This window comes from Ranitomeya variabilis, chromosome 5, assembly GCF_051348905.1.
Source record: "Ranitomeya variabilis isolate aRanVar5 chromosome 5, aRanVar5.hap1, whole genome shotgun sequence".
NCBI classification, from domain to species: domain Eukaryota; kingdom Metazoa; phylum Chordata; class Amphibia; order Anura; family Dendrobatidae; genus Ranitomeya; species Ranitomeya variabilis.
This window is the reverse complement of record NC_135236.1, coordinates 391939943-392228300: the sequence shown is the minus strand read 5'-3', so window position 1 is coordinate 392228300 and position 288358 is coordinate 391939943. Positions and strand designations below refer to the sequence as shown.

Here is a 288358-nt window from a genome sequence, read left to right as displayed (position 1 = left end):
ACAACGCTAGTTGCTGTCCGGAAGTGCTGGCTGCACAGAGCCAAACACCTCGCCAATGTGTCAGTGGGGTCCAGCACCGCCAGCTGTTCCCCTGCTGTGTAGCCGGCAACGTGTCCTGCAAAAGCCACGCAGACACAACACACCCAAAGCTGCCGCCAGTGCAGGCTTCGGCCTACACTCCCCTCCCCCTGCTCCTCCTCCTCCTGCTCCTCCTCCTGCTGTCCCTGGGCTCTAACACACCGCCAGTTGGGGCCCAGATGTGCTAGCTGCACAGAGAAAAACACCAGCCAATGTGTCAGTGGGGTCCAGCACCGCCAGCTGTTCCCCTGCTGTGCAGCCGGCAACGTGTCCTGCAAAAGCCACGCAGACACAAGAACTGAAATTGAAGGGAACCTGTCCCCCCTCCCCCAGGCGTTTTTACGTTATCCAGCCACCTTGTACAGCGGTAATGCTGCATGTGTGCAAGGTGGCTCAGAAACGTATTCTCCTCGCACATGTGGAACTGAAAACACGTCTGCAATGTGTCCTCTGTGTGACCATTTAACCGTCCCGGTGGTGTGACTTTCCTTTGTAATGACACGCTGCAACCCCCTTGGTAGCGCTGCCCGTCTTCTGGCATCATTGTTTGGCTGCCTGCGCCTCTGCGGCCGCCCTGACCCACACAACGCCCCTCGTTGTCTTATTTATTGGGACTGCGAGGGTGTGATTGATGGGCAGGATCAGTGCATCAGTTCGCCTGTCCCTCCTCTCCTTCCGCCTTCTTCGGACTGTGCGGCTTCATGGCCGTGGCATGCGATAAGGGATCAGATGACGCCGCACAGTCTGAAGCGGGTGTAAGGACCCGAGTGTGAGAGGCGAACATATGTGCTGCGCCAGGCCCTGAATCCCAGCCCCGCAGTGTTTTAACAATGTTAAGACACTGCGGGGCTGGGATTCATGGTCATCGCGAACCGCACCGGCCGACATTACATGATGCCAGAAGATGGGCAGCGCTAACGGCGCTAGGCCAGGGGATAACACGACAGCGCAGACTCCTGTACAGCAAATAACAACGCTCGGGAGGCTGCACCCAGCACCAAGGTGGGATTCTTGACACCTGTGCTGCGTCTCATTACAAAGGGAACTCGCGCCTCCATTACACAGTTTGACTGTATAAAGGGCTAAATGTTATACGTGTTTCATTCAGCGTGTGCAAGGAGAAAAATTAAAAGAGCAACCTTTGACTTGTGCAGCACTACTGCTGCATAAGCTGTGGCTCTTCTACTTTCTAACCCCTGAGGGGGGGTTAAAGGTGACCTTTGAAATCGGTTCAAGTAGGCTTCGGCCTACACTCTGCTCCACCTGCAGAGCCCGGGCTCCAACAACGCTAGTTGCTGTCCGGAAGTGCTGGCTGCACAGAGCCAAACACCTCGCCAATGTGTCAGTGGGGTCCAGCACCGCCAGCTGTTCCCCTGCTGTGTAGCCGGCAACGTGTCCTGCAAAAGCCACGCAGACACAACACACCCAAAGCTGCCGCCAGTGCAGGCTTCGGCCTACACTCCCCTCCCCCTGCTCCTCCTCCTCCTGCTCCTCCTCCTGCTGTCCCTGGGCTCTAACACACCGCCAGTTGGGGCCCAGATGTGCTAGCTGCACAGAGAAAAACACCAGCCAATGTGTCAGTGGGGTCCAGCACCGCCAGCTGTTCCCCTGCTGTGCAGCCGGCAACGTGTCCTGCAAAAGCCACGCAGACACAAGAACTGAAATTGAAGGGAACCTGTCCCCCCTCCCCCAGGCGTTTTTACGTTATCCAGCCACCTTGTACAGCGGTAATGCTGCATGTGTGCAAGGTGGCTCAGAAACGTATTCTCCTCGCACATGTGGAACTGAAAACACGTCTGCAATGTGTCCTCTGTGTGACCATTTAACCGTCCCGGTGGTGTGACTTTCCTTTGTAATGACACGCTGCAACCCCCTTGGTAGCGCTGCCCGTCTTCTGGCATCATTGTTTGGCTGCCTGCGCCTCTGCGGCCGCCCTGACCCACACAACGCCCCTCGTTGTCTTATTTATTGGGACTGCGAGGGTGTGATTGATGGGCAGGATCAGTGCATCAGTTCGCCTGTCCCTCCTCTCCTTCCGCCTTCTTCGGACTGTGCGGCTTCATGGCCGTGGCATGCGATAAGGGATCAGATGACGCCGCACAGTCTGAAGCGGGTGTAAGGACCCGAGTGTGAGAGGCCAACATATGTGCTGCGCCAGGCCCTGAATCCCAGCCCCGCAGTGTTTTAACAATGTTAAGACACTGCGGGGCTGGGATTCATGGTCATCGCGAACCGCACCGGCCGACATTACATGATGCCAGAAGATGGGCAGCGCTAACGGCGCTAGGCCAGGGGATAACACGACAGCGCAGACTCCTGTACAGCAAATAACAACGCTCGGGAGGCTGCACCCAGCACCAAGGTGGGATTCTTGACACCTGTGCTGCGTCTCATTACAAAGGGAACTCGCGCCTCCATTACACAGTTTGACTGTATAAAGGGCTAAATGTTATACGTGTTTCATTCAGCGTGTGCAAGGAGAAAAATTAAAAGAGCAACCTTTGACTTGTGCAGCACTACTGCTGCATAAGCTGTGGCTCTTCTACTTTCTAACCCCTGAGGGGGGGTTAAAGGTGACCTTTGAAATCGGTTCAAGTAGGCTTCGGCCTACACTCTGCTCCACCTGCAGAGCCCGGGCTCCAACAACGCTAGTTGCTGTCCGGAAGTGCTGGCTGCACAGAGCCAAACACCTCGCCAATGTGTCAGTGGGGTCCAGCACCGCCAGCTGTTCCCCTGCTGTGTAGCCGGCAACGTGTCCTGCAAAAGCCACGCAGACACAACACACCCAAAGCTGCCGCCAGTGCAGGCTTCGGCCTACACTCCCCTCCCCCTGCTCCTCCTCCTCCTGCTCCTCCTCCTGCTGTCCCTGGGCTCTAACACACCGCCAGTTGGGGCCCAGATGTGCTAGCTGCACAGAGAAAAACACCAGCCAATGTGTCAGTGGGGTCCAGCACCGCCAGCTGTTCCCCTGCTGTGCAGCCGGCAACGTGTCCTGCAAAAGCCACGCAGACACAAGAACTGAAATTGAAGGGAACCTGTCCCCCCTCCCCCAGGCGTTTTTACGTTATCCAGCCACCTTGTACAGCGGTAATGCTGCATGTGTGCAAGGTGGCTCAGAAACGTATTCTCCTCGCACATGTGGAACTGAAAACACGTCTGCAATGTGTCCTCTGTGTGACCATTTAACCGTCCCGGTGGTGTGACTTTCCTTTGTAATGACACGCTGCAACCCCCTTGGTAGCGCTGCCCGTCTTCTGGCATCATTGTTTGGCTGCCTGCGCCTCTGCGGCCGCCCTGACCCACACAACGCCCCTCGTTGTCTTATTTATTGGGACTGCGAGGGTGTGATTGATGGGCAGGATCAGTGCATCAGTTCGCCTGTCCCTCCTCTCCTTCCGCCTTCTTCGGACTGTGCGGCTTCATGGCCGTGGCATGCGATAAGGGATCAGATGACGCCGCACAGTCTGAAGCGGGTGTAAGGACCCGAGTGTGAGAGGCCAACATATGTGCTGCGCCAGGCCCTGAATCCCAGCCCCGCAGTGTTTTAACAATGTTAAGACACTGCGGGGCTGGGATTCATGGTCATCGCGAACCGCACCGGCCGACATTACATGATGCCAGAAGATGGGCAGCGCTAACGGCGCTAGGCCAGGGGATAACACGACAGCGCAGACTCCTGTACAGCAAATAACAACGCTCGGGAGGCTGCACCCAGCACCAAGGTGGGATTCTTGACACCTGTGCTGCGTCTCATTACAAAGGGAACTCGCGCCTCCATTACACAGTTTGACTGTATAAAGGGCTAAATGTTATACGTGTTTCATTCAGCGTGTGCAAGGAGAAAAATTAAAAGAGCAACCTTTGACTTGTGCAGCACTACTGCTGCATAAGCTGTGGCTCTTCTACTTTCTAACCCCTGAGGGGGGGTTAAAGGTGACCTTTGAAATCGGTTCAAGTAGGCTTCGGCCTACACTCTGCTCCACCTGCAGAGCCCGGGCTCCAACAACGCTAGTTGCTGTCCGGAAGTGCTGGCTGCACAGAGCCAAACACCTCGCCAATGTGTCAGTGGGGTCCAGCACCGCCAGCTGTTCCCCTGCTGTGTAGCCGGCAACGTGTCCTGCAAAAGCCACGCAGACACAACACACCCAAAGCTGCCGCCAGTGCAGGCTTCGGCCTACACTCCCCTCCCCCTGCTCCTCCTCCTCCTGCTCCTCCTCCTGCTGTCCCTGGGCTCTAACACACCGCCAGTTGGGGCCCAGATGTGCTAGCTGCACAGAGAAAAACACCAGCCAATGTGTCAGTGGGGTCCAGCACCGCCAGCTGTTCCCCTGCTGTGCAGCCGGCATCGTGTCCTGCAAAAGCCACGCAGACACTTGCTCTTGTACCTTCTGCTCCCCATCCTGGTTCCAGTACCGTCAGCTGGTTCCGGGCAGAGCCTTTGGCTTAGGTGCCTCCCTCTGGGTATCCGAGTTCCACCAACGTCAGGTGGTCCTTGGTAGTGCTTTCAGGCACGGGTACCTCCTGCTTAGTAACCGGGTTCCAGTAACGTCAGCTGGTCCTCGGTAGTTCCATTGGCTCTTGGACCTTCGGCTACCCATCCGGGTTCCAGCACCGTCAGCTGGTTCTCGGCAGTGTCTTTTGCTCTTGTACCTTCTGCTCCCCATCCTGGTTCCAGTACCGTCAGCTGGTTCCGGGCAGAGCCTTTGGCTTAGGTGCCTCCCTCTGGGTATCCGAGTTCCACCAACGTCAGGTGGTCCTTGGTAGTGCTTTCAGGCACGGGTACCTCCTGCTTAGTAACCGGGTTCCAGTAACGTCAGCTGGTCCTCGGTAGTTCCATTGGCTCTTGGACCTTCGGGTAGCCATCCGAGTTCCAGTTCCATCAGCTGGTTCTCGGCATTTTCTCAGCCTTCTTGTACCTTCTGCTACATTTCCAAGTTCAAGAGACTAAACACGATGACCCGGAAGAACACCCCTAAGATGACGACGACACCAGAGACGACAACCACCGTGATGACGACGACCCTGGAGACGATGACCCTGAAGACCACCCCGATGACGACGACCCCGGAGACCACCCCGATGACGACGACCCCGGAGACGACGACCCTGGAGACGACGACGACCTGGAAGACCGAGAAGCAGAAGAACAAGAGGCTGCAGAACAAAGAGCAGAAGGACATTAAGCATAACACAAAATATCAGAGCAAAAAAATATTATGTAAATTATAAGCAGAAGAAGACTAAGCAGTGTATGGGGGTGAGTCCGTTCCTCCTCGTGGTGCCCCTGGATAAAGCCTGATGCTGCAGGCCAAACTGAACGCGGACAAATGTAACTGGTTTGTGACAGGCAGAACGGAAGGTGTAATCTTCAAACTTTTATAGATAACAACTACGGGAATGCCTGTCACAAATAAGAATATGATGAAGAAGTTGAATATGATGAAGATAATAGTAAAATAAAAAGAATATGAACAATGTAACCCAAAAAATAATAGGTAGAAGATGAAGAAGAAGATGAATAAGGTGAAGAAGTTGATGTCAAAGAAGCTGATGATGAGGATAATTAAGAAGAAAGCGTGGGAGAAGTAAAAAAGAAGGTGAAGGGCGTGGAAGTAGTGAAACATCAATATCTGACATAAAAAAAAAAAAAAATAACATAGTCAAATTCTTTCTAACGCCGAACTTCATAAAAAAAAATTAAAAATCCTGCTATTCTATTACATTGGGCTAAACCTCTGTCCCTTTAATATCTCCGCCACGTCCCCCAATACATCCTACATTATTCTTAGTTGTTTTCCTTCATGTAGAATGAACCTACAAGTTTATAAAGGGTTTATTTTAATTCCGATATTTTCGTCCCATTGACTTGCATTGGGATCGGGTATCGGTATCGGATTGGATCCGATATTTTGACGGTATCGGCCGATACTTTCCGATACCGATACTTTCCGATATCGGAAAGTATCGCTCAACACTAGTGACAATATTTTTTACCATGTAAAAGGTGAGTGTAACAGAACGAAGAACAAAATGTAGAATAATATTAATTTTAAAGTTGTCCCTTTTGCAGCTGTGACTCGCAAATATTACTTTGGGGATGTGGAAGCATTAATATTTCATATGTGTTGGTTTCCTGTGGCAGTTTTCAGACTTTAATAATTATTTGTTGACATTCATGATACATATGAATTTTTACTTAGTTCTATGTTATGATTAAAGGTACAGTTAATACTTCGGCTTAAAGACTATATTCGGCCATAACACAAAATCCAAAAAAACTGCAAATAAAAATGTATTTGTTAAGGGACATTGTGCACCCTGGCCCTGTTAAATATCAGCCACAAATGTATTACTTTTATCAACACTGATTGCAAATCCAGAAAATATATACAATAATGTCTACTAATTTGCTACATCAGGATTTGCGTGGTTAACATATACATTCTGTAGTGCCGACATCCCTGCAAACTTCCCTCCTCCACTGGCAGGTATGCCAACTCAGCCATTGCTGCGGTCCCCGCCCTACATTTGCTCCTCCAGCAGCTATCTGTGGTCTGCACATGGCCCACAGATTCCCGGGCACTGTGCTTAGGGCATGTGCGCTCCCTCCTTCTTAAAGGGACAGCCAATGGCTGGGAGACAATTATTATTTAAGGCTCCTCTACCTTATGGGATATGCCTGAGCAACATGTTCACTTTGTTATAGCAAAATATAGCGTCACATATGGATACAGAAGTTAAATAGAAAAAGTGAAGGACTGAAGGGATGGTTCCACGCCACATAAATATAAATCATATAGAAGTAAATGTGTGCATAACCATATATGAATACAATAAATGAATAAAAAATGATATTTTATATAATACATTAAAAATAAGTAATCATACAATTAGCCATAAGATTGTGCCACAAGGTAAATATCAAGTGAGTCAAAAATAAGTACAAGGTAAAGACATGGGGTAAATTCATAAGTAAACATGAATACTACTTTGACACTGGACACAAAGAAAAATGTGTGACCAATGGATGGTACATGGTATAAGTAACAAAATAGGTTAAGCTATACAAGTTATAAGCCATTCATTATGTTACAGACACAGGGTGGACATGAAAATAAGAGACAAGGAAATAAGAGAAAAGGAAACATAAAGTCATTTACCAAAGTGCAGTGCAGTATCCGGTATCCCAAAGGTGCCTGAGCAACGTGTTCACTTTGTTGGATGAATGCTTGCTAGTTCTCAGGAACCCTGCTCTAGTTTATATTCCAGTACCTGCCTGTGCCTGCCTGTACACCAGCCGTACTTGCCATACCTGCCTGCACTTACCATGCCCACCTGTATACCAGCTGTAGCGTTTGCACTTGCCAATGACACCTTAATATCAACCGTACTTGCCATATCTGCCTGCACCTGCCAGTGCCTGCCTGTATATCAGCTGTACCTGCCTGCACCTGCTGTGTCGACCTGTATTCTAGCCATACCTGTCTACACCTGCCAGTGCCTGCCTGTATACCAGCCATACCTGCCTGCTCCTGCCAGTGCCTGCCTCTATACCAGCTGATCCTTTCTTCATTTTCTAGAGCCTGTCTGTATTCCAGCCATTCCTGCCAGCCCCTTCTGCTCTTGTGTTTCTGCCATGCCTGCCCGTACCAGCTGAACTTTCCCTTCTAGGCCAGTTCAAGCTTCCTGCCCCTTGGGGGTCAGCTGCTGTGAGTCCGAGGTCCGTCCTGGTGTAGCATCTGGTTTCCATGTGGAGTTATGTCTAACCCCACCATCAGGGGCTTTAGCAAATAGTCAGGTGTTCACTTAGTTACACCTCTCTAGGCTCTCCTCAGACCATGGCACAGTGGTTCCACCACTGCTCCCATTACACTCACCTTTTGTATTAAATTAATGCACAAGTGCACAAATACATTATGTGGCCCATGTCCATACACTATGCATCAGTAGGATGCAATTAATTAATTAATAATATAGTTATGCAGGCCCTATTTTTTGCTCTTTGTAGTATAGATTTTGGAGGGCAGCCCCCTTTGGGGCTCAGTGCCCTCATTTACATATCCTTCCTACACAAGACTTTAATTGTGAGCTACAGTATGCCTGGTTTTCATTCACTTTTACTTTCACATTCAGATGAGGCCTGGTTTGGCACAAGGAGAGGGAGGACATAAGTGATAGTGACCATTGATCTTTAGGTACACTGTGACCTGAGGTCGGCCATACACATTAGATTACTGTAGGATGAATTATGCTTCATCTTAATGTTCTGCAGCCTTTCAGCCGTCACTCCCATACACAGGAGAGCTCAGTCAGCCGATTACAATATCTTTATCAATATGTAAGGATAAGACCCGGACAGGCCTACCTACTCCATGACGGATCCGGAACTGTCAGGGCTGTAACCCAGGTTTCACGAGGGAAAGCTTAACCCCTTCATGACCTTGGGATTTTCCATTTTTCCGTGTTCGTTTTTTGCTCCCCTCCTTCCCAGAGCCATAACTTTTTTATTTTTCCGTTAATATGTGAGGGCTTATTTTTGCGGGACGAGTTGTACTTTTGAAAGACATCATTGGTTTTACCATGTCATGTACTAGAAAACGGGAAAAAAATTCCAAGTGCGGTGAAATTGCAAAAAAAGTGCATCCCACACTGGTTTTTTGTTTGGCTGTTTTGCTAGGTTCACTAAATGCTAAAACTGACCTTCCATTATGATTCTCCAGGTCAGTACGAGTTCATAGTCACCTAACATGACTAGGTTATTTTTTAACTAAGTGGTGAAAACAAATTCCAAACTTTGCTAAAAAAAAAATTTGCGCCATTTACCAATACTCGTAGCGTCTCCATTTTTCATGATCTGGGGTCGGTTTATGGCTTATTTTTTGCATGCTGAGCTGGCATTTTTAATTATACCATTTCAGTGCAGATACATTCTTTTGGTCGCCCGTTATTCCATTTTAATGCAATGTCGCGGCAACCAAAAAAGCATAATTCTGGCGTTTCGAATTTTTTTCTCGCTACGCCATTTAGCAATCAGGCTAATGCTTTTTTTTTATTGATAGATTGGGCAATTCTGAACTCGGCGATACCAAATATGTGTAGGTTTGATTTTTTTTTTATTGATTTATTTTGATTGGGGCAAAAGGGGGGTGATTTAAACTTTCAAATTTTTTTTTCTTTTTTTCACTTTTTTTTTAACTTTTGCCATGCGATTGAGGCTAGAAGCTGGCACAACGAGATCGGCTCTGCTACATAGCAGCGATCATTAGATTGCTGCTATGCAGCAGAAATGCAGGTGTGCTATGAGCTCCGACCACAGGGTGGCGCTCATAGCTACTGGCGATCAGTATCCATAGAGGTCTCAAGGACCTCTATGGTTACTCTGCAGAAGCATCGCTGACCCCCGATCATGTGACGGGGGTCGACGATGCTCTCATTTCCGGAAGCGCCGGTTAAATGCCGCTGTCTGCGTTTGACAGCGGCATTTAACTAGTTAATAGCGGCGGGTGAATCGCGATTTCACCTGCCGCTATTGCGAGCACATGTCAGCTGTTCAAAACAGCTGACATGTCGTGGCTTTGATGCGGGCTCACCGCCGGAGCCCTGCATCAAAGCGGGGCTTCTGACCTCGGACGTACTATCCCGTCCGAGGTCAGAAAGGGGTTAAAGCCCCGAACTGACCTCTGCACCTAGGAGTAGGGGGCATGGCTAAGATAAAAGGGCCACAGCGCACGGCGAATCAGTTAGTTGCTGTGGGAACGTGTATCGCACATTAGGGTAGTGTCAGGGCTTCTGCGGGGGCCAACTGCCAGAGTGGGCAAAAATCAGCAGAGGCAAAAAGCTGTTAACAGAGACTGCTGACAACGTACCTGGTCCCCGCTGACATCGCTGACCGTGCGTGACAGGATGCCCAGTCAGGATATAAGCCTGTGCATGCACCTACAAGAGAATTGGGAGGGGTTTCCCTTTGTACCTGAATCAAGTTGCTCATTGTCCCTGTATGCTGACAGGGGGAAAGACTGTGCTCTGTCTAGCTCATCATTTCCTGACACACTGATCACCAACCGGACAACAAGGAATCACCTTCGCCGCCAGGAGTCAAGATGTCATCTTTTCCAGGACTACACTGGATCACTAGGAATCACCGTCGCCACCAGGATCCAGGATGCCATCTTTTCCAGGATCATACTGGACCCCTTATGCGCCACATCCTGAACTAACCGCATTCTGAAGTCGTCAGACTGATAAGTTTGCTATCCTTGAACTTCCTACCCTATGCTTCACACCCGCTTCCTCTGAGTTACATCCCCTCTGTTTTTTTATACTGTTTTATCTGTTTTCTCCCTGCGAGGAGTATGTCTGTTAAATTAAACCCACGTTAACACTTGCTCTGCCTCCGACCCATTACTGCATCTTCCTACCTGCTCACACTTGGCATAGTCGGCAGGATGCAGTCAACTGGCACATAGGGGCAGACCAAGCATCTGAGGAGAGCCCCAGATCCAGCATTTCCCTGGGGACAATGTTAAAAAACCTACCTAAATTTAATGGGAGTAACACCATGTTGTGGAGCTGGACTGAACGTATTAAAGGGATGATGAAAATGCATGCTATGATACCCACCCTACAGGCAGAGGTCGCCATAATGGCCCTGGAAGGGGAGGCAAGGGATTCAGTGATGCTACGCCCCCCCCAGACAGCAGGGTATGCTTGACAAGGTGTTACGTATACTGGATGAAACACATGGGGACCCCACAGATATAGAAGAGCAGCGAATGCGACTGTTTAGCCAGATTCAAAAAGAAGGGGAGACAGTGACACAGTTTATGAACTTATTGCAGGAAATACACACTGCCATATCCCAGAAAGACAGTGTGGGGGTAGGGTCGATTGACGTGGTGCTGCGTGATCAGTTAGTGACTGGTTGAGAGATGCACTGCTGAAACAGGCCCTGTGGGAGCGCTTGCATGCGAACCCACACATGACTTTTGCAGAAGTTGGAAGTGAGGCATGCGCGCGAGCAAGAGCAGGGGGTGACAGTTCCGGTGGTGAAGGTCCGGAATGGAGAGGTGGCCACGAATGCCGTGGCTGCACCTGGATGGGTGGAAGATTTGCGGAGAGAAATTCAAGAGATGAGGGAAGACTTGACAAAAACTAAAAAGAAGGTGACCTCGCTGCGCTCATCTGGGAGCAGAGATTTTCAGAACCGCGATGGGGCGGAAGAGCGTCTAGACGGGAGGAACTTCCTACCTACTTCTTCTGTGGAGAGCTGGGGCACATGGCCCGGATGTGCCCACAACATCGGCGGCCTCTCCAGTGTCGCCCGTTAAACTAGGAGTCTCCGAGGCTGGAGGATGCCACCCAGAGCCAGAACAGCCAGTAAGAAGAACCAGAAGTCCCACCAATTTAGTTTCAAGGTGTCCCTTAGTTTTGGCCGAAATAGATGAACGGGCCGTACGCTGTCTGGTAGATAGTGGCTCCCAAGTAACCACGATGCCAGAGAGGTATTTCAGAAACCATTTCCCTGAAGCGATGATGCCTGAGTGGTGACAGGTGATAAAGTTGATGGCAGCCAATCAGCTCCCCATCCTGGTCGCAGGGGTGGCATGGATGCAAATTTAAGTCTGCGGCAAAGACTTGGGCCGCCGAGGTGTGGTACTGACTTCGGGTGACACTGAGCATAGATATACTGTTACCCTGGGGATGAATGTGCTTAAGCAGTTTGGAAGTTTGCTTATCAACGAGTCCCCAGACCTGTTTCTGAGACAATGGAGCCCCCGAACACCTCAAAGGAAAGTATTTCAACAGTTGATTCAGAAGGCTCAGGCGCAAGAAATCTCCTGCGATAGCAAAGTGCTGGGCAGAGTGGTCATTCCGGCTGCAAACAGTCTTGAAATACCTCTGGGGCAGACCGTGCTCTTTGTCCCTGTCCGGGCCTGCACCCCTCTTGGAAGGAGTGGAAGTACAACTAGAACCAGCTGCTATAGAGAATCTACCACCCGGACTTCTAATTGCCCAAACATTGGCTACCGTATGAGATGGGAAAGTGACTGTGAGATGTGTAAATTTGAGAGAGGACACACTAACACTTTTCCCCAGGCGTGAAATAGCACAAATAGTCGGCATGCCGGAGGTGCTGATACCATCACAAGCCACACAGTTGACAGCAAAAAAGGGAGACCCTTGGACTGTAAGGCTGTGTGCACATGTTTGGGATCTTTCTAGTTTTTTTGTGTGCTTTTTTGCTATAAAAACGCAATAAAAATGCTTAAAAATGCATACATATGCATCCCATCATTTATAATGCATTCCACAGTTTTTTTGCATATGTTGGTGTTTTTCAGCGAAAAAAATGCATAGCGGGAGAAAGCGCAGCATGTTCATAAATTTTGCGGATTTTTTGCACATTTCCAACTATATTATTGCATTGGGAACCTCCGGGAAAAATGCAAAAAGTCCGCAAAAAAAAAAAACCCAAGAAAAATGTGAAAAAAACGCATGCGGATTTCTTCCACAAAATGTCCGGTTTTGTTCAGGAAATTTCTGCAAGTAATCCTGACATGTGCACATAGCCTAACAGTAGAAACTTATTCAATGTCGGAACCCCACAACAAAGAAAAGGGCTAAGAATCTTAGAGCAATTGCGGTCTGAACTAATAGAGCTCACACCGCAGCAGATACAGCAGATGGAAGATGTACTCGTACTGTACCACTGCAATCGTTCAAGAGATCCAAATGGGTAATTCTGCACCCATAAGAGAACGTTACCGTCAAATTCCTCCACAGCTGCACCAGGAGGTAAAAGGAATGCTCTCACAGATGTTACAGAAAGGTGTCATCCGGGAAAGTCAAAGCCCATTGGCTTCTCCTATAGTCCTAGTACGAAAAAAAGACAGCACTCTGAGATTTTGTGTAGACTATCGCAAGCTAAATGTCTGCACTGTGTGGGATTTATACCCGCTACCCCGGATTGAACCATCCTTATCCACCCTGGGACAAGCAAGATACTTCTGTACCCTAAATCTGGCCAGTGGTTATTGGCAAGTGCCGATGTCCGAACACGACCAAGCGAAGATGGCCTTCTTACTACCTACGGACCTGTTTGAGTTTAATAGAATGCTGTTTGGGCTGGCCAATGCTCCTGGAACTTTTCAGCGACTGATGGAGAGGTGCTTGGTTGACTTGAATTTCAAAGCCACTTTGATCTATCTAGATGATATAATTTTCTATGCCGCCACGTTCGAAGAACACCTGCAGCATTTGGAGCAAGTACTGAGCCGGCTCCAGAGACATGGACTGAAGATAAAACCATCCAAGTGCGTTCCGCACCCAAATCAAATACCTAGGACATGTGGTCTCTGCGGAAGGAGTACGTCCATCCCATGAAAAGGTTGCAGCAGTGCAAGATTGGCCCACCCCAAAGACTGTCAAGGATTTCTTGGCTTTTCTGGGAATATCCCGGTACTATCGACGGTTCGTGAAAGATTTCACTCGCATTGTGAATTCGTTATTGGAGCTGCTGAGAAGAGATCCGTCTGCAGCCGAGAAGAGATCCGTCTGCAACCAAAAACGGGGAAATCCAGTGGGGAGAATGGCAGGAGAAATCATTTCATGCCTTGAAAGTGGCTTTAACAGAAGCACCCGTCCTGGCCTACGCTGACTTCTCTTGGCCCTTCATTCTACATACTGATGGAAGCTTGCATGGACTAGGAGCTGTGTTGTCGCACGTTCAGGATGGGAAGGAGCGAGTGATTGCTTACGCAAGTCATTGTATTCATGATTCCAAGCGGAATCCGGGCAACTACAGTTTGTTCAAGTTGGAGCTGCTGGCTTTAGTGTGGGCTATGACAGAAAAGTTCGTGGAATACCTGTCAGGATCTGAAGTTCTAGTGCTCACCGACAACAACCCACCGGCCCTCCTGGAAAATGCCAAGTTAAGGGCCATGGAACAACAGTGGGTGGCAAGAATGGCTAAATACCGATATAAGATCGCCTACAGAAGGGGAGCTGAAAACACTCATGCGGGTGCGTTGTCCAGAGTGACATATGAGAAGCTTGGTCCTAGCCGAGACGAAGAACTTGAGGCTAAAGAGGTCCCTGGGTTCCAGAGTCCTGCCAGGATGTTGGCAGTCATGCAGGAACTGGTACAAGCGGAGCCCCAGGAAAATTTATTGGGACAGCCTCAGGATGAGTGGGTGTGGATTCAAGAGGAAGATGGAGAGCTTTCACAAATTCGACAGTGGATGATCCGCAAACATCTGCCTAGCAAGAATGGGAGGGAGGCCCTGTCTCCTGGGGCCCTACAAATTCTTCAACTACTACTGTCCCATCATTGGCTAATGTGTCAATCACTGTCAGTGTAGCAGGCATCATCCGATGGGACTTGTAGTCCCATCGGATGATGCCTGCACACACGCACAGAGCCCCAGCACGCCGCACAGAGCCCCGACCCGCCGCACAGAGACTCCTCCACACTGCACAGAGACCCCCCACGCCACACAGAGACCCTCCCATGCCGCATAGAGCCCGGGCAGCCCACATACAGCCCCGGCACTCCGCATACAGCCCCGGCAGCCCGCATAGAGCCCCGGGTAGGCACGTACAGATCCCTGGCAGGCCAGCACAGACCCTGCCCGCACACACAGACACTCACAGTGTCCGCCCATGCACCGCCCACACACCGCCCACTCTCTTCCCCCCTCCGGAATAGCATATATAAGGACAGAAAGGGCTTATTTACGTTCCGATATTTGTGTCCCATTGACTTGCATTGGTATCGGGTATCGGTATCGGCGAAATCCGATATTTTTTGGATATCGGCCGATCCAATCCGATACCGATACTTTTGAATATCGGAAGGTATCGCTCAACACTACCCACAGTACTAATTGTAGCATGGCACTGCAGAAATCAGCCAGGCATGAGGTATCGGGTGTGGGACAGCATTTACAGCTTTCTATTTACCGTCACAGTAAGATGAGTTAGGTGAGGGATCGTTGTAGGCCTCCTTTGCTGGGAGCCTTGATACCACATGCAATACCTGCTTTCATGCTGAGCCACACTCAGGTGGCACAAATATCAGTTTTGTAGACTACCATTGTCTGAAAAATTTAAGGATAGTATCATGGGTATTTGAGTCTAAGGAAATGGAGGCCTGATGGTCTTGGATGCCTACTGCTACAGGCAACATGCATGAAGGAGACCCAAACAGGAGTCTACACATTTTAAAAAAATTAGTGGCAGACACCAACAAAGTGGCATCAATTGCAATAAAGTAGAATTAGTATAGCGGGCACTGACATCTCTTCCACTACAGCAAACCCAGGAGATAGAGACCTTAATGGGCAAGGTGATGGAATCACTGTTCTGTATCCCTCTGAAAGCCTGGAAGGGTTGTAACTAAGTGGCCTAACAAATCCCTACTTGGACAAGTGGCAGCAGGCGAAAACTGTGACCCAAGGAGATACAAAGAGGTGGCACCAGGTGCAACTCCATGGCTGACCTACAGAATGTGGCAGCTAACCCCTTACAGCGGGTAAGCTGCTACGGCCTAAAGGAGGGATGAAAATTGCAGGCAGGCACTGTAGGGACTCTGGAACCATGGGTGCAGATGGGACCAGCTGAGGAACAGAGTAGCACTGGCAGGTGCGGGCTGGACCGGGTGTTAGGCAGATGGGCACTGGCAGGTGCGATCTGGAACAGCTGATGGACAGAAGAGCGCTGACAGGAACTAGCAGAAGGGCAAAGACAGGTAAGAGTAGATGGGTACAGGTTAGACAAGCAGACAGGCGGACCTGGAGAACCTGACAACTTGCAAGCATGCAAGGCAAACTAAAAACGTAGCTCAGGCAACTCCATATTGGAGTAGATGCCTTAAATAGAAGGTGTCACCCAGCTATAGGCTGAGAATAAGTTAGGTTGATGAGGGTGGTCCCTTTAAGAGGAGGGAGAACTCGCGTATGCCCTCTAAGCATAGTTCTCAGTCCTACAACTAAACCTTGGTGGACACCGACACATAGGGGGGCGAAATGAGGACGTGGTGTGTGAGTAGGAGACACTGAATGTCCTGTCTGTTAGGTACAAGGAGATCCAACAAAGGGCTAAGTCTGTAATGTCAACAGAGCAGAAAGTCTGTAGTAAGAGGGAATGGGCCACTGTGTCAAAGACAGATGCCAGGTCCAGGAGAATGAGGAAGACAAACTTGCGTTGCTTTCATTTGGTGGCTAGTAGGTCATTGGAGACTTTAGTCAGTGCAGTTTCAGTGGAATGGGGCGGTCTGAAGTCAGATTGTACATGGTCAAAGAGAGAGCAAGAGGAGAGGTGGGAGGACAGTTCAAAATGGACATGTTATTCCAGTAACATAGTAACATAGTTAGTAAGGCCGAAAAAAGACATTTGTCCATCCAGTTCAGCCTATATTCCATCATAATAAATCCCCAGATCTACGTCCTTCTACAGAACCTAATAATTGTATGATACAATACTGTTCTGCTCCAGGAAGACATCCAGGCCTCTCTTGAACCCCTCAACTGAGTTCGCCATCACCACCTCCTCAGGCAAGCAATTCCAGATTCTCACTGCCCTAACAGTAAAGAATCCTCTTCTATGTTGGTGGAAAAACCTTCTCTCCTCCAGACGCAAAGAATGCCCCCTTGTGCCCGTTACCTTCCTTGGTATAAACAGATCCTCAGCGAGATATTTGTATTGTCCCCTTATATACTTATACATGGTTATTAGATCGCCCCTCAGTCGTCTTTTTTCTAGACTAAATAATCCTAATTTCGCTAATCTATCTGGGTATTGTAGTTCTCCCATCCCCTTTATTAATTTTGTTGCCCTCCTTTGTACTCTCTCTAGTTCCATTATATCCTTCCTGAGCACCGGTGCCCAAAACTGGACACAGTACTCCATGTGCGGTCTAACTAGGGATTTGTACAGAGGCAGTATAATGCTCTCATCATGTGTATCCAGACCTCTTTTAATGCACCCCATGATCCTGTTTGCCTTGGCAGCTGCTGCCTGGCACTGGCTGCTCCAGGTAAGTTTATCATTAACTAGGATCCCCAAGTCCTTCTCCCTGTCAGATTTACCCAGTGGTTTCCCGTTCAGTGTGTAATGGTGATATTGATTCCTTCTTCCCATGTGTATAACCTTACATTTATCATTGTTAAACCTCATCTGCCACCTTTCAGCCCAAGTTTCCAACTTATCCAGATCCATCTGTAGCAGAATACTATCTTCTCTTGTATTAACTGCTTTACATAGTTTTGTATCATCTGCAAATATCAATATTTTACTGTGTAAACCTTCTACCAGATCATTAATGAATATGTTGAAGAGAACAGGTCCCAATACCGACCCCTGCGGTACCCCACTGGTCACAGCGACCCAGTTAGAGACTATACCATTTATAACCACCCTCTGCTTTCTATCACTAAGCCAGTTACTAACCCATTTACACACATTTTCCCCCACACCAAGCATTCTCATTTTGTGTACCAACCTCTTGTGCCCATGCCCATAAACCCATGCTGATATGGAGTTAAACAGTTATTCTCATTGAGATAATCCAGAACAACATCCTTCAGAAACCCTTCAAATATTTTACCAACAGTAGAGGTTAGACTTACTGGCCTATAATTTCCAGGTTCACTTTTAGAGCCTTTTTGAATATTGGCACCACATTTGCTATGCGCCAGTCCTGCGGAACAGACCCCGTCGCTATAGAGTCCCTAAAAATAAGAAATAATGGTTTATCTATTACATTACTTAGTTCTCTTAGTACTCGTGGGTGTATGCCATCCGGACCCAGAGATTTATCTATTTTAATCTTATTTAGCCAGTTTCGCACCTCTTCTTGGGTTAGATTGTTGAACCTTAATATAGGGTTTTCACTGTTTCTTGGGATTTCACCTAGCATTTCATTTTCCACCGTGAATACCGTGGAGAAGAAGGTGTTTAATATGTTAGCCTTTTCCTCGTCATCTACAACCATTCTTTCCTCACTATTTTTTAAGGGGCCTACATTTTCAGTTTTTATTCTTTTACTATTGATATAGTTGAAGAACAGTTTGGGATTAGTTTTACTCTCCTTAGCAATGTGCTTCTCTGTTTCCTTTTTGGCAGCTTTAATTAGTTTTTTAGATAAAATATTTTTCTCCCTATAGTTTTTTAGAGCTTCAATGGTGCCATCCTGCTTTAGTAGTGCAAATGCTTTCTTTTTACTGTTAATTGCCTGTCTTACTTCTTTGTTTAGCCACATTGGGTTTTTCCTATTTCTAGTCCTTTTATTCCTACAAGGTATAAACCGCTTACAGTGCCTATTTAGGATGTTCTTAAACATTTTCCATTTATTATCTGTATTCTTATTTCTGAGGATATTGTCCCAGTCTACCAGATTAAGGGCATCTCTAAGCTGGTCAAACTTTGCCTTCCTAAAGTTCAGTGTTTTTGTGACTTCCTGACAAGTCCCCCTAGTGAAAGACAGGTGAAACTGTACAATATTGTGGTCGCTATTTCCTAGATGCCCGACCACCTGCAGATTTGTTATTCTGTCAGGTCTATTAGATAGTATTACGGTAGGTCTAAAAGTGCTGCTCCTCTGGTTGGATTCTGCACCAATTGTGAAAGATAATTTTTCTTGGTTATTAGCAGAAACCTGTTGCCAGTAGTTTGGTGGCATAGAGAAGAAATGATATGGGGTGATAGATAAAAACAGAGGATGGGTCAAGGGTGGGCTTTTTGAGGATTGGTGTGATCGAGGTATGTTTCAATCAGGATGGAAGACACCAGTTGTTAGTGACAGGTTGAAGAGGTGGGTTATGCTTGTCATGAAGACTGTGGTAAAGTTTGGAATGAGGTGGGATGTTATTGTGTCAAGTTCACAGGTGGTGAGGCAAAGTATTCAGCTGAGATGAGAGGAGAGGTAGGGGGAACTGGTGGATGCAGGAAGGAATTGAAAGTACTAAATATCTGTTTAGGGTTGTAAGACAGGTATGATATGAGAGATGAGAAGTCGGTTTCTTTTGCTGCAGTTAGAATTTGCTCAGCATTTTTACAACTTCTATTACTGGACAGGCAACTCTGCTCCCTTTCTTTGGCAGCCGTACCACGGTACGCTTTGCAGATGAGGGCCAGAAAGAACATGTGCTCCAGTAGATGGCAAGCGCTGCATCAAGTGGCCTCTGCTCCTCTTCCTCAACCTTAACATCACACACGGTATAGTGCTCAGTGGTGGCACCCCAATTAACCTTTCTTCCCTCACATCAAAACTCTCCAAGTGCCCAACTGACTGTTGGAAACCACAGATGTCTGCATATCTCTTCACATATTGTATGCCATGGGCATAGGAAGTGTACTCTAAAGATTCACAGAGTCAAGAGGAGGAAATCATCTTCACCGATGGCAAAAATTTTTCTCACTTTGATACATGGCCGGACAAAGTTTTGTCCGAGCATAAACCAAATCCTCGTCTACAGACGTTAACCCCGCTGGGTGAAGGTGATCCATTCGTGACGAGACTCAGATATTTGAGGCTCCCACGAACTGTACTGTGCTGTCATGGCAGCAAGAGGTATTATGGTGGCTCTCAGGATGAAGAGTGGGAGAATAGAGAGGATGACAATGAGGTAGTAGATCACACTTGGTGTAAACCCAGAGGCATGCAGCTGAGTAGCTTAGCAGTTGAAGAGGAGGATGAGGAAGATGAGGAGGTTATGTAGACACAGAGTTATGCAACTGTAGCGCCCCCACTTCCGCAGGGCCGAGGGGTACCCGGTACCGGGCCTCTGAGTCTCTGCTCTGGGGTTGTCATGGCGGCTAGGCCCCGGTCCGTGACCCTGCCGTGGGGCGCACAGGGGATTACTAGGAGTGGATGATGTAGATGGGGGTGAGGCTGTAGTGGTGCGGTGCAGTAAATAACGAGGACACCAGGTTGCAGTCTCTTTACCTCTTTACTGAAGATCTCTGGGTCCTCAGTCCGGAATACGGTTCACCAGGCTGCGCAAGTCCGGCCGGTCCAATGTCCAATGGCACCTCCGGAGTTCTCCTCACAGGTGGAAATCGGTGCCTTCCTTCTAGCGCTATGTGTTGTGGTCCTTCCCTGCTGTGCTTACGGAAAGTCCCCACAACCGTTGTGTCTGTTTCTTAAGTTCCCTCACAACTCGATTAAATGATGTTCTTCTAATCCTCCGTCCCTCCCTGATGTTCTGGTTGGAACGGCACCTGTTTGACGGGTAGGCTCGGAGCTCTTCCGGGACCCTAGAGTCGCCCCTCTCCACAAGTTGCCCCCCAAGACTGCATAGGTGATTTGAGTTAGACAGTCCGCCTTAGACTGACTGTCCTGCCGCTGTTTAGAGTATTGCTTGAAGCTGAATGTTATGATACTCCCTCGGCGTTCCGGCCACCGGTAGTGCGCCTCAGTAGGGTGTTGCTCCGGTCTTACAGCACGACCCCTACTGGTATTTCTCCTTTCGCTTGATCTCGTTTCTCACTCAGCACAATCTATCTCGCTTCTAGTCCTTCCTTGGGTACCGCCGCTACCCAGAGCAGGCGCGGTCCCGTTACGTTCGTTCAAGTTGCCAAGCCTCTGTCAGGATCCCACCCCTGACAGAGACCCTACTGTATCTTCCCCCACAACACCCTCTGCCACAAGGTGTTGCCTGGTTCCAACCCAGTCAGCTTTCTCATCTAACTTCCTGCCTGACCCCCAGTTTACCCACTATGGTGGGGAGTGGCCTAATGAATAGAACCCTTAGCTCCCCCCGGAGGCCCAGCTGTGAAATGTATTGGTGTCTGTGATACCTGGTCAGATGAACTCCTTCAGTGCCATCAGACGCACCATAGCTCCCCATAGTGGCGGAGCCACAGTACTGCAACGACCAGGACTCTGGGGCGCTGCACTCCCCCCTGGTTAAACACAGTACTCCGGGACTGGGAAGAAAACAACAATACAAGTTAGCAAAAAGACATACAGTTTTGTTGAGTGCAATAACAATAAGTATACTTGAACAGGCTTCCCTTTATGGGAGGTAAGGACACTTGAACGTTACAAACATGGTTAACATTATAAATTACAGGCTATAAATAACTCCTGTTACCCAACCGGGTATTCTACTAAGTGCAAAATTGTTGGACAATAATTTAATATCGCCTTTAAGGACATACACTCTTTATCCACTAAAGACCTTCCTATAATCACATTATAAGGTAATTTAACTTTCTCATTCTCCTTCTTTAAATCTGCAGGACCGCCTGTCCTATCGGCACCAGACCTACTGCCTCTCCTTTCGGTTACAGGACCGCCCCGTTCAGCCAGGGCCTACTGCCTTTTCACTACTATACACAGTATAGAACATAACATTACTTTCAGTTTAAGAGCACTGAGCCATCTCTACATGACTCCTATGAGGACTCAGGGTTTACCTTCTATCCTAACTATCTATCAGCATTATTAAAACATTTTCTATTGAACATCAAGCCTTCTCATTATCTTTCTCTCTATCATACATGCTGGACACCGCATCTATCCCTACGGGCCCACTGCATCCTTCTTCTATCTTTCACCTCTTTCTTCTCAGAGAACATCATCAGTATTTCTTCACAATTAACTAATTAAATACATATAACTCTCTCATATAAACATTATCATCACGTTCTTTGGTCAAGACATTATTGCTTCCGGTCTTAAAGCAATATCACGGTTTAAGCGCAACAAATGAACATCCCCTTTAAGAGAGGACTAAGTCTCTATGAGGTAGCACGCCTTCTCAGGCTACCAGTCCGTACTCAACAAAGGTTCCAGTGTGGTATCTTCACAAAGAGTCCTTCTTGTATGTAAAACCAGTAAGAAGCCCCTTTAAGAAGGTGCAAACTATTTACAAGCAGTTTGTATCATGCACTGTTCATGATTCAGCAGTTCTTTTCAACAATCAGGAAACAGGAAACAAAAGCAAAAGCAGAGGAAGGGATCTCCGGGTAAACAAAGGGATCCCTTTAAGAGTTAACCCTAGTCGGGTTTAAAGCAGCAAAAAGCAGGGAAACAAACAGTTAACTATGTACAGTTTCAGGTTTCCGAGGTTTAGTGGGACGGCTTCCAGGGCTGCACCTGGCACTTAACCCATCTTGGCCTGGGCAAAGTGAGGTCCAGGGTTACACCCAGTGCTGGACAAACGCCGTTAATCCGTCTTTCATGTACTGTTAAATCATACGCAGCGATGGAGGTCTGCGCAGCTTGAGTAGAGGCATTTGCTGCAGCAGAGGTAGCGGCTGCTGCAAGATCAGTCACTGGAACGGAATCAGCAGCTGTGGCACTAGCAGTCACTGGAGTGGTGTCGGTCGTCAGGGCAGGGTCGTCCTTCATACCTGCCTCAGATGCGGTCCCTCCGGTGCCGATCTGCTCCGCCTCCGCTGGGGTCGGTCGCTGAGCTCGTCCACTCCGGCCTGCAGGAATTCAGCATCAGCGGTGGAGGCCTGGTTGCGGGGCCCCTCCGGGTGGCTGGGGGAGTCCTCTGCTCCGACCCCACGCTCCGGCTCCAGGCGGCTCGCCATGGCGTCCTCCATGTCGCTCACTTCTTCTTCCTGGTCCTTTTCCCGCTCTCTCCTTCGTAGGCGGTTTCGTTTTCTTTGTCTCTGCCCACCATTGAGGATCAGGAGGCGGACCTCGGCTGCTGACGGACACGTCCTCAAGGGGCAGAAATACTTAGACTGGGCGGCCATTGTCTTTCGCGCTCTTCAGCTTGTTTACGCCCACTTCCACGCCCTTCTTCTACTCCTGCGCTCTCTTTAGCGCTATAATGGCGGCGGTTTTGGCGGGAACTTCTGGCGGCAAGTGGCGACACACAGTCCTTGTAATAAAGCACAGTCCAAGCACGATAAATCACAGTTCCAAGGCACACATGACCTGATTCTTCAGGCTTAAGTAGATCCTGTTCGTGACGCCAAGTTGTAGCGCCCCCACTGCCGCAGGGCCGAGGGGTACCCGGGACCGGGCCTCTGAGTCTCTGCTCTGGGGTTGTCACGGCGGCTAGGCCCCGGTCCGTGACCCTGCCGTGGGGCGCACAGGGGATTACTAGGAGTGGATGATGTAGATGGGGGTGAGGCTGTAGTGGTGCGGTGCAGTAAATAACGAGGACACCAGGTTGCAGTCTCTTTACCTCTTTACTGAAGATCTCTGGGTCCTCAGTCCGGAATACGGTTCACCAGGCTGCGCAAGTCCGGCCGGTCCAATGGCACCTCCGGAGTTCTCCTCACAGGTGGAAATCGGTGCCTTCCTTCTAGCGCTATGTGTTGTGGTCCTTCCCTGCTGTGCTTACGGAAAGTCCCCACAACCGTTGTGTCTGTTTCTTAAGTTCCCTCACAACTCGATTAAATGATGTTCTTCTAATCCTCCGTCCCTCCCTGATGTTCTGGTTGGAACGGCACCCGTTTGACGGGTAGGCTCGGAGCTCTTCCGGGACCCTAGAGTCGCCCCTCTCCACAAGTTGCCCCCCAAGACTGCATAGGTGATTTGAGTTAGTCAGCCCGCCTTAGACTGACTGTCCTGCCGCTGTTTAGAGTATTGCTTGAAGCTGAATGTTATGATACTCCCTCGGCGTTCCGGCCACCGGTAGTGCGCCTCAGTAGGGTGTTGCTCCGGTCTTACAGCACGACCCCTACTGGTATTTCTCCTTTCGCTTGATCTCGTTTCTCACTCAGCACAATCTATCTCGCTTCTAGTCCTTCCTTGGGCACCGCCGCTACCCGGAGCAGGCGCGGTCCCGTTACGTTCGTTCAAGTTGCCAAGCCTCTGTCAGGATCCCACCCCTGACAGAGACCCTACTGTATCTTCCCCCACAACACCCTCTGCCACAAGGTGTTGCCTGGTTCCAACCCAGTCAGCTTTCTCATCTAACTTCCTGCCTGACCCCCAGTTTACCCACTATGGTGGGGAGTGGCCTAATGAATAGAACCCTTAGCTCCCCCCGGAGGCCCAGCTGTGAAATGTATTGGTGTCTGTGATACCTGGTCAGATGAACTCCTTCAGTGCCATCAGACGCACCATAGCTCCCCATAGTGGCGGAGCCACAGTACTGCAACGACCAGGACTCTGGGGCGCTGCACAACCATGACAAAAAAATGCATCCTGAGGTCTAACTCTGTCAGTGGACAGCAGCTTTCGAGGTTTTGCAGTTGGCTATCTTAGGTCTTTTTTTCAGACTGGCAAAAATCTAAAACATCATGTTAGCTGTCTAAGTTTTAAAAAAAATACCTAGTAGAGTAAAAAAAATAAAATCATTTCAGTACTACATGCATGAACTGGCACATGCGCGATCAACATGCATTAATCTGGGAATGTCATTGTGCTAAAATGCAGACGAGCGGGTCTCGCCAACCACCGTCCACCCAATCAACCACATCTTCTGATTCTTCCTCCTACTTCACCGTGGCAAGTGTTGTCACACAGGTCGAAGAACCTCCACTTGTTTACCCCCTATAGTTGGGGTGTTTGAGAGCCTGTCAGCTGATACGTAATTGGACATGCCTGCTGTTTTTGACTGATCTTACATACCAAGCACACACCATCTTTCTTAATCCACTGTAACATCCCCTGCACCTATCTCACAGTCCAGCCACTTGTCGTGTTCACCCTACTCCACCCTGTCTCGGCACAGCAGCAAACCGTCGTTTGTGTGGTTTTGCTCGCGTAAAAGATTCTCTACTCCTACACATGGCACAGTTAACAGCTGGAATGTCACCATCTTTAAAGGGAACCTGTCACCCCCCAGGCCTACTAAAGTAAAAGAGCCACCTTCAGCAGCACTCGTATTTTTATTATCCCTAGGAATGCTGAAATAATGAGTTTTATAAATTTCCCACCATACCTCTATTGAGCCAGAGAGGTATGTTTTTTCCCCCTGACTCAACCGCCTCGCAGCCGTCCATCATCCCCATCTGGCCTCCGGGAGCCACCTCCTCTCTTTCTCGTGACGTCACCAGAGCCTGCGCTCTGCAATCAGTTCTCGGGCATGCGCTGTGCATGCTGCCCGGGAACTTAGATCAGGTGATATAAGGAGATCACGCCTGTGTGTTGTGGAGTCCCCAGATCCCGTCCCGCAGTGTGTTATGATGTATTCACACTGCGGGGATGGGAATCTGGCGCCTGTGCAGTGTGGATCTCTGCACCTGTCTCCCATCTCCCAGCTCACTATGGCGCTGCTAACGTATTCCGGTGGAGGAAAAAGGCGAAGGGAGAAGGGGACAGGTGCAGAGATCCTCACTGCACAGGTGGCAGATACCCAGCCCCACAGTGCGAATACATCATAACACTGGGGGGCAGGATCTGGGGCCTCCGCTACACACAGGCACGATATCCTTACATCACCTGATGTAAGTTCCCGGCAGCACGCACAGCGCATGCCCGAGAACTGATTGCAGAGCGTAGGCGCTGGTGATGTCACGAGAAACAGAGGAGGTGGCTCCCGGAGGCCAGAGGGGGATGATGGACGGCTGCAAGTTGGTTGAGTCAGGGGGAGAAAACATACCTCCCTGACTCAATAGAGGTATGGCGGACAATTTATAAAGCTCATTATTTCAGCATTCCTAGGGATAATAATACACTCTGTGTATAATTATTAGGCAAGTTGTATTTTAGAGGATAATTTTTCTTATTGATCAACAAATATGTTCTCAATCAACCCAAAAGACTCATAAATATCAAAGCTTATTATTTTTGGAAGCTGGAGTGGTTTTTTTTTAGATTTGGCTATCTTAGGAGGATATCTGTGTGTGCAGGTAACTATTACTGAGCAGAATTATTAGGCAACAATAAAAACCAAATATATTCCCCTCTCACTTGTTTATTTTCACCAGGTAAACCAATAAACCTGCACAAAATGTAGAAATAAACATTTCTGACATGCAAAAACAAAACCCCAAAAAATTAGTGACCAATGTAGCCACCTTTCTTTATGATGACACCAGCAGCCTTCCATCCATAGATTCTGTCAGTGGCTTGATCTGTTTGCGATCAACATTGCATGCAGCAGCCACCACAGCCTCCCAGACACTGTTCCGAGAGATGTACTGTTTTCCCTCCCTGTAGATCTCACATTTTATGAGGGACCACAGGTTCTCTATGTGGTTCAGATCAGGTGAACAAGGGGGCCATGTCATTATTTTTTCTTCTTTGAGACCTATACTGGCCAGCCACGCTGTGGAGTAGTTGGAGGCATGTGATGGAGCATTGTCCTGCATGAAAATCATGTTTCTCTTGAACGATACTGAGCCTGATACTTCCTGTACCACTACTTGAAGAAGTTGTCTTCCAGAAACTGGCAGTAGGTCTGGGAGTTGAGCTTCACTCCATCCTTAACCCGAAAAGGTCCCATAAGTTCATCTTTGATGATACCAGCCCATATCAGTACCCCACCTCCACCTTGCTGGCATCTGAGTCGGAGTGGAGCTCTCTGCCCTTTACTGATCCAGCCTCTGGCCTATCCATCTGGCCCATCAAGAGTCACTCTCATTTCATCAGTCCATAAAACCTTTGAAAAGTCAGTCTTAAGATATTTCTTGGCCCTGTCTTAATGTTTTATCTTATGTTTCTTGTTCAAAGGTGGTCGTTTTTCCGCCTTCATTACCTTGGCCATGTCCCTGAGTATCGCACACTTTGTGCTTTTTGTAACTCCAGTAACGTTGCAGCTCTGAAATATGGCATAACTGGTGGCAAATGGCATCTTGGCAGCTTCACGCTTGATTTTCCTCAATTCATGGGTAGTTATTTTGCGCCTTTTTTGGCCAACACGCTTCTTGCGACCCTGTTGGCTATTTGCCATGAAACGCTTGATTGTTCGGTGATCACGCTTCACACGTTTGGCATTTTCAAGACTGCTGCATCACAATTTTGGACTTTTCAGAGCCCGTCAAATCTCTCTTCTGACCCATTTTGCCAAAGGAAAGGAAGTTGCCTAATAATTAAGCACACCTTTTATAGGGTTTTGATGTCATTAGACAACACCCCTCCTCATTACAGAGATGCACATCACCTGATTTACTTAATTGGTAGTTGGCTCTCAAGCCTGAACAGCTTGGAATAGGACAACATGTATAAAAAGTATCATGTGATCAAAATACAACTTGCCTAATAATTCTGCACACAGTGTAAACATAAGAGTCACCATCACAGAATGCAGCCTTAGTGCTGCTGAAGGTGGCTCTTTTACTTTAATAGGCCCTGGGGGGAGGGTGACAGTTTCCCTTTAATCTACTAATAATAATAACCTTTATTTATATATCACAAACACATTTCACATAGCTTTAGGAGTCAGCAGTTCATATAAAACAATCAAACGTTACCAAGTTTAAGATAATCAAACAATTAAAGCAAAAATAATGACGATCCTGCTCTTTATAGCTTACAATCTACAATGAGGTGGGGGAGACAGCAGTTACAGGTGCTTATTTACAATGATGGTACAACCATCTTGAGGAAATGGGGGGTAGATAAAGGCTGCATGTGCCTTATGGGTATGCTTGAGTTTGATGGTGAATTATGTTCAGAGAAGTAGAGAATAAGCTATATACTGTATATAAAAATGACTTTGATTAGGGAACGTGATAGGCAGATGTGTTTTTAGGAGTACCTAAAATGTCTAAGTTGTTGTTATACTCCTAATTTCATGGGGGACAAAGGGAAAGAGGTGAGTCAGCTAGGTAGGAGATTAAACTGAGCTGGACAAAGTCCGGATGTGGGGTGTTACCGTCTTTGTGTGTCTCAGAGTTTGAAAGTTGTGAGATGCCATGAGAATTGGCTAGAGATAGAAGCTGGGATGCAGTTGGTGAGGAGGAGCTGTTGAAGTCTCTCAGGATAAAGGTTGCTAATCCTAAGGACATGAAGTGTGGCTGCAACTCATAAAAGTTGTCAAGGAAGAGGGTGGGTGAGCTTGAGGGCTGGTATATGACTGCTACTCTGAGGGAGAGGGGATGGAACACCCTGATGGTGTATACCTCAAAAGAAAAATGGCATCCAATTGGCCTGCATATATTTATTGGGTTAAAAACAGGATTGTTGTTGACAGCGAGGAGTGTAGGGTTATCGTGGAGATAGCAGTGATCGTACAGCGGGATAAACGCCTATTCCATGTGTTGTAATCTGGACATGGATAAGCCATATGCTCACTATTACTTTTCTGAGAACTAATTAATGTGAACAGCCTGCAGCCTCCTCGGATGATTCATCGCCCAATCATGTCATTGTCTGAACGATAGGGGCCAGCTGAGCACTATTCGCTACTAACATCACAGCGCTTGTTTCTGTATGACTCATGACCTGTGATCTCTATGATTATTACATGGACACTCCAATTTGTTGTCCATGGAAATGCAGCCATTCTGCTTTATGCATAAAGGCGGTTTCCGAAAGCTGATGGCCATCGCAGTCCCCCCAATACCAGATGCCCAGTCACCATTATTTCTCTAAGAAAGATGTGCCTGCGCTACAGCAACAAGTCAGAAACAACATCGAGTGTTCCCTGAAAAATTCTGTCTGCCAGGGTGCATTTCAACAATGACACCAGGATGTGAAAGCATGTACAGGGGAGTTACAGCTAGATGACTGGGCACTGGGTGACTCTGATAGCTGTAGGGGCAGTCGGGGAAGGGGCTGGTCCATAAGTATTGCAATCCACAAGGCTTGCAGGGCGTATGGGGATGGAGAAATAAATCACTACACACCATAAGATGGATAACTAAACTACTAGACAACAGGAGTTGGGGAACTAAACTACTAAACAGCTAGGGATGTAGAAGTAAACCACTACACACCATACGATGGATAACTATACTAATAAACAACAGGGGTGGGAGAACTAAACTACTAAACAGCTATGATTGCAGAACTAAACAAATTAAGACCAGAACAAGGAGAACTAAACTAATAGACAGCAGAGATTGGAGAACTAAACTACTAAACAGCTTGGGTTGTAGAACTAAACTAGTACACACCAGGGGATGGAGAACTAAAGCAGTAGACACCAAGGTGTCACTAGACACCACATCTTGGAATCCAAAGGGCTTGCGGAACAAACCTCTGTATTTAACTTCCTGCAGTGCTTCTGCCTCCTCTACCTCCTCTAGGGCCTCCACCTGCACCATCAACCTCTGAGTTAACCAAACACATGTTACAACACTGCAGAGAGAATTGCCCTACTTCTGTACAGCGCAGCCAGGGCTCACCGTAATCAGGCAGTGTTTACAATAATATGCTTTGGAGATCTCAGTCATACATTTCAACAGTTGGGGACAGCTATCCATGCCGAGTTTGAGCAAAGGCTGTCTACACTCAACCTGGAGCAAGGGAAGGCCGTGTGCGATAACAGTGCAAACCTGGAGGCGGCACTATGCTGGGCCAACCATACACATGTGTCTTGCATGGTTCACATTCTCAACCAGATGGTACAGCAATTCCTCCACCCCTGTCCCAGCTTGGATGCACTGATGCAGAAACTACTGTCATGCTGACTTCCACCATTCCACTTCTGTTGGAAATTAGATCTTTTGGACTACTGGTTAACTGGTTGATATGCGATATGACCAGACCGTGGAATTAAACTATGCACATGTTGCAGCGACAGTGGAAACAGCGCTGAGACCTGCTGCAGCATTTAATTTTTCATAGCCTGGCACAACACTGTACGGATGTGGTGCAATTCACACTTGTGTACTGGATACAGATGAAGGACGTCTGTACCCTTCTGTATATTTTCTTAATGGCTACTAAGATGGTTAGCGGTGATGATGTCATCATCAGCATCCCTATTACTGTCATCTACATGCTGGAGCCCACTTTAAATAGTGTGGGTGAGCATGTGATGGTGGTGGTACTGGGGAAAGAGGAGGAAGCAGAGGATGATACCTTTAGGGTTAACAACATCTATAAGTTCAGGTCTGCCATCTCATAGACGTTTGCCATGGGAGGAACAAATGGAGAAGGACCATGAAAAGGACAAGAAGGAAGAGGTGATGGACGCGCAACAGTTAGGAGATGAAGACGATAATGATTCCCTCTATGTTGTCCGTGGTTGTCAGGAGGGGATGGAGGAAGAAAGCTTGAGTGTTATACCAACAACAACACACTGTGGAGTTGAACCTCATGAAAGAGACCGAAGCATGAGTGCCTTCTTGCAGCACTATCTGCAACATGATTGTTACCTGTATAGTAATGATTCCAAATAATTCTGACTACTGGGTTGCCTGTGTGTTCTAGCCTAGCTACAATTAGTGTTGAATTAGTGTTGAGCGATACCGTCTGATACTTGAAAGTATCGGTATCGGATAGTATCGGCCGATACCCGAAAAGTATCGGATATCGCCGATACCGATACCCGATACCAATACAAGTCAATGGGACACCAAGTATTGGAAGGTATCCTGATGGTTCCCAGGGTCTGAAGGAGAGGAGACTCCCCTTCAGGCCCTGGGATCCATATTAATGTGTAAAATAAAGAATAAAAATAAAAAATATTGATATACTCACCCTCTGACGCGCCCTGGTTGTAACCGCCAGCCTCCGTTCATAAGAATGAGCGCTTGAAAGTCCTTAGATGACGTCGCGGCCTGTGATTGGTCGCGGAGCGGTCACGTGACCGCTCCGCGACCAATCACAGGCCGCGACGTCATCTAAGGACTTTCAAGCGCTCATTCTTATGAACGGAGGCTGGCGGTTACAACCAGGGCGCGTCAGAGGGTGAGTATATCAATATTTTTTATTTTTATTCTTTATTTTACACATTAATATCGATCCTGATACCGATTCCCGATACCACAAAAGTATCGGATCTCGGTATTGGAATTCCGATACAGCAAATATCGGCCGATACCCAATACTTGCGGTATCGGAATGCTCAACACTAGCCACAATACAAAAGTAAATTTTGCCTGCTGCGTCCCCTCCTAGAAAGGGACACGCTTATGCTACATTATCAAAACATGCTGGAAGACAATCTTGACAGTGGTTTTCCTCAACACAGCAGTGAGGCACACAGTTTCAATCGCAATGATAGCCTTCCAACCACAGAAATGTTCAGTTGTCAATGCAAAAACAGTAGCAGTCTTGCAGCACTGTAGTCCTGTGTTACAACCCCACCATGGCCCCTCTCTAGGCTATGAATATCAGCCCGCATCTGTCTGCATAGATTTGCTGGCTATTAATTATAGGAGGACCCCACGTCATTATTTTGGGTCCCCCTATTTTAACAGCCAGTAAAGGCTAGATATACTGCTGCGGGCTGATATTCATAGCATGGGAAGCACCATAGGTATTAACCCCTTCACAGGCTACAAATATCGGCCCCTAGTTGCTGGCTTTCCTTCTCTGGCACAGGAAAATGCCTTTTTTTTTCAATTTTTTAAAAATTAAACAGATATTGCATTAAAGGCCGGGGTCACATTTGTGAGAAACTCGCACAAGTCTCGCACCTCAATACCCGGCACTGCCGCCGGCACTCAGGACCGGAGTGTTCAGCTGCATAGAAATACGTGCAGCGGTACACTCCAGTCCTGAGTGCTGGCGGCAGTGCTGGGTACTGATGCGAGTTTCTCGCATGTGTGATCCCGGCCTAACTCTTTGTGTACCTTTTTATTATGTTTATTACTAAACATCGGGCTTGGTATCATCTATAGGTATATCTATCTATTATCAGTTATCTATTATCTACCTTTTATCTATCTATTATCTATCTATTTATCTATCTATAGATCTATCTATCTATCTATCTATCTATTGATATATCAATCTATTATCTATTTAGCTATCTATAGATATATCTATCTATCGATAGATATATCGTTAGATACATCCAAACATAGATAATAGATAGATATATCGATAGATGCGATAGATAGATCTATCGATAGATAGATAATAGAAAATAGATAGATACGATAGATAGATATGATAGATAGATATGATCGATATATAGATAGATAATAGATACGATAGATAGATATCTATTATCTATCTATTATCTGTCATCTATTATCTATCTATTATCTCTCTATCTATTATCTATTTATTATCTATCTATCATCTATCTATCTATTATCTATTATCTATCTATCTGTGTGTGTAAACATTATTCTTCAAAAACACATAAAAAAACACAGGTGACCTGACAGTGACCTCACACTGACCTCAGATGCAGATTTTACCTGCATCAAATCGTGAGCAAATACTGAGCCATTCTTGACCGTTGAAACATACCCTTTACAGTAAAGTACCCGCATCTGTTATTATGCTTAACCCCTTTCTGCCATTGGACGTACTATTCCGTCCATGTGGGGTGGGCCCTACTTCCCAAGGACGGAATAGTACGTCCAGCATGATCGGCCGCGCTCACGGGGGGAGCGCGGCCAATCGCGGCCGGGTGTCAGCTGACTATCGCAGGTGACATCCGGCACTATGTGCCAGGAGCGGTCACGGACCGCCCCCGGCACATTAACCCCCGGCACACCACGATCAAACATGATCGCGGTGTGCCGGCGGTACAGGGAAGCATCGCGCAGGGAGGGGGCTCCCTGCGTGCTTCCCTGAGACCCCCGCAGCAACGCGATGTGATCGCGAGGGAGCTCCGAGGGTCTCCTACCTCCTTCCTCGCTGCAGGTCCCAGATCCAAGATGGCCACGGCATCCGGGTCCTGCAGGGAGGGAGGTGGCTTACTGAGTGCCTGCTCAGTGCAGGCGCTGGTAAGCCTGCTTTGCTCTAAGTCAGATAGGTGATCTGACAGAGTGCTATGCAAACTGTCAGATCACCGATCTGTGATGTCCCCCCCTGGAACAAAGTAAAAAAGTAAAAAAAAAATGTCCACAAAAAAAATTCCTAAATAAATTAAAAAAAAAAAAAAATTATTCCCATAAATACATTTCTTTATCTAAATAAAAAAAAATCAAACAATAAAAGTACACATATTTAGTATTGCCGCGTCCGTAACGACCCCACCTATAAAACTATATCACTAGTAAACCCCTTCAGTGAACACCGTAAAAAAAAAAAAAAAAACGAGGCAAAAAACAACGCTTTATTCTCATACCGCCAAACAAAAAGTGGAATAACACGCGATCAAAAAGACGGATATAAATAACCATGGTACCGCTGAAAACGTCATCTTGTCCCGCAAAAAACGAGCCGCCATACAGCGTCAAAGAAAAAATAAAAAAAAGTTATAGTCCTCAGAATAAAGCGATGCCAAAATAATAATTTATTCTATAAAATAGTTTTTATCATATAAAAGCGCCAAAACATAAAAAAATGATATAAATGAGGTATCGCTGTAATCGTACTGACCCGAAGAATAAAACTGCCTTATCAATTTTACCAAACGCGGAACGGTATAAACGCCTCCTGTTGTGAACTCTATTTTTGGGCTCCCTCTGGTGGTCACAAGCGGTACTGTGTAGTGTTGTCTTTCTGCAGGTTGGCTGCATCAGCTGGTTCGTTATCCTTGGTTGGTTTCCTATTTAACTCACCTGGATACTCAGTTCCTTGCCTGCTATCAATGTATTCAGTGCTCTTCAGATTCCTTGTGACTACCTTGCTCCCAGTCTCTCCAAGTCAAGCTAAGTTCGTGTTTGTTCATTTTTCTGTTTATCAGCGTTCATCTTGTTTTTTGCCCAACTTGCTAAAATGTGATTTCTGTGCTTGCTGGTTGCTCTAAGGGGACTGAGTTTCTCCCCCCACACCGTTAGTTGGTGCGGGGGTTCTTGAAATCTCAGTGTGGATATTTTGTAAGGGTTTTTTACTGACCGCATAGATCCCTTTACTATTTTCTGCTATCTAGTATTAGTGGGCCTCATTTGCTGAATCTGCTTTCACCCCTGTGTATGTGCCTTCTTCTTACCTAACCGTTATTATCTGTTGGGGGCTTCTATATCTTTGGGGATTATTTCTCTGGAGGCAAGAGAGGTCTTTCTTTCTCTCTAGGGGTAGTTAGTTCCTCAGGCTGGCTCGAGATCTCTAGGAATTTTAGGCACGTTCACCGGCTACCTCTAGTGTGTTTGGATAGGTTCAGATTTGTGGTCAGTCCAGTTTTCCACCTCCCTAGAGCTTGTCCTATTTTAGTTACCTTGCTGGAGTAATTTGTGATCCTCAACCACTAAGGATCATAACAGCCTCCCCCAAAAGAATTTAATGAATATCTGGTTTTTGGTCATTCTGCCTCACAAAAATCGGAATAAAAAGCGATCAAAAAATCTCCCGTGCCCGAACATGTTACCAATAAAAATGTCAACTCGTCCCGCAAAAAACAAGACCTCACATGACTCTGTGGACTCAAATATGGAAAAATTATAGCTCTCAAAATGTGGTAACGCAAAAAATATTTTTTGCAATAAAAAGCGTCTTTCAGTGTGTGACGGCCGCCAATCATAAAAAACCCACTATAAAAGTAAATCAAACCCCCCTTCATAACCCGCTTAGTTAGGGAAAAATTAAAAAAATTTAAAAAATGTATTTATTTCGATTTTCCCATTAGGGTTAGGGCTAGGGTTAGGGCTAGGGTTAGGGTTAGGGCTAGGGCTAGGGTAAGGGCTAGGGTTAGGGCTAGGGTTAGGGCTAGCGTTAGGGCTAGGGTTAGGGCTGGGGTTAGGGCTAGGGTTAGGGTTAGGGTTAGGGCTAGGGTTAGGGCTATGGTTAGGGTTAGGGCTAGGGTTAGGGTTGGGGCTAGGGTTGGGGCTAGGGTTAAGGCTACATTTAGGGTTGGGGCTAAAGTTAGGGTTAGGGTTGGGGCTAAAGTTAGGGTTAGGGTTTGGATTACATTTACGGTTGGGAATAGGGTTGGGATTAGGGTTAGGGGTGTGTCTGGGTTAGAGGTGTGGATAGGGTTACCGTTGGGATTAGGGTTAGGGGTGTGTTTGGATTAGGGTTGCAGTTATAATTGGGGGGTTTCCACTGTTTAGGCATATCAGGGGCTCTCCAAACACAACATTGCGTCCAATTTCAATTCCAGCCAATTCTGCGTTGAAAAAGTAAAACAGTGCTCCTTCCCTTCCAAGCTCTCCCTTGCGCCCAAACAGGGGTTTACCCCAACATATGGGGTATCAGCGTACTCGGAACACATTGGAGAACAACTTTTGGGGTCCAGTTTCTCCTGTTACCCTTGGGAAAATACAAAACTAGGGGCTAAAAAATAATTTTTGTGGAAAAAAAAATATTTTTTATTTGCATGGCTCTGCGTTATAAACTGTAGTGAAACACTTGGGGGTTCAAAGTTCTCACAACACAACTAGATAAGTTCCTTGGGGGGTCTAGTTTCCAATATTGGGTCACTTGTGGGGGGTTTCTACTGTTTAGGTACATTAGGAGCTCTGCAAACGCAATGTGACGCCTGCAGACCAATCCATCTAAGTCTGCATTGCAAATGATGCTCCTTCACTTCCGAGCTCTGCCATGCGCTCAAACGGTTGTTCCCCCCCAGATATCAGGTATAAGCGTACTCAGGACAAATTGGACAACAATATATAGGGTCCAATTTCTCTTGTTACCCTTGGAAAAATACAAAACTGGGGGCTAAAAAATAATTTTTGTGGAAAAAAAAAAATTTGTTTATTTGCACGGCTCTGCGTTATAAACTGTAGTGAAACACTTGGGGGTTCAAAGCTCTCACAACACATCTAGATGAGTTCCTTAGGGGGCCTACTTTCCAAAATGGTGTCAGTTATGTTTTTTTTTAATGTTTAGGTACATTAGGGGCTCTGCAAACGCAATGTGATGCCTGCAGACCATTCCATCTAAGTCTGCATTCCAAATGGCGCTCCATCCCTTCCGAGCCCTCCCATGCGCCCAAATGGTGGTTCCACCCCACATATGGGGTATCAGCGCACTCAGGACAAATTGGACAACAACTTTTGGGGTCCAATTTCTTCTCTTACCCTTGGGAAAATAAAAAAACTGGGGGCTAAAAAATAATTTTTGTGGGAAAAAATTTTTGTTTTATTTTTACGGCTCTGCATTATAAACTTCTGTGAAGCACTTGGTGGGTCAAAGTGCTCACCACACCTCTAGATAAGTTCCTTAGTGGGTCTACTTTCCAAAATGGTGTCACTTGTGGGGGGTTTCAATGTTTAGGCACATCATTGGCTCTCCAAACGCAACATGGCGTCCCATCTCAAATCCTGTCAATTTTGCAGTGAAAAGTCAAACGGCGCTCCTTCCCTTCCGAGCTCTCCCATGTGCCCAAACAGTGGTTTACCCCCACATATGGGGTATCAGCGTACTCAGGACAAATTGTACAACAACTTTTGGGGTCCAATTTCTTCTCTTACCCTTGGGAAAATAAAAAATTGGGGGTGAAAAGATCATTTTTGTGAAATAATATGATTTTTTTTTTTTACGGTTCTGCATTATAAACTTCTGTGAAGCACTTGGTGGGTCAAAGTGCTCACCACACCTCTAGATAAGTTCCTTAGGGGGTCTACTTTCCAAAATGGTGTCACTTGTGGGGGGTTTCAATGTTTAGGCACATCAGTGGCTCTCCAAACGCAACATGGCGTCCCAGCTCAATTCCAGTCAATTTTGCATTGAAAAGTCAAATGGCGCTCCTTCGCTTCCGAGCTCTGTCATGCGCCCAAACAGTGGTTTACCCCCACATATGGGGTATCGGCGTACTCAGGACAAATTGTACAACATCTTTTGGGGTCCATTTTCTCCTGTTAAAACAAATTGGAGCTGAAGTAAATTTTGTGTGAAAAAAAGTTAAATGTTCATTTTTATTTAAACATTCCAAAAATTCCTGTGAAACACCTGAATGGTTAATAAACTTTTTGAATGTGGTTTTGAGCACCTTGAGGGGTGCAGTTTTTAGAATGGTGTCACACTTGGGTATTTTCTATCATATAGACCCCTCAAAATGACTTCAAATGAGATGTGGTCCCTAAAAAAAAATGGTGTTGTAAAAATGAGAAATTGCTGGTCAACTTTTAACCCTTATAACTCCCTAACAAAAAAAAATTTTGGTTCCAAAATGGTGCTGATGTAAAGTAGACATGTGGGAAATGTTACTTATTAAGTATTTTGTGTGACATATCACTGTGATTTAATTGCATAAAAATTCAAAGTTGGAAAATGGCGAAAGTTTCAAAATTTTCACCAAATTTCCATTTTTTTTCACAAATAAACGCAGGTAATATCAAATAAATTTGACCACTATCATGAAGTACAATATGTCTCGAGAAAACAATGTCAGAATCACCAGGATCCGTTGAAGCGTTCCAGAGTTATAACCTCATAAAGGGACAGTGGTTAGAATTGTAAAAATCGGCCCGGTCATAACGTGCAAACCACCCTTCGGGGTGAAGGGGTTAAACCTTCTTTCCTCCAGATGTAGAGGATGCCCCCTTGCCTTCGTCTCAGGTCTAAGAGTAAAAATATCATTAGAAAGGTCTTTGTACTGTCCCCTCATATATTTATACATTGTAATAAGATCACCCCTTAGTCTTCGCTTTTCCAAACTAAATAGCCCCAAGTGTAATAACCTATCTTGGTATTGCAGACCCCCCAGTCCTCTAATAACCTTGGTCGCTCTTCTCTGCACCCACTCTAGTTCAGCTATGTCTTTCTTATACACCGGAGACCAGAACTGTGCACAGTATTCTAAGTGTGGTCGAACTAGTCACTTGTATAGAGGTAAAATTATGTTCTCCTCATGAGCATCTATGCCTCTTTTAATGCATCCCATTATTTTATTTGCCTTTGTAGCAGCTGCCTGACACTGGCCACTAAATGTGAGTTTGTCGTCCACCCATACACCCAAGTCCTTTTTATTGACGGTTTTGCCCAGTGTTTTACAATTAAGCACATAATTATACATTGTATTTCTTCTGCCCAAGTGCATGACCTTACATTTATCCCCATTAAAGCTAATTTGCCATTTATCAACCCAAGCTTCTAGTTTACATAAGTCTTCCTATAATATTAAATTGTCCTCTTTATTTAATTTCCCTGCAGAGTTTAGGTGATCTGTAAATATTGAAATTCTACTCTATATGCCCCCTACAAGGTCATTAATAAATATGTGAAGAAGAGGGCCCAACACTGAACCCTGCGGTACCACACTGCTAACCGCGACCAAGTCTGAGTGTGCTCCATTAACCCCTTTCTGACATCTGATGTACTCTCCCGTCCATGTGCCCTGGGCCAGTCTGACCATGGAAGGGATAGTATATCATAGCGATTGGCCACGCACACGGGTGGTGTGGGGCCGATTGCGGCCAGGTGGCAGCTGATTCTCACAGCGTGCTGCGGGTCACAAATTCTGCCATGGAGATGTTGTCATGATGACATCCAGGTCTCCAGAGCTGAGAAACTTCCTGTCATGTGCAGTGCTTGTCAGGAAGTCTCTCATGTTAGTGCACAGAAACTGCAATGCTGACAGCTTCTATAGCATGCAGACCAGCATGCTATAGAAGTGATCAGCCTGCACAAAATGATTGTCCCATAGTGGGACACAGTGTTTTCAAAAAAGAAATATTTGCATTAAAAAAATCTAAACAATAAAAGTACACATATTTGGTATTGCCGCGTCAGTAATGACCCGCCCTATAAAACTATCCCACTAGTTAACCCCTTTAGTGAACACCATAAAAAACAAAGCAAAAAAATATTCTTTATCATCATACCGCCAAACAAAAAGTGGAATAACACGTGATCAAAAAGACCGATATAAATAAACTTTGGTACCTCTGAAATCAACACTTTGTCTTCCAAAAAACATGCCCCCATTCAGCTCCATTACCAGAAAATTAAAAAAGTTATAGCTCTCAGAATAAAGTGATGCAAAAATATTTTTTTTTATATAAAATAGTTTTTATTTTTATAAAAGCGTCAAAACATAGAAAAAAATATAAATGAGGTATCACTGTCATCATACTGACCCGAAGAATAAGACTGATTTATCAATTTTACCACACGCGGAACTGCATAAACGCCCCCCAAAAGAAATTCATGAATTGCTGGTTTTTGTTCATTCTTCCTTACAAAAATATGAATAAAAAGCGATCAAAAAATTTCATATGCCTGAAAATGGTACCAATAAAAACATCAACTCGTCCTGCAAAAAATCAAGACCTCACATGACTCTATGGGCCAAAATATGGAAAAATTATAGCTCTCAAAATGTGGTGATGCAAAAAAGTATTTTTTCCAATGAAAAGCGTCTTTTAATGTGTGACAGCTGCCAAACATAAAAACCCGCTATAAAAACCCACTATAAATAGTAAATCAAACCGCCATTTATCACACACTTAGTAAGGGAAAAATAATAAAATTTAAAAAATTTCATTTTACCATTAGGGTTAGGGTTAGGGTTGGGATTGGAATTAGGGTTGGGGTTAGGGCTGGGGTTAGGGTTGAGGCTGGGGTTAGGGTTAGGGTTGGGGTTAATGTAGGGTTAGGGTTGGGGCTAAAGTTAGGATTAGGGTTGGGGTTGGGATTAGCATTAGGGGTGTGTTAGGGATAGGTTTGTGGCTAGGGTTATGGTTAGGGTTGGGATTAGGGTTAGGTGTTTGTTGGGGTTAGGGTTGGAGTTAGAATTGAGGGGTTCCCACTGTTTAGGCACATCAGCAGCTCTCCAAACATGACATGGCATCTGATCTCAATTCCAGACAATATTGCATTGAAAAGTCAAACGGTGCTTTCGCTTTCGAGCTCTGCCATGCGCACAAGTAGTGATTTATGCCCACATATGGGGTTTCAGCATACTCAGGACAATTTACACAACAACTTTTGTGGTCCAATTTCATCTGTTACCCTTAGAAAAATAAAAAATTGGGGGCAAAGGAATAATTTTTGTGAAAAAAATATGATTTTTTATTTTTATGGCTCTACATTATAAACTTCTGTGAAGTACTTGGGGGGTTCAAAGTACTCACCACACATCTAGAAAAGTTCCTTAAGGTGTCTACTTTCCAAAATGGTGTCATTTGTGGGGGTTTCTACTGCTGAGGCACATCAGGAGCTCTCCAAACGCGGCATGGCGTCCGATCTCAATTCCAGCCAATTTTGCATTGAAAAGTCAATGGTGCTCCTTCCCTTCCGAGCTCTGCCATGCGCCCAAACAGTGGTTTTCCTGCATATATGGGGTAGAAGCATACTCAGGACAAATTGTTCAATAACTTTGTTGTCCAATTTCTCCTGTTACCATTGGTAAAATAAAACAAATTGGATCTGAATTAATTTTTTTGTGAAAAAAAGTTAAATGTTCATTTATTTTAAACATTCCAAAAATTCCTGTGGAGCACCTGAAGGGTTAATAAACTACTTGATTGTGGTTTTGAGCACATTGAGAGGTGCAGATCTTAGAATGGTGTCACTTTTGGGTATTTTCTATCATATAGACCCTTCAACGTGACTTAAGAGTGATGTGGTCCCTAAAAGAAAATGGTGTTGTAAAAATGAGAAAACGCTGGTCAACTTTTAACCCTTATAACTCCCTAGCAAAAAAAAATTTTGGTTGCAAAATTGTGCTGATGTAAATTAGATATGAGGGAAATTTTACTTATTAAGTATTTTGTGTGACATACAGTACAGACCAAAAGTTTGGACACACCTTCTCTTTTAAAGATTTTTCTGTATTTTCATGACTATGAAAATTGTACATTCACACTGAAGGAATTAAAACTATGAATTAACACATGTGGAATTATTTACTTAACAAAAAAGTGTGAAACAACTGAAATTATGTCTTATATTCTAGGCTCTTCAAAGTAGCCATCTTTTGCTTTGATGACTACTTTGCACACTCTTGGCATTCTCTTGATGAGCTTCAAGAGGTAGTCACCGGGAATGGTTTTCAGTTCACAGGTGTGCCCTGTCAGGTTTAATACGTGGGATTTCTTGCCTTATAAATGGGGTTGGGACCATCAGTTGTGTTGTGCAGAAGTCTGGTGGATACACAGCTGATAGTCCTAGTGAATAGACTGTTGGAATTTGTATTATAGAAAGAAAAAAACAGCTAAGTAAAGAAAAATGAGTGGCCATCATTCCTTTAAGAAATGAAAGTCAATCCGAAAAATTGGGAAAACTTTGAAAGTGTCCCCAAGTGTAGTGGCAAAAACCATCAAGCGCTACAAAGAAACGGGCTCACATGAGGACCGCCCCAGGAAAGGAAGACCAAGAGTCACCTCTGCTTCTGAGGATAAGTTTATCCGAGTCACCAGCCTCAGAAATCGCAGTTTAACAGCAGCTCAGATTAGAGACCAGGTCAATGCCACACAGAGTTCTAGCAGCAGACACATCTCTACAACAACTGTTAAGAGGAGACTTTGTGCAGCAGGCCTTCATGGTAAAATAGCTGCTAGGAAACCACTGCTAAGGACAGGCAACAAGCAGAAGAGACTTGTTTGGGCTAAAGAACACAAGGAATGGACATTAGACCAGTGGAAATCTGTGCTTTGGTCTGATGAGTCCAAATTTGAGATCTTTGGTTCCAACCACCGTTTCTTTGTGCGACGCAGAAAACGGATGGAACATTTTCAATACTGTTGGAAAGCCATTTCAGGTGAGTGCCTAATGAATTTGCTTGAGAGAATGTCAAGGGTGTGGAAAGCTGTTATCAAAGTAAAGGGGGAGGCTTAAAGGAATCTAAAGTTTAAAATATAGTTTCGTTTGTTTCACACATGTTTCTTCACTACTTTTTTCCATATCTAATATCTAGTTATTTTGCTGCCTTCAGTCTGAATCTACAATGCACTCGTCCCAATAGGAGCCATGAAAACCACTGCATGAATGCGTGTGTACAATCTTATAACTGTTTTCATAAATGTATGTATATGTGTGTATATGTGTATATATACAGTGGGGGAAATAACTATTTGATCCCTTGCTGATTTTGTAAGTTTGCCCACTGACAAAGACATGAACAGTCTATCATTTTAAGGGTAGGTTAATTTTAAAATTGAGAGATAGAATATCAAAAATAAAATCCAGAAAATCACATTGTATAAATTATATAAATTTATTCGCATTTTGCAGTGAGAAATAAGTATTTGATCCCCTATCAACCATTTGGAGTTCTGGCTCCTACAGACCAGTTAGACGCTCCTCATCAACTCGTTACCTGCAATAAAGACAGGTGTCTTACATAGTCACATTTATAAAAGAATCCTGTCCACATACTCAACTAATCAGTCAAACTCTAACCTCTACAACATGGGCAAGACCAAAGAGCTTTATAAGGATGTCAGGATCTCAATGTTAAAATTAAGCACCTACTCTTAAAATTACAGCCTGTTTATGTCTTTGTCAGTGGGAAAACTTACAATATTAGCAAGGGATAAAAAACTTATTTCCCCCACTGTACAGTATATACTGTGTAAGTATATACAGTTAGATGAAAAAGTCTGGGCACCCCTATTAATCTTAAGCTTAATGTTTTATAAAAATTGTTTTTTTTTTGCAACAGCTATTTCAGTTTCATATATCTAATAACTGTTGGACACAGTAATGTTTCTGCCTTGAAATGAGGTTTATTGTACTAACAGAAAATGTGCAATCTGCACTCAAACAAAATTTGACAGGTGCATAAGTATGGGCACCCTTATCATTTTCTTGTTTTAAATACTCCTACCTACTTTTTACTGACTTACTAAAGCACGTTTTTTGTTTTTTTAACCTCATTGAGCTTTGAACTTCATAGCCAGGTGTATGCAATCATGAGAAAAGCTACTTAAAGTGGCCACTTGCAAGTTGTTCTCCTGTTTGAATCTCCTCTGAAGAGTGGCATCATGGGCTCCTCAAAACAACTGTCAAATGATCTGAAAACAAAGATTATTCACCAGAGTTGTTCAGGGGAAGGATACAAAAAGCTGTCTCAGAGATTTAACCTGTAAATGTCCACTGTGAGGAACATAGTAAGGAGATGGAAGAACACAGGTACAGTTCTTGTTAAGGCCAGAAGTGGCAGGCCAAGAAAAACATCAGAAAGGCAGAGAAGAAGAATGGCGAGATCAGTCAAGGTCAATCCTCAGACCACCTCCAGAGAGCTGCAGCATCAACTTGCTGCAGATGGTGTCACTGTGCATCGGTCAACTATACAATGCACTTTGCACAAGGAGAGGCTGTATGGGAGAGTGATGCGAAAGAAGCCGTTTCTGCAAGCACGCCACAAACAGAGTCGGCTGAGGTATGCAAAAGCACATTTGGAGAAGCCAATTTCTTTTTGGAAGAAGGTCCTGTGGACTGATGAAACCAAGATTGAGTTGTTTGGTCATACAAAAAGGCATTATGCATGGCGGCAAAAAAGACAGCATTCCAAGAAAAACACTTGCTACCCACAGTAAAATTTGGTGGAGGTTCCATCATGCTTTGGGGCTGTGTGGCCAATGCAGGCACCGGGAATCTTGTTAAAGTTGAGGGACGCATGGATTCCTCTCAGTATCAGCAGATTCTTGACAATAATGTTCATGAATCAGTGAAAAAGTTGAAGTTACGCAGGGTATGGATCTTTCAGCAAGACAATGATCCAAAACACCGCTCCAAATCTACTCAGGCATTCATGCAGAGGAACAATTACACTGTTCTGGAATGGCCATCCCAGTCCCCAGACCTGAATATCATTGAACATCTGTGGGATCATTTGAAGAGGGCTGTCCATGCTCGGCGACCATCAAACTTAACTGAACTGGAATTGTTTTGTAAAGAGGAATGGTCAAAAATACCTTCATCCAGCATCCAGGAACTCATTAAAAGCTACAGGAAGCGACTTGAGGCTGTTATTTTTGCAAAAGGAGGTTCTACTAAATATTAATGTCACTTTTCTGGTGAGGTGCCCATACTTATGCACCTGTCAAATTTTGTTTGAATGCAGATTGCACATTTTCTGTTAGTACAATAAACCTCATTTCAAGGCAGAAACATTACTGTGTCCAACAGTTATTAGATATATAAAACTGAAATAGCTATTGCAAAAAAAACTATTTTTATAAAACATTAAGCTTAAGATTAATAGGGGTGCCCAAACTTTTTCATATAACTGTATATATCTAGCAAAAATTAAGAGACCATCACATCAAAACCCTGTCATGGGCAGCACAATCTCCAGACCTAATCCCCATTGAAACCTCTAGAATGTAATCAAGTGGATGATGGATAGTCACAAGCCATCAAACAAAGAAGAACTGCTTAATTTTTTGTACCAGAAGCAGTGTGAAAGACTGGTGGAAAGCATGCCAAGATGCATGAAAGCTGTGATTATAAATCATGGTTGTTCCACAAAAATATTGATATCAGAACTCTTCCTGAGTTAAAACATTAGTATTGCTGTTTCTAAATGATTATGAACTTGTTTTCTTTACATTATTTGAGGTCTGAAAGCACTGTTTTTTAAAAATTTTGACCATTTTTCTTTGTCATAAAAAATACAAAAATTTTTGCTTGGAAATTCGGAGACATGATGTCAGAAGTTTATAGAATAAAAGAACAATTTACATTTTACTCAAAAAATATACCTATAAAGAGAAAAATCAGACAAACTGAACATTTTGCAGTGGTCTCTTAATTTTTTCCAGAGCTATATATATACATATACACAGCTCTGGCAAAAATTAGGAGACACTGCAAAATTTTCAGTTTCTCTGATTTTTCTCTTTATAGGTGTATTTTTGAGTAAAATATACATTGTTGTTTTATTCTATAAACTTAGTCACTTAGAAAGAACAATACTCATGTTTTAACTCAGGAAGAGTTCGGAAATCAATATTTGGTGGAGTAACCATGATTTTTAATCACAGCTTTCATGCATCTTGTCATGCTTTCCACCAGTCTTTCACACTGATTTTGAGTAATCATATACGACTCCTGGCACAAAAATTTAAGCAGTTTTCTTTGTATGATAGCTTGTGACTATCGATCTTCCTCCTAATTACATTCCAGATGTTTTCAATGGGGTTCAGGTCTGGAGATTGGGCTTGCCATGACAGGGTCTAGATGTGGTGCAACACTCTCATCACCTCACGATCTAATAATCATAAATGTCTCTTTGACACTTTTCATTCCCTACTCAACCCAAGAGTGCAGGCCCCAATTACAGATCTCCACGCCGATAATCTGGCCAATTATTTCAAATAGAAAATTGACCATATTCATCAGGAAATTTTCTCCCAATCCCCTCATACCATGCACTGTCCTCCCTCCCCCACTGGGTCTAGCTCACTCTCTGACTTTGAACCAATCACAGAAGAAGAAGTGATCAGGCTCCTTGCATTTTCTCACCCTACTACTTGCGCCAGTGACCCTATTCCATCACATCTCCTCCAGTCCCTTTCCCCTGCTGGCACCACTCACCAAACAAAAATATTCAACCTCTCTCTCTCTCTTCAGGTATCTTTCCCTCCTCATTTAAGCATGTCATCATACATCCATTACTTAAAAATATCCCTCAACCAAAACTGTGCTGCTAACTATAGAACTGTCTCTAATCTTCCTTTCATCTCTAAACTCTTGGAAAGCTTGGTTCACTTCTGTCTAATCCGCTAATCCGCTGTCTATCAGATAACTCTCTTCTTGACCCTTCAATCTGCCCTCACTAACGTCTCTAATTATCTACTAACAGCTAAATCTAATGGTAACTACTCCATGCTAATTCTCCTGGATCTCTCTGCAGCATTTGACACTGTGGATCATCAGCTCATCTCTATGCTCTGCTCCATCGGCCTCAAGGACACTGTTCTCTCCTGGTTCTCCTCCTACCTCTCTGACGCTCTTTCACTGTATCTTTTGCTGGCTCCTCCTCCTCTCATCTTCCCCTTACTGTTGGGGTTCCTCAAGGATCAGTGCTAGGCCCCCTCCTCTTCTCCTTGTATGCTGCCCCTATTGGACAAACAATCAGTAGATTTGGTTTCCAGAATCATCTCTATGCTGATGACACCCAATTATACACCTCTACTCTTGACATCACACTGGCATTATTATAAAATAGCAGTGATTGTCTTACCACTGTCTCCAACATCATGTCCTCCCTCTACCTGAAACTACCTGTCAAAAACAGAACTCCTTGTGTTTCCTCCCTTTACTAACCTACCTATGCCCAACATTGCCATTTCTGTGTGTGGCTCTACCATTTCTCCCCAATAATATGCCCTGGTGTCTTGGGGTCATACTTGATTCAGAACTTTCATTCACCCCCCACATCCGCTCCCTGGTTCACTCTTGTTATCTGCACCTCAGATTTCTAGAAATCAACCTTTTCTTACTTTTGACACTGCATAAACTTACTGTTGCTCTTATTCATTCTCGTCTGCACTATTGTAACACTCTATTAATCGCTCTCCCTCTTACCAAACTCTCCCTTCTCCAGTCTTTCTTGAATGTTGCAGTCAGGATCATATGCCTCACCAACCATTACACCATTGCCTCTACCTTGTGAAAGTCATTGCACTGGTTACCCATCCACTCCAGAACTTAATATGAACTTATCACTCTCACCCACAGAGCACTCCATGGATCAGTACCACCCTACATCTCCTCCCTCATCTTAGTCTACCACCCTACCCATGCCCTCTGCTAATGACCTGAGGTTAACATCCTCACTAATCAGAACCTCCCACTCACATCTCCAAGATTTCTCACGTGCTGCGCCAATTTTTTGGAATGCACTACCCAAGATAATTAAATTAATCCCCAATATCCACAGTTTTAATCATGCCCTAAAAACGCATTTCTTCAGACTGGCCTACTGCCTCAACACATTTATTTACCTATCCCTGTGTTGCCCATTCAAAATTTTCACCATAACCAGGTTCCTTGTATCATGTTCTCACACGCTTTATGCATTTAATAGCCCTTTGTGTCTGTACTTTTACATATTCTGGCTGATAACAAGTTCATGCAGCATTACATGAACACCCGATTTCATACATTGTGGCTGGTCTGAACAATGAAAGCAATTATATACATCCACTTTTCATGTCTCCCCTATTTCCTCATAAATTGAAAGCTTGCAATCTGGGCCCTCATTCCTTTTGGTATCTGTTGATCTGTGTGATTATTATTATTCTGTAATATCTTTTAGTGTCTGTACAAGTTCCCATCCCAGGCTGGTGCAGTGCTCTTTGATGGGGCAGGGTTGGTGGCTCTGTCCTGGGGCAAAGGCTCTGTGTTCCAGGGCATAGGCTCTGTGCTCTGGATCAGGGGCTCTGTGCTCTGGGTCAGGGGCTCTGTGCTCTGGGTCAGGGGCTCTAGCTCCGGGGCAGGGGCTCTGTGCTCCGGGGCAGGGACTGTGCTCTCGGGCAGGGGCTGTGCTCCGGGGCAGTGGCAGCGGCTCTTTGTGCTGCATGGGGGCTCCGCCGGCATTTAGTCAAAGCCCGGAGGCCCCCGCTCATCTGTTAATGCCATGTTGCGGTGGCCTTCAGGAACATGGCTGCCAGGAAGATGGCCGCCAGGCCAGGGGTGGCACATGCTCAGATTCAGATCTCAGAAATGAGATCTCGTTGCTGAGATTTGAATCTGAGCATGCGCTGGCCCAGCAGTCATCTTCCCGATAGCCATGCTCCCTGAGGCCACCGCAACATGGCATTAAAGGGACTCTGTCACCTGAATTTGGAGGGAACAATTTTCAGTCATATGGGCGGGGTTTTCGGGTTTTTTACTCACCCTTTCCTTACCCGCTGGCTGCATGCTGGCTGCAATATTGGATTGAAGTTCATTCTCTGTCCTCCGTAGTACATGCCTGCACAAGGCAATATTGCCTTACGCAGGCGTGTACTATGGAGGACAGAGAATGAACTTCAATCCAATATTGCAGCCAGAATGCAGCCAGCGAGTAAGGAAAGGGTGAATCAAACACCCAAAAACCCCGCCCATATGACTGAAAATTGTTCCCTCCAAATTCAGGTGACAGAGTCCCTTTAATGGATGAGCAGGGGCCTCCGGGCTATGATGAAATGCCGGTGGAGCCCCCCATGGATCACAGAGAGCCTCTGCCACTGCCCTGGAGCACAGCCCACCACCACCACACCATAGAGCCCCGCCGCACTGCCACAGCCGCATTAGCCTGGGAAGGGAGGCTGCATCAGGACCGCCGCCGCTGCCACCACCACAGGATTTGTAAGTATATTGCAACCATAAGACGCACTCCCATTTTCCCAAAAAATTTTGGTGGAAAAAAGTGCATCTCATAGTCCGAAAAATATAGTAACTGTTGGTTTAATTTTTATTCCATAATTCAATAGTACATATGAAAATAAGCAACTTTGTAATATATGTTATATGATAAATTATTATTATTATTTATTATTATAGCGCCATTTATTCCATGGCGCTTTACATGTGAGGAGGCGTATACATAATAAAAACAGGTACAATAATCTTGAACAATACAAGTCACAACTGGTACAGGAGGAGATAGGACTTTGCCCGCGAGGGCTCACAATCTACAAGGGATGGGTGAAGATACAGTAAGTGAGGATAGAGCTGGTCATGCAGTGGTTTGGTCGATCGGTGGTTACTGCACTTGCCAGAAGAGGTAGGTCTTCAGGCTCTTTTTGAAGGTTTAGATGGTAGGTGAGAGTCTGATATGTTGTGGTAGAGAGTTCCAGAGTAGGGGTGATGCGCGAGAGAAATCTTGTATGCGATTGTGGGAAGAGGAGATAAGAGGGGAGTAGAGAAGGAGATCTTGTGAGGATCGGAGGTTGCGTGCAGGAAAGTGCAAAAGATGGTGTTAGAGCCAGCCAGAGTTTGGGGCGTTCTAACTGAGAGCTAAGTGTTTTTGCTTTGGGGACAATATCCCCCTCACTGGCTGTCTCTAACACCATCTTTTGCCTTGGTCCGCTGTACTATGCATGAGTGCAGATAGTGAATGTTTGTCATTACTGCTCATGGGTGTCTGTTGCAATCTCATCTATTGTGCAGTGTACGGGGTTATATGTTTATAGACCCGTGCTAGTATCCAGTATAACAACTGTTCACTAATATAAAATTGTATGTTCATGCATAGCTTGCATTTGGACTGAACTGGGTCATTTTTATATATGTCTTTATCCTCCTATTTAAGTCTCAGTTTCTATGCAGACTGATATATCAGTTTATAATTGTGCATAATGCTAACCTGTGTATGAGTATTAATGTTATATGCTCTTGCTATATTGTTTTTTTGGGGACTTCATTTAGGGAGGCTGGTAGCATATTTTTTGTGCACCTTATATTCCTCTACCCTGCTTTCTTTCATATCTTTGATTTGCTCATTGTTTTCCCGCCTTTAGCTGGTCAGTTACATATTAGGGCCAGCAGGCATTAGTCGTCGCGGAGTGGGGGCGCCAAATATCTATCAGGGTGCCAACCTCCACTGTTAGGTAGGGACAGCAGGTCAGTGCAGGGTCAGTTTATTAGGAACAGGTGCACATATTAGATCCTTTTCATTTTTGCTTTGTTTTTTGTATTCACTGGGAAGTGGTATTTTTAATACATATTTATTAAAGTTTATATTTTTAAGGGGTTTATATGCTACACGATTTTTGATTCCCCCCCTTTGTTTCAATTTTTCGCATGTTTCTGCCAAATGCAGTTTAATATCTGATATAGGCCGAAAGCCTGAAAATTGAAGCTCAGCTTTGTTCAGTGGAGGAGAACACTAAGGAGTGGCAGACACCGTTAGTGGGGCGCAATCAAACAAGTAGTCCAAATGCAGTTTCATATTTTCTGCAGGCCGAAAGCCTGAAAATTGAAGCTCAGCTTTGTTCAGTGGAGGAGAAAAGCAAGGAGCGGCAGACACCGTTAGTAGGCCCAACCAAACAAGTAGGCCAAATGCAGTTTCATAGTTCATATAGGCTGAAAGCCTGAAAATTGAAGCTCAGCTTTGTTCAGTGGAGGAGAAAAGCAAGGAGTGGCAGACACCGTTAGTAGGCCCAACCAAACAAGTAGCCCAAATGCAGTTTCATATTGTAAATATAGGCCGAAAGCCTGAAGATTGAAGCTCAGCTTTGTTCAGTGGAGGAGAGCACCAAGGAGCGGCAGACACCATTAGTAGGGCCCAACCAAACTAGTAGGCCAAATGCAGTTAAAAATTTCCTATAAGCCGAAAGCCTGAAAACTGAAGCTCAGCTTTGTTCAGTGGAGGAGAAAAGCAAGGAGCGGCAGACACCGTTAGTAGGCCGAACCAGACAAGTAGGCCAAATGCAGTTTACTATCTGATATAGCCTGAAAATTGAAGCTCAGCTTTATTCAGTGGAGAACAACAAGCAGTGGCAGACACCGTTAGTAGGCCAAACCAAACAAGTAGGCCAAATGCAGTTTAATATCTGATATAGCCTGAAAATTGAAGCTCAGCTTTGTTCAGTGGAGGAGAACAACAAGCAGCGGCAGACACCGTTAGTAGGCCCAACCAAACTAGTAGGCCAAATGCAGTTTCATATTCAAAATATAGGCCGAAAGCCTGAAGATTGAAGCTCAGCTTTGTTCAGTGGAGGACAGCTGTATTGAGTGGCGCAGACAGACACAGGTAGTAGGCCTAAAATAAAAAAGTAGGCTCAATGCAGTTTAAAATAGGTTACAGGGGTACACAGGCAGCATTGGTTTGGTCAGCGGAGGACAATTGCAAGGAGTGGCACAGACAGACTTAGTAGGCCTAAAATAGAAAAGTAGGCTCAATGCAGTTTAAAATAGGTTACAGGGGTACACAGGCAGCATTGGTTTTGTCAGCAGAGGACGATTGCAAGGAGTGGCGCAGACTTACTAGGCCTAAAATAGAAAAGTAGGCTCAATGCAGTTTAAAATAGTTTACAGGGGTACACAGGCAGCATTGGTTTGGTCAGCGGAGGACGATTGCAAGGAGTGGCGCAGACTTACTAGGCCTAAAATAGAAAAGTAGGCTCAATGCAGTATAAAATAGGTTACAGGGGTACACAGGCAGCATTGGTTTGGTCAGCAGAGGACGATTGCAAGGAGTGGCGCAGACTTACTAGGCCTAAAATAAAAAAGTAGGCTCAATGCAGTTTAAAATGGGTTACAGGGGTACACAGGCAGCATTGGTTTGGTCAGCGGAGGACGATTGCAAGGAGTGGCGCAGACTTACTAGGCCTAAAATACAAAATTAGGCTCAATGAAGTTTAAAATAGGTTACAGGGGTACACAGGCAGCATTGGTTTGGTCAGCGGAGGACAATTTCAAGGAGTGGCGCAGACTTACTAGGCCTAAAATAGAAAAGTAGGCACAATGCAGTTTAAAATAGGTTACAGGGGTACACAGGCAGCATTGGTTTGGTCAGCGGAGGACGATTGCAAGGAGTGGCGCAGACTTACTAGGCCTAAAATAGAAAAGTAGTCTCAATGCAGTTTATAATGGGTTACAGGGGTACACAGGCAGTATTGGTTTGGTCAGCGGAGGACGATTGCAAGGAGAGGCGCAGACTTACTAGGCCTAAAATAAAAAAGTAGGCTCTAAACTGGTAACAGGAGTAAACTGGCGGCACTGCTTTGTTCGTTGAAGGACAACTGGAAGAAGTGGCTGACACAGTAAGTTAGCCAAAATAGTAAAGTGGGCTAAATGTCTGCAAAAAAAATGTTCCTAAATAGACAGGTGGCAAGGCTAGGTACAGGGGTGGGTTCCTCTGCTGAGTAGCAGACAGTGGTAGTTCGCGCACAGTATTCACAGGTCTAAATGGAGGGCAGGGCCCCATGTATATTTTTACTATTATCTATCATTTCAACATATTTGTATTGGCAGTGCCATTGAAGGATTTGACAGCACAGACTAAACAGTGGTGGAGCAGTGAGAGGTAAGTTTTGCAAGTGGTAGAGCACTGTTTGAGCTGGGGGGAACACTCTCTCGTGGGCGGCGGTACTGGCCCAGGGCCCCTCATATTACGATGGTGTGTCTGACGTTGGGTGTGCACCACCACTGCCAGAGACACCTCATTGTACTATGAGGGACCCTGTGCCAGTACCGTCGGCCAAAAGTGGGCACACCCACCTGGCCAGGCAAACGGCACTCGCACTGGTGCTTGCGCCAAGTGGTGACCACGGCCCCGTGGGGGGAGTCAGCCCATTTAGGGAGGTGTAAAAATGGCCTATGGTGGAAATTCAGCAGCTGCAAATGGAGGAATTGGAGCAGTCAGTAAGAGGAGTCCAAAAGCAAGACCTTTTTACAGGAAAGCTATGTGTCAGCAGGGGAAGGTGGGGCAAAATAATTAGAAATCCATGATTGGTTCATTTTAATGAAGGTTAGATCATCAACAGTCCTTTTTTCGGTCAGTATTGAACCAGCAGCACTGAAGACTCTTTCTGATAGCACACTAGCAGCTGGGCAAGCAAGCTCCTGTAATGCATATTCTGCCAATTCAGGCCAGGTCTATTTTAGATGCCCAGTAATCAAAGGGGAATGACGTGTGAGGGAGAACATCGATAAGGGAGGAAAAATAGTTCGTAACCATACTGGACAAATGTTGTCTCCTGTCACTTTGAATTGATGCAGCAGTACCTGTCGTGTCTGCGGTCATTGCTAAATCACTCCACAACCTGGTCATAAAACCCCTCTGTCCAATGCCACTTCTGATTTGTGCACCTCTAACACCTCTGCCATGTTGCCCCCTGCAGCTCGTGTGAGAACCATCACCGCCGCTGTGTGCTGGGAATGCCTGAACCAAATGGTCTACAAGAGTTGCTTGTTTGGTAGCCAATATTTGTTCAAGGTTCTCATGTGGCATGATATTTTGCAATTTCCCTTTATAGCGTGGATCCAGGAGGCAGGCCAACCAGTAATCGTCATCGGTCATCATTTTGATAATGCGGGGGTCCCTTTTTTGGATACGCAAGGCATAATCAGCCATGTGGGCCAATGTTCCAGGTGTCAAATCACTGCTTGTGCTGGGTTGAGGAGCACTTTCTGGCAAATTAACATCACTTTTCTCCCGCAAAAACCCTGTACCTGACCTTGCAACGCCACCAGTTTCTATTGCCCCCTGAGAAGCTTCCTCCTCCCATAAATATTCATCCCCATCATCCTGCTCCTCCTCCTCTTCATCCGCCACCTCGTCCAGGAGAGTTCCCTTAGCAGACAATGGCTGACTGTCATCAAGGCTTCCCTCCTCCTTGGCTGCAGACGCCTGCTCCTTAATGTGCGTCAAACTTTGCATCAACAGACGCATTAGTGGGATGCTCATGCTTATCATTGCGTCGTCTGCACTTACCAGCCGTGTGCATTCCTCAAAACACTGAAGGACTTGACAGAGGTCTTGTAGCTTCGACCACTGCACACCTGACAACTCCATGTCTGCCATCCAACTGCCTGCCCGTGTATGTGTATCCTCCCACAAATACATTACAGCATGCCTCTGTTTGCACAGCCTCTGAAGCATGTGCAGTGGGAGTTCCACCTTGTAGCAACGTCGATTATTAGTCGGTGCTGGGGAAGCTTCAGCGATCGCTGATGGTTCTGCATACGGCTGGAGTGTACGGGCGACCGGCGGATGTGAGAGCAAAGTCTTCGCACCTTCAGGAGCAGGGCTGGTAACCCCGGATAACTTTTCAGGAAGCACTGCACCACCAGGTTCAAGGTGTGAGCCAGGCAAGGTATGTGTTTCAGTTCTGAAAGGGCTATGGCAGCCATAAAATTCCTTCCGTTATCACTGACTACCTTACCTGCCTCAAGATGTACACTGCCCAGCCAGGACTGAGTTTCTTGCTGCAAGAACTCGGCCAGAACTGTGCAACACTGGCAGCTGCGGATGGAGTGGTCGTGCGACTGCGCTCTGTGGATGAGCTTTTGCTTCTGCTGGAGGAGGAGGAGGAGGAGGAGGGGTGGCGAGCGCCTACAGCCAACTGTTTCCTAGACCGTGGGCTAGGCAGAACTGTTCCACTATGGCTGTCCCCTGTGGACCCTGCATCCACCACATTAACCCAGTGTGCCGTGATGGACACGTAACATCCCTGGCCATGCCTAATGGTCAATGCATGTGTTGTGAGGTGCACCTTTCTACTTACTGATTGCCTGAGTGCATGGACAATGCGGTCTTTGACATGCTGGTGAAGGGCTAGGATGGCTTTTCTCGCAAAGAAGTGTCGACTGGGTAGGTCATAGCGTGGTACTGCATAGGCCATCAGGGCTTTGAAAGCTTCGCTTTCAACCAACCGGTAGGGCATCATCTCTAATGATATAAGTCTAGCAATGTGGGCGTTCAAACCCTGTGTACGCGGATGAGAGGGTGAGTACTTCCTTTTCCTAACGAGAGTTTCTTTTAGGGTGAGCTGGACTGGAGAGCTGCATATGGTGGAACTAGTGGGGGTGGTGGTGGACATGGCAGATTGAGAGAGGGTTGGTGAGGGTATTCTTGCTGTTGGCCTACATACAGTGTTTCCTACCAACAACCTGGTGATTCCCTGACTGCTTTGGCCTTGCGACGATACCTCCACATTTGCTGCAGGTGGTGTCCTAAATGGTGGGCTTACAGTGAGGGAAGCAATGTAGCATTGCTGACTACCTTCATTCTGAGCGGGTGCACCTATGTTACGGGACGTTTGGTAGTTAGTCCAGGCTTGCAAGTACATGCTGGTTAAGTGTCTACGCATGCACATCATATTTAAATTTTTGACATTCTGCCCTCTGCTAAAGGTCCTTGAGCATTTCTTACAGATACCTTTGCACTGATCATTCGGATCTTGGTTAAAAAATTGCCAGACTGCACTCTTCCTACTATCGAATACCTTTTCAGGCATTGCATGCTGTGCTACTTTCACCGGATGGCCACGCTGTCCTAAAACTGTTTTGGGTTTTGACACATGGTTTTGGCCAGATATGGGCCTGCCAGATGAAAGCTGTTGCGATGTTGATGCCTGCTGTGGCTCATACTCCTCCTCTTCAGAGCTACTGCCAGCGGCACCCTGTTCCCCCAATGGCTGCCAATCGGGGTCAACAACTGGGTCATCTATCACCTCCTCTTCAATGTCCTGTGCACCTTCCTCTGTGTCACCGTGTAAGGTGCTATAGCGTTCGGGACGGGGCACCATAGTCTCATCAGGGTCAGATTCTGGCTCAGTACACTGCGAGGGCATTGTTGTGATCTGAGTCAATGGAACAGCATAATAATCTAGCTGTGGTTGTGCATCTGTGCACTCCATGTCCGATTCATCTTGTAATGGCCTGTTAACAATTTCCCTTTCTAACCCAGGCACGGTATGTGTAAAGAGCTCCATGGAGTAACCTGTTGTGTCACCTGACGCATCCTTCACTGTTGTTCTGGGTGAAGGACACAAGGAAGTGACTTGTTCCTGACCGGGAGCATGCACTGCCGACTCACTTTTTTTAAAATTTTGAACTTTCCGAAGAGGAGGCGAAAGAGCTAGAGGCTGAGTCAGCAAGGAAAGCCAAAACTTTTTCCTGCTGCTCCTGCTTTAAAAGCGGTTTTCCTACTCCCAGAAAAGGGAGCGTTCGAGGCCTTGTGTAGCCAGACGATGATGCTGGCTCAACAACTTGAGCCTTAGGTGCTATTTTGCTTTTCCCACTACCACCAGATGCTCCACCACCATCATTACCAGCTGGCAATGACCACCCATGGCCACGAACTCTTCCACCAGACTTCCTCATTCTTGGGAAAATGTAACCAAACTAACAACCATTATATGGTACTGTAAAACAAGGTAGAAGGTGTATGTAAACTTGTTGTGAATTTAAATCTCCCTTTCTATATGTGTGGGAGACTGCTGCAAAAAATCAGGCCCACTGTATTACACTACACAGTGTACGTGGCAGAAAGTGGCTGGCAGATATACGCCAAACAGAACTGACGCAGATGAACTTAGTGGCAATATAAATCTCCCTTTTTATGTGTGGGACACTGTTGCAAAATTCAGGCCCACTGTATTACACTACACGGTATAAGTGGCAGAAAGTGGCTGGCAGATATACGCCAAACAGAATGGACACAGATGCACTTAGTGGCAATATAAATCTCCCTTTTTATGTGTGGGACACTGCTGCAAAATTCAGGCCCACTGTAATACACTTCACGGTATAAGTGACAGAAAGTGGCTGGCAGATATACGCCAAACAGAACTGACGCAGATGCACTTAGTGGCAATATTAATCTCCCTTTTTATGTGTGGGACACTGCAGCAAAAAACAAAACAGGCCCACTGTATTACACTACATGGTATAAGTGGCAGAAAGTGGCTGGCAGATATACGCCAAACAGAACTGACGCAGATGCACTTAGTGGCAATATTAATCTCCCTTTTTATGTGTGGGACACTGTTGCAAAATTCAGGCCCACTGTATTACACTGCACGGTATAAGTGGCAGAAAGTGGCTGGCAGATATACGCCAAACATAACTGATGCAGATGCACTTAGTGGCAATATTAATCTCCCTTTTTATGTGTGGGACACTGCAGCAAAATTCAGGCCCACTGTATTACACTACACGGTATAAGTGGCAGAAAGTGGCTGGCAGATATACGCCAAACAGAACTGACGCAGATGCACTTAGTGCCAATATTAATCTCCCTTTTTATGTGAGGGACACTGCAGCAAAAAACAAAACAGGCCCACTGTATTACACTACACGGTATAAGTGGCAGAAAGTGGCTGGCAGATATACGCCAAACAGAACTGACGCAGATGCACTTAGTGGCAATATTAATCTCCCTTTTTATGTGTGGGAGACAGCAGAAAAATCAGGCCCACTGTATTACACTACACAGCTTCAGTGGCAGAAAGTGGCTGGAAATATATACCATATTTTCCGCTTTGTAAGACGCACTTTATTTCCCCCAAATTTGGGGGGGAAATGGGGGTGCGTCTTACAAAGCAGATATACCGCTTACCGTTACAGGCTGGGATGAGGGGGTGTCCGCTGCCGCCCGCTGCTGCTGCCGCCCACCACCGCTGCTGCTGCCGCCCACCACCGCTGCTGCTGCCGGCCGCCACCGCTGCTGCTGCCGCCCGCCACCGCTGTCGCCCGCCACCGCGGTTGTCCGCTGCTACTCCGGTGCTGCGGGGGCTCTGGCGACATTTTGTGAAAGACCAGAGCCCCCCGGCAGTTCGTCCATGCGTTCCTTCCTGTATGACTGACTCCGGGAAAATGGCCGCCGAAATCTCGGGAGATGAGATTTCAGCGCTGAGATCTCATCTCTCGAGATTCCGGCGGCCATTTTCCCGGAGTCAGTCATACAGGAATACATGGACGAACTGCCAGGGGGCTCTGGCCTTTCACAATATGTCGGCAGAGCCCCCGCAGCACCGGAAACAGCCCTGCAGCCCGAAGGCCCCCTGCAGCACAGGAGCCCCCCTGCAGACCGCCTCATCCCAGCCTGATTAAAGATAATGAATCAACTATTTGTGACTTGGATAAAGAATTAGAGAACATTCAGGAGGAGATCAATAAGATTCTTACACCAGAGAATAATGTCGCCTTTAAAAATGAACTTGATGTCGATATCCAGAAATGGGAGAAAGAAATTGTATCCCGTAAAACTAAAAAATACCAACGTGATGTCTCAGACGCTAAAAACAACAGAGTCTATAGATGGAGGAATAACGGACCTAACAGGAGATCAGTCTCAAGAACTCGGTCCGTCTCATTATCTTCAGTATCGTCAAGTGAAGAGAAAAGGGAGGAGAGGGGAAACATAGGAGCAGAGAGGAGTGATACATATAAGGATCGTTGGCAGAAAGTAACTAGATATGGCAATAAAAGGAAAACACCAATATCCCCTCAAAAAGACAAGAGACCTAAGAACGCCACACTTGAGGTAATTAACCTGTCGCAACATACTCTCACAGAGACTCAATGTGAAGTTCTTGGTCTCGGTCTTTCCTTTTCCCCGTGCAATAATTATGATTATTTCACAGCACTTAAAGACCTGAATTTATTTTCACGAAAACTTATCCTGAAAAAACTGCACTCTCGTTCCTCACCTGAGGGGAATATGGTGTCTGAACAAGAGACTCTCGCCATTTTGGAAGAACTGGAAAACGAATCTGCTAACCCCCCTTCAGGTAAGCCTCCCCCATCGATTTATGCCAAATCGACCACATTCCCTCCCCTATCACTTTGCCCGCAGGTAGAAATTTTTACCAACCTTGTGGCTGCTGAGTTAAAAACTATCAGCAATAGAAACAAGAAAGATAACCTTACACGTAGTCAGAGAAGAGCTCTGCAAGAGATACGTGATATGCGGGATGTGGTGATAAAACCTTCAGATAAGGGGGGGGAATGTGGTTGTTTGGCCTACTGATAAAAGAGGCATTTAAACAGCTGCGGAATAAGGAGACATATACTTTGCTTCCACATAATCCCTTACCTACATTCATGAGGGAACTCACGGATATGTTGGAGGAGGCTTTATATCAGGGAACCATCAGCAAAAAAACATTTGATGGCTTAGTAGTAGAATGCCCTATTATGCCCACGTTTTACCTCCTCCCCAAGGTCCACAAAGACTCAGTCAATCCCCCAGGACGTCCGATTGTCTCTGGCATAGGGGGGCTTTGTGACCCAGTATGTAAATACATTGATTATTATCTTAGGTCGCAAGTAGAAACTTTACCCTCCTATGTCAGAGATACTACGGACGTCCTGAGGAGAATGGATGGCCTCTTTTTAGAGCCAGACATGCTGTTGGTGACGGCAGATATTGAAACACTCTACACCTCCATACACCATGATGATGGGATGGAGGCAGCAACCTTTTTTCTGGAGTCAAGTGGTATCGACTCAGATGTGGTGAGCCTGGTGCTGAGGCTCTTGCAGTTCATCCTGACACATAATTGTTTTACTTTCAAGGACCGATACTACCTCCAGAGTCGCGGGACCGCGATGGGGGCGGCGTGTGCGCCCTCTTATGCTAATTTGTTTCTAGGATATTGGGAGAGAGCTATATTTGGGGGCGCACGCCCCGCCCCCCAAGTACTGCGGTGGTATCGGTACATTGATGATATTTTGTTTATTTGGCAAGGATCCGTGGAACACCTTCATTTATTTATGCAGGATCTGAACTGTAACAGCCTCAACATCAGGCTTACGTATAATTTTAGTAGAGTGAGTATTCCCTTCCTTGACATCATGTTGTATGTACAGACTGATGGCTCCATTGGTACGGACGTGTTTAGGAAGGCCACCTCAGTGAATGCACTTCTTCATGCCTCATCATCACATACTGGCTCCACTGTTAGGGCCATTCCCATTGGGCAATTTTTAAGGATGAGGAGGATATGCTCTACTGAGGAGGCCTTTTCGAAACAGTCTGTGGACCTTGGGGAGAGATTTAGGTCACGTGGATACAGTAATAGGAGTATAAAAAGAGGGTATCTCCTAGCTAAAAATCAAAAAAGATGTGATCTTCTATCCCATGTACCCAAAACTAAAGAGAAAGATGAAAAAATTAGGTACATATCCACATTCAACCACCAGTGGGGAAGAATGAGGAATATCTTGAGGAGACACTGGCCTATACTAAGGACAGAGCCGGTTTTGGCTGAATGTCTCTCGGAAGAACCCCTCATGACAGCCAGGAGGGCAAAAAATCTAAGAGATATTCTGGTCAAAAGCCATTATGTAACTAAGATTCCTCCTATTTTTGGCGCTGGTAAAACAAAATGGGGCTTTTTCCCATGTGGGGACTGCCTGGCGTGTCGCAATCATGTAAGGACATCATCATTTGCTTCTGTGGACGGGAGACAGTTTAAAATCACAGATTACATTTCATGTAGTACCACGTATGTGATCTACATGGCAAAGTGTACATGTAATCTTTCCTATGTCGGCCTGACCTCACGTGAACTGAGGGTCAGAACACGGGAGCATGTCAGAGACATAATGGCTGCCAAGGAGGCAAATGATGATGTAGCTCTCAAGTCAATACCGAGACACTTCAGACAATATCATAGATGCAATCCGAAGGAACTGAGTGTCTTTGGAATTGATCATGTTAGGGGGGGAATAAGAGGCGGGGATTTAAAGAAAAAACTCGCACAATTGGAATGCCGATGGATCAACATTTTGGGCACTATGTCCCCACATGGTCTAAATGAACAGATTAGCTTTGCATCCTTCTTATAATATCTTTAGCTTTGGGTCCGTTTTTGATTCCCTAGTTCTGGATTTTAATTTTGTGTGTCTTTGTCATTTTTAGTACCTCTGCACGTATTCTTTTCCATCGTTGGTGTTTGTCTGGGCGTGTTCGTGACATCTGGATGTCTTGTTGGCCATATCCTCGGACATTTGAAGAATCTGGAAGAATTTTGAAATCAGCCACAGAATATGTTATATACTAATTATTTATTGACTAGATACTGTATGATAGTAATAAGAGGGTGATGTTACATATTAGAGGAAGTGCCTCCTGTCTTATGTTATAATATTTCATGCTGTATTATTATATATATATTACATATATGTTTTTGTTATTTATTTGTGTATTTTATGTAGTATTTATTATTCTCTGATTATCTTTCTGGAGGATCTTTTTGTATAAGGGGCACAGGCTTTGAGAGGGAGCAGGATTGTGTCAGGGTGAATATAATGGGGCTATGGACATATCTTCTATTCTATAATGGGGGTGGAATGAGTGCCTGAGCCTAGTACTGGGTACCTTGCTATTTAGTTGATCATTTGGTGATCATTTTCTGATCTGTTATAGTATTTGTTTACAGTTGCACTTTTTGCACTTTATCTTATTCATTCTATACACTGGGATGTGTTTTTTCCCATTTTCTGTTTTATGCATGAGGTGGGTTTGGACATGACTGCCACTTGTTGTGACAGTTGTACCACCTCTTTTCTATTTATAGTATCAATGGTAGGATGTCCATTAGGTAACACTATACACAAGCGTCATTGCACTAGTTGCACTTTTTCACGCATATGGGGTATAATGTATTTTGTTGCACATTTTACTGAGTGTTATGCAGGGGTTTATATATAATCTCATGGGCATAAGAGTGGTGGCCCCATTGTTTTCATACCTTATACAGCATAAACGCTGCTGCCCATAGTTGCTCCCTTGAGGAAAATGGCCGTAAACGTACGCGCGCATGCGCGCCACAGCGGTGCTCGCACATCGCCCTCTTCGGCATTCAGTAGCGGAGCAGGAAGTGACGTCTTGAGGGTTTTCCCCTCTGCCTGCTCGCAGCGCCGCAGATGCCAGTGATGTGATGTGTGACGCTCCGTAGACGGCGGTGCGCATGCGCCAATTAAGTGCGCGATGGCCTTTTCAGCTGACAATACGCCCATAAAAACAGCCCAGCGTGACACACAAACAGGTCCCCCCGAGGAAGCTCACGCGAAACGCGCGTCGGGGCCACCGGGCACACACTGGCACCATAGGATATTTGGGTAAGAATGACAGAATGAGTGGGATATTTTCATGATGTTGTTTGACTTATGACTCAAGATGCAATACACTCTGGGGCATATCTGCCACTCATATAGAGCACTATGCACTTTATAGTTACCATTGCTAGTTACTGAGTGAGCAATCTGTTCCTATGTGATTTCTGCATATGTCATTTCTAAGCCCTAGGTGCTACTTTTTCAGTGTGGTTGTTCCGCCATACATGTGCTTAAACGTGTACCTTGTCCTTTTATATTGTTGGTCATTTTTTGTCTATATGGTTTTTCAATAAAATTGTTACTGTTTTTACAAATTGATGGGTGTCCATACTCCGTAGCTCTTTGTAGGATATATACGCCTCATCCCAGCCTGCAGCACAGGAGCCCCCCTGCAGACCCCCTCATCCCAGCCTGCTGCATAGGAGCCCCCCTGCAGACCTCCTCATCCCAGCCTGCAGCAATGATCCACTTCTGCCTCCAGCAACGACCCTGGGACCCTGATCCACCGCAGCCACAACCCCTGGTAAGTAATAAGACGCATGGATTATAAGACGCCCCACCAATTTATTAAAAAAAGTTTTTTCCTATTTTTCTCCTCAAAATTTGGGGTGCGTCTTATAATCCGGAGCGTCTTACAAAGCGAAAAATACGGTATATAAAAAAAAGGGACTGTACTACAATAACAATCTCCCTACAATGATCTCAGAACAAGTATGGCAGGCAGCAATAAAAATGACTGCTGTACACAAAAGTGGAGACAAACAATAGAACTGTGCAGAAAGGGGCAACAGGACTTTTGCTTTTAAAAAAGCAGTTGGTTTGCACAGCGGCATACAAACAGCAATGCAGCTATCAGGGAGCCTTATAAGCTACAGAGCTGATGCACAGAAATCTAGCCTCCACTGTCCCTGCAAAGAAAAGGTGGTGTTGGACAGTGGAAATCGCTACAGCACAAGCGGTTTGGGGGTTAATATTTCCTCCCTAACAATATCCCTGCTTCTGATGAAGCTGCAGCAACCTCTCCCTATGCTCAGTACGGCAGAAGTAAGATGGCGGTCGGCGTGCACGCCCCTTTATAGCCCCAGTGACGCCGCAGAAAGCAAGCCAATCACTGTCATACCCTTCTCTAAGATGGTGGGGACCGAGACCTATGTCATCACGCTGCCCACACTCTGCGTCCACCTTCATTGGCTGAGAAATGGCGCTGAAAGCGTCTTACGAACCGCGACTTTGGCGCGAAGATCGCCGACCGCATGGCCGATCCCACGCTGGCGATTTTGAAAATGTCCGATCCGTTTCGCTCAACCCTAGTGGTCACACTTACATATGAACATTTCATGAAAAGCATTTGACTAGCAGACCATCCCTGATACTTATCATCTTAACTCCTATAGAAGCAGTATAGAAAGGTATACTTAGCTTTTTCAGACACTGGTTCTACATTTTGATATAGGTTTTATGATTTGGTGTAATTAGGCAGGTGTTTTTTTTTTTTTATCTGAGATTGCATTTATGTCATTTTAAGACCTTCCAAGGAACAAATTTTTATTTATTATGTCAATATCTAAAAACTTAGGATTCAATGAGGGTGTACATAGTTTTTCTCATTACTGTATGTAAAGTATGTATTAGTGTCTTGCTCTCCCCTGGAATAATCATTTTTCATGTGATAAAATGGTGATCCATTTTTTGGAATGAGAAGGTTTTTTCTAATATCTAGCTTTGGCCCTTAGTGTCAAATGCACACCCTGATCTTTTCTAGGCACTTGGTGAAAGATGATTCAGCAGTAGCTCTGTTGATAATCAGGGGCTACGTGCATTTTTATAAATAGCTTGCCTCTTGTGTAGTGCAGAAGGCCAAACTTTGATGGGCAGCACCAGTTGTTTGGCCGTCTGCATCATCCAATTGGAAAGGTCATGGCAACAGTTGCTAGTATCAAATTCCTGGCACTCTCTGCCATACAATGTCTGATATTGTTGAGAAGCTACATGCTGCTGATCTCATCCTTACAGATAGCAAAACTGACAAGACAAATAATAGATGCTAGTAACTATTATGATATGCGTTTTATGCTGTTGTTTGCTCTTTCTATTTTATTTTTTCCGGTTTTATACTTATTGTGCAATTCTGTCTTTTTTTTATTGTATGACGCAATCTATGTATCTAAAAAAAAAACTGTGCAGCACTTTGGGAAGGCTGTGTTCAGGCATTTTGGTCCTGATTCAGATTCCTCCAATAATATAGTAAAATAAAATGTGCAGTACATCAATATGACAAAATGATTGTTGCTTTACTAAGTCACATCTAGGTAAATAAACCCTCACTTATTTCATATTGGAGTGCTGCACATTTTTTTACACTTTGTGCAATTGCTTAATGTCTGCACGTATCCTAGCAATACAGAAAAAAAACCTCTTAATGTCAGTGTGATCCTATCTTTATCCAATGGTGAAACAATTGTGGGCACATAGAGTGCGACCATGACTGGGCCCATAGAGGAGGTGCCTACTTCAGCTGAATGTGTGTACTCGGATGCTCAGTTGAAGTGTACTGATACACATTGCATCACTAACAACACACTGGGGGGCAATTTAGTTTCTAAAAATGACATGACAGGTTGCCTTTAAACGAAATCTGTCACCCCCCAGGACAGACCTATATGACCTATTAATATGGGCATACAGGTAATATGGGCATACAGGTAATAACGGTCTTATTGTTGAGAAATGTTATATTCTGTCTTTATGCTAGTGATTTCTTCCAGGCTCTGGGGCATGCGGTGCATGGAAGAAATTGCTGCCTCCTGTCATCATTGTTATACTACCCTCCTCCCATGAACGTCAGTTATAGTGCTGGAATCCTGCACCTGTGCCCTGCACTCCCTCCACAATACGTACCACTTCCTTTATTCTGTGGACACTGCATTCAGGAATCTTCTGCACAGGCGCTGGCTACATCCGCTCCAGTGACCTCAGGCATGCGCGCCTTTAAGATGATCTCTTCCCTTCCTTTCTGCACAGTCATTACTGTGTACACATGGTTCCTAGTGATGACTATGCAGGCAGAGGTGTATCTAGGGTTTCTGGCACCCGGGGCAAGAATTCATTTTGATGCCCCCCCCCCCCCCCCCGGACATATGTGATTTGCACACTTAGTCATGTACAGACGAGCTTCTCTCCCTAATGCTCTCAATATTCTGTGAAAAACTGAGAGAAGCAGAAGAGAAGCTCGATGTCACAGGACCATAGGTATGAAAGTCGCATGTGAGTGAAGTGTCCAATGATGAGTACTGGAACCTGCAGAGCTGAATCCTGACATCGCAGCTTCTGAATTCTCACAACTGTACACTTTTAGGATTCTCCCTTGCCAGTGGACAGTCATGTCAGCACAAGCATGTGATTTGTATACTTCTGACCACATTCCGACTAGACGTGCTCGGCCTCACTCAGTTCATTTTCATTGAGTGAGGCCACACATGTCTAGTCAGCACGTGACCGCATGTATGTAAATCGCCAGCACGAGAGAATCCTGACAGCGTGCAGGGCGCACTGTGAGAACTCAGAAGTCTGCAGTCACAAAGAATGACTGCAGACTCATTACAAACCTGGACATCCCCTTTAATGCTCCTAACATAAATAAATCATGAAAGTTAGTCAGTATCACAAATAACATTTACATCCAGGTACCTTATAGATGACGTCACCTCTGGAGTCATTCTCCTTTTCTTCTTCTTGTCCAGACCCCATGATGAGTTTTCTTATCCAAAGCTGTCTTTGCAGACTTCCATCTTCTCCGCTCTTTTGCAGAAAATCTCCACATCATGCCCTTAAAGATACAAGTGTCGTTATAATGCTCCTGAATAAAAAATTGCCCCTCACTATATTGTCTGCAAAAATATAACTCCCACACTGTCCCTCTTATGTAACATGCTCTTCACACTGACCTCTCCTTTCCATACCAACCCCCCTCTTCACACTGTCCTCTCACACTGTGTCCCCCCTATAGGGCCCAGTATTTATACTGTACTCTCATCAGACCCCCCCTCCTTGGTATACTGCCTGCTCCTGGCTGTGCCCTTACACTGTCCCTCCATGCTACGAACCCCCTACACAGTTTCTATTCTGTGCCCACTCACTTTTCTCCCACATACTGTCTCCTCACACTATTCCCCTCCCTCCTCATACTGTCTCCTCTCACATCCCTCCTGTTCACCAAACTGTCTCCTCATATATTTACCCCTCACTTTCTATACTGCCTGCTCACCTGACTCCCTATACTGTGTCTGCACACATCCCATCACCCTCACTCCCCGTACTCTGTCCACATACATTTTTCACATCGCTACTCATACTGTGTCTGCATACATTCCCCCGTTCGCTCCCCAAACTGTCTGCACCCATCCCCCATACTGTTTCCTCAGATATGCCCCCCATTCTCCTGTACTGTTTCCTCATACATGCCCCCAATTCCCCAGTACTGTTTCCTCACACATGCCCCCATTCTCCTGTACTGTTTCGTCATATATGCCCATTATTTTCCTCTACCCCACCCCATCATTGCTCTCTTTACCACCTCCATCTTTGCCTTCTCTGCCACCACTATCATTGCTTTCTCCCCCACCACCCCATAATTTCCTATTCCACCACCTCCATCATTTCATCGTTTGCCTTTTCCACCATATCCATCATTTTCTCTTCCCCCACCATCCCCATCTTTGCCCTTTCCACCACCATCATCATTGTCCTTTCTGCCGCCATCACCATACTTGCCCATTCCACCACCTACATCATTTTCTCCCCCTCCAATATCATCAGTGTGCTTTCCACAACCACCATTCTTGTCCATTCTACCACCTTCATCATTTCTTCCCCCCCTTATTATTGCCCTTTCCACCACCTCCATGATTTCCTCCTCCCCACCATCATTGCATTCTCCCCCCACCACCATCATTGCCCATTCCAATTTCCACCTCCAACATTGCCCATTCCACCTCATCCATCATTTCCTCCTCCCCTTCCATCCCAATTATTGCCCTCTCCCTGTCAGCCCCATCATTGCCCTTGCCTCTCCTCCCCATACACACAAAACCATCTCTGCACATTCACCCGCAGCGCTACGCATGCACGCACAAACACACACACACATTGCGTACAGTATAATGGCCACACCTAGTTACTCATACACACGCGGCTGAGCTCTGTACACCTCGTACATACGTGGCTCCACTCCATACACCTTGTACACATGCGGCTCCACTCCGTACAGCTTGTACACACGCAGCTCGGCTCTGTACACCTCGTACACACGCGGATCTGCTCCGTACACCTTGCACACATGCGGCTCTGCTCCGTACACCTCGTACACATGCGGCTCCGCTTCATACACCTCATAGACACACACCACACACAACTCCGCTCCATACACCTTGCACACATGGCTCTGCTCCGTACACCTTGTACGCACACAGCTCTGCTCCGTACACCTCGTACGCACGGCTCCACTCCGCACCCCTCGTACGCACAAGGCTCTGCTCCGTACACCTCGTACGCACACGGCTCCGCTCCATACACCTCGTACACACACGGCTCCGCTCTGTACACCTCGTACGCATATGGCTCCGCTCCGTACACCTCGTACGCACATGGCTCTGCTCCGTACACCTTGTACACACACGGCTCAGCTCCATACACCTTGCACACACTCAGTTCTGCTCCGTACACCTCATACACACATGGCTATCCTCTGTACACCTCGTACACACACGGCTCTGCTCCATGCACCTTGCACACACCCAGTTCCGCTCCGTACACCTTGTACACACACGGCTCCGCTCTGTACACCTCGTGCACACATGGCTCCGCTCCATACACCTTGCACACACCCAGTTCCACTCCGTACACATCATACACACACGGCTCCACTCCGTACGCCTCGTACACACTCGGCTCAGCTCCATACACCTTGCACACACCCAGTTCCGCTCTGTACACCTCGTACACACACGCCTCCGCTCCGTACATACCCAGCTCTGCTCCATACACCTTGCACACACGGCTTCTGCTCTGTACACCTCGTACACACACGGCTCTGCTCCATACACCTTGCACACACCCAGTTCCGCTCCGTACACCTCGTACACACACGGCTCCGCTCCATACACCTTGCACACACCCAGTTCCATTATGTAAACCTCATACACACACGGCTCCGCTCCGTACATACCCAGCTCCGCTCCATACACCTTGCACACACAGCTTCCGCTCTGTACACCTTGTACACACACGGCTCTGCTACATCCACACAAACCACTCCTGACCCCACACAAAAGCTTACCCTCGTCAGCACCATGACAACCAGCAGAGTCCTGCACTACACGGAGGCCCTTGATCATGTGACTCCTGACTCCTCCCCTCCTTTGACCTTATCACAGGTCCTGTGCGCACAGAGCTGCGGCAGCAATAGCTGTGGTGTGCGGCTCTCTTCGGTGGAGGGGCTCTGCTGCGTGACAAGTGCAGTCCCACCCGAGCCTCCTTGGACCGCCGCATCATCAGGCGGCCTGCTGGTGCCCCCCTGTTGGCTGCATCCGGGGCACATACCCTGGCTGCCCCCCATGGATACGCCACTATATGCAGGGAGGTACAACGAAGAACACTTTAATGGAGTGCACGACAGAGGTCACAGTGATTCGCCAGTGCCTGCACAGAAGATCCCTGAATACAGTGCCCATAGTCATCGCTAGGAACCATATGTACATAGCAATGACTATGCAGAGAGGAAGTGGAGAGAGAACCTTATCGGCGCGTATGCCTGAGGTCACTGGAACAGAAGCGGAAGGGGGGTAGTATTGCCACGCTCCCCAGAGTCTGGAAGAAATCAGTAACATAAAGACAGAATATAACATTTCTCAGACCGTTAGTATGAGGTATACAGATAAGATTAGCTTAACATTTCTGTTACCTATATGCCCATTTTAATAGGTCAATATTAAAGGGGTTGACAAATTCCCTTTAATATTGATTGACTGGGCAATTGCTCATCTATTCTATCTATCTCTCATATCTATCTGTCTCTCAAAGCTATCTATCTATCTATCTATCTATCTATCTATCTATCTATCTATCTATCTATCTATCTATCCATCCATCTATCATCATGTATCTATCTTGCAACTTGACCTGAATGCATCATGCAGTGTGTTTTTTTTGTGTAATAGCTTAATAGAAAGTGGAATGTATCGAAGCTAATCCATAAAAATGGTTTTTTTTTTAAGAGTAGATTATTAAAATGGAAATAAAAAGGAGGATTGTTGACTAAAACACTTCTAATAACTAACTTTATAATAAAGGATGATGTTCGCTCTGGTAATTTCTCATGTTCAACATCTGAAAGTCACTGCTGTGTTCAGCTCTGAATGCACAACCCTCTGTATTCAGTGCATATTTAGGGTTGGCCACCAGAATTGTGGCTCACCAGAGGCCAATTGTTTTAGAGCATGCTTCATTTGAAGTATTTATTTTTCAGCCTTTTTGTGAATGGGGCTTAGTAATAAGTACAAAGCCCATTATCTGGGCAGGGCTTAGATATGCCATTGGAGGCCCTACACATCAAACACATTTAATATATAGTAATTTTAACAGAAATTAAGCTAAATTATAGCACTTTGAGTGTTTTGCACCCAGATGACCAGAGATGCACCTTCAAATTAACAGGTGTATACCAGACAAAAGACAATAGCAACATATTATATTGAAAATAAGTTTCTATACTTACTCTAAGATGTCTTAAAAATGAATCCACACTTTGAAAATGTATCACATTTATTTATCTGTACATTAACCTGCTTAAGTTTGACATTTCCCTGGTTCTACTTTGCAGTTAGTTTAGTAGTAAGTATAAAACTCACACTGCAGAATTCTAGCTTAATTTTTTTATTGAAATGTGTTGTAGACAGAGATATATTTCCAAACAGCTTTTGCTCAAATTAAACTAATCATTGAAATACTATGAACAAGATATGTGGTACATGGGGCTGTTACAGTGACAAATAGCATCTAAATAATCAACTAAACATTAAAGTCAGTAAAATTGTATTGCTTATTTCCCTTTTGGCTTGTCATTTGTTTTTTTAAGAATATGGAAAAGATAGTTATCTTTGTTTTTCCCTTGCTCTAAACTTTCTAAGAACTTTCTAAATTATTACATTTTTGTTTTATGCACATTTCTCCCAGGGAAAAATATGAGTTTTATTTTATGTAGAGCTCAGTTAAGGTGTCAAACATCTTACTGCATGTGTTCAATGGGAAAAAAGGTATAGGTCACTGTCAGATTACTCAGACAGTGGATTATCTCCAGCAGGAACAAAGGATTGCACATGTCCAAATCCAATTTGATCATTCTCGTCCCTCATGTGCCATCTAGACAGAGCTTAGATTTTCCCATACACAATAGATAAATAGCCAATTGTGCAAAACTGATCGAGTTCAGATGATTTACATCTAATGTGTATAGACAATTTTACAGAGAAGAATATATACCAACGTATCTCACATCATAGACTAAAGGAGTTCTATAGTTTGATGGACAACTTGAGCTGATGTGTAGACAAAGAGTAAAATAAAATTCACCAAACTACAGTGTTTATTAGAATTTTGCAACTTAGGGTAGGAAGGAGTACACTACCGTTTTCTCTCTTTCAAGAAAAACAGTCTCATTATTCTGATCAGACTCTAATCTGAGATTTATCAGACTTTGTTCAGAGTTTTCTCGGAGATGGAGAGAAAAAATAAAGTTTCTTCACCTTCTCCATTCTGTAAGTCCATGAAAATCAGGATCAAAATTGTAAATTCAAGTCTATAGGTCCGTGAAAAACATTACACCGCAATAAGATGCCATCCAAATGCAATCTGATATTTTTCACGGACCTATAGACTTGCATAGACAATATTGATCCTACACATGGATCAAAGTCAGACATATCTTCTACATGTTTCCTTCAGGCTCCTTGGTCCAGGGACAAATTGGACATATGTAAAGGCCCATAGAATATCATAGGTACAAGTGTTATCTATAAAAATCATGGATTGCACTTGTCCAATATAATCGGTCATGTGCCCAAGCCGTTATTGTTTCCTTCCAAAATGCATAATAAATGTTTATTGTCCAATGTAATGTCCATTGTCAGCCTTGTTTATGAATCAACAGACAGGCAGACAAACATAGTAGGATAAATATCTAGCTGTGCTCATAATAGTAAGGTAACAATATGTGAGCATGGGAGAGGTAGTTTGGTAAATGGATAAGTTTTTACCGTTACTTCCTTGTAAGGATTCTTTATGTAAACATCATGGCCTCAAGATCGAATAGTTAAATTTTTAGGCAACATGTGATAGGAAAAATTGAACTGAGACAAATACTTTGTACGCACATACTGTACATCTTTTAGGACTCCTAAATGTTGCTCCCTTACTGATGGCAGCTTTATTTAGTATTGTGCATTAGTAGTGTCAGAAAGGGCATAATATTATCAGAATTTAATGTTAGTGTTAAAGGTAAAAAGCATATCACTCAGTGATATAAATTACAATTTTTTCCCTTCGATACTCAGGGTGACTAAACACAATCTATTGTATTTGAAAGTGACTTATGACCTATAGAAGATTGGAAACTATTGCCTTATAGTAACTGACCATTTTTGTGATTTTAGATGTTCAGACAGCCCATTTATCTACATACAAAACATTTATCCCACATGGTGTATATTAAAAGTAGAAACAGCAAGCATGACATAAATCATTCTCTCACAGAAGAAAATATACTGGTAATATCAATTACATAGCTAAGGCACTCAGTACAAAAGTTAATCTTATCTTCAGTAAAAGTGTTTTCTCAACCATGTTCTCCATGTACTCAACTTGTTTCTATGTAAAAGATGATATTTAACATTGATATTTTAGAGTGGATCTCACTAGCTCAAAAGAAATGCTATGCTGTGACTCACAGCACAATTCCATTTTTAATTTTAGATTTAAGTAAATTAACAATGTAGTCACCAGGTCAAGACCATTGAGATGATGTTGATCTACTTTAAGTTTTGCAGAGAACTTAGTCATAATGCCTGCTATTATAATAAGACAAAAACTGTTGAAAGTAATCTGACTGGTCTCTATGACCAACAGCTCTCCTCTTCTATGAACTATATTTTGAAACTCAATAAAACTTGTTAGTGTCTCTTGCAGGCCTAAAGTTAAAGATCACACATCTTTTTTGTATTTATTCATCATTACATTTTAAAAAATTACAAAAAGGAAAATTGGCCAATTCAAAAGTTTGGCCACCCTGAATGGTGCACTCCCTTTTCAGAGTATCACAGTTTGTAAATGCTTTTTGTAGCCAGAAAACTGTCTTTCAATTATTGTTGAAATTTCATTGAATCCATTATTTTATCTACTTGTGAAATGTCTCCCTCTTGCCGTTGGCTGCAACCCAAACCCAAAGCATGATTGAGCCACCCCCATGCTTAATGGTTAGCCAGACATTCTTTACCTGAAATTCTGTGCCCCTTTTTCTCCACACATACCTTCAATCATTGTGGCCAAAAAGATCTATTTTCATCTAATTGGTACACAGGACCTGTTTCCAAAATGCATCAGACTTGTCTACATGTTCTTTTGCATACTTCTTATGCTGATTTTTTTTTGGTGAGAATGCAGGAGAGGTTTTCTTCTGATGATTCTTCCATGAGGGCCATATTTGTTTAGGTGTCTCTGAACAGTAAAACAATGTACCACAACTACAGAGTCTGTCAAATCTTCCTGAATCTCTTTTGCAGTCAAGCTGGGGTTCTGATATGCCTCTATAGCAATTCTACAAGAAGCTCTCACTGAAATTTTGCTTGGTCTTCCAGACCTTATCCTGACCTCCGCTGTTCCTATTAACTACCATTTCTTAATTACATTTCAAACAGAAGAAAGGGCAACTTGAAAATGCTTTGCTATCTTAGATATAGTCATCTCCTACTTTGAGAGTCTCCACCATTTTCATTTTGCTAGCGCTAGTCAGCATCTTTGAAGATTGAAAAAACTCAAATGAAAATTTGAATACACATGCAGTTAGTATAGAATAGGATAGAATCACCTCTTGACAAAGACAGGCACCGAAATGTGTGTCGTGGTGGATGCTTCCTTGCCACACTCACCATTGACCCTTTTATACAAGTATAGTTAACATGAGATTATTGCTATTACTTCATTGGTATAGTCAAACGGCAACCCTAAATAACATTACACTCTCTACCCAACAGTCATGCTTTGTCCTGGGCATTTATACACATGCACTTCACTAAACCATATGTGCTGCTTATAGACGTATACCTATACTTTGTTTTTGACACTATCTTGGTCTATTGCAATACTCTGTGATTACACGCTTTCTGGATATTTGGACACTATCACATAAGTCTCTATATATATGCACTTGTTGCACTTTATAATAGCCTCACTATAATAATTGCGCATATTATTTTATTGTTATTTAATTCATTTGATTTATACCAGACAGTTTTTACATTAGGTACGCTACTCCCAAAGCGTTTCCTCTGATCCAGATTTTTCAAGAGAGTATGGAACCCATTGGTGGGGTTGTCTCCCTATATGGGTTCCATGCTCCCCTGAAGAATCTGGATCAGAGGAAATGCATTGGGAGTAGCGTATCTAACATGCCTATCATTGGTTGAGTGAACGGTCCCCATCCCGACTGACTTGGGGAGACTGTTCCATATTTTACATTACATGATGGCTACTTTGTTTCAATCCTCAATGGGGAATCACTTCCGTGATATATATTGAATATGCACGATGATATGGAGTCTTTAATTTTAAATCTATAGTCAATTTTGCCAGGATCTGAATGATTCCATTTGTTGGTCAGTACAGACTATTTATTACAATTGTTTTGTTTGTGAGGCACTGCACAATTTTGCACTGGAATTTTTGAGGAATTGTTTTAATACCTTTATTAAAGGTTAAGTTTTACTGCCATTTTGTTTTGATCTAGATCTTCAAGCATGTCCAAACTTTTACATCAACCAATTTTCCTTTTTGTAATTTTTAAAGTGTAAAAGATGAAAATATTTTTTTTGCTTAAAATACAAAGGAAATGTGTCATCTTTAACTTTAGACCTTTTAGAGATCATTTCATCTTCAACTTTCTTGATTGTTCACAATAACAGTAATTTTGACCACTGGTGCCCAAACCTTTACATGCCAATGAAAATGAAACATATTTATTGATAAACATCTCAGATTTTTACAGACAGATGTAAGCACTTAATCAATATATCACTAATATGTGGTCCTAACTCAAGTAACAATTAAGAAAGATGATAAGTATGTACCTCCACTAATATCCACCCAGTGTTTTTATGCGATATTCCTTTGTTTTGGAGTAACCTTGTTACTCTTTTCGAACAGCATTTTTATTTCTGCCTCTCTCCCAGTATAGCCAGTATAATGAGAAAAGGTAAAGGGCAAAACAAACTAGAAAATCAAAATGGTACATAAGACCAGCAAACACGACAAACATTATAAAGCAGAAGACTTTAGAGCTTACGTGACCCATGTTTATTGGCTCTGCGGCTATTGCGTCAGACAGAATCTGCTGGTCAGGACATGTGTGATCATGCTCAAAGTACTCTATATCCTGTAGCTCACTCTGTTGTTTTGCGTCTAGACATTGAGTATGCTCTTCATCCTCATGTTCGCTGATAAAAATAGATGGCCCCACATATCCCTCCATCATTTTATCCCGCACATTATCTATCTTTGCTGTGTCTTCTGTAATAACCAGTTGTGCAATATTAGTGAAATCTACATTCTCCTTTTCAATTGCAACATCCTCTTCTGTAATTACATCTAGAACTTGCCTCAGTGCTGTAATAGAATTGCTCGACTTGGTAATTGGAAAATCACTCTCTATTACTAAGTCTCCAACTAAGCCATCTGACCTGATTTCATAATGTTCAAATTCATTTTTTCCTCTGGAAATATATGTAGCACCCCCATTGTATATACTTTCTGTAGGTAAATGTGAAATATTACATTTTGTTAATGTAGTCTCCTCTGTTAAACTTTCAACCCTCTGGGTATCACCAGATACAATGTAATCAAGGTTGACCTCTATGTTCTTCCCTGATACTTTTTCTTTTGATTTCTCATCAGACCCCTGTTGTACTTTTACATTCTCACCAATATCGATATAGGAGCCTTTGCTACCCTGTCTATCTTGAGCACTTGTTTGACTTTGACCTTTTTCCTCTGTTATCTTAGCAATGATGACCTTGTGTCCCTGTGTCTGCTCACTTGGAAGAGTTCCCAGTATTGCATTCCATTCATGAAATGTGCTCTGGGTCACATTTTCTGCTGCAGCACAAGCTATTGATGGTGAGCACTCAATCACTGATGACTCTTTTTCCGAATTATAATCTGCATGTACAGCTTTATCTTTGTCATGAACAACCTGTATTTTCTTATGCACTTTAACACAGTCACTTTCTTGTGCTATACTATAATACTGTTTGTCCAATGAAGCTGATTTAATATCAACATCTGAGTCATTTCCCTTTGCAGTAGTAATGTATTCTTTGTCAAGTTCAATGGTATTTTCTACACTTTTTGCTTCTTGGCAAGAGGAAAGAGTAAGATTTGTATCTTGAGTTGATTCTTCTTGTACTTTGCACCTCTCTTGGTCATCTCTAAACAGAGAAGTACCACCTGAAGATGTAAAGCCACAAAACTTTTCACTTGGTTCTGTATTTTCCTTTTCAAGGACATTGCTACCAGAAGATTTACATTTATAGAAAAGATTTTGGAATTCTTCCTGCTGTGAAAACATGGGATGTTCTCTCTCTCTATGTTCTGCAGTTGCTGGCGGGAGCGTGTCATTGTCAATTGTTTCACTTTTACTTTTCTCACTTTGCTCATCTTTTATTCCCTTTGTGTCTTGAGTTGAAAAGTATGGTAAAGTAACTATGCTGTGGCTATAATTTGGATTGGCATTATCATCCAAAACTTCTGCTATGTCTGTTAACTGTGTGGTGTCAGCTCGTATATCAAATGGAGCTTCTGATATTTTGAGACAGCTGTCACTTATGAAGTCCTCACTTTGCTCTACAGTTGATGACCACTGACATGGTTCCTGGTTTAATATCTCATCTAAAGTCACTGGTGAGATTTTTTCCTGTTCAATTAACTCTGAGCCATGTAAATATAATTCTGTTTCTTCACTTTCATCTAAATATTCCTGTGTTCTTGTGAGCTCTTTGTAATGTCCAGAATAATCATCGCTGCTTAACAAAGAGATGAAGTCTTCAGTCTCCTTAGATGCATTGACCTCAGTGGTTGGAAGATATTCTTCACTGTGATCACATTCTTTCGGCTGTTGTGAATTATAGTCTGATATGCCAGTAGAAGTATTATTCAGATATTGAATTTCTTCATCCAGTTGTTGATCAGCTGTTGAAATGGAGTTTTCCGGAAATCCAGTGTTGAATTTTTCATCAGAAGAAGTAATTCTGGCCTTCATCAGTCGCTGACTTAGCTGGGATGAAATGAAAATACAAAGCATTAAATTAAAACGATCAGTAAATATTTTTCTTTATAAAAATTCACCTATAGAAGCAAACAAAATCATGTTTAAGATATATAGGATAATCTGAATTTCTAAACAGATGGAACCATGCTCCTGTAATTTCCAAAGTGGGGTAACAATCAAGCAGTTAGACACATTTTATCTTTTAGGATGCAACGGTTATGTCAGGGTAGTACATATATCTCCTCATTCATCGTTCTTCATTGACCTATGCATAACAAGCGAGTTAATATTTATCAGTAAATCTTCATAAGGAGTAAATCACCTAGATTCATACCTGTCATTATATCCTAGACACTGTTGCCCATGGTGCGTGTAGGAGAAGTTTTGCAGCTCATGCGAGTAAGGGCTGCATTTGCCTGGGCTTGAAAGCTGAGGGAATCGAATGCACTTGGCTTAATTCAATACAGACTGTAGCAGTATTAAAGTACGGTATGTGTTAATCTAAACCTTCATGCATACATACTTATTTTACAAAATCATTAAAAAATTGTCTTTTTTAATTATTAAAGGGGTTGCCCACTACCCATTGTCCCATAGGACAACCCATTCTTCAACTAAATGTGTATCCCTGATGAAATAAAAGCTATACTCACAGTTCCCGCGGTGTTGGCACTCATGGTCCCAGGGCTCTCGTGCGGTGTTGTGACATGTGACACCAGTGCCCAATCAGCGCTGGCATCACTATCACCATCTGTGTACGGGTTGAACATGAAGAGGAAGTCAAAGAGCAGCTGCAGCCCAGACTTCCCCTTCATGTTCAGTCCATATGTAGGCAGGGACATTGATGCCTGCACTGATGAGGTGATGGGGTCACTTGTCACAACACTGCATGAGAGTCCCATGGAGAGAGACTGCCGACACCTCAGGAGATGCGTCAGCACCACAGGTGAGTATAGATTTTTTTATTTTATCTGGGTCAAATATTTAGATCAAGAAGGAGCTGTCCTAGTAGTGGACAATCCCTTTAAGTAAATGTTTTTAATAAAAAAATATTTTCAATAACTCACATATGAACTTATACTTGTATTGTTTGTATATTGAAGCAGTACACAATACAAACTCTCAAGAGCTCTCTCACTCTGTAGCAAGTTTATATATCAGAATCATACAACCTTTCTAACATGAGTTTTCAAGGTTCATCAGGTTTAAATGGAATTGGTCACAAGACATTGACACCTAATCTGAGAGCAGCAAAACGTAGCGACAGAGACCCTGATTCCAGTGATGTATCACTTACTGGGCTGCTTAATGTAGTTTTGACAAAATAACTGTTTTATTTGCAGGGGATATTCACTGCAGGACTAGTAAACCTGCTACCAGGTAGTCAGGCATATTCATGAGCTCTGTATAACCCCACCCCTACCACTGATCGGCAGCTTTCTGTGTACACTAATCACGAGCAGAGACCTGCCAATCAGTGGTGTGGGTGAGGTTATACAGAACTCAAAATGTAGACATCTGGTAGATCTGCAGCTGATACAACAGTGATATTATAAAAATGACAGCAAGCATCTCAGTAAGTGATGCATTCCTGGAATCAGCATTTCTCTACCCCTAAATGATGCTGCACTCAGAAGGAGTATCCAAAACCTTGTGACTGATTGCATTTAAAGTGAACCTGACAGTTCCTTGGGTCCTCCAAATTGCCACCACATGTGCATTGCTACCATTGTACCCCTCCTAACAACCTAATTTTATTGTTTTATTGATTTCTTCAAATTACAAAAATCTGTAGTATAAGTGCAGTAGTGATATGCTAATTAATTGTGGGGGTGTTGTTTTCCACAGAGTAATCATCCCACAAATGATTATCACATCCCTATGAGTATGGGTAATATGATTTACAAGAGTGGCTTCACTGCCACCTCTTTCCAAATCTCTACCTCCCTGTCAATGCGCAGTATTCTGAGTGTATGAACCCCGGCTTCATTGTAGCACTGCACATGCCTAGGAAGGCAGAGGGGATGAACAACATAGCCAGCCACGAGATTTGAAAAGCTGGACGTAATTGCTGGCTGAGTCTAACATCACCACTGCCTGTCTGGGCATGTGCAATGCACAAATACGGCTGCGGTGTGTACACTTGGCTTACTGCGCATTGTCAGGGAGGTGGTGATGAAGCAATTGCAAATTGTCTTACGCTCACAGGGGTATGGTAACTTGATTAGCAGGTGTTTCATCAGGGAAAACAGCACCACCAAGATTATTCACCCAATAATTATCATATTACAGTTATAAAATTGATTTTTGACATATGCAGAAATCAATACGGCCATGAAATGGTCCGGTTAGGAAGGATATAATAGTATCAATAAATATATAGTGGTGATTTGGTGGCCTTGGAAAGCTGTCCACATCTCTTTAAGAAATATACTTAACATTTTAATCAGTTTGTATTGTGCAGTATGATGATACAACTGCTTTAGCACTTCGATGTAGGGTACAGAAGATAGCGTTGAATATAATACAGGAAAATACTAATTTCTAACTTAAATTAATACACCAGTGAGTGTTCCTGAATCTTTATAAACAAACAGTTTTTCTTTCTTTTTCTGTTCTGCTCCTGATGCTGTTTGTATTTTGCCGTAGTAAGCTGATAATCCTTATCAATCATTTTAGTACCCATAGGATCAAAATCTTCCAGTCATAAAAAGTCAGTGTTTAGCTTTTATCTGTACCTCCCACTGGGTGCCTAGCACCCCATAACAATCTTCTGCTGTGCCATTCATTCTACAAACATGTGCCTGATTAAATCTGTCAAGACTAATATAAGATCTTGTAAGCCAATACAAGTATTGGTGATCCATAGGTTGCAGATCACAGTTTAAAAGGTAATGTGAGGGTATGGCCACTTACTAAAGACTATAGGGCAAATGGAGATAGAGCTGAGTCCACAGCTCTTAAGAGATAGAGACTTTTTCCAGCACAGACCACAAGTTGCATCGATATTGTGTTTTATTAGATACTGTATATACTTGCTGTGATTTATTAGATATTTTCTTGCTCATCAGTTCATCCTCCGCAATCAATGTTTACATTCAGTGAAGTAAGCAGAGGAAGAGGAGCAGGCTAGATCTTATGTAAACCAAAAGGCCAGACAGTAGATTGCTAAAGGTACAGTGGGTACGGAAAGCATTCATACCCCTTTAAATTTTTCAGTCTTTGTTTCATTGCAGCCATTTGGTAAATTCAAAAAAGTTCATTTTTTTCTCATTAATGTACACTCTGCACCCCATCTTGACTGAAAAAAACAGAAATGTAGATATTTTTGCAAATTTATTAAAAAGTAAAAACTGAAATATCACATGGTCATAAGTAGTGATGAGCGAGTGTACTCGTTACTCGAGATTTCCTGAGCATGCTCGGGTATCCCAGTATTTTTAAGTGCTCAGAGATTTAGTTTTCTTCGTCGCAGCTGAATGATTTACAGCTACTAGCCAGCATAAGTACATGTGGGGGTTGCCTGGTTGCTAGGGAATCCCCACATGTAATCAACTGGCTAACAGATGTAAATCATACAACTGATTCAAGGAAAACTAAATCTCCAAGCACTTAAAAATACTTCGAGGACACCCGAGCATGCTCAGGAAATCTCGAGTAACGAGTATATTCGCTCATCACTAGTCATAAGTATTCAGACCCTTTGCTCAGATACTCATATTTAAGCCACATGCTGTCCATTTCCTTGTGATCTCCTTGAGATGGTTCTACTCCTTCATTGGAGTCCAGCTGTGTTTAATTAAACTGATAGGACTTGATTTGGAAAGGCACACCCCTGTCTATATAAGACCTCACAGCTCACAGTGCATGTCAGACCAAATGAGAATCATGAGGTCAAAGGAACTGGCCAAGGAGCTCAGAGAAAGAATTGTGGCAAGGCACAGATCTGGCCAAGGTTACAACAGAATTTCTGCAGTACTTAAGGTTCCTAATAGCACAGTGGCCTCCATAATCCTTAAATGGAAGAAGTTTGGGACCACTAGACGGCTTCCTAAACCTGGCCATCCAGCCAAGCGATATCCAGATGTTTACAGAGAGCTCACCAGAATCTGGAAGTGAACTTTGAACCTCGATCGGACACTATGTGACTAGGAAATATGTGCAGGCAAAAAATATGTTTAATGAAGCTGTCAGCCAGTTCAGGAGCAGACGGAAGAGCAGACAACGGGGTAAAATGCACTATTTTGGAGAAGTGATCCACGACTGCCCAGATGACGGTGCAACCCTCAGATATTAGCAAATCTGTAATGAAGTCCATTGCTATGTGCTGCCATGGACCAGACGGCATGGGTAACAACAGGAGAGAACCAGTAGGAAGTTGTCTGGGATCCTTTTTGCGGGCACAAATCGGACAGGCAGCTACATAAGCATAAATCTCCCTCCTCATGGATGGCGAGATATCAATTGTAGTGTCTTCTATTGTCCCACGTGACCAGTCACCTTGGACGAGTTGCCCCATGACAAAACTCGCTCCTTCTTGGATTCAGCCACAAGAGTTTTATCCTGGGGGAATTCGCGACAGGCTGACTGGAGCAACAGTAACCATCTTGGATGGTTCAATGATAAATTGAGGATCCTTCTCTTGGTCCCCAGACATAAATGAGCGAGAGAGGGCATCGGCTCTGACATTCTTGCCACCGGACCTGAAATGTAATAAAAAGTTAAAGTGGACAAAAAACAAAGACCACCTGGCTTGGCGTGGGATTAAGTCTCTAGGTGAACTGAAGGTACACCAGGTTCTTATGGCCTGTGTAGATAATCTCAAGGTAGCCTGCACCCTCCAGCAGGTATTGCCACTCCTCCAAAGCCATCTTGATGGCGAGTAACTCCCGGTTACCAATGGAGTAGTTGTGCCCTGGAGCAGAGAAGGCCTTAGAGAAGAAACCGCAGGACATGAAGTTACCCTAGGAAGATTTCTGAGTGAGCACAGCTCCAGCCCCTAAAGAGGATACCTCCACCTCTTGGAAGAGCTGTTTGTTCAAATCCAGATGATGCAGAACGGGAGGGGTGTAGAAGAACAATTTAAGAGAGTGGAAGGCCTTGTCAGACTTGGAGGACCAGTTCTTTGGATCAGCTCCTTTTTGGGTCATGGCAGAGATTGGAGCTGTCAAAGTGGAGAAGTGAGGAATGAATTGTCGATAATAGTTAGCAAAGTGAAAGAATATCTGCATTGCTTTGACTCCAACAGGCAGCGGCCATTTAAGGATGGAACAGACTTTTTCAGGATCCACTTTGAGTCTGGTAGCAGAGATAAAGTAACACAAGAAGGGAAGGGTGAACTGTTTCTCATACTTGGCGTAGAGTCGATTCTCTCTTAGATGCTGAAGAACTTGCCAAACTGGTCGTCTGTGGGAGGCCAGATCTGGGGAAAATGCGAAATATAATCCAGGTACACAACAACGCAGGAATAAAGCATGTCCCGGAATATATCATTGATGAACTCTTGAAAAACTGCCAATGCTTTACTAAGACCGAAGGGCATCACTCGGTATTCATAATATTCGTCTATGGTGCTGAAAGCCATCTTCCATTCGTCTCAACGACGAATGTGGATTAGATTGTAGGCACCCCTTAAATCTAATTTGGTGAATATCCTGGCACCTCTTAATCGGTCAAACAACCCAGGGATCAATGGGATAGGGTATTAATTTTTCATTGTGATCTGGTTGAGTCCCCAATAATCTATACAGAGTCAGAGTGATCCGTCTTTCTTTTTAATGAAAAAAAACCTGGCCCCAGCAGGAGAGGATGACTTCTGAATGAACCCCTTGGCCAAATTTTTCAGAAAGTAATCCGACATAGCCTGAGTCTCAGCTGAGGACAGAAGATAAATTTGACCTCTAGGGGACATAGATCTGGGAATTAAGTCAATTCGGCAGTCATACAGTCTGTGGGGTGGCAAAGTCTCTGCTAAAGTTTTTGTCAAATACATCAGCTAAGAACCAAAGGACAGCAAATTGGACAGCAATGCTGGAGTAGATGGGACTTTAGCTAGATGTACTGGAGTCAGACACTTCTCATGACAGGAATGTCCTCAGAGGAGCATCTCTCCAGTTGCCCAGTCCAACACAGGTTCGTGTTGTCGTAGCCATGGTAGACCTAAGAGAAAAGAGTGAGACATGTGGGAAAGAATATAGAAGACTATCTTCTCAGTATGAAGCATCCCAATACGGAACTCAAGTGGCTCAGTGACCAGACAAAATGTCTCTCGAAGAATTCTCCGATCAACAGATGTTATAGCCAGAGGGTCTGGGAGCAGAAGAACTATAATTTTCAAGCGATCCACTACAGCCTGGAGGATAAAATTCCCTGTTACCCCGGAATCCAAGTATGCAGTCTTAATAAACTGAGATTCACCAGTTGTCATGACCACAGTAAATGTCAGGGGTAGAGAGGTGTCTTTTCCATCTAGGGTGGCCTCTCTTACTGACCCTAGATGCTGGAGTTTCCTGGCTTCACTGTACAGGTGCGAATGAAGTGTCCTACGTCTCCACAATAGAGGCACAGGCCTTTAGCATGGCGATTCCTCTGTAGCTGACGGGCAAGGGCAAAGCTGTTGACCTGCATGGGTTCTGCTGAGGCCTCGACAAGGATGAATGTTGGAATAAGCGGCTTTTGAAAGGACTGGGCCAGGCACCGCGATCATCTTTCACGTGCCACCTCATGAGCATGCTCTTGGAAATGAAGGTCTATGCGGATGGCGAGGGAGGGGGTCAAAATTAGTTAGTAGGTCTTGACCAGCTAGCTCATCCCTAATGTTTCTGGAAACCCAATCCCAGAATGTCACCACCAAAGCTTCATTATTCCATCCGAGTTCGGATGCCAGAGTATGGAAGCATAACGCACATTGTCCCACAGAAAAGTTGGACTGATGAAAACGAAGAAGAGCGGAAGCTGGAGAGGTAGTTCCTCCGGGTTCATCGAATACTTTGTTGAAAGCCTCCAAGAATACGGTCAATTTGGAGATGATTAGTGATGGGCGAGCACTAAAATGCTCGGGTGCTCGTTGCTCGGATCGAGCAAATTGGAATACTCGGGTACTCGGCCAGAACAACGAGCCCAATGTAAGTCTATGGGAGAACAGAGTATTTTTACCGTGATCCCCCTGGGGGTCCTTTTAAGGTCTAAAAACTTCTGAAAATGATGGAAATACTGCTCAAGAGACACAGGGACATCATGGGGATCGCCCCTGGAAGCATTCCTGACTCCTAGTTCACAGCCTTAATCATTTTTTTCCGAGATTTATGCCATTTTTCCCAGTGCCACAAAAAACACAAGAAAACTAAACCAAAATGGGTTTTACTTGGAAATATCTCAAGGTACATCCTTTGCAGGTTAATGACTTGCCTGTAAGGCCAAATATTTAAGCCCAGACGGAAAAGGCACGTGCCTTCCTCAGGGTCTCAGCTCCCCGGTCCTCCATTACGGACACCATATCTATATGAGACATTGCCATTCAAGAAGGACATTTAATCTCTTGAAAAAGGCGTTTTAAGCCGAAACGTTGAGAAAAGAATTGTATGTGTCCAAATCAAGTGTACTGAAGATATATGCATTTTTGAAACCCCTTTTCTTACCACAATGGAAAATAAACTGTGAAATCTTGAAATTCATTATTTAAAGTGTGCCGGAGTCATTTTTCATATATTCCTATTTTTCTCCTGAGCACCTTGACTCATTATAGTGAGCACCTTCTGCATCGTGATACAAAGAAATGTAATGACCAATTCCCCAATGTGTTGTCCTTTTTGGACTTAAAAATATAGTGCCATCACAGCCCACTTGCCCAAAATTCACCAGCCTATAACAGTACTGAGCACGTGAACCCTGGTCATGTCATCGGAGATAAGGAAGAGACATTGCAGGAGACAGAGTTAAGAATTAGGGCAAATGTAGTGGTGTGGGTCTCTGAGACTTTTAATGCAGTGCATGATCTGCCAAACAATTCCCCAATGGGGGTACCTTTTTTAAAAATACACTAGTCCATCGCATGCCCCTAGCCCAAACTTCAACGGCCTATAAGAGTACTGAGCACGTTCACCCTGGTGATCTAGTGGCAGGCACATTTAAGATTGCAGGAGACCGAGTTAAGAAGTAGGCCCAAAGTAATTCATGGCCAATTCCCCAATGTGGGGTCCATTTTAAAAAAAATAAAAGAGTGCCATCACAGGCCCCTTGGCCAACATGCACCATACAGAGTACGTTCACCCTGGTGATCTAGTGGCAGGTACATTTTAGATTGCAGGAGACCGAGTTAAGAAGTTGGCCCAATGTAATGTCATGCCCAATTCCCCAATGTAAATCCTTTTTTTTAAATAAAAGAGTGCCATCACATGCCCCTTGGTCACAATGCACCATACAGACCACGTTCACCCTGGTGATCTACTGGCAGGTACAGGTCAGATTGCAGGAGACAGAGTTAAAAAGTTGGCCCAATCTAATGTCATGCCGAATTCCCCAATCTAAAATGCTTTTTTTTTTAAATAAAAGAGTGCCATCACAGCCCCCTTGGCAAAAACGCACCGTACAGAGTACGTTCACCCTGGTGATCTAGTGGCAGGTACATTTTAGATTGCAGGAGACCGAGTTAAGAAGTTTGCCCAATGTAATGTCATGCCCAATTCCCCAATGTAAATCCTTTTTTTAAAATAAAAGAGTGCCATCACATGCCCCTTGGTCACAATGCACCATACAGACCACGTTCACCCTGGTGATCTACTGGCAGGTACAGGTCAGATTGCAGGAGACAGAGTTAAAAAGTTGGCCCAATCTAATGTCATGCCGAATTCCCCAATGTAAAATCCTTTTTTTTTTAAATAAAAGAGTGCCATCACAGCCCCCTTGGCAAAAACGCACCGTACAGAGCACGTTCACCCTGGTGATCTAGTGGCAGGTACATTTTAGATTGCAGGAGACCGAGTTAAGAAGTAGGCCCAAAGTAATTCATGGCCAATTCCCCAATGTGGGGTCCATTTTAAAAAAAATAAAAGAGTGCCATCACAGGCCCCTTGGCCAACATGCACCATACAGAGCACGTTCACCCTGGAGATCTACTGGCAGGTACAGGACAGATTGCAGGAGACCGAGTTAAGAAGTCAGCCCAATGTAATGTCATGCCCTATTCCCCAATGTAAAATCCTTATTTTAAAAATAAAAGAGTGCCATCACATGCCCCTTGAACAAAATGCACAGTACAGAGCACGTTCACCCTTGTGATCTAGTGGCAGGTACATTTTAGATTGCAGGAGACCGAGTTAAGAAGTAGGCCCAATGTTATGTCATGCCCAATTCCCCAATGTAAAATCCTTTTTTTTTTTAATAAAAGAGTGCCATTACATGCCCCTGTGCCACAATGCACCGTACAGACCACGTTCACCCTGGTGATCTACTGGCAGGTACAAGTCAGATTGCAGGAGACAGAGTTAAAAAGTCGGCCCAATCTAATGTCATGCCCAATTCCCCAATGTAAAATCCTTTTTTTTTTAAATATAAGAGTGCCATCACAGGCCCCTTTGCCAAAACGCAACGTACAGAGGACATCCACCCTGTTGATCTAGTGGCAAGTACATTTAAGATTGCAGGAGACTGAGTTAAGAAGTAGGCCCAAAGTAATGTCATGCCCAGTTCCCCAATTTGGGGTCCATTTTTTTAAAAATAAGAGTGCCATCACAGGCCCCTTGGCCAACATGCACCGTACAGTGCACGTTCACCCTGGTGATCTAGTGTAAGGTATGGCAGGTACATTTTAGATTGCAGGAGACCGTGTTAAGAAGTAGGCCCAATTTAATGTCATGCCCAATTCCCCAATGTAAAATCCTTTTTTTTTTAAATAATAGAGTTCCATCACAGGCCCCTTGGCCAACATGCACCGTACAGACCACGTTCACCCTGGTGATCTACTGGCAGTTACAGGTCAGATTGCAGGAGACAGAGTTAAGAAGTCGGCCCATTGTAATGTCATGCCCAATTCCCCAATGTGGGGTCCATTTTTAAAAAAATTAAAAGAGTGCCATCACAGCCCCCTTGGCCAAAATGCACCGAACAGAGCACGTTCACTTTGGTGATCTAGTGGCAGGTACATTTTAGATTGCAGGAGACAGAGTTAAGAAATAGGCCCAATGTAATGTCCTGCCCAATTCCCCATGTGGGGTCCATTTTTAAAAAAGTAAAAGCATGCCATCACAGCCCCCTTGGCCAAAATGCACCGTACAGAGCACGTTCACCCTAGTGATCTAGTGGCAGGTACATTTTAGATGGCAGGAGACAGAGTTAAGAAGTAGGCCCAATGTAATGTCATGCCCAATTCCCCAATGTAAAATCCTTTTTTTTTAAATAAAAGAGTGCCATCACAGCCCCTTTGGCCAAAATGCACCGAACAGAGCACGTTCACCCTAGTGATCTAGTGGCAGGTACATTTTAGATTGCAGGAGACAGAGTTAAGTAGTAGGCCCAAATAAATGTCTTGCCCAATTCCCCAATGTAAAATCCTTTTTTTTAAATAAGAGTGGCATTACAGCCCCGTTGGCCAAAATGCACCGTACAGAGCACGTTGACCCTGGTGATCTAGTGGCAGGTATAGGACAGATTGCAGGAGACCGAGTTAAGAATTAGGCCCAAAGAAATGTCATGCCCACTTCCCCAATGTGTTGCCCTTTTTGGACTTAAAAATATAGTGCCATCACAGCACACTTGCCCAAAAGTCACCAGCCCATAACAGTACTGAGCACGTGCACCCTGGTCATCTAGTGGCAGTTAAAGGACACATTGCAGGAGACAGACTTAATAAGTAGGCCCAATGAAATGCAATGCCCAATTCCCCAATGTGGGGTCCTGTTTTTACAAAATAAATGAGTGCCATCACAGCCCCCTTGGCCAAAATGCACAGTACAGAGCACATACTGTACACCCTGGTGATCTAGTGCAGGTACATTTTAGATTGCAGAAGACAGAGTTAAGAAGTAGGCCCAATGTGATGTCATGCCCAATTCCCCAATGTAAAATCCTTTTCTTTTTTTGTTATCTAGTGGCAAGTGCATTTTAGATTGCAGGAGACAGTGGTAAGAAGTAGGCCCTAAGTAATGTCATGCCCAATTACCAAATGTGGGGTCCATTTTTTAAAACATAAAAGAGTGCCATCACAGGCCCCTTGGCCAACATGCACCGTACAGAGCACGTTCACCCTGGAGATCTACTGGCAGGTACAGGACAGATTGCAGGAGACCAAGTTAAGAAGTCAGCCTAATGTAATGTCATGCCCAATTCCCCAATGTGTTGTCCTTTTTTACAAAATAAGAGTGCCATCACAGCCTCCTTGGCCAACATGCACCGTACAGAGCACGTTTACCCTGGTTACCTACTGTCAGGAACAGGACAGATTGCAGGAGACCGAGTTAAGAAGCCGGCCCAATGTAATGTCATGCCCAATTTCCCAATGTAAAATCCTTATTTTAAAAAATAAAAGAGTGCCATCACATGCCCCTTGGACAAAATGCATAGTACAGAGCACGTTCACCCTGGTGATCTAGTGGCAGGTACAGGACAGATTGCAGGAGACCGAGTTAAGAAGTAGGCCCAAAGAAATGTCACGCCCAATTCCCCAATGTGTTGTCCTTTTTGGACTTAAAAATATAGCGCCATCACAGCACACTTGGCCAAAAATCACCGGCCCATAACAGTACTGAGCACGTGCACCCTGGTCATCTAGTGGCAGTTAAAGGACACATTGCAGGAGACAGACTTAAGAAGTAGGCCCAATGAAATGTAATGCCCAATTCACCAATGTGGGGTCCTATTTTTACAAAATAAAAGAGTGCCTTCACAGCCCTCGTGCCCCAAAATCACCGGCCTATAACCGTACTGAGCATGTTCACCCTGGTCATCTAGTGGTTCTGGATGATGAGGATAAGGAGGAGGAGAACAACAAACAGGTCAGATGTGGAAGCGTATACCAATGTGTGGTTGTGAAGAGGTGCATGAGAATACACCTCCCCAAAAGAGAGAATGTATTTATGGTTATGTTTCACTGGCTTCACTTGGTGGTGTACAGAAGTCTTTCCCAATCCTGGCCTTGTTCATTTTTATAAGAGTCAGCCTGTCAGCATTTTCAGTTGACAGATGGATGAGCTTATCTGTGATTATTCCACCAGCAGCACTAAAAACCCGCTCTGACAGAACACTAGCAGCAGGGGCAGGCCAGGACCTCCAAGGCGTAGAGAGCCAGTTCATGCCACGTGTCCAGCTTGGATACCCAATAATTAAAAGGCACAGAGGAATCACGGAGGACGTTTGTACGATCTGCAAGGTACTCACTCACCATATTCCCAAACATTGCACGTCTTGTGACAGCACCCCCTACCTCTATGCCGCCACGATGGTGTGGGTCTGAGAAAACTGTCCCAGAACTTGGCCATTGTTTCCCTGCCTGAGCTGGATTGTACCTTTGTCTCTCTGGCTTGGAGTTCTTGGTTGTACAAAAAACTTTGACGTCTGCTGCCAGCGTTCTCACATGGGAATTTTCTAAGTAATTCTGCTACAAGGGCCCTGTGGTACTGCAACATTTTAGTACACCTCTCTGCCTCAGGCAGAAGAGATTGAAAGTTATCCTTGTAGCGTGGGTCTAGAAGTGTCACCAACCAGTAAGGAGTGTCACCCAAAATTTTGATAATCCGAGGGTCACGTGAAATGCAGCGCACCATAAAGTCAGCCATGCGTGCCAGACTGTTAACAGGCACGACTTCCGTGTTCTCACCAACAGGATGACTGACCATGCTGTCCTCCTCCTCCTCATCCTCATCCTCCTCCCTGTCCTCAGGCCATCCCCGCTGAACAGAAGCTAATACAGACGTGTTTGTAGTACCGTCTATAGTGCATGAAAGTAGCTCCTGTTCTTCCTCCTCCTCCTTCTCATTGCCTACCAATCCACTTTGAGAAGACATGAGACTGGGCTGAGTGTAATCCCCCTGTATGTTTCCTCGCTCCATGTTCTCATGCTCCGCCTGCAAAGCATCCTCTTTGATTGTGAGCAGAGAGTTTTTCAGAATGCTGAGAAGCGGGATGGTGATGCTAATTATGGCGTCATCGCCGCTCACCATCTTGGTGCAGTCCTCAAAGTTTTGGAGGATGTTACATATATATGACATCCATGTCCACTCCTGAGGTCTCATGTGTAGAGAAAAACCAAAAACAAATAATATAGGGGTATACTTAGTCTATAAACCAAAAAAGAAAAACAACCCTTAAAAAATATATCTTTAATTAACCATATTAAAATTCTATATATAAATAATAATAACCAACACCAAAACCTAAGATCAGAGCGGGGTATTGATACAGCAGAAAATATGCCAGGGAGTCATAATATGGAACAAACAGTCCTAATTTTATCCCTAATTGCTTCCTATTGGACTGTACCTTCCTGGCAGTGGAGGTTGGCTCCCTAAATTCGGCATGGCGCCCCCACTCCGCATCGGCTGTCCCTTCAGGCCCTATACTGACCCTCACCACTACCAAAGCCCAAATTCCAACACCATACACACAACCACAAATACTTGGTACGACTAAAAAAACTAATTAAGTATGTTTGCACAAGATACAATAATATTGCACTAAAACCTAATGCACTTGTGTCCACTTTTTATCCAGGACTGTTCCCTTAGCTCACCCTTTATTCAAATCAGGATGTATATATAGTCACCTAGGTTGTCAGGGGCATAGAGAGGGAGCAAATAGGCCTCCAAAATTCAACTTTTTGGGAAAAGAAACAAAGTGCTCTTGTGCTCATAAACTATTTGCATTCTACTGCCATAATTGGCTGCATAGTTAAGTCACCACGACCAAGTAATACATTTATAGCAAGCTAGAAGGAAACATCACATATATAGTTTCACTAGTCTCTCATGGCCACAGCACAACATATTGTCATATTAGATATATCACTTCCATAGAGAAACAAAAGCATGCTACTGGAACCATAATAAGTTACTTATCTGAATAGTATGACATGATTTGTCCAATGTCTACGTCCCTACGCATTTCACCCCCTCCTAGTATAGGGGCTCATCAGGGGACAATGTTTAGGATCAAGCCATAATGGCATCATAGTGGTCATCATCCGTGTGCATGGTGTTGGGTGTCATGGTTCCCAATGGCAGGGACATAGGCAAAAACAGGACTAGCTCTAGGAAGATGGAATCTAAGCTGACCGCGATGCTGAACCTCACGCACAACTACCAGTGGCCGGGGAACGTACCTGCGTTTTATCCCTAGACGTCTCGCACCAGCCGGAGATCTAGCTACCCCTAGTAGAGGAAACACAGACCTGGCTTGCCTCCAGAGAAAACCCCAAAGTGATAGTAGCCCCCAACATATAATGACGGTTAGTTAAGAGGAAAACACATACGCAGGATGAATACAGGTTCAGCAAAGAGAGGCCCACTAACTAGATAGCAGAAAATACAAAAGTGGGCTTCGCGGTCAACTCAAAACCCTACAAAATACCATCCTGAAATGACTTTAAACTCCGGTATCAACTCATGACACCGGAGTGGTCATTTCAGTTCACTAGAGCTTCCAGCAGCAAGATTCATATAAATGCACGCTGGACAAAAGGTACAACTGATCCAAATGAACGCTGGACAAAACTTTCACAAAAGGTACAGATGATCCAACTTATCTGAATCAGCAGACTTGGAGCAGGTAGCAAGTAACAGAGGAGCTCTGGTAACATTGATAGCCGGCAAGTAAATGACTGAGAAGCCAGACTATATAGGAAACTCCCATTTCCTGATGGGAACAGGTGCACTGGAGATAAAAGACAGAAGTCAACCAGTACCACCAGTAGCCACCAGAGGGAGCCCACAAACAGAATTCACAACAGTACCCCCCCCTTGAGGAGGGGGCACCGAACCCTCATGAGAACCACCAGGGCGATCTGGATGAGCCCTATGAAAGGCGCGAACCAAATCAGAGGCATGAACATCAGAGGCAGTCACCCAAGAATTATCTTCCTGACCGTATCCCTTCCATTTAACCAAATATTGAAGTCTCCGTCTGGAAATGCGAGAGTCCAAAATCTTCTCCACAACATACTCCAATTCACCCTGCACCAGCACAGGGGCAGGAGGCTCAACAGAAGGAACCACCGGTACCTCGTACCTCCGCAACAAAGACCGATGGAAGACATTATGAATAGTGAAAGATGCTGGTAGGTCCAAACGAAACGATACAAGATTAAGAATCTCCAAAATCTTATAAGGACCTATGAACCGAGGTTTAAACTTAGGAGAAGAGACCTTCATAGGGACAAAACAAGAAGATAACCACACCAAGTCCCCAACGTGAAGACGATTACCAGCACGACGACGACGATTAGCAAACTGCTGAGTCTTCTCCTGGGACAACTTCAAGTTGTCCACCACATGACTCCAAATCCGGTGCAGTCTATCCACCATCGTGTCCACTCCAGGGCAATCCGAAGATTCCACCTGGCCAGATGAAAAACGAGGGTGAAACCCCGAATTGCAAAAGAAAGGGGAAACCAGAGTGGCAGAACTAGCCCGATTATTGAGGGCAAACTCTGCCAACGGCAAAAAGGCGACCCAGTCATCCTGATCAGCAGACACAAAACACCTCAAATAAGTCTCCAAGGTCTGATTAGTTCGCTCCGTCTGGCCATTCGTCTGAGGGTGGAATGCAGACGAAAAAGACAAATCAATGCCCATCCTGGCACAGAACGCCCGCCAAAATCTAGACACAAATTGGGATCCCCTGTAAGAAACGATGTTTTCCGGGATACCATGTAAACGAACCACATTCTGAAAAAATAGAGGAACCAACTCAGATGCAGAAGGCAACTTGGGCAAGGGTACCAAATGAACCATTTTAGAAAAACGGTCACACACCACCCAGATGACGGTCATTTTCTGAGAAACCGGAAGATCCGAAATAAAGTCCATAGAGATGTGCGTCCAAGGCCTCTTCGGAATAGGCAAGGGCAACAACAATCCACTAGCCCGAGAACAGCAAGGCTTGGCCCGAGCACAAACATCACAAGACTGCACAAAAGTACGCACATCCCGAGACAGGGAAGGCCACCAGAAGGACCTGGCCACCAAATCTCTGGTACCAAAGATTCCAGGGTGGCCTGCCAACACAGAAGAATGAACTTCCAAGATGACTCTACTGGTCCACTCATCTGGAACAAACAGTCTCCCAGGCGGACAACGATCAGGCCTATCCGCCTGAAACTCCTGCAAAGCACGTCGCAAGTCTGGAGAGACAGCCGACAATATCACCCCCTCCTTAAGGATACCCGTAGGCTCAGAATCACCAGGGGAGTCAGGCTCAAAACTCCTAGAAAGGGCATCTGCCTTCACATTTTTTGAACCTGGTAAATATGAGACCACGAAATTAAACCGGGAGAAAAACAACGACCAGCGCGCCTGTCTAGGATTCAGACGCCTGGCAGACTCAAGGTAAATCAGATTCTTGTGATCAGTCAAGACCACCACCTGATGCCTAGCACCCTCAAGCCAATGACGCCACTCCTCAAAGGCCCACTTCATAGCCAAAAGCTCCCGATTACCAACATCATAATTTCGCTCGGCGGGCGAAAATTTTCGAGAAAAGAACGCACATGGTCTCATCACCGAGCAATCGGAACTTCTCTGCGACAAAACCGCCCCCGCTCCGATCTCGGAAGCATCAACTTCGACCTGAAAAGGAAGTGAAACATCAGGCTGGCGCAACACAGGAGCAGAAGAAAAGCGGCGCTTAAGCTCCCGAAAGGCCTCCACAGCCGCCGAGGACCAATTGGCAACATCAGCACCCTTCTTAGTCAAATCCGTTAGAGGCTTAACAACACTTGAAAAACTGAAAAACCAGTTATAAATCGACGATAGAAATTAGCAAAGCCCAAGAATTTCTGAAGACCCTTAAGGTACGTAGGTTGCGTCCAATCACAAATAGCCCGAACCTTGACAGGATCCATCTCAATAGAAGAAGGGGAAAAAATGTACCCCAAAAAAGAGATCTTCTGAACCCCAAAAGTACACTTTGAACCCTTTACAAACAAAGAATTGGCCCGCAAAACCTGAAAAACCTTCCTGACCTGTTGAACATGCGACTCCCAGTCATCAGAAAAAACCAAAATATCATCCAAATACACAATCATAAATTTATCCAGATATTCACGGAAAATATTGTGCATAAAGGACTGAAAGACTGAAGGGGCATTAGAAAGACCAAAAGGCATCACCAGATACTCAAAATGGCCCTCGGGCGTATTAAATGCAGTTTTCCACTCATCTCCCTGCTTAATCCGCACCAAATTATACGCACCCCGAAGGTCAATCTTAGAGAACCACCTTGCCCCCTTAATACGAGCAAACAAATCAGTCAACAGTGGCAAAGGATACTGATATTTGACCGTAATCTTATTCAACAGCCGATAATCAATACAAGGCCTCAGGGAACCATCCTTTTTACCCACGAAAAAAAACCCCTGCTCCTAAAGGGGATGAGGATGGACGGATATGTCCCTTTTCCAAGGACTCCTTAATATACTCTCGCATAGCAGCATGCTCTGGCACAGACAGATTGAACAAACGACCTTTAGGAAACTTGCTGCCAGGAATCAACTCTATAGCACAATCGCAATCCCTGTGAGGAGGGAGCGAACTAAGTTTAGGCTCCTCAAAAACATCACAGTAATCAGACAAAAATGCCGGAACCTCAGAGGGAGTAGATGAAGCAATGGAAACCAAAGGTACTTCCCCATGAGCCCCCTGACATCCCCAGCTTAATACGGACATTGTTTTCCAGTCAAGAACTGGGTTATGAGATTGTAACCATGGCAATCCAAGCACTAAAACATCATGCAAATTATGTAACACAAGGAATCGAATCACCTCCTGATGGTCTGGAGTCATACACATAGTCACTTGTGTCCAGTATTGAGGTTTATTCCTAGCCAATGGTGTGGAGTCAATACCCTTCAAAGGGATAGGGACTTCCAGAGACTCTAGACTAAACCCACAGCGCCTGGCAAAGGACCAATCCATAAGACTCAGGGCGGCGCCAGAATCCACATAGGCATTCGCGGTAATAGATGATAACGAACAAATCAAAGTCACAGACAAAATAAACTTAGACTGCAAAGTGCTAACTGCAAAAGACTTATCAACCCTTTTTGTGCGTTTAGAGCATGCTGATATAACATGAGCAGAATCGCCACAATAGAAGCACAACCCATTTTTACGCCTATAATTCTGCCGTTCACTTCTGGACAGAATTCTATCACATTGCATATTCTCCGGTGCCTGCTCAGAAGACACCGCCAAATGGTGCACAGATTTGCGCTCCCGTAAACGCCGGTCAATCTGAATAGCCATTGTCATGGACTCATTCAGACCTGTGGGCGTAGGAAACCCCACCATGACATCTTTAACGGCGTCAGAGAGACCCTCTCTGAAATTCGCCGCCAGGGCGCACTCATTCCACTGAGTAAGCACAGACCATTTTTGAAATTTTTGACAATATATCTCAGCTTCATCATGCCCTTGAGAGAGGGCTATCAAGGCTTTTTCAGCCTGAATCTCCAAATTAGGTTCCTCATAGAGCAACCCCAACGCCAGAAAAAACGCATCCACATTGAGCAGCGCAGGGTCCCCTGGCGCCAAAGCAAATGCCCAATTCTGGGGGTCACCCCGCAGCAAGGAAATAACAATCTTAACCTGCTGAGCGGGGTCTCCAGCGGAGTAAGATCTCAGAGAAAGATACAATTTACAATTGTACTTAAAATTCAAAAAACGAGATCTATCTCCAGAAAAAAACTCTGGTATAGGAATTTTAGGTTCAGACATAGGAGCATGTATGACAAAGTCTTGTAAACTTTGAACCCTAGAAGCGAGATTATTCAGATTTGAAGCTAAACTCTGGATATCCATTTCTCAGCAGCTGAGATCTGAGCCATTCAGGGATTAAGAGGAGGGAAAAGCAGCAGACTGCAATTATGGCTAGACAGACTTCAGAGGAGGGGAAAAAAAAAAAAAAAAAGTGTCAGAGACTTCTTTTCTCTCCTTCTTCAGCCAATACTTAACACTGCGGGCCGGCTATACTGTCATGGTTCCCAATGGCAGGGACATAGGCAAAAACAGGACTAGCTCTAGGAAGATGGAATCTAAGCTGACCGCGATGCTGAACCTCACGCACAACTACCAGTGGCCGGGGAACGTACCTGCGTTTTATCCCTAGACGTCTCGCACCAGCCGGAGATCTAGCTACCCCTAGTACAGGAAACACAGACCTGGCTTGCCTCCAGAGAAAACCCCAAAGTGATAGTAGCCCCCAACATATAATGACGGTTAGTTAAGAGGAAAACACATACGCAGGATGAATACAGGTTCAGCAAAGAGAGGCCCACTAACTAGATAGCAGAAAATACAAAAGTGGGCTTCGCGGTCAACTCAAAACCCTACAAAATACCATCCTGAAATGACTTTAAACTCCGGTATCAACTCATGACACCGGAGTGGTCATTTCAGTTCACTAGAGCTTCCAGCAGCAAGATTCATATAAATGCACGCTGGACAAAAGGTACAACTGATCCAAATGAACGCTGGACAAAACTTTCACAAAAGGTACAGATGATCCAACTTATCTGAATCAGCAGACTTGGAGCAGGTAGCAAGTAACAGAGGAGCTCTGGTAACATTGATAGCCGGCAAGTAAATGACTGAGAAGCCAGACTATATAGGAAACTCCCATTTCCTGATGGGAACAGGTGCACTGGAGATAAAAGACAGAAGTCAACCAGTACCACCAGTAGCCACCAGAGGGAGCCCACAAACAGAATTCACAACAGTTGGGATTTGGGCGTGGGTAGTGGTGAGGGTCCATATAGGGCCAGAAGGGACAGCCGACGCAGAGTGGTGGTGCAATGCCAAATTTAGGGTGCCAACCTCCACTGCCAGGAAGGTACAGTCCAATAGGAAGGGATAAAGTTAGGACTGTATGTTCCATATTAGGACTCCCTGGCGTATTTACTGCTTTATCAATTGCCCGCTCAGATCTTAGGTTTTGGTGTTGGTTATTACTATTTATATATAGAATTTTAATATGGTTAATTAAAGATATATTTTTTAAGGGTTGTTTTTCTTGTGGGGACATCACACAAAAGTCGGTGAGCTGGAAGCTGAAACCACTGCTGAAGCATGGCAAGGGCAGCTGAAGCTGTAGCTGAATTTCTGAAGTGGGCAGACGGACGGCGTACTTTTACAAGCAGATCCGGCAGCTCTGGGTAGCTTTTCAGAAAACATTGAACCACGAGGTTAAGCACATGGGCCAAGCAAGGTACGTGTGTGAGCTCACCTTGCCTCAGAGCCGCCACCAGATTACGGCCATTGTCACACACGACCATGCCTGGCTGTAGGTTCAGCGGTGTCATCAAAACATCTGACTGCTCTTTCAGCGCTGTCCACAACTCTTCTGCATTGTGCAGTTTGTCACCTATGCAGATTAGCTTCAGAACAGCCTGTTGCCACTTGGCTGAGGCAGTGCTGCAGTGCTTCCAGCTTCTGACTGATGTGTTGATTTCAGACATGGAGGATGAAGAGGAGGAGGTGCAGGAGCTGTAAACTGTGGGGGCAACTATGATTGACGTAGGGCCAGCAATCTTCGAAGTGGGTAGGATGTGTTCCCTCCCAAGGTCCGACTGGGTCACGGCTTCCACTATGTTAACTGTTATGAACCTGGTGGTTAGGAGCAACCGAAATGACCTGATGGTTAAAACAGAAAACCTGGGACAAGCTCTGAGGAGGTGGTAACTCTACTGACCGCAATCCCTAATCCTATCACACACACTAGAAATAGCCGTGGAGCGTACCTAACTCTCCCTAGACGCCTTTTCACAGCCTAAGAGCTAACTACCCCTAAAGATAGAAATAGCAGCCTACCTTGCCTCAGAGAAACTCTCCAAAGTAAAGGTAGCCCCCCACAAATATTAACTGTGAGTTAAGAGGGAAGTGACAAACACAGGAATGAAACCGATTTTAGCAAAGGAGGCCGAATCTTCTCTAGATAGACAGAGGATAGGAAAGGGAACTATGCGGTCAGTATTAAAAACTACAAAAACCAAGCAGAGTGTGCAAAAAGACCTCCACACCGACTCACGGTGTGGAGGTGCAGCTCTGCACCCCCAGAGCTTCCAGCTAGCAAGGAAATATCATAATAGCAAGCTGGACTAGAAACATAGCATGTACTGAAAAATATATTCAAAAACCGATGAACAGCAAATGACTAGCAAGGACTTAGCTTCTGCTGGAGTAGACAGGTAATCTGAGAAATCCAAGAGAGATCTGAACCAGTACTGAGAAATTGACAGCTGGCATGGACTAACGACCTGGGCAGAGTTAAATAGGGAAGCCAGCAGAAGCAATAAACGAGGGCAGCTGAGAAAGCCAACCTCAAAGATCAGCAGTTCCACTCAAAGCCACCAGAGGGTGTCCAAGGACAGAACTCACCAAAGTACCATTCACGACCACAGGAGGGAGCCCGAGAACGGAATTCACAACAGTACCCCCCCTTGAGGAGGGGTCACCGAACCCTCACCAGAGCCCCCAGGCCGATCAGGACGAGCCAAATGAAAGGCACGAACCAAATCGGCAGCATGGACATCGGAGGCAACAACCCAGGAATTATCCTCCTGACCATAGCCCTTCCATTTAACCAGGTACTGAAGCTTCCGTCTCGAAATACGAGAATCCAAAATCTTCTCCACCACATACTCCAACTCCCCCTCAACCAACACCGGAGCAGGAGGATCAACGGAAGGAACCATAGGCGCCACATATCTCCGCAACAACGACCTATGGAACACATTATGGATGGCAAAAGAAGTAGGAAGGGCCAAACGAAACGACACAGGATTGATAATTTCAGAAATCTTATAAGGACCAATGAAATGAGGCTTGAACTTAGGAGAAGAAACCTTCATAGGAACATAACGAGAAGACAACCAAACCAAATCCCCAACACGAAGTCGGGGACCAACACAGCGACGGCGGTTAGCAAAACGTTGCGCCTTCTCCTGAGACAACGTCAAATTGTCCACCACGTGAGTCCAAATTTGTTGCAACCTGTCCACCACAGAATCCACACCAGGACAGTCAGAAGGCTCAACCTGCCCTGAAGAAAAACGGGGATGAAAACCAGAATTACAAAAAAAAGGCGAAACCAAAGTAGCAGAACTAGCCCGATTATTAAGGGCGAACTCGGCCAATGGCAAGAAGGTCACCCAATCATCCTGATCAGCAGAAACAAAGCATCTCAGATAGGTTTCCAAGGTCTGATTGGTTCGTTCGGTTTGGCCATTTGTCTGAGGATGGAACGCTGAAGAAAAAGACAAATCAATGCCCATCTTAGCACAAAAGGACAGCCAAAACCTAGAAACAAATTGGGAACCTCTGTCTGACACAATGTTCTCCGGAATGCCATGCAAACGAACCACATGCTGAAAAAATAATGGAACCAAATCAGAGGAGGAAGGCAATTTAGGCAAGGGTACCAAATGGACCATCTTAGAAAACCGATCACAAACCACCCAGATGACAGACATCCTTTGAGAGACAGGAAGATCAGAAATAAAATCCATGGAAATATGTGTCCAGGGCCTCTTTGGGACAGGCAAAGGCAAAAGCAACCCACTGGCACGAGAACAGCAAGGTTTGGCCCGAGCACAAGTCCCACAGGACTGCACGAAGGAACGCACATCCCGTGACAAGGAAGGCCACCAAAAGGACCTGGCAACCAAATCTCTGGTACCAAAAATTCCAGGATGACCAGCCAACACTGAACAATGAACCTCAGAAATAACCCTACTAGTCCATCTATCAGGGACAAACAGTTTCTCCACTGGACAGCGGTCAGGTCTATCAGCCTGAAACTCCTGCAGCACCCGCCGCAAATCAGGGGAGATGGCAGACAGAATCACCCCCTCTTTAAGAATACCAGCCGGCTCAGGGACTCCCGGAGAATCAGGCAAAAAACTCCTAGAAAGGGCATCAGCCTTCACATTCTTAGATCCCGGAAGGTATGAGACCACAAAATCGAAACGGGAGAAAAACAGTGACCATCGAGCCTGTCTAGGGTTCAATCGCTTGGCGGACTCGAGGTAAGTCAGATTCTTGTGATCAGTCAGGACCACCATGCGATGTTTGGCTCCCTCAAGCCAATGTCGCCACTCCTCGAATGCCCACTTCATAGCCAACAACTCCCGATTGCCGACATCATAATTACGCTCGGCAGGCGAAAACTTTCTAGAAAAGAAAGCACACGGCTTCATCAAGGAGCCATCAGAACTTCTCTGAGACAAAACAGCCCCTGCCCCAATCTCAGAAGCATCAACCTCGACCTGAAAAGGGAGCAAAACATCCGGCTGACGCAACACAGGGGCAGAAGTAAAACGACGTTTAAGCTCCTGAAAAGCCTCAACGGCCGCAGTGGACCAATTCACCACATCAGCGCCTTTCTTCGTCAAATCAGTCAAAGGCTTAACCACACTAGAAAAATTAGCGATGAAGCGATGGTAAAAATTAGCAAAGCCCAGGAACTTCTGAAGACTCTTCACAGATGTAGGTTGAGTCCAATCATAAATGGCCTGAACTTTAACAGGATCCATCTCGATAGTAGAAGGGAAAAAAATGAAGCCCAAAAAGGAAACCTTCTGAACTCCAAAGAGGCATTTAGAGCCCTTCACAAACAACGCATTAGCACGAAGGACCTGGAACACCATCCTGACCTGCCTTACATGAGACTCCCAATCATCCGAAAAGACCAAAATATCATCCAAATATATGATCATGAACCTATCCAGATACTTCCGGAAGATGTCATGCATAAAGGACTGAAACACAGATGGAGCATTAGAAAGCCCGAATGGCATCACCAGGTACTCAAAATGGCCCTCGGGCGTATTAAATGCTGTTTTCCATTCATCGCCCTGTTTAATACGCACAAGATTATACGCCCCTCGAAGGTCAATCTTGGTAAACCAACTAGCCCCCTTAATCCGAGCAAACAATTCAGACAACAGAGGCAAAGGGTACTGAAATTTGACCGTGATTTTATTGAGAAAGCGATAATCTATACAGGGTCTCAGAGAGCCATCCTTCTTGGCCACAAAAAAGAACCCTGCTCCCAACGGCAACAAAGACGGGCGAATATGCCCTTTCTCCAAGGACTCCTTTACATAACTCCGCATAGCGGCATGTTCTGGCACAGATAAATTGAACAGTCGGCCCTTAGGGAACTTACTACCAGGAATCAAATTAATAGTGCAATCACAGTCCCTATGAGGAGGTAGGGCACTGGACTTGGGCTCATCAAATACATCCTGGTAATCTGACAAAAACTCAAGGACTTCAGAAGGAGTGGAAGAATAAATTGACATCAAAGGAACATCACCATGTATCCCTTGACAACCCCAACTAGACACAGACATTGATTTCCAATCCAGTACTGGATTATGAACCTGTAACCATGGCAAACCCAACACGACAACATCATGCAAATTATGCAACACCAAAAAGCGAATATTTTCCTGATGTGCGGGAAGCCATGTACATGGTCAGCTGAGTCCAGTACTGAGGTTTATTCTTGGCCAATGGCGTAGCATCAATCCCCCTTAAGGGAATAGGACTCTGCAACGTCTCCAAGGAAAAACCACAGCGCCTGGCAAACTCCAAGTCCATCAAGTTCAGGGCAGCACCCGAATCCACAAATGCCATAAATGTTATGGTTCCCAATGGCAGGGGAACATCAGAAACATAGAAAAACGGACAAGCTCTCGGGTGATGGAAACTAGAGCTGACCGCGATGCTAAACCTATACACACAACTAATAGTAGCCAGGGAACGTGCCTACGTTTTCGCTAGATGTCTCGCACCAGCCGGAGGACTAACTACCCCTAATAGTTGAAACACAGTCCTGGCTTGCCTCCAGAGGAAAATTCCCCACAGGAGATAGTAGCCCCCCACATATAATAACGGTGAGTTAAGGTGAAAAGACAAACGTAGTATGAAAACAGATTTAGCACAGCGAGGCCCACTAACTAGATAGCACAAGGATACAATAGTGGACTTCGCAGTCAGCTACAAAACCCTATCAAAAACCATCCTGAAATTACCTTAAACTCATGTGCCAACTCATGGCACCGGAGTGGCAATTTCAGCCCACAAGAGCTTCCAGCTGCAGAGAATCACATAACTGCAAACTGGACAAAACATACAAAAATAGACTAAGGACAGAAATGTCCAACTTAGCTGGTCAGCAGACTGGGAGCAGGTACATGCAACAGAAAGACTCTGGTTACATTGATGGCCGGCATTGGAATGACTGAGGAACAAGGCTAAATAGGAAACTCCCACATCCTGATAGAAACAGGTGAAAAGCTCACAAGACACCAGTACCACAAGCGACCACTGGGGGAGCCAAATAACCGAATCACAACAGTACCCCCCCCTTAAGGAGGGGGCACCGAACCCTCACAAGAACCACCAGGGCGATCTGGATGAGCCCTATGAAAGGCACGGACCAAATCAGAGGCATGAACATCTGAAGCTGAAACCCAAGAATTATCCTCCTGACCGTAGCCCTTCCACTTAACCAGATATTGAAGTCTCCGTCTGGAAACACGGGAGTCCAAGATTTTCTCCACCACGTACTCCAATTCACCCTCAACCAACACAGGAGCAGGAGGCTCAACAGAAGGCACAACTGGCACCTCATACCTCCACAATAACGACCGATGGAAAACATTATGGATAGCAAAGGATGCTGGGAGGTCCAAACGAAAAGACACAGGGTTAAGAATTTCCAAAATCCTATAAGGACCGATGAACCGAGGCTTAAACTTAGGAGAAGAGACCCTCATAGGGACAAAACGGGAAGACAACCACACCAAGTCCCCAACACGAAGACGAGGACCAACACGACGATGGCGATTAGCAAAATGCTGAGTCCTCTCCTGGGACAACTTTAAATTGTCCACCACCTGACCCCAAATACGATGAAACCTGTCCACCATAGTATCCACTCCAGGACAATCCGAAGATTCCACCTGACCAGATGAAAAACGAGGATGGAACCCCGAATTGCAAAAGAAAGGGGAAACCAAAGTGGCAGAACTGGCCCGATTATTAAGGGCAAACTCTGCCAACGGCAAAAAGGTGACCCAGTCATCCTGATCAGCAGACACAAAACACCTCAAATAAGTCTCCAAGGTCTGATTAGTACGCTCCGTCTGGCCATTCGTCTGAGGATGAAATGCAGACGAAAAAGACAAATCAATGCCCATCCTGGCACAAAACGCCCGCCAAAATCTGGACACAAACTGAGATCCCCTGTCAGAAACTATATTCTCCGGGATACCATGCAACCGAACCACATTCTGAAAAAACAGAGGCACCAACTCAGATGAGGAAGGCAACTTGGGCAAAGGTACCAAATGAACCATCTTAGAAAAACGGTCACACACCACCCAGATGACAGACATTTTCTGAGAAACAGGGAGATCAGAAATAAAATCCATAGAGATGTGTGTCCAAGGCCTCTTAGGAATAGGCAAGGACAACAACAATCCACTAGCCCGAGAACAACAAGGCTTGGCCCGAGCACAAACATCACAAGACTGCACAAAAGTACGCACGTCCCGAGACAGGGAAGGCCACCAGAAGGACCTAGCCACCAAATCCCTGGTACCAAAAATTCCCGGATGACCTGCCAACGCAGAAGAATGAACCTCCGAGATGACTCTACTGGTCCACTCATCCGGCACAAACAATCTACCAGGCGGACAACGATCAGGCCGATCCGCCTGAAACTCTTGTAAAGCACGTCGCAGGTCAGGGGAGACAGCAGACAATATCACCCCATCCTTAAGGATACCCGTAGGTTTGGAATCACCAGGGAAATCAGGTTCAAAACTCCTAGAAAGGGCATCAGCCTTCACATTTTTAGAACCTGGCAGATACGAGACCACAAAATTAAACCGAGAGAAAAACAACGACCAGCGCGCCTGTCTAGGATTCAGACGTCTGGCCGACTCAAGAAAAATCAAATTCTTGTGATCAGTCAAGACCACCACCCGATGTCTAGCACCCTCAAGCCAATGACGCCACTCCTCGAATGCCCATTTAATCGCCAAAAGCTCCCGATTACCATCATCATAGTTTCGCTCGGCGGGCGAAAATTTTCGAGAAAAGAACGCACAAGGTCTCATCACTGAACCATCTGAACTTTTCTGTGACAAAACCGCCCCCGCTCCAATCTCGGAAGCATCAACTTCCACCTGAAAAGGAAGTGAAACATCAGGCTGGCGCAACACAGGGGCAGAAGAAAAGTGGCGCTTAAGCTCTCGAAAGGCCTCCAGAGCAGCAGGAGACCAATCGGCAACATCAGCACCTTTTTTAGTCAAATCAGTCAAAGGCTTGACCACGCTAGAAAAACCAGTTATGAATCGACGATAAAAATTAGCAAAGCCCAAAAATTTCTGAAGGCTCTTAAGAGAAGTCGGCTGCGTCCAGTCACAAATTGCCCGAACCTTAACAGGATCCATCTCAATAGAAGAAGGGGAAAAAATGTACCCCAGAAAAGAAATCTTCTGAACCCCAAAAACACACTTTGCACACTTTACAAACAGAGAATTGGTCCGCAAAACCTGAAAAACCTTCCTAACCTGTTGAACATGAGACTCCCAGTCATCCGAAAAAATCAAAACATCATCCAGATACACAACCATGAATTTATCCAGATATTCACGGAAAATATTGTGCATAAAAGACTGAAAGACCGAAGGGGCATTTGACAAACCAAAAGGCATTACCAAATACTCAAAATGGCCCTCGGGCGTATTAAATGCGGTTTTCCACTCATCCCCCTGCTTAATTCGCACCAAATTATACGCACCGCGAAGATCAATCTTAGAGAACCACTTAGCTCCCTTAATGCGAGCAAATAAATCTGTCAGCAATGGCAAAGGATACTGATATTTGACTGTGATCTTATTTAAGAGTCTATAATCAATACAAGGTCTCAAAGAACCATCTCTTTTGGCTACAAAAAAGAACCCTGCTCCTAAAGGAGACGAAGAAGGACGAATATGTCCTTTTTCCAAGGACTCCCTAATATACTCTCGCATAGCAGCATGTTCAGGTACAGACAGATTGAATAAACGACCCTTAGGAAATTTACTGCCAGGAATCAAATCTATGGCGCAATCACAATCTCTGTGAGGGGGAAGAGAATTAAGAGTAGACTCCTCAAAAACATCACAATAATCAGACAAAAAAGCCGGGATCTCAGAGGGAATAGATGAAGCAATGGAAACCAAAGGTGCGCCCCCATGATTTCCCTGACATCTCCAGCTTAGTACAGACATTGTTTTCCAGTCAAGGACTGGGTTATGGGTTTGCAACCATGGCAATCCCAGCACTAATACATCATGTAGATTAAACAACACAAGGAAGCGAATCACCTCCTGATGGTCTGGAGTCATACGCATACTTGTGTACTCACTTGTGTCCAGTATTGTGGTTTATTACTAGCCAATGGTGTAGAATCAATACCCTTTAAAGGTATAGGGACTTCCAGAGGCTCTAGATCAAACCCACAGCGCCTGGCAAAGGACCAATCCATAAGACTCAAAGCGGCACCAGAATCCACATAAGCATCCGCGACAATAGAAGATAACGAACAAATTAAAGTCACAGACAAAATAAACTTGGACTGCAAAGTGCCAATAGCAGAGGATTTAGCAACTTTGTTTGTTCGTTTTGAGCATGCTGATATAACATGAGTTGAATTCCCACAATAGAAGCACAACTTATTTTTGCGCCTATAATTCTGTCGTTCGCTTCTGGACAGAAAACTATCACATTGCATACTCTCTGGTACCCTCTCAGAAGACACCGCCAAATGGTGCACAGGTTTGCGTTCCCGTAAACGCCGATCAATCTGAATAGCCATTGTCATGGACTCATTCAGACCCGTAGGCGTAGGAAACCCCACCATGACGTCTTTTACGGCATCAGAGAGACCTTCTCTGAAATTTGCCGCCAGAGCGCACTCATTCCACTGAGTAAGCACAGACCATTTTCGAAATTTTTGGCAATATATTTCGGCTTCATCTTGCCCCTGAGAGAGGGCTATCAAGGCCTTTTCAGCCTGTATCTCTAAATTAGGTTCCTCATAAAGCAAGAGATCTCAGAGAAAGAAACAATTTACAATTGTATTTAAAATTCAGAAAACAAGATCGATCTCCGGAGAAAAACTCTGGTAAAGGAATTTTAGGTTCAGACCGAGGAGCATGTATAACAAAATCTTGTATATTCTGAACTTTAGCAGCAAGATTATTCAAATTTGTAGCCAGACTCTGGAGATCCATATTTCAATAGATAAAATCTGAGCCATTCAGGGGTTAAGAGGAGAGGAAAGCAGGAGACTGCAATTAGAGCTGGAGTGCAACTTCAGAGAGAAAAAAAAAAAAAAAAATTCCACACAGTTCCTTTTTCTCTCCTGCTTCAGCCCATAGATTAAACATGTGGGCCGGCCATACAGTTATGGTTCCCAATGGCAGGGGAACATCAGAAACATGGAAAAACGGACAAGCTCTCGGGTGATGGAAACTAGAGCTGACCGCGATGCTAAACATATACACACAACTAATAGTAGCCAGGGAACGTGCCTACGTTTTCGCTAGACGTCTCGCACCAGCCGGAGGACTAACTACCCCTAATAGATGAAACACAGTCCTGGCTTGCCTCCAGAGGAAAATTCCCCACAGGAGATAGTAGCCCCCCACATATAATAACGGTGAGTTAAGGTGAAAAGACAAACGTAGTATGAAAACAGATTTAGCACAGCGAGGCCCACTAACTAGATAGCACAAGGATACAATAGTGGACTTCGCAGTCAGCTACAAAACCCTATCAAAAACCATCCTGAAATTACCTTAAACTCATGTGCCAACTCATGGCACCGGAGTGGCAATTTCAGCCCACAAGAGCTTCCAGCTGCAGAGAATCACATAACTGCAAACTGGACAAAACATACAAAAATAGACTAAGGACAGAAATGTCCAACTTAGCTGGTCAGCAGACTGGGAGCAGGTACATGCAACAGAAAGACTCTGGTTACATTGATGGCCGGCATTGGAATGACTGAGGAACAAGGCTAAATAGGAAACTCCCACATCCTGATAGAAACAGGTGAAAAGCTCACAAGACACCAGTACCACAAGCGACCACTGGGGGAGCCAAATAACCGAATCACAACACATAACAGAGTAGGACGATAATGAGCAAAGCAGAGTAACAGATAAGAGAAATTTAGGCTGCAAAGTACTGATGGTGACAGACCTAGCGAACCTCTTAGTGCGCTTAGGACAATCAGAGATAGCATGAGAGGAGTCACCACAGTTAAAACACAGCCCATTCTGACGTCTGTGTTCTTGCCGTTCAGCTCTGGTCAAAGTCCTATCACATTGCATAGGCTCAGGCCTCCGCTCAGAGGACACCGCCAAATGGTGCACAACTTTGTGCTCGCGCAAACGCTGATCAATCTGAATGGCCAAAGACATTGACTCATTCAGACCAGCAGGCGTGGGGAACCCCACCATAACATCCTTCAGGGCTTCAGAAAGACCCTTTCTGAAAATTGCTGCCAGGGCACACTCATTCCATTGAGTAAGCACAGACCACTTTCTAAACTTCTGGCAATATACTTCTGCCTCCTCCTGACCCTGACATAGAGTCAGCAAGATCTTTTCTGCCTGATCCACAGAATTAGGTTCGTCATAAAGCAATCCAAGTGCTAGAAAAAATGCATCCACATTAGGCAATGCAGGATTTCCTGGCTAAAGGGAGAATGCCCAGTCTTGCGGGTCACCACGCAACAAAGAAATAATAATCTTTACTTGCTGAATGGGATCACCAGAGGAGCGGGGTTTCAGAGCAAGAAACAGTCTACAATTATTTTTGAAATTCAAAAATTTAGATCTATCCCCAGAAAACAAATCAGGAATTGGAATTCTAGGCTCTAACATCGGATTCTGAACTACATAATCTTGAATACTCTGTACCCTTGCAGTGAGTTGAACCACACAAGAGGACAAACCTTGAATATCCATATCTACACCTGAGTCCTGAACCACCCAGAGGTTAAGGGGAAAAGAAAAACAAAACAAGCTGCAAAGAAAAAAAAATTGACTCAGAACTTCTCTTATCCCTCTTTTGAGATGCATTAACATTTTGTAGGCCAGCTGTACTGTTATGAACCTGGTGGTTAGGAGCACCCGAAATGACCTGATGGTTAAACCAGAAAACCTGGGACAAGCTCTGAGGAGGTGGTAACTCTACTGACCGCAATCCCTAATCCTATCACACACACTAGAAATAGCCGTGGAGCGTACCTAATTCTCCCTAGACACCTCTTCACAGCCTAAGAGCTAACTACTAGGGTTGAGCAACCTTTACTTTTATAGGATCGGGTCGGGTTTCACGAAACCCGACTTTTTCAAAAGTCGGGTCGAGTGAAATCGGCCGATCCTATAAAAAAGTCGGGGTCGGGGTCGGCCGAAACTCGAAACCCAATGCAGTGCATTGGGTTTCCAATGGTTCCCAGGGTCTGAAGGAGCGGAAACTCTCCTTCAGGCCCTGGGATCCATATTTAAGTGTAAAATAAAGAATTAAAACAAAAAATATCGCTATACTTACCATCTGACGGGCCCTGGTACTAACCGGGAACCTTCCTTCCTTAGAATCAGCCTTCCAGGACCTCGCCGTGACGTCGCGGTGACGTCGCGGTGACGTCGCGGCTTGTGATTGGTGCGCGGTCGCCCATGTGACCGTGACGTCACCGGAGGTCCTGGAAGGGCTGATTCTTAGGAAGGAAGGCTGCCGGAATGAAGCCGAGGGTGAGTATATTCCTATTAGGTATATACTCACTCTCGGACACGCCCTGCGTCAATCCGGCAGCTTTCCTTCCTAAGAATCAGCCCTTCCAGGACTTCCGGTGACGTCACGGTCACATGGGCGGCCGCGCACCAATCACAAGCCGCGACGTCACCGCGAGGTCCTGGAAGGCTGATTCTAAGGAAGGAAGGTTCCCGGTTAGTACCAGGGCCCGTCAGATGGTAAGTATAGCGATATTTTTTATTTTTATTCTTTATTTTACACTTAAATCTGAATTCCGATACCAATTCCCGATATCTTAAACATATCGGGAATCGGTATCGGAATTCCGATTCCAGATTCAGAAGATCGCCGACTTCATGGCCGACCCCACACAGGGGTCGGGTCGGGTTTCATGAAACCCGACTTTGCCAAAAGTCGGCGACTTCTGAAAATTGCCGACCCGTTTCGCTCAACCCTACTAACTACCCCTAAAGATAGAAATAGCAGCCTACCTTGCCTCAGAGAAATTCCACAAAGTAAAGGTAGCCCCCCAACAAATATTAACTGTGAGTTAAGAGGGAAGTGACAAACACAGGAATGAAACCGATTTTAGCTTCTGCTGGAGTAGACAGGTAATCTGAGAAATCCAAGAGAGATCTGAACCAGTACTGAGACATTGACAGCTGGCATGGACTAACGACCTGGGCAGAGTTAAATAGGGAAGCCAGCAGAAGCAATAAACGAGGGAAGCTGAGAAAGCCAACCTCAAAGATCAGCAGTTCCACTCAAAGCCACCAGAGGGTGTCCAAGGACAGAACTCACCAAAGTACCATTCACGACCACAGGAGGGAGCCCGAGAACGGAATTCACAACAGTTAACCCAGCGTGCCATCAGCGAGATGTACCGTCCCTGCCCACAAGCACTTGTCCACGTGTCCATGGTTAGGTGGACTTGTAACAGCATTGTTGAGGGCACGGGTAATGTGACTTGTAACAGCATTGTTGAGGGCACGGGTAATGTTGTGGCACACAAGCTGGTGTAATGCCGGTACAGCACATCGGGAGAAATAGTGGCGACTGGGGACCGAGTACCTTGGAACGGCCGCCGCCATCAGGTTGCCGAAAGCTTCCATCTCAACAAGCCTAAAAGGCAGCATTTCTAGTGCAAGCAGAAGAGAAATATTAGAATTAAGGACTGTGACTTGTGGGGCTTTGGCTGTCTATTTCCGCTTGTGTTCCAAACACTGGGTTATAGACTACTGAATGCTGTGCTGGGACAAGGACATGGATGGGCTTGCTGATGGTGCTGCTTGACTGTGGGCCACAACAGGTGCAGGACGAGAGGCATCTTCACATGCACGGTGTACTGGGGATTGGCTTCTACGCAAAACAGTGGAAGCAGTGGTGTGACCAGCAGGCAGTGTTCCTGGAGCCTGGGGTTTGGCCCACAAAGTCGGGTGCTTTGCTTGCATGTGCCTGATCATGCTGGTGGTGGTCAGGCTGGTTGTTTTGCTACCCCTGCTGATGCGGGCATTGCAGGTGCTGCAAAATGGTCTGTTTGGGGTTATCGGCAGAGTCTTTAAAAAATAGCCAGACTCGGGAAGATCTCACAGGTGGAATGGCAACTTCACTCATGTTGGTGTTACGGGGAACGGATGCACGCCTTCTGTCTGTGGCCACCACACTGCTTTGTCCTGCCTGTTGGGGGGATATGCCTCTTTCCCCATTTGTGCTGCTGTCCTCGTTATGCATGTCCTCCTGCCAGGTTGGGTCAGTCTCTATGTCATCCACCACCACGTCTTCCACATCTGCACCCTGCTACTCCTCCTGACTTTCTGGCAATTGTGTCTCATCATCGTCCACCTCTTGTGACACTTTCCCACCATCGCCTTTGTGTGATCGGGGCTGGTCAAAGCTTTGGGCAGCTCTACATCTCTCATCTTTCCCCACTTCAAGTTGACTGGCAGAGATTTCTGAATCTTGAAATGGAAAACTGAACAGCTGTTCAGAGTGTCCAAGTGTGGGATCAGTTGTCTCAGGGCACTCGGCATGGTGGGAGGAAGGAGGATCAGGGTGAGGAATATCCTGGCCACACTCATGGCTACTCAGACTTGACTGTGTGGAAGACAAGGTGGTGGTTTTGGCTAAGTGACTGGAAGCATTATCCGCTATCCAACCAACAACCGTTTCACACTGCTCTGGCTTCAATAGTGGTGTGCTGCGGTCCCCCAGAAACTGGGACAGGAAGGTCAAGCGAGAAGATGTGGGTCTTTGTTGTTGCCCACTTTCACCTTGCCCACAGCCTCGTCCTCTGGATGCACCATCAGCATCACGTCCACTTCCCCGTACCTTGCCCCTTGCCTTAACCATTTTAAATGGACTACTGCACTATTTCAAATGCTCAACACAAATTTCTTTATTACTAGCAAAATAATATGTGATCAGTAAGCCTGCAAATCTACGATTTTTCAAACCCAAACACGAGGCAGGCCTCAGCCAGACTTAACAGACTGTATTCATTTTTTTTTTTTAAAGTTAATTTATGATAAATAGCGCTGTATAGAATTTGAGTATCACACAGCCACAAAATAAGTACACCGGCCTCCAATGCCCAAACTTAGAGCACAGAGATATATGACGGCTGTAACAAAAATACCACACTGTCAAATCTGTGGCCTTTCAATTTTTTTGGAGGCTAAATAGTGCTGTATAGAATTTGAGTATCACACAGCCACAAAATAAGTACACCGGCCTCCAATGACCTAACTTGGAGCACAGAGATATATGACAGTTGACGGCTGTAACAGAAATACCACACTGGCAAATCTGTGGCCTTTAAAATTGTTTTTAGGCTGAATAGCGCTGCATAGAATTTGAGTATCACACAGCCAAAAAATAAGTACACCGGCCTCCAATGCAAAACTTGGAACAGAGATATATGACGGCTGTAACAGAAATGCCACACTGGCAAATCTGTGGCCTTTAAAAAAATGTTTAGGCTGAATAGCGCTGTTGAGAATTTGAGTATCACACAGCCACAAAATAAGTACACCGGCCTCCAAAGCCAAAACTTGGAGCAGAGATATATGACGGCTGTAGCAGAAATACCACACTGGAAAATCTGTGGCTTTTCAAATTTTTTTTAGGCTGAATAGAGCTGTATAGAATTTGAGTATCACACAGCCACAAAATAAGTACACCGGCCTCCAAAGCCAAAACTTGGAGCAGAGATATATGACGGATGTAACAGAAATACAACACTGGCAAATCTGTGGCTTTTAAAAAAAATTTTAGGCTGAATAGCGCTGTATAGAATTTGAGTATCACATAGCCAAAAAATAAGTACACCGGCCTCCAATGTCAAAACTTGGAGCATGGATATATGACGGCTGTAACAGAAATACCACACTGGCAAATCTGTGGCCTTTGAAAAAGATTTTAGGCTGAATAGCGCTGTATAGAATTTGAGTATCACACAGCCCAAAAATAAGTACACCGGCCTCCAGCTCCAAAACTTGGAGCAGAGATATATGACGGCTGTAACAGAAATACCACACTGGCAAATCTGTGGCCTTTTAAAAAATTTTTAGGCTGAATAGCACTGTATAGAATTTGAGTATCACATAGCCAAAAAATAAGTACACCGGCCTCCAATGTCAAAACTTGGAGCAGAGATATATGACGGCTGTAACAGAAATACCACACTGGCAAATCTGTGGCCTTTGAAAAAATTTTAGGCTGACTAGCGCTATATAGAATTTGAGTATCACACAGCCAAAAAATAAGTACACTGTCCTCCAATGCCAAAACTTGGAGCAGAGATATATGACGGCTGTAACAGAAATACCACACTGGCAAACAGGGCCGGCGTCAGCACCCAGCGTACCCGGGCAACTGCCGGGGCCCTGAACAAATGGGGGGCCCACTGGTGGCCGGGACACCAGGGAGCCCTGGCTGCTCCCCCAGCATCTTCGGCACTACTTGAGCTCAGCTGTCACTTAAACAAACATGGTCGCGCACAGTGCACTCTGTAGCTGTAGTAATGATGCGGCCGGGCAGACACAGAAGCAAAGTTAAAGGCACAGTGCCGGCCCGACCGCATTATTTAGTAGCAGACACAGCTGCAGAGTGCACTGTGTGTGGCCATGTCTGACTGCCATCAAACAACGTGCCCTCCATAGCCACATTCCAGAGCAGCCTGATGAGCGACAAGCCAGGGGGAGGTGAGTGAGGCTTGTGTCTGTCTGTGTATGCATGTATGATGTGCATATCTGTGTGTATATCAGTGTGTATGACTGTATATATTTATGTATTTTTGTGAATTTGTCTTCAAATATAGGTATGTACATATCTGCATATTGTGTGTGTGCAGCGCCCCAGAGTCCTGGTCGTTGCAGTACTGTCGCTCCGCCACTAAGGGGAGTGATGGTATGTCTGATGGCACTAAAGGAGTTCACCTGACCAGGTATCACAGTCACACATTACACTTCACACTCCGGCCACCAGGGGGAGCAAAGGGTTCTATGTATTAGGCCACTCCTCACAATCTGGTAAAACTGGGGGTTGGATAGGAAGTTAGAGAGAAGCTGACTGGGTTTTGCCCAGGTAACACCTTGTGAGAGAAGAGCGTTGCTTGGGAGGATCCAGGGGGGTCCCTGTCAGGGGTGGGATCCTGGCAGAGGCCTAGCGAAAAGGACAGATCGTTACGGAGCTGCACCTGCACTTCATTGCGGCGGCATCTTAAGAAAGGACACGAAGCGAAGTATATTGTGGAGAAGTGAGAAACGAGATCACAGCACAAAGGCGATAGAACCAGTAGGAGTCGTGCCCCGAGATTGGCAACATCCTACTGAGGCGCGTAGCCGGTGGCCAGAACGCCGAGGAAGTATTGGGCTCTACGCATTACTTCAAACGAACGGCAGGGCAGTTAATTATAGGTTGGCTGCCTCACCTAAATCACCTAATGAAGACAACGGAGGCAATTGTGGGAGAGGGGCGTCTCTAGGGTCCCTATAAAATAACTCCAGGCCTACCCCGTCATACGGGTGCGTCCTATCCATATCATCTGGGGGACGGAGAGAAAGAACAGAAACATACACGACAGTTGTGAGGACTATCCCGTGGTGCTCAGCAGGGAGGTACTACAACACACAGGCACTAGAAGGTAGGCACTGATTTCCACCTGCAAAGGGAACTCTGGATGTGCCTTCGGACTGGCTGGTCTCAGCCAGCCCAGTTAACAGTGCTCTGGATTGTGGATGCCGAAGCCTTCAGTAAAGAGGTAAAGAGACTACAACCCTGTGTCCTCGTTATTTACTGTGACCTGCACCACCACCTACACCTTTTATTGGGCGCCCCTTAGCAGGACCACAGACCGGGTCAGGCCACCGTGACATCCTCAGAACCGATAGACCCGGTACCGAGTACAACGCCGTCCTGTGTCTGGGGACCGCTCCATGTGTGTGTGCATGTCTGCGTATTGTATGTGTATATCTGTGTATTTTACTGTATGTGTGTGCTGTGCATGTCTCCGTATTGTGTGTGTGCATGTCTGCGTACTGTGTGTATGCATGTCTGCGTACTGTATGTGTGCATGTCTGCGTACTATATGTGTGTGCTGTGCATGTCTGCGTACTGTATGTGTGTACATGTCTGCGTATTGTTTGTGTGCACATGTCTGCTTATTGTATGTTTGTGCATGTCTGCGTACTGTATGTGTGTGCTGTGCATGTCTGCGTACTGTATGTGTGTGCATGTCTGCGTACTGTATGTGTGTGTATGTCTGAGTACTGTATGTGTGTGCATGTCTGCGTACTGTGTGTGTGCGCATGTCTGCGTACTGTGTGTGTGCATGTCTGCGTACTGTATGTGTGTGCATGTCTGCGTACTGTATGTGTGTGCATGTCTGCGTACTGTATGTGTGTGCATGTCTGCGTACTGTGTGTGTGCATGTCTGAGTACTGTATGTGTGTGCATGTCTGCTTATTGTATGTTTGTGCATGTCTGCGTACTGTATGTATGTGTATGTTTACGTATTGTATATGTACATGTCTGCGTATTGTGTGTGTGCATGTCTGCGTATTTTGTGTGTGCAAATCTGCCTATGTGAAGGATGAGGGGGAAGGCTAGGCCCTGTGTAGTATATCTATATTTCTCCTCCGTATCTGTGCATCATGAATCATGGTATGTGGGCCCACTGAGACTCTTTTGCCCGGGGCCCACAAAAACCTGGAGCCGGCCCTACTGGCAAATCTGTGGCCTTTCAAATTTTTTTTATGCTGAATAGCACTGTATAGAATTTGAGTTTCACGCAGCCAAAAAATAAGTACACCGGCCTCCTACGACCTAACTTGGAGCAGAGATATATGATGGTTGTAACAGAAATACCACACTGGCAAATCTGTGGCCTTTCAATTTTTTTTAGGCAAAATAGTGCTGTATAGAATTTGACTATCAGACAGCCACAAAAAAAAATACACCGGCCTCCATTGACCAAACTTGGAGCACGCATATATATGACGTCTTTTTCGGTGAATTCAAAACATAAAAAAAAGGGGGCACAAGGGTAGCACACACAACTACGTATGCCTGACAAACTATAATTTTTCAACAGGTCTCAGTCTGACAGAACAGACTGTATATTTTTTTTTGGGGGGTGGAATCTTTGGGAGAAAAAAAAGGTATATTGACAGTAAATAATTTGCAGCAAACAGTTATGGAGCTTTGGGAAGGATTCAGTGGGACCAAAGGACGCACATACAGTGCCTGCAGGCCTAGCACTGATGTGGATATGCTGTGCCCTGCCTACCTAGCACTGCAATATTGGGACCCATGAAGTAGCCTTAAAAAGGACTGTTGGTTTCTGAGGAGTTGTGGATGTAAGAGTTGCAGCCCTACACTAACTCTAAAACCACGATTCTGACCCTATCTCGGCAGCAGCTCTCCCTACTTTCCCTGAAACAGGAACAGAATGCAGAGAGCAGGGCGGCGCCTGGTCTCTTATACTCGGGATGATGCTGTACGGCCCAGCCAATCACTGCACAACCACAACAAAGCTGCGTTTCATGGCCTGGCAGACAATCCCTGCACCGTGATTAGGTCTCTAAAGTCCGCCAAAACTGCTGGGTGGAGACTGCAGTTACTGCCGTATAATCCCGGAAATGCTCGCCGAGTACGCCGAGCATAGCAATACTCGGGTGAGTAACGAGTAGTGGCGAGCACGTTCGCTCATCACTACTATTAACCCTTCATTTATGATGTTTCATAAAATTATACAGATGTAAAGCAGACAAGTGGTAAATGTTATTTATTAACTATTTAGTATGACATAACTTTCTGGTTTAAGGGCATACAAATTAATGGTTTGAAAACTGCTAAATTTTTAACATTTTAATCAAGTTTCTGATATTTTCTCAAATAAGTGCAAGTCCTATGAAATTAATTTTACCACTATCATGAACTACAATTTGTCATTAAAAACAATCACTGGGATCCATTGAATCTATCGAGAGTTATTACTTATAACTAGTGTTGAGCGATACCGTCCGATACTTGAAAGTATCGGTATCGGAAAGTATCGGCCGATACCGGCAAAGTATCGGATCCAATCCGATACCGATACCCGATACCAATACAAGTCAATGGGACTCAAGTATCGGTATTCCTGATGGTTCCCAGGGTCTGAAGGAGAGGAAACTCTCCTTCAGACCCTGGGATCCATATAAATGTGTAAAATAAAGAATTAAAATAAAAAATATTGCTATACTCACCTGTCCGACGCAGCCTGGACCTCAGCGAGGGAACCGGCAGCGTTGTTTGTTTAAAATTCGCGCTTTTACTTGGTTACGTGAAGTCCCGGCTTGTGATTGGTCAGGGCGGCCATGTTGCCGGGACGCGGACCAATCACAGCAAGCCGTGACGAAATTACGTCACGGCTTGCTGTGATTGGTCCGCGTCCCGGCAACATGGCCGCCATTAACCAATCACAAGCCGTGACGTCACTGGAGGCTGGACACACGCGCTTTTTAAAATACGCGCATGTCCAGCCTCCCGTGACGTCACGGCTTGTGATTGGTTAATGGCGGCCATGTTGCCGGGACGCGGACCAATCACAGCAAGCCGTGACGTAATTTCGTCACGGCTTGCTGTGATTGGTCCGCGTCCCGGCAACATGGCCGCCCTGACCAATCACAAGCCGGGACTTCACGTAACCAAGTAAAAGCGCGAAATTTAAACAAACAACGCTGCCGGTTCCCTCGCTGAGGTCCAGGCTGCGTCGGAGAGGTGAGTATAGCAATATTTTTTATTTTAATTCTCTCTTTTACACATTATTACATTAATGTTGTTGCGATACCCGATACCCGATACCACAAAAGTATCGGATCTCGGTATCGGAAATTCCGATACAGCAAATATCGGCCGATACCCGATACTTGCAGTATCGGAATGCTCAACACTACTTATAACGCTAACTCGTTATAACTCTCTTGCACCACTCCAGTCTGTCCTCAACTCTGCTGCCCGGCTAATCCACCTCTCTCCTCGCTACTCCCCTGCTTCTCCCCTTTGCAAATCCCTCCACTGGCTCCCAATTCCCCAACGAATCCAGTTCAAACTACTAACACTGATCTACAAAGCCATCCACAACCTGTCCCCTCCCTATATCTCTGAACTAATCTCCCAATACCTTCCCTCACGTAACCTCCGATCCTCCCAAGACCTCCTACTCTCCACCACACTTATTCGGTCCTCACACAACCGCCTCCAAGATTTCTCCCGAATATCCCCCATCCTCTGGAATTCCATGCCTCAACACGTCCGACTATCCACCACCCTCGGATCCTTCAGACGGAACCTGAAAACCCATCTCTTAAAGAAAGCCTACAGCCTGCAATAACCTTTCTGCCGCCTCGCCATCGCCAGAGCAGCCCCCTCACCACCGCCAGAGCTGCTGCACCTCCGACCTTCTGTCTCTTCCCCACTATCCCATAGAATGTAAGTCCGCAAGGACAGGGTCTTCTCCCCTCTGTACCAGTCTGTCACTGTAAACGTGATTACTGTAAATGATATTTATAACCCTGTATGTAACCCCTTTCTCATGTACAGCACCATGGAATTAATGGTGCTATATAAATAAATAATAATAAATAAATAATTATAAAATTACACTGGTCAGAATTGAAAAAAAATGGCCTTGTTAGGAAGGTGAAAACAGGCTTTGGGGTGAAGGGGTAAAAAAATGGAAAATCCAAGTAATTAAAAAACATAATTTTTCATTGAGGTTAAAGTAAAGGATATTCATGGAAAACACCAATTACGAACAAATTTAAAAACAATTAAAAATTGCACAATCCATGTCCACAATAACAAAACAGACTCAGGCCGGCGTCACACTCAGCGTATGAAAATACGGTCCGTTTATTACGGCCGTAATACGCAGAAATGTTCCAAAAATAGTGATCCGCATGTCATCCGTAGGCAGAGTGTGGCAGCGTATTTTGGGCATGTCATCCTCCGTATGTAATCCGTATGGCATCGGTACTGTGAGATTTTCTCGCAGGCTTGCAAAAACAACATCTAATGGATTTATGGGCTCAAATGTTTGTTAAAATATATATCCAGTATATATACATATATATATATATATATATATCATTGAGACACACATATATATATATATATATATATATATATATATATATATATATATATATATATATATATATACTGTACTTATATTTAATTCAGCGCGAGATTGCAGAAAAGCCGGTAATTCAATTGCCGGCTTTTCATTTCTCCTTCACAAACCCGACATGAAATGAGACATGGTTTACATACAGTAAACCATCTCATATCCCCTTTTTTTTGCATATTCCACACTACTAATGTTAGTAGTGTGTATATGCAAAATTTGTGCGCTGTAGCTATTAAATTAAAGGGTTAAATGGAGGAAAAAATTGGCGTGGGCTCCCGCGCAATTTTCTCCGCCAGAATGGTAAAGCCAGATACTGAGGGCAGATATTAATAACCTAGAGAGGGTCCATGGTTATTGGTGGGAGCCCACGCCAATTTTTTCCGCCATTTAACCCTTTAATTTAATAGCTAGAGCGCAAAAATTTTGCACATACACACTACTAACATTAGTAGTGTGGAATATGCAAAAAAAAGGAGATATGAGATGGTTTACTGTATGTAAACCATGTCTCATATCCTGTCGGGTTTGGGAAGGAGATAGCAAAAGCCGGCAATTGAATTACCGGCTTTTATGCTATCTAGCGCTGAAGTTAATATAAATATATATATATATATATATATGTGTCTCACTGACACATATATATATATATATATATATATATATATATATATATATATATACTTATTCTATGTGTACACATTTATTCTACCTATTCTATTCTGTCAGTGTGATTTTACTGTACACCGGCTTTTCTAGAGAACACCGCTGCGTATTTCTCGCAAGTCACACGCATGGTCCGTGTGTAATCCATATTTTTCTCGCCCCCATAGACTTTCATTGGCGATTTTTTTGCGCAATACGGTGACAAACGCAGCATGCTGCGATTTTCTACGGCCGTACAAGACCGTATAATACGGATCAGTAAAATACGGCAGATAGGAGCTGGGCCATAGAGAATCATTGTACCGTATGCAATCCGTATTTTCTGCACCTCTCATACGTCCGTAAAACTCGCTAGTGTGACGCCAGCCTCAGCCCAAAACAGGTGAATGCTTTTACAAGGAAGCAGGATTTTGATTATATGCATTGGGATTTTCTGTTTCTCGCAAGAATCTATTTATTTCGTACCCTGGATTTGGTATTTATTTGACTTATATTTTTTGTTCTCAGTGCCTCTTCCTTTATTGACATTTTCTTGCGTGAAATTTGATGTGGTGTTATTTATTTTTTCCATTGCTCACCCTAATTTTATTGTATAGCTGTAGCTATTGTATTATCAGATCAGTATGTTCATTTATCACTGATCACACTTTTGACATTTATTAACCAGCATTTCATATAGATTTAAGAACTTATTCTTATTGAGGATTGCTGGAATTTTTTATATATTGATATCTATAAATATTCATTTGCTTTATATTGGTCTGTTAACATCTCCCTTTAGGACACAGGCGTTTTGTAACACAGTCCATTATATGCCATGTGAAGGCATTTACCACCTACTTGTGCAATTTTTAATTGTTTTAAAACTTGTTTGAAAATAGTTTATTTTTGCATAGTTTGTTTTTCTGTCTACTAGCCACAAAAAGTATCATTTAAGCCTATGTCCATCAGGTACAATGAAAGTTACAGCATCTGGTAAAGGTAAATAAAATTCCATCTTTATTTAACCCCTTACCCTCTTTACTCCGCAGCCCATTTTCATTTTTGCATATCTGTGTTTTGCTCCCCTGCATCCCGGAGCCCTCACTTTTTTACTTTTCTTGTCAATATGGCCATGTGAGGGCTTGTGTTTTGCGGGACGAGTTGTACTTTTGAACGACACCATTGGTTTTACCATATCATGTACTGGAAAACAGAAAAAAAATTCCAAGTGCGGTAAAATTGCAAAAAAAGTGAAATTCCACAATTGTTTTTAGTTTGTTTGTTTTTTACCAAGTTCACCAAGTGCTAAAACTGACCTGCCATTATGATTCTACAAGTCATTACAAGTTTGTTGATACAAAACATGTCTTGGTTCTTTTTATTTACCATAGATTTTCAACCCATTTTTTTAGGCTGAAAGTGCCCCTCTTGGCTTATAATCAAGTCATTGTCCCAGGGGGTCGGTGGGGGAGGGGGAGTGGCGGCTGTCACATCATACTCACCCCCACCAGATGCGTCTCTGCAGTCCCTGCTTCTCAGATGGTCTATGGTTCCAGCAGCTCTTCCTGTGTTCAGCGGTCATGTGGTACCGCTCATTAAAGTAATGAATATGCACGCGACTCCACTCCCATAGATGTGGAGCGCATATTCATTACTCTAACCCCTTCATGACCCAGCCTATTTTGACCTTAATGATCTGGCCGTTTTTTTTGCAATTCTGACCAGTGTCCCTTTATGAGGTAATAACTCAGGAACGCTTCAACAGATCCTAGCGGTTCTGAGACTGTTTTTTGTGACATATTGGGCTTCATGTTAGTGGTATATTTAGGGCGTTTATTTGTGAAAAAAATGGAAATTTGGCTAAAATTTTAAAAATTTCGCAATTTAAAATTTTGAATTTTTATTCTGTTAAACCAGAGAGTTATGTGACACAAAATAGTTAATAAATAACATTACCCACATGTCTACTTTACATCAGCACAATTTTGGAAACAAAATTTTTTTTTTGCTAGGAAGTTATAAGGGTTAAAATTTGACCAGTGATTTCTCATTTTTACAATGAAATTTACAAAACCATTTTTTTAGGGACCACCTCACATTTCAAGTCAGTTTGAAGGGTCTATATGGCTGAAAATACCCAAAAGTTACACCATTCTAAAAACTGCACCCCTCAAGGTACTCAAAACCACATTCAAGAAGTTTATTAACCCTTCAGGTGCTTCACAGCAGCAGAAGCAACATGGAAGGAAAAAATGAACATTTAACTTTTTAGTCACAAAAATTATCTTTTAGCAACAATTTTTTTATTTTCCCAAGGGTAAAAAGAGAAACTGGACCCCAAAAGTTATTGTACAATTTGTCTTGAGTATGCCGACACCCCATATGTGGGGGGAACCACTGTTTGGGCGCACGACAGGGCTTGGAAGGGAAGGAGCGCCATTTGACTTTTGAATGAAAAATTAGCTCCAATCGTTAGCGGACACCATGTCGCGTTTGGAGAGCCCCTGTTTGCCTAAACATTGGAGCTCCCCCACATGTGACCCCATTTTGGAAACTAGACCCCCCAAGGAACTTATCTAGATGCATAGTGAGCACTTTGAACCCCCAGGTGCTTCACAATTTGATCCGTAAAAATGAAAAAGTACTTTTTTTTCACAAAAATTTTTTTGAGCCTCAATTTGTTAATTTTCACATGGGCAACAGGATAAAATCGATCCTAAAATTTATTGGGCAATTTCTCGTGAGTACACTGATACTTCACATGTGGTGGTAAACCACTGTTTGGGCACACGGCAGGGCTTGGAAGGGAAGGAGCGCCATTTGACTTTTTGAGTGAAAAATTAGCTCCAATAGTTAGCGGACACCATGTCGCGTTTGGAGAGCCCCTGTGTGCCTAAACATTAGAGCTCCCCCACATGTGACCCCATTTTGGAAACTAGACCTCCCAAGGAACTAATCGAGATGTGCGGTGATCACTTTAAAACCCCAAGTGCTTCACATTTATAACGCAGATCTGTGAAAATAAAAAATCATTTTTCTTTCCTCAAAGATGTTTTAGCAAGCAATTTTTTATTTTCACAAGGGTAACAGGAGAAATTGGACCCAAATAGTTGTTGCCCAGTTTGTACTGAGTACACTGATACCCCATATGTGGGGGGTAAACCACTGTTTGGGCACACGTCAGGGCTCGGAAGGGAAGTAGTGACTTTCAAAATGCAGACTTTGATGGAATGGTCTGCGGGCGTCACGTTGCATTTGCAGAGCCCCTGATGTGCCTAAACAGTAGAAACCCCCCACAAGTGACCCCATTTTGGAAGCTAGACCCTCCAAGGAACTTATCTAGATGTGTGGTGAGCACTTTGAACCCCCAAGTGCTTCACAAAAGTTTATAACGCAGAGCTGTGAAAATAAAAAAAAATTTTTCATTCATCAAAAATTATGTTTTAGCAAGCAATTTTTTATTTTCGCAAGGGTAACAGGAGAAATTGGACCCCAATAATTGTTGCCCAGTTTGTCCTGAGTATGCTGGTACCCCATATGTGGGGTAAACCACTGTTTGGGTGCACGTTGGGGCTCGGAAGGGAGGGAGCACCATTTGACTTTTTGAACGCAAGATTGGCTGGAATCAATGGTGCCGCCATGTTGCGTTTGGAGACCCCTGATGTGCCTAAAAAGTGGAAACCCCTCAATTCTAATGCCAACACTAACCCCAACTTACCCCTAACTCTAATCCCAACTCTAGCCATAACCCTAATCACAACCCTAACCCCAACACACCCCTAACCACAACCCTAACCCCAACACACCCCTAACCCTAATCCCAACCCTAACCACAACCGTAACCCCAACCATAACCCTAACCACAAGCCTAATCTTAACCCTATTTCCAACTCTAGCCCTAATTCCAACCCTAACTCTAATTCCAACCCTAACCCTAAGGCTATGTGCCCACATTGCAGATTCGTGTGAGATTTTTCCGCACCATTTTTGAAAAATCCACAGGTAAAAGGCACTGCGTTTTACCTGCGGATTTACCACAGATTTCCAGTGTTTTTTGTGCAGATTTCACCTGCGGATTCCTATTGAGGAACAGGTGTAAAACACAGCGGAATCCGCACAAAGAATTGACATGCTGCGGAAAATACAACACAGCGTTTCCATGCGGTATTTTCCGCACCATGGGCACAGCGGATTTGGTTTCCATAGGTTTACCTGGTGCTGTAAACCTGATGGAAAACTGCTACAAATCCGCAGCGGCCTATCCGCTGCAGATCCGCAGCCAAATCCACACCGTGTGCAAATAGCCTAATTCTAACCCTAACCCTAGTTCTATCCCTAATTCTAACCCTAGCCCTAACCCTAAGCCTAGCCCTAACCCTAACCCTAACCTTAGCCCTAACCCTAACCCTAGCCCTAACCCTAACCCTAACCCTAGTGGGAAAAACATTTTTTTTCTTTATTTTATTATTGTCCCTACCTATGGGGGTGATAAAGGGGGGGGGGTCATTTATTTTTTTTATTTTGATCACTGTGATGACGGTTTTATCACAGTTATCAAAATGTAGCTGGAACGAATCTGCCGGCCGGCAGATTCAGCGGGCGCACTGCGCATGTGCCCTCCATTTTGGAAGATGGTGGAACCCATGGAGAAGACGGACGGACACCAGGAGGCTTGGTAAGTATGAGGGGGTGGGACTGGAGCATGGGGGGGTGGATCGGAGCACGGGGAGTGGATCGGAACACTGGGGGAGCAGACAGGAGGACGGGGGAGCGGACAGGAGGACGGAAGGGAGTGGACCACAGAACAGAGGACTGGGGAGGAGATCAGTGGCGGTGGCTGGGGGCAGATCAGGGTTTCCAGTCATGGCCGATGATATTGCAGCATCGGCCATGGCTGGATTGTAATATTTCACCACTTTTCATAGGTGAAATATTACAAATTGCTGCTCTGATTGGCTGTTTCACTTTCACCAGCCAATCAGAGCGATCGTAGCCATGGGGGGTGAAGCCACCCTCCTGGGCTGAAGTACCACTCCCTCTGTCCCTGTAGGTCGGGTGAAATTGGAGTTAACCCTTTCACCCAACCTGCAGGGACGCAATCATTCTGTGACACAGCATATGCGTCACAGGTCGGATTGGTACAGACTTTGATGACGCATACGCTATGTGACAGGTCGGGAAGGGGTTAATGAGTGGCACCATGTGACCAATGAACACAGGAACAAGCTGTCAGTGTGCGCCAGAGACCATTGGAGAAGCAGGGACTTGCAGACCATTCCAGGAAGGGTGAGTATGACTGGGAGGGTGAGCCATGCGACATTCACCTGTCCCCGTTCCACTGCCGGGCTCTGTCTTCCATATCCTCTGGCTGTGACATTCAGGTCAGAGGGCACAATGACTTGTTTAGTGCGTGCCCTCTGCCTGAACAGTCACTGCTGAGAGCCGGAAGACACAGCGGAGTGGCAGTGGAATGGGGACAGGTGAATATCACTAGTGCCAGGGGCCTGAGCAAGCACAGACACTGGCACCTGGCCCCCATAGAGAGCCAGTGTCCCCACCTGCTCAGGACCACAGCACTCATTGCCCAGTGATGAGAGGTGAGTATGTAATTTTTTTTTTAAATCGCAGCAGCATATGGGGCATATTATGCTATGGAACATCTTATGGGGCCATCAACCTTTATGGAGCATCTTAAGGGGCATAATATGCTATGGAACATCTTATGGGGCCATCAACCTTTATGGAGCATCTTAAGGGGCATAATATTCTATGGATCATCTTATAGGGCCATTATTAACCTTTGTGCAGCATTATATGGGGACTATTTTTGTATGGAGCATCTCATGGGGCCATCATGAAGTTTATGGAGCATTATATGGAACTTATTTTGTATGGAGCATCTTATGGGGCCCATCATGAACTGTATGGAGCATTATATGGGGCTCTAGATTCAATATGGATATTCAAAAACATCTAACCTACTGATGTCTCAAACAATTTTACTTTTATTGGTATCTATTTTTATTTTTGAAATTTACCAGTAGCTGCTGCATTTCCTACCCTAGGCTTATACTCGAGTCAATAAGTTTCCCTGTTTATTGTGGCAAAATTAGGGGGGTCGGCTTATACTCGAGTATATATGGTAAGTGTTGAAAAAAAATCTAAAGTTTGTTAAAAAAAACAATTGCGTCATTTTACGAGATACATAGCGTCTTAATTTTTTTGTGATCTGCGGCTGAGAGTGGGATTTTTTTTGCGTGCCTAGCTGACGTTTTTAATAATACCATTTTGGTGTAGCTGTAATCTTTTCATCACCCGTTATTGAATTTTAATGCAATGTTGCGACGATCAAATAAACATAATTTTGGCCTTTTGAATTTTTTTTGGGCTACGCCGTTTACCAATTGGATTAATTCTTTTATATCTTGATAGATTGGGCGATTCTGAATGTGGCGATACCAAATGTGTGTATTTTTTATTTTTTTTAATTGTTTTGTTCTGAATGGGGCGAAAGCTGGGTGATTTGAACTTTTATATATATATATGTTTTTTAAAACATTTTGTTTTTACTTTTCACTTGCTTCAATAGTTTCCGGCAATCCGGCAAAGACAACTTCAGGGATCTTCTGTAGACCTTGGGTTGTCATTTTATTCCGTCGCTGACCCATGGGCGGGATTAGTGACGCTCTCCCGGCATGATCACATTAAATGCCACCATCAGAGATTGACAGCGGCATTTAACAAGGTAACAGCCGGGGGTGGATCACGATTCCACCTACAGATGTTTGGGGCATATGTCAGTTGTTCAAAACAGCTGACATGTGTCGGGAAACATGTGGGCTCAGCGCCAGACCCCACATCAAAGGGAGAGACATGACTTGTGCAGTACATGTATGGCACATGTGGTGAAGTGGTTAATTACTGGGTCAATTTTAATCCCTTCATAACCTTGGGATTTTCCATTTTTCCATGTTCGTTTTTTGCTCCCCTCCTTCCCAGAGCCATATCTTTTTTATTTTCCATCAATATGGCCATGTGAGGGCATATTTTTTGTGAAACAAGTTGTACTTTTGAACGACATCATTGGTTTTAGCATGTTGTGTACTAGAAAACGGGAAAAAAATTCCAAGTGCGGCGAAATTGCAAAAAAAGTGCAGTCCCACACTTGTTTTTTGTTTGGCTTTTTTACAAGGTTCACTAAATGCTAAAAGTGACCTGCCATTATGATTCTCCAGGTCATTACGAGTTCATAGACACCTAGGTTATTTTTTATCTAAGTGGTGAAAAAAAATTCCAAACTTTGCTAAAAAAAGAAAAAAATTGCGCCATTTTCCGATACCCGCAGTGTCTCCATTATTTATGATCTGGGGTCGGGTGAGGGCTTATCTTTTGCGAGCCAAGCTGGCATTTTTAATGATGCCATTTTGGTGCAGATATGTTCTTTTGATCGCCCGTTATTGCATTTTAATGCAATGTCGCGGCGACCAAAAGAACGTAATTCTGGCGTTTCGAATTTTTTTCTCGCTACGCTGTTTAGCGATCAGCTTAATGCTTTTGTTTTATTGATAGATCGGGCGATTCTGAACACGGCGATACCAAATATGTGTAGGTTCGATTTTTTTATTGATTTATTTTGAATGGGGCGAAAGGGGGGTGATTTAAACTTTTATATTATTTTTATTTTTTCACATTTTTTTTTACTTTTTCTTTTTACTTTTGCCATGCTTCAATAGCCTCCATAGGAGGCTATAAGCTGGCACAATGCAATCGGCTCTGCTACATAGCAGCGATCATCAGATTGCTGCTATGCAGCAGAAATGCAGGTGTGCTATGAGCGCCGACCACAGGGTGGCGCTCACAGCTACCAGGGATCAGTAACCATAGAGGTCTCAAGGACCTCTATGGTTACAATACAGAAGCATCGCTGACCCCCGATCATGTGACGGGGTCAGCGATGCGCTCATTTCCTGCCACCAGGCCGGAAGCGCCGGTTAAATGCCGCTGTCTGTGTTTGACAGTGGCATTTAACTAGTTAATAGCGGCGGGTGAATCGCGATTTCACCCGCCGCTATTGCGGGCACATGTCAGCTGTTCAAAACAGCTGACATGTTGCGGCTTTGATGCAGGCTCAACGCCGGAGCCCGCATCAAAGCGGGGGTTCTGATCTCGGATGTACTATCCTGTCCAAGGTCAGAAAGGAGTTAATCTTATTTATCAGGTCAAATTTTTTAGGTCTGACCAATGTCATTTTATGACGTATTAAGTCTGGAACGCTTCAACAGATCTCGGTGATTCTGAGGTTGTTTTTCATGACATATTACACTACATGATAGTGATAACATTTGTTCAATATGATTTGCATTTATTTGTGAAAATATTGTAAATTTGGCCAAAATTTTAAAAATTACCACAATTTTCAATTTTTTAATTCTTATGCCCTCAAACTAGGGTTGAGCGACTTTCATTTTTTTAAGATCGAGTCGGGTTTCGTGAAACCCGACTTTGTCCAGAGTCGAGTTGAGTGCAGTCGGCCGATTATCGCTAAAAGTCGGGGATCGACCGAAACACGAAACCCAATGCAAGTCAATGGGGAAGCATAGTCGGCAGTGAGTGGAGGCCAGGAAAACACCTACAGTGCCCATTTTAATGCCAAAAACATCCATTCTTGTTTCTGAAGCTTGTCAATCTTAATTAACTTTATAATAATAGTTGGGCATAGGAAATTGGGGGTCATTTGGCAAAAGTTGTGGGGGGTAGGGCTGGTTCAAGCCTTTAGTGGGCTCAGGAAACGTGGACTACGTCACGGCGGTGGAGCAGGGAGAGGTAAGTATTTCAACGTTGCAAGTGCTGTGATCCTGAGCAAGCAGGGGGGGCCCACTCGTTCGCATTGGCACTGGCACAGGGCCCCTCAAAGTACGGCGGTGTGTTTGCATGGCGGGGGCGCCTCCCACCAGCAGCGACACTTTTGCGTACTCTGAGGGGCCCTGTGCCAGTGACGTCGCCAACGAGTATCCCCCCCCCCACCTGATGAAGGAACCTGCACTTTCATCTGCACCTTCCTCTTTGTCCCTGTGTAAGGTGGTATAACATGCGGGAAGGGGAACCTTACTTTCAGCAGGGTCAGATTCTGGCTGTGTAGAGTGCAAGGGGAATGTAGTGGTCTAGGTCAATGTACCAGCAGACTCATCTAGCAGTGGCTGGGCAATGGGCAGGATGAGGAGAAAACAGATATAGGGCCAAAAAATAAAGTAGGCTAAATGCAGTTCAAAATTGGTAACAGGACTAAACAGGCAGCATTGCTTTGTTCAGTGGAGTAGCAAACCCAAGAGCAGCAGACAGTGTTTCAAGGGCCCAACCACACTAGTAGGCCAAATGCAGTTTAATATCTGATACTATAGGCCGAAAGCCAGAAGGTAGAAGCTCAGCTGTATTCAGTTGAGGGCAACACCAGGGAGGGGCAGACACCGTTAGTAGGCCGTAACCAAAGTTGAAGGCCAAATGCAGTTTAATATCTGATACTATAGGCCGAAAGCCAGAAGGTAGAAGCTCAGCTGTATTCAGTTGAGGGCAACACCAGGGAGGGGCAGACACCGTTAGTAGGCCCTAACCACCAATTTTTAAAAACACAGCACTTAATGAGAGCCAGAAGGTTGAAGCTCAGCTGTATTCAGTTGAGGACAAACACCAGGCATGGGCAGACACCGTTAGTAGGCCCTAAACACCATTTTTTTATTAAAACACAGCACTTAATGAGAGCCAGAAGGTTGAAGCTCAGCTTTATGCAGTTGAGGACAACACCAGGGAAAGGCAGACACCGTTAGTAGGCCGTAACCAAATTTGAAGGCCAAATGCAGTTTAATATCTGATACTATAGGCCGAAAGCCAGAAGGTGGAAGCTCCGATTTAGACAGTGGAGGACAATTTGAATTAGGGACTGCAGTCAGACTTAGTAGGCTGTCCCCTGTGGACCATGCATCCACCACATTAACCCATTGCGCCTTAATGGACACGTAATCTTCCGTGGCCATGCCTACAGGTCCATGCGTCTGTTGTCAGGTGCACCTTTGTACTCACCGATTGCCAGAGTGCATGGACAATGCGGTCTTTTACATGCTGGTGGAGGGTTTGGATGGCTTTTCTCGCAAAAGAAGTGTCGACTGGTTAGCTAGTAGCGTGGTACGGCGTAGTCCATCATGGCCTTATTAATAGTAAATAAAATATATAACTAGGCTCTATGAACTTTTAAATAGGTTCCAGGGGTACACGGGCAGCATTGGTGTGGTCAGTGGAGGAGTATTGCAAGTAGGGGCCGCAGACAGGCTATCAAAGGCCTAAAATAACTAACAATAGGCAGGCATGGCAGTTTAAAATCGGTTACATGGATACACAGGCAGGCAGTATTGTGGTCAGTGGAGGAGTATTGCAAGTAGGGGCCGCAGACAGGCTATCAAAGGCCTAAAATAACTAACAATAGGCAGGCATGGCAGTTTAAAATCGGTTACATGGATACACAGGCAGGCAGTATTGTGGTCAGTGGAGGAGTATTGCAAGTAGGGGCCGCAGACAGGCTATCAAAGGCCTAAAATAACTAACAATAGGCAGGCATGGCAGTTTAAAATCGGTTACATGGATACACAGGCAGGCACTCCAGGCAGTATTGTGGTCAGTGGAGGAGGATTGCAAGTAGGGGCCGCAGACAGGCTATCAAAGGCCTAAAATAACTAACAATAGGCAGGCATGGCAGTTTAAAATCGGTTACATGGATACACAGGCAGGCAGAATTGTGGTCAGTGGAGGAGGACTGCAAGTAGGGGCCGCAGACAGGCTATCAAAGGCCTAAAATAACTAACAATAGGCAGGCATGGCAGTTTAAAATCGGTTACATGGATACACAGGCAGGCACTCCAGGCAGTATTGTGGTCAGTGGAGGAGGATTGCAAGTAGGGGCCACAGACAGGCTATCAAAGGCCTAAAATAACTAACAATAGGCAGGCATGGCAGTTTAAAATCGGTTACATGGATACACAGGCAGGCAGTATTGTGTTCAGTGGAGGAGGATTGCAAGTAGGGGCCGCAGACAGGCTATCAAAGGCCTAAAATAACTAACAATAGGCAGGCATGGCAGTTTAAAATCGGTTACATGGATACACAGGCAGGCAGTATTGTGGTCAGTGGAGGAGGATTGCAAGGAGTGTCTGACACAGTTAGTACTCCAAAAAAAAAAAAAAATTTAATGTCTCGCAAAACAACTATAAGTAAAAAAAAGGGTGGCATGTGTAGGTACTGGGGTGGGCTCATCTGCAGAGTTTATGACAAAGTAATTTGGCGGTAAATTAGTATTTACTGGTGTCAATCTAGGACACTGCCCCAGACTACTTTAACTAGCATCATAGATGCAAACAAATTGGTATTGTTTGTCAGTACCAGGCATTGAATGATGTCAGTGCATAGACTAAACATTGGTGGAGCTGTGCGAGATAATTTTGCACGTGGTAGAGCACAGTTTGAGCTGGGGGGGGACTCTCTTGTGGCCGGCGGTACCGCCCCAGGGCCCCACATGTTACAACGGTGTGTTTGACGTTGGGTGCGCACCACCACCGCCAGAGACACTACATTGTACTATGAGGGACCCAGTGGCAGTGCCGTCGACCAAAAGCGGCCACACCCACCTATTCAGACAAACAGCACTGTAACGGGTGCTTGCGCCAAGTGGCGAGACAACGGCCCCGTGGGTGGATTTTTCCCATTGGGGGAGGTGTAAACATGTCGTATGCTGGACAAACAGCTGCTGCAAATTAAGAGATAGGAAGACTCAGTAAGACCAGTCCAGAAGCAAGACCTTTTTATAGGAAAGCTAGGTGTCAGCTGGGAAAGGTGGGGCAAAATAATTTGAAATCCAGGAGTGGTTCATTTTAATGAAGGTGAGATCATCCACATTTTGGGTAGCCAGATGAGTCCTTTTTTCGGTTAATATTGAACCAGCAGCACTGAATACTCTTTCTGAGAGCACACTAGCTGCTGGGCAAGCAAGCTCCTGCAACGCATATTCTGCCAATTCAGGCCAGGTGTCTAATTTGGATGCCCAGTAATCAAATGGGAATGACGGTTGAGGGAGAACATCGATAAGGGTTGAAAAATAGTTAGTAACCATACTGGACAAATGTTGTCTCCTGTCACTTTGAATAGATGCTGCAGTACCTGTCCTGTCTGCGGTCATTGCGAAATCACTTCACAACCTGGTCAGAAAACCCCTCTGTCCAACGCCACTTCTGATCTGTGCACCTCTAACACCTCTGCCCTGTAGCCCCCTGCAGCTTGTGTGAGAACCATCACCGGCGCTGTGTGCTGGGAATGCCTGAATCAAACGGTCTACAAGAGTAGTTTGTTTGGTTGCTAATATTTGTTCGAGGTTCTCATGTGGCATAATATTTTGCAATTTGCCTTTATAGCGAGGGTCAAGGATGCAGGCCAACCAGTAATCGTCATCGCTCATCATTTTAATAATGCGTGTGTCCCTTTTCAGGGTACGTAAGGCATAATCCGCCATGTGTGCCAAAGTTCCAGTTGTCAAATCTGCGGTTGTGCTGGTTGGAGGGGCTGTTACAGGCACATCTACGTCACTTGTCTCCCTTAAAAAAACAGAACCTGGCCTTGCAACGCCACTAATTTCTGTTGGCCCAGGAGAAGCTTCCTCATTCAAAAAGTACTCATCCCCATCATCCTCCTCGTCCTCGTCCTCCTCTTCGCCCGCTACCGCGTCCTCTACACGGCCCTGACCAGACAATGGCTGACTGTCATCAAGGCTTTCCTCTTCCTCGGCTGCAGACGCCTGCTCCTTTATGTGCGTCAAACTTTGCATCAGCAGACGCATTAGGGGGATGCTCATGCTTATTATGGCGTTGTCTGCACTAACCAGCCTTGTGCATTCCTCAAAACACTGAAGGACTTGACACAGGTCTTGTAGCTTCGACCACTGCACACCTGACAACTCCATGTCTGCCATCCAACTGCCTGCTCGTGTATGTGTATCCTCCCACAAAAACATAACAGCACGCCTCTGTTCGCACAGTCTCTGAAGCATGTGCAGTGTGGAGTTCCACCTTGTTGAAATGTCGATGATTAGGCGATGCTGGGGAAGGTTCAAAGACCGCTGATAGTTCTGCATACGGCTGGAGTGTACGGGCGAACGGCGGATATGCGAGCAAAGTCTGCGCACTTTGAGGAGCAGGTCGGGTAACCCCGGGTAACTTTTCAGGAAGCACTGCACCACCAGGTTTAAGGTGTGAGCCAGGCAAGGAATGTGTTTCAGTTGGGAAAGGGCTATGGCAGCCAAGAAATTCCTTCCGTTATCACTCACAACCTTGCCTGCCTCAAGATGTACAGTGCCCAGCCATGACTGAGTTTCATTCAGCAAGAACTCGGACAGAACTTCCGCGGTGTGTCTGTTGTCACCCAAACACTTCATTGCCAATACAGCCTGCTGACAACTGCCACTAGCTGTCCCATAATGGCCCACATGGTGTGCAACAGTGGCAGCTGCTGATGGAGTGGATGTGCGACTGCGGTCTGTGGACGAGCTCTCGCTTCTGCAGGAGGAGGAGGAAGAGGAGGAGGGGGGCGAACGCCTACAGCCAACTCTTTCCTTGACCGTGGGCTAGGCAGAACTGTCCCAATATTGCTGTCCCCTGTGGACCCTGCATCCACCACATTCACCCAGTGTGCCGTGATGGACACGTAACGTCCCTGGCCATGCCTACTGGTCCATGCATCTGTTGTCAGGTGCACCTTTGTAGTCACAGACTGCCTGAGTGCATGGACGATGCGGTCTTTAACATGCTGTTGGAGGGCTGGGATGGCTTTTCTAGAAAAGAAGTGCCGACTGGGTAGCTCGTAGCATGGTACAGCGTAGTCCATCAGCGCTTTGAAAGCTTCACTTTCAACTAACAGGTAGGGCATCATCTCTAATGAGATTAGTCTAGCAATGTGGGTGTTCAAACCCTGTGTACGCGGATGCGAGGATGAGTACTTCCTTTTCCTAACAAGAGTCTCATGTAGGGTGAGCTGGACTGGAGAGCTGGAGATCGTGGAACTAGCGGTGGTGCCGGTGGACATGGCAGACTGAGAGAGGGTTGGAGATGGTATTCTTGCCGGTGCCCTACATGCAGTGTTTCCTACTGCAAACCTGGTGATTCCCTGCCTGCTTTGGCCTGGCGACGAAAGCTGCACAGATACTGCCGGTGGTGCGGGAAATGGTGGGTTTACAGTGAGGGAAGGGATGTAGCGTTGCTGACTAGCTTCATTGGTCGAGGGTGCTGCAACCTTTAGGGACATTTGTTAGTTATTCCAGGCTTGCAAATGCATGGTGGATAAATGTCTATGCATGCAACTTGTATTTAGACTTTTAAAATTCTGACCTCTGCTTAAGGTAGTTGAACATTTTTGACAGATGACTTTGCGCTGATCATTTGGATGTTGTTTAAAAAAATGCCAGACTGCACTCTTTCTACTATCGGATAACTTTTCAGGCATTGCAGACTGAGCTTCTTTAACCGGATGGCCACGCTGTCCTCCAACAGGTTTTGGTTTTGCCACGCGTTTTTGGCCAGATACGGGCCCGGTAGATGGAACCTGTTGTGATGTTGATGCCTGCTGCGGCTCCTCCTCCTCTGCTTCTGAACTACTGCCGCCTGCACCCTGTTCCCCCAATGGCTGCCAATCGGGGTCAACAACTGGGTCATCTATGACCTCCTCTTCTATGTCGTGTGCAACTTCGTCTGTGTCACCGTGTAAGCCGGTGGTATAGCGTTCGTGACGGGGCACCATAGTCTCCGCTGGGTTTGATTCTGCCTTAGTACACTGCGAGGGCAATGTTCTTGTCTGAGTCAAAGGAACAGCATAGTAATCTGGCTGTGGCTGTGCATCTGTGCACTCCATGTCCGATTCAACTTCTAATGGGCATGGCCTGTTAACTGTTTCACTGTCTAACCCAGGAACGGTATGTGTAAAGAGCTCCATGGAGTAACCTGTTGTGTCGACTGACGCATCCTTCACTGTTGTTCTGGGTGAAGGACACAAGGAAGCGACTTGTTCCTGACCGGGAGCATCCACTGATGATGCACTGCTCTGACATTTGGCACTTTCCGAGGAGGAGGCGAAAGAGCTAGAGGCAGAGTGAGCAATGAAAGCCAATACTTGTTCCTCCTGCTCCGGCTTCAAAAGTGGTTTTCCTACTCCCAGAAAAGAGAGCGTTCGAGGCCTTGTGTAGGCAGACGACGTTTTTGGCTCAACAACTCGAGACTTAGGTGCTGTACTGCTTTTACCATGACCACCTGATGCTCCACCACCACTACCATCATTACCAGCTGACAATGACCGCCCACGGCCACGACCTCTTCCACTAGACTTCCTCATTGTTTGCAAAACGTAACCAAAGTAACGCTATTTGTTACTGTAAAACAACTTATCAGGTGAACTCAAACTTCTGTAGAATTTATATATACCTTTATAGGTGCCTGACACTGAAAGGAAAATCAGGCCCAATGTTACACTCGGTTTTCTGTGCCCCAATAATTTGAGACAGATGGCACACACAGGAGCAGCACTCAAGCAGACTTGCCAATATTTATCTCCCACTAATTTTTTTTTTTTTGAAAAGGGAGAATTTACAAAAAAAAAACAAAAAGACCCAGTATTACACACACACTGCTTTTCGGTGGGACACAATGAGAAACAGAGGCCACACACAGGACTGGCACGGAGGCAGACTTGCCAAGATTTATCTCCCACTAACTATTTTTTTTTTTGAAAAGGGAGAATTTAACCAAAAAAAAAAAAAAGGACCAGTATTACACACTGCTTTTCGGTGGGACACAATGAGAGACAGATGCCACACACAGGACTGGCACGGAGGCAGACTTGCCAAGATTTATCTCCCACTAACTATTTTTTTTTTTTAAAGGGAGAATTTACAACCAAAAAAACAAAAAGGCCCAGTATTACACACACACTGCTTTTCGGTGGGACACAATGAGAGACAGATGCCACACACAGGACTGGCACGGAGGCAGACTTGCCAAGAATTATCTTCCACTAACTATTTTTTTCTTTTAAAAGGGAGAATTTACCACCAAAAAAACAAAAAGGCCCAGTATTACACACACACTGCTTTTCGGTGGGACACAATGAGAGACAGATGCCACACACAGGACTGGCACGGAGGCAGACTTGCCAAGATTTATCTCCCACTAACTATTTTTTTTTTTGAAAAGGGAGAATTTACCACCAAAAAAACAAAAATGTCCAGTATTACACACACACTGCTTTTCGGTGGGACACAATGAGAGACAGATGCCACACACAGGACTGGCACGGAGGCAGACTTGCCAAGATTTATCTCCCACTAACTATTTTTTTTTTGAAAAGGGAGAATTTAACCCCCCCCAAAAAAAGGACCAGTATTACACACTGCTTTTCGGTGGGACACAATGAGAGACAGATGCCACACACAGGACTGGCACGGAGGCAGACTTGCCAAGATTTATCTCCCACTAACTATTTTTTTTTTGAAAAGGGAGAATTTGCCACCAAAAAAACAAAAAGGCCCAGTATTACACACACACTGCTTTTCGGTGGGACACAATGAGAGACAGATGCCACACACAGGACTGGCACGGAGGCAGACTTGCCAAGATTTATCTCCCACTAACTATTTTTTTTTTTTGAAAAGGGAGAATTTAACCAAAAAAAAAAAAGGACCAGTATTATACACTGCTTTTCGGTGGGACACAATGAGAGACAGATGCCACACACAGGACTGGCACGGAGGCAGACTTGCCAAGATTTATCTCCCACTAACTATTTTTTTTTTTTAAAAGGGAGAATTTACAACCAAAAAAACAAAAAGGCCCAGTATTACACACATACTGCTTTTTGGTGGGACACAATGAGAGACAGATGCCACACACAGGACTGGCACGGAGGCAGACTTGCCAAGATTTATCTCCCACTAACTATTTTTTTTTTTTAAAAGGGAGAATTTACCACCAAAAAAACAAAAAGGCCCAGTATTACACACACACTGCTTTTCGGTGGGACACAATGAGAGACAGATGCCACACACAGGACTGGCATGGAGGCAGACTTGCCAAGATTTATCTCCCACTAACTATTTTTTTTTTTGAAAAGGGAGAATTTACAACCAAAAAAACAAAAAGGCCCAGTATTACACACACACTGCTTTTCGGTGGGACACAATGAGAGACAGATGCCACACACAGGACTGGCACGGAGGCAGACTTGCCAAGATTTATCTCCCACTAACTATTTTTTTTTTTGAAAAGGGAGAATTTAACCCCCCCCAAAAAAAGGACCAGTATTACACACTGCTTTTCGGTGGGACACAATGAGAGACAGATGCCACACACAGGACTGGCACGGAGGCAGACTTGCCAAGATTTATCTCCCACTAACTATTTTTTTTTTTGAAAAGGGAGAATTTAACCCCCCCCCCAAAAAAAAGGACCAGTATTACACACTGCTTTTCGGTGGGACACAATGAGAGACAGATGCCACACACAGGACTGGCACGGAGGCAGACTTGCCAAGATTTATCTCCCACTAACTATTTTTTTTTTTGAAAAGGGAGAATTTAACCCCCCCCCAAAAAAGGACCAGTATTACACACTGCTTTTCGGTGGGACACAATGAGAGACAGATGCCACACACAGGACTGGCACAGAGGCAGACTTGCCAAGATTTATCTCCCACTAACTATTTTTTTTTTGAAAAGGGAGAATTTAGCCCCCCCCAAAAAAATGGCCAAGTATCACAGTGGTTTTTTCGGTGCCACACAATGAGAGTGAGATGCCACCCACAGCAATGGCACGGAGGCAGAGTTGCCAAGATTTATCTCCCACTACCTTTTTTTTTGGAAAAGGGAGAATTTAGACAAAAAAAAAAAATGGCCAAGTATCACACAGTGGTTTTTTCGGTGCCACACAATGAGAGACAGATGCCACACACAGGACTGGCACGGAGGCAGACTTGCCAAGATTTATCTTACACTAACTTTTTTTTTTGGAAAAGGGAGAATTTAGACAAAAAAAAAAAAATGGCCAAGTATCACAGTGGTTTTTTCGGTGCCACACAATGAGAGTGAGATGCCACCCACAGCAATGGCACGGAGGCAGACTTGCCAATATTTATCTCCCTGCAGTTATCTCAGAAAAGTATGGCAGGCAGCTAGAAAAAGGACTGCTGCACACAAAAGTGTGGACAAACACACAAGATAGCTGTGCAGAAAGGAAGGAAATACAGGATTTGTGCTTTAAAAAAAGCAGTTGGTTTGCACAGCGTCGTACACACACAGGCACAGCAACGCAGCTATCAGGGTCAGGGAGCCTTCTAGGGCAGCCCAATGAGCGACAGCGCTGAGGAAAAAAAAATGTAGCTTCCACTGTCCCTGCAAACAAAAGGTGGTGTTGGACAGTGGAAATCGCTACAGCACAAGCGGTTTGCAGCTTTATGTACCCTGCCTATCACTATCCCTGCTTCTGAAGAAGCGGCAGCAACCTCTCCCTACACTCACATCAGCAGCAGTAAGATGGCGGTCGGCGGGAACGCCCCTTTATAGCCCCTGTGACGCCGCAGAAAGCAAGCCAATCACTGCAATGCCCTTCTCTAAGATGGTGGGGACTGAGATCTATGTCATCACGCTGCCCACACTCTGCGTCCACCTTCATTGGCTGAGAAATGGCGCTTTTAGCGTCATTGAAACGCGACTTTGGCGCGAAAGTCGCGTACCGCATGGCCGATGCAACGCTGGGATCGGCTCGGTTTCATGAGACGCCGACTTTGCCAAAAGTCGGCGACTTATGAAAATGAACGATCCGTTTCGCTCAACCCTACCTCAAACCATAAAGTTATTTCCCACAAAATAGTTAATAAATAACATTTACTACATGGCTAATTTACATCTGCATCACTTTTTAAACATTTTTTTTGTTAGGAAGTTAGAAGGTTTAAAATTTGGTTAGCAATTTCTCATTTTTCCAACAAAATTTACAAAACCATTTTGTAGGGATCACATCACATTTGAAGTAACATTTGGAGGCTTATATGACAGAAAATACCCCAAAAGAGACACCATTCCAAAACCTACACCCCTCAAAGTCTTCATAACTACATTCAAGAAGTTTATTAATCCTTCAGGTGCTTCACAGGAACTAAAGCAATGTGGAAGAAAAAAATGAACATTTTATTTTTTCCACAAAAATTTTACTTTAACCCCAAATTTTTTATTTCTCATAAGTATAACAGAAGAAAGAATTGAGAGGGGATGCCATGTCGCATTTGGAGAGCCTGTCATGTGCCTAAACAGTAGGACCACCCCAAACGACCCCATTTTGGACCCCTCAAGGAATGTATCTAGATGTGTGGTGAGCACCTTGAACTCCCAGGTACTTAACTGAAGTATATAACGTAGAGCCATGAATATAAAAAATCTAATTATTCCCAGAAAAAATTACTTTTAGCTCCATATTTTTTATTTTCACAAGAATAACAACAAAATGGGCCCAAAAATGTGTTGTGTAGTTTCTCCTGAGTATGCCGATACACTGTATGTGCGTGAAAACTATTGTTTGTGCTCATGGTAGGGCTTGTAGTGCTTGACATTTTGGAACACAGACTTTGACGGAATGGTCTGCAGCCCTGATGCTGCCTTTGGAGAGTCCTTGATGTGCCTAAACAGAAACCCCCCCACAAGTGTCCCCATTTTGGAAACTAAACCCCTCAATGATTTTTTCCAGGGGCATAGTGAGCAGTTTGAACCCACAGGTACTACATATAACATTAGGTCGTCATATTGAACATTTTCATCTTTTCTACCCCAAGTTTGGAATTTTCATAATGGATAGGTAAATATGGACCCCACAATTTGCTATGCAATTTCTTCTGAACGCGATGATACCCCATATGTGGTCAAAAAATTTTGTCACATGGCAGGGCTAGGAAAGCAAAGAGCGCTATTTGTTTGGAATAGACTATGAATGTCATAATGCATTTAAAGTGCCCTTGACTTGCTAAAACAGCAGAAACTTCCCACAAATGACCCCATTTTGGAAACTAAATCCCTCAAGGAATTCATCTAGATGTGTACTGAGCATTTTTAGCATACAGGTGATTCACATAACTTTATAACTTTTAGATGTGAGAACAAAAAAATAAATTATTTCCACTAAAATACTGTTTTAGCACCAGGGGTAGTGGGAGAAATCAAACCCCACTATGTGTTATGCAATTTCTCCCAAATGTGGCACTTCCCCATATGTGGTTGTACTTTATGGTCTGAGCACAGGGCAGGGTTTGAATTTGAAGGAGTGCTACTTGGGTTTTAGAATGCAGATTTTGTTTGAATAGACTCTTGGCTCCATTAGCAGAGCCCCCAAGGTGTCAGAACAGTGTAAACCCCCCAGCTGGCTCCATGTTAGAAACTTCACTGCCTATGGAATTCATCAAGCTGTGTAGTGAGTATTTTGAACCCATAAGTACCTCATGGAATTTTATAACACTGAGATGTGGAAATATGACATTTTAGTGGTAAGAATGCAGCTGTTGTATTTGCTGCAAATTTGTCAGGTACACAAGGTTTAATAAGTGAAACTGTATACCATAATTTATTAAACAACTTCACACAAATGTGATGATTCTGCATATGTCGTCGGAAATTACTGGTCGACCACACTTCAGATCCAAGAAGAAAGGAGCACTATTTGGCTTTTGGAGAACAGATTTTGGTGGAATACTTTATGGGCGACATTTGTGGAGCCCCAGAGGTGCCAGAACACCAGAAAAAAAGTGCAAATGACCGCATTGTAGAAATTGAACCTCTCAATTAATTAATCTATGGCTGCAGTGACTATTTTGTAACATCCACAACGGGCTTTTTTCTGGAGAATTGCAAATATATCAGTTTAATGTCCATGCATTGTGCCCCCATAAAGTGTAGAGCCCCCATATATTGTGCCCAGTTTGTGCTTCTGGTGACCATGCACCTCCTAAATTGTTAAGTCATTTGTCCCCACTGCAATATTGCCAAGCATGTGGCAGCTTACTGTGGTTTAGGCACAGTGGGGCTCAGAATTAGGGGGCATTTGGATCTGGGAGCACAGAATTCTCTGGATTTTATTTGAGGGGGCGGGAGTCAGGTCGCTTTTCCAGAATCATTATTTTACCGGTAACATGGGAACCCTCTATTGTTCCAGTGACAGATGTCGGAACTGAGTGGGGGCTGGTTTGGTGCAGGATTAACCTTGGTTTTTATAGGTATCATTTTGGGGAACAGAATATTTTTCAATCGCTTCCAGAATAAGGCTGGGATCACAATCTTGTGTTCTATGTGGAGAACTTATGTCGGGGTTTCGATGTAAATCCCACAAAAATGTGATTCAGATGAAACCCTCAACAGAGCCACCCACCATAATCAGGCAGATAGAGACACTTTTGATTCCTTTTGGTATCTGTTCTGTTGGCATCCATCTTTTAAGACATGAACAGATCTGTGGTCACTCACACTTGTGCGCTAAAAAGACACCTAAAATGATAAGACACCACTGGAACAGAGACCAGTACAAATTGATTCCATCTACCTCATAAGTGAGTGAGTCAATTGGGGGTTTTATCTGAATCGTGGTTTTGGAGGATTTACATGTAAACCCCGACATAAGCGTTCAGTGGAGAACACAGGATGTATGTGGGCTGAGCTTATTTCAATTTTTGGGATGTAGAATGAACAAACAGACAGAAGTACTAGGATAGTTATTATTTTTGCACTGTTAACCATGCAGCATAAGTGATAAGATGGATTTATACTTTGGGTCAGTGCGATTACATATTTTTCAGACACAGAATGAGCAAAAACCAACAATTCAGATATTGTTTCTATTTTTTGCGACATTAACCATGCAGTAAAAGTGATAAGGCCGATTTGTTTGTTGGATCGGTAAGATTACAGCTGCTCCAGATTTATATTTTTTATGCTTTGCTGTTTTTAACCACTGAAAGCAATATTTTACAAAAATGAAATTGTTTTTGTATCGTTATATTCTAGGAGCTGTAACTGTTTGGTTTTTTTTGCCAAATGATCCATATTAGGGCTTGTGTTTTGCAGGACAGTTTAGCGATTTCATTTATTCCATTTTTTTTACATATGACTTTTTGATCGCTTTTTATTCACCTTCTTGTGATTTAGTATTATGAAAACATGACTTTTTGGCATGTTTTTAATCATTTTTATGCCATTCATAATATGGAATAAATAATGTGCAGGTTTTATAGAGCAGGTCATTTCAGATGTGGTAATACCAATTATGTGTACTTTTTTCTTTTTGTATTTTCACAAACGTGCGTTTTGAGTAGCAAAAAAGTTTTTTGTGATTTGTGGGCTTTTTACGTGTTGTTTTTATTTTTTATATATTTTATTTCACTTGTCTCACTGTGGGACATGTATCATTTTTATTTTGATTACTGGTCTTATACTCTGCAGAACTCATGTTCTGCAGTGCATAAGACTATCAGTGCCTCACTGATGCAGCATGTCAGGTCCGGCTTATAGTTGGATCTCACAGGCCACCATACACGGAAGTCATCACCTGACCTCATGGTACAATGGTAATCACTGGTACCCATGATTTTCATAGTGGGGGTCCAATGGTTACAAAAGGGGTCACTTTCACTCTCTTGCAACCAATTAAATTCCGTTGTTGCAATTGGCAGCAGTGTTTAAGGGGTTTTTCCACCCCAATCAGTTAAAAAACTGGCCTGGGCCGATACTGCAGGGTGTCAGCTGTCATATACAGCTGACACCCACAAGAATTACAGCAGCTGGGCAGCATTGTACCCTTATTCCTGATTGTCGCTTTAAAACGGTGATGAGGGAAAAATTCTCCTTAACGATCACCATTTAAATGTGTATTGGTGGTTGTTAAGGGGTTAATCATTTAATATTCTATAATGGGGACACAGAAAACCCAAAGGCAACACATTTTTAATGCAGCTAGGTGTTCTTTCTCAAAGTCTGATGGGAAAGTCTTCCCATAAATTCTGTAGACCAATGTGAACAAATTCAGAATGAATTAAAAATCACGTGATATATTATTCAAGGACAGAAAACAGACAAACAAATTATATATGGGAAAGGATTACAAGCCAGTGTAAGCATACCAAAAACATACAAATAATAAATGAACATACATAAAATATACATTAAAAATAGTATAAAATAGCTGGAACATTAATACTGAACCATAAAAGCTCGACGCAAGTTTAACCCATCGGGAAATCTATTCCCGGTTTTAAATATCCAAAAAGCTTATCAAGTTAATAATAGCCTCTTAATATCTCCTCCCCACTTTTCCATCTGTTCCAAAATAGCGTTAATATATAAATAAATGCATATGATCTTAGATATCCACCTATTCTGCCACACATGGAATAAGAATAGCAGAAATCGTACTTTAACTCTAAAGCAGGGGAAACAGTTGTGCACAATCTGCAGCCTCAACAATGTGACCCCAAACAATCTGACACAGAAATAGTTGTGTATTGCTTCTTCTCATAGTTTTTATGTCAGGGAGAAAAAGAATTGTGCCTGGACAGGAGCAGGGACAGCCAAGTACTAATGGTAAATGGTGTAGCCATCTCTAGACCCCATGTATCAGAAGGATAAGGTGACTTAAACCCTTATTTGCCAACTAAGAAGGAAGAAACTGATCAGATATGGTCATTTATGCCTGTATAAATGTCCAATGTAGCTTCAAAGAGTTGGTAAATACAAACTGAATTCTTATACTCCTGATAAGTGGTTCTAAAGGGGTAATCTGCATCTAGCCTGTCTTTAAGATGATAATGTGGCTCACATGAAATAAATGTTTGTGTACAATGGTCCTAAAGAATCTCTACACTACTATACTGATGATGAGAATAACTGCAAGAGACTGCTGAGGACCCGGGTGGGAAGTCAGAAGAAGATGTCACCTATTTGGCCTTTATGTTCTAATGCCCACAAGACTAGACATGTAAATGATGAGATTGTATTTATTGTTTTGCTAATTTTTTTTTTACAGAAAATTAGATTTTAATTTGGGTTGCTAATATAAAGATGTGAGATCCACCTTTATTAGGTTTTATTATGGGAAACAATGTAGAAGATAATTTTCTTATGTGTATTTGATATGTTCAAAGTGTTAAATTTTGTTGTTTTTCAAGTAAACATCTACCGCATGTAAAAGAAAAAAAACAACTCCGTTAAGATGAATGGGATTAATATTTTGCTGCAGAAATTTCTACAAGAAAATCTGTCATATATAAACTCACCCCTAAACTGAATCTTTTCAATATATTAAACCATTGATATATTATGTTCTTATATTTGTTGACTGAATGAAATACTTTACAATGTTATGTTCATTCCATTAGCTCAGAAATACTGATATCAGGACAATTATGTGATATTGGCATAGGAAGACACAATTATTTGTATGGCTGTTTTAATATATTTAAGACTTTACAGATCTCCATGAATATCACTGCTGGTTCCATATTGCTGCTTTTGCCAATGTGTTGCCATAATTTTAGGAAGTTTTGCGAACTACAATTTTTTTTCTTTCTTTCTTTTTTTATTTTTTTTTTCCTTTAGCTATTGTTGGTATTCTGTATGGAGTTAGTTAATTTTGTCATTCCTATGGAAAGCCTCCAATCATTCAGGTTTTTTTTCCTTCAAATGTCAGAACCATCATTTCGGTCTCAACTTTATGCATACGTACTGTATATTGATAGCTTCTTTCAAATCAATTAAAAAAGGCTCAGTGTCCCCATACTTCTCCATGCAATTTTTATGTGGAAGCCCACTACAACTTATCGTGCTAGTATGTTTTCTGGAAACTCTCAGCCAACTATAAATAGCAAACTATCACTCAAAGAAAAGTGAGACTGTTAATGTATCTGCAAATTCTGTTTTAATGACCTTCTGCCAACTAGTACTCAAATGCATTTGAGCTTTTCAGTGATGCCAACTGTCAGGATTTAACAGTGAAATGCCTGTGTTTTTTTATATTCATAACTGACATTTGCATGATCTCGGTAATTATATGCAAATCTTACAATTTCTTCTTTTTCTAACATAAGGTTCATGCTACTTGTCAACTGCTCAGCTGTCTAGTGAGCTAATGCCTGTGGGTTTCAACCATGCTAGATGGCTGTATTTCAAGGTCTTATATTGCTTCATTGTTTAAGTCATTAAAGTGTTGGAAGTACAAATCTAAATTACAAATATCTAAGAAATATACCTCTAGAAAATCAAATGAGATGGTCAAAATTTGCTTTATTACCTTATCTGAACCATTTATGCTACAGAAAATGTACTGATAGCTTGCATTGGCAAAGTAATGTGACATGGCGTAGATGATTGTCATTTGTGTTAAATCTATTTTTTTTGATTGAGGTGAAATGGAGGTAAAAATTGATTACAACATATTTGATTTTATTAGAAATTAAAATAGGTATTACAAGTGCTAGTGATCTTTTGTACATTAAAAGCGAACATAGTAGGAATGATTATAAAATAAGTTACTTGTGAAAGTAACAAAATACTAAGGATATAAGGTGTATGCTAATAAAAATGACCACATTTCCATTGCTTGATTCATTAGGCACAAAACGTTTGGATAATATTTATTCAGACAGGTAGGAAAATTTCATAGGACATAATTATAACATTTATACAGTAGCATAGAGAAATTAATGGGGTGTAGAAAATAGCTGTCCTTCAACCTCTTTGACCTATAGAAATGGACACATAATCATAATAATTACAGAACAATAAGTTATACATTATGTAATTGAAAATTATGTCAATCATGCTTCTATTTTAATAGCTACATATGTGTCAATTATATTTTGTATTATTTACACCATTTTGTGTCATTTTTATTCCATTCTAAGAATAGACATTGCTTTGGGCTAATTTAGCTCTCAAGAATGTTTTGAAAAAAGTGACCTGTATACTGGAAAAGATAAAAAGCCTGGTAAATTAAATGAAGTTTATATTTTAGAAATAATTAACATTACCTTTAAATTCTAATAATTTTGAACTTCAATTTATTCTTAATGTTTAATTTTAAATAATTTCCAATTTCCAGTAGTCGAGCTTCTTATGTTAAGGGGAATAAAAATTACTTTTTTAATAAATTAATAGAAAAACAAAACAAGTAGACAAATGTCTTGTTACCCCTGTTGTAGTTTATCTACAGCTAAGGAGTAGTGATGACCGAGCATTAAAATGATCGGGTGCTCATTGCTCAGGTCGAGCAAATTGGAATACTCAAGCACTCGACCCGAGCAAAGAGCCCAATGTAAGTCTATGGGAAACCCAAGTATTTTTACTGCGATCCCCCTCGGGGGTGTTTTTAAGTTCTAAAAACATCAGAAAATTATCAAAACACTGCTCAAACGAAACAGGAACATCATTGGGATCGCCCCTGGAAGTGTTTCTGACTCCTAGGTCACAGCTGTAAGCAATGTTGTCAGAGTTTCATGCCATCTTTTTAGGTGCACCAAAAAACATACAAAAACATAACCAAAATGGATTTTGCTGGGAAATATGTTAAGGTACATCCTTTCCACCCTAGTGACTTGTATATGAGGCAAAATAATTTACCCCAGATCAAAATGTTCCTCCACCACTTGGTCTATGTTCACAAGCAGCATTTTTTATGCCTTTTTCAACTTTAACATTGCTTTCAACCAATACGAATTCACTCACTGGGAAATGTCATTGTAATATTTAACAACCCTAGCTGGCCATGTGGTGTGTGACACAAAAGGAGACACATCTTGTTTCATTTCTGAAGGAGGGACTCTTAAATTCCCAAAGCCTATTTTTTAGATGGGCATCAGGTGGCATTAATATTCTTAACCTCTTAATACCATATGACGTACTATCCCATCAAGGTGACCTGGGACTTAATTCCCAGTGACGGGATAGTATGTCATATGCGATCAGCCATGCTCATGGGGGGAGCGCGGCCGATTGCTGCTGGGTGTCAGCTGACTATCGCAGCTGACATCCGGCACTATGTGCCAGGAGTGGCCACGGACTGCCCCCGGCACATTAACCCCCAGCACACTGTGATCAAACATGTGTGCTTCCCTGAGACCCCCGGAGCAACGCGTTGTGATCGCGTTGCTCTGAGGGTCTCTTACCTCCTCCTCCCTGCAGAAGGCCCGGATCCAAAATGGCCGCAGCATCCGGGTCCTGCAGGGAGGTGGCTTCACAGCGCCTGCTCAGAGCAGGCGCTGGGAAGCCTGGAGCTGTGCACGTCAGATCGCCAATCTGACACAGTGCACAGCAAAGTGTCAGATCAGCAATCTTACACTATAACATGATGCCCCCCTGGGGCAATGTTATTGTTCTGTCTTCGCCATCTAATTTGTTACCCCCGATTATTTGTTTGCATAATTGCAGTTTTCTCAGTATACAGTATTGATATATTCATACCTTTATTTGTAGTGTTTTGGCTCCCTCTAGCGGTCAGAGTCATGTTGACAGTTCTATTTTCTGTTTTTGTATTTTCCATGTCTGATTCTCCTCCCCTTTGCACTGCATTCTGGTAGCTCAGCCTCCATTTCCCTCAATTTTCCTTTTACTTTCTTCAGTTTGCTTTCAAGGAAAGACGTTTGCACTTCATCCCCCTTGCGATTGCATTGCCGGTATGTCTTTATGCTTTCTGTAGATATTCCTGCTCTATATTAGCCTAGCCTAGCCAGTTGTACTCCTAGTTCAGTAACTAGCCTTCTAAATGTCATGAATAATGTTTATCATGTGTGGTATGTATTTGTTCTATACCATGCACTGATTCTGCATCAATATACCCCTACGTTTAATAAAGCACAGACTCAACCACAGTCTCCTTATTGGACTCCGGTATAGCGGTTTAGCTGACTGTATATCTACGTGGGCCTGTCTCATTTAGTGAGGACAGAACAGTGAAACGGCAGCCATCCAACTAGTGGGATTCAAGTCACCGGCTACTCAGAGCATAAATACAGCTACAGCAATCTCTGCACAGCCAAGCACTTTCCCAAGACACCATGTCTCACAAATCGCATAGGACAAGATCTGTTACTTCCGTCTCCTCAAAAACAACATCCATCAGCAGCACGGTCGCCATTGCCCATGCAAATGCTGAAGCCGCCAAAATACGAGCGAGCTTTGCTGACCATGCAACTTAAATTAGAAAAAACATGCCTAGATGATCAGGAGAGAAGGTTGCAATTAGAAAAAGCACGCCTAGATGATCAAGAGAGAAGGTCGCAGTTAGAGAAGGCACGCGTGGATGCCGCCTTAGAAAGTCTAGTGGCAAAAAGGGAAGCTGGAGCAGCCCTCGCCAAAGCAGAATCACTGGAAGCCGCACAAAGCCCCAAGCTGCATAGCCAAAGCAGTATGCCGAGTCTGGAGTTTCCACTACAAGACTCACCACAACGTACATCTCAGTATGTTAATGAATTTCCTGATCCAAACTATAACCCTGAACCAGTACCAAAACAAGAATACGATGTCTCCAGCGAAGTGAGCGAGAGTCATCAAGAGACTCAGCTCCAGGAAAGAAACAAACTAGAAAATGTGAGGCAAAACAACTCTGCTAATGACTACCTTGCCCCTCACCAGGTAACCAACGTGGATCACCCTGCTGACACACTGTATGTCAGACCGAAGCAATACGACACCAGCTGGTGCCACCCTGAGGACATTAACAGGTACGAACGCACCTCACATCACTATCAGGGCGACCCATCACCAGCATACTCTGCTGACAACTGGTTCACGACAGAATTTGCCAAGTTCTTCACACGACGTGAACTGGTTGCCAAGGGACTCATGAAATTCACTGACCGAGCTGAAGGTTACAGAGCTTGGAAAGCTTCCTTTCAAAATGTCACTAGAGACTTGGGGCTACAACACAGGGAAGAGATAGACCTGTTAGTCAAATACCTGGGAGAAGAGTCAGTCAAAAATGCAGTAAGGATCAGAGACATTAATATAAACCACCCTGAGACTGGCCTCAAAGAGATCTGGAAAAGGCTGGATGAGTGTTACGGCTCAGCAGAAGTAATAGAAAGAGCCTTGTTCAAAAGAATCAATGACTTTCCTAAAATATCTAACAAAGGTCTCCAGAAACTTAGAGAGCTAAGTGACCTACTAAAGGAAGTCCAAGTTGCCAAATACGAGGACGACCTACAGGGACTTGCATTCCTCAACACAGCCAGAGGTGTTAACCCTATAGTCCAAAAGTTGCCCTACAATCTACAGGAGAGGTGGCTCACATATGGTTCCACGTACAAATACAAACACAGTGTTCCATTCCCTCCCTTCTCCGTTTTTGTAGACTTTATACACCAACAAGCGAGAATTAGAAACGATCCCAGCTTTGACTTTGCAATGCCATATGCCACACCATCACCACCTGCAAATCCACGCAGAACATCTGTGGCAGTACACAAGACTTATGTTTCTTCTCCCTGTTCTAATTACAGGTCTGCTGGCTGCTCCCAATCAGAGACAAAGGTGCAGGACCCTGACAAGCAGTGCCCACTTCATCAGAAGCCTCATCCTCTCCTGAAATGCAGAGCCTTCAGAGGAAAATCTATGCCAGATCGCAGAAGCTTCCTGAAAGAAAACGGTTTCTGCTACAAGTGCTGCTTGTCCACAACTCATCTCGCCAAGGATTGCAAGGTCAGTGTAAAATGCACAGAATGTGGCACCACAGATCATAACACTGCTCTACACCCTGGCCCAGCTCCATGGAGTACACAAAACACGCCAGCTGACAGTGAGCATGGCGGGGAGGAAAGGAACACTGATACAGCTATGCCAGAGATCACTTCACAATGTACGGAAGTCTGCAAAGGGACAATATACAGTAGGTCCTGTTCAAAAATATGCCTCGTCAGAGTATACCCGAAGGGCCATAGAGACCAAGCTGTAAGACTGTATGCTATCTTGGATGATCAAAGTAATCGATCCTTGGCTAGATCAACGTTCTTTGACCTATTCAACATCAAAGGGCCAAGCACTCCCTACTCATTAAAGACGTGTGCAGGTACTGTGACAACAGCAGGCAGGAAAGCTACTGACTACCAAATCGAGTCATTAGATGGACAATTCTGCCTACCGCTACCTACGATCATCGAATGTAACCAGATCCCAGACAACAGATCTGAAATCCCTACGCCAGATGTAGCAATCCATCACGTTCACTTGAAACAAATCGCACACCTTATACCGGAACTCGACCATCAGGCCTAGATAATTCTGCTGTTGGGGAGAGATATCCTGCAGGGTCATAAAGTGAGACGTCATATCAATGGACTCCACAATGCTCCCTATGCCCAAAGGCTAGACCTAGGATGGGTCATAATTGGCAACGTATGCTTGGGACGCATGCACGCCCCATCTTCTGTGACAAGCATGCTGACGAATACATTGGAGAAAGGACGACCATCTCTGTTTCAACCTTGTAACAATGAGTTCCATGTCAGGGAACTGCTGCACAGCATCCAACTGCCCAATCATTTAATAGACTTTACTCACGACAGCAGTATAGTGTCAGGAAGCTATGAGGATCAGTTAGGGTGCACAGTCTTCCAGAGAACTAAGCATGACAACCAAGTGGCAATGTCAGTAGAGGACAAGTTGTTCTTAGAGGTAATGGACAAGGGACTCATTAAAGATGAGACCAACAGCTGGGTGGCACCTCTTCCCTTCAAAACCCACAGACCACATCTACCGAACAACAGAAATTAGGCAATACAACGTTTCTCCTCTCTCAAACGTAATCTGCAAAAGAAACCAGAGATGAAAGATCACTTTTTCTCCTTCATGTCAAAGATTTTTTAAAACTGTCACGCAGAACTGGCTCCCACTCTCAAAGACTCTGAAGAATGCTGGTTCCTACCCATGTTCGGAGTATACCACCCTAAGAAACCAGGCCAGATCAGAGTCGTGTTTGATTCCAGTGCTAAATTTAATGATGTCTCCCTGAATGACGTTCTACTGACAGGACCAGACCTCAATAACAAACTACTGGGTGTACCTATGCGCTTCCATAAGGATTCCATTGCCTTCATCGCTGACATCCAGCAAATGTTCCATTGTTTCCTTGTGAGAGAGAGAGACAGGAACTTCCTAAGATTCTTCTGGTACAGAGACAATGATCCTACTAAAAAAGTCACAGAGTATCGCATGAGAGTGCACATCTTTGGCAGCAGTCCTTCCCCTGCAGTCGCCATTTACGGGCTCAAAAGGTCAGCTCAGGAAGGGGAAGCAGAATACGGAGCAGATGTCAGAAGATTCATAGAAAAGGACTTTTATGTCGATGACTGTCTGAAAGCCATGCCTTCAAATGAGACTGCCATCAGTCTTCTCAGGAGAGCCCAGGACATGCTTGCCTGCTCAAACCTTAGGCTTCATAAAATAGCCAAGAACTCATGGAAGCGTTCCCTTCTCAGGACCTATGTAATGGTCTCAGAGACCTGGACCTGGGGTCAGACCCCGCACCAATGCAACGCAGCCTCGGGCTTCTCTGGAATCTACAGTCAGACACTTTCACCTTTCAGGTCAGCCAGGAAGAAAGGCCTTTCACATGTAGAGGCGTCCTGTCTACCATCAACAGTCTGTACGATCCCTTGGGTTTTGCAGCTCTTGTTACTATACAAGGCAAGGCCCTACTAAGAGACTTATCTAGGGAAACATCTGACTGGGATGCACCTCTGCCACCTGATAACAGGATCCAGTGGGAAGAGTGGAAGAACTCGTTAGCGGCACTCTCCAACCTGAATGTGCCAAGACCATACGCCCCTGTGCCATCTACTGAAATACAAAGCCAAAGACTGTATGTATTTGCAGATGCGTCTGTCAAAGCAATTGCCCCTGTTGCCTACCTCAAAACTGTAGACTCCAAATGTCAACCAGAGCACACTATACCCAGGTTAGAGCTTTGTGCCGCAGTCCTAGCTGTTGAGTTAGCGGAGTTCATTACATCCGAAATGGATATTGACATGACACAGGCCAAGTTCTACTCAGACAGCAAAGTAGTCCTGGGATATATCCACAACGAAACCAGGCGATTCTACGTTTATGTCAATAGCAGAGTGCTACAAATCAGGAGATCAGTTCATCCAAAGCAGTGGCATTACATACCCACAGACCAGAATCCCGCAGATCATGCTACTAGAGCAGTTGACGCAAGTCGACTAGGAGCACAACATGGCTCTCAGGACCAAAACTATTGTACATTGAGAAATGTTTTCCAGACACCTTTGAACTAGTAGGAGAGGACTTAGATGCTGAAATCCACCCTCAGGTGTCTACACTTCATACAATGACCTCTGTTATCCAGCTTGGATCTTGCAGGTTCGACAAATTCTCAAGTTGGAAGTCACTTACTTGAACCATTACCTGCCTGACTCATATAGCTCGCTCATTCAAGACCACCAGAACTTGTGGCACAGAAAAATGTAAAGGTTGGCATCTTTGTAAAAACCTATGTTACCTCCGACTTAGAGTTCTCTAGAAAGCACATCATCCTCACTGTTCAAAGAGAAACCTACTTTGCAGAAATCCAATGTCTTATTAACAAAGCTCCAATACCAGTGAGCAGCATATTGAGAAAACTCGACCCATTCATTGACAACAGCGGCCTACTGAGAGTAGGAGGCCGACTCAAAGAAGCTGAGATGGAGTTTGTGGAGAAATTCCCTCTTATACTGCCCGGAAAATGTCACGTTGCCTACTTAATCATACAACATTACCACAATCTGGTCAAGCGCCAGTGGAGACAGGTACAGTCTTGCAAATACTTTCTGGGACAGGTGGTGCAAACAATATTTCTCTACCCTGCAGCCACGGACGAAGTGGCAATCTACTAAGCCTAATCTGAGCATAGGTGACCTTGTTCTTGTGAAAGACTGTCAAATTCATCAGAACCAGTGGCCACTTGGTCTAGTTACCGCAACGTTCCCGAGCAAGGACGGCAAAGTCCGCAAAGTTGAGTTAAGGATGACCAAAGGGAATGAACTTAAGACATTTTCCACACCGGTATCTGAACTGGTCCTATTGTTGCCTTCAGAAGAAAGGAGTAGTGACATCCGTTGATGTCAGGCGGGGAGTGTTCCGTCTCCGCCATCTAATTTGTTACCCCAGATTATTTGTTTGCATAATTGCAGTTATCTCAGTATTCAGTATTGATATATTCATAACTTTATTTGTAGTGTTTTGGCTCCCTCTAGCGGTCAAAATCATGTTGACAGTTCTATTTTCTGTTTTTGTATTTTCCATGTCTGATTCTCCTCCCCCTTTGTAATGCATTCTGGTAGCTCAGCCTCCATTTCCCTCCATTTTCCTTTCACTTTCTTCAGTTTGCTTTCAAGGAAAGAAACTTGCACTTCATCCCCCTTGCGATTGCATTGCCGGTATGTCTTTATGCTTTCTGTAGATATTCCTGCTCTATATTAGCCTAGCCTAACCAGTTGTACTCCTAGTTCAGTAACTAGCCTTCTAAATGTCATGCTTAACGTTTATCATGTGTGGTATGTATTTGTTCTATACCATGCACTGATTCTATGTATATCATTGTTCACAGTTTCTCCGCATCAATATACCACTACGTTTAATAAAGCACAGACTCAACCACAGTCTCCTTATTGGACTCCGGCATAGCGGTTTAGCTCACTGTATATCTATGTGGGCCTGTCTCATTTAGTGAGGACAGAACAGTTATAGTGTAAAAAAAAATATTTACATGTGTAAAAAAAATAAAAAAAAAGAATTCCAAAAAAAATTCCCCCCCCCCAAAAAAAATATTGTTCCTATAAATACATTTCTTTATTTCAATAAAAGTACACATATTTAGTATCGCTGCGTCCGTAACGACCCGACCTATAAAACTGTCCCACTAGTTAACCCATTCAGTGAACACCGTAAAAAAAAAAGAGGCAAAAAACAACGCTTTATTATCATACCGCCAAGCAAAAAGTGGAATAACACGCGATCAAAAAGACGGATCTACCATGGTACCACTGAAAACGTCATCTTGTCCCGCAAAAAATAAGCTGCCATACAGCGTCATCAAAGAAAAAATGAAAAAGTTATAGTCCTCAGAATAAAGCGATGCAAAAATAATTATTTTTTCTATAAAATAGTTTTTATCGTATAAAAGCGCCAAAACATAAAAAAATGATATAAATGAGGTATCACTGTAATCGTACTGACCCGAAGAATAAAACTGCTTTATCCATTTTACCAAACGCGGAATGGTATAAACGCCTCCCCCAAAAGAAATTCATGAATAGCTGCTTTTTGGTCATTCTGCCTCACAAAAATCGGAATAAAAAGTGATCAAAAAATGTCACATGCCTGAAAATGATACCAATAAAAACGTCAACTCGGCCCGCAAAAAACAAGACCTCACATGACTCTGTGGACCAAAATATGGAAAAATTATATCTCTCAAAATGTGGTAACGCAAAAAATATTTTTTGCAATTTAAAAGCGTCTTTCATTGTGTGACGGCTGCCAATCATAAAAATCCACTAAAAAACACTATAAAAGTAAATCAAACCCCTCTTCATCACCCCCTTATTTAGCGAAAAATTAAAAAATTTAAAAAAATGTATTTATTTCCATTTTCCCATTAGGGTTAGGGTTAGGGCTAGGGTTAGGGTTAGGGCAAGGGTTAGGGTTATGGCTAGGGCTAGAGTTAGGGTTAGGGCTAGGGTTAGGGCTAGGGTTAGGGCAAGGGTTAGGGCTAGGGTTAGTGCTAGGGTTAGGGCTAGGGTTAAGGCTACAGTTAGGGTTGGGGCTAAAGTTAGGGTTAGGGTTGGGGCTAAAGTTAGGGTTTGGATTACATTTACTGCTGGGAATAAGGTTGGGATTAGGGTTAGGTGTTGTGAACTCTGTTTCCGGGCTCCCTCCTGTGGTCATGAGTGGTACTGTGTGAGTTCTCTCTTTGGGCTCCACCTGGTGGCTCTTTTTGTTATTTTGCAGGTTTCTGGCAGGATCAGCTGTCTCGTCATCTGCTAGTTAGGTTTCCTATTTAATCCACCTGGTCCTTCATTCCTTGCCTGTTGCCGTTGTATTCAGTGCTATTCTGATTGCGCCTGTCTACATCCGTTATCAGTCTCTCCAAGAGAAGCTAAGTTCTGTTTGCTTATTTTTGCTCATCTGTGTTCAAGATGTTTCCTAGTATATGATGAGTTTTTGTCCAGCTTGCTAATATGTGATTTCCCTGCTTGCTGGTGCTCTGGGGTGCTGAGTTGCTCCCCCCACATCGTTAGTTGGTGTGGGGGTTCTCGCATTCTCTGCGTGGATATTTTTGCATAGGGTTTTTTACTGACCGCACAGATCCCTTGCTATTTTCTGCTATCTAGCGTTAGCGGGCCTCATTTGCTTAACCTGTTTCATCTCTACGTTTGTCTTTTCCTCTTAACTCACCGTTATTATTTGTGGGGGGCTTCTATATCTCTGGGGGATTTCTCTGAGGCAAGTGAGGTCTTTACTTTCTCTTTAGGGGTAGTCAGTTTCTCAGGCCGTGAAGAGACATCTAGGATTTCAGGAAACGTTCCACGGCTGCCTATAGTGTGTGCGGTTAGAATCAGGTTTGCGGTTAGTCCAGTTACCACATCCCCAGAGCTCATCCTATTATTTTCTACTTAGCTGGTTAGATTTGTGATCCTAAGCCACTAGGATCATAACAGTTAGGGGTGTGTCAGGGTTAGGGGTGTAGTTAGGGTTACCGTTGGGATTAAGGTAAGGGATGTCTTTGGATTAGGGTTTCAGTTATAATTGGGGGGTTTCCACAGTTTAGGCACATCAGGGGCTCTCCAAACGCAACATGGCATCCGATCTCAATTCCAGCCAATTCTGCGTTGAAAAAGTAAAACAGTGCTCCTTCCCTTCTGAGCTCTCATGTGCGCCCAAACAGGGGTTTACCCCAACATATGGGGTATCAGCGTACTCAGGACACATTGTACAACAACTTTTGGGGTCCAATTTCTCCTGTTACCCTTGGGAAAATACAAAACTGAGCTTAAAAATAAAACTGGGGCTAAAAAATAATTTTTGTGGAAAAAAAGATTTTTTATTTTCACGGCTCTGCGTTATAAACTGTAGTGAAACACTTGGGGGTTCAAAGTTCTCACAACACATCTAGATAAGTTCCTTTGGGGTCTAGTTTCAAATATGGGGTCACTTGTGGGGGGTTTCTACTGTTTAGGTACATTAGGGGCTCTGCAAACGCAATGTGACGCCGGCAGACCAATCCATCTAAGTCTGCATTCCAAATTACACTCCTTCCCTTCCGAGCTCTGCCATGCGCTCAAACGGTGGTTCCCCCCCACATATGTGGTATCAGCGTACTCAGAACAAATTGGACAACAACTTTTGGGGTCCAATTTCAACTGTTACCCTTGGAAAAATACAAAACTGGGGGCTTAAAAATAATTTTTGCGGAAAAAAAATAATTTTTATTTTCACTGCTCTGCGTTATAAACTGTAGTGAAACACTTGGGAGTTCAAAGCTCTCACAACACATCTAGATGAGTTCCTTAGGGGGTCTACTTTCCAAAATGGTGTCACTTGTGGCGGGTTTCAATGTTTAGGCACATCAGTGGCTCTCCAAACGCAACATGGCGTCCCATCTCAATTCCTGTCAATTTTGCATTGAAACGTCAGAAGATCAGTGTAATAGATGCATGTGTGAGACTCGGCCTAAAAAATGCCCGTCAAAAATATGGTGCCAAAGACGCATGTGTCTGTCTAAAAGGCAAAGTGCAACATGTTCGTGACATGTTGTTTTAGAGAAAGCAGAGCAGTGTTGGAGTAAAACCAAACAAACTGATGGATGTTTGTGAAATACTACGTTTAAAGAGGAGTTCACCGTCTGTAACTATAAACACAACCATGGCCCAAGCTTCTTCATATTCACCCATACATATTACAAATAATATACAATGTCACAGTCAAAAATTATTTGTTCTAGTGTAACGAACACTGTTAAAGGATTGCTACTAAATGTAGATAACCACGACCCTGGAAAACACCAGATTTCCTCTTTTCAAGTATTGGTATTGATGACTCCTTTGAAATTTAACACATCCACACCAAGTAGATGAAGATTACAACTGCAAAAAAATTTGCCTAAAAGGCCTTGAATGTCTGGAAAATCATTTTCTTTTGGGCAAACTTTCCCTCTTACTAAAGTGGTACCGAATGATGCATCTACAGCTCTCACGTCTATTTAGTGTGAGATGGTTGAAAGATGATGTATTTCGTTTTGTCCATGTCCACTTTTTGAAAGCAAGCAGACAAGAAGGATGAAATAGCAGGAAGACGTGTGATTTTGGTCAGTAAGGAGGTGATGTCAGGTACAGATAGGTAGATCTTTGTGCCATCAGCGTACTGATGATATTGTAACCCGTGCCATTACATGAGCTGTCCCAGGCCAAAGGTGTAGCTGGGGAAGAGTAGGGGTCCTAGAACTGAGCCTTGGGGAACACCAAAAGACAGGGTTCGAGGTGAGGAGGTGGTGTGTGAGATGAAGACACTGAATGTCACCTTAACAGTCTGGTTGTTTTTTAAAGACTCTTCCAATAACTACAAAAAGGCCATTTGCACCACCAGCTATGCCCGCATCAGTAGGGGTAGCAAAACTATCAGCCTAAGCACCACCAGCAAACATGGCCGCAAAGTACCTGACTTTGTTGGCTGAACACCAGACTACATGAACAGTGTCTGCTGATGACACCACTGCTTCTCCTGCTGTTGTGCGTGCAAGCCAATCAAAATTTTGGTGGTAAGTAAATAATTTCTCCTCAGATAGGTTGTGTATGTTCTAACTTCTATTTGCTTCACAATATATTCATCTCCTTCTTCAAGGCTTCTGAATATAATGATTTAAAAGTTAAAGCAAGTTGGTGAAGTGTGTGTTAAATGGAATGTGAAAGTAATTGTCATCTTGAGTATTTCTCCATTGCGTGTGCGGCTAACCATGTCATTGAACTTATTTTTTTTCTTTGTCAAGAAAACAACCGCTCTATCAATGCCATGTGCTTTTCCTATTAATTCATCATGCTGGTAAAGTAGAGGTGAGATTAGAGATCTACATAACATCTGTGGACTGTAGTCAACATGACACTGTGGTCTAGCTACCAATTTGACATAGTTTGTGCACAGCTGAATAGAGTAGTGAGAAAAACAACATTTTATTCAATATCATGTTGGATGGATTGTCTAGTGGAAACACTCATATAGTTGAAGTTACATCTATGACCACCATGCTCTCCAATTGACACCTCTTGAAATACAGCAGAAATGTCAAAATATCTAGCTTCTGTTCCAGAAACTACAGGGTCTCCTTTTTGATGTCCTCGTCCAACAAGTTCAGTATTAGGTACATTAGGGGCTCTGCAAACGCAATGTGACGCCGGCAGACCAATCCATCTAAGTCTGCATTCCAAATTACACTCCTTCCCTTCCGAGCTCTGCCATGCGCTCAAACGGTGGTTCCCCCCCACATATGTGGTATCAGCGTACTCAGAACAAATTGGACAACAACTTTTGGGGTCCAATTTCAACTGTTACCCTTGGAAAAATACAAAACTGGGGGCTTAAAAATAATTTTTGCGGAAAAAAAATAATTTTTATTTTCACTGCTCTGCGTTATAAACTGTAGTGAAACACTTGGGAGTTCAAAGCTCTCACAACACATCTAGATGAGTTCCTTAGGGGGTCTACTTTCCAAAATGGTGTCACTTGTGGGGGGTTTCAATGTTTAGGCACATCAGTGGCTCTCCAAACACAACATGGCGTCCCATCTCAATTCCTGTCAATTTTGCATTGAAACATCAAATGGCGCTCCTTCCCTTCCGAGCTCTCCCATGCGCCCAAACAGTGGTTTACCCCCACATATCGGGTATCAGCTTACTCAGGACAAATTGTAAAACAACTTTTGGGGTCCATTTTCTTCTCTTACCCTTGGGAAATTAAAAAAATTGGGGGCGAAAAGATCATTTTTGTGAAAAAATATGATTTTTTATTTTTACGGCTCTGCATTATAAACTTCTGTGAATCACTTAATGGGTCAAAGTGCTCACCACACATCTAGATAAGTTCCTTAGGGGGTCTACTTTGCAAAATGGTGTCACCTGTGGGGGGTTTCAATGTTTAGGCACATCAGGGGCTCTCCAAACGCAACATGGCGTCCCATCTCAATTCCAGTCAATTTTGCATTGAAAAGTCAAACGGCGCTCCTTCCCTTCCGAGCTCTACCATGCGCCCAAACAGTGGTTTACCCCCACATATGGGGTATCGACGTACTTAGGACAAATTGTACAACAACTTTTGTGGTCCATTTTCTCCTGTTACCCTTCGTAAAAAAACAAACAAATTGGAGCTGAAGTAAATTTTTTGTGAAAAAAAGTTAAATGTTCATTTTTATTTAAACATTCCAAAAATTCCTGTGAAACACCTGAAGGGTTAATAAACTTCTTGAATGTGGTTTTGAGCACCTTGAGGGGTGCAGTTTTTTTAATGGTGTCACACTTGGTTATTTTCTATCATATAGACCCCTCAAAATGACTTCAAATGAGATGTGGTCCCTAAAAAAAAATGGTGTTGTAAAAATGAGAAATTGCTGGTCAACTTTTAACCCTTATAACTCCCTAAAAAAAAAATTTTGGTTCCAAAATTGTGCTGATGTAAAGTAGACATGTGGGAATTGTTACTTATTAAGTATTTTGTGTGACATATATCTGTGATTTAATTGCATAAAAATTCAAAGTTGGAAAATTGCAAAATTTTCAAAATTTTTGCCAAATTTCCGTTTTTTTCACAAATAAACGCAGGTAATATCAAAGAAATTTTATGACTATCATGAAGTACAATATGTCTCGAGAAAACATTGTCAGAATCGCCAAGATCCGTTGAAGCGTTTCAGAGTTATAACCTCATAAAGGGACAGTGGTCAGAATTGTAAAAATTGGCCCGGTCATTAACGTGCAAACCACCCTCGGGGCTTAAGGGGTTAAAGGGCCATTATTAAACAGTGGGTATCCTATGCTGTTATTGCCTATGCAGTGAGTTGCTGGGCTGCCAAGAATTACAATGCACCCCAATACCCATTTCACGAGAGGTACAGGAGGGCTTCCTGAAAAAAATGTTGCATTGACTGCAAGACCTAACCTGCTATCAAGTCATAAGCACCCAAATACGCCTTTGAACCCAGATACTGGATGGCCACAGGAAAACTCACTTCACAGTGTTCAGTTGGTCCTGCCATACTGTTTTCTTATGTATTAACTGCAAGGACTGGCCTGCTACCCAGTCATATGCACCCCAATAAGCCTTTTAACCCAGGTACTGGATGGCCACAGGAAAACCCACTTCACAGTCTTCAGTTGGATCTGCCATGCAGTTTCCTTATGCATTGAATGCAAGGACTGCCTGGTCCCAAATTTGCACTCACCCCAATCCCGCCTTGGAAGAAATATGGAGGAGGGCCTCATAAAAAATATTCCACTACAAAGGAGCAGGTCTCCTAGACTTGTAATGCCCATACTTTATGAGCTGACAAACATTTCCCCATGGGGTGTAAATTTTGTAAACAATTTTTATGGGGATCATAGACACCCTTGCCAAAAAATTGACTGGCTGTAGCAGCATAGAACACGTTCATCCTGGTGTTGTAGTGGTGGTGGATGATGAGATGTGGAGGAAGGTCTCATTAAAAAAAAGTCACAATTTAAAGGAGCGGGTCTCCTAGACTTGTAATGCCCATACACTAAGTGCATGGGCTGACAAACATTTCCCCATGGGGGGTACATTTTTTTTTTAAATACTTTTTACGGGCATCATAAACACCTTGCAAAACTGTAAAGTGGTTTCCTACACAGTTGCTGCTGGGAAGGTGTAGGTCTTTAGTAAAAATTTTGCGGATGAATCATTGGATGAAGTGATCAGGAAAAGGGGCATGGTGCTGACAGGAATGGGAACAGACATGACTAATAACAGCAGGGGATATGGGAGGTATGAGATCCAGGATACAGCCTACAATGATTAGTCATTTAGCCACCCCACCACCAATTACCAGAATGTGTTTTCTGCTCATCAGAAGATCAGTGTAATAGATGCATGTGTGAGACTCGGCCTAAAAAATGCCCGTCAAAAATATGGTGCCAAAGACGCATGTGTCTGTCTAAAAGGCAAAGTGCAACATGTTCGTGACATGTTGTTTTAGAGAAAGCAGAGCAGTGTTGGAGTAAAACCAAACAAACTGATGGATGTTTGTGAAATACTACGTTTAAAGAGGAGTTCACCGTCTGTAACTATAAACACAACCATGGCCCAAGCTTCTTCATATTCACCCATACATATTACAAATAATATACAATGTCACAGTCAAAAATTATTTGTTCTAGTGTAACGAACACTGTTAAAGGATTGCTACTAAATGTAGATAACCACGACCCTGGAAAACACCAGATTTCCTCTTTTCAAGTATTGGTATTGATGACTCCTTTGAAATTTAACATATCCACACCAAGTAGATGAAGATTACAACTGCAAAAAAAATTGCCTAAAAGGCCTTGAATGTCTGGAAAATCATTTTCTTTTGGGCAAACTTTCCCTCTTACTAAAGTGGTACCGAATGATGCATCTACAGCTCTCACGTCTATTTAGTGTGAGATGGTTGAAAGATGATGTATTTCGTTTTGTCCATGTCCACTTTTTGAAAGCAAGCAGACAAGAAGGATGAAATAGCAGGAAGACGTGTGATTTTGGTCAGTAAGGAGGTGATGTCAGGTACAGATAGGTAGATCTTTGTGCCATCAGCGTACTGATGATATTGTAACCCGTGCCATTACATGAGCTGTCCCAGGCCAAAGGTGTAGCTGGGGAAGAGTAGGGGTCCTAGAACTGAGCCTTGGGGAACACCAAAAGACAGGGTTCGAGGTGAGGAGGTGGTGTGTGAGATGAAGACACTGAATGTCACCTTAACAGTCTGGTTGTTTTTTAAAGACTCTTCCAATAACTACAAAAAGGCCATTTGCACCACCAGCTATGCCCGCATCAGTAGGGGTAGCAAAACTATTAGCCTAAGCACCACCAGCAAACATGGCCGCAAAGTACCTGACTTTGTTGGCTGAACACCAGACTACATGAACAGTGTCTGCTGATGACACCACTGCTTCTCCTGCTGTTGTGCGTGCAAGCCAATCAAAATTTTGGTGGTAAGTAAATAATTTCTCCTCAGATAGGTTGTGTATGTTCTAACTTCTATTTGCTTCACAATATATTCATCTCCTTCTTCAAGGCTTCTGAATATAATGATTTAAAAGTTAAAGCAAGTTGGTGAAGTGTGTGTTAAATGGAATGTGAAAGTAATTGTCATCTTGAGTATTTCTCCATTGCGTGTGCGGCTAACCATGTCATTGAACTTATTTTTTTTCTTTGTCAAGAAAACAACCGCTCTATCAATGCCATGTGCTTTTCCTATTAATTCATCATGCTGGTAAAGTAGAGGTGAGATTAGAGATCTACATAACATCTGTGGACTGTAGTCAACATGACACTGTGGTCTAGCTACCAATTTGACATAGTTTGTGCACAGCTGAATAGAGTAGTGAGAAAAACAACATTTTATTCAATATCATGTTGGATGGATTGTCTAGTGGAAACACTCATATAGTTGAAGTTACATCTATGACCACCATGCTCTCCAATTGACACCTCTTGAAATACAGCAGAAATGTCAAAATATCTAGCTTCTGTTCCAGAAACTACAGGGTCTCCTTTTTGATGTCCTCGTCCAACAAGTTCAGTATTAGTAGGTGATGGATTGTCAGAATCCGACAAAGGAACACAAGGCTTCAGTAGTTGCGAGTACAGGCCCTGTGCTCTTCCTCTGGCTTTTCCAGTCATGATTTAATCTAGAAGATTTCACCTTCGTAATCCAGACACAGAGTCCAACACCAACCAAGCATTCACCCTCTGCTCCTCAGACTTTCTATCTGCGCAGTGACTGCCTCTAGGCAGAATATGATGATGGTGGTAGTAGTTGGTGCATTTAAGACACAGTTATGAAGCAGCCATAACAACTTGAAACATAACGATTTTTACTGAGATTCAAAACTCTTAAATATGTGACCTGTATATTTATTTTTTACTGATAAATAGTGTTTAGAGCTAGGGTAACACACATCCAAAAAAGGTGAATGGAAGCCTGAAAAGACAGTTGTTTTGAACAGCTGACATGAGCCCGCAATAGTGGCGGGTGGAAACACGATCCACCCGCCGCTATTAACTAGTTAAATGGCGCTGTCAAATGCTGACAGGGCAATTTAACTACCGCTTCCGGTCATCGGGCTGGAAATGAGCGCATCGCTGACCCCGTCACGTGATCGGGGGTCAGCGATGCGTCAGCAAAACAACCAGAAGTCTCCTTGAGACCTCTATTGTTGTTGATGCTGGATTGCTATGAGCGCCACCCTGTGGTCGGTGCTCATAGCAATGCAGGAATTCAGCTACATAGGAGCGATCTGAGCTTCGCTCCTATGTAGCTGAGCCAATCGAGTTGTGCAAGCTTCTAGCCTCCCATGGAGGCTATTGAAGCATGGCAAAAGTAAGATATTTAAAAAAAAAAAAAAAATGAAAAAAATAAAAAAAACATAAAGGTTTAGTTCACCCACCTTTCTTCCCATTCAAAATAAAACAATAAAAATCAAATATAAACATATTTGGTATCGTCGCTTTTAGAATCGCTCAACCTATCAATAAAAAAAAGGATTAACCTGATTGCTATATGGTGTAGCGAGAAAAAAAATCTCGAAACACCTGAATTACTTTTTTTGGTCGCCACGACATTGCATTAAAATGCAATAACGGGCGATAAAAAGAATGTATCTGCACCAAACTGATATGATTGAAAACGTCAGCCCGGCGCACAAAAAATAAGCCCTCACCCGACCCCAGATCACGTAAAATGGAGACGATACAGGTATTCTTTTAGCAAAGTTTGAATTTGTTTTCACCACTTAGATAAAAAAGAACCTAGACAAGTTTGGTGTCTATGAACTCGAAATGACCTGGAGAATCATAATGGCAGGTCCGTTTTAGCATTTAGTGAACCTAGCAAAAAAGTCAAACACAAAACAAGTGTGGGATTGCACTTTTTTGCACTTTCACCGCACTTGGAATTTTTTTCCTATTTTCTAGTACATGACATGCTAAAACCAATGATGTCTTTCAAAAGCACAGCTTGTCCTGCAAAAAATAAGCCCTCACATGGCCATATTGACAGAAAAATAAAAAAGTTATGGCTCTGGGAAGGAGGGGAGTGAAAAACGATAACAAAAAAACAAAAATACCCCGAGTCATGAAGGGGTTAAAAGTGTTAGTTTTGAAAAGCTTAAACTTAATTATTAGGAATTAGGTTTTGTTCTAGATTTATTCGATAAAAAAGTATTAAAATTGTATCTTTACAAAATCTATTCTGCCAACCATGGCTTAGTGAAGATATTCATTCTATGCAATCAGCTTGATAAGTAAAGGAAGTACATCTTTAAAACTTTCTCCTGTCAGCATTCTGGCAAATATTTTTTTTTCCTGGAAATAAAACAATGGCAGACAAGATCTGGCTCTACATATATATCAGAATTTTTATTATGTGTACATAGCAGATATGGCTCCAAAATATGAAATCCATCTAAAGGCAAAATACTGATGAGGCAAAATTTAACTGATTTGCCCATACCTACCTAAAAAAAATAATTATTATTTTGTAACATTATTTTGTCCCAAACATGTCAAGTCTGCACACTAATATGTTGCCTCACTATGACTATATCGCACACAATGTGAAGAAATAAAAGTATCTGAAAATGAAACATTGCTTCTTCTCTTACAAAATTAAGGTTGGTCAGTTTAGCACATGTTAGGCAGGTGCAAATTTGGAACATACAGTTTTGCATGGAACAACATATTTTGGAAAATTATCAAATGCTGTTTTAACTATCTCTCCTCAATAGATTGGCAGTAGTGGAAAAAACAGCAACATTTTATTTTTTCCGTTTTTATAGAGAAGATTTTACTATAACTGAACCATACTCCCCTTCAATTCAGGCTGAAAAATGGATATATGTTACAGTTATTCATACGTCACTGTCTTATATACAAGTAATACTGCTATGTAATAATGAAAATGTGCATATCTCGGTAACGTTATGGAAAACAATTTAAATGTTTTTCCCAATATTTATGGATAGATTCTAGTGAACAATTTAACATATAATTTTCATGATATGTATTTTCATATTTAACCCTTTTACAAGTGTGTGACTGGTTTATGACTGGTGTTTTATACAGGTGGCACTGGCCACACCTCTTCAAATGTTCCTCCAAATTTAGCCTATGGTGGGAATGTGTTTTTAACTAGGATAAGAATATAATCTGCTGCCAGTTATAAGGAGGATTGACTTCATGTTAAATTTCCTGAATTTCAAAGGTCCCTTTAAATTATAACACTTTGCAATTCAATTTGCAAGGTTCACTCCAACCTTCATAACCCAAAAAAGCCCTGCTCCATTTCACACACTGCTAAAGACTTGCAGGATGGGTGGACTATTGTTGTGAATTTGGTTTTTTGGCTCCCCCGGTGGTCACTGGTGGTACTGGACTTGTGTGCTTCACTTTCTCTGTTCACCTGTTTCCATCAGGATATGGGAGTATCCTATTTAGCCTTGCTGCTCAGTTATTCTAGTGCCGGCCATCAATGTAACCAGAGCCTTTCTGTTGCATGTTCCTGCTTCTAGACTACTATCAGCTAAGTTGGACTCTTAGTCCTAAGTTTGTTTGCATTTTTGTTCCAGTTCACAGTTATGTTATGTTTCTGTAGCTGGAAGCTCTTGTGGGCCGAAATTACCACTCCGGTGTCATGAGTTGACACATGAGTCTTAAAGTAATTTCTGGATGGTATTTTAATAGGGTTTTCAGCTGACCGTGAAGTTCCCTATTGTATCTTCTTACTATCTAGTAAGCGGACCTCGCTTTGCTGAACCTACCTTCATACTGCGTATGTCTTTTCCTCTGAACTCACCGTCAATATATGTGGGGGGCTTCTGTCTCCTTTTTGGGGGAATTTCCCTAGAGGTAAGCCAGGTCTGTTTTTTCCTCTATTAGGGTTAGTTAGTTCTCCGGCTGGCGCTGGGCGTCTAGGGATAAAACGTAGGTACGTCACCCGGCCACTGTTAGTTGTGTGGTAGGTTTAGCTCATGGTCAGCTCGAGATTCCATCACCCAAAAGCTAGTCTGTTATTTAAGTTCTCTGACGTTCCCTTGCCATTGGGAATCATGACAGTATGGCCGGCCAAGGGTTGGCAGAAGAAAGGAGAGAAAAAGAAGTCTGCAGATTTTTTTTTTTTTTTTTTTTCTTCTGAGCTTGCTCTATAGTTGACTCTGTTGCATTTCTGCTCTAATTGCAGCCTTTGCCTCTCTCTCTCCTTCTAATACTTGAATGGCTCTGATCTCACCTGATTAAAATGGATCCTCAGAGTTTGGCTACAGGTTTGAATAATCTTGCTACGAAGGTTCAAAATTTACAGGATTTTGTTATTCATGCTCCTATATCTGAACCTAGAATTCCTATACCAGAATTTTTCTCCGGGGATAGATCTCGTTTCCTGAATTTCAAATATAATTGTAAATTATTTCTTTCCCTGAGATCTCGCTCCGCTGGAGATCCCGCACAGCAGGTTAGGATAGTAATTTCCTTGCTGCGGGGTGACCCTCAGGATTGGGCATTTGTGTTGGTACCCGGGGATCCTGCGTTGCTCAATGTGGATGCGTTTTTTCTGGCTTTGGGGTTGCTTTATGAGGAACCTAATTTAGAGATTCAGGCTGAAAAAACCTTGATGGCCCTATCTCAAGGGCAAGATGAAGCTGAAATATACTGCCAAAAATTTCGTAAATGGTCTGTGCTTACTCAGTGGAATGAGTGCGCCCTGGCGGCGAATTTCAGAGACGGTCTCTCTGATGCCATTAAAGATGTTATGGTGGGGTTCCCTGCACCTACAGGTCTGAATGAGTCCATGACAATGGCTATTCAGATTGATCGGCGTTTGCGGGAGCGCAAACCTGTGCACCATTTGGCGGTGTCTTCTGAGAAGGCTCCAGAAAATATGCAATGTGATAGAATTCTGTCCAGAAGCGAACGGCAGAATTTTAGGCGAAAAAATGGGTTGTGCTTCTATTGTGGTGATTCAACTCATGTTATATCAGCATGCTCTAAACGTACAAAAAAGGTTGATAAGTCTATTTCAATTGGCACTTTACAGTCTAAGTTTATTTTGTCTGTGACCTTGATTTGTTCATTATCGTCAATTACCGCGGATGCCTATGTCGACTCTGGCGCCGCTTTGAGTCTTATGGATTGGTCCTTTGCCAGGCGCTGTGGGTTTGATCTAGAGCCTCTGGAAGTTCCTATACCTCTGAAGGGTATTGACTCTACACCATTGGCTAGTAATAAACCACAATACTGGACACAAGTGACTATGCGTATGAATCCAGACCATCAGGAGACGATTCGCTTCCTTGTGTTGTACAATCTACATGATGTTTTGGTGCTCGGATTGCCATGGTTACAATCTCATAACCCAGTTCTTGACTGGAAAGCAATGTCTGTGTTAAGCTGGGGATGTCAGGGGGCTCATGGGGACGTACCTTTGGTTTCCATTTCGTCATCTATTCCCTCTGAGATTCCGGAATTTTTATCTGATGTTTTTGAGGAGCCTAAGCTTGGTTCACTACCTCCTCACAGAGATTGCGATTGTACCATAGATCTGATTCCGGGCAGTAAATTTCCAAAGGGTCGTTTATTTAATCTATCTGTACCTGAACATGCTGCTATGCGAGAATATATTAAGGAGTCCCTGGAAAAGGGACATATTCGTCCTTCTTCATCTCCCTTAGGAGCCGGATTTTTCTTTGTATCTAAAAAAGATGGCTCTTTGAGGCCGTGTATTGATTATCGACTCTTGAATAAAATTACAGTCAGATATCAGTATCCTCTGCCACTGCTGACTGATTTGTTTGCTCGAATAAAAGGGGCTAAGTGGTTCTCTAAGATTGATCTCCGTGGGGCGTATAATTTGGTGCGAATTAAGCAGGGGGATGAGTGGAAAACCGCATTTAATACGCCCGAGGGCCATTTTGAGTATTTAGTAATGCCTTTTGGTCTTTCAAATGCCCCTTCAGTCTTTCAGTCCTTTATGCATGACATTTTCCGGGAATATTTGGATAAATTCATGATCGTGTATCTGGATGATATTTTGATTTTTTCGGATGACTGGGATTCTCATGTCCAACAGGTCAGGAGGGTTTTTCAGGTTTTGCGGGCTAATTCCTTGTGTGTGAAGGGTTCTAAGTGTATTTTTGGGGTTCAAAAGATTTCTTTTTTGGGGTACATTTTTTCCCCCTCTTCCATTGAGATGGATCCTGTCAAGATTCGGGCTATTTGTGATTGGACGCAACCTTCTTCGCTTAAGAGCCTTCAGAAATTTTTGGGCTTTGCTAATTTTTATCGTCGATTTATAACTGGTTTTTCTGATGTTGCTAAACCTTTGACTGATTTGACCAAAAAGGGTGCTGATGTTGCTGATTGGTCCCCTGCTGCTGTGGAGGCCTTTCGGGAGCTTAAGCGCCGCTTTTCTTCCGCCCCTGTGTTGCGTCAGCCTGATGTTACTCTTCCTTTTCAGGTTGAGGTCGATGCTTCCGAGATCGGAGCTGGGGCGGTCTTGTCGCAGAAAAGTTCCGATTGCTCCGTGATGAGACCTTGTGCGTTCTTTTCTCGAAAATTTTCGCCCGCCGAGCGAAATTATGATATTGGTAATCGGGAGCTTTTGGCTATGAAGTGGGCTTTTGAGGAGTGGCGTCATTGGCTTGAGGGGGCTAGACATCAGGTGGTGGTATTGACCGATCACAAGAATTTGATTTATCTTGAGTCTGCCAGGCGCCTGAATCCTAGACAGGCGCGCTGGTCGTTGTTTTTCTCTCGGTTTAATTTTGTGGTCTCATACTTACCAGGTTCTAAAAATGTGAAGGCGGATGCCCTTTCTAGGAGTTTTGAGCCTGATTTCCCTGGTGATTCTGAACCTACAGGTATCCTTAAGGATGGGGTGATATTATCTGCTGTTTCCCCAGACCTGCGACGGGCTTTGCAGGAGTTTCAGGCGGATAGACCTGATCGTTGCCCGCCTGGTAGACTGTTTGTTCCTGATGATTGGACCAGTAGAGTCATCTCGGAGGTTCATTCTTCTGCGTTGGCAGGTCATCCCGGGATCTTTGGTACCAGGGATTTGGTGGCTAGGTCCTTCTGGTGGCCTTCTCTGTCTCGAGATGTACGAGTTTTTGTGCAGTCTTGTGATGTTTGTGATCGGGCCAAACCTTGTTGTTCTCGGGCTAGCGGATTGTTGTTATCTTTGCCTATTCCAAAGAGGCCTTGGACTCACATCTCTATGGATTTTATTTCTGATCTCCCTGTTTCTCAGAAAATGTCTGTCATCTGGGTGGTGTGTGACCGTTTTTCAAAGATGGTTCATTTGGTGCCCTTGCCTAAGTTGCCGTCCTCTTCCGAGTTGGTTCCTCTGTTTTTTCAAAATGTGGTTCGCTTGCATGGTATTCCGGAGAATATCGTTTCTGACAGGGGGACCCAGTTCGTGTCTAGATTTTGGCGGGCGTTCTGTGCTAGGATGGGCATTGATTTGTCTTTTTCGTCTGCGTTCCATCCTCAGACTAATGGCCAGACTGAGCGAACTAATCAGACCTTGGAGACTTATTTGAGGTGTTTTGTGTCTGCGGATCAGGATGACTGGGTTGCCTTTTTGCCGTTGGCGGAGTTTGCCCTCAATAATCGGGCTAGTTCTGCCACTTTGGTTTCTCCTTTCTTTTGCAATTCGGGGTTTCATCCTCGCTTTTCTTCTGGTCAGGTGGAGTCTTCGGATTGTCCTGGAGTGGATACTGTGGTGGATAGGTTGCATCGGATTTGGGGACAGGTGGTGGACAATTTGGAGTTGTCCCAGGAGAAGACTCGGCATTTTGCTAACCGCCGTCGTCGTGTTGGTCCTCGTCTTCGTGTTGGGGACTTGGTGTGGTTGTCTTCTCGTTTTGTCCCTATGAGGGTTTCTTCTCCTAAGTTTAAGCCTCGGTTCATCGGCCCGTATAAGATTTTGGAGATTCTTAACCCTGTGTCCTTTCGATTGGACCTCCCGGCATCTTTTTCTATCCATAATGTCTTCCATCGGTCATTATTGCGCAGGTATGAGGTACCGGTTGTGCCTTCCGTTGAGCCTCCCGCTCCGGTGTTGGTTGAGGGTGAATTGGAGTACGTTGTGGAGAAGATCTTGGACTCCCGTGTTTCCAGACGGAAACTTCAGTATCTGGTCAAGTGGAAGGGCTACGGTCAGGAGGATAATTCTTGGGTGACAGCCTCTGATGTTCATGCCTCTGATTTGGTCCGTGCCTTTCATAGGGCTCATCCTGATCGCCCTGGTGGTTCTTGTGAGGGTTCGGTGCCCCCTCCTTGAGGGGGGGGTACTGTTGTGAATTTGGTTTTTGGGCTCCCCCGGTGGTCACTGGTGGTACTGGACTTGTGTGCTTCACTTTCTCTGTTCACCTGTTTCCATCAGGATATGGGAGTATCCTATTTAGCCTTGCTGCTCAGTTATTCTAGTGCCGGCCATCAATGTAACCAGAGCCTTTCTGTTGCATGTTCCTGCTTCTAGACTACTATCAGCTAAGTTGGACTCTTAGTCCTAAGTTTGTTTGCATTTTTGTTCCAGTTCACAGTTATGTTATGTTTCTGTAGCTGGAAGCTCTTGTGGGCCGAAATTACCACTCCGGTGTCATGAGTTGACACATGAGTCTTAAAGTAATTTCTGGATGGTATTTTAATAGGGTTTTCAGCTGACCGTGAAGTTCCCTATTGTATCTTCTTACTATCTAGTAAGCGGACCTCGCTTTGCTGAACCTACCTTCATACTGCGTATGTCTTTTCCTCTGAACTCACCGTCAATATATGTGGGGGGCTTCTGTCTCCTTTTTGGGGGAATTTCCCTAGAGGTAAGCCAGGTCTGTTTTTTCCTCTATTAGGGTTAGTTAGTTCTCCGGCTGGCGCTGGGCGTCTAGGGATAAAACGTAGGTACGTCACCCGGCCACTGTTAGTTGTGTGGTAGGTTTAGCTCATGGTCAGCTCGAGATTCCATCACCCAAGAGCTAGTCTGTTATTTAAGTTCTCTGACGTTCCCTTGCCATTGGGAATCATGACAGACTATAACAGCTAGTATAAAACATAAGGGCTTGCCAAGCATTTTAAGCTTTTTCAATAAAGGGATAGCACAACTCACTCCCCATAGGGATTGTGGAGTACTATTTTAGTGCTGAATCACATTGAGAATGGGAGTGGCAATCAAAAGATTCAAGTTGTACAGGGAAATTCTGTACCTGAATAGTGACTCAGGGTGACAGTCAATCAATTGATCTGACATAAACTACAGTAACAGCACTTTAACATCAGGCTTTCTTTATTCTTCACACTGCAAACAAGGAAGGCAACAATAAACCACATCAGTGCTAACTTTGCTAACTAAAAACAAAATCCTGAAACCAAGACTTGTGTGTTACAGTAAGTGTGCTTCCTGCATAGTTAGAAAGGAAAGACATAATTTTTTTTCATTTTTAAAGCCAAAAGAAAAATGTCCATAATCCACAAATTTAAACAAAACGGCCTACCTCACAAAGCATGTGAGATGTAAAAATGCATACTTCCTTGCAAGTCCAATATTAGACCCGTACATGCCACCCAAATATCGCTGTTGGTTACCACTGGTTACCATCTGCTTTCCCTAGCTAGATATGTTGAGGTCACATGGATGTTAATTAGGCTGTGTTTGCATTTAAGAGCTTAAAACGGATCAATTACAGTCCATTAGAACTCCGAGTGCAATATGTGTATTTTCTGGTCAATTAGAGAATTTTCAGCATTGCAATGAAAATTTTGTGGGAAATTCAGTAGAGCTGGTGAATTAAATTGTCAAAAGAACCCCCAAACTCTAGTTATATTCGATCCTTTTTTCCCAACATCTGAAAATGAGCATTAGCGAGCAAATGGTACATATTAGATGGTTGGCCATTCTCACCCGATTGGCAGATTCAGCCAATATTAATCTAATGTTTATGGTCACTAAATTAAGGATTTAGGTGAAGACATGTGCTTGTTTTTTCTACACCTCTCTTTATTTTGGGTTGGGAACAGCGTGAGGATGGAGGGGGTATGAGGGAGAGGGCACACTTGAGTCACTCTTTTTTGGAGGTGTGGGCCTTTTGCGTGTTACATTTTCTATTTTTCTTTCATTTGTTTTGCTGTATTTATCAATTAACAAAATTAGTGGATTTGATGACTTGATTACTGTTATCTGTATATACAGACAGGCAAAGACTGCACAAGTCATGTCTTCTCTGAATGATCCAAGCCCTATCTGAACGGGCAATTCCTTTTCTCATCATTACTGATGTCACAGGGTTCCCTAACAAATGTGTGAATGTAGACACAGTGCTTTTGCAGTTGGGAACACTGCTCTCAACATGTGCACTTTTTAGAAACAGGGAGTGAATGTTTTACTTTCCTGCTACAGTACAGAATCTGACTGTCAGTGTGACCCTCTATTTGCTGATAGCGCTGCCATGCATGCATTACCAGCTTTGTGGAGTAGGGCTCATGTCATTATTCCTTTCATTTCAGGTTGTGGGTGTAAAGTGGTTAATATTGGGGTAATGTATGTAGCAACATCGCTTCATTGTGTTGTACACAAAGTAGTCTATTGCAGTATATTTTTGCTAATTTTGCTGGCTTAAATGTGTACTTTTTGTACAGTTCTCAAGACAATTGTTTTTGTCATTGTAGACTGGATAATTATATACTGTCTATATGGTTGTTTTTATTTATTTATTTATTTATTAATTATGCATTGCTTATTTAGCACTAACATATTCTGCAGCATTTTACATGCATTATCATCTATCTATCTATCTATCTATCTATCTACCTATTATATATCTCATCTATTTATCTAACTATCTATTATCTTTCTGTCTATCTATCTATCCCATATCTATCTATTCATAGGTATCTAATATACAATTGCCTAGAATACTACTTCCTGCAATTTGTGCCAACTTCCGTGGCTTTGTCCGGAGCTAATGTCCGGAGCTAATGTCCGTAGCTAATGTCCGTAGCTAATGTCTGTAGCTAATGTCCGGAGCTAATGTCCGGAGATAAGTGACGTCACCAGTGTCCTACACCCAGGCAGAGCACAGTGGCCCCAGGCAGAGCACAGTGGCCCCAGGCAGAGCACAGGGGCCCCAGGCAGAACATGGGGCCCCAGGCAGAACACAGGGGCCCCAGGCAGAGCACAGGGGCCCCAGGCAGCATATGGGGCCCCAGGCAGAGCACAGGGGCCCCAGGCAGCATATGGGGCCCCAGGCAGAGCACAGTGGCCCCAGGCAGAGCACACACCAAATCGGAGGCCGAGGGGCCCCGCCAACCAAATCGGAGGCCGAGGAGCCCTGCCCACCAAATCGAAGGCCGAGCGGCCCTGCCCACCAAAGCGGAGGCCGAGGGGCCCGGCCCCGCCCACCAAAGCGGAGGCCGAGGGGCCCCGCCCTCCAAATCGGAGGCCGAGGGGCCCCGCCCACCAAATCGGAGGCCGAGGGTCCATACCATCCAAATCGGAGGCCGAGGGGCCCCGCCCACCAAATCGGAGGCCGAGGGGCCCCGTCCACCAAATCGGAGGCCGAGGGTCCCCGCCCACCAAATCGGAGGCCGAGGGGCCCCGCCCACCAAATCGGAGGCCGAGGGTCCCCGCCCACCAAATCGGAGGCCGAGGGGCCCCACCAACCAAATCGGAGGCCGAGGAGCCCCGCCCACCAAATCGAAGGTCGAGGGGCCCCGCCCACGAAAGCGGAGGCCGAGGGTCCCCGCACACCAAATCGGAGGCAGAGGGACCCCGCCCACCAAATCGGAGGCCGAGGGGCCCCGCCCACCAAAGCGGAGGCCGAGGGTCCCCGACCACCAAATCGGAGGCCGAGGGTCCCTGCCCACCAAATCGGAGGCCGAGGGTCCCCGCCCACCAAATCGGAGGACGAGGGTCCCCGCCCACCAAATCGGAGGCCGAGAGTCCCCACCCACCAAATTGAAGGCCCAGGGGCCCCGCCAACCAAATCGGAGGCCGAGGGGCTTCGCTAACCAAATCGGAGGCCGAGGAGCCCCGCCCACCAAATCGAAGGCCGAGGGGCCTGGCCCCGCCCACCAAAGCGGAGGCCGAGGGGCCTGGCCCCGCCCACCAAAGCGGAGGCCGAGGGGACCCGCCCACCACATTGGAGGCCGAGGGGCCCCGCCCACCAAATCGGAGGCCGAGGGGCCCCGCCCACCAAATCGGAGGCCGAGGGTCCCCGCCCACCAAATCGGAGGCCGAGGGTCCCCGCTCACCAAATCGGAGGCCGAGGGTCCCCGCCCACCAAATCGGAGGCCGAGGGTCCCCGCCCACCAAATCGGAGGCCGAGGGTCCCCGCCCACCAAATCGGAGGCCGAGGGGCCCCGCCAACCAAATCGGAGGCCGAGGGGCCCTGCCCACCAAATCGGAGGCCGAGGGTCCCCGCCCACCAAATCGGAGGCCGAGAGTCCCCGCCCACCAAATCGGAGGATAAGGGGCCCCGCCAACCAAATCGGAGGCCGAGGGGCCCCGCCAACCAAATCGGAGGCCGAGGAGCCCCGCCCAACAAATCGAAGGCTGAGCGGCCCCGCCCACCAAAGCGGAGGCCGAGGGGCCTGGCCCCGCCCACCAAAGCGGAGGCCGAGGGGCACCGACCACCACATCGGAGGCCGAGGGGCCCCGCCCACCAAATCGGAGGCCGAGGGGCCCCGCCCACCAAATCGGAGGCCGAGGGTCCCCACACACCAAATCGGAGGCCGAGGGTCCCCGCACACCAAATTGGAGGCCGAGGGTCCCCGCCCACCAAATCGGAGGCCGAGGGGCCCCGCCTACCAAATCGGAGGCCGAGGGTCCCCGCCACCAAATTGGAGGCCGAGGGTCCCCGCCCACCAAATCGGAGGCCGAGGGGCCCCGCCCACCACATTGGAGGCCGATGGGCCCCGCCCACCAAATCGGAGGCCGGGGGTCCCCACCCACCAAATCGGAGGCCGAGGGGCCCCGCCCACCACATCAGAGGCCGATGGGCCCCGCCCACCAAATCGGAGGCCGAGGGTCCCCACCCACCAAATCGGAGGCCGAGGGTCCCCGCCCACCAAATCAGAGGCTGAGGGTCCCCGCCCACCAAATCGGAGGCCGAGGGTCCACACCAACCAAATCGGAGGCCGAGGGGCCCCGCCCACCAAATCGAAGTCCGAGGGGCCCCGCCCACCAAAGCAGAGGCCGAGGGTCCCCGCACACCAAATCGGAGGCAGAGGGACCCCGCCCACCAAATCGGAGGCCGAGGGGCCCCGCCCACCAAAGCGGAGGCCGAGGGTCCCCGACCACCAATCGGAAGCCGAGGGTCCCTGCCCACCAAATCGGAGGCCGAGGGTCCCCGCCCACCAAATCGGAGGCCGAGGGTCCCCACCCACCAAATCGGAGGCCGAGAGTCCCCGCCCACCAAATCGGAGGCCAAGGGGCCCCGCCAACCAAATCGGAGGCTGAGGGGCCCCGCCAAGCAAATCGAGGCCGAGGAGCCCCGCCCACCAAATCGAAGGCCGAGCGGCCCCGCCCACCAAAGCGGAGGCCGAGGGGCCCGGCCACGCCCACCAAAGCGGAGGCCGAGGGGCCCCGCCCACCACATCGGAGGCCGAGTGGCCCCGCCCACCAAATCGGAGGCCGAGGGTCCCCACCCACCAAATCGGAGGCCGAGGGTCCCCGCCCACCAAATCGGAGGCCGAGGGTCCCCGCCCACCAAATTGGAGGCCGAGGGTCCCCGCCCACCAAATTGGAGGCCGAGGGTCCCCGCCCACCAAATCGGAGGCCGAGGGGCCCCACCAACCAAATTGGAGGCCGAGGGGCCCCGCCCACCAAATATGAGGCTGAGGGGCCCCGCCCACCAAATCGGAGGCCGAGGGGCCCCGCCCACCAAATCGGAGGCCGAGGGGCCCCGCCCACCAAATCGGAGGCCGAGGGGCCCCGCCCACCAAATCGGAGGCCGAGGGTCCCCGCCCACCAAATCGGAGGCCGAGGGGCCCCGCCAACCAAATCGGAGGCTGAGGGGCCCCGCCCACCAAATCGGAGGCCGAGGGTCCCCGCCCACCAAATCGGAGGCCGAGAGTCCCCGCCCACCAAATCGGAGGCCGAGGGTCCCCACCCACCAAATCGGAGGCCGAGGGGCCCCGCCAACCAAATCTGAGGCCGAGGGGCCCCGCCAACCAAATCGAAGGCCGAGGAGCCCCGCCCAACAAATCGAAGGCCGAGGGGCCCCGCCCACCAAATCGGAGGCTGAGGGGCCCCGCCCACCACATTAGAGGCCGAGGGGCCCCACCCACCAAATCGGAGGCCGAGGGGCCCCGCCCACCACATCAGAGGCCAATGGGCCCCGCCCACCAAATCAGAGGCCGAGGGTCCCCGCCCACCAAATCGGAGGCCGAGGGTCCCCACCCACCAAATCGGAGGCCGAGGGTCCCCGCCCACCAAATCGGAGGCCGAGGGTCCCCGCCCACCAAATCGGAGGCCGAGGGTCCACACCAACCAAATCGGAGGCCGAGGGGCCCCGCCCACCAAATCGAAGGCCGAGGGGCCCCGCCCACCAAAGCAGAGGCCGAGGGTCCCCGCACACACCAAATCGGAGGCAGAGGGACCCCGCCCACCAAATCGGAGGCCGAGGGGCCCCGCCCACCAAAGCGGAGGCCGAGGGTCCCCGACCACCAAATCGGAAGCCGAGGGTCCCGGCCCACCAAATCGGAGGCCGAGGGTCCCCGCCCACCAAATCGGAGGCCGAGGGTCCCCACCCACCAAATCGGAGGCCGAGAGTCCCCGCCCACCAAATCGGAGGCCAAGGGGCCCCGCCAACCAAATCGGAGGCCGAGGGGCCCCGCCAAGCAAATCGGAGGCCGAGGAGCCCCGCCCACCAAATCGAAGGCTGAGCGGCCCCGCCCACCAAAGCGGAGGCCGAGGGGCCCGGCCCCGCCCACCAAAGCGGAGGCCGAGGGGCCCCGCCCACCACATCAGAGGCCGAGGGGCCCCGCCCACCAAATCGGAGGCCGAGAGTCCCCACCCACCAAATCGGAGGCCGAGGGTCCCCGCCCACCAAATCGGAGGCCGAGGGTCCCCGCCCACCAAATTGGAGGCCGAGGGTCCCCGCCCACCAAATTTGACGGGAGGGGCCCCGCCCACCAAATCGGAGGCCGAGGGGCCCCGCCAACCAAATCGGAGGCCGAGGGGCCCCACCCACCAAATCGGAGGCTGAGGGGCCCCGCCCACCAAATCGGAGGCCGAGGGTCCCCGCCCATCAAATCGGAGGCCGAGGTGCCCCGCCAACCAAATCGGAGGCTGAGGGGCCCCGCCCACCAAATCGGAGGCTGAGGGTCCCCGCCCACCAAATCGGAGGCCGAGAGTCCCCGCCCACCAAATCGGAGGATAAGGGGCCCCGCCAACCAAATCGGAGGCCGAGGGGCCCCGCCCACCAAATCAAAGGCCGAGGAGCCCCGCCCAACAAATCGAAGGCCGAGGGGCCCCGCCCACCAAATCGGAGGCCGGGGGTCCCCGCCCACCAAATCAGAGGCCGAGGGGCCCCGCCCACCACATCGGAGGCCGATGGGCCCCGCCCACCAAATCAGAGGCCGAGGGTCCCCGCCCACCAAATCGGAGGCCGAGGGGCCCCCCCATGAAATCGGAGACCGAGGGTCCCCGCCCATCAAATCGGAGGCCGAGGGTCCACACCAACCAAATCGGAGGCCGAGGGGCCCCGCCCACCAAATTGAAGGCCGAGGGGCCCCGCCCACCAAAGCGGAGGCCGAGGGTCCCCGCACACCAAATCGGAGGCAGAGGGACCCCGCCCACCAAATCGGAGGCCGAGGGGCTCCGCCCACCAAAGCGGAGGCCGAGGGTCCCCGACCACCAAATCGGAGGCCGAGGGTCCCTGCCCACCAAATCGGAGGCCGAGGGTCCCCGCCCACCAAATCGGAGGCCGAGAGTCCCTGCCCACCAAATCGGAGGCCGAGGGTCCCCGCCAACCAAATCGGAGGCCGAGGGGCCCCGCCAACCAAATCGGAGGCCGAGGAGCCCCGCCCACCAAATCGAAGGCCGAGCGGCCCCGCCCACCAAAGCGGAGGCCGAGGGGCCCGGCCCCGCCCACCAAAGCGGAAGCCGAGGGGCCCCGCCCACCACATCGGAGGCCGAGGGGCCCCGCCCACCAAAGCGGAGGCCGAGGGGCCTCGCCCACCAAATCGGAGGCCGAGGGTCCCCACCCACCAAATCGGAGGCCGAGGGTCCCCGCCCACCAAATCGGAGGCCGAGGGTCCCCGCCCACCACATCGGACGCCGATGGTCCCCGCCCACCAAATCGGAGGCCGAGGGTCCCCGCCCACCAAATCGGAGGCCGAGAGTCCCCGCCCACCAAATCGGAGGCCGAGGGGCCCCACCAACCAAATCGGAGGCCGAGGGGCCCCGCCCACCAAATCGGAGGCCGAGGGTCCCTGCCCACCAAATCGGAGGCCGAGGGGCCCCGCCAACCAAATCGGAGGCCGAGGGGCCCCGCCCACCAAATCGGAGGCCGAGAGGCCCCGCCCACCAAATCGGAGGACGAGGGGCCCCACCAACCAAATCGGAGGCCGAGGAGCCCTGCCCACCAAAAGTAAGTACGGCCCCAAAAGTAAGTGCGCCCCCGGGTGCAAAAGTAAGTGCGCCCCCGGGTGCAAAAGTAAGTGCGCCCCCGGGTGCAAAAGTAAGTGCGCCCCCGGGTGCAAAAGTAAGTGCGCCCCCGGGTGCAAAAGTAAGTGCGCCCCCGGGTGCAAAAGTAAGTGCGCCCCCGGGTGCAAAAGTAAGCGCGCCCCCGGCCCCGGGTGCAAAAGTAAGCGCACCCCCCAGTCCCGTGTGTGAAAAGTGCTGCTGTAAAGCTGGTAGCGCTGTTCAAGCACCATGTATTTCCTTCAGGAAATGCCCATCTAATATATAATTGCCTAGAATACTACTTCCTGCAATTTGTGCCAACTTCCGTGGCTTTGTCCGGAGCTAATGTCCGGAGATAATGTCCGGAGCTAATGTCCGGAGATAATGTCCGGAGCTAATGTCCGGAGCTAATGTCCGGAGATAAGTGACGTCACCAGTGTCCTACACCCAGGCAGAGCACAGGGGCCCCAGGCAGCATATGGGGCCCCAGGCAGAGCACAGGGGCCCCAGGCAGCATATGGGGCCCCAGGCAGAGCACAGTGGTCCCAGGCGAGCACAGGGGCCCCAGGCAGCCTATGGGGCCCAAGGCAGAGCACAGTGGCCCCAGGCAGAGCACAGGGGCCCCAGGCAGCATATGGGGCCCCAGGCAGAGCACAGTGGCCCCAGGCAGAGCACAGGGGCCCCAGGCAGAACATGGGGCCCCAGGCAGAGCACAGGGGCCCCAGGCAGAGCACAGGGGCCCCAGGCAGCATATGGGGCCCCAGGCAGAGCACAGGGGCCCCAGGCAGAGCACAGGGTCCCCAGGCAGCATATGGGGCCCCAGGCAGAGCACAGGGGCCCCAGGCAGCATATGGGGCCCCAGGCAGAGCACAGTGGCCCCAGGCAGAGCACAGGGGCCCCAGGCAGAACATGGGGCCCCAGGCAGAGCACAGGGGCCCCAGGCAGAGCACAGGGGCCCCAGGCAGCATATGGGGCCCCAGGGAGAGCACAGGGGCCCCAGGCAGCATATGGGGCCCCAGGCAGAGCACAGTGGCCCCAGGCAGCATATGGGGCCCCAGGCAGAGCACAGTGGCCCCAGGCAGAGCACAGGGGCCCCATGCAGCATATGGGGCCCCAGGCAGAGCACAGTGGTCCCAGGCAGAGCACAGGGGCCCCAGGCAGCTTATGGGGCCCCAGGCAGAACATGGGGCCCCAGGCAGAGCACAGTGGCCCCAGGCAGAGCACAGGGGCCCCAGGCAGAACATGGGGCCCCAGGCAGAGCACAGGGGCCCCAGGCAGAGCACAGGGGCCCCAGGCAGCATATGGGGCCCCAGGCAGAGCACAGTGGTCCCAGGCAGAGCACAGGGGCCCCAGGCAGCCTATGGGGCCCAAGGCAGAGCACAGTGGCCCCAGGCAGAGCACAGGGGCCCCAGGCAGCATATGGGGCCCCAGGCAGAGCACAGTGGCCCCAGGCAGAGCACAGGGGCCCCAGGCAGAACATGGGGCCCCAGGCAGAGCACAGGGGCCCCAGGCAGCATATGGGGCCCCAGGCAGAGCACAGGGGCCCCAGGCAGAGCACAGGGTCCCCAGGCAGCATATGGGGCCCCAGGCAGAGCACAGGGGCCCCAGGCAGCATATGGGGCCCCAGGCAGAGCACAGTGGCCCCAGGCAGAGCACAGGGGCCCCAGGCAGCCTATGGGGCCCCAGGCAGAGCACAGTGGCCCCAGGCAGAACATGGGGCCCCAGGCAGAGCACAGGGGCCCCAGGCAGAGCACAGGGGCCCCAGGCAGCATATGGGGCCCCAGGCAGAGCACAGTGGTCCCAGGTAGAGCACAGGGGCCCCAGGCAGCCTATGGGGCCCCAGGCAGAGCACAGGGGCCCCACGCAGCATATGGGGCCCCAGGCAGAGCACAGGGGCCCCAGGCAGCATATGGGGCCCCAGGCAGAGCACAGTGGCCCCAGGCAGAGCACAGGGGCCCCAGGCAGAACATGGGGCCCCAGGCAGAGCACAGGGGCCCCAGGCAGAGCACAGGGGCCCCAGGCAGCATATGGGGCCCCAGGCAGAGCACAGGGGCCCCAGGCAGCATATGGGGCCCCAGGCAGAGCACAGCGATATTTTGGACCACTGTGCGGTGTTTCAGACCCCCTGTGTGATGTCTGGGGCCCTGTTCTTAAGTATATTAAAGATTAAAGTAACGTATATTAAAGTATATTATAGATCAAATTTGACACGTTTATGAGCACCATTGAGTGATATACTCAAGAATGACATCATTTTTCAACATTTTATGGTTTCAAACTGTAAACACTCAGAGTTTTTTTTACTTCAACCAGAAAACCTTAACGGTTCATAAAAAACTTGACTGTTCAGGATATGATAAAAGTCATAGTATTCTGAATCTTTAACTTATAAAGATACCTTTACATGGGGTGATTATTGGTTCCAGAGAGGCTTTCGGCCGATAATCGTACACATGGCTGGTGACAGGACAATACAATATAAACGTTCAAAGGTAAACACTGATAACATTAAAATCTAATATATAATTGCCTAGAATACTACTTCCGGCAATTTGTGCCAACTTCCGTGGCTTTGTCCGGAGATAATGTCCGGAGATAAGTGACGTCACCAGCGTCCTACACCCGCTCAGGGTGGACAAAGATATATGCCTTCGTGGTGCGCGGCACTTTTCTGATTGGTTGCCGCCTGCCGTGAGCGACCAATCAGAAATGTGCCGTACTGTCAAGAATTGTCAAGAGCTGGTGAGTGCAGCCATTTTTTGTTCTTTCTTACTATTATTTATTAATTGTATTATTCTTACATTTGAATAAATAAAGTATATATGGATTCTAGACTCCCGATTCTTTAGAATCGGGCTGCCATCTAGTAAATAATAAAAAAAGAAAAAAGGAGGCAGCACTCTAATAAATGTTGAAAAAGTGGACTTTATTAGCCCATATGGTTTATTAGCCCATATATCTTTCTCAAGCAGGCTTGAGAAAGGCTAGTCACAGCTGAAACATTGCACGCCATATGGGTTAACAAAGTCCACTTTTTTCTTCATTTATTGGAGTGCTGCCTCCTTTTTTCTTTTTTATTATTTATACAAATTAATATTTGTTTGGAGGGCCCTGCTCCCTGAATTCTTCTATACGGTGCTGTTCCATTTTTTCTTCTATCTATCTATCTATCTATCTATCTATCTATCTATCTATCTATCTATCTATCTATCGTGAATAACTTTGAATCATTTAATGCCATTTTCTCATTTCATCATTTGAGTGGTATTTCTTAAGCAGCATTTTACCTTTCTGAAAATACAATACAATGCAAATGCAGACCTGAGTAACCATTCATGCCCAGAGCACAGGCTGCTATGGATTCTCTGCTGGATGAAGAGGAGAGTAGGAGGACATGAGTTCCTACTATAATCAACCTTTGCAAGCACTCTTTTTGAAACCCATAATAAAGGTCTTTTGTAGCATACACTATACAATAAAAGGAAATAAGCTAATTTTACGTTAGTTTCCCTTTAACATTTCAGTCACTAGTACTGAAAACAGCAAAATAGAATAAAAATAAACGGTAATTAACAAGGAATTGAACAAAAATATGAACTGAAGCTAAAAACACAATTATCCCCGGTGTGAATAAAAATGTAAAGTGAACAATAGATCCATTTCCTATTAAACATGATAAATAGGAAGAATATATTTAAACGTGCATATTCTAGCCCACACAATAAAGCCAATGCTTTGTAAAGATGTAAAAAGAATCCAAGTGTACAAAATGAAATGACAATGAAATACCTTTCCAACAAAGAATGGAATGCGGTAAAAAGCATACTATCTTTATCTTTTCAAAACTACATGTATATGAAAGAAAAGTAAATTACCCCAATTTGTTAGAATTAAAACAAGAACATTGACAGATTCAATATCTCCCAAAAAAAGACTTACAAACAATTGCACATCACTTTCGTCCTCATTGTTCTTTTCTTTACTTTTATCTTCTCTTACTTCATGATTGTTGTCTTCAGAAAAATCATCATGTGGACAAATTATTCTGGGAATATATTTCTCTGGAACAGAAATATATTTAAAAAAAATGGTTTCAGTTAAAAAGACAAAGAACATATTATAGCTAGGTATGTGATTAGTATTGGTGAAATATTTCATTCAAATATCACCTGTTGTTTCAGGATTTTCTCCCTCAAATTCATCCAAATCTTCATTTTCTTTGCTGTGCAAAAAAAGATGAACAGCCAATTAATGAAAATCCATAAACCTGATCCATGTGTATGCAGATAAATAAATATTTATTGATATTAATATGCTTGTTAATTGCTGCTAGTGTATATGTAATTATGAAAATGTGATTCATGTAATCATCAATGACATCCAATCATATGTAAAACTTTCAAGAGATTGTAGAGAGTGAGAAAATGCTAAATCTTCTGATAGCTAAAATCTAGCTAATTGTCTGCAGGCATTTTTCTCATTTGTCTTATTAATGATTGCCAACCAATGCATGTCATATGCAGCATTCCTCAAAAGTAGGGGTAGAAATTGATTTGCAGCTAATAAATTCAGGAGGATCTCAATACTGGGAAACTTGTATGATCATAAGAGCTTACCCTTTAGCGGAGAAAGATAGAGCGAGTGTGAAAACCTCACTGACCTTAAGAGCTTACACTTTACAAGCGAAAGAGAAAAAGGACCTCATTGACCATAAGAACTTCACCTTTAAAGGAAAGAGAGCACCCCACTGACCATAGGAGCTTACACTCTACAGAAGAGAGAGATAACTTCACTGATCAGAAGAACATACACTAAACAGGTGAGTTAGAGGACCCCACTGACCATAAGAGCTTACAAACTACAAATGAGAGAGACAATTCAGTTGACCATAAGGGCTTACAATCTACAGAAGAGAAAGAGTTAGCTTCTGACTCTAGAGATGGAAAACGTTTGCTGTACAAACTCTGACCCACCTGGAACCGCTGATCTATGATGGCCCAGGTACTGACCACCACTACACTATGTATGATAATATCACTGGCCAACAGTGAAAATGTTTCTGAAATGAAAATAGCTGGTTTGTAATAATTTTAGCATCCTAAAAACGAATATGTTACTTAAAAATCATTATTAGCTCTTGTTGCTGAGATACAGGTCATTTAAGATTATTATGCAGGAAAATAGGGAAATTTTGAATTTTCAACAAATGTGTATTGGTAAACCTGATTACAGACCTGTTGAACCAATGTCAGCCATTTTATAAATTGTGTCTGCATAGTTTGTACTAATTGAAGTCTCTTTCTCTTGTTGCAGTAATTTTGTGGAGAGAATTTACACTTTGAAAATGCCTCGTAAATGTGCAAATATTGTTAACAATTTTTGTTACGTGTGTGGTTATGTGACATTTGCCAACCAAAGAAGACCAATTACTCCACTTGTGAAGACTGCTTACCATCATTACTTTGCTTATACGTGGCACTTAAATACGTGGCACTTATACGTGGCACTTAAATACGTGGCACTTATATACGTGGCATTTTGAGACCTATAATTTTTCCACATTTTGGTCCACAGAGTCATGTGAGGTCTTGTTTTTTGCGGGACGAGTTGACGTTTTTATTGGTAACATTTTCGGACACGTGACCATTTTTTATCACTTTTTATTCCGTTTTTTGTGAGGCAGAATAACCAAAAACCAGCTATTCATGAATTTCTTTATACCGTTCTGCGTTTGGTAAAATTGATAAAGCAGTTTTATTCGTCGGGTCAGTACGATTACAGCGATACCTCATTTATATCTTTTTTTTATGTTTTGGCGCTTTTATACGATAAAAACTATTTTATAGAAAAAATAATTATTTTGGCATCGCTTTATTCTGAGGACTATAACTTTTTTATTTTTTTGTTGATGATGCTGTATGGCGGCTTGTTTTTTGCGGGACAAGATGACGTTTTCAGCGGTACCATGGTTATTTATATCCATCTTTTTGATCGCGTGTTATTCCACTTTTTGTTCGGCGGTATGGTAATAAAGCGTTGTTTTTTGCCTCGTTTTTTTTTTTTTTTTCTTACGGTGTTTACTGAAGGGGTTAACTAGTGGGACAGTTTTATAGGTTGGGTCGTTACGGACGCGGCGATACTAAATATGTGTACTGTACTGTGCAATTTATACTCTTGTAATGAATTCTTCTCGCTACCTACAGCACATACTTCCATGGCGTGTATCTAAAAAACGAGAGCTAATTAAACAATTCTGTGGGTATATTTGAGTTTCTCGACCCAAAATTAGTAATATTTGCCTATTTTCATCAAAGAAACATAAAAAAAGTTGTTTTTTGTTGGCCTGTGAATTGGATGCTCATCTCTACTATAAACATTTAGTGTTAGTCATATTCCCATTCTTGAATTTTCCATGTGACAGAAGCAAACATTAATGCATGTTGTGTCTGATGACGTTAAGTGAGCGTCAGACTTTAATAACATCTTGGATAGCTTCAGGAGGCGATTATCAATAGAGTACTAAAGGTACCTCCACACTAAACGACTTTGCAACGATAACGATAGCGATCCGTGACGTTGCAGCATCCTGGATAGCGATATCGTTGTGTTTGACACGCAGCAGTGATCTGGATCCTGCTGTGATATCGCTGGTCGTTGCTGAAAGTCCAGAAGTTTATTTGGTCGTCAGATCGGCATGTATCATAGTGTATGACAGCAAAAGCAACAATGCCAGCAATGTTTTACAATGGTAACCAGGGTAAATATCGGGTTACTAAGCGCAGGGCCGCGCTTAGTATCCCGATATTTACCCTGGTTACCATTGTAAATGTAAAAAAAAAACACTACATACTCACCTTCTGATGTCCGTCAGGTCCCTGGCCGTCTGCTTCCCGCACTGACTGTGAGCGCTGGCCGGCCGTAAAGCACAGCACAGCGGTGACGTCACCGCTGTGCTCTGCTTTTCCTTTACGGCCGGCCGGAGCTCACAGTCAGTGCGGGAAGCTGACGGCGAGGGACCTGACGGACATCAGAAGGTGAGTATGTACTGTTTTTTTTTTACATTTACAATGGTAACCAGGGTAAACATCGGGTTACTAAGCGCGGCCCTGCGCTTAGTAACCCGATGTTTACCCTGGTTACCCGGGGACTTAGGCATCGTTGGTCGCTGGAGAGCTGTCTGTGTGACAGCTCTCCAGCGACCACACAACGACGAAACAGCGACGCTGCAGCGATCGGCATCGTTGTCGATATCGCTGCAGCGTCGCTTAATGTGACGGTACCTTTAGTCTCACATGCAAGTCAGTCTAGTTAATCTGTGTAACTCAACCCCCACCACTGATTGGCATCTTGCTGACAATACACAGTGTACACACGAAGCTACCAATCAGGGGAGTGGGCAGGGCTGTACACAGCTCAGCATTCTAAGCACTGCTTCATCAACAGCAAAGAAAACATTCTATCAATATGGCTCCAAGCAGTTCAGTAGCTGATACGTCACTGCAATCAGGGTTTTGGCACTACATCATGTACCTCTCAGACTACATGGCAAAAACTTGATGATAGAGTCCCTTTAAAGAAATTTAGATTTTTATCACTTGTGGTTAACTAGGACTTGTTTCTTTTCTTTCCTGTACCATACTTACAATCCATAATTGCATGGGCATATTAATTTTTTCAACGTTACTATGAATTATAATAAACAATTTAGTGTAGTCTTCTCCATAATGTTAATCAAACTAAAGCTTTAATCAAAAAAATTTGAAAATGTATAAATAAAAATCTTTTGACGTTATAGTAATGTTAATTGATCCCATAGTCCTCTATTTTTATAGAGGCAGGAAATATTTCAACAAATATTTTTAACATAATCCATTATGGTAGGTGCCATATACACTATGTGCAGAATTATTAGGCAAGTAGTATTTTAGAGGATTATTTTTATTATTGATCAACAACTATGTTCTCAATCAATCCAAAAGACTCATAAATATCAAAGCTTAATCTTTTTGGAAGTTGGAGTGGTTTTTTTTTTAGATTTGGCTAACTTAGGAGGATATCTGTTTGTGCAGGTAACTATTACTGTGCAGAATTATTAGGCAACTTAATAATAACCAAATATATTCCTATCTCACTTGTTTATTTTCACCAGGTAAACCAATATCACTGCACAAAATTTAGAAATAAACATTTCTGACATGCAAAAACAAAACCCCAAAAAATTAGTGACCAATATAGCCACCTTTCTTTATGGTGACACTCAACAGCCTTCCATCCATAGATTTTGTCAGTTGCTGCTTGATCTGTTTACGATCAACATTGCGTGCAGCAGCCACCACAGCCTCCCAGACACTGTTCCGAGAGGTGTACTGTTTTCCCTCCCTGTAGCTCTCACATTTTATGAGGGACCACAGGTTCTCTATGGAGTTCAGATAAGGTGAACAAGGGGGCCATGTCATTATTTTTTCTTCTTTGAGACCTTTACTGGCCAGCCACGCTGTGGAGTAGTTGGAGGCATGTGATGGAGCATAGTCCTGCATGAAAATCATGTTATTCTTGAACGATACTGACTTCTTCCTGTACCACTGCTTGAAGAAGTTGTCTTCCAGAAACTGGCAGTAGGTCTGGTAGTTGACCTTCACTCCATCCTCAACCCGAAAAGGTCCCACAGGTTCATCTTTGATGATACCAGCCCATACCAGTACCCCACCTCCACCTTGCTGGCATCTGAGTCGGAGTGGAGCTCTCTGCCCTTTACTGATCCAGCCTCTGGCCCATCAAGAGTCACTCTCATTTCATTAGTCCATTAAACCTTTGAAAAGTCAGTCTTAAGATATTTCTTGGCCCAGTTCATGGGCAGTTATTTTGCGCCTTTTTTGCCCAACACGCTTCTTGCGACCCTGTTGGCTATTTGCCATGAAACGCTTGATTGTTCGGTGATCACGCTTCAAAAGTTTGGCAATTTCAAGACTGCTGCATCCCTCTGCAAGACATCTCACAATTTTGGACATTTCAGAGCCCGTCAAATCTCTCTTCTGACTAGTGTTGAGCATTCCGATACCGCAAGTATCGGGTATCGGCCGATACTTGCGGGTATCGGAATTCCGATACCGAGATCCGATACTTTTGTGGTATCGGGTATCGGTATCGAAACAACATTAATGTGTAAAAGAAAGAATTAAAATAAAAAATATTGCTATACTCACCTCTCCGACACAGCCTGGACCTCACCGAGGGAACCGGCAGCGTTGTTTGCTTAAAATGCGCGCTTTTCCTTCCTTCCGTGACGTCACGGCTTCTGATTGGTCGCTTGCCGCCCATGTGGCCGCGACGCGACCAATCACAGCAAGCCGTGATGTAATTTTCAGGTCCTTCTAGGCATTCAGTATTTTAAAATTACGTTCTGGCTTGTGATTGGTCGCGTCGCGGTCACATGGGCGACGCGACCAATCACAAGCCGTGACGTCACGGGAGGCAGGAGACGCGCGCATTTTAAAATGCGCGCGTGTCCAGCCTCCCGTGACGTCACGGCTTGTGATTGGTCGCGTCACCCATGTGACCGCGACGCGACCAATCACAAGCCAGAACGTAATTTTAAAATCCTGAAGGACCTGAAATTACGTCACGGCTTGCTGTGATTGGTTGCGTCGCGGCCACATGGGCAACGCGACCAATCACAAGCCGGGACGTCACGGGAGGCAGGAGACGCGCGCATTTTAAAATGCGCGCGTCTCCTGCCTCCCGTGACGTCACGGCTTGTGATTGGTCGCGTCGCCCATGTGACCGCGACGCGACCAATCACAAAGCCGGAACGTAATTTTAAAATACTGAATGCCAAGAAGGACCTGAAAATTACGTCACGGCTTGCTGTGATTGGTCGCGTCGCGGCCACATGGGCGGCAAGCGACCAATCAGAAGCCGTGACGTCACGGAAGGAAGGAAAAGCGCGCATTTTAAGCAAGCAACACTGCCGGTTCCCTTGGTGAGGTGAGTATAGCAATATTTTTTATTTTAATTCTTTATTTTACACATTAATATGGTTCCCAGGGCCTGAAGGAGAGTTTCCTCTCCTTCAGACCCTGGGAACCATCAGGAATACCGTCCAATACTTGAGTCCCATTGACTTGTATTGGTATCGAGTATCGGTATCGGATTGGATCCGATACTTTGCCGGTATCGGCCGATACTTTCCGATACCGATACTTTCAAGTATCGGACGGTATCGCTCAACACTACTTCTGACCCATTTTGCCAAAGGAAAGGAAGTTGCCTAAAAATTAAGCACACCTTTTATAGGGTTTTGATGTCATTAGACAACACCCCTCCTCATTACAGTGATGCACATCACCTGATTTACTTAATTGGTAGTTGGCTCTCAAGCCTGAACAGCTTGGAGTAGGACAACATGTATTAAAAGTATCATGTGATCAAAATACAACTTGCCTACTAATTCTGCACATAATGTAGACAAGAAGTGATGAGGGTCAAAAGTAGAAATAAAATAATCATCTTTATTAAGCTACAAATATAAAAACAGAATTAAAAAGACAGGACAGAAGGGCCTCCAACTGGTGGGGAAAGTGAGCAGCAGCAAAAATTGATAAACTGCACAATAAGACATAGAGCTAATCCTCAAGCATATACACTGCTAAAAAAAATAAAGGGAACACTTAAACAACAGAATATAACTCCAAGTAAATCAAACTTCTGTGAAATCAAACTGTCCACTTAGTAAGCAACACTGTTTGACAATCAATTTCACATGCTGTTGTGCAAATGGAATAGTCAACATATGGAAATTATTGCCAATTATCAAGACACACTCAATAAAGGAGTGGTTCTGCAGGTGGGGACCAGAGACCACATCTCAGTACCAATGCTTTCTGGCTGATGTTTTGGTCACTTTTGAATGTTGGTTGTGCTTTCATACTCATGATAGCATGAGATGGACTCTACAACCCACACAAGTGGCTCAGGTAGTGCAGCTCATCTATCTATCTGCTGCCTGAAACATTCAGCATGACCGGTTTGGCAGTGGGTCAGTAATGGTGTGGGGTGGTATTTCTTTGGAGGGCTGCACAGCCCTCCATGTGCTCACCAGAGGTAGCCTGACTGCCATTAGGTACCGAGATGAGATCCTCAGACCCCTTGTGAGACCATATGCTGGTTCGGTTGGCCCTGGGTTCCTGCTAATGCAGGACAAGGCCAGACCGCATGTTGCTGGAGTGTGTCAGCAGTTCCTGCAAGATGAAGGCATTGAAGCTATGGACTGGCCCGCCCATTCCCCCAACCTGAATCCGATTGAACACATCTGGGACATCATGTCTTGTACCATCCACCAATGTAACCTTGCACCACAGACTGTCCAGGAGCACCACAGACTGTCCAGGAGTTGGTGGATGCTTTAGTTCAGGCCTGGGAGGAGATCACTCAGGAGACCATCCGCCGACTCATCAGAAGCATGCCCAGTAGTGTTGAGCGATACCGTCCGATACTTGAAAGTATCGGTATCGGAAAGTATCGGCCGATACCGGCAAAGTATCGGATCCAATCCGATACCGATACCCGATACCAATACAAGTCAATGGGACTCAAGTTTCGGACGGTATTCCTGATGGTTCCCAGGGTCTGAAGGAGAGGAAACTCTCCTTCAGGCCCTGGGATCCATATAAATGTGTAAAAGAAAGAATTAAAATAAAAAATATCGCTATACTCACCTGTCCGACGCAGCCTGGACCTCAGCGAGGGAACCGGCAGCGTTGTTTGTTTAAAATTCGCGCTTTTACTTGGTTACGTGAAGTCCCGGCTTGTGATTGGTCAGGGCGGCCATGTTGCCGGGAAGCGGACCAATCACAGCAAGCCGTGACGAAATTACGTCACGGCTTGCTGTGATTGGTCCGCGTCCCGGCAACATGGCCGCCATTAACCAATCACAAGCCGTGACGTCACGGGAGGCTGGACACGCGCGCTTTTTAAAATGGGCGCGTGTCCAGCCTCCCGTGACGTCCCGGCTTGTGATTGGTTGCGCCGCGGTCAACCAATCACAAGCCGGGAGGCTGGACACGCGCGCATTTTAAAATGTTAAAATGCGCGCGTGTCCAGCCTCCCGGCTTGTGATTGGTTGATCGCGGCGCAACCAATCACAAGCCGGGACGTCACGGGAGGCTGGACACGCGCCCATTTTAAAATGCGCGCGTGTCCAGCCTCCCGTGACGTCACGGCTTGTGATTGGTTGCGTCTCCCATGTGACTGCGACGCAACCAATCACAAAGCCGGGACGTAATTTTAAAATCCTTAAGGACCTGAAATTACGTCACGGCTTGCTGTGATTGGTTGCGTCGCCCATGTGACTGCGACGCAACCAATCACAACGCCGGAACGTAATTTTAAAATCCTGAAGGACCTGAAATTACGTCACGGCTTGCTGTGATTGGTTGCGTCCCGGTCACATGGGCGGCACGCAACCAATCACAAGCCGGGACTCACGTAAAGGAAAGAAAAGCGCAAATTTTAAACAAAGAACGCTGCCGCTTCCCTCGGTAAGGTGCAGGCTGCGTCGGAGAGGTGAGTATAGCAATATTTTTTATTTTAATGCTCTCTTTTACACATTTTTACATTAATGTTGTTTCGATACCGATACCCGATATCACAAAAATATCGGATCTCGGTATCGGAATTCCGATACAGCAAGTATCGGCCGATACCCGATACTTGCAGTATCGGAATGCTCAACACTAATGCCCAGGAGTTGTAGGGAGGTCATACAGGCATGTGGAGGCCACACACAATACTGATCATCAGTTTGACTTGTTTTAAGGACATCATATTCCACTTCAATTTTGTGTGTGACTCCAAATCCAGGCCTCCATTGGTTAATAAATTTGATTTCCATTAATGATTTTTTTGTGATTTTGTTGTCAGCACATACAATTTTGTACAGAACAAAGTATTCAATGAGAATATTTCATTCATTCAGATCTAGGATGTGTTATTTGAGTGTTCCCTTTTATTTTTTTGAGCAGTGTATTATATTATATGGATGCCATTGTTAACCCTTAATCCCTACTAAAAGGGGGTGACCAGCCAGAGGATAAACTTAGTAAGTACAACACTGTTGCTTTATGTACCTAAGTTTTGTAAAAGCAATATTGAAGGCTGCCTATAAGGAGAGAGGTAAAGAAAAGGCACCAGCAAAGAAAACAATGAAAGGGTTCAGGCTTGTAAGTTATATGTCATATAACCAGCACCAGTCAGTCACCATATAGGAGAGAGGTATGTAAATATTTGGCACGTTCCAAAAAAATTATAAGTAACAACCTGCTATAGCATTGGTGCTGTAAAGATGGTGCTGTGATACTGTGCGATGGAGGGTAGCTGCTGTTGACGATCTCCTCGCCCGACAAGCACGCTTCTCAAGGTTGCTTCTTCCGGGGGCGTGACAGGTATGTAGGTTTCAGGGGAGGTATAAATAGAAAGGTGCGCAGTGCTCATTGGGTGTAAATTCAAGAGGAATTGTTCCCCGGAGATCAGTATAGTGCGCGCCGGCAGGGACCTGCCTCCTATTGCAAATGGGATATCCGGGATCGCACTCAGTGACACGCAGTGGAATGCATTGCGGCCACATGCCCAAGCATTTCCAGAGGTCAGAAGGAGAGTTCAAGTCCCAAGCATGCGCATTCAACCACTGGGGACAAGGGAAGGAAAAAAGCCAAAGTTGGGCTGGACATGAAGCAGAGGCAAGTCACATAGATGAGAGGACTAGGGCAGGTACAAGTGACGATAGCGGTGGAATTGATTAAGAAGAGGAAGTGTTAATCCTGGGTATGGAAGGAACAAAAGGGCTGGGAAAGAGAGGGGGTTAAATGAGTGATTAGGGAATGGAGGTGTAATGTGTAAACGTGGATGTTGCAAGGGATGATTAATAAACTATAGATGTGTAAATGTGAGGTTGTTATAGAGAGGAGGGAATTGCCCTACCTGTACTTTAATGTGAAAAATAACTGAAAAAGAGAATAAATCAGCATAACACATAAATACTACAGGATGGGTCATTTATATGGATACACCTGGGTGGGCCATTTATGAAGTTGCATTCAAAAATGGCTGACTTCACCACCCATGTTGAAAAGTTTTACCCCTCCCATATACTAATATACCACGAACAGGAAGTTGATATCACCAACCATTCCCATTTTATTTAGGTGTATCCATATAAATGGCCCACCCTGTACTAGAAATAAAGATTAGTGTTTGATATGAAAAAGTGAAAAATGCCACTTAGAAAATTGTAAAAATGTGAAAGGAAGTGGAATTGGATAAACCCAATGAAAAATGCCTCCAGAGGCTAATGTGTGGCAATGATAAAACTGCAAAGATTAAGGTTATAAGGAGAGACAATGGGGGGATAAAACAATTGTAAGTGAGTAGGAACTAGGGAGGTGGGAGAGGAAAGGGGAGGGCAGGGGAGGGTGAAAAACAGGGGTCTCTCTCTCCCTCCCTAGGCTAAATTCTGATTATATGCAAGACAAACAGCAAAACAAACAATTAGCCCTTGCAAGGGCTGTTAGTATGATGGCTCAGCTTCAGCATCAGTACTAAGACTACAGGCCTCTGATTTGTTATACTGTGCACACACAGGCCTAGACATGCACTCTCTCCCTCCAACATGGAGTGTTACAGAGCTGTGGCATCAGTGTGCCTAGGCGGGCAATGCCTGTCCTTTTAAAATCCCTGATGATGTCAGATGGCCAGCCAATCACAGTAATGCCACAACCAAGATGGCTATGGCATTACAGTGACTCAAAGGCAATCCCCACATACTTATTGGCTGTGTAACAGGTGCCAAAGATGCGGGGAGGGAATTTAGCACCACCCATTGCTTGCTGAGTAACGAGCACATCCAAGCACCACGATACTCAAATGATAACAGAGTATCATTGAGCAAGTTCACGCAACCCTATTTTTTATTTCTTTTCTAGTGAATAATTTTGATAAAATTAAATTGTATATTTAAAAAGGATGTGCTGCTGAGGTATTTTACATAAAGTTATTTTGCTTTGTATGAATTCAATGGAAAGCATGAGCAACAAAAGCTAAATTTTAACCATCTACTATAAACTAAAGAAAGAGTGGATCTCATTAGAGAAACTGCCCTAACGAGGGTAATTAAAACTACTAATTATTAGTGTTGAGCGATACCGTCCGATACTTGAAAGTATCGGTATCGGAAAGTATCGGCCGATACCGGCAAAGTATCGGATCTAATCCGATACCGATACCCGATACCAATACAAGTCAATGGGACACCAAGTATCGGACGGTATCCTGTATGGTTCCCAGGGTCTGAAGGAGAGGAAACTCTCCTTCAGGCCCTGGGATCCATATCAATGTGTAAAAGAAAGAATTAAAATAAAAAATAGGGATATACTCACCCTCTGACGGGCCCTGGACTTTACTGCCGTAACCGGGAGCCGTTGTACCTAAAAATGCGCGCTTGAAGGGCCTTAGATGACGTCACGGCGCTCTGATTGGTCCGTAGCGGTCGCGTGACCGCTACGCGACCAATCACAAAGCCGTGACGTCACCTAAGGTCTTTCAAGCGCTTGAAATACCTTAGAAGACGTCCGCAGCTTCTGATTGGTCGCGTAGTGGTCGCGTGACCGCTACGCGACCAATCACAAAGCCGTGACGTCACCTAAGGTCTTTCAAGCGGTCACGCAACCGCGTAGCGGTCACGCAACCGCTACGGACCAATCAGAGCGCCGTGACGTCATCTAAGGCCCTTCAAGCGCGCATTCTTAGGTACAACGGCTCCCGGTTACGGCGGTAAAGTCCAGGGGCCGCCGGAGAGGTGAGTATATCCCTATTTTTTATTTTAATTCTTTCTTTTACACATTGATATTAATCCCGATACCGATTCCCGATACCACAAAAGTATCGGATCTTGGTATCGGAATTCCGATACTGCAAGTATCGGCCGATACCCGATACTTGTGGTATCGGAATGCTCAACACTACTAATTATACTTTTACTATCCTGTACAAATATTTGCAGACATGGGTAAGCAGTATTTGTACGTAATTGATAAAGTTTCAGTGGTGTAGTGCTTGTATAATTAAAGAGAGATGACCTAACTTTTGGATAAAATATCAATATCATATACGGTACTTAAGGATCCGATTCAGTTAAAGTGAATAGGAACTAATCTTCCTTTCTCATTATAAATTGAATGTAGATTAGTGCTAGTTGTCGGACCACCACCAATCTGATATAGTTTTAATTTCCTATGGATATGTCATGTATGTAAGGTGCTTAGACAATCCCTTTGAACTCATATGTCTAACTTACACTACATCATACTTTTGCTTATTTTATTAATGTTTACTGTAAGTGTGATTGAACAGAATTGACTGTTATTTTTATACTTGTTTGTTTTTTATATCAAATACACCCCTAAATAAGCAATTGTTTTCAGGGGAAAAGAGGACAAATTGCACAAAATGCATTTAACAATTACATTTTTGTATTGAATCATTTTAAAAAAGAGTAAAAAATTCAAGCAGATAGAACAATAGTAGCTTTCTTAAAATAATATTAAAAAATTAATGAATGCATCCTGTATAAGGCCTTCATATTGGGGCAAGTTTTAAATATTACTTTTTTTTTAGGAGTCCCCCATTTTAATAGCCAGTAAAGGCTAAGTATACAGCTGTAAGTTGATTTTAATAGCCTGGGAAGCTCTATGGGTATTACCCTCTTCCCAGGCTATAAACATCTGCTCCCAGCCATCAGGTTTCCCTCTGCTGGTTAAAAAATTACTAGAGAGCCCACGTCCTTTTTTCTTCAGAAAAATAATCTTTTAATAATTAAATATATGTTCTTGTACTAATTGTATATCTATTCTATGTGTATTGTATATACTGTATGTAATCAATCTATTCTATCCTGTCAGCGCCTGCTGTGATTTTACACTATGCGGCTGATGAATTGCCGGCTTTTCTTCTATCTATCCATCTATCTATCTATCTATCTATCTATCTATCTATCTATCTATCTATCTATCTATCTATCTATCTAATATATATACATACATACAGTATAAATATTTATATTTATATATATTTATATATATAGTTGGTATGGAAAGTATTCAGATCCCTTTAAATTTTTCACTCTTTGTGTCATTGCAGCCATTTGGTAAATTCAAAAATGATCATTTTCGGCACCCCATCTTGACTGAAAAAAGACAGAAATGTAGAAACTTTTGCAAATTTATTATAAAAGAAAAACTGAAATATCACATAGTCATAAGTGTTCAGATCATTTGCTCAGACACTCATATTTAAGTCACATGCTGTCGATTTCCTTGTGATCCACCTTGAGATGGTCTACTCCTTCATTGGAGTCCAGCTGTGTTTAATTAAATTGATAGAACTTGATTTGGAAAGGCACACACCAGTCTATATAAGACCTCACAGCTCACAGTACTTGTCAGATGAAATGAGAATCATGAGGTCAAAGGAACTGGCCAAGGAGCTCAGAGACAAAATTGTGCAAGGCACAGATCTGGCCAAGTTACAAAATAATTTCTCCAGTACTCAATGTTCCTAAGGACGCAGTGGCCTCCATAATCCTTAAGTGGAAGAAGTTTGGGACCATCAGAAGTCATTCTAGACATGGCCGTTCAGCCAAACAGAGCAATGGAGGGAGAAGAGCCTTGTTGAGAGAGGTACAGAAGAACCTCAAGATTTCTGTGGCTGAGCTCCAGAAATGCAGTAGGCAGATGACAGAAAGTTCCACAAAGTCAACTATCACTGCAGCCCTCCACCAGTTAGGCCTTTATAGCAGAGTGGCCCGATGGAAGCCTCTCCTCAGTGCAAGACATATGAAAGCCCCCATAGAGTTTGCTCAAAAACACAAGAAGGTCTCCCAGATTATAAGAAATAAGATTCTCTGGTCTGATGAGACAAAGATAAACCTATTTGGTGATAATTCTAAAGGTACCGTTACACTAAACGACTTACCAACGATCACGACCAGCGATGCGATCGTTGGTAAGTCGTTGTGTGATCGCTGGCGAGCTGTCACACAGACAGCTCTCTCCAGCGACCAACGATCAGGGGAACGACTTCGGCATCGTTGAAACTGTCTTCAACGATGCCGAAGTCCTCCTGCAGCACCCGGGTAACCAGGGTAAACATCGGATTACTAAGTGCAGGACCGCGTTTAGTAACCCGATATTTACCCTGGTTACCATTGTAAAAGTAAAAAAAAAACACTACATACTCACCTTCTGATGTCTGTCACATCCCCCGGCGTCCACAGGGTTACGCGTTGCTGCTCAGAGCTTCCTGCACTGACTGAATGTGTCAGCGCCTGCAGCAGCGGTGACGTCACCGCTGTGCTCTGCTTTACGGCCGGCCGGCGCTGACACATTCAGTGCAGGGAAGCCGCCGGCGGGGGACGTGACAGACATCAGAAGGTGAGTATGTAGTGTTTTTTTTTTACTTTTACAATGGTAACCAGGGTAAATATCGGGTTACTAAGCGTGGCCCTGCGCTTAGTAACCCGATATTTACCCTGGTTACAAGTGAACACATCGCTGGATCGGTGTCACACACACCGATCCAGTGATGACAGCGGGTGATCAACGACGAAATAAAGTTCTGGACTTCTAGCTCCAACCAGCGATATCACAGCAGGATCCAGATCGCTGCTGCGTGTCAAACACAAAGAGATCGCTATCCAGGACGCTGCAATGTCACGGATCGTCGTCGTTCTCGTTGCAAAGTCGCTTAGTGTGACGGTACCTTTAGTGGTATGTGTAGAGAAAACCAGGCACTGCTCATCACCTGCCTAATACAGTCTCAGCAGTGAAACATGGTGGTGGCATCATCATGCTATTGGGGTGTTTTTCATCTGCAGGGACAGGATGACTGTTTGCCATTGAAGGAAACATGATTGTGGCCAAGTACAGAGATATCCTGGATGAAAACCTCTTCCAGAGTGCTCTGGATCTCAGACTTGGCCGAAGGCTCACCTTCCAACAAGACAATGACCCTAAGCACACAGTTAAAATAACAAAGTAGTGGCTTCAGAACAAATCTGTGACCATTCTTGACTGGCCCAGCCAGAACCCTGACCTAAACCTAACTGAGCATCTCTGGAGAGACCTGAAAATGGCTGTCCACCAACTTTCACCATCCAACCTGACGGAACTGGAGAGGATCTGCAAAGAAGAATGGCAGAGGATCCCCAAATCCAAATGTGAAAACGTGTTGCATCATTCTCAAGAATACTCATGGCTGTACTAGCTCAAAAGGTGCTTCTATTCCATACTGAGGTTTAAATACTTATGACCATGTGATATTTCAGTTTTTCTTTTTTTAATATATTTTTTAATATAGTTGCAAAAATTTCTACATTTCTGTTTTTTTCAGTCAAGATGGGGTGCAGAGTGTTAATGAGAAAAAAATGAACTTTTTTGAATTTACCAAATGGCTGCAATGAAACAAAGAGTGAAAAATTTAAAGGGGTCTGAATACTTTCCATACCCACTGTATGTGTGTGTGTCACTGACATCTATATATCTATCTATTCTAACCTGTTACTCATGTCACCTGGCTTATCCACGGTTTTTTTCCCCTCTCCCTTTTTTTTTTTCCCTATACTATGTTGTGCATAAATATGTGATTCTTCAGAATTTGTTTTAGTCTTTGCCTGATGAAGAGACGTATGTAGTCTCGAAAGCTTGCAATTTGTTACCATCTTTTCAGTTAGCCATTAAAAGGTATCAACTAGTGTTGATCATTCCGATACCGCAAGTATCGGGTATCGATACCGAGATCCGATACTTTTGTGGTATCGGGAATCGGAATCGGAAGTTCCCAGTGTATGGTTCCCAGGGTCTGAAGGAGAGGAAACTCTCCTTCAGGCCCTGGGATCCATATCCATGTAAAAAATAAAGAATTAAAATAAAAAATAGGGATATACTCACCGTCTGACGCGCCCTGGTAGTAACCGGCAGCCTGCTTTCCTTAAAATGAGCGCGTTCAGCACCTTCCATGACGTCACGGCTTCTTATTGGTCGCGTGCCGCTCATGTGACCGCCACGCGACCAATCACAAGCCATGACGTCATTCTCAGGTCCTAAATTCCTAATTCTAGGAATTTAGGACCTGAGAATGACGTCACGGCTTGTGATTGGTCGCCTGGCGGTCACATGAGCGGCACACGACCAATCAGAAGCCGTGACGTCATGGAAGGCCCTAAATGCGCTCATTTTAAGCAAAGAAGGCTGCCAGTTAACAGCGGTGAGGTGCAGGGGCCTCCGGAGAGGTGAGTATATCAATATTTTTTATTTTAATTCTTTATTGTACACATTAATATGGATCCCAGGGCCTGAAGGAGAGTTTCCTCTCCTTCAGACCCTGGGAACCATCAGGATACCTTCCAATACTTGGTGTCCCATTGACTTGTATTGGTATCGGGTATCGGTATCGGCGATATCCGATACTTTTCGGGTATCGGCCGATACTATCCGATACCGATACTTTCAAGTATCGGACGGTATCGCTCAACACTAGTATCAACCACTGAGGACTCTCAATTCTAAATATTTTTCTATCTACTGGCTAACACGGTACCAAGATATATTTCTTTCCTGTAACCTGTTACTCTGTGATTTTATTGTATGTGGCAGATAAATTGATAGCTTTTCATCTATCCATTTATTCTATATTTATATATACAGTTGTGCTCAAAAGATTACACATCCAGGAAGAATTTTTGCTTTCTTTGCTTTTTTTTTTAGAGAATTTGAATAATAATGCCAAAACTTTTTCTCCACTCATTGTTATTGGTTGGGTGATGCCATTTATTGTCAAAATACTGTGTTTTCTCTTTTTAAATCTTAATGATAACCCATAACACACATATGACCCTGATCAAAAGTTCACATACCCCTTTTCTTAATACCATGTATTTATTTGACTTTCAAATAGTTTTTAGCATAACTTTTTTGTCATACAGGCCTCATCCACACTCAAACAATTCTTTTTTCTGTGACTAACACAATACAGCATGTCATATTTCAACTTGGAATTTAAGGTCGCAGAAATTTAGCTGTTTGCAGAGGTGGTGCAGAGTTTAAAATCTAATTTTTGGTTGCTAATACTGTGTTCCTACCACACTATCTGAGCAACATGACTGGGAAAAAGTGAGGCCGTGGTGGAAAGGGAATTAGGCTTGGTGTTCAAGGTTTATGTGGGGTAGGTGAAAATGTTTGTGAAAGCACTAGTGAAGCAATGTCTCATCCTATGCAAAGACAACTGACAACTTCTGTTACTGGACAGGCTACACCACTGCCTTTTTTGGCAGATGCACAGCGGTGCGCCTTGTCGATGATGCCCAGAAAGAGCATGTAATTAAGTGGATGGCATGTGCAGCTTCAAGTGGCCTCTCCTCCTCTTCCTCCATCTCAACATCACACCAAGTACACTCCAAAGAGGTGGCACCCAAATTCCCCTTGCTTCCTCCCACATCCCACCTCTCCAACCCTACAACTGACCATACGGAACCACAGATGGGTGAGTCTGAAGAGCTGTTCACACATTCTATGCTATGGTTATCATAAGTGTATTCAAAAGCTTCGCAGAGTCAAGAGGAGGAAATCTGCACCCATGGCCAACTTTTTTTAGCTTGGATTTGGGGCAGGATGAAGTAGGGTCCGAACAGCATCCTGACCCTCATCATCAGATGTTAACCCCTGTGGGGAAGGTAATCATAATGAGACTCAGATATCTGAGGCTCATACGGACTGTACTGTGCTGTAATGGCAAGAAGAGGAGGAGGGTGACTTCAAAGGCAAAGAACATGATAGCACAGAGGATGATGATGTTCAGGTGTTAGATCTCAGTTGGCGTGAACATAGAGGCATGCAGTTGAGTAGGTCATCTGAGGAGGAAGATGAGGAGGTTACATTGCACCGTACATCACAGACACATAGTGATGCAGCCATGACGAGCAATGCATCCTTAGCCACAACTGTGCCTGTGACCAGAAGTGTCTGCAGGTCTGTAGCCGGAAGGGGTGGCAAGCGTTGCCTAGCCTGGGCCTTTTTTGACACTGCAAAGGATGAGCCAACTCAAGTAATCTGCCAACTTTGCAAAAAAAAAACCGAGTAGAGGTAAAATGTGCAAAAATTTGACTACTACATGTATGAACCTTCACATGCAATCAACATGCTTTACTGTGGGAATCCCACTGTGCACAAATGCAGACCAGCGGACCTCAACCATAAGCTGCCCCATCAATTGCATCTGCTGCTTCTTCCTTCCCTGTTACCATGCCAAATAATGAGATGCAGGTCTTCGACCACAAAACCTGGGGTTCTTTACCCGCTCCAGTCTCTCTGACTAAGCCGTAAGCTGTAATGAAAGCGGACATGCCTGCTGTTTTTGACCGATTTCAGAGAACAAGCCCACCACAAGTTTCTCAATCTACCATTACATCTAATAACAATAATAATAATAATTTATATTTATATAGCGCCAACATATTCCGCAGCACTTTACATCTCTGCCTGCACCTCTCTCATGGTCCAACAGTTTGTCCAGTTCACAGTACTCCGCCCTCTCTCAGCACTGCAGCCAGCCCACAGTTCCGCAGTTGTGGTCACGTAATAGATTGTTTCCTCCTACGCATGACAAAGCTGAGAGGTTGAACTCCACCATCTTTAATCTGTTGGCCACAGAAATGCTGCCTTTCCACCAGGTAGATACAGACGTTTTTTGGAAGCAGATGAATTCTGAAAGCTGATGGCCGTTGCACTCCCCCAGTACCAATTATCCAGTCGCAATTACTTTTCTAAGAAAGCTGTGCCTGCACTACACCAGCGTGTCGCAAACAACATCACACCATTCCTTGACTAAATCTTAGTCTGCCAGGGTGCATTTTGCCACAGACACTTGGATGTGTAAGCATGGCCAAGGGCGTTACATCTTGCTGACTGAGTAATGGGTGACTCTGGTGGCTGTGGGGACAGGCGCTGCTCCACAAGTCTTGGAATCCCCAAGGCTTGCAGGACAAACCTCTACATTTAACACTTCCTCCACTGCTTCTGCCTTCTCTAGGACTTTCACCTGTGCCCTCAAACTCTGCCTTAATGAAACACGCGCTCCAACCGTGCAGAGCGAGCCCCACCACCTCCGTACTGCGCAGCCAGGGCACACCGCAATCAGGCAGTTTTAAAATTGATATGCCTTGTTGATCACAGTCATACAGCTGAAGAGTTGTGGACAGCTCTCCAGTCTTAGTTTGATCACGGGCTGTCTCTATTGAACCTGCACCCAGGGAAGGCTGTGTCTGATAATGGTGCAAACCTGGTGGCGGCCCTACAGTGAGGCAAGGTCACACACATGCCTTGCATCATGGCTCACATTCTCAACCTGGTGGCACAACATTTTCTCACCACTGTCCTGGCCTGGGTGAGCTGTATCAGAAAGCATGTAAGCGGTGTGCTCATTTCCACCATTTGCACCCCTCTGGTCATCAACTTGCATCAATACAGAGGTCTTTGTTAATGATAATTACGAGATTCATATGCGATGTGCCGACACAGTGGAATTCCACTCTGCACATGTAGCAGCAACGAGCCCTGACGCTGTGTGTTATGTCATATAGCCTGGGTCAACGCAGTAAGGACGTGGCACATATCCCATTTACAGATTGGGCACAGATTAAGGATCTCTGCACCCTTCTGCACAGTTTCGAAATGGGTACTAAGATGGTTAGCGCTGACGACGCCATCATCAGCATTACTATGCCGGTCATCTATATGCTGGAGCAGACTTTGAATAGCCTGCGGGAGGAGATGGTGGTTCCAGAATAAGAGGAGGAAGCAGAGGTGGATGCGAAAGGGATAACATTGTCTGTAAGTAAAAGATTGTTGTCACACAGGTAGGTGCCAATGGAGGGTGGATTACTGCGATCTCGGGGGGCTGGTGACAACAGACAAACTGTTATCGAAGTTGCAAAATGTGAGGAACAAATGGAGGAGGAAGAGGTGATGGGCGAGTAACTATCAGATGAAGAGGATAATCATTCCCTCTCTGTTGTTCATGATTTGTGGGAGGGTACAGAAGAAACAAGCATCAGTGTTACCCAGCCACCAACACAGAATGGGCTTGGACCTCTTGGAAGAGCCCAACATATGAGTGCCTTCTTGTTGCAGTATCTGCAACATGATCCCCATATAGTTATGATTTGTAATAGTGCTGATTACTGGGTTGGCACTTTGTTAAATCCACATTTTAAGACCAAATTTTGCCAGATGCTTCCCGCTCTGGAAAGCAACCCAAAAATGCTGGAGTATTGAAACAGGCTTTTACACAACAGCAGTGAGGCACACAGCTCTAGACTTCCAACCTGCGGCACATGAAATCATAAATGCCAAACCATTATTAGGAGCAGCAGCAGTAAGTGCAGTAGTATACGTAAGTGTAAGAAGCAATTTTTGTAAATCCTTTGACACTTTTTTAGACGAGCTTGTGCACCATCACAACAGAGTCCAAGTCTGATACGTGGTGGACAAATGGAGATGATTGTGCAAGAGTATCTAGAACTGAATATCAATGCCATCAGGGAGGGTTTGGACCCTTTCACATTTTGGTCTTCAAAAATGGATTAGTGGCTTGAGCTCGCCTCACTTGCCTTGGAGGTTTTATCATCTCTCAGAACGTGTCTTCAGTGCTGCTGGTGGAATCCTGACAGATAAGTGCAGCCAGCTGTCCCATGAAAGTGTAGACAGCTAAATTTCCTCAAGATGAACAAGTCATAGATCTCCAAGGACTTTTGCACCCCAACCACAGACTGCACAGACTAAGCGATGTTGCATTTTTTAGTGTGCTGCATTAATCTCATGTAACACCACTTTGTGATATCTTTAGTGTGGCTTGTGCATCTGCTGTTGCTGCTGATGTTAACATAAATGTGTCGAAATGTGAACTGTCATGGTTAGTCTCCATCTGCTGGGTTGGCTGTAATGGAAGACGTGTCGGTCCCTATTATACTATTTCTACTCTCGTGAAATTAAGGCCACTTTGGTGGTGTCAGGTCCTCATTTTTTTTAAATTTAAAGACTCCTGATTGGGTGTACATCTGCTGGGTAGGCTGTAGTGGAAGATGTGTTGGTCCCTATGGTATTACGTCTACTCTTGTGGAATTGATGCCACTTCAGTGGTATCAGGCCCTAATTTTTGGAAATGTGAACACTTCTGGTTGGGTGTCCATGTGATGGGTTTGCTGTAGTGGAAGAGATGTCAATTTCTATTATACTATTCATACTCTTGTGAAATTGCTGTCACTTTCTCGTTGTCTGCCACTAATTTTTGGAATTTTGAACACTCCTGGTTGGGTGTCCAACTGTCCATCTGCTGGGTTGGGTGTAGTGGAAGAGATGATGATCGCTATTATACTATTCCTACTCTTGTGAAATTGATGCAACTTTTGTTGGTGTCTGCCAATAATTTTTGAAAAGTAGACATTCCTGGTTGGTGTGATGCTAGTAACGACCCAAGGATGGGCCGTGAGTCAGCAAATTCAGATCCGCCTCACTATGCACAAGATGCGGCACAATCATATTCCGTATACCGGATGCGACGCAAGCGGGTCAGGACAACCCGACAGCGTTCCAGTAACTGGTAGTGATGAATGCGCTCCATGACACAGTGCCTGCATTCCAACAACCCGAAATTACATTCTCGGCGTCCGGAAACACGAGGCACCGAACATGTGTAAAGGGCACCATATGTGTTATGATCTGGTGGCCTAGGAGCAACATGAGACGTACTCTGGAGAAGGTGGTACCTGTACTGACCGCAGACCCTGAACTTAACACCGCAACTAGAAGTAGCCGTGGAATGTACCTAACACTCCCTAGACATCTCGACACAGCCAGAGGACTAAATACCCCTAGAGATAGAAAAGGGAAAACTATCTTGCCTCAGAGAAAATCCCCAAAGGATAGACAGCCCCCCACAAATATTGACTGTGAGAGGAGAGGGAAATAACATACGCAGACTAAAATCAGGATTTAGCAAAGGAGGCCACTTCTAGCTAAATAGAAAGGATAGGACAGAGTACTATGCGGTCAGTATTAAAACACTAGAAAATATCCACCACAGAAAATACAAAATCTCCACATCTAACTAAAGATATGGAGGGCATATCTGCATCTCCAGAGATACCAGCTTGGCTGAACAAATCCTTATACAGACCAAGCTGGACAAGACAAAACATGAAAAAGAACTGAACAATAAGGCCCACAGCATGTGGACTGCAAAAAACAAGGCCAGAACTTATCTTTGTTGAAAAGAACAGCAAAGCAGGAGAGACCAGGCAGGGATGGGAATCCTCCAGGAACAATGGACAACTGGCACTGACTAAAGGGTCAAGCAAGACTAAATAGCCCAGTCAGAATTGCAATAAGTGGACACACCTGATGAATGCTGCGATCCAAAGACAGCAGCACTACCACTTATAACCACCGGAGTGAGCCCAAGAGCAGAATTCACAACACATATGGCAGTGATCCACGGCCACAGAGGGGTCTCTACGAACTCAGCCTGACAGAACTGGTGTATCTATATGGAGAAACAGATGAGTATAAACCGTTAAATATTAATCAAACCCATCATGACAGCAGTTAAAACGTATGTCTTTAAATAAGTCTCTTTATAAGAGTGGCATAGAAGCATTCAGGCTGTCCTGTGGGATTAATGGTATATATAGGAAGAGAAGACTGTTGCTGCTTCCTTGCATTATTTTGTGCTTGTTTCTAATTTTCTATACCGCCACTTTCGGAACATTTAGTGATGGCGTACAATGATAGCCATTAAGCATAAAGGGAATATTTTCCTGAATGTATTTTGTATGACTACCATCAAATACTATGATATATGTCGCTAGAAGAATACAGGCTTGTTATAAATGCTGCAGGAGGGTTTCAAATTAATATCCCCATAAGCACAACCTGTATCTGTCTATAGGACAGTGTATGACCCACAAGAAAGGTGGGAATTATTTGATATATGAGAAAAATATTGACATTTTTGAAGGGAGTCTAGCCACAAAAACAGCAATATAGTGTGGCTATGTTCAGACCTTTATGATATTGTGGCGGTATTTTTAAACCAATAAGTTATTTGCACTTTATCTGTTTGTTTGTACCGCACTTTATTGCACAGTTTTTTGCACCTTAGTAAACGCTTTTAAAGTGTTAATAAAGGTTACGTTTTATATCATACCCAAAAACCTGCTGATGTGTACCATCATGAAGTACAATAAATCACGAAAAAACAATATCAGAATCAGTGGGATCCGTTGAAACATTCCAGAGTTATGACTTCATAATTTGAGAGGGTTCAGAATTGAAAAAAATGGCCTGGTTAGGAAGGTGAAAACAGGCTTGAGGGTAAAGGGGTTAAAAAGATTAGCATTATTATGATTTGGCATTTTTCTGCTTCTATTGTTTTTGGACTTGTATATGACATACCATAGCAGAAAATAGACATACCTTATATAGAGTAAAACCTGTGTCGCTCTAAAGGGGGTCCAGTTGATTCAAGGGTCCACTACAATCTTAAAAGCCTATTGAATGTCATATTTTAAAATTACTGGCAAAGGGTTATGGAGACATAAGTGAAAGCTATATCTTAAGCGATTTTAGTGCAAAGAACTCATATTGTTCTTTTACAGACCTTATGCTGTCCTAATAATAATATGTATTATTATGATTGTTATGCAGTAAATAAAGGAAAACATTGCTTATATGGCAATGAGAAAACTAACTTAGCGAGAATATATCTGAGTGTTTGACACTTTAGAACTTTGTATCTCAACCATAAAAAAATCTTTTGATTTTCTAGCTAGATAAAAATGGATATATACGGCATTGAGAGTATTTGAGTCAGAAGGATTGGGGACATCAGGATTGTTTCTATGTTTCATCCAGCACCTACTATTCTTCTTTGGAATATAGCCTAACAGGTTATAGATCTTTGTTTTCTACTTTCAACAGTGAGCTGCTTTCCTGGTACCCTGAATAATTGGATACTGGCTATCACTCACAGCCACTTGTTAATTGGAACTTGGCTCTTACAGACAGCTACAGATTCAGATCCTTAGTCATTTAGCATATCTCCATTTCCACATTTTGGAAGTAGCATTGAACACCAGCAAGGCAAAAATATTATATATACATACATATATATATATATATATATATATATATATATATACGTATATGTTTATATATATATATATATATATATATATATATATATATATATATATATATATATATATACAGCAGAAATAAATAATATTAATAATTTTATTTATATAGCACCAACATATTGCAGCGCTTTACAAATTATCATACAATTATAGCTTTGTCATGCTCTCAATTAGGCTATTAATTGTTGTCTAAGAAATTTCCTACTACACTGAATGCACTTGGGCATTGAAATTATCACAGCCTGCTGCTGATAGCTCCCTTTGCAATTGTTGACCAATGATGGCCCATATGAGCTCAATGGGAGACAAGTCTGGAAACTTTGGAGAACATGGCAGCAAGTTTAGGTCACGCAGGCTACTCACTGTAGCATTAAGACAAAATCAAACACATTTGTGGTATTTAGTAAGTGCACTGTATCTTCAATGTACAGTGATATAAGAACGAATGACCCTCGCTAAATATTAACACAAATGGAAAAACTGGAAAACAATGATTGCAGTCATTGGTGTGAATAAAATGATTACTTATTGAACAGACATACAGTGGTGATGCAACACTGAATTAAACATACGGCGCATATAAACAAAATTGCATAAAATGTAATATATATATATGTGTGTGTGTGTGTGTGTGCGCGTGTGTGTGTGTTTGTGTATCTGGTGTAATTAATGTTAATATAGTGCATGTACAACAAATTATAAATAATGCTGATTAGATAGATATCCAAAAGAAAGTTTATAACTGTGATCAACTGACTTGTACTTTTATAATAAAGTGCATGTGCAAAGATAATAATAATACCTCTGTCATATATGCAATATGTTCAATGGTTTTGGCCCAAGGACCAAGCATAATTAATAGGCATATAACCATAGAATTGCAGGATTACCTTGATATATAGATAGTGCAGCTTGCAGCAATATGTGCCTACCCTTACCCATGTTTTGGCGTACCTTTGATGTATATATATATAATTTTGATACCTTTGACATGTAGATATATGCCACATTGTAAATAATAATTATGAAATTTTACAATAAGCAGTTCAATATATATTTTTTAAGATATAACTATTAGGAATAGTGATGAGCGACTACATTCGGCACTATTCGTTACTCACACGAACAGTATGGTATTCAGGCTATTCATTACTCGGCGAGTAATTAGGTATTCACCTCGGTATATTCGAGTGATCCGCTCAGCATGTTTGGTGCATTATTTGCAGCCAATGAACATGCTGGGCTGGCTTGCTAGTCACAGCAATGCCGGCGCCATCTTTGGTGTGACACTACTGTGATTGGCTGGCCTTCCAGGATTATAGGGAATATTTCAAGGCTGCCGGTGCCATCTTGCACACATTGCAGCCGGAAACAGCGTAGGAAGAGTTAATGTTTCAGTGTAGGGAGAGTGGAAGGAGCGTAGGGAGAGTGATAGGAGTTTATACTAAGCATTTATTCATTCCAAAAAGCATTTTTAAGGTGGGGATTTCAGTAGTAGTGAGAGATTTTATAGGAGGGAGGCCGGGAGGATGGGTGAAAGGCAGGCATCTGGGTGGGTGTTCTGATCATTGCAAGTACATGCTACAGATCTCTGTTATTTTCCACTGTGTTGTATAGTAGTTATTATTAGGTACAGACTGTGGGATTAGGGTGAAATAGGGAGGGTTTTATCCACTACTATAATATACAAATCAGCTATTTGTAGAGGGATATAAATATTAGGTAGTAACAGCATATACAAAACAATTTTTGGTGGCGTTACATAATATTCCTGTCTAGCAGCCTATTTTTTTAATGCAAAATAATACTCGTCAGTGCCAGCATATAGTAACATCCATTCTTTAATCTAATTGCTAATTAATGTTTCTCGTCTATTGCTTAAATACTTAATATTTGCCTAGCAGTTGTGGCGCAAAGCCTCTTGAGCTACGGAAATGTCACTCTTTCCCATTAATTTTCCTGAGTCTGCTGTTGGCGTGCCTCATAAAGGCGATTTAAAAAAATCCCCCTAAAAAAAAATTTGTTTAAAAAATAGCATTTCTTTATCTAACAGTTGTGCGACTAGCACAATCTGATTAGAGATAATCTTACATGACAATTTAGCAGGGGCAGTAATCTTCGTTACTCTGCTGTTGGAGTGTGGCAACAAGGCAATCGAGAGGGAGTACAAGTTTCACTATTGCACAATGTGCCAAGTTTTCACAAAGTACAGAATATTAGCCATGAGGGGGTTACATACATGTCCACTAAGTACTTGTTGCAGAAGCAGGAGGAGGAGGTGATTTCATGAACAAAATGGGTTTGGATGGTAAGGGATGGATGTTAAGACAACTTCCCAAAAAAAATATTTGGGCTGCTTTTGCATTACACAGTCACAGTAAATCCAGCCTTTGATCAATTTTAGAAGAGTCAGTATGTCTGCATTTTCCATTGACAGGTACGTGAGCCTATCCATGATGATTGCACCAAAAATCCACTCAGACAACACACTTTTAGCAGAGCATGGCAGCACCTCCAAGGTGTAGAAGGAAAGGTCAGGCCAAATGTGGAGCTTGGACAACCAATAGTTAAAGGGCACTGAAGAATAAGAAAAGATGCTGGTAAGGTAAATTAAGTTGTCCTTCACCATCTTGGTCAACTTCTTCCTCCTTGTCATAGTTACACCCACAGAAAGCCCTTACTGATGTGATGGCCTCATGAAAATGGCCCAGTTGGTGGACATTTCCCCCCCAAGTTGCACCTGTGTGTGTGGCCCTCCCCTGTAATTCTTGTGGGTGAAAAGAGCCGGTACCTATGCCAGCAGCATTGTCTGAGGGTAATCTTTTTAGCAACTGTTCCACAACAGCCCTCTGGCATGCATGACTGAAAATGTCCCGTCTGCCTCCAACATGAGTGAAGCAAATTTCTCCTTGTATCGTGGGTCAAGAAAGGTGCACAGCCACTATTTCATGGTGGACAAAATGTCTTTCATGCAAAAGTTTTGGGAAAGGCATCTGGACATGAACTCTGCCATGTGTGGCAGACTGCAAAGAGTCAAACGTTCTGTGTCCTCACCAGGAAGAATACAAACCATCCTCTCATCCTCACATCGCCTAGTCTCCTCCTGCTCCTCATCCTTCTCCTTTTCAGGCCATCCATGCTGGACAGGCTTGAATCTGGGATTGGGAGTCCCCTCTATAGCGCAGACCAAAAAATCCTGTTCCTGCTCATCCTCTTCCTCCTGTTCCTCGTCATCACCCAATGTGGCTTGAGAATATTGTGTGAGGCTGGGCTGTGTGGTATCAGCCACTGAAAAATATCACTCCATAGCCACCTGCTCAGCATTCAAAGTTTCCTCTTTGAGATTCTGTAGTGAATGTTTTAATAGAGCAGCAGGATGATTACGCTGATAACAGCATCATTAGCGCTCACCATCTTGGTGCAGTACACAGAGTTTTGAAGAACCTCAGAAATGTCGATTCACACCCACTCAGTAGTTGTTATGTGTGGGGGCTGAGTGTTACTCTGATGGGCATTGAGAAGCTAGAATTCAGACACTGCTCTCTGCTGCTCATTAAGCCTTGCAAATATATGAACCACCTAACATCTCAACACATTTATCTAACTATCCCTGTGTTGCCCATTCAAGGAAGTTGGGATCGCTCTTCTTGGTGTGGGTAAGATGCGTGATACCCCAGCCTCTGAATCGGGCCAAAACTCCACCAGCTTCAGCCAGTGTGCCATAAGGGAAATATAGCATCCCTGTCTACAAGAGATTGTCCACGTGTCTGTGGTAAAGTAGACCTCCCCTGTGTCTGCATTGGCCACAGCATGCCTGATACTGTGTAACACATGCTTAAGTAATGCGTTGATGGCACACGGTGAAAAATAATGTCGGATGAGAATCTAGTACCATAGTGCTGCCACCGCCAAGAGATTGCGGAAAGACTCAGTTCCCACAAGCGGACATGGCAACATTTCCAGGGCTACCAATCTGCCAATGTGGGTGTTTCTAGTTTTTGCCTGTCTTGGATATTTCTGCTTTCTGTTAACCCCTTAGTGACCACCAACACGTCTTTTTACTGACCTGCGTTATAAGGGACTAGCATCCCCCGACTGGTGAAAATCCTGTAGCTGTTAGCAGTACACTATAGCTGATAACTTGCTGCATGAGCCATGATTTGTGCTGGTACCGACTATAGTTGTTTAACCCCTTAAATGCTGCTGTGAATAATGACTACAGCATCTGGATAGTTAACAGAGTGTTCGGGCTCCCTTTTTAACCCCATCGGCACCTTGAGATCATGATTCTGTGGTCCTGATGTTTTCCATTGCAAATTATTGCCAAATAATGGCCTTAAAGTCTTCCTGCTACAGTTGCCTGTTTAGAAGTCACCAACATTTAGGTGGTAAAAGTCAATTTCTTTATCCCTGCTATGATACCTTGCATTAATTCCTGAAAAGCACTTGACGGGTTAGTAAATTACCTGAAACCAATTTTAAATATGTTGAGGGGTGCCATTTTTAAAATGGTATCACTTTTGGGGGTTTCCAATTTATAGGATCCCCAAAGTTACTTCAAAACTTAATAGGTCCCTAACAAAATAAGTTTTGTACATTTCCTAGAAAAAAATTAAAATTACAGCTACATTTTTAAACATTCTAAAATGCAAACAAAATAAAACAACATTTTATAAATGGCGCTATTGTGAAGCAGGCATGAGGGAAATGTTATTTATTAACCCCTTTACCCCCAAGGGTGGTTTGCACGTTAATGACCGGGCCAATTTTTACAATTCTGACCACTGTCCATTTATGAGGTTAGAACTCTGGAACGCTTCAATGGATCCTGGTGATTCTCACACTGTTTTCTCATGACATATTGTACTTCATGATAATGGTAAAATTTCTTTGATATTACCTGCGTTTATTTGTGAAAAAAACAGAAATTTGGTGAAAATTTCGAAAATTTCGCAATTTTTCAATTTTGAATTTTTTATGCAATTAAATCACAGGGATATGTCAAAAAATACTTAATAAGTAACATTTCCCACATGTCTATTTTACATCAGCACAAATTTGGAACCAAAATTTTTTTTTGTTAGGGAGTTCTAAGGGTTAAAAGTTGACCAGCAATTTCTCATTTTTACAACACCATTTTTTTTAGGGCCACATCTCATTTGTAGTCATTTTGAGGGGTCTATATGATAGAAAATAACCAAGTGTGACACCATTCTAAAAAATGCACCCCTCAGGGTGCTCAAAACCACATTCAAGAAGTTTATTAACCCTTCAGGTGTTTCACAGGAACTTTTGGAATGTTTAAAAAAAAATGAACATATAACTTTTTTTCACAAAAAAATTTACTTCAGCTCCAATTTGTTTTATTTTAGCAAGGGTAACAGGAGAAAATGGACCCCAAAAGTTGTTGTACAATTTGTTCTGAGTATGCTGATACCCCATATGTGGGGGTAAACCACTGTTTGGGCACATGGCTGAGCTCGGAAGTGAAGGAGAGCCATTTGACTTTTCAATGCAAAATTGACTGGAATTGAGATGGGACGCCATGTTGCGTTTGAAAAGCCACTGATGTGCCTAAACATTAAAACCCCCACAAGTGACACCATTTTGGAAAGTAGACCCCCTAAGGAACTTATCTAGATGTGTGGTGAGCACTTTGACCCACCAAGTGCTTCACAGAAGTTTTTAATGCAGAGCCGTAAAAATAAAAAAATCATATTTTTTCACAAAAAAAGATCTTTTCGTCCCCAATTTTTTATATTCCCAAGGGTAAGAGAAGAAATTGGACCCCAAAAGTTTTTGTACAATTTGTCCTGAGTACGCTGATACCCCATATGTGGGGGTAAACCACTGTTTGGGTGCACGGGAGAGATCGGAAGGGAAGGAACACTGCTTTACTTTTTCAATGCAGAATTGGCTGGAATTGAGATCGGACGCCATGTCGCGTTTGGAGAGCCCCTGATGTGCCTAAACAGTGGAAACCCCCCAATTATAACTGAAACCCTAATCCAAACACACCCTGAACCCTAATCTCAACGGTAACCCTAACCACACCCCTAACCCTGACACACCCCTAACCCTAATCCCAACCAGATTCCCAACCGTCAATGTAATCTAAACCCCAACCGTAACTTTAGCCCCAACCCTAACCCTGACTTTAGCCCCAACCCTAACCCTAACTTTGGCCCCAACCCTAACTGTAGCCCTAACCCTATCCCCAAACCTAGCCCTAGCCCTAACCCTAACCCTAGCCCTAACCCTAGCCCTAACCCTAACCTTAGCACTAACCCTAGCCCTAACCCTAGCCCTAACCCTAGCCCTAACCCTAACCCTAGCCCTAACCCTTACCCTAGCCTTAACCCTAACCCTAGCCCTAACCCTATTGGGACTAAGGCGATGATGAAGGGGGGTTTGATTTACTTTTATAGTGGGTTTTCTAGTGGATTTTTATTATTGGCAGCCGTCACACACTAAAAGACGCTTTTTGTTGCAAAAAATATTTTTTGCGTTACCACATTTTGAGAGCTATAATTTTTCCATATTTTGGTCCACAGAGTCATGTGAGGTCTTGTTTTTTGCGGGACGAGTTGTCATTTTTATTGGTAACATTTTCAGGCACATGACAGTTTTTGATCGCTTTTTATTCCAATTTTTGAGGCAGAATCACCAAAAACCAGCTATTCATGAATTTCTTTTGGGGGGGGGCGTGTATACCACTCTGCATTTGGTAAAATGGATAAAGAAGTTTTATTCGTCGAGTCAGTACGATTACAGCGATACCTCATTTATATCATTTTTTTATGTTTTGGCGCTTTTATACGATAAGAACTATTTAATAGAAAAAATAATTATTTTTGCATCGCTTTATTCTGAGGACTACACTTTTTATTTTTTCACTGATGATGCTGTATGGTGTCTTGACTTTTGTGGGACAAGATGACGTTTTCAGCGGTACCATGGTTCTTTATATATGTCTTTTTGATCGCATGTTATTCCACTTTTTGTTCAGCTGTATGATAATAAAGCATTGGTTTTTTTACGGTGTTCACTGAAGGGGCTAACTAGTGGGACAGTTTTATAGGTCGGGTTGTTTCGGACACGGCGATACTAAATATGTGGACTTTTATTGTTTTTTTATTTAAAGAAATGTATTTATTGGAACAATATATATATATATATTTTTTAAGAATTTTTTTAAACTTTTTTTTACACATCTGAATATTTTTTTTTTTACACTATAACATTGCCCCGTGGGGGCATCATGTTATAGTGTAAGATCGCTGATCGCTGATATGGGCCCACCCCACCTCGACGGGATAGTACGTCTAATGTAAGAAAGTGGTTATTGTTTTTGTGTAGCATGACTATCTGGATTAAATATATAATTGCTCAAAGTTTGAAAATTGCAAATTTTTTGAAATTTTTGTAAAATTTCTGATATTTGTATAAATAAATGCAGAAAATAATTACATCAATTTACCATTATCATAAAGTACAATATGTCATGAAAAAACAAATTTGATGATATATGTTTAAGCATTCCAGAGTTATTACAACATAAATTGACCCTGGTCAGATTTCAAAAATTTTACTTGGTCACTAAGAGGTAAAACATGTGGGGCAGGGGCAAGTGACCCCTGTGCTGGGACAATGAACAGGACGTGGTTGCTGACTGTTGTGTCTGGCAACTGCAGGTTGTGGGCAGTAGGCATCAGCGCCTGCTTCATGGACAGCAGATTTGGAAGGCAGTTGCACGGGAGAAGGAGCAGTAGTTTCACCATCAGACAAAGATTTTGTACCCAAACATTTCGCCCAACTACTGGGGTGCTTGGCTGTCACGTGCTTTTGCATGCTAGTGGTGCTCAGGTTGGCAGCTTTCTTGCCTGTTCTTAGCTGGATTTGGCAGATGATGCAAATTACAGTTGTTTTGGCTGAAGTAATTTCAGAAAAAACTGCCATACAGGGGATCAACACACCCTTGGCCTGTTATGTAGCCAAGTGTGGGGGCACTGTGGAACAGTCGACTGGTTTCTCCCTCTGATCAAAGCACTACCTCTTCTTGCCTGCTTTTGTGCTATGGATCCATCCCTGTCTGCACTGCTGTGCTCGCTAGGTGTGCCACTGTGCAAGGTTGGATCAATGGCCTCATCATTCGACCACTTCATCTTCCAATTACTCAATCTGATCCTCCTTCTGAGTTTAAATTTTAGGCTGACCTCATAGCAACCCTGCACCATGATTATCCGCCACCTCTTCAGACATGAATTGACCTTCCCCATTGTGGCCTTCTCCTGTTCATAGGTGCTCAAATGTTTGAGCATCACTTCACTCCACCTCCTCATGATCCTCTTTAATGGTGCACGTTGAGAGACCTGACAATTTACAAGGGAATGTAAACAGTTCTTCACAGTGGCCAGCATTAGGGTCCTTTGTCTCCTGGGCTCCTGATGGTGGGAGGAAGAAGGACCAAGTTGAGGATTCAGAGGCCTAGCCTCTTGGCTGCTGAGACTGGACCATGTGGAAGACTTTGTGGTGCTGCTTTTCAATACACTGGAGAGTTTGTCTGCCATCCAACCCACAACATCCTGGCAATTGTCTGGGTTTGTCAGTGGTGTACCACCCTGACCACATTTTGACAGGAAGCTAGAATGAGATCCAATCACCTTCTCATCTGTAACACGGTTTGGCGGGCACCACCAGATCCGCATCCCTTAACGTCACGCTTTTTCATATTAAATGCTTTAGAAAAAAATTCCTGGCTTTATTTTTGACAAGTACCATCACAGAGGTGTAATGTGCAAATTCAATAAATCTAGCAATGTGTGGCAATTTTTTCTTAAGATATCAGCTTTATTACACACGGAAACAGCAGATTCCTGAAAATTGGAGCTAAATAGGGGCATTGGCATATCTCTGCAGGCTTTGCGCCAGTTGCACAGCTGCTAGACAAAGATACGCTACTTATTAAACCAAGAGAAAATGCGTAGGCTTGTGCTGATTAGTCAATGGCACTCCTATCTCTCTCCCTTAGTGTTGAGCGATACCATCCGATACTTGAAAGTATCGGTATCGGATAGTATCGGCCGATACCCGAAAAGTATCGGATATCGCCGATACTGATACCCGATACCAATACAAGTCAATGGGACACCAAGTATCGGAAGGTATCCTGTATGGTTCCCAGGGTCTGAAGGAGAGGAAACTCTCCTTCAGGCCCTGGGATCCATATTAATGTGTAAAATAAAGAATAAAAATAAAAAATATTGATATACTCACCTCTCCGACGAAGCCTCGACCTTACCGATGTAACATGACCGCTCACGCGACCAATCACAAGCCGCGACGTCATCTAAGGTCTTTCAAGCGCTCATTCTTAGGAACGGAAGCTGCCGGTTACATCGGTAAGGTCCAGGCTGCGTCGGAGAGGTGAGTATATCAATATTTTTTATTTTTCTTTATTTTACACATTAATATCGATCCCGATACCGATTTCCGATATCACAAAAGTATCGGATCTCGGTATCGGAATTCTGATACCGCAAATATCGGCCAATACCCGATACTTGCGGTATCGGAATGCTCAACACTACTCTCCCTTGAAGAGGCTGATTCCAAGTAAAATGAGACTTATACATGCTTCTAACATGGTTTTCAGGCCTGATAGACTGACCACAATACAGGACCTCACTAGCATACACTGTATTGAAAATTAAATTGTAATGTTTTTGGTGTCTGGTAGAATCCAATTTACTGACATTGATCATACAGCTCCCTCAACTCCTGTATTATATTCACCTAACAGCAGCTTGGCGCGCTATAACAATTGTTCCATTGGGATCCACTGGCAAAAATGAACTGTGGAGCTTACAAAACACAGGTTTCACAGCACCTGCTGACACTCTGTAAATTGTAAGTGAGGGTCACATAATGACTTGGCAGTGGACATGGTGGTGGTGGCGGGCAAAGCCCAAAATTCAAATGGGCATGTTTGAAATGGCATTGTAAGGGGATTGGAAATATGTATTCCACTATCTTGCTAATTATTTGGCATGAGGGAGGGATCTGCCGGATGTAGGAGTGAGAGCTCTTCTGTATGATACAGGGCCGACTGAGGGCCTTTAACAAACTTAGGTTTCACGACACCTGCTGGCATGCTTCTAATTGTCAGCGAGGGCCACATAATGACTTGGCGATGGACATGGTGGTGGCGGGCAAAGCCTAAAAGTCAAATGGGCATGTTTGAAATAGCATTCTAAAGGGATGAGGAATATGTATTCCACTATATTGCTAACTATTTGCCATGAGGGAGGGTCCTCCCAAATGTAGGAGTGAAAGCCCTCAAAAATGTTAAAGTAAAAAATAAAGCAAAAACTCTCTGTGTGAACATATGCTAAAGGGGAGGTATAATTTTTTTTTATTATTTTTCTTTTGCGTTAATTGCATGTAATTATGAAGGAAATAATGTTTTTTAGCATTTTTCCCTTTAAGAAAAACTTTTGGTTTGGTTTGGTAGGTCTTTTAAAAAATTAGTAAAACCAGCACAATAGTTGGACAACATTACTGGCTGGTAAAGCTGACATTGAGATCAGCTGTGCGCGGGGGGATAAATAGATGGGCACAATGCAGCGTACACATACGCCCCTATCTGAAAAAGCCAATACGGCGAAACGGTGCTGTCGGGGTTACTGACGGGTATCCAGGACAGGACAAATACTTATGTGAGTAAGAGGATACATGGGCTATGGGGGATAATGCATATTGAATCACTTTTTCTGCACTAGACACTTTATCTAATAACTTGCTGCAAGAAATCAATATTATTTTGCTCTTAGGATAAACTATTTAGCACTATGCACTTTGATTAAAAACTATCTAATGAGCCATACTGTACATAGCAGTGTTTAAGTGGAAGTTTTGGAATTTGGTATCCCCGTAGCTCTTCCATTTTTTCCTGGTTTACCCTCATGAGTATTATGAAATTTCCTTGTCTTGTTTTATTTTATATTTATGTTAAATAAACCGATGATTTTATAATGAATTTATTTGCCTATGCCTCTTTTTCACCTGCAACGGGCATGGTGTATGTGAGAAATATTTTTTTATTTTGTTTGCCGTAGCAGTACATACCATTTTTACATGCATTTCATACAAATTATTTTGATATGCACCTTCTATTTAGTATTGTGTTGCATCACCACTGTACATCTGTTTAATAAATAATAAGTGTATGACCGCTATCTCTTTTTCTCCTCTTTTTTCGTTTGTCTTAGTAGCATTAGTAACATTCTGCCTGGCATTGTCATGTTGAAAAGCTGCTACTGAGACACTTTCACATTCCCCTGTGAAGGCTTCGTTATGGCATTGCCCATGTGGTCTCCAGAACAAAGTCTGGCTGCTCTTGCATACAAGACAAAAGCGCAACTAATCCCTCAAGAGGATAGACCTCAATTTCAACCTACATTGCCATCTTACTTGGCACCATGATAGCCTTTGAAAGCGGTGGTGTGAGGTCAATGAACATCTGTGGTTAGACATCTGACTTATAGCAAATTGTTGTCCTAACACCCTTTGATAGTTTGTGTAGACACTGTTTGACACATTAGTTTAGTATTTGAAGTCTAATTAAACTTTCAGTACAGAATGGATCACTATGTGCTGTCCTTCAAATCTGACAGCACCCCATGGTCAGCTTCATGAAGAGACTTTCATGAGAGAACGTCACACCGATCCTACTCCTGAAATTATGGTGTAGAGTGGCATAATGTTTGGTAGCTAGTTCCATCTTGTCTTCATTCCAGGTATGCTAACAGCTCACCGCTAGATTGATATAGTTGTGGAACCAGTGGTACAGTCATTTCTACAAAGTGTCTCAGGAGCCATTGTTAAACACGATAATGAGATGCTTCATTGAACCATGGCCTGCAGTGTTTCCATTCTTGTCTGCCATCGAACAAATCTGGAAAGACATTGGTCAGAAATTGCAAAGGGAACTGCTGACAGCAGATCTTGATTTACAGATTCAAGTCTATGCCATCTGGCAGAACATTCTTCAGCCAACCATTAGCAGCATAACTGATAACATATAAAGCCATGGAAGTTTTGAAAATTTTGTTTCCTTTTTTTTCATCATTTGCATGTCATTAACATGTCCATCAGTCATGTGATTTTCAGAATTTTTTTACTTTATCTTCTTGGGGGTGCAATATCAATGTTAAGGAATGTTTTTATAACTATGTATCTATCTACATATAGTTTCTGTGAAATTTTCAGTGAAAGAGAACTTAAGCAATTGAATGTTCCTTATTACCCTCTGAGGTCTCCTGCGTATCCAGAGCTGAATTTACATAGGATGTAAAAAATAAATAACATTCACCTCACTGCTCACCTACCCATTAATACCCACAGCCCATCATCTAGTTATCCACACCTCTTCTTTTCCATTCTCCATTGCACGCAACTTCGTGACTCCATTATGTGGCATCTGGCTTGACTAGGCCTTAAGATATCACTGTGTTCCATGCCATCATGTCAATGTGAGCAATGATGGCATGCCAGGCAGTGGACTGAGAAACCATGTTGAGCCATTAGCCATAACCTGGAATAAGACAACAGAGGAAGATACACACAATGAGAAAAGTGAAAAAAAAGTATTCAGGAGCAAATGGAGGACTGCCATAGCATTGGAACACGTGAATAGTAAAGTGAATATTAATATTTTTTATTTTAACCACTTGTCAGTCCTTCCACAGCTCAGCATGTAGAAGGCCTAAGTCGTACATTATTTTGCTGAATTCACATTGGGCGAATTGAAAATAAAAAAAAATCCGTATTCTGGAAAGTATAAATTGTTGTAATATTTGAGGAAAATTCAATTAGACTTCAATAAATTTGCACATTTCTTATACTTCAATATATAACTACATACTGTATATACACTACTGATCCCTTAACTCATTCAGTGAGTCTGTCCTATACCCAGCAGTAGAGTTAAGCGACTTTTACTTTTTTCGGATCGAGTCGAGTTTAGCGAAACCCGACTTTGTCAAAAGGTGGGTCGGGTGAAATTTGCCGATTATTGCGTAAAGTCGGGGGCCGACTGAAACACGAAACCCAATGCAAGTCAATGGGGAATCAAAGTCGGCAGTGAGTGGAGGACAGGAAAACACCTACAGTGCCCATTTTAATGCCATAAACATCAATTCTTGATACTGAAGCTTGTCAATCTTAATTTACTTTATAATAATAGTTAGGCATTGAAAACTGGGGGTCATTTGGCTAAAGTTGTGGGGGGGTAGGGCTGGCTCAAGATTTTCGTGGGCCCAGGAAACACGGAATAAGTCACGGCGGTGGAGTAGGGAGAGGTAAGTATTTCAACTTTGCAAGTGCTGTGACCCTGAGCAAGCAGTGGGGGCCCACTCGTTGGCATTGGCACTGGTACAGGGCCCCTCATAGTACGGCGGTGTGTTTGACTGCGGGTGGCATCTCCCACCGGCAGAGACACTTTTGAATACTATGAGGGGCCCTGTGCCAGTGATGTCGCCAATGAGTATGCCCCCTGTTATGAGCTTAACACAACACTAGAAGTAGCTGTGGGATGTTCCTGTCACTCCCTAGACACCTCGTCACAGCCGGAGGACTAACTACCCCTAAAGATAGAAACAGGAAAGCTATCTTGCCTCAGAGAAAATCCCCAAAGGATAGGACAGCCCCCCACAAATATTGACTGTGAGTGGAGAGGGAAATTACATACACAGAATGAAACCAGGATGTAGCAATGGAGGCCAGTCTAGCTAGATAGATAGAACAGGACAGAATACTGTGCGGTCAGTATTAAAAACTATAAAAATCCACCACAGAGTTTACAAAAGTCTCCACACTTGACTAAAGGTGTGGAGGGTAAATCTGCTTCCCAGAGCTTCCAGCTTAACTGAATAAATCCATACTGACAAGCTGGACTAGAAAAAACATAGAAAGTGCATAAAGATTAAGTCCACAACAAGTGGACTGCAAAAGAACAAAGCAAGGACTTATCTTTGCTGAACTGGTCAGAATATCAGGGAAATCCAAGCAGAGATGTGAATCCAACCAGGAACCATTGACAACTGGCACAGGCTGAAGGATAGAACCAGGCTAAATAGTCGAGCCAGAAAGACAATCAGTGGAAGCAGCTGCTGACTACTAAATCCAAGGAGCAGCAGTACCACTTAAAACCACCGGAGGGAGCCCAAGAGCAGAACTCGCAAAAATGCCACTTACAACCACCGGAGGGAGCCCAAGAGCGGAATTCACAACAGTACCCCCCCTTGAGGAGGGGTCACCGAACCCTCACCAGAGCCCCCAGGCTGATCAGGATGAGCCAAGTGAAAAGCACCAACCAAATCGGCGGCAAGGACATCGGAGGCAACAACCCAAGAATTATCCTCCTGGCCATAACCCTTCCACTTGACAAGATACTGAAGTCTCCACCTCGAAAAACGAGAATCCAAAATTTTCTCCTCCACATATTCCAACTCCCCATCAACCAACACCGGGGCAGGAGGATCAACAGAGGGAACAACGGGCACCACATATCTCTGCAACAAAGATCTATTGGAAAACATTATGGATGGCAAAAGAGGCTGGAAGGGCCAAACGAAAAGATACCGGATTGATAATCTCAGAAATCTTATAAGGACCAATAAACCGAGGCTTGAACTTAGGGGAAGAAACCTTCATAGGAACATGACGAGAAGATAACCAGACTAAATCTCCCACCCGAAGCCGGGGACCAACACACCGACGGCGGTTAGCAAAACGTTGAGCCTTTTCCTGAGACAACGTCAAATTGTCTACCACATGAGTCCAAATCTGCTGTAACCTGTCCATTACAGAATCCACACCAGGACAATCAGACGGCTCAACTTGCCCCGAAGAAAAACGAGGATGAAAACCAAAATTACAAAAGAAAGGCGAAACCAAAGTAGCCGAACTAGCCCGATTATTAAGGGCAAACTCGGCCAACGGCAAGAAAGCCACCCAATCATCCTGGTCAGCAGACACAAAGCATCTCAAATAGGTTTCCAAGGTCTGATTAGTTCGCTCAGTTTGGCCATTTGTCTGAGGATGAAATGCCGAAGAAAAAGACAAATCAATGCCCATCCTAGCACAAAAGGCCCACCAAAACCTAGAAACAAACTGGGAACCTCTGTCAGACACAATATTCTCTGGAATGCCATGCAAACGAACCACATGCTGAAAAAACAATGGAACCAAGTCAGAGGAGGAAGGCAATTTAGGCAAAGGTACCAAATGGACCATTTTAGAGAACCGGTCACAAACCACCCAGATAACAGACATCTTCTGGGAAACAGGAAGATCCGAAATAAAATCCATGGACATATGCGTCCAGGGCCTCTCAGGGACCGGCAAAGGCAAAAGCAACCCACTAGCGTGGGAACAGCAAGGCTTGGCCCGGGCACAAGTCCCACAGGACTGCACAAAAGAACGCACATCCCGCGACAAGGAAGGCCACCAAAAGGACCTAGCAACCAAATCTCTGGTACCAAAAATCCCAGGATGACCAGCCAACACCGAACAATGAACCTCAGAAATTACCTTACTTGTTCATCTATCAGGAACAAACAGCTTCCCCACAGGACAGCGGTCAGGTTTATCAGCCTGAAATTCCAGAAGCACCCGCCGTAAATCAGGGGAGATGGCAGAAAGAATCACCCCTTCCTTAAGAATGCCAACCGGCTCAAGGACTCCAGGAGAATCAGGCAAAAAACTCCTAGAGAGGGCATCAGCCTTAACATTCTTAGATCCCGGAAGATACGAGACCACAAAATCAAAATGGGAGAAAAACAGGGACCATCGAGCCTGTCTAGGGTTCAGCCGCTTGGCCGACTCGAGGTAAATCAGATTCTTATGATCGATCAAGACCACAACGCGGTGCTTGGCTCCCTCAAGCCAATGTCGCCACTCCTCAAATGCTCACTTCATGGCCAACAACTCCCGATTGCCGACATCATAATTGCGCTTCGCAGGTGAAAACTTTCTGGAAAAAAAAGCACACGGTTTCATCAAAGAACCATCAGAACTCCTCTGAGACAAAACGGCCCCTGCCCCAATCTCAGAAGCGTCAACCTCAACCTGAAAAGGAAGAGAAACATCCGGCTGACGCAACACAGGGGCAGAAGTAAATTGGCGTTTAAGCTCCTGAAAGGCCTCAACAGCCGCAGAGGACCAATTCGTCACATCAGCGCCTTTCTTTGTCAAATCGGTCAGGGGCATAACCACACTGGAAAAGTTGGCAATGAAACGGCGATAAAAATTAGCAAAGCCCAAAAATTTCTGAAGACTCTTCACAGATGTGGGTTGAATCCAATCATGAATGGCTTAGACCTTAACAGGATCCATTTCTATAGACGAGGGAGAAAAAATAAAACCCAAAAAAGAGACCTTCTGAACTCCAAATAGGCACTTAGACCCCTTCACAAATAAAGCATTATCACGAAGGATCTGGAATACCATCCTGACCTGCTTCACATGAGACTCCCAATCATCGGAAAAAATCAAAATATCATCCAAATACACAATCATGAATTTATCAAGATAATTGCGGAAAATATCATTCATGAAGGACTGAAATACAGAAGGAGCATTAGATAGCCCGAAAGGCATCACAAGGTATTCAAAATGGTCTTCGGGCGTATTAAATGCAGTTTTCCATTCGTCACCCTGTTTAATACGAACAAGATTATATGCCCCTCGAAGGTCAATCTTAGTAAACCAACTAGCCCCCTTGATCCAAGCAAACAAATCAGAAAGCACAGGTAAAGGGTATTGGAATTTGACCGTGATCTTATTAAGAAGGTGATAATCAATACAGGGTCTCAAGGAGCCATCCTTCTTGGCAACAAAAAAGAATCCCGCTCCCAATGGTGACGAAGACGGCCGAATATGCCCCTTCTCTAAAGACTCCTTAACATTACTCCACATAGCGGAATGCTCTGGCACAGACAGATTGAAAAGTCGGCCCTTAGGGAACTTACAGCCAGGAATCAAGTTAATAGCACAATCACAGTCCCTATGTGGAGGAAGGGAACTGGACTTGGGCTCATCAAATACATCCTGGAAATCCGACAAAAACTCAGGAACTTCAGAAGAGGGGGAAGAGGAAATTGACATCAAAGGAACGTCACTATGTAGCCCTTGACAACCCCAACTAGTCACAGACATAGATTTCCAATCCAGCACAGGATTATGTCCCTGTAACCATGGAAAACCCAGTACAACAACATCATGCAAATTATGCAACACCCGAAAACGGCAATCTTCCTGATGTGCTGGAGCCATGCACATGGTCAGCTGAGTCCAATACTGAGGTTTATCCTTGGCCAACGGCGTAGCATCAATGCCCCTCAAAGGAATAGGGCTCTGCAAAGGCTGCAAGGAAAAACCACAGCGCCTGGCGAATTCCAAGTCCATCAAGTTCATGACAGTGCCTGAATCCACAAATGCCATGACAGAAAAGGACGATAATGAGCAAATCAAGGTCACAGATAAGAGAAATTTAGGCTGTACAGTACTGATGGTAACAGACCTAGCGACCCTCTTAGTACGCTTAGGGCAATCAGAAATAACTTGAGCAGAATCACCACAGTAAAAACACAGCCTATTCTGGCGTCTGAATCCCTGCCGTTCTGCTCTAGTCAAAATCCTATCACATTGCATAGGCTCAGGACTCTGCTCAGAGGACACTGCCATATGGTGCACAACTTTGCACTCGCGCAGGCGCCGATCAATCTGAATGGCTAGAGACATAGATTCGCTCAAACCAGCAGGCGTGGGGAACCCCACCATAAAATCTTTAAGGGCTTCAGAAAGACCCTTTCTGAAAATTGCTGCCAGAGCCTCCTCATTCCATTTAGTGAGCACAGACCATTTTCTAAATTTCTGGCAGTATACTTCTGCCGCTTCCTGACCCTGACACAGGGCAAACAAGGTCTTTTCTGCATGATCCACAGAATTAGGTTTGTCATACAATAATCCGAGCGCTTGAAAAAATGCTTCTACATTAAGCAATGCCGGATCCCCTGATTCAAGGGAGAATGCCCAGTCCTGAGGGTCACCACGCAGCAGAGAGATGACAATTTTAACCTGCTGAATGGAATCACCAGAGGAACGGGGTTTCAAGGCAAAAAACAATTTGCAGTTATTTTTAAAGTTCAAAAACTTGCATCTGTCCCCAAAAAAGCAATCAGGGGTTGGAATTCTAGGCTCTAAAGCCGGAGTCTGGACAACATAATCTTGGATACTCTGTACTCTTGCAGCAAGTTGATCCACACGAGAAAACAAACCCTGAACATCCATGCCAGCGCCAAAATCCTGAACCACCCAGAGATTAAGAGGAAAAAAAAGACAAAACAGACTGCAGAAAAAAAATGGCTCAGAACTTCCTTTTCCTTCTTTTGAGATGCATTTAATTCATTTTTGGGCCAGTTGTACTGTTATGAGCTTAACACAACACTAGAAGTAGCTGTGGGATGTTCCTGTCACTCCCTAGACACCTCGTCACAGCCGGAGGACTAACTACCCCTAAAGATAGAAACAGGAAAGCTATCTTGCCTCAGAGAAAATCCCCAAAGGATAGGACAGCCCCCCACAAATATTGACTGTGAGTGGAGAGGGAAATGACATACGCAGAATGAAACCAGTATGTAGCAAAGGAGGCCAGTCTAGCTAGATAGATAGAACAGGACAGAATACTGTGCGGTCAGTATTAAAAACTATAAAAATCCACCACAGAGTTTACAAAAATCTCCACACCTGACTAAAGGTGTGGAGGGTAAATCTGCTTCCCAGAGCGTCCAGCTTAACTGAATAAATCCATACTGACAAGCTGGACTAGAAAAAACATAGAAAGTGCAGAAAGATTAAGTCCACAACAAGTGGACTGCAAAAGAACAAAGCAAGGACTTATCTTTGCTGAACTGGTCAGAATATCAGGGAAATCCAAGCAGAGATGTGAATCCAACCAGGAACCATTGACAACTGGCACAGGCTGAAGGATAGAACCAGGCTAAATAGTCGAGCCAGAAAGACAATCAGTGGAAGCAGCTGCTCACTACTAAATCCAAGGAGCAGCAGTACCACTTAAAACCACCGGAGGGAGCCCAAGAGCAGAACTCGCAAAAATGCCACTTACAACCACCGGAGGGAGCCCAGGAGCGGAATTCACAACAGCCCCCCCACCTGATGAAGGAACTTGCACTTTCATCTGCACCTTCCTCTTTGTCCCCGTGTAAGGTGGTATAGTATGCGGGAAAGGGAACCTGACTTTCAGCAGGGTCAGATTCTGGCTGTGTAGAGTGCAGGGGGAATGTAGTGGTCTGGGTCAATGTACCAGCAGACTCATCTAGCAGTGGCTGGGCAATGGGCAGGATGAGGAGAAAACACAGATATAGGTCCAAATAAGTAAGTAGGCTAAATGCAGTTCAAAATTGGTAACATGACTAAACAGGCGGCATTGCTTTGTTCAGCAGAGGACAACTGTAATGAGAGGCTGACACAGTGAGTAGGCCCAAATAAGTAAGTAGGCTAAATGCAGTTCAAAATTGGTAACAGGACTAACCAGGCGGCATTGCTTTGTTCAGCGGAGGACAACTGTAAGGAGAGGCTGACACAGTGAGTAGGCACAGATAAGTAAGTAGGCTAAATGCAGTTCCAAATTGGTAACAGGACTAAACTAATGGCATTGCTTAGTTCAGTGGAGGACAACTGTAATGAGAGGCTGACACAGTGAGTAGGCTCAAATAAGTAAGTAGGCTAAATGCAGTTCAAAATTGGTAACAGGACTAACCAGGCGGCATTGCTTTGTTCAGCGGAGGACAACTGTAAGGAGAGGCTGACACAGATAGTAGGCCCAAATAATTAAGTAGGCTAAATGTCTGCCAAAAAATTGTTCATAAATAAACAGGTGGCATAGCTAGGTACAGGGGTGGGCTCCTCTGCTGAGTAGCAGACAGTGGTAGTAGGCGCAAAGTATTAACTGGTCTAAATGGAGGCCAGGGCCCCTGTATATTTTAACTATCATCTATCATTTCAACAAATTTGTATTGGCAGTGCCATTGAAGGATTTAACAGCACAGACTACACAGTGGTAGAGCAGGGAAAGGTAAGTATTGCAAGTGGTAGAGCACTGTTCGAGCTGGGGGGGAACACTCTCTCGTGGGCGGCAGTACTGGCACAGGGCCCCTCATATTACGACGGCATGTCTGACATTGGTTGTGCACCACCACCATCAGAGACACTTCATTGTACTATGAGGGACCCTGTGCCAGTGCCGTCATCCAAGAGTGGGCACACCCACCTGTCCAGGCAAACGGCACTCGCACGGGTGCTTGCACCAGGTGGAGACCACGGCCCTGTGGAGGCAGTCAGCCCATTTAGGGAGGTATAAAAATGGCCTATGGTGGACATTCAGCAGCTGCAAATGGAGGAATTGCAGCAGTCAGTAAGAGGAGGCCAAAAGCAAGACATTTTTCAGGCAAGCTACGTGTCAGCAGGGGAAGGTGGGGCCAAATAATTTGAAATCCATGATTGGTTCATTTTAATGAAGGTTAGAACATCGACATTTCGGGTAGCCAGACGTGTCCTTTTTTCGGTCAGTATTGAACCAGCAGCACTGAAGACCCTTTCGGATAGCACACTAGCAGCAGGGCAAGTGAGCTCCTGTAATGCATATTCTGCCAATTCAGGCCAGGTGTCTATTTTAGATGCCCAGTAATGAAAGGGGAATGACCTGTGAGGAAGAACATCGATGAGGGAGGAAAAGTAGTTCGTAACCATACTGGAAAAATGCTGTCTCCTGTCACTTTGAATCGATGCAGCAGTACCTGTCGTGTCAGCGGTCATTGCAAAATCACTCCACAACCTGGTCATAAAACCCCTCTGTCCAATGCCAGTTATGATTTGTGCACCTCTAACACCTCTGCCATGTTGCCCCCTGTGGCTCGTGTGAGAACCATCACCGCCGCTGTGTGCTGGTAATGCCTGAACCAAATGGTCTACAAGAGTTGCTTGTTTGGTAGCCAATATTTGCTCAAGGTTCTCATGTGGCATGATATTTTGTAATTTTCCTTTATATCGTGGATCCAGGAGGCAGGCCAACCAGTAATCGTCATCGGTAGTGTTGAGCGACACCGTCCGATACTTGAAAGTATCGGTATCGGAAAGTATCGGCCGATACCGGCAAAATATCGGATCCAATCCGATACCGATACCCGATACCAATACAAGTCAATGGGACTCATGTATCGGACGGTATTCCTGATGGTTCCCAGGGTCTGAAGGAGAGGAAACTCTCCTTCAGGCCCTGGGAACCATATAAATGTGTAAAAGAAAGAATTAAAATAAAAAATATCGCTATACTCACCTGTCCGACGCAGCCGGGACTTCAGCGAGGGAACCGGCAGCGTTGTTTGTTTAAAATTCGCGCTATTACTTGGTTACGTGAATTCCCGGCTTGTGATTGGTCAGGTCGGCCATGTTGCCGGGACGCGGACCAATCACAGCAAGCCGTGACGAAATTACGTCACGGCTTGCTGTGATTGGTCCGCGTCCCGGCAATATGGCCGCCCTGACCAATCACAAGCCGTGACGTCACGGGAGGCTGGACGCGCTCATTTTAAAATGGGCGCGTGTCCAGCCTCCTGTGACGTCACGGCTTGTGATTGGTTGCGCCGCGGTCAACCAATCACAAGCCGGGAGGCTGGACGCGCTCATTTTAAAATGGGCGCGTGTCCAGCCTCCCGTGACGTCACGGCTTGTGATTGGTTGCGCCGCGGTCAACCAATCACAAGCCGGGAGGCTGGACGCGCTCATTTTAAAATGGGCGCGTGTCCAGCCTCCCGTGACGTCACGGCTTGTGATTGGTTGCGCCGCGGTCAACCAATCACAAGCCGGGAGGCTGGACGCGCTCATTTTAAAATGGGCGCGTGTCCAGCCTCCCGTGACGTCACGGCTTGTGATTGGTCAGGGCGGCCATATTGCCGGGACGCGGACCAATCACAGCAAGCCGTGACGTAATTTCGTCACGGCTTGCTGTGATTGGTCCGCGTCCCGGCAACGTGGCCGACCTGACCAATCACAAGCCGGGAATTCACGTAACCAAGTAATAGCGCAAATTTTAAACAAACAACGCTGCCGGTTCCCTCGCTGAAGTCCCGGCTGCGTCGGACAGGTGAGTATAGCGATATTTTTTATTTTAATTCTCTCTTTTACACATTTTAACATTAATGTTGTTGCGATACCCGATACCCGATACCACAAGAGTATCGGAATCCCGGTATCGGAATTCCGATACAGCAAGTATCGGCCGATACCCGATACTTGCAGCATCGGAATGCTCAACACTAGTCATCGGTCATCATTTTCATAATGCGGGTGTCCCTTTTTAGGATACTCAAGGCATGCTCAGCCATGTGGGCCAATGTTCCAGGTGTCAATTCACTGCTTGTGCTGGGTTGAGGAGCACTTTCTTGCAAATCAACATCACTTGTGTCCCGCAAAAATCTTGTACCTGACCAGTTTCTATTGCCCCCTGAGAAGCATCCTCCTCCCATAAATATTCATCCCCATCATCCTCCTCCTCCTCAACTTCATCTGCCACCTCGTCCAGGAGAGTTCCCTGAGCAGACAATGGCTGACTGTCATCAAGGCTTCCCTCCTCCTCGGCTGCAGATGCCTGCTCCTTAATGTGCGTCAAACTTTGCATCAGCAGACGCATTAGTGGGATGCTCATGCTTATGATGGCGTAGTCTGCACTTACCAGCCGTGTGCATTCCTCAAAACACTGAAGGATTTGACAGAGGTCTTGTAGCTTCGACCACTGCACACCAGACAACTCCATGTCTGCCATCCAAGTGCCTGCCCGTGTATGTGTATCCTCCCACAAATAAATTACAGCATGCCTCTGTTCGCACAGCCTCTGAAGCATGTGCAGTGTGGAGTTCCACCTTGTTGCAACGTCGATTATTAGGCGGTGCTGGGGAAGATTCAGCGATCGCTGATGGTTCAGCATACGGCTGGAGTGTATGGGCGACCGGCGGATGTTCAAGCAAAGTCTTCGCACCTTCAGTAGCAGGGCTGGTAACCCCGGATAATTTTTCAGGAAGCACTGCACCACCAGGTTCAAGGTGTGAGCCATGCAAGGTATATGTTTCATTTCTTAAAAGGCTATGGCAGCCCTAAAATTCCTTCCGTTATCACTGACTACCTTGCCTGCCTCAAGATGTACACTGCCCAGCCATGACTGAGTTTCTTGCTGCAAGTACTCGGCCAGTACTTCCGCGGTGTGTCTGTTGTCGCCCAAACACTTCATTTGTAACACAGCCTGCTGATGCTTACCACTAGCTGTTCAATAATGGGACACCTCGTGTGCAACACTGGCAGCTGCGGATGGAGTGGTCATGCGACTGCGCTCTGTGGACAGCTTTCGCTTCTGGAGGAGGAGGAAGAGAGGTGGCGAATGCCTACAGCCAACTGTTTCCTAGACCATGGGCTACGCAAAACTGTCCCACTATGGCTGTCCCCTGGGGACCCTGCATTCAGCACATTAACCCAGTGCACCGTGATGGACACGTAACGTCCCTGGCCATGCCTACTGGTCCATGCATCTGTTGTGAGGTGCACCTTTCCACTGACTGATTGCCTCAGTGCATGGACAATGCGGCCTTTGACATGCTGGTGGAGGGCTGGGATGGCTTTTCTCGCAAAGAAGTGCCGACTGGGTAGATCATAGCGTGGTACTGCGTAGGCCATCAGGTCTTTGAAAGCTTCACTTTCAACCAACTGGTAGGGCATCATCTCTAACAAGATTAGTCTAGCAATGTGGGCGTTCAAACCCTGTGTACGCAGATGAGAGGATGAGTACTTTCTTTTTCTAACGAGAGTCTCTTGTAGGGTGAGCTGGACTGGAGAGCTGCATATGGTGGAACTAGCGGTGGTGGTGGTGGTGGACATGTCGGATTGAGAGAGGGTTGGTGATGGTATTCTTGATGTTGGCCTACATACAGTGTTTCCTACCAATAACTTTGTGATTCCCTGACTGCTTTGGCTTTGCGATGATACCTCCACATTTGCTGCTGGTGGTGTTCTAACCGGTGGGCTCACAGTGAGGGAAGCAATGTAGCGTTGCTGACTACCTTCATTCTGAGCAGGTGCACCAACGGCACGGGACGTTTGGTAGTTAGTCCAGGCTTGCAAGTGCATGCTGATTAAATGTCTACGCATGCACGTTGTATTTAAATTTTGAAGATTCTTCCCTCTGCTAAAGGTCTTTGAGCATTTCTTACAGATAACTTTTGACTGATCATTCGGATCTTGGTTAAAAAATTGCCACACTGCACTCTTCCTGCTATTGAATACCTTTTCAGGCATTGCACACTGTGCTACTTTCACCGGATGGCCACGCTGTCCTAAAACTGTTTTTGTTTTTGACACACATTTTTGGCCTGATATGGGCCTGCCAGATGACAGCTGTTGCGATGTAGATGGCTGCTGAGGATCATCCTCCTCCACTTCTGAGCTACTGGCAGTGGCACCCTCTTCCCCCAATGACTGCCAATCTGGGTCAACAACTGGGTCATCTATCACCTCCTCTTCAATGTCATGTGCACCTTCCTCTGTGTCACTGTGTAAGGTGCTATAGCGTTCGGGACGGGGCACCATAGTCTCATCAGGGTCAGATTCTAGCTGAGTACACTGTGAGGGCAATTTAGTGATCTGAGTCAATGGAACAGCATAATAATCTAGCTGTGGCTGTGCATCAGTGCTCTCCTTGTCCGATTCTTCTTGTAATGGGCAGTTAACAATTTCCCTTTCTAACCCAGGCACGGTATGTGTAAAGAGCTCCATGGAGTAACCTGTGGTGTCGCCTGATGCATCCTTCACTTTTGGTTTGGGTGAAGGACACAAGGAAACGTCTTGTTCCTGACCGGGAGCATCCACTGACGACTCGCTGCTTTTATATTTTGAACTTTCTGAAGAGGAGGCGAAAGAGCTAGAGGCTGAGTCAGCAAGGAAAGCCAAAACTTTTTCCTGCTGCTCCGGCTTTAAAAGCGGTTTTCCTACTCCAAGATAAGGGAGCCTCCGAGGCCTTGTGTAGCCAGACAATGACGCTGGCTCAACACCTCCAGCCTTAGGTGCTATTTTGCTTTTCCCACTACCACCAGATGCTCCACCAACCACCACCACCATCAGTACCAGCTGGCAACGACCGCCCACGGCCTCTTCCACCAGACTTCCTCATTTTTGGGAAAATGTTACCAAAATAACAACCGTTATATGGTACTGTAAAACAAGGTAGAAGGTGTATATAAACTTGTTGAGAATTTAAATCTCCCTTTTTATTTTGGGGAGACTGCACCGCAACTCAGGCCCAGTGTATAACACAACACAATGTAAGTGGCAGAACGTGGCTGGCTGATATACGACAAACTAACAGAACTGACGTATATCCACTTTGTGACAATTTGAAACACCCTTTTTTGGGGGGGAGACTGCACCGCAACTCAGGCCCAGTGTATAACACAACACAATGTAAGTGGCAGAACGTGGCTGGCTGATATACAACTAACTAACAGAACTGACGTATATCCACTTTGTGACAATTTGAATCTCCTTTTTTTGGGGGGGAGACAGCACCACAACTCAGGCCCAGTGTGTAACACAACACAATGTAAGTGGCAGAAAGTGGCTGGAAGATATCTGAAAAAATCCAAGGACTGTAGTACAATTTCAATCTCCCTACAATGATCTCAGGACAAGTATGGCAGCAATACAAAGGACCGCTGCACACAAAAGTGTGGACAAATTAACAAGATAACTGCAGAAAGGAGCAACAGGATTTTTGCTTTTAAAAAAGCAGTTGGTTTGCATAGCAGCGTGCAAACAGCAATGCAGCTATCAGGGAGCCTTATAAGGCAGCCTAATAAGCTACAGAGCTGATGCACAAAAAATATCCTCCACTGTCCCTGCAAAAAAAGGTGGTGTTGGACAGTGGAAATCGCTACAGCACAAGCAGTTTGGGGGTTAATCTTCCCTCCCTAACTATATCCCTTCTTCTGACGAAGCTGCAGCAATCTCTCCCTATGCTAAGATCGGCAGAAGTAAGATGGCAGTCGGCGTGCACGCCCCTTTATAACCCCTGTACCGCCTCAGAAGGAAAGCCAATCACTGTCATGCCCTTCTCTAACATGGTGGGGACCGAGACCTATGTCATCACGATGCCCACACTCTGCGTCCTCCTTCATTGACTGAGAAATGGCACTGAACGCATCATACAAAATGCGACTTTGGCGCGAAGATCGCCAACTGCATGGCCGATCCCACACTAGGATTGGGTCGGGTTTCATGAAACCCGACTTTGCCGAAAGTCAGCGATTTTTGAATTTGTCCGATCTGTTTCACTCAACCCTACCCAGCAGTGCTCCACCCGCCATTATTAACCTGTTAAAGGATGCTGTCAATCTCTAACTGTGGCATTCAACATGCATCAGCATCAAAATGCGTGCTCATCATTCTCTCTGCCCATTGGCAGTCATGACACCTGGGGGTCAGCAGATTCCCATCATGTCAATATGGAGCTCCTTTGAATCCTTGCCTGTGGCCGGGCTTTGAAGGATACCGTGATATTTACTAGAGTCCCCTAAGGGGGCTAACAGTAACAGTGAAAAATGAAAAAAAAAATGTTTTAAAAAATATAACCCCCCCCCCCAAAAAAAAAAAAATAGACATTAAAATCACCTCAGTTTTTCTCCATTGAAAATAAAGGTATTAAAAAAAATACACACATGTGGTATTGTGGAGTTCAGAAAAAATCCGATGTATCAAAATATAAAAACAACCTGATCGGTAAACACTGTAAGGCTATGTGCCCACGTTGCAGAAATGCTGAGGAAATGTCCGCAGCATTTCCGCAACTCCCTGCCGTGGGTAAAACGCATGCAGAATTCACATGCATTTCCCCACAAAACACAAGCGGTTTGCAAGCATTTTTAGCTTACAGAATGCTTGCGTTTTCCAAGCGACTTGAAGCATTGCTTGGAAAAGTGATTCACAGGTTGGTCACACTTGTCAAGCATAGTGCAGCATCAATACTAAAAGATAGAATGTTAAAAATAATAATAAAAAAATATATATATATGGTTATTCTCACCTTCCGACGGCCCCTGATCTCCTCAGCGGCGCTCCTGGTACATTCCTTTAACAGGGATGCTTTGCACGAAGGCCCTTTGTGATGTCATGGTTGCGTGACCGCGATGTCATCAAAGGTGATTCGCGCAATGCATCCCTGGGAACGGAAGCCGCCGCGTGCACCGCTGAGCGCCGGGAGGACTCTGGGGGCCATCAGATGGTAAGTATATCCCTATTTTTAATTTTAATTCTTTTTTTTACAGAAATATGGTTTCCAAGGGCCCCGAGGAGAGTCTCCTCTCCTCCAGACCCCGGTACTATCTGCACATGAAGCGCTCACTTTGCACATAGTGGGCATAGCCACATGCGTAAAGTGAGTGTTTCAATGCAATCCTATGGCTGCGGAATTGCAGAAATAATGAACATGCTGCGGATTTTACCGCTATGCGATTCCGCAGTGGGAAAATCCGCAGCATGGGCACAGCAACTGCGGAATCCCATAGGATTGCATGGGAATGCAGTTTTTAAGCGTTTTTATGCATTTCCACTGTGGCAAAAACGCAGCAGAAACACATAAAAAATGCAAGAAGGCACACAGCCTTAAAGGGAAGGTGCCATCAAAAAATTTTTTTTCCAGCGATTGAAAAAATGTAAAGAATTAATGTTTACATTTTCTTTAAAAATATTATCATTTGTTTATAATTTAGTAAAATATGAAAAACAATTTTAAAAGGTTTGGCCTTTCCACTTTTAAACAATAGGGGGAGCAGCTAATGAAATTTGACAAAAACCTAGTGTACAACTAGCTCACATTACTGCACTGCAGTAATTATGGGCAGAGTCTGCTGACGTGTGTGATGTCTCCTCTCCTCCCCTTCTAGGTGTTTGCTAAGGGATAAGAGCGGATGATATTCAGGAACCCAGTGAGCAGCCATTTTGTTGGTGACTGCAGAGTAAGGCTGCCATCACACTATCAGTATTTGGGCAGTATTTTACATCAGTATTTGTAAGCCAAAACCAGGAGTGGAACAAATAGAGGAAAAGTATAACAGAAACGTATGCACCACTTCTGCATTTATCACCCACTCCTGGTTTTGGCTTACAAATACCATACCTCCCAACCATCTCGGATCCAGCGGGACTGTCCCGATTTTGACAGTCAGTCCCGCGATCCCGGGCGGGACATTAGTTGTCCCGCACTGGTTGGGAGGTGTGTACATACTACATCACCCGGCAGGGCCATATTTGCCACTAGACACGTGAGGGCACGTGCCTAGGGCGGGGACAATGCAGGGGGCGGCACATGAGCAAGGTTTGTTTTTGTTTTTTTTATAAAAGCTGGGTCACCTCCCGACCGACCCCGCCCGCCCGGCCGCTTCCCACCCACCCTTCTTGAAGACGATACTCACCCTGCTCCAGCGATGCCTGGTCTCGGCTTCTGCAGCGCTCCTGAATGAGCGGTCATGTGATACCGCTCATTAATGTCATTAATATGCGCATATTCATGACCTTAATGAGCGGTATCACATGACCGCTCATGCAGGAAGAAGGTGCTGCGCCGGGAGTCGGTACAGAGTGAGAGGAATGTCGGTGCGGCCGCGCGGTGAGGAACAGGTAAGTATGAGGGACGGGGGACAGGGGATGGGAGATGAAGGAGGACGGTAAGCCGTGCCATTCAAGATGGGAGCAGGGGGTGAGGTGGGGTGGAGAGATGAGCCATGCATACAGGGGGGGAATATGAGCCATGCATATGGGGGGGAATATGAGCCATGCATACAGGAGGGGGAAATATGAGTCATGCATACAGGGGGGAATATGAGCCATGCGTACAGGGGTGGAATATGAGCCATGCATACAGGGGGGATATGAGCCATGCATACAGGAGGGGGAAATATGAGTCATGCATACAAGGGGTGGTACTGTTGTGAATTCCGCTCTTGGCCTCCCTCCGGTGGTTATAAGTAGCATTTTTGTGAGTTCAGCTCTTGGGCTCCCTCCTGTGGTTTTGAGTGGTATGGCTGCTTCTTGGATTTAGCATCAGCAGCTGTTTTCACTGATCGTCTTTCTGGCTCTGCTATATTAGTCTGGCCTTTTCCCTAATTCAATGCCAGTTGTCAATTGTTGAGCTTGGAGTCATGGCTCTCTGAGGATTTCCCTGTCACTCTGACCATTTCAGCAAAGCTAAGTCCTTGCTTGTCTTTTTGCAGTTCACTTGTTGTGGACTTTGTTGTTCAGCACTTTCTATGCTGGAAGCTCTGGGCAGCAGAGTTTGCCCTCCACACCTTTAGTCAGGTGTGGAGATTTTTGGATTTCTCTGTGGTGGACTTTTTCTAGTTTTTATTACTGACCGCACAGTGTTCTGTCCTGTACTAATTCTTTCTAGCTAGTAGTGGCCTCCTTTGCTAAATCTTGTTTCATACTGCGTATGTCATTTCCTTCTCCTCTCACAGTCATTATTTGTGGGGGGCTGTCCTATCCTTTGGGGATTTTCTCTGAGGCAAGATAGCTTTCCTGTTTCTACCTTTAGGGGTAGCTAGATCTCCGGCTGTGACGAGGTGTCCAGGGAGTGACAGGAACATCCCACGGCTACTGCTAGTGTCTGTGTTAAGATCAGGAACTGCGGTCCGTATAGTTACCACCTGCCCAGAGCTAGTCGCATGTCGCTCCTTAATCACCAGACCATAACAGGGATATGAGCCATGCATACAGGGGGGGAATATGAGCCATGCATACAGGAGGGGGAATATGAGCCATGCATACAGGGGGAGGGGGAATATGAGCCATGCATACAGGGGGGAATATGAGCCATGCATACAGGGGGAGGGGGAATATGAGCCATGCATACAGGGGGGGAAATATGAGCCACGCATACAGGAGGGGGAAATATGAGCCGTGCATACAGGAGGGGGAAATATGAGCCATGCATAGGGGGGAATATGAGCCATGCATACAGGAGGGGGAAATATGAGCCATGCATACAGGGGGAGGGGGAATATGAGCCATGCATACAGGGGGGAATATGAGCCATGCATACAGGAGGGGGGTCATTATACAGTATTAAGCATCATGTGGGATCATTATACAGTATGGAGAACTGTGTGGCCATTATACAGTATGGAGCATCATGTGTGGCCGTTATACAGTATGGAGCATCATGTGTGGCCAATGGCCATTATAAAGTATGGAGCATCATGTGTGGCCGTTATACAGTATGGAGCATCATGTGTGGCCATTATACAGTATTGAGCATCATGTGGGATCATTATACAGTATGGAGAACTGTGTGTGGCCGTTATACAGTATGGAGCACTATGTGTGGCCATTATACAGTATGGAGCATCATGTGTGGCCATTATACAGTATGGAGCACTGTGTAGTCATTATACATTATGGAGCATCATGTGTGGCCATTATACACTATTGTGCATCATGTGTGGCCATTATACAGTATAGAGAACTGTGTGTGGCCATTATACAGTATGGAGCATCATGTGTGGCCATTATACAGTACGCAGCATCATGTATGGCCATTATACAGTATGAAGCATCATGTGGGGCTATTATACAGTATGGAGCATAATGTGGCCAATGGCCATTATAGAGTATGGAGCATCATGTGTGGCCATTATACAGTATGGAGCATCATGTGGCCATTATACAGTATGGAGCATCATGTGGCCATTATACAGTATGGGGAATCATGTGTGGCCATTATACAGTATGGAGCATCATGTGAGTCCATTATACAGTATGGAGCACTGTGTGGCCATTATACAGTATGGAGCACTGTGTGGCCAATATACAGTATGCAGCATCATGTGGCCATTATACAGTATGGGGCATCATGTGTGGCCATTATACAGTATGGAGCATCATGTGAGGCCATTATACAGTATGGAGCATCATGTGTGGCCATTATACAGTATGGAGCACTGTGTGGCCATTATACAGTATGGAGCACTGTGTGGCCAATATACAATATGGAGCATCATGTGGAGCCATTATACAGTATGGAGCATCATGTGTGGCCATTATACAGTATGCAGCATCATGTGGGCCCATTATACTGTATGGAGCATCACGTGAGGCCAGTACACTGTACGCAGCATCATTTGGGGCCATTATACAGTATGGAGCATCATGTGTGGCTATTACACAGTATGGAGCATAATGTGGCCATTATACAGTATGGGGCACTGTGTGGCCATTATACAGTATGGAGCATCATGTGGAGCCATTATACAGTAAGGAGCATCATGTGTGGCCATTATACAGTATGGAGCATCATGTGTGGCCATTATACAGTACACAGCATCATGTGTGGCCATTATACAGTACGAAGCATCATGTGGGGCTATTATACAGTATGGAGCATAATGTGGCCAATGGCTATTATACAGTATGGAGCGTCATTTGTGGCCATTATACAGTATGGAGCATCATGTGGCCATTATACAGTATGGAGCATCATGTGTGGCCATTATGCAGTATGCAGCATCATGTGGGCCCATTATACTGTATGGAGCATCACGTGGGGCCAGTACACTGTATGCAGCATCATTTGGGGCCATTATACAGTATGGAACATCATGTGTGGCCATTATACAGTATGGAGAGTCATGTGTGGCCATTATACAGTATGGAGCGTCATGTGTGACCATTATACAGTATGGAGCGTCATGTGTGGCCATTTTTTTTTTGTTTATAATTATTGTTTACGAAACATTGTGATCAGAAGTGCTAAATGGGTGTGGTTGGGGCGTGACTAGTTGTGAAATGGGTGTGGTCAGAGGTGTGGCCTAAAATTTGCCACGGCATGCTGCGCGCGCCGCTGACTTTGTCCCTCTTTCCCTTCCTCGAAAGTTGGGAGGTATGAAATACTGAGGTAAAATACTGACCAAATACTGCTAGTGTGACAGCAGCCTTATACTGACAAGCAGACAGTCACCGAGGATGGCAGGCAGCAAGGATTCTGGGAGATATGTGGTGGAGGGAGCAGGGTGACAGCAGCACAGAGTATTTCAGGAGAGCAGTGTGCAGGTCTATGGGGGGGCACCATGTTCAGTGCGCGGAGCAGCCAGAGATTTACATAGAGCGCTGTGTTTTATACACATGGATAGACCATCTGCTTGTCTGCTCCACAGAAATCCAGGAAACATTTCTGTGGATTGATGGCCTGTTCTGATCCAGACTTTGCATGCACAGACCCCATTCCCCTCCTCAGATCCTGTCTTCTCCATCCTGTCCTGGCAATGTGTGAAAGCGATATGACAGGCGCAGTCCAGGATGAAGCTGGGAAGGAAATGTAGCCATATAGTAATGATAATCATGAGACCCCTCTCTTCAGCTGCCTCACCAACCTCCCCTGACTGCACCTAACTGGAGATCATGCTGCCCCCTCTATTACCCCAGACCCGTGTGCAGCTGCTCAACCAGAACAACCCTAGAATGGGTCCCCTTTATGAAGATAATACTGCCATAGTGTTGTCACATAATACCGCCATATATATCACACATAATACTGTCCTATAGTTCTCACATAATACCATCATATAGATCGCAAATAACGACCCAATAGTGTTCTCACATAATACCGCCATATAGATCACACATAATATTGCCATATAGATCACACATAATATTGCCATATAGAGCACACATAATACCGCCATATAGATCTCACATAATACCGCCATATAGAGCACACATAATACCGCCATATAGAGCACACATAATACCGCCATATAGAGCACATATAATACTGTCCTACAGTTCTCACATAATACCATCATATAGATCGCAAATAACGACCCAATAGTGTTCTCACATAATACCGCCATATAGATCACACATAATATTGCCATATAGATCACACATAATATTGCCATATAGATCACTCATAATACCATCATATAGATCTCACATAATACCGCCATATAGAGCACACATAATACCGCCATATGGAGCACACATAATACCGCCATATAGAGCACATATAATACTGTCCTATAGTTCTCACATAATACCATCATATAGATCACAAATAACGACACCATAGTGTTCTCACATAATACCGACATATAGATCTCACATAATACCGCCATATAGAGCACACATAATACCACCATAAAGATCTCACATAATACCACCAGATAGATCACACATAATGGGGGAGAGGAGTGCATAGGAGAGGATTAGATACACAGCTCAGCAGTCAGTATCACACAGGACAGTGTTAGATACACAGCTCAGTCAGTATCATACAGGATAGGATTAGATACATGGCTCAGCCATCAGTATCACACAGGATAGCATTAGATACACAGCTCAGCAGTCAATATCACACAGGGGATGATTAGATATACACCTCTGCACAGTAACACACAGAATAGGATTAGATACACGGCTCAGCAGACAGTATCACACAGGATAGGATTAGATACATGTCTCAGCAGATAGTATCACACAGGAGAGGATTAGATACACAGCTCAGTCAGTATCACACAGGATAGGATTAGATACATGGCTCAGCAGACAGCATCACACAGGAGAGGATTAGATACACGGCTCAGCATTCAGTATTACACAGGATAGGATTAGATACATGGCTTAGCAGACAGCATCACACAGGAGAGGATTAGATACACAGCTCAGTCAGCATCACACAGTATAGGATTAGATGCATGGCTCAGCAGACTGTATCACACAGGAGAGGAGTAGATACACAGCTCAGCAAAGTATCACACAGGTGCCCCCCCCACTGCATATTGGTAACATGGATGTGACCAGTTAATATACCAACATTGGACATCAGGAAGGCCTTGAAGCAGTCATGAGATATATGGTTAGACATACGAACTTCACTGATGATCAACTATCATTTTGCCAGGATGCACTCAGACTTGTCCTAACCCATAACTACTTTTTATTTGAGGACCAATTTTACATACAGAAGAGGGGTACAGCGATGGGGTCGATCGTCAAGCCCCCTTATGCTAATATATTCATGGACTCTTTTGAAAATGCTTTCGTCTATTGTCATCCTCAATTTGCAACCAATGTATTGTTTTGGCAATGTTACATCGACGACGTGTTTCTTATTTGGACCGGAGATGTTGAGACATTGTTATGTTTTCATAGGGACCTTAATTCCGGTACACCAGACATCTCGTTCTCCATACAATATGATCATAACGCCATTAATTTTTCGGACACAATGGTACTCGTACAGGCAGGAGGTTTGTTGAGACAGATTTATATGTAAAATCCACTGACAAAAACAGCCTACTTTTATTTTCTAGTAGCCATCCCCACCATGTTAAGAGGGCATTACCCAAGTCCCAACATGATAGGATAAAAAGAAAAGTCTCAAATCCATCTGTTCGCTATCATAGACATAAGGAAATGGACAAAAAATTCCAGGATAGGGGCTATCCGTCTACCTTCTCTGATCTAAGTGAGAATAAAGATACATCTGTATCTGCCTCAGACAAGAACCCTAAAATAGCTTTTTTGAACACGTTTCACCCATATAAGTGACACATTCATCAGTCTATATTTAAACATGGCAAAATCCACCGTACAACAGCGAGTCTTCAGTACCCCACGTAATGGGACCTTCTCATGTTTGGGAGGTTTGCAATGCTCTAACATCACTAAGGGGGATTCTTTCACACACCCACGTACTGGATGTAGATTCCCTATCAAAGGGCACTTCACGTGCGATTCCACGTATGTGGTGTACCTTATTAAGTGCCCCTGCGGTCTCGGGTATGTGGGTGAGACCACCCAACATATCCGGGACCGCATCTCTCAGCACAAATCTACCATCAGGTGCTCATGTAATTTATTACCCATTCCAGCTCATTTTTTGCTACATAAGCATTTTATTGCACAACTTAGGTATCAAGTTATAGACTGGATTCCAAGATCCAGAAGAGGAGGTTATAGGGTTAAAAAAAAACTTAAGGTACGTGAGGCATATTGGATTCATTGCAGACACTTTCCCTGTTGGGACTTAATAGGGAATACGAGGACATACATCAGTAGTTGGCATAGAGACTTACTGCATTAGGGCCCTTATTATATGGATTCCTGTCATATTTTGTTTGTTTTCTATATACTCATGTATGTTTATTATTATCATTATCGTTGTTACCTATTTTTTCAGACAGTTAGGCTATTATGACTATTGTGGCCGGATCACTAGGTTTATTATATTGTGTCTCTCCTTTTTTTTCTCCCCGTCTCTTCTTCCCTTTTTTCTCCCTTTTTTTTCCTTAAGTCCGCTGTTTCCCTGTTTATTATTTTTTTACTACTATGCATTTATACAGCCGCTGGGTCACTAATGTTCTTCTTTGTTTCTTTGTAACAGGTAGGCACGGACTCCCGCTAGCCACGCATGCGCAATCGGGCCCTTGGTCACTCGGCTTCTTCCGACATCATTCGGCGCTCCACGATCCCTTGCGCCTGCGCACTCGGCACCTGAACTTTCCGGTCTCCCGGAAGTTCTTTCTCCTCTCACCGCGGCTCCATGGCGCTTATAAGAGCGCTCAGATGCGGCTTTCCTTCACCGCAGTACGGACCTTTAGCACCCGGATTCTCACCTACCGCAAGGTAATTGCACATTCCTATTGAGTCTCCCCCTTTTTTCCCATGGACTCGTGTTACCCCGTGGTTTTGCCTGCACTATTTATTTTGCTTCTGCTGTGGCTCCTGCAATGTTTTGGCTTTTTGTCAGCAGGTATTGGACTATATCCGTATATTTCTTATATTTTCCTTTTTTTATATACTTTCTTTCTTTGCCCCTCTTTCTTTTGACAACTGTGCCTCATTTAATAGTTGGTCCTAGCTATTATATTGGTACACAATTTCGACCATTATATTATAACACTAATGCCTGATACTGTTTGGCTTATTGCAGACTCATTGGATTTGCCTGATAGTCTTGGTGTTTGTTTCTGTCTCTCCGCAACACGTTTCTTTTTACCTATATACCGACACAATATGAGATATACGGTTATCAGTTTATATATGAATGTTGTAGATCCTGAGAAACATCAGGAGTTATTTTGTTCTTTATGTTTTATTATTTATTTTTTCATTTTTGTCTATTTTTATATTATAAGTGCATTTAACTTGTAATTACCTTTATATCGTTGCAGATACTGGTTTATCTTGATAAAGGCTCATATCGAGCTGAAACGTTGAAATTAATACCTGATATTTTTGTCCTGTATTTCCTATATGCGGAATATGTGTTTTTGAAACAAAGAAAGAATAGAGATATAATAAACTTTACCATTTGCTTGGAATTGTTTGAGTGTGCCGGAGTTCCCTTTTTTGATATTTATGGACTTTTTTCTCCTGAGCACCTATCTTATATAGTGAGCACCCCTTTCTTTTCTAAAAAAAAAAGTCTTGTCCTGCAAAAAATAAACCATCACTGAGCTAATAAAAGTGAGCAAATAAAAATGTTACGGTCTCAGAAAATGGCTGCACAACCAAAACATTTTTTTGCAAACTTCAGATTGTTTTCACCACTAAAATAGTAAAAAAATGGACATGTTGGATATCACCGTAATCATATTGATGAGAATAATTACACTGCAAGGTCAATTTTACCTCAAAATGTACACCATAAAAACAATTCCCAAAAAACAAAGTGAGAATTGCATTTTTTCTCACAATTTCACCCCATGTGAATTTTTTTTCCCATTTTCTGGTACGCTATGTGGAAAAATGAATGGTATCACTCAAAAGTGCAACTCGTGCATTTGTATCAAATTAACTTTTCTTGAATTACCGGGATTGGTCTGCAGAGCACTGAGGTGAAGTTATTTTTGCCCCTAGTAGAATGTTTAGAACATCTAGATATGCAAATTGCCTCTTCAGAGAAAAAGAGGACTTGAAATCTATAGCGCCACCTGTTGGAAATAGAGATTCTACAAGTCACAATCAACCCTTTAACGACTTTTGTAATATGACTTAGGATAAAAGCCAAATCAGTATCTCAATTCGCAGACACGGTGTTTTGGGCTGTTGGCCCTCGTCAGTGCGAAGCATGAGAACTGATTTGGCTAGCTCAGAGGCTCTGGACTGAGGTCTAATGGGTAAGGTTTCTCCTTGTGGAGAGTGACATACCAGATCTGGCTTGTCAAGGTAAGGAGGCTTATTCGCCATGCAATGCTCCTCTGGGAAATTTAATATGCAAATTACCTCTTCAGAGAAAAGGAGGACTTGAACTCTATAGCGCCACCTGTTGGAAGTAGCAGTCCTACAAGTGGAGAAGAAAGGTCATCGCTGCTCAATTTATGAGGTCATAACTCTGGAACGCTTCAATGTATCCCACTCATTCTGAGATTGTTTTGTTTTCTCATGACATATTGTACTTCATGATAGTGGTAAAATTTATTTGCTATGACGCGTTTATTTGTGGAAAAAAACTAAAATTTGGTGAAAATTTTGTACATTTTGCAATTTTCAAAATTTTTATTTGCATGCCTTAAATCAGAGAGTAATATTGCCCAAAATAGTTAATAGTTAAATAGTAATGAATAACATCTCCAACATGTCTACTTTACATCAGCACAATTTTTTGAAACATAATTTTTTTTGTTAGGAAGTTATAAAGATTAAAATTTGAACAGTAATTTCTCATTTTTAAAACAAAATTTGCAAAACCATTCTTTTAGGGACCACCTCACATTTGAAGTGACTTTGAGAAGCTTATATGACAGAAAATACCCAAAAGAGTCACCATTTTAAAAACTGCATCCCTCAAGATGCTCAAAACCACATTCAAGAAGTTTATTCACCCTTCAGGTGCTTCACAAGAATTTTTGGAATGTGGAATGAAAAAATAAACATTTACTTTTCTTTCACAAAAATTTCCCTTTAGACCTTTTTTTTAACTTTCACAAGGGTAACAGGAGGAAATCGACCATACAATTTGTTGTGCAATTTCTCCTGAGCATGCCGATACCCCATATGTCAGGAAAATCTACTGATTGGGCACACGGCAAGGCTCGGAAGGGAAGGAGCACAATTTCCCTTTTTGAATGAAAAATGTCCTGTCATAATTAGCGGACGCCATGTCATATGTGGAGAGCTGTTGATGTGGCTAAACAGTGGAAACCCCCCACAAGTGACACAAATTTGAAAACTAGACAACTTAGGGAATTTATCTAAATGTGCATTGCACACCTTGAACCCACAGGAGATTTGCAGTTGTTTACAGTGTTGAGTGGTGAGAATAAAAAAAAAACTTTTCCCAGATAAACATTTTTTAGCTCAACATTTTGCAGTTTCATAAGGGTAGCAGGAGAAATGGCTCCATAAAATTTGTTGCGCAATTTCTCCCGAGTATGTCGATACCCAATATTTGGAGGAAAACAACTGTGCACGGCAAATCTTGGAAGAGAAGGAGTGACATTAAACTTTTATGAATGCAAAATTTGCTGGAATAATTAGTGGACGCCGTGTCTCATTGGAGATTCCATAATGCTTAAAACCCAGAAAAGAACAATAATACCCCTTAAATATAACTTTTAATGCTTATGAGGTAAAATTACCCATATATTAGGGTCAGGAGAATAACACAATCTTAATCTTAACAATACTAAAAAGGATATAATTAATTTTGCTGAGTGGGTGATCTTTCCCTTACTCACCCTACCTTACCGCGGAGGTTGGCACCCTAAGTTCGACATGGCACCCCCATTCAATGACAGCTCTCCCTTGTGACCCTAAAGGGAGGAACCCTTCATTGAGAGCAGTCATGATGAGATGCAGCTCATAATAGCTGGCTCTTGTTGAGAGAAGCCCTTTTCTTTCTCCTAATGAACCATGGCTCACTACCCTGGGGGGAACCGCGTCAGAATGGGCAGCTGACTGGATGAATACATCCGCTATTATTGTCTTTTTGACCACTATCATTTAGGAATTGAATTATTAATATCTGCATCAGGTTGTTAAGTGCATTTTCATGAATTATGTGTAGCAATATCATTTTGAGGCGGCAGGTTTTACTATTGTGAGTACCTAATTATCATATGTGCCACTAGTGGGGAGTGTACCACTAACAATGTGATATTAAATTTGTGAGAGTTGTTGAAATTGACATATATACAACTAACTTCTTTTGCTCACTTATGGACCTTATTAGAACTGATTACAATATATAAGACTTTGATGATATACAGAAACTAATTCTGAATAAGACTGTAATACCTCTGTTATACCTCTCTTTAAAAAAAATATACCGATGCAGTCCCTTGCTGAACATTTTAAAGCACTTTAGCAATTTAAGCATTATTCGTGTGGGTGATGTTATTTGTTTGTTAGTTCCTCTCTTTAGGGTCAAAAGGGAGAGCTGTCATTGAGTGGGGGCGCCATGTCCAAAATAGGGTGCCAACCTCCGCGGAAAGGTAGGGTGAATAAGGGAAAGATCACCCCCTCACCAAAATTACCTCTATCCTTTTTAGTATTGTTAAGACTTAGGCCGGGGTCACACCTAACGTATCAAAATATGGTGCGTTTTTTACGGCCGAAATACGCAGAAAAGTTGCTTAACAGTGATCCGTATTCAATGCGAGGATGCGATTTTTTTCTCCAAAATGATCTGTGTGTCATCTGTAAGGCATCCGTATGGTATCCGTATGGCGAGATTTTCTCGCCGGCTTGCAATATGGACATAGATTGGATCCATGGGCTCAAATATTTGTGAAAACATATATACAGTCTATACATATATACTGTATATATCAGTGAGACACACATATATATATATATATTTCACTAGATGGTGGCCCGATTCTAACGCATCGGGTATTCTAGAATATGCATGTCCACGTAGTATATTGCCCAGCCATGTAGTATATTGCCCAGCCACGTAGTATATTGCCCAGCCACGTAGTATATTGCCCAGCCACGTAGCATATTGCCCAGCCACGTAGCATATTGCCCAGTGACGTAGTATATTGCCCAGTGACGTAGTATATTGCCCAACCACGTAGCATATCTCCCAGCCACATAGTATATTGCCCTGCCACATAGTATATTGCCCAGTAACATACTATATTGCCCAGCTACGTAGTATACTGCACAGCGACATAGTATACAGCACCGAGCCATGTAGTATACAGACTTAAAATATAAAAAATAAACATATACTCACCTTCCGAAGGCTCCTTGAAGTCCTGGCTCTGTGTGCGGTGCACGCGGCAGCTTCCCGTCCCAGGGTTGCTATGAGCGCAGGACCAGTGATGACGTCGCGGTCACATGACCGTGATGTCATGGCAGGTCCTTCTCGCAGGACCCGTAATGACGTCGCGGTCACATGACTGTGATGTCATGGCAGGTCCTTCTCGCATACCTGTTGTGGATTCTGTTTGTGGGCTCCCTCTGGTGGTTACTGCTGGTACTGGGTGACTTTGGTGGGTTGCGGCCTTTGGTTTCCACCTGTCCATCAGAGGCTGGGTGTTTCCTATTTTACCTGGCCTTTCTGTCATTCCCTTGCCGGCTATCAATGTATTCAGATGTGCTCTGTTTGGTTCCTGCCTACCTGCTCCCAGATCTTTCAGGATAAGCTAAGTGCTGATTTTCAGTTGTTTGGTTTTTTGTCCAGCTTGCTTATTATGTCTCTATGCTAGCTGGTAGCTCTAGTGGACTGAGGTTCTCCCCATGTGCCATGAGTTGGCACATGGGTTCTTGTAATCTCAGGATGGTTTTTTGATTAGGGTTTTTTGCTGACCGCTCAGACCCCTTTTGTATCGTTCTGCTTTCTAGTTTACAGCGGGCCTCAATTTGCTGAACCTATATATATCATCTCTATGTGTGTGCCTTCCTCTCATTTCACCGTCAATACATGTGGGGGGCAACTATACCTTTTGGGGTTCATTCCTCTGGAGGCAAGTGAGGTCTTATTTTCTCTGCAGTACTAGTTAGCTCTTAGGCTGGTGCGTGGCGTCTAGAACCAACGTAGGCACGCTCCCTGGCTATCTCTAGTTGCGTTTGTCAGGCGTAGGGCAGCGGTCAGCCCAGGTTCCATCACCCTAGAGCTCGTCCGATATTTTGTATTACTTTGCTTGTCCCTTGCTATCCCTAGCCATTGGGATTCATGACAGTATAGCCGGCCCACAAAGTGTTAATTGTTTGGGCTGAAGCAGGAGAAAAAGAAGTGTTTAAGGGAAATTTTTTTTTTTTTTTTTTTCTTCCTTCAGAGTTTTGCTGCCTAGCCCTTAATTGCTGTCTAGCTGCTTCTTACCTCCTCTTAACCCTTGAATGGCTCTGATATTAGCTGTTTAACATGGATGTCCAGAGTTTGGCTTCCAGCCTGAGTAATCTCGCGGCAAAAGTTCAAAACATACAGGATTTTGTTGTTCACACTCCCATGTCTGAACCTAGAATTCCTATTCCAGAGTTCTTTTCTGGAGATAGATCTACCTTCCTGAATTTCAGGAACAATTGTAAATTGTTTCTTTCTTTAAAATCTCGCTCCTCTGGAGACCCTGCTCAACAGGTCAAGATTGTAATATCTTTCCTGCGGGGCGACCCTCAGAATTGGGCATTTGCATTGGCACCAGGGGATCCTGCATTGCTCAATGTGGATGCGTTTTTTCTGGCATTGGGATTGCTCTATGAGGAACCCAACCTGGAGATTCAGGCTGAAAAGGCTTTATTAGCCCTCTCTCAGGGGCATGATGAAGCGGAAATATATTGTCAAAAATTTCGGAAATGGTCGGTGCTTACTCAGTGGAATGAGTGCGCCCTGGCTTCTAACTTCAGAAATGGTCTTTCCGAGGCCATTAAGGATATTATGGTGGGGTTCCCTACGCCTACAGGTCTGAATGAGTCGATGGCTATGGCCATTCAGATTGATCGGCGTTTACGGGAGCGCAAACCCGTGCACCAGTTGGCGGTGTCTTCTGAACAGGCACCTGAGACTATGCAATGTGATAGAATTCAGTCCAGAAGTGAACGGCAAAATTATAGGCGGAAAAATGGATTGTGTTTTTATTGTGGTGATTCAGCTCATATTATATCAGCATGCTCTAAACGCACAAAAAGGGTTGATAAATCTTTTGCCATTGGTACTCTGCAGCCTAAGTTCATTTTGTCTGTGACTCTGATTTTTTCACTGTCTTCCATTTCCGTCGATGCCTATGTGGATTCAGGCGCTGCCCTGAGTCTTATGGATTGGTCATTTGCTAAACGCTGCGGTTTTAGTCTGGAGCCTCTGGAAGTTCCTATCCCTCTGAAGGGAATTGACTCTACAGCATTGGCTATGAATAAGCCGCAGTATTGGACACAAGTGACCATGCGCATGACTCCCGTTCATCAGGAGGTGATTCGCTTCCTTGTACTGTATAATTTACATGATGTACTAGTGCTTGGTCTGCCATGGTTACAAACTCATAATCCTGTCCTGGACTGGAAAACAATGTCTGTGTTAAGCTGGGGATGTCAGGGGGTTCATGATTATGCACCTCCGATTTCAATCGCTTCATCTACTCCTTCTGAGATCCCTGCGTTTTTGTCTGACTATAGGGATGTTTTTGAGGAGCCTAAGCTCAATTCGCTCCCTCCTCATAGAGATTGTGACTGTGCTATAGAATTGATTCCTGGCAGTAAGTTCCCTAAGGGTCGTTTATTTAATCTGTCACTGCCAGAGCATACTGCTATGCGGAATTATATTAAGGAGTCCTTGGAAAAGGGACATATTCGTCCATCTTCGTCCCCTCTGGGAGCAGGTTTTTTTTCTCGTGGCAAAAAAAGATGGTTCCCTGAGGCCTTGTATAGATTTTCGCCTTCTGAATAAGATTACAGTCAAATATCAGTATCCACTGCCATTATTGACTGATTTGTTTGCTCGCATTAAGGGGGCTAGGTGGTTCACTAAGATAGATCTTCGCGGTGCGTATAATCTGGTGCGGATAAAACAGGGTGACGAGTGTAAAACCGCATTTAATACGCCTGAGGGCCATTTTGAGTATTTGGTAATGCCTTTTGGACTCTCCAATGCTCCGTCAGTCTTTCAGTCCTTTATGCACAATATTTTCCGTGAATATCTGGATAAGTTTATGATTGTGTATTTGGATGATATTTTGGTGTTTTCTGATGACTGGGAGTCTCATGTTTTACAGGTCAGGAAGGTGTTTCAGGTTCTGCGGGCCAATTCTCTGTTTGTGATGGGCTCAAAGTGTCTCTTCGGAGTCCAGAAGATTTCTTTTTTGGGGTACATTTTTTCTCCTTCTACTATTGAGATGGATCCCGTCAAGGTTCAGGCGATTTGTGACTGGACACAACCTACATCTGTTAAGAGCCTTCAGAAGTTCTTGGGGTTTGCTAATTTTTATCGTCGGTTCATTGCTAATTTTTCCAGTATTGTTAAACCTTTGACTGATTTGACTAAAAAGGGTGCTGATGTTGCTGATTGGTCTCCTGCGGCCGTGGAGGCCTTTCAGGAACTTAAGCGCCGGTTTTCTTCTGCTCCTGTGTTGTGTCAACCAGATGTTTCACTTCCTTTTCAGGTTGAGGTTGATGCTTCCGAGATTGGAGCGGGGGCGGTTTTGTCACAGAGAAGTTCTAATGGCTCGGTGATGAAGCCATGTGCATTCTTCTCTAGAAAATTCTCGCCCGCCGAGCGCAATTATGATGTGGGTAATCGGGAGCTTTTGGCCATGAAGTGGGCATTTGAGGAGTGGCGTCATTGGCTTGAGGGTGCTAAACATCGTGTGGTGGTCTTGACTGATCACAAGAATCTCATTTACCTTGAGTCTGCCAGGCGTTTGAATCCTAGACAGGCTCGTTGGTCGTTGTTTTTTTCTCGTTTCAATTTCGTGGTTTCATACCTGCCAGGTTCAAAGAATGTGAAGGCAGATGCTCTTTCCAGGAGTTTTTTGCCTGACTCTCCTGGAGACTCTGGGCCTACTGGTATCCTTAGGGATGGGGTAATATTGTCCGCCGTATCCCCAGACTTGCGACGTGCATTGCAGGAGTTTCAGGTGGATAAACCGGATCGTTGTCCACCAGAAAGACTGTTTGTTCCGGATGATTGGACCAGTAGAGTCATCTCCGAGGTCCATTCTTCTGTGTTGGCTGGTCATCCTGGAATATTTGGTACTAGAGACTTGGTGGCCAGGTCTTTTTGGTGGCCTTCCTTGTCTAGGGATGTGCGTACCTTTGTGCAGTCTTGTGAAGTGTGTGCTCGAGCTAAGCCTTGCTGTTCTCGGGCCAGTGGGTTGTTGTTATCCTTGCCCATACCGAAGAGGCCTTGGACGCACATTTCCATGGATTTTATTTCTGATCTCCCGGTTTCACAGAAAATGTCCGTTATCTGGGTGGTGTGTGACCGCTTTTCTAAGATGGTTCATTTGGTGCCCTTGCCTAAGTTGCCTTCCTCCTCTGAGTTGGTCCCTTTATTTTTTCAGAACGTGGTTCGTTTGCATGGGATTCCGGAGAATATCGTTTCTGACAGGGGATCCCAGTTTGTGTCTAGATTTTGGCGGACGTTTTGTGCCAAGATGGGCATTGATTTGTCTTTCTCGTCTGCATTCCATCCTCAGACGAATGGCCAGATGGAGCGAACTAATCAGACCTTGGAAACTTATTTGAGGTGTTTTGTTTCTGCTGATCAAGATGACTGGGTTGCTTTTTTGCCGCTGGCCGAATTTGCTCTTAATAATCGGGCTAGTTCTGCCACGTTGGTCTCTCCTTTTTTTTGTAATTCGGGGTTTCATCCTCGTTTTTCCTCTGGTCAGGTGGAGTCTTCGGATTGTCCTGGAGTGGACGTGGTGGTGGACAGGCTACATCAGATTTGGAATCAGGTGGTGGACAATTTGAAGTTATCTCAGGAGAAGACTCAGCAGTTTGCTAATCGCCGTCGCCGCGTGGGTCCCCGACTTCTTGTTGGGGATTTGGTGTGGTTGTCTTCTCGTTTTGTCCCTATGAAGGTCTCTTCTCCTATGTTCAAGCCTCGGTTCATCGGTCCTTATAGGATCTCGGAGATTCTTAACCCTGTATCTTTTCGTTTGGATCTCCCAGCATCGTTTGCTATTCATAATGTGTTCCATCGGTCGTTGTTGCGGAGGTATGAGGTGCCCGTTGTTCCTTCGGTTGAGCCTCCTGCTCCGGTGCTGGTGGAGGGAGAATTGGAGTATGTTGTTGAGAAGATCTTGGATTCTCGTGTTTCCAGACACAAACTCCAGTATTTGGTTAAGTGGAAGGGTTATGATCAGGAGGATAATTCCTGGGTGGTCGCCTCCGATGTTCATGCGACTGATTTGGTCCGCGCCTTCCATAGAGCTCACCCTGATCGCCCTGGGGGTTCTCGTGAGGGTTCGGTGACCCCTCCTCAAGGGGGGGGTACTGTTGTGGATTCTGTTTGTGGGCTCCCTCTGGTGGTTACTGCTGGTACTGGGTGACTTTGGTGGGTTGCGGCCTTTGGTTTCCACCTGTCCATCAGAGGCTGGGTGTTTCCTATTTTACCTGGCCTTTCTGTCATTCCCTTGCCGGCTATCAATGTATTCAGATGTGCTCTGTTTGGTTCCTGCCTACCTGCTCCCAGATCTTTCAGGATAAGCTAAGTGCTGATTTTCAGTTGTTTGGTTTTTTGTCCAGCTTGCTTATTATGTCTCTATGCTAGCTGGTAGCTCTAGTGGACTGAGGTTCTCCCCATGTGCCATGAGTTGGCACATGGGTTCTTGTAATCTCAGGATGGTTTTTTGATTAGGGTTTTTTGCTGACCGCTCAGACCCCTTTTGTATCGTTCTGCTTTCTAGTTTACAGCGGGCCTCAATTTGCTGAACCTATATATATCATCTCTATGTGTGTGCCTTCCTCTCATTTCACCGTCAATACATGTGGGGGGCAACTATACCTTTTGGGGTTCATTCCTCTGGAGGCAAGTGAGGTCTTATTTTCTCTGCAGTACTAGTTAGCTCTTAGGCTGGTGCGTGGCGTCTAGAACCAACGTAGGCACGCTCCCTGGCTATCTCTAGTTGCGTTTGTCAGGCGTAGGGCAGCGGTCAGCCCAGGTTCCATCACCCTAGAGCTTGTCCGATATTTTGTATTACTTTGCTTGTCCCTTGCTATCCCTAGCCATTGGGATTCATGACACATACCATCCTTGCCACCGTAACCCGTCGCTTGCATGGAGCGGTCAACGGAGCATCGCAAGTAGCAGGAAAGGTGGCGGATGGTGAGTATAGCAGGTTTTTTTTTATTATTATTTTTAGCATGACATATTTTTACTATTGATGCTGCATAGGCAGCATCAATAGTAAATAGTTGGGGACATACAGGGTTAATAGCAGCGGTAACAGAGTGCGTTACACCGCGGCCCGTTACCGCTGCCATTAACCCTGTGTGAGCGGTGACTGGAGGGGATTATGGAGCGGGCGCCGGACACTGACTGCAGGGGAGTAGGGGAGGGACTAATCGGACTGTGCCTGTCACTGATTGGTCGCGGCAGCCATGAAAGGCAGCTGGCGAGACCAATCAGCGACTTGGATTCCATGACAGACAGAGGCCGCGACCAATGAATATCCGTGACAGACAGACAGACGGAAGTGACCCTTAGACAATTATACACTGTGTTCCAAATTATTATGCACAAAGAGTTTGAGTGATAAGGTTAGAATTTTTTTGTTTGTCATTTAAACTCATTGAAGGTGATGTGTGTCAGGGCTCTTTATATCACCGAAAGCAATTGCAGATACCTGTGCAAATTAGTTTGACAGGTGTGTCCAAATAAAGGCAAGACTACTTAAGAAGGCTGTTCCACATTATTAAGCAGACTACATTTTTTGCCAAAATGGGAATGAAAAAGGATGTGTCGGCTGCTGAGAAGCAACAAATTGTGGAGTATTTAGGTCAAGGCATGACTACAATCAACATTGCCAAGACACTTCATTGTGATCATCGCACAATCAAGAAGTATGTAGCTGATTCCCAGCACACACGTGTGCGTGCTGATAAGGAAAAATTGAGGACTCTTTCCAACAGGCAATTGCGTAAGGTTAAAAGAGCAGCTGCAAAAATGCCTTGTCATAGCAGCAGACAAGTTTTTGAAGCTGCTTGTGCCTCCAATGTCCCCAGAACAACAAGATGCAGGATCCTTCAGAGGTTTGCAGCTGTGTGTAAGCCATCTGTCGACCACCTCTATCCACTGCACACAAGCAGAAACGGCTCCAGTGGGCCAAACGATACATGAAGACTGACTTCCAAACTGTTTTGTTCACCGATGAGTGCCTTGCAACGCTCGATGGTCCAGATGGATGGAGTGGAGGATGGCTGGGTGATGGACACCCCATGAAAACATGGCTAAGTTGCCAACAAGGAGGAGGTGGAGTAATGTTTTGGGCTGGAATCATGGGGAGAGAGATTGTCGGCCCCTTTATGATCCCTGAAGGGGTAAAGATGAACTCTATAATCTATGTAGAGTTTCTGAAACAACACTTCCTGCCATGTTTCAAGAGGAAGAACCGTGCTTTCCGCAGCAAGATCATTTTCATGCATGATAATGCACCGTCTCATGCTGCAAAAAATACGTCTGCATCTCTGGCTGCTATGGGCATAAAAGAGAACAAACTTATGGTGTGGCCACCATCTTCCCCTGACCTCAACCCCATTGAGAACCTCCGGAGCATCATCAAAAGGAGTGTCTATGATGGCGGGAGGCAGTTCACATCTAAGCAACAGCTCTGGGAGGGTATTCTGTCCACATGCAAAACAATTGAAGCAGAAACCATCCAAAAACTGACAAATTCAACGGACGAGAGATTTCAGAAGCTTCCTTCGAACAAGGGGTCCTATGTGCAAATGTAACATCACCTAGAATAAAGTTTTCACTTGAAAACTGTTTGATTTCATTTTGTAATAAGCTGATAATGCTTATAACTTCACAATTGACCATTTTTTTTGTTCAAAATAAAAAAAAGGTTGAAAACTCTGCTGTGCATAATAATTTGGAACATGCATTTTGAGTGTTTATTTTTTTTTAAAAAAGATACTGTTTTCATAGGCAGTTTGTTCCAAAACATTGCAATTATACTAGAATAGTAGATGACTGGAAAATAACAATGACTGCAATTCAGATAGGTAATTTACAGAAAATATGAGGAAATATTATTTGCATAATAAATAGCAGAAAAGCCAGTAATTCAATTGCTGACTTATGCTATCTCCTTATCAAACCCGACAGGATATGAGACATGGTTTACATACAGTAAACCATTTCATATCTGTTATATTTGTACATATTCCTCACTAATAATGTTAGTAGTGTGTGTGTGCACAATTTGGGAGCTCTAGGTGTTAAAATAAAGGATTAAGTCACAGAAAAAACTAGATAATAAATTTACAACCAGGAGCCTGCTAATGCAGCTACCCCTGGCTGTAAAAACTGGGGAATTAATGGAATGCATGAGAAGGTAGCTTCGTAGACTTGCTGTGCTGTGCTTCCTGGTGGCATAAACTCATATGAACTCTAGCGTGGGAATTTTTCTGAATATTTTCTCACGCTAGAGTTCATGAGTTTATGTCACGAGGGGGTGCAGCACCGCAAGTCAACAAAACTGCATTCCATTCATTCCCCAGTTTTTACAGCCAGGGGCGGCTGCATTGGCAGGCTCCTGGTTGTAAATTTATTTAACCCCTTCAGATGGATTTACATCGTGGGACATGACTGTACGGCAGACAGGTATGGGATATTGTTGCTTTTTTATTTTCCTTTATTTCAGAAGACAAGGGTTGTCAGTTGGATTGAGCGTACAATAAAAATATTAAAACCCCATGTGTATTTCATTAAAATACTTCATTCATAATGTGTGTGTGTTTTTTTTTAACCCTTTATTACTATTGGATTAATAATGGATAGGGGTCTTATTGACATCTCTCCATTATTAACCTGGCTTAATGTTACCTTACATTAGCAAGGTGACATTAACCCCTTATTATCCCATATCCCACCGCTACTCGGGAGAGGCAAGAGAGTGGCTAAGTGCCAGAATAGGTGCATTTTACAGATGTGCCTTTTTGGGAGTGGTTGGGGGCAGATGTTTTTAGCGGGGGGGAGCAATAACCATGGTTCCTCTCTAGACTATTAATATCTGCCCTCAGTCACTGGCTTTCCCACTCTGGCAGAGAAAATTGTGTGGGAGCCACGCCAGTTTTTTCCGTGATTTAATCCTTTATTTTAACACCTAGAGCTCCCAAATGTTGCACACACACTACTAACATTATTAGTGAGGAATACGTAAAAATGTAACGGATATGAAATGGATTACTGTATGTAAACCATGTCTCATATCCTGTCGGGTTTGGTAAGGAGATAGCAAAAGGTGATTGTGGAGGCCAGGTCATCTGGCGTAGCACCTCTTCACTCTCATTCTTGGTCAAATAGCCCTTACACAGCCTGGAGGTGTGTTTGGGGTCATTGTCCTGTTGAAAAATAAATGATGGTCCAACTAAACGCAAAGCGGATGGAATGGCATGCCGCTGCAAGATGCTGTGGTAGCCATGCTGGTTCAGTATGCCTTCAATTTTGAATAAATCCCCAACAGTGTAACTAGCAAAGCACCGCCACACCATCACACCTCCTCCTCCATGCTTCACGGTGGGAACCAAGCATGTAGAGTCCATCCTTTCACCTTTTCTGCGTCGCACAAAGACATGATGGTTGGAACAAAAGATCTCAAATTTGCCAATTTTTCGGACTGACTGACCTTCATTTCTTAAAGTAATGATGGCCATTCATTTTTCTTTCCTTAGCTGCTTTTTTTCTTGCCATAATACATATTCTAACAGTCTATTCAGTAGGACTATCAGCTGTGTATCCACCAGACTTCTGCACAATACAACTGATGGTCCCAACCCCATTTATAAGGCAAGGAATCCCAATTATTAAACCTGACAGGGCACACCTGTGAAGTGAAAACCATTCCCTGTGACTACCTCTTGAAGCTCATCAAGAGAATGCCAAGAGTGTGCAAAGCAGTCATCAAAGCAAAAGGTGGCTACTTTGAAGAACCTAGAATATAAGACATAATTTCAGTTGTTTCACATTTTTGTGAAGTATATAATTCCACATGTGTTAATTTATAGTTTTGATGCCTTCAGTGTGAATGTACAGTTTTCATAGTCATGAAAATACAGAAAAATCTTTAAATGAGAAAGTGTGTCTAAACTTTTGGTCTGTACTGTATTTCCCTGAGGAGCATTGTGGCTTTAAGTCTCCTCATTTCAACATGCTTAACATGTCACTCTCCGCAAGGAGAAACGATACTTCTTGGTCCCTGTCAGACGCCTCTCACTCAGCCAAACCTGATCTCCACTTTGCACTGATGAGGGGCAGTACTCTGAAACACAGTGTCTGCAAATTGAGATTCTGGTTTGGCTTTTATCCTAAGTCATGTGACAAGGCTCGTTAAAGGGTCGACATTGACTGTTAGAATTGCTACTTCCAACAGGTGGCACTTATCCTCTGCTTCTGAGGATAAGTTTATCCGAGTCACCAGCCTCAGAAATCGCAGGTTAACAGCAGCTCAGATTAGAGACCAGGTCAATGCCACACAGAGTTCTAGCAGCAGACACATCTCTAAAACAACTGTTAAGAGGAGACTTTGTGCAGCAGGCCTTCATGGTAAAATAGCTGCTAGGAAACCACTGCTAAGGACAGGCAACAAGCAAAAGAGACTTGTTTGGGCTAAAGAACACAAGGAATGGACATTAGACCAGTGAAAATCTGTGCTTTGGTCTGATGAGTCCAAATTTGAGATCTTTGGTTGTCTTTGTGCAATGCAGAAAAGGTGAACGGATGGACTCTACATGCTTGGTTCCCACCGTGAAGCATGGAGGAGTCGGTGTGATGGTGCAGCGGTGCTTTGCTGGTGACACTGTTGGGGATTTATTCAAAATTGAAGGCATACTGAACAAGCATGGCTACCACAGCATCCTGCAGCGGCATGCTATTCCATCCGCTTTGCGTTTAGTTGGACCATCATTTATTTTTCAACAGGACAATGACACCAAACACAACTCCAGGCTGTGTAAGGGCTATTTTACCAAGAGGGAGAGTGATGGGGTGCTACGCCAGATGACCTGGCCTCCACAGTCACCAGACTTTAAACAACAGAATATAACTCCAGCTAAATCAATCTTCTGTGAAATCAAACTGTCCACTTAGGAAGCAACACTGCTTGACAATCATTTTCACAATGAAATAGTCAACAGATGGAAATTATTGGCAATTATCAAGGCACACTCAATAAAGGAGTGGTTCTGCAGGTGGGGGCCACAGACCACATCTCAGTACCAATGCTTTCTCGCTGATGTTTTGGTCACTTTTGAATGTTGGTTGTGCTTTCACACTCTTGGTAGCATGAGACGGACTCTACAGCCCACACAAGTGGCTCAGGTAGTGTAGCTCATTCTGGATGGCACATCATTGCGAGCTGTGGCAAGAAGGTTTGTTCTGTCAGTCAGCGTAGTGTCCAGAGGCTGGAGGCGCTACCAGGAGACAGGCCAGTACACCAGGAGATGTGGAGGGGGCCGTATGAGGGCATCAACCCAGCAGCAGGACCACTACCTCAGTCTTTGTGCAAGGAAGAACAAGAAGAGCACTGCCAGAGCCCTGCAAAATTACCTCCAGCAGGCCACAAATGTGCATGCATCTGCACAAACGGTTAGAAACTGACTCCATGAAGATGGTCTGAGTGCCTGACATCCACAGATGGGTTTTGTACTCACATCCCAACACCATGCAGGATGCTTGGCATTTGCCACAGAACACCAGGATTGGCAAATTTGCCACTGGCGCCCTGTGCTCTTCACAGATGAAAACAGGTTCACACTGAGCACATGTGACAGACATGACAGAGTCTGGAGATGCCGTGGAGAGATATCTGCTGCCTGCAACATCTTTTAGCATGACTGGTTTGGCAGTGGGTCAGTAATGGTGTGGGGTGGCATTTTTTTGGAGAGTCACACAGCCCTCCATGTGCTCACCAGAGGTAGCCTGACTGCCATTAGGTACAGAGATGAGATCCTCAGACCCATTGTGAGACCATATGTTGGTGCAGTTGGCCCTGGGTTCCTCCTAATACAGGACAATGCCAGACCTCATGTGGCTGGAGTGTGTCAGCAGTTCCTGCAAGATGAAGGCATTGAAGCTATGGACTGGCCACCCTTTCCCCAGACCTGAATCCAATTGAACACATATGGGAAATCATGTCTCGCACCATCCACCAACATCACGTTGCACCACAGACTGTCCAGGAGTTGGCGGATGCTTTCGTGCAGGTCTGGGAGGAGATCCCTCAGGAGTAGTGTTGAGCATTCCAATACCGCAAGTATCGGGTATCGGCCGATATTTGCTGTATCGGAATTCCGATACCGAGATCCGATACTTTTGTGATATCGGGAATCGGTATCGGGATCGATATTAATGTGTAAAATAAAGAATAAAAATAAAAAATATTGATATACTCACCTCTCCGACGCAGCCTGGACCTTACCGATGTAACTGGCAGCTTCCATTCCTAAGAATGAGCGCTTGAAAGACCTTAGATGACGTCGCGGCCTGTGATTGGTCGCGTGAGCGGTCACGTGACCGCCACGCGACCAATCACAAGCCGCGACGTCATCTAAGGTCTTTCAAGCGCTTGAAAGACCTTAGATGACGTCGTGGCCTGTGATTGGTCGTGTGAGCGATCACGTGACCGCCACGCGACCAATCACAGGCCGCGACGTCATTTAAGGTCTTTCAAGAGCTCATTCTTAGGAACGAAACCATTTTATTTAGTTGTATCCATATACATGGCTCACCCAGGTGTATCCATATAAATGGCCCACCCTGTATAATGAGCTCCATATGATGCTCCAACATATAATGGGCCCCATATGATGCTCCAGTATATAATGGGCACCATATGATGCTACATACATAATGTTTCCCATATAATGCTCCAGTGTAAAATGGGTCCAATATGATGCTCCAGTATATGATGGGCCCCATATATTGCTCCAAACATAAAAAAAAACAAAACTCACCTTTCACCTCTCTTCGCTGGCCGCTGCTCTGTTCCAGGCTCCTCAGCGTCACCGGCCTAAAACATCACAGGTGAAGACACCATAACAAAGGAGTGGGGAGAGATAAGTATCACAAGTGCTGGGGCCCTGAGCAAGTGAGGGAGGGTGCCCACTCGTGGTAGCTGGCACCGGCACCAGGCCCCTATAGCGTGCCGGTGTCCTTGATGCTGAGTGGGCCCCCCTGCCTGCTCAGGACCCCGGCACTTGCCCAGATGCCCCAGCCCTGAGTGTATATATACAGGACTGGAGAAGTGGTACTGTGCAGTGTATACATACAGGAGGAGTGGTACTGTGTAGTGTATATAGACAGGACAGGAGGAGTGGTACTGTGCAATTCATATATACAGGCGGAGAGGTACTGTGCAGTGTATATACACAAGACAGGAAAAGAGGTACTGTGCAGTGTATACATACAGGAGGAGTGGTAGTGTGCAGTGTATATAAACAGGAGGAGTGGTACTACTTTGCAGTGTATACTGTATATACAGAACAGGAGGAGTGGTACTGTGCAGTGCATATACACAGGACAGGAGGAGTGGTATATACCGTATACAAGAGCAGTGGTACTGCACAGTATATTTACAGGACAGGAGTATATATACAGGACTAAAGTGTAAGTGACTCGCCAGCACCTGCTTAGGAGAACAATGAAGCAAATGCCCATAGAATGGTGGAAAAGGTAAGTATAATCGCGCTATTGCAGGGTTCAGGTGTGGGATTCTGGGGCCACCAGTACATGTCCCTCACAGGGCACTGTGACGCTGATGGGAGGAGGGGTGGTTCGCAAATGAACACAAGAGGCTGAGTTTTCTTCCAGACACTGCATGCCTCAGAGCCTGGAAGAATGCATTACCATAAAGAAATAAAAGTCAATTTCTCCACAACAAGACTGCAGATATGGATATACAAGTTGGACAGATTCCCTCTAAGCAGTGGACTTTTTACTAGCCCATGTGGCAACATTTCAGTTCACAGCAGAGAAGTATGTTATGTTATGGATCCAAAACGTTGCCACATGGGCTAATAAAGTGTGCTCCACTTTTTCCACAGCTTATCGATGTTATATATATATATATATATATATATATATATATATATATATATATATATATATATATATATATATATATATATATAGAACAAAAAAAGGAAAACAGCACAAAAAACTGAAGAAAAAAGTGGACTTTATAGCCCAATCGGCGTGGCAACGTTTCGAATGTATTATCCTTTTTCAAGGCTTGGGCAATAAAGTCCACTTTTTTCTTCAGTTTTTTTTGCTGTTTTCCATTTTTTGTTCTTATTGTTGAAAACTATTGGACTACTGGTTGGGAAAGCTTTGCATGATACTTGAGTTAATATTGGATGCTGTTCCAATTTTTTCCTATTATATATATATATATATACTGTATATTATTATTATTATTGTTATTTATTGTTATAGCACCATTTATTCCATGGCGCTTTACATGTGAAGAGGGGTATACATAATAAAAACAAGTACAATAATCTTAAACAATACAAGTCATAACTGGTACAGGAGGAGAGAGGACCCTGCCCGCGAAGGCTCACAATCTACAAGGGATGGGTGAGAATACAGTAGGCGAGGATAAAGCTGGTCATGCAGCGGTTTGGTCGGTCGGTGGTTACTGCAGGTTGTAGGCTTGTCGGAAGAGGTGGGTCTTCAGGCTCTTTTTGAAGGTTTCGATGGTAGGCGATAGTCTGATGTGTTGTGGTAGAGGGCTCCAGAGTAGGGGTGATACGCGAGAGAAATCTCGTATACGATTGTGGGAAGAGGAGATAAGAGGGGAGTAGAGAAGGAGATCTTGCGAGGATCGGAGGTTGCGTGTAGGTAAGTACCTGGAGACGAGGTGACAGATGTATGGAGGAGACAGGTTGTGGATGGCTTTGTATGTCATGGTTAGGGTTTTGTACTGGAGTATCTGGGCAATGGGGAGCCAGTGAAGGGATTGACAGAGGGGAGAGGCCAGGGAATAGCGGGGGGACAGGTGGATTAGTCAGGCAGCAGAGTTTAGAATAGATTGGAGGGGTGCAAGAGTGTTAGAGGGGAGGCAACAGAGCAGGAGGTTGCAGTTGTCAAGGCGAGAGATGATGAGGGCATGGACTAGGGTTTTTGCAGGTTCTTGGTTGAGAAATGTACTCATTTGTGAAATATTTTTGAGTTGAAGTCGGCAGGAAGTGGAAAGGGCTTGGATATGTGGTTTGAAGGAGAGATCAGCTCAAGGATTACCCCGAGGCAGCGAGCTTGTGGGACTGTGGTGAGTGGGCAGCCATTTACTGTAATGGATAGGTTCGTTGGGGGGGTCACGTGAGATGATGAATTCTGTTTTGTCCATGTTAAGTTTCAGAAATCTAGCGGAGAAGAAGGATGAAATAGTGGAAAGACATTGAGGGATTCTGGTTAGTAGGGAGATGATATCTGGTCTAGAGATGTAGATCTGTGTGTCATCAGCATAGAGGTTATACTGAAAGCCATGAGATTCTATGAGCTGTCCCAGGCCAAAGGTGTAAATGGAGAAGAGCAGGGGCCCTAGGACTGAACCTTGTGGGACTTCGACAGATAGGGGCAAGGTGAGGAGGTGGTGTGTGAGTGGGAGACGCTGAATTTTTCGGTCTGTTAGGTATGATGAGATTTAGGATAGGGCCAAGTCTGTGATGCCAAGGGATGAGAGGGTTTGTAATAATAGGGAATGGTCCACTGTGTCAAAGGCAGCCGACAGGTCGAGGATGAGGAGGACAGAGTAGTGTTGCTTGCTCTTGGCGGTTAAGAGGTCATTGGTGACCTTAGGGCAGTTTCAGTGGAATGGTGCAACCGGAAGCCAGATTGTAAGCGGTCAAAGAGGGAGCAAGAAGAGAGATGGGAGAACAGTTCAAGGTAGACGTGTTGTTCCAGTAGTTTGTAGGCATAGGGGAGAAGTGATATAGGGCGATAGCTAGATACAGAGGATGGGTCAAGAGAAGGCTTTTTGAGGATAGGTGTGATGGAGGCATGTTTAAAGCTTGAGGGGAAAATACCAGTTGTTAGTGATAGGTTGAAGAGATGGGTTAGGGTTGGGATGAAGACTGTGGTGAGGTTTGGGATGAAGTGGGATGGGATCGGGTCAAGTGCACAGGTGGTGAGATGCGATCTTGAGTGTAGAGTGGAGAGTTAATCTTCTGTAATGGTGGAGAAGTTGGTTTTGGAGGTGGAGGGCTGGGAAGTCGGGAGGAAGGGTTCTGGGGGTTGTTGACCAAAACTGTCTCTGATGTTATCAATCTTCTTCTTGAAAAATGAGGCAAAGTCTTCAGCTGAGATAAGTGGGGAGGGAGGAGGTGCTGGGGGACGGAGGAGAGAATTGAAGGTGTTGAATAACTGTTTAGGGTTGTGAGACAGGGAGGATATGAGAGATGAGAAGTAGGTTTGTTTAGCTGTGGCGAGTGTGGTCTTGAAAGTAGTGAGGGACTGTTTGAATGCGATGAAGTGCTCGTTGGAGTGGGATCTTTTCCATCTGCGCTCAGCAGCCCTGGAAGCTCGCCTCAGTTCTTTGGTCAGGCTGGTGTGCCAGGGCTGTCTGTTGATTTTGCAAGCTTTGGTATGTGTAAATGGGGCAGCAGATTCCAAAGCTACAGCTATTGTGGTGTTATATAGAGCGGCAGCATCATCCACATTGTGTAAGGAACTTATATCTGTGAGAGGGAGGAGGGATTCAGAGAATTAATGTAGGTCAAGATGTTTAAGATTTCTGCGAGGGTGTGAAAGTTTGTGGGGTGGGAATTGTAGACATGGAGTGGAGAGGGAAGAGAATGTGAGAAGGTTGTGGTCAGAGAGAGGAAGAGGTGAGTTAGAGAGGTTAGATAGGGAGCAGAGGCGGGTGAACATGAGGTCCAGTGTGTGACCATCTTTGTGGGTGGCTGTAGAAGACCATTGAGTGAGGCCGAAGAAGGAAGTGAGAGATAGAAGTTTAGTGACAGCTGAGAGGGAAGTGTCAATGGGGATGTTGAAGTCGCCTATGATGATAGTGGAGATGTCCGCGGAAAGGAAATGAAGTAGCCAGGTGGTGAAGTGGTCAAAGAAGGTGGTGACTGGCCCTGGGGGGCGGTAAATGACAGCCAGTTGGAGGTTGGAGGGGGAGTAGATGCACACAAAGTGCACCTCAAAGAAAGGGAGGGTAACAGAGGGTGGCAGTGGGATTGGGGTGAAGGAGCAGTTATCTGACAGGAGAAAACCAACTCCTCTGCCATGTTTGCTGCTGGGGCGGGGTGTGTGGGAAAGGTGGAAGCCACTGTAAGAGAGTGTAGCAGGGGAGGCTGTGTCAGAAGGGGTGAGCCAGGTTTCGGTGATGGCGAGGAAGGAAAGTTTGGTAGTAACAAAAAGATCATGGATGTAGGAAAGCTTGTTGCAGACAGAGCGAGTGTTCCACAGAGCTCCTGTGAGTGGGACTGGGGAAGCGGGGGCTGGGTGAATGGGTATAAGGTTAGAGAGGTTACGGAAGTTTGTGATAGAGCGTGGATGGGAGGTAGAAATGACTGTGGGAATATGGTGAGGAGGACCAGGATTTGGAGAGATATCACCAGCAGTGAGAAGGAGCAGAGAAAGTGTTAGCAGGTGGGAGCAGGAGAGGGCATGAGGGGGCTGTCTGTGTTTGGAGGCAGAGGATTGTAGGTTAAGGAACAGTTCTGAGGAGGAGTATATATATATATATATATATATATATATATATATATATATATATATATATACGCATACACACACACATAATAAGAGCTGATACTGAGAATTACACTATGTATACAGGACAGGAGAAGTATACCCAGCATACATAGCTCCACAATATATACTGTGTTAAGGAATATAGAGTGGAGCTGTGTATATACCACTGTGGGTATGGAAAATATTTAGACCCCTTTAAATGTTTCACTCTTTGTTTCTTTGCAGCCATTTGGTCAATTCAAAAAGTTCATTTTTTTTTCTTAATAATGTACACTCTGCACCCCATCTTGACTGAAAAAAAACAGAAAAGTAGAAATTTTTGCATATTTATTAAAAAAGAAAAACTGAAATATCACATGATCATAAGTATTCTTACCCTTTTCTCAGACACTAATATTTAAGTCACATGCTGTCCATTTCCTTGTGATCCTCCTTGAGATGGTTCTACTCCTTCATTGGATTTCAGCTGTGTTTAATTAAACTAATAGGACTTGATTTGGAAAGGCACACATCTGTCTGTATAAGACCTCACAGCTCACAGTGCATGTCATACCAAATGAGAGTGTATACACTGTGGAAGCTCGGCTCACTTAGCTGAACATCGAGGTAAACACAGGCACAAGTGGGGTTGAAGGTTCTGGGTGGTTTATTGCATCATAAACCCAAAACCCAAAATTGTAACAGAAAAATAGCCTTTCTGGCTCAAAAGAAAATAAACAGTTCATACAAAGTCCTACCCAGTACTTCTGACGGAATTCAGGAGAGGGCATCTGCGTTCCCGTGTAACTTCCTGGGCCTGTATTCTACATGGAACTTGAAATCCTGGAGGCCTAAGAACCACCTAGACACTCAGGCGTTCTTACCCTTTTTCTCTCTTAACCATCTCAGAGGGGCATCATCGGACACAAGTTTGAACCTCCGGCCTAGTAAATAATACCTCAATGTGTCCACTGCCCATTTTATGGCTAGACACTCCTTCTCGACGATGGCTTAGTTCTTTTTCTCGCATGACGAGAGCTTCCGGATCAAATACAGGATGGGATGTTCATCTCCATCTATTATTTGAGACAGCATGACTCCCAAGCCAACATCTGACGCATCCGTCTGGATCACGTACGCTTTGCTGAAGTCTGGTGTGAACAGAAATGGATTTTTAGACAGAGTTCTCTTCAGTTCCTGGGACGTCAACTCTGTATCATCAGTCCATTTAACTATTGTCGATTTGGTGCCTTTAAGAAAAATCTGTCAATGGCACGGCGATTATAGTGAAACTTGGAATGAATTGCCGATAGAACCCTACAATTCTAAGAACTGCCTTCACTTGCTTCATGGAAAGCAGTTATGGACACTCTTGAATTGCCTTGATCTTGTTGATTTGCGGCTTAATTTTGCCTCTCCCGACGACATAGCCTAGATACTTGGCCTCTTCCTTCCCTATACCACATTTTTTCGGTATGATCGTGGACCCCGCATTTCTTAAAGTGTCCTGAACCACCTATACCTTTGGCAGATGACAAGCTCAGTTAGGGCTAAACACCACAATGTCATCGAGGTACGCTGAGGCATACTTCATATGTGGAGCCAGGGTACAATCCATCCCACTATGGAAGGTGGCTGGAGCCCCCTGCAGACCAAAGGGCATCCTGGTGTATTGAAAACACCCATCAGACATCAAGAATGCTGTCTTCTCCTTGGCGCTCTGGGACATGGGGATCTGCCAATAGCATTTTGTCAGGTAAGGTTGTAATGTTCCTCTTGGGTCCAAGTCTATCAATGAGTTCGCCCACATGAGGCATCGGGTAAGCATCAAAACTAGAGACTTCATTCAGCCTGCGGTACTCACTGAAAAACTGCCACTCATTGTCGGACTTCGGCACGAGCATGATGGGACTCGACCAGCCACTTTTCGACTCCTCTATCACCCCAAGGTCTAGCATCCACTTCACCTCATTTGATATCACCTCTCTCCATGCTTCTGGAATTCTTTAGGGCTTGAGGTTCACCCTTACGTGCGGTTCTGTAAACATGTCATGCTCGACCACCTGCGTATGCCTTGGCAACTCTGAGAATAGGTCCTGATTCTACTGCAACAGCTCCTGACACTGTTGCCTCTGGGCCGGCATCAGAGTTTCTGCAACAGTGACATCGTCCACTGTGACTTTGGGACTGACTCCCAGGCAATCGGAGACCAGCAATTCTCAGTCTCGCCAGGGTTTGAGCAAGTTCACATGATAGACCTGGTGCGGCTTCCTTCACCCCGGCTGGTGTACCTTATAGTTAACTTCGCCCAGTTTTTCCACCACCTCATATGGGCCTTGCTACTTTACTAGGAACTTGCTCTCCATCGTAGGGATAAGCACTAGTATGTGGTCCCCGGGCTGGAACTGCTTCAGCCCTGCTGATCTTTTATGCACCCTTGCTTGTGCCTCCTGTGCCTGAAGAAGATGCTCCTTCACAATAGTCATCACTTTCACCATTCTCTCCAGCAGCTTGGCAACAAGCTCTATGATGCTCCTTTGTGGCGTGACCTAGGCTTCTCATGTTTCCTTGGCAATATCAAGGAGCCCTCACGGATGTCAACCATACTTGAGTTCAAACAATGAGAAGCCTGGGAAACTTCCCTGATGGAGAAAAGCAGAAACAGAATCAGGTAGTCCCAGTCTCGACTGTCCTTCTCAAAGACTTTTTTGAGCATGGCTTTCAAGGTTTTACAGAAGCGCTCTATTAGACTGTCGTTCTGTGGATGGTACACTGAGGTTCACAGCTGGGCAGTCTGGAGGACGCTACAAAGTTCTTTCATTACCTTGCTCATGAAGGGGTTCCCTGGTCTGTCCAAATCTCCTTCGGCAGGCCCGTCCTAGCAAAACTGTGGACAATTTCCCGGGTGATACTCCCAGCTGAACAGTTCCTTAGGGGTCTGCTTCATGGTACTGTGTCGCATAGTCCATAACCACTAGGATATATTAGTGCCCTCATGCAGACTTAACTAAAGGACCTACTAGGTCCATGGCAATTCGCTCAAATGGGATCTCTATTACCGGTAGCGTAAAGATAATACTGTGGCTGCTATAAATACAATATATAGGTTATACTGCTGTGCATATGTTACATATGGGATAATGTGACTATAATCACCAATCACAGTATCACCTATAATATGTGATGTGACAGGGTCACTGGCACTGTATGTATCACCTATACAGCAGCCTATATACATTATACAGGTGATACTGCGACTCTCCTGTATATACATTATATAGGTGATATTGTGATTATATACAGCAGTAACAGTATCACATATATTGCAAATACAGCAGTCTATATTCATTATAGGTGGTACTGCAAGTGCTGTATATACATAAAACAAAGTTTCCATATTGAGACTTGCCCAGGTCTCTGAGATGGGGAAGGATGAAGAGCTGAGGTGGGTCCATCATTGGGCATGCAGAGAAGTGGATTTCTGGCTGGGACTGATGAGTAGGGCAGGAAACAAAAAAAGATGCTCTGACGCAGGTACTGGTAAGCATCATAAAGAAGACTTGTGAATGAAGGTCCTGTGTGCGTGCACTCTCATGATGCACACACTGATAAGGGTTGCAGCCGCACACATGCACACACTGACAAGGGCAGCCACGGTGAGCACATACTGACAAGTGTCATCGTGGCCCTTGTCAGCGCGTGCAAGCAAGAGAACGGACACCTAGGGCCTTTGGTAAGATGTTTTAAAGGGTTGGTGGCCCACTTTGTAGTACAGAGCCGCCAGCCCACCGGGCATCTGCCACTTCGGTAGATTACCAATCCGGGCCTGGGTATGACAATCCAATATACGGACAGTCCATTGATTTAATTGAGAACCATGTAATTTTTTATTGGTACAGAAAAACATGTTGGCATGTCCTCCCTCTCCCAAAACAGCTTAATTTTGAGACTTTCAACCCAATGTCATGGCACTTTCTGATTAAATCATTGTCAGGACAATCCTCTGGAAAAGAGGTGCTGACAAATTATAAATAGTTTAACAGCTATTAACAGCAGCTTGGTAATTTCCCGAAAAGAATTGCAAATTTCTGAAAATTAGGCAAAAAAACGGAATTTGTGATTATGACTAGTGTTGAGCGATACCGTCCGATACTTGAAAGTATCGGTATCGGAAAGTATCGGCCGATACCGGCAAAATATCGGATCCAATCCGATACCGATACCCGATACCAATACAAGTCAATGGGACTCAGGTATCGGACGGTATTCCTGATGGTTCCCAGGGTCTGAAGGAGAGGAAACTCTCCTTCAGGCCCTGGGAACCATATAAATGTGTAAAATAAAGAATTAAAATAAAAAAAATCGCTATACTCACCTGTCCGACGCAGCCGGGACCTCGGCGATTGTAAGCGGCAGCGTTGTTTCTTTAAAATTCGCGCTTTTACTTGCTTACGTGAATTCCCGGCTTCTGATTGGTCAGGGCGGCCATGTTGCCGGGACTCGGACCAATCACAGCAAGCCGTGACGAAATTACGTCACGGCTTGCTGTGATTGGTCCGCGTCCCGGCAATATGGCGCCGTGACCAATCACAAGCCGTGACGTCACGGGAGGCTGGACACGCGCGCTTTTCAAAATAAGCGCGTGTCCAGCCTCCCGTGACGTCACGGCTTGTGATTGGTTAATGGCGGCCATGTTCCTGGGACGCGGACCAATCACAGCAAGCCGTGACGTAATTTCGTCACGGCTTGCTGTGATTGGTCCGCATCCCGGCAATATGGCGCCGTGACCAATCACAAGCCGTGACGTCACGGGAGGCTGGACACGCGCGCTTTTCAAAATAAGCGCGTGTCCAGCCTCCCGTGACGTCACGGCTTGTGATTGGTTAATGGCGGCCATGTTGCCGGGACGCGGACCAATCACAGCAAGCCGTGACGTAATTTCGTCACGGCTTGCTGTGATTGGTCCGAGTCCCGGCAACATGGCCGCCCTGACCAATCAGAAGCCGGGAATTCACGTAAGCAAGTAAAAGCGCGAATTTTAAAGAAACAACGCTGCCGCTTACAATCGCCGAGGTCCCGGCTGCGTCGGACAGGTGAGTATAGCGATTTTTTTTATTTTAATTCTTTCTTTTACACCTTTTTACATTAATGTTGTTTCGATACCGATATCCGATATTACAAAAATATCGGATCTCGGTATCGGAAATTCCGATACAGCAAGTATCGGCCGATACCCGATACTTGCAGCATCGGAATGCTCAACACTAATTATGACATTAGGAATGGGTAGTACACATATATACAGTGAGTATGGAAATTAATCAGACCCCTTTACATTTTTCACTCTTTGTTTCATTGCAGCCATTTGGTAAATTCAAGAAACTTATTTTTTTCACATCAATGTACACTCCGCACCCCATCTTGACTGAAAAAAACAGAAATGTAGACATTTTTCCAAATTTAATGAAAAAGAAAAACTGAAAAATCACATGGTCATAAGTATTCAGACCCTTTGCTCAGACACACATATTTAAGTCGCATGCTGTCCATTTCCTTGTGATCCTCCTTCAGATGGTTCTACTCCTTCATTGGAGTCCAGCTGTGTTTAATTAAACTGATAGGACTTGATATGGAAAGGCACACACCTGTCTATATAAGACCTCACAGCTCACAGTGCATGTCAGACCAAATGAGAATCGTGAGGTCAAAGGAACTGGCTAAGGAGCTCAGAGACAGAATTGTAGCAAGGCACACATCTGGTCAAGGATACAAAATAATTTCTGCAGTATTGAAGGTTTTTAAGAGCACAGTGGCCTTCATAATCCTTAAATGGAAGAAGTTTGGGACAACCAGAAGTATTCCTAGACCTGGTTGTCCAGCCAAACTGAGCAGTTGTGGAAGAAGAGCCTTGGTGAGAGAGGTAAAGAAGAACACCAAGATCACTGTGGCTGAGCTCCAGAGATGCAGTAGGGAGATGGGAGAAATTTCCACAAAGTCAACTATAACTGCAGTCCTCCACCTGTCAGGCCTTTATGGCACAGTGGCCCTGCGGAAGCCTCTCCTGAGTGCAAGACATATGAAAGCTTGCATGGAGTTTGCTAAAAAACACATGAAGGACTCCCAGAGTATGTGAAATAAGATTCTCTGGTCTGATAAGATGAAGATAGACCTTTTCAGTGATAATTCTAAGTGGTATATGTGGAGAAAGCCAGGCACTGCTCATCACATGCCCAATACAATCCCATTTTTTGAACAGCTGACATGTGCCCGTAATAGGCGCGGGCAGAATCGTGATCTGCCCGCGCCTATTAACTAGTTAAATGCCGCTGTCAAACGCAGACAGCGGCATTTAACTACCGCTTCCGGCCGGGTGGCCGGAAATGATCGCATCGCCGACCCCCGTCACATGATCGGAGGTCGGCGATGCTTCAGAACAGTAACCATAGAGGTCCTTGAGACCTCTATGGTTACTGATCCCCGGCAGCTGTGAGCGCCACCCTGCGGTCGGCGCTCACAGCACACCTGCAATTCTGCTACATAGCAGCGAACATCAGATCGCTGCTATGTAGCAGAGCCGATCGTGTTGTGCCAGCTTCTAGCCTCCTATGGAGGCTATTGAAGCATGGCAAAAGTAAAAAAAAAAAAGTAAAAAAAGTGAAAAAATAAAAAATATATAAAAGTTTAAATCACCCCCCTTTTGCCCCAAACAAAATAAATCAATTAAAAAAAAATCAAACCTACACATATTTGGTATCGCCGCGTTCAGAATCGCCCGATCTATCAAAAAAAAGCATTAACCTGATCGCTAAACGGCGTAGGGGGAAAATAATTCGAAATGCCAGAATTACTTTTTTTGGTCGCCGCGACATTGCATTAAAATGCCATAATGGGCGATCAAAAGAACATATCTGCACCAAAATGCCATCATTAAAAATGCCAGCTCGGCACACAAAAAATAAGCCCTCAACCGACCCCAGATCATGAAAAATAGAGACGCTACAGGTATCGGAAAATGGCACAAGTTTTTTTTTTAGCAAAGTTTGGAATTTTTTTTCACCACTTAGATAAAAAATAACCTAGTCATGTTTGGTATCTATGAACTCGTACTGACCTGAAGAATCATAATGGCAGGTCAGTTTTAGCATTTAGTGAACCTAGCAAAAAAGCCAAGCAAAAAACAAGTGTGGGATTGCACTTTTTTTGCAATTTCACTGCACTTGGAATTTTTTTCCCGTTTTCTAGTACATGATATGGTAAAACCAATGATGTCGTTCAAAAGTACAGCTTGTCCCGCAAAAAATAAGCCATCACATGGCCAAATTGACGGAAAAATAAAAAAGTTATGGCTCTGGGAAGGAGGGGAGCGAAAAACGAACACGGAAAAACGGAAAATCCCAAAGTCATGAAGGGGTTAATGACAGAAAAGCCCACAATCGTCACAGAAAAAAACTTGAATCTGACAAAAGTAATAGTAAATAAAAAATCTATGAAAATGAACAAATGAAAGTCAGACATTGCTTTTCAACCATGCTTCCACAGAATAAAAAATAAGTAACACTCATAAAATAGGCCTGGAGAGAAATGATGGTACCTCTGAAAATAATGTGACAAAAGGGACATGTTAAATCAAGGTGTGTCCACTAACTAGCATCACAGGTGTCTACAATCTTGGAATCAGTGAGTGGGCCTGTATATAGGGCTACAGGTACTCACTGTGCTGTTTGGTGACATGGTGTGTTTCACACTCAACATGGACCAGAGGAAGCGAAGAAAAGAGTTGTCTCAGGAGAATAGAAAGAAAATTATAGACAAACATGTTAAAGGTAAAAATTATAAGACCATCTCCAAGAAGCTTGATGTTCCTGTGACTACAGCTGCACATATTATTCAGAAATATTAGATCCATAGGACTGCAGCCAACTTCCCTGGACATGTCTGCAGGAAGAAAATTTATGACAAATCAAAGAGACAGATAATACGAATGGTAACAAAAGAGTTAATAAAAACTTTTAAACAAATTTAAGGTGAACTTCAAGCTCAAGGAACATAAGTGTCAGATTGCATCACCCGTAATTGTATGAGCCAAAGTAAACTTCATGGGAGACGACCAAGGAGGGCACCAATGTAGAAAAATATCATGAAAATGCCAGACTGGAATTTGCCAAACTACATGATGACAAGCCATAAAGCCTCTTGGAGAATGTCTTATGGACAGTTGAGACAAAATTGAACTTTTTGTCAAGGCACATCAGCTCTATGTTCATAGATGGAAAAATTAAGCATATCGAGAAAAGAACACTGTCCCTACTGTGAAATATGGAGGAGGCTCTGTTATGTTTTGGGGCTGCTTTGCTGCATCTGGCACAGGGTGTCTAGAATCTATGCACGGTACAATGAAATCTCAAGACTATCAAGGGATCCTAGAGAGAATGTGCTGGCCAGTGTCAGAAAGCTAGGTCTCAGTCACAGGTCATGGGTTTCGCAAAAGGATAATGATCCAAAATACACAGCTAAAAACAGCCAAGAATGGCTAAGAGGAAAACATTGGACTATTCAGAAGTGGCCTTCTATGAGCCCTGACCTAAATCCTATTGAGCATCTATATAAAGAGCTGAATCATGCCGTCTGGAAAAGGCAACCTTCAAACAAGAGACAACTGGAGCAGTTTGCTCTTGAGGAGTGGGACAAAATGACTGTCAAGAGGTGCAGAAGTCTCATTGACAGTTACAGGAATCGTTTGATTGCAGTGATTGCCTCAAAAGGTTGTGCAACAAAATATTAAGTTAAGGGTACCATCATTTCTGTCCAGGCCTATTTCATGAGCTTTATTTTTTTTAATTCTGTTGAAGCATGGCTGAAAAGCAATGTCTGACTTTCACTTGTTCATTTTCATAGAATTTTTAATTTATTATTACTTTTGTCAGATTCAAGTTATTTCTGCGACCATTATGGGTTTTTCTGTCATTAACGAGGGGTACCAACAGTTTTGACCACATGTGTAAATTGAAAGAAAAGCTAAATTCGCTTCCTTTCACAAGGATACTGCACAAACAAGGGCATTGTAAGGTTAGGTCCTCAACTATTTGTTTGGCAACAAAGAAATACTGATTAAGAAATAAAAGAGCTGAAGACACATTTATATCTTTTAGCCAGTAAATGAGATTGTTGTATGTGGGAAAAAGGAGTTATTAAGATAGAATTATCAGTATATCTATAATCCTTTCAACCCAGAGGAATCATTTATTATGAGCAAAGCAACCTGTGATGGGTCAGACTTCATGAAGGGTGTGAAATTTGTTCTTTGCTGTCCACATTATTGCAATGTCAGTGATTGTGCTTCCTATGTCATGAAGACCTCATTATGTTTGAACTGAAGTATGGGCATCTTTTTTGTCTGACAATGGAAGCAGAAGTAAAAAAAAACATTGACGTTGCTTTCAGAACATTCTCTTAATTTGGAAATACAAAAAAAATCACATTATTCTCCTTCTCTTAACAAGAATAAATGGCAAGTAAGCAATTCTGAGTGAATTGTGCTAATTATAGGAAGCCAAATAATTGTAGCAAATTAGAAATAAAAGAAGAGGAGAACATAAATGATCTTCCACTGATTTAGGCTGGGAATTTAGACTGATGATGCTGGCTATTAAAATGTGAAGGTGACTTTTCTATATGCTTGCTGGGGTGTAATATACATTTTCTGTAGTAAGGAGAAATACAGTCAACATTTATTATAAATAAAACACTAAATGTTTAGAGTGCTGCCTTTGCTATTTTTTTCTGAAAATAATTTCACTCATTGTACTAATAGTAATCGGTAGAATGATATACAAATACATAACAAAGTACATATCTCATAAATGTATTGCATATCTACAGGGTAAGTCACAAATTTATCACTGGGACATTAATTTATCTTCAGAATGGGTCCTGCTATTTGCCATCTGGAAAAAGAAGGGTGGTTGTATGTTCATGCCAATCGGGATTACAATTTTTTGAACTCAGTTATAAATTAAGAATTGCATATATTACTTCTTCCTGATCAGGGGCTTCTCTCGCACGCCTAGTTTCTAGCTTAGTATTTTGGCTATAATCTAACTATTGTCCTCCATACTCCATTCTATTCTTATGCACATATGATTTAGTGTTGGTGTTTTTTTGGCTAGGGATAATGGTCTTTGTATAGGATTTGGCTCAAACTGGCTCATATTATATCGTACTGATTTGATAATTACTTTCTGCACTAGCATATCTGTATGTGCCACATTTCTGCCTTTTAAACCTCATTATTGCCCGATATAGCCCTGCTATTTGCCTCTATATACTTGATTTACATTGGATGGACATTTTCTGTTATTTTAACTGTACTTGTATTCTAACCTCACCAACCGTGGCACTTAGGTGTCACTACCCCTGCTATTACTAATCTTTGTATGTACCGTATATACTCGAGTATAAGCCGACCTGAGTATAAGCCGACCCCCCTAATTTTGCCACAAAAAACTGGGAAAACTTAATGACTTGAGTACAAGCCTAGGGTGGAAAATGCAGCAGCTACCAGTAAATGTCAAAAATAAAAATAGATACCATTAAAAGTAAAATTAATTGAAACATCAGTAGGTTAAGTGTTTTTGAATATCCATATTGAATCAGGAGCCCCATATAATGCTCCATCCAGTTCATGATGGCCCTATAAGATGCTCCATACAAAATACGCTCCATATAATTCTCCATACAGTGTATGATGGGCCCCATAAGATGCTCCATATTAAAATATGCCCCATATAATGTTGCACAAAGGTTAATAATGGCCCCATAAGATGCTCCATACATTATGGCCCCATAAGATGCTCCACACATTATGGCCCCATAAGATGCTCCACACATTATGGCCCCATAAGATGCTCCACACATTATGGCCCATAAGATACTCCATACATTGAGGCCCCATTAGATGCTCCATACATTGAGGTCCCATTAGATGCTCCATACATTGTGGCCCCATGAGATGCTCCACACATTGTGGCCCCATACGATGCTCCACACATTATGGCCCCATGAGATGCTCCATACATTATGCCCCATAAGATGCTCCACACATTATGCCCCATATGATGCTCCACACATTTGCCCCATTTGCTGTTGCTTCAATTAAAATAAAAAAAAATCACATACTCACCTCTCTTTGCTCAGGCCCCTGGCACCAGCGATAGTCACCTTCCTCGTTCCACGCTCTGTCTTCCATCCTCTGCACTGACTGTTCAGGCAGAGGGCGGCGCACACTAATCATGTCATCGCGCCCTCTGACCTGATCAGTCACAGCCAGAGGACGGAAGACAGAGCAGCGCACAGCGGTGGAACAAGGAAGGTGACTATCGCGCAATGCTCACCTCCGCTGATATACTCATCTGCTCCCGGCGCAGTCCCTGGCAGCGTCTCACTGTCAGATAGTCTCCGGGAGCCAGCGGCATCTTCCTGTGTTCAGCGGTCATGTACCGCCCATTACAGTAATGAATATGTGTGCATATTCATTACTTTAATGAGCGGTACCACGTGACCGCTGAACACAGGAAGAGCTGCCGAAGACTATGGGACATGCAGGGACAGCACCAGGAGCAGGTAAGTATGTCACCGCGCCGCTCCTCCTCACCCACCGACCCCCCCCCGCCGACACTGACTCGAGTATAAGCCGAGAGGGTCACTTTCAGCCCAAAAAAGTGGGCTGAAAATCTCGGCTTATACTCGAGTATATATGGTATTTTAAGGATCATGCTATTTATAAATATTTATTATTAAAGTTATCATATTTGATGAAATTTTTGCTCAGTGATTCACTCTGTTCGTTTTGGGGTAAAATTGTATTGATGTTGTGATAGAGCAGTAAAACTTTTTTGGCCGCTTATTTGGTTAAATAATTTTTCCTGATCATACCTGAACGTCGTGCCATAACCCCCCATTTTTAATATACATGGGGATGGGTTGTGTTTTTATCATAAATGTATGGCTGTGTTTATACCACAAATACACAAAAAGAGACAACTCCATTATTAGACAATAAAGGGATGGTATACAATACTGGACAATACTGTATAATGGAAAAAACAGATTATAAAATATGATTTAATTTATGCTAGAGTCAAAAGTACAGTATATGTTATCAGAGATACCATATAGGCTGTGAGTGAATTACATCACTAGTTCCTAAATATACAGCTCTGGCAAAAATTAAGAGACCACTGCAAAATGTTCACTTTGTCTGATTTTTCTCTTTCTAGGTATATTTTGGAGTAAAATGTAAATTGCTCTTTTATTCTATAAACTTCTGACAACATGTCTCCAAATTTCCAAGCAATAAATTTTGTACTTTTTTTCTGAAAAGGAGAAATGGTCAGAAATAAAAACAAACAAACAGTGCTTTCAGACCTCAAATAATGCAAAAAAAACAAGTTCATAATCATTTAGAAACAACAATACTAATGTTTTAACTCAGGAAGAGTTCAGAAATCAATATTTTGTGGAATAACCATGATTTTTAATCACAGCTTTCATGCGTCTTGGCATGCTTGCCACCAGTCTTTCACACTGCTTCTGGCACAAAAATGTAAGCAGTTCTTCTTTGTTTGATGGCTTGTGACTATCCATCATCCTCTTGATTACATTCCAAAGGTTTTCAATGGGGTTCAGGTCTGGAGACTGGGCTGCCCATGACAGGGTTTTGATGTGGTGGTCTCTTAATTTTTGCCAGAGCTGTATGTAGTGACATTCAGAACATCTGGAGCTGGATCATGAGGACCACCTTCAGGCTCTTTTAGACATTTTTAGCAGGGCATTTCAAATCTACTTACACCACACTGTCACATTTCATAATGCTTTTATCTCCCTTTTCTAAAAAGACACTTCAGTCCATTCCTTTCCTGGTCCACCCTATATGGTATTTGACAGTCCAAGACAAGCAAGTACATGGTATTAAGAAGGGCTTTATAGAGTGCATTTTGTGTTAGAATCAAATGTATATCAAAATATAGCAATCATCAATCTAAAAAATTATTGTTGCAAAAGTATTCCAAAGGCAACTTTGCTTTACTCCTCTGGCCCATCCATCCATTCCCAGACTGCACACATTTCATTATATTGAATTGACTAGGGTTTTTGTATTGCATTAGGAATGGGTGAACATACTCAGTGATACTCGGTTATCATTTGAGTATCAAGGTGCTTGTATGTGCTCCTTATTCGACCAGTAATGGGCGGTGCTCTACGTAAAACTTGAATCTCCCCCCTGCAGTTTTGGTGCCTGTTATTAAAAGCATGTGAGGATTGCCTGCACATCACTGAAAAGTCGTAGCCATCTTGGATGTGGCATTACTGTAATTAGCTGGCCATGTGACAACATCAAGGGTTATAAAAGAACAGGTGCTGCCCAGCTTGGGACATTGATGCCATTGCACAGCTCTGTGACACTTTGTATTGCAGGAAGAGAGTGCTTGTCTAAGCCTAAGTGTGCACAGTATAACAAATCAGAGTCATGTAGTGTTGATACTGGTGCTGAAGCTGAACCATCATGCTTACAATATTTTTCTGTCTAGCTGGAGAAGTTCAAAACACATAAGTCACATAAGACTTCACACAGAGATTTTGAAGCATTCAAGAACATTTGGTTTTATTAGCTGATAATTCTTCAGGGAACTATTTTTCAGGCTCTTGAAGAGATTTTGAAAAATTTTGGCTAATGTATATTTTTTCCTGAAGCCCTCTTGCAACTTTTTTATTGGATGGTACCTAGTTTAGAGATTTTTTTCCTCAAGGCATGAATTTTTCAAAACCGCTTCAGCAAAAAAAAAGCTCAAAATTCTCCTCATATGAGCAGGAAGTGGATTTCTGATTTATACAAGAAAGCGCTAACTGGAGATGGAATAATATAATTGAAATATAAATAAGTGTTGCTACTTTTATCAATGCATTTTGTTTTTAGAGACACGTTAGTTGAGCATGGGAAAAAAAAGACATGAGATTTTTTTTGCATAGTTAATAAAGCATATAAGTTTGATAAAATTATATTTAGATGCTGATCACATTTGTGCAATAGGATTCCATTTCATATTATTTCTATGAGACATAGACTGACTTTGTACCATAGTCAATAACTGTTTTCCTGTATGGGTCTACAGAATGAATTTTTTATTCCTTTAGTGGAGTTCTTAATTGATAAAATAGGGACGAAGAACACCTGTTCATTTTCCATTGCTCGCTCTTAATTGCCTGATATCATGACATACCTGTAGCACTGTAAGTGAGTGTGTTAGGAAGAGCTTAGAATGACTCATTGATAGAGATTGGATGAGTTGATTTGCAGAACCCATGTCATAATTGACAGCATCCCCAACTCATCTTTTGATTCACTGTGCTGGTGAAACATCAGCACTGTGGCGTGAAGCACATAAGAAGTTGTGCTGGGCTGGATAAACAAGAGCTGTGGTTGCTGGCAGGTAGAAAAGTTCACTGGGTCACAGATTACTGACTTGGCCACTGGACCGAGTCCTACAAATCGATTTGCACCATCTCTGCTCAACTGATTCTACTGAACCAAACATAGATTACCATAGTCTATGGCAGTTTAAGCATGGTTCATTAAAATCACAACATGGCTAAGAATATTTAAGCATGTTACAACCATTTAAAATGGGCCTTAGTGTGTGTTCACATTAGTGACTTGTGAAGTTGTATAGCTAGAAGTGATTGAACATCTGCAGAATGCTATTGTTTGTAAGAAAAAAAGAAAAAAGAACAATAAAAATCTCTGTCAGCTTGACTGCCACATTTTAGCCACATTTGCCACCTAAATGCAATTGTTTTATTAAATAAAAAGAGATCGTAGGAACTCCTGACCTTGACGAAACACCCTTTCACCTTCTCCTACCAAACATCATACTTATGACACATGGATCTCGAGAAAGGTGAGAACAAACTCGATAGCCAAGCTTACATTCTCATCTACGTAAGAGTGACATTTGTGCCAGATCACATCACCATGTATTAATGCTTAAAACCCTTGAAGATAAGTGACATACTTATACAATTTTCTTTTGTTTGGGATTACATATCTAGAGTTACTCACTAGAGATGACCGAATCCGAGCGTAAAAGTTAGAGGTTTGAACCGGACATTTAGTGTCCGATGCTAAATGCTGAACATGGACTTCTGTCAGAGGTCCATTGTAAAGTTCAGAGTTCCTGTGGAAGTCCGAGAGAGAGAGAGAGAGATAGAGAGTTTTTTTATCAGCTCCAAAGTTCAGTTCCCAATTGTTTTCAGTGGGGTTCGGGTTCTGGTTCAAGTTCGGACACAGTTCTGGTACCTGAACCGAACTGTGGAATAAGGTTCAGGTTGGATACCAGAGCCTGGACTTCCAGTAGTGCGCTCATCTCTACTACCCACCTTTTATATTAAGGACAACTTGAAAAGTTGCAAAATGTCTGCTGCTCTAGCTGATGCACTTTACCACAGACTCATAAAGCAATAAAACAAAAGCAAGTCACAAAGCAACAAAAAATGTGCAATGAAAAAGCACACTGGCTTATTTAAAGGATTCTCAACATAACCTGGTAAGCACAGCAAAGAATATTTTTGTAACTTCACTAAACTTATTATATTCTTTTTTAGATTTATTGTAGTCACCGTTTCAATGCATGAAAAGGTAAATGCAAAAAAAATCTAAATGTACAAATCCAGGTGACAGCTGTAGATTTGCATTTTAATGTGCTATAATTCAATTCACAGATTGCCCCTAATATGTGTGGCCACCCTTTGGCCTAAAAAAGGTAGAAAGAAGTGATATGTCACTTCTGGAAGCGAGTGGAAAACCCATGGTCACAATACAGCTTTCCCATTTATATCAATGCGAAAAGTACGCCTGAATTGTGAAACAATGTGAGCGTGATATATTGTATCATATTTTACACAATGTATGTGATATATTTACAGAACACCTCAATCACAGCGATTATTATTCTAAAACATAATTTAAAGCTTTATAGTTAAACTTACCTTAGTGATGATTTCAGACAGCTTTTCTTATTTTTATCTATTACCTCCTCTGAAGACTTATCAACTTCTACAATTAGTTCCTTCTTTTGACATGTTAGCACATAATTATGTCCATCATTGTTATCCCAAAAGGTGCCCACTGCTGTTTCATAGCATATACAGAAATCCACTCTTGCTCCCTCTTTTTGATATGGACTGACCAATGATATTGTAAAGAAGAATTGATCTGTCTCCCCATTACAAGAATCAGGAACGTACTCTGCCAATAGGTCATAATGGCTTTGCCAGTTATCCAGTGACATTCTAACATAAACCTGCTTTTCAAATGAAACATTCAGAACTCGTATAATTCCTTTCATAGATGATGTTCCTTTTATGAAATCCACTGCTTCAAGGGTCACTTTTTTTGCATGCAGCCTTTCCATAATTCCACCAACAGGAGGTAATATAAAGTCTGGCGTTAAATAAAACTCCTCAATTTTAATGCTCTCCATTACTAAGGTTGTTGTTACAGTTGGAATCTCCCATGTGTCAAACTCTTTAACTGATACCAGATCGAATCCAAATGCATCTGCAAAGGACACCTTCCTTGCAACAGTAGGTGGTTGTTCCAGCTCTCCATCATCTGAAGATACAGAGCTCCGTCTTCTAGGAAGTGGAGATAAACGAGGTTTGATTGTAGATTTTACATCCTCCTCATCTATGGTGGAATTATGAATACCTGGTGGCTCTAACAGGTTATCTTTACTTGCAGTACTTTCTTCAAAACTCTCCATCTTTCTCCTAGATGTGCTCAGGAGACAAACAGGACGGCTACTGAGAGCTGACATTTGAGACTGTGTGATTTAGGATGAGGATTAACATTACACATGACATTGCAAAGGGTAGTCAGGCCTATTAATAAGTGTGGTGGCTTGTAAACTATGCTGGCCTTCCACCTAAAGGTTTCAGTTCTCGTGCCTGAGTATTACTTACCATCTTAAAAATAAAAGCCAGTTCATTCATATCAATTTTTATAATTTATGTACAATATTCTCCTGCTTTGTTTGTAAAACAGCTAGAAAATGCTTTAATTTATGTACAAATACTGCACACCCTATTACACGCATACACTTACCAGTATATATATCTAAGTAAAGTTGAAGAAGCAACTTTCCACTAACAGCATACGTGTACGACAAACTGCAAAGAAGGGTTAAAATAAATAGCCTGCACTTTAAAAATCTTAAAAAAAGTTAGTTCTGTCTCCTTATTTCTATATTTAATATGCAGCTTACTCTACTCACATACCCAATTTGTATCCCACAGTAAAGCAAAGAAGCCTTCTTCTCATGAAGGACTGGCAGACTAACCCTTTAACAATACAATCAGTTTTCATTTTTGCGGTTTCATTTTTTCCCTTCCTTCTTTCAAGAGCCATAACATATTTTCCATCAACAGAAAAATATATTACAGTTTGTTTTTTTGTGGGATGAGTTGTAGTTTTGAATGAGAAAATTCATTTCACCATATCATTTACAGAAAAACTGGAAACAAATTTGTAAGAGCTGAGAAATTGGTAAAAAAATCTACAGTTCTGCAATTGTTTTTTGGGTTTTAGTTTTTGTTCCATTCATTGTGCAGTAAAAATGACCTGACAACATGATTCTTCAGGTCAGTTTAATTGCGGTGATACCAAACTTGTACAGTAATTTTGTTATTTCAGTGGCGAAAAAAATTCTGAAGTATAAAATAAAATTGTTTCTCTCAAGATTTTTAGAGACTTTTAACTTTAATTTTTCTATCCATAGTGCTGTATGATGTCTTCCTTTTAGCATATTGACAGCAATATAGTTATAGCATACAACTGACTTTTTGATTATTTTTTATTGTAAAATAATGGATCTGTACTACAAATTCACATTTGTATTTCCATCGTTGGAGAAAAATAACAAAATACTAACATAAAACTAAGGCAATATAAGGCTAGTTTCACATTTGTGGTAGAATCCACAGCGTTTAATCCGCAACCTGAAACGCACGATAAACCACATGCAAACGCATGCAAACACAGCATTTTTTAGATGCATAAGGTAACGCATGTAGTTAAAAAAACGCTGCGTCTGCACGCTTTTTCATGCGGTTTGCATGCGTTTGCGTTTTCTGTGCTCATGGTGGAAAATTTACCGGAGAAAAATCTAGATAAACAGATACCACCAATGGGACTACAGTGGGCATGTATTATGGTATATGGGATAGACCCTTGGACTGCTGAAATCTACAGATTTTGCTACTGTATCCTGTGTCATGGTGGATCTTCGCATGGAGAGCTTTTACTTCAACCTGGATTTAAGTATCAAGCTGTTTCTTGCCTGTGCGTTTGCTTGGGAGCAACAAAGAAATAGAGAATGACAGAGAAGGACACGGCGCTGGCATTTTTGGAGACACCCCATTATTGAACTACGGGAGAGCCGTGGAGCCTACCACACCCTATATGGCGAGCTTAATGCCAACCCAGTCAAATTCCCGGAATATGCCAGGATGTCTCAAGAGTCTTTTCTGGATTTGCTTGCTCGTTTCCAAGGAGCCATCCGGAGACAGAACACCCAGCTCCGTAGAGCGATTCCTGCAGAGGAACGTCTCCTGGTTACATTAAGGTACGCAATAATTCTAAACAAATGCCAGTCATAATTATTGTTAGTCTGCTATGTATTATTTGTATTTTCCCTTATGTCTTTAGCTAAACACCAGCATAAATAGAATAGATTGTAATTTAATTTTTTTTTTTAATTTCAGATTTCTGGCTACCGTAGAGAGCTTATCATCGCTCCACTTTCAGTACCGGCTTGGAAATTCCACCTTGTCTGGAATAGTTGCGGACACCTCCCGGCCTTTGTGGAATGTTCTCCGGGATGAATTTATCCCCCTACCCACCACGGACATGTGGATGGAAATTGCAGAAAAATTCTGGAGTGTGTGTGATTTCTCCAACTGTTTGGGAGCGATGGATGGAAAGCACATACGCATTATCAAACCCGCCAGAACTAGATCGGAGAACTTCAACTACAAAAAATATTTTTCTGTAGTGCTCATGGCAATAGCAGATGCAGACTGTCGCTTCATCGCCGTGGACATTGGAGCTTTTGGCTGTGTCAGTGACTCACAGACTTTCAAGAACTCTGATATGGGCCGACGTGTGTATGGCAAAAATTTTAATTTTCCCCTGCCATGACCTCTCCTTAACACTCAAGGCCCACCGATGACATTTGTTATGGTTGGAGATGAGGCTTTTCTGATGTGTGAAAACCTACTGAAGCCATATTCCAGTAGGGACTTGAACCACACTAAAAGGATTTATAACTACAGACTGACTAGGGCCCGAAGAACAGTAGAGTGTACCTTTGAGATTCTTGTCTCAAAATGGCGCATTCTTGGGACTGCCATTAATCTAAAAATGGAGTCAGTCGATGAGATGTTCAAAGCCTGTGTGGATCTCCACAATTACATAATGGCTAAGGAGTAGTGTTGAGCATTCCGATACCACAAGTATCGGGTATCGGCCGATACTTGCGGGTATCGGAATTGCGATACCGAGATCCGATACTTTTGTGGTATCGGGAATCGGTATCGGGATTAATATCAATGTGTAAAAGAAAGAATTAAAATAAAAAATAGGGATATACTCACCTCTCCGGCGGGTCCTGGACTTTACCGCCGTAACCGGGAGCCGTTGTACCTAAGAATGCGCGCTTGAAGGGCCTTAGATGAGGTCACTGCACTCTGATTGGTCCGTAGCGGTCGCGTGACCGCTACGCGACCAATCACAAAGCAGTGACGTCACCTAAGGTCTTTCAAGCGCTTGAAATACCTTAGAAGACGTCACTGCTTTGTGATTGGTCGCGTAGCGGTCACGCGACCGCTACGCGACCAATCAGAAGCTGCGGACGTCTTCTAAGGTATTTCAAGGGCTTGAAAGACCTTAGGTGACGTCACTGCTTTGTGATTGGTCGCGTAGCGGTCACGCGACCGCTACGGACCAATCAGAGCGCAGTGACCTCATCTAAGGCCCTTCAAGCGCGCATTCTTAGGTACAACGGCTCCCGGTTACGGCGGTAAAGTCCAGGAGCCGCCGGAGAGGTGAGTATATCCCTATTTTTTATTTTAATTCTTTCTTTTACACATTGATATGGATCCCAGGGCCTGAAGGAGAGTTTCCTCTCCTTCAGAACCTGGGAACCATACAGGATACCGTCCGATACTTGGTGTCCCATTGACTTGTATGGGTATCGGGTATCGGTATCGGATTAGATCCGATACTTTGCCGGTATCGGCCGATACTTTCCGATACCGATACTTTCAAGTATCGGACGGTATGGCTCAACACTACTAAGGAGCGACCCAACATTGAACTGGATGAACCAGTTGCAAACCCATTGCCAGATTACCAGCATCTCCCGCTGTGGTCAACTGTTGAAGCACATGTGGGAGCAATTTGCTGCCTATTTTGATTCTGATATTGGACGTGTGGCATGGCAAGATAATATTGCGTAAAATGTGCTGTTGGGTTTGGATCTGTACCAGTTATGTTTTAAATGTTATTAATATTTTTGCTTAATAAATAACGTGTTTTGATCTCTTTACCGAGTCTCCTATGTATTTCCTCTAAAAACCACTTAGGTTGCTGGTGGTAAGGTAGCTGACGTCATTACATCCTGATTCTGTTCTGCAGTATCTATTGGATTCAGACTGAAGAGACAATGCAGGTATAATACAAAGCAGATCTTTATTCACCAGGTCAGGTGTCAGAAATAATGAATTCATGATGTGCAAAACCCAGCCTCATGAATTCTCTATTTCTGACACCTGTCCAGGTGAGTACAGATATGCCTTGTATGACCTCCATCGTCTCTTCAGTTTGTGTGAAATAGATTACGTAGAATGAAGAGAAAATGGAGGTTATACAAGGCAGTTCTCTACTCACCAGGTCAGGAGTCATAAATAATGAGTTTTTTGACACATCACCTGTTGAGTATAGTTCTGCTTTGTATTATTACCATTGTTTCTTCAGTCTGCAACACAGATTAAGCAGACTGAATAGATTATGGAGAAAATACAAGTACTATTATTTTTTGCCACCTCATAGCTGTATACCAAGCACACAAAGCTGCAGTGTTGTACTTACTAGCTACTGGAGCTATGATGTGGCAAAAAAATAAAGTGTACAGCGCAAATACACAAATAACCAAAAAGTATTGGGGGCAAAAAACATTAACATTTATTTTTAACAAAAAAAAAAAAAATTAACTGCGCCTGCTTGGGGTGGAGTGACAGAACTGGGTGGTGTGTAGCTGTGAGGCCTGGCTAACTGTGGACGATACAGGGGTTGCAGGAGAAGGGGCAATTAAAGTAGTGGGGTCTGGTAGTTTTGGGATGGTGCTTGATGCATGAGAGGGCAGAGACACACTGGAAGGGTGAGACAAACCAGACATTACAGACACATTGGAAGGTGAGGAGGGAGGAATTGAGATAGTCCTTTGCTTTTTATTTTTTTTCTGTTTTTGGGTTCAACGCAAAAGTCTGGGGAGCCTTGGTGTTACGGCTAGCGGAACGCAAAGAGTAAACATAGATGTTTATTATAAATGGTGCGTTCGCAGCCCGGGGTCCACCGTGCAGGAAGAACCTGCTGCTTGAGAATGGTGGCACTGTTTGGCAGTATAGACGAGCTCTGTTACTTCACAGAGTAGCTGTAAGAGGAAAGCACTGCACCCTGTTAGCCTCACAGGAGCACAAGCTTGCTGCCGAACTGATAGCAGTCAGTGGTTATGCACACACGCAATCTCCTCACCGGAGGTGCAGGTATTCTAGGGGCTTATTTCAGCCGGGTCCCTGAATACATTCATACATAACCACACTGGCGCAAAGCACATATTTGGATTGATACCAGCGCATGGCCGTGCGGCCATGCGAGCCTTTTATAGCTGCAGCAAGTACAAGACCTTCCTAGAAGGACCAATGAGAGGCTGCCACAGAGCCTGAGCACCTTCAGGACCTTCCAGGAGAACCAATGGGCTTTGCTGCAGTATCCAAGCATGTGACCCTCGATCTCCAATGAGAGATCTTACCCTGGGCATGCTCAGAAGGAGAAAAGCAGGACTTAGTCCCAAAAGCATCTGCTCGCCACTGCCCAGCACTGGCTTCAATGGCAGAAGCTGGAAAAGCAGAGTCAGACTGAGCGAGACACTGGGACTGATGTCTCCGCTGAGCAGACTCCACTGCGGCAGGAGAAGAATGGGAGACCGCAGCGGAGATGGCCCGAGATTCCCCCTGTGCAGAGGCGGGAGCACAACCCCTAACATTACCCCCCTCCTAGGGCCCTCCTCCTTGGACCTTGCTATGCTCGAAGGCAGCAATGAGCTGCGGAGCCTGAATGTGCTCAGCAGGCTCCCAGAACCTGTCCTCAGGACCATAACCCTTCCAGTCCACCAAATAACATTTTTTGCCACGTACCACCTTGCACCCCAAAATAGCATTCACCTCATAATCGTCCGTAGACGAACCCGATGTCCCGGCAGATGACTTGGAAAACCGGGACATGTATACGGGTTTCAAGAGGGACACATGAAAGGTGTCGGTGATACCCAGGCGTGGCGGAAGGGCTAAACGGTAGATGACAGGGTTAACCTGTTCGAGGACCTTGAAAGGGCCCAAGTAGCGAGGTGCAAACTTAGTGGACTCAACTCGCAGCCTGATGTTATGGGCGGAGAGCCGCACCAAGTCGCCAGAAGCAAAGGTCGGAGCGGGGCGCCAATGTGCATCGGCGGAGGACCTCATTCTCTCCTTGGAGGCCCGAATGGCATCCTGAGTGCGGTCCCAAATATCCCATGCCTCCACAGCCCGGTCTGCCACCCTGGAGTCTCTGCTCTAGGCTTTGCCATTTGGGGGAGGAATGCAGAGGAAGGGGGAAAGGGAAAAGAAAAAGGGGGGTCGCAGCTGCATTGTGAGTGTTGGTGTAGGAAGCCATGTCCTTCTTAAACTAAACCCACAACATAATATGGAATTTTTGGCATTATCGTGACAACTCCCGTTCATCAACAGACATGGAAATTCTCACGCTCATGCCTGCGGCTGACCACATGTAACTGTATTGAGTCTTTTTCTGAGAAAGTTGTGAACAAGGCTCATTAGGGTTACCCATGTTCAGCGGCATCCACAAGTGTGATCATTTCTGTGCCTGTTGCTGAAAAAGTGAACTATAAAGTCTCAGAACAATACTCCATAGGATTCGATGGAAGTAATAGGACTTTACACTTATGGATTACCACCGGTCACAGCTACTGGTTCATACACTGCCCTGCGTGGGAATCCGCTGTCTCCGGCGTTGACTTCAGTAATGTTACTGCCAGTTAGAGCAGCTGTTTCTGCGTGCTGTCATGCAGAGGACCATGTAGGAACCGCTGGTTGTTTGAGTCCACCATTGATTTGAATAGTAGCATGTTTGGTGTATATAAGTCCTCACCCTCATATGCCAGGTCTGGCTTGTCACTCTCCACAAGGAGAAATGTTACCCCTTAGATGTCAGTCATAAGTCACTTATCCAGCCAAATCAAATCTCATACTTTTTACTGATGAGGAGCAATACCCCAAAACACAATGTCTGCAAATTGAGATTCTGGTTTGGCTTTTATCCTAAGTCATATAGCAAGGCTTGTTAAAGGGTCACTATTGACTTTTAGGATTGCTACTTCCAATAGGTTGCACTAGAGTTCTAGTCCTCTTCCTCTGTGAAGAGTCAATTTTCATAATGAAATAATTAGCAAAACTTATGCATATTTTATGTATAGCACTTTTATTATTTAAAAGTTAATTTAATTATTAACTAAAAAGTTAGTTATGGTTCTTTGAATTTTGCTACAAAAGAGTTTTATTTTAAATTTATTAATATTCATTAAAAAATCTGCAATGAAACATAAAAAATATAATCATTTGGTATTTGTACTGCACTGCAAAATAAAGGAAACATGTTTATAAAACACATGATGACTGGTGAATAAATATAAAATGTAAAAAAAGATAGTATGAATAAGCCCTTAATGCTGTGGCCCCACTATTGTCCTGAATATCAAGTATTCAAACAATAGGGGCCACAATAATCAATTATTCCCTGAATCATGGAAATGTTGTTTGAGGGTCAACCATTTCAATTTCCTGAGTAAAAGCTATGTTAAATTATATTTTGGGACACTAAGCAGTTTAATATGGTCTAAAATTAGAAAGTGAATACCTTTTGTGGGTCACATACTTTGACATTTCCTTAAATTCCTTTGTCATAACAGTGATGATTGCAGCAAGGTAAATTTAAAGAATAATGTGCAAGTTGTCAAGAGGTCTTCAACTGCTACAGTCTCATGAAATTGTAGGTCACTTAAATTAGTTCTTAATGTAAGGCCTCATTCATATGTCTGTGAATAACGAACATGTTCTTTCCATGCTTTTCATAGACACAACACATACAGTACAGACCAAAAGTTTGGACAAACCTTCTCATTTAAAGATTTTTCTATATTTTCATGACTATGAACATTGTAATTTCACACTGAAGGCATCAAAACTATGATTTAACCCCTTAGTGACAAAGCCAAATTTTTTAAATCTGACCAGTGGCACTTTATGTGGTAATAACTCTGCTATGCTTCAACAAATCCCAGTGATTTTGAGATTGTTTTTTCGTGACACATTATACTTTATGATAATGGTAAATTTAGGTCAATATGTTTTGTGTTTA

General features: G+C 44.4%; 1 protein-coding gene across 1 annotated transcript; it reads right to left on the bottom strand.

The window, feature by feature from the left end:
- Positions 1–71345: 71345 nt before the first annotated feature.
- Positions 71346–280397, bottom strand: PPP1R3A (protein phosphatase 1 regulatory subunit 3A). Its single transcript, XM_077265052.1, has 4 exons — positions 279598–280397; positions 181474–181526; positions 181244–181365; positions 71346–75944 (listed from the first exon to the last, which is right to left on the bottom strand). Exons 1-4 carry the CDS (start codon positions 280371–280373, stop codon positions 73803–73805), a joined length of 3093 nt encoding a protein of 1030 aa, XP_077121167.1. The 5' UTR covers positions 280374–280397; the 3' UTR covers positions 71346–73802.
- Positions 280398–288358: the final 7961 nt, after the last annotated feature.

What these genes read in the sequence shown, in the direction of transcription:
- PPP1R3A (XM_077265052.1), bottom strand. Translation starts at nt 280,373, where the DNA reads ATGGAGAGTTTTGAAGAAAGTACTGCAAGTAAAGATAACCTGTTAGAG. An exon ending in TGTCTGAAATCATCACTAAG is followed by an intron (nt 181,527 to 279,597) that starts GTAAGTTTAACT and finishes TTTTTTGCACAG; the next exon opens with CAAAGAAAATGAAGATTTGG. An exon ending in AAAGTGATGTGCAATTGTTT is followed by an intron (nt 75,945 to 181,243) that starts GTAAGTCTTTTT and finishes ATTTCATCCCAG; the next exon opens with CTAAGTCAGCGACTGATGAA.